The sequence below is a fragment of the Argopecten irradians genome, chromosome 6 (assembly GCF_041381155.1).
Source record: "Argopecten irradians isolate NY chromosome 6, Ai_NY, whole genome shotgun sequence".
NCBI lineage: Eukaryota > Metazoa > Mollusca > Bivalvia > Pectinida > Pectinidae > Argopecten > Argopecten irradians.
This window is the reverse complement of record NC_091139.1, coordinates 38,950,123-39,171,826: the sequence shown is the minus strand read 5'-3', so window position 1 is coordinate 39,171,826 and position 221,704 is coordinate 38,950,123. Positions and strand designations below refer to the sequence as shown.

The window sequence follows — 221,704 nt, the reverse complement described above, 5'->3', positions numbered from 1 at the left end:
ACGTTCAATAGCTGAAAATATGCAAGGACGATACCTTGCTTTGACGAAACACACATTGTTCATGATATAGACTAATAACAAAAGTTTGCTTCAGCTTCAGAATCAATAAAATGAAAGGGAAACAAAAATATATATAAAATTGCTGAGGGATAAGAGAACCGAGGTATTCGGAAGAATGAACTTTTTTAGGTCACCTGAGACGAAGTGACCTATTCTAATCGCCTTTTGTCCGTCGTCGTGCGTCGTCCGTCGTCCGTCGTGTGTTCGTAAACAATTTACATTTTCGACTTCTTCTCAAAAACCGCTGAAGCAATTTCAATGAAATTTTGCACAAACATTCTAAGGCATAAGGCCAATCAAAATTGTGAATTATATTACCCCCACCCCCTAGGGGGCTGTGGGAGGGGCCAAAGGGGGTAAAATTGACTAAAATTTCAAAAATCTTCTCCACTCACAGATGTGGTAGAATCAAATACTCTTCATAGATAGAAAGGTCTCAAGGCCCTCTACAAAAAATGTGAAATACATGACCCTGGGGTCTCAGGTTTCCCCCAGGGGAGGGGGTTAAGTTTACTATAGTTTATATAGTGAAAACACATTTTGGAGCATTACTTGGTCATTTATAATAGAAAACTAGTCAAATGTTGTCAGAATTATCCCTATAAAATGGCCATTGAATTATACATGTATTAACAAATTTTCCATGACTGACTCCCAGGGGCCTATATGAATATATGAATGTTTTTTGCTTATTTTTCATAGGAAATTAGTCAAACTGGGTTAGAATGTTTAGCCTGAGATAGCATTTTATCGTCATATCCATATTGGTCCTGGCTGACCTCCAGGGGCCTTAGGGACGGGGCCAAAAAAAGGTCAAATAGGCTAAAACTTCAAAAATCTTCTTCTTAATTCACAGATTTGATGGAACCTGATACTCTTCATAGATTGGAAGGTCTTAAGGCCCTTTACAAAAAATTGTGAATTTCATCCCCCTTGGATCTCAGATTTCCCCCTGGGTAGGGCATCAAATTTACTATAGTTTATATAGGAAAAACACATTTAGGAACATTATTTGCTTTGTTTTCATAGGAAATTAGTCAAACTGGGTTAGAATTATTAGCCTGAAATAGCATTTTAACATCATATCCATATTTGTCCTGGCCTGGCCGACCCCCAGGGGCCAGAGGGGCGGGGCCAAAAGGGGTCAAATAGGCTAAAACTTCAAAAATCTTATTCTGAATTCACAGATTTGATGGAACCAAATAATCTTCATAGATTAAAAAGTGAAATTTATGAAATCACTGACATTGACTGACTTCTTGTTTGGTTTTGTTGTTTAACATTGGCAAAGCAAATTGGAATTTTAAGCATAAGGTTTGGTAACATAATACACTATCAAAATGAAAAACAAAAAATAAAAATTCTAAAAGGTTCAACTTTAAAGTTTATTCTAATTCGTAAATACTTTTTACAGATTTGAACCAACTTTGCAATGCTTTTCTGTAGCAGCACACAGGTGACCGTCAAGGCCTCTTGGGCCTCTTGTTTCTGTTTAATCAGCGAATCATTGTATAAAATTTGAGCACACAAGTTAATGTTCTGCCAAGTAAAATATAGCATAAGCATATTACAAAGAACACCGTATAATACAGTGTATTTAGTTTTAAAATGTCAAAATATAGGTATAAAGACAGAACATAAAACTCTTGATTTTGGTTAAATCCAGATCAAAACCAATTTCAAAGTCCCGAACAGAACTTTACAAAATATGAAAACATTCCAGAAAATGGATTGTTAGCAGGTAATAGAAAATTTAGCTTAAAGATGCTCCACCGCTGACAAATGGTATTTTTTACTATCACAAACAGGAGCAGACGATTTAGTATTTTTCTTCAGTTACAAAAGTTACTTATTTTACACCATCACCACCATTGAAAAGTTTGAGCTTCTAATTTTTCTTCAAGTCAAAAATATGAAAAATAATTAATTGCATCCCGAAAAAATTCCGTGTCACTATATCCTATATGGAAGGAAGTACTGATTGCGCATGCACTAAAGGCGAAATAAATTATTTTATAATTATATATATATATATTAAAAGGCACAATTCACTGAAACTACCTGCACAAATAAGCCATAAATTACATTAAAGATCCTCCACCGCCGACAGAGCATAAATGATACTCATCATTTGAACAATAATTGGGGTTAAATCGTGTATATGTATGTCAAATTAACACAAAAATCATATAAAATAATTTGTTTTGATTTTGGTGCATGCGCAATCAGTACATCATTCCATATAGGATATAGTGTAAGTGAATTTTTTCGGGATGCAATTAATTATTTTTTATATTTTAAACTTTAAGTAAAATTAGAAGCTCAAACTTTTCAATGGTGGTGATGGTGTAAAGTAAGTAACTTTTGTAACTGAAGAAAAATACTAAATCGTCTGCTCCTGTTTGTGATAGTAAAAAATACCATTTGTCAGCGGTGGAGCATCTTTAATTAGAGTGGGAATATTGTCGTTCAACTCGGCCATGCAATGTCATCGCTCATCCCCGGTTCATGTATTATAAGGCGTTGATTTTCCGGTAAGTGCATGGTGAGGAGGAACTGACACCTCATTGAACCTTACATTTAAATATTTGTCTTAGTTTAACAGGAAAGAAAAAAAGATGATTATCTCATTTCCTGTATGGAACGTCAATACATCTGTCATTAGGAAGTGGAATATGTATGATCAAAATGTCTCTTGAAACAACATCGCTTAGAAGGGGAATGCATGTATATACTTCCAAACTTTCGCTGAAAAGGACATCGTTCAGCGATGGAATAGATGAAACCAAAATGTTGCATGAAAGGACATCGTTCAGAGATGGAAACGATATAAATAAAATCTGTCTGGAAACGACATCGTTCAGAATTGGCATAGAAATGACTTCTGGCAAGGTGAGTACCCTTATTTATCTTTAACTATAAGCATTGTTGATTGGATAGAATAGTGAATTTTTTTCATTAAATGATAGGCCTAAAGGATCTTACATGAGTGTTCATTTCATATGAGATTTTATGAAACGAGTCTTAGAAGTTTTTATTTTTGCGAGCCTTGGCGAGCAAAAATTAAAACTTCTAGACGATCACAAATTTAAGATACTTTTTATCACATATCTACAAATACCTACATAACAAAGATTTTCACGCCAAGCTGTATTCCGAAAATCCAGCAGAGACCGCCATTTTATCCCGCCGTCCTCGTAATCCTGACGTCACGTCATTTTTCCTGACGTCATTTTATTGTTTCTGTCCGACATCACAATGAATTTCCAGCCAATGAAAATCGCTCGAGGTCATATTATACTAGTGACATATGCAAAAATATTTCACGGGCGAAATCACTGGATATCAGGCGGATTGTGTGATAAAACTCTCTTTCATATGTGGATATGAAGGACCCGGTAGAGTATCCTTATCCTTCATATCCGAATATTAAAGTATTTTCTCTCGTACCTCGACTTTTTTTACAATTTTTAATTACGATAGATTCTAGTCCGCCATTTTTAAAAATGAAACCTCAAGTACAAAATAATAATCGATACCTGAAAAATACGTGATATTTTAACGCAAATCTCGTTGTTCGCATTCTTTATAGTAAAACCAGTCTAGTCTTCTGAAATAGAAAACCAATAACTTATAATACGGAAATATCAACAAATAGATATAGTAGAAAAGATATGATTTATTGAACAAATTGCATTGATAGTCACATTTCGTAACATGGTGCATGTTAACACAGCTCGAAAACAAAATATAGATTCCCTAATTATGCATTGATTGTGCTAATGTACAAATACTGTAAATTACTTTGATTTCGAGAGTATTTAACGTACATATATTTTACAATTACGATGGCATAATTTTGCGAACGTTAACGTATCTTAAATTCTAATAACGATGGTCACTACACTTCTGATACGTGTAAATAATTCCGCTTGAATCTCCTTGCTCTTTACTTTTAAATGTAACAACTCGTCAAACATGTTTAATTACAGAACAAAATAGTCTTTCTGCTAATGTGGTAACCATGACAACTGGAACTCTTATTGAGGTATATTGTAAAATAGAAGATTTATTATTCAATTAGATACGCCAGGTAAAGTTTTAGCAACATTTTTATTTTATAGTGCCATTATGTCAATACAGACAATATGAAAGAAAGAAAATCTCCCGTTTTACTAAAAATTCCGTTGATGTATTTTTCATGTGTTGCTTACTTCTGAGACAAATGTGCAATTTTCATTTTTATTGCAAGGTCGCATGATACCCAAGACATCTGGGACAAAATATTTTCGCGTGTTTACCTGGATTTCGCACTAGCATAGCTATTCAAGTGCATAATATATAGTGTGTCTAAGACCTTAATCGTGAACATAAACATTGGAAGTTATATAAACGAGGCGAGGCCATTTACTAGTCAAACAAGTAGGGTATAACATCAGGATAGAGCATGTAGCTATAGAATAGTCACAAGTAAAAAAAACTAATTTTCAGTTGTTAAAAAAGGGGGGAGGAAGAACTGACGATGGCAACAGCCTAAAACATTAATCGTTCACTGTTTTAGCATGTAATACAACGCGTATTCTTCTCCTTAATCAAAATGTGATTTTACAGATGTTTACTGTCCTGTTACATTTTTTTTCAAATCCTGAAATAAAATACATGTACACTTACCTCATTTAAGTTTCCGCTGAACTAATTCATTTCTAGAATTAATTGCTAGTACTACAATACTGAAATATACAACTGATCTGTTGTCTCGCTGTATAATTGTGCGCTGCATTTTGCTTTTTGTGTTACCAGATTATACCGTCGTTTTGTAGGCAAATCAAAGTCTTCGCAATTTTAACTATAACGAAAATTGGGGTCTTTTTCCGCCCATTTCTCGTTTTCCTCCAACGTTTCAAAGCAGTAACCCGTGAAGTCGCGAAAATATCATCCCCACGAAAATAGCCGCCTGAACAGTAATCGTGTTATATTACTACACAACAACTTATTTCATAGCGACTTTGTGTTTTCGTGTCAAATGACTTTTGCGCGGTAATTTTATTTAGTGATTTTGACTACTGTATCTGTTCCTTAAACAATTTTGCGGCGAAATATGCAAAATTTAATATCGCCCGAAATTATCTGGGCTCACAGTATAATTAAGCATTGAACGTCTTTCAGTTGGCATTCATAGCCCTATGAATACCAACTGGACAGAGGTAAATTCCATGAAGCGCGCTATATTTATATGATTCTGATTCGACAAATAATTATATGTATGACGACAACATCGCCCTAGTAAAAGTAAATTGCCCTATTGTTGATTTTAAATACTCAAGGAATGTTGTCATATAGTTCTAATGTCATACAATTATAAAATAAACATCTGACCTTTCAGTCTGTTAACAAATCATAAGGACAAACCGTCCGTAAACTAGTACATTCCAGGCACTTCTGTTTTATTGGGACAAGTAACAATTTAACTCTGTACAGTACCACATTCCGTAACTGTATAACAAACAATAGCATGGATTCAAATAGAAATACAAGGCTGTCATACATTCTCTATTACCACATATCCATACACTCTATCAAAGGTACGTGACGTGTCCACACATCAAAGGTAATGTCACTACATAACTATCTTCAATCACAAAAATATCACCTTCCATGTCAATCAAACCACGTGTCATTTAGATATTGATGTAAGAAACAAGTGTCTATGAGCAAACACACATCCACACATTCACACGGGAAGTCACTTCATACAATGGTCGCCGTACACAGCAGCCAACCCTAAGGACTATGCATGGTCATATAATTCTAATGCCGCTTCATACATACACGATCTCATCAGATTTATTGTGCATTCAGCTTCACAGTATACAAATAACACTCCATAAATATATTATCATTTACACGCATCCACATGCAGTTGCAATCATGTTGGGGACAAAAGCCACCTCTAAGTCATTGTTGTCGATGTACATGATGGATAATGAGCTGTAAGATATGGGGGCACAGCATGGTGTGAGCTGTCTCATCATGTTCCATTCCTCCTGGTTCCAGCGATGGTCCTGTACCATCTGGGTATGGTTATAGTGGGCCTTGTGCTGTCCTGTAATGGAGGAAGACAGAAAAGGTTAAATGATCATGTGAACAGAATATTCAAAATTATAAATTTTGACCGACAAAAATGGTTCTATGTACGTCACAGACGGGGTTCAATCTGTGTTTGATATGGTTGGAAGAATGAATATACAATTACTTTAATTATCTAATTTTGAAAGCCATCGAATTTCGTGAGTAAAAAGAATCTGCGAAAATAAACATCCGCGAAATGTATTTAGTTCTAGGTACATTTGTATTTGTTTTACATTGTATTGGATCGAAACGTAGAGCATCGAAGTGGAGCGAAATTACAAGTCTAATTTTAATTGGATTGTCTTAATTGGAAATGAAACTATCATCAACGAAAGTAAATCGTCTCTGATTATGATGAATTTAGCAAATACATTTTAAAAAATACATTCCTACTGTTTTTATTTTACCTTCGCACGAGCCGTAACAGTAGTTGGCTTCAAATGATGCCGGACTTATCATGCTGTCCCAGCCAATCTCGTGGAAGTTGATGGTGAGGGGCTTCAGACAGCATTCTGTTGAACTTTCCGTGCACTCGTGGGGTGTGCTTCTTCTTTGTCTAACATTGTGTCCTTTCTTAGTTGTTATCACTAAGAAGGGTCTCGTGTCATTTTTAAAACTAAATATTGTCCTTGGATTTTTTCGTATACAACTTCTACATAGGATAGAGATTCCATCATTCTGTCGTGGCTTCTGAAGCCAGCGTATGACCGACTTCTTCACATTTATCTTCAGCCAGCCGTACTTGATCGGTGTTTCCAGCCTGTTTACCATATTTTTAGGACGACGCCTGCCCTTTTGGTCCTGTTTCAGTTCTGACATAATAAATGTTTGAATGTGTGGGTCGTGATGATGGAATAGTTTGTAGATCCAGATCTCGGCCGAGTATATGTCCTTTGGGTTCACCTTGTCCTCCACGTCAAAGTGGTAACAGCCGGTGCCTTTCTTGTTGATACATTCGGCCGTCACTGAAACCAAGAGAACATTGCCGTAAAATCACAATTCCAGGAAATCAACAAACACGTTGGGCTATGCAATCATAATTAAAAGCAACTTAAACACATCATTCGAAAATCTTCAATTCAATATATATATTTGTACTGTAATAGGTCACGAACTTCATATCTTTTCATTATTACATAAAAAAATATTAGAATTTATTATTAGAAAATGAACATTAAGCGAAATTAATTGCGCCTTGTACTTTTTTCAACGTCAAGAGCCCAACGTTTCTGTTTTCAGCAAATATTCAAAGCATGGGAATATCAAGCACCTTCAAATATAATTAGCGTGCCAAATCCCCAAGCGTAGTTCTTTACACTGTATATATATTCCAATCAGTTATTTGGTTGATGGTTAGGCATAATAATCAATAAATGGATGAATGAATTGTTTATTGTTGATTATTTAGTCAATTCAATTTATTCCTCGAATAACTATAAAAAAAGATATGTTGATTGAAAATCTGTAAGGGATGTAGCAATTCAATTGTAATCAAATGTATTTTAACGTACACATTCTATCATATTAACATTGCCAATGCCCTCTAAGCTCGATGACCTTTCATAAATAATATACAATGTACGAGACATTCACGAGTACCTAGATAGGATTTTAATTTGAGCGCACAGCGTTTCTGATTACAATGAGGCAGACCAAGTTCGTTCTGAAGTGGTTCCAGCTGATCGGGGCATTAACAAACATGTTTTCAGTGACGACACAGCAACGTTTTTTACAGAAAGCATGTTCAAAATAAGGAACTTGTCATCATCATGTTTCTCATTTGGCCTTGAAAATGTTAGAAGACATGTACTGTCGTTATTGCACAGATGTTTAGCAATAAAACATGTGAACAAGACGGTAGTAATCACACCAATAAGCGGTGCGTGGTTTTTTTCCATATCGTGTTTCATAATGTACGCAGTGACATAGGAACTGTAGCAAGGGTACAAAGTCCTTTCTTGTTATGCTTAGTCATGGCCTATAGAAATATGGCTTTCTTCTATGGCCATGTCAATGGTGGAGATTTACCAAACGATGTCGAATTTTTTGCTGAACATAGCGTACCCTAAACCAGCATCCTTTCGCAATTTTCGCGATCAAGGTTAATTCGAGAAAAAATATATCATTGAATAATGAATAATTTTTCTGCAATAATTCAATTTTTGGTTTAAGTTGGTTTAAATTATATTTTGGTTTGATATATATCTTAACCGTGGCTAATATTGAAGTGTTCCAAATGCTCTAGATTGACATAATTTTTCATGTCAATTATGTTTATTAATGACAATTTCTATGTATTGCGTCCATTGTTATTGCTTGAATTTGAAAAAAGGAATTCATTGATATTTTTTTCTTCGATTGGTTAATGGGGATATCATATCCCTGAAGCTTTCAACCATACGTTCGGCTTTCTTAGATTAAATTGAACACTCTTGATGTTAATGTATTGTATTAATTCAAAGTAGGCCCAATTAATTGCTTTACGAACTAAATTGTATAAATAAAGTGTCGAATTCTATTTGATACTTTGACAAGTATTTAATATATCCGGTATAGAATTCAAAATCCACCAGCACATAAAAAGTTGACAAAATTCCATGGATGCTTATCACGTGTCAGTCGGTAAGAATCACGACAATATATCACGTGATTGCCAAGAACACCAAGACACAATATCACGTGCCTTCAGAAATCACCATGACAGTCACAATTTGTGCCATGCACACGAGTGCTTTGAATAGTATATGGAGACAACTGGTAACTTTCTTATGTAAATCTAAGAATTTAGCTTTCGTCACATTGCATGGTCGTAAGTAGTGACTGAATTTCGTATCTTACATTTGATCTCTTTTTTTCTTACTAAATACTCCAGACAATTCCGCGGATGACTCTTAGTAGAGCGTTCGTGCTTTGTTTTGTATTTTGTCTCAGACAAATACATACCAAGGATAAAGCATACTATGGCAGTTCCTGATCAGTTCACCACCGCCGACAGAGCATAAATGATATTCATCATTTAAATAATAATTGGTGTTTAATCTTGTATATATATGCCTAATTAACACAAAAAATAATATGAAAAATATGATTTCGCCTTTGATACATGCACAATCATTACTTCATTTCATATAGGATATAGTGCGACGGAATTTTTTCGGGATGCAATTAATTATTTTTCGTATTTTTAACTTGATGTAAAATTAGAAGCTCAAACTTTTCAATGGTGGTAATGGTGTAAGATAAGTTACTTTTGCAACTGAAGAAAAATACTACATCGTCTACTCCTGTTTTTGATAGTGAAAAATTACCATTTGTCAGCGGTGGAGCACCTTTGAGCGATTTTATGTTATTGTCTGTGACATCTGTTCGTTCAACGACTATAAGGCGTGTTCAAATGATAACCGTACTTTGTCTCCCGCATTACAAAAGAATTCACTATATGCAAAGAGCATGCTGTGTAATTATTAACTTTATCCATCGAAAGTCATGGAGTATAATCAAATAAAAGCACCAAAACATGATGCAACATTCCGGAAGTCAAAACTATCTGGACCGTTGATAAACCAAATGATTACGATTGGATTGTTGGTATGCAAAAAAGTGAAGATTGCTTGTCACGGGAATTTCAAAATAGTCTATGTTCTAGCCTTGTCGACGCCAATTCACATTTTATGAAAACATTTTACATTATTTGTTGTATGACAGTGGATGTGTCTGGCCGAAGCCAGTATACCCTTGACCCCTAACTGTCTGGTCAGAACCGGTATAACCTTGATCCCTTACTGCCACATGTGTCAAACCATTTACTTACAATGTACCATAAACAAATACGTTTTGGTAGTTCACGTTTTACTGCTACAAAACATGATAAATGTTATGCATTCATAATATAATTTCAACATTCAATTATGTATTGTGAGTACTGATAATGTCTTGTCCACTTAGGCCTATATCCTTACAACTATACCTTAGCATCGTAGAGTAAAAAGCCTTCTGCGAAATCGCATTTTATGAATAGTAAATGGCTACATGTTTATAGAAACTTTTTAACAGTAATAAGATGTGTTTTTCTGCGATGAAACATATTGAATACCGTATATCTATGAACCTATATGACGATATAAGTAGATTATTGAATTATATTGTGATTTCAGCAACTAACAGGTTGAATTATCAATGGAATCTTCCTGTTTTGCTTTTGAAATTTGCTTAACTTGTTTGAAACTCTTCGTAGAGTAGTTTATTTCCATTTTCTTGATATAATATTGTCGGTAATTTTCGTTTGTAACAAAAATTCGAGATTACGGCATAAAACAAGAAATGCAGATTTTAAAGAATCAAAATTTTGCGAAATGTGTTCCCTGGATGTCTGAATCTATCGCGAAAGTAACAACACCGCGAAAGTTGTTTTACACGCAAATCACGAAATTCAGCACTCGCGAAAATATTCTCGTTTACAGTAAACGTTCCATCACGTATTACTTCCCAGATAATTTTTTTTTGTTTTGCGATCATAACGACCCCCGGGAAGTTATTACCGGTATAGCAGTGTATTAAGTTTATACAATGTATATCATTAGTATCAACCTTTATTATTATAAGTGTTCATTATTCAATACACCAACCTACATGCAATGACTGTTTGGTCAGGAATGATTTTTGATTTCGTGTTTTATGTATCGAGGAGTTATTTTACGTTCGGACATGTTTCTGTAGCACGAGCACAAGTGCTTTTAAATTTGTGTGACATGTTATTAAAATCAGTGTGTTCGTTGGCCATGAACATCACATGCGTTCGGCACGAGGGCACACACATGATCAAGCTCCTAAACACGAGGTTCATGTCACTTGAATTCACAGCAGGTATTTAACACTGCTGACGGATGGAAGCTTTCACAGACCCTATAAATCTTCTAATAATTAACTCTTTAACATTAGTTACTATTTCTATCTTTGAGAATCGATGTGATCTTGTTTATGATTTATAATAAAACTTTAATTTCTTTAAAGTATTCTCACTTCAAACGAATCAAATATTTTATATTAACAAATGCATTGTTGTCTCTACGACTTTCATCATACAATGGCTTAAGGCAATACGTCTTATGGTCTAAAATCATAATTATTTCACTCACGACCAAACATTAAATTAATGTTGAGGACAAGTATATAAACCGGGACATACTTAAGCACTGATTATCGCTTTAGTTAGTTTAAACCTCAAATGAGCTTTACAGGTACAATTCAAAACCGCAAAAACACAAGGTCATGGTCATACATTGGATTAGTAAGTCCTTACCTATAGACATGTGATTTATTTAAAGTAAAATGTAACCTACTCTTCACCATGTGACTAATCAAAAGTTAAATATATCAAACAAAATATGAATTTAGCATTAATATACAGTCTGTCAATGACACCTAATTCCACCTACCGTCCGAGCCCATCACGACTACTTGTTTTTTCCTGGCGTAGAAGTTCGGATGTGTCCTGTGTCGCCTTCGCCTATCCATCCCATCACTCATGTACTGCTGCTGTAGGTATTTGAATGGTAACGCTGGACGTGGTCCGTTAAGTTTAGGCGGAGCGTCCAGTCGTAGTTTTTCCAGAACACGTCGTTTTATGTTTTCAACATGCTGCTGTTCTCTGAGTTTCATCATATCCACCTTATTCTGTGGACGTGTTTCAGTGGTCCCACTTAGTTGTTGTATTACACCGTCAGGTAAAACAGAATCTGTTGTGTTACTTAGTTGTTGTTTTACACCGTCAGGTAAAACAGAATCTGTTGTGTTTTCACTAATTCTTGTATCATCAACGTCCAATTCCGATTCACTCAAAAAGGATTTTGTGTCATTACTTAAGTCTAACGTTGCATTTTGTGGGTAGTCTTCTGATTCGCCTATATTTGTTCTTTTTGTTAAAACCTCACTATCATCCAAAGTTAAGGTTCCCTTTTCTTCTGAGTTCGACTTTGTAATACTGGTAATTTGTTTGACTCTCGCAATTTCCTGAGCGTCATTCCTGGAGTCTCGACGAAAGTAAGAACCAAAAAATCTTTTTCCAGTTTGCCTCTCTGATCTTCTTGGAGAAGACATCACAAAATCTGTTATGACTACAAGATATAAAATTGTAAATACAGCAGCATACCCCATGGTCACTACACACGCGAATTATCTGACCGACCAAAAGCTTACGGTTCCCCGACGAAGTATGGCTTAACATGTGTTGCCAGTTGAATTATACCAACGAATAGGGGTGTGTGATGTATTGTCCAATCGGAACAGTTAGCCTTAATCCGAAATCCCAGAGGACCATCGAAGGGTATCTACACACTACATAATGCATTTTCAGTCTGTTGAACATATTCTCTGTTGCGTTTTATATTTGAAGTAACATATGTGCTAATCATATTATGATGTATCACTGCAGGCTTATACGTTTGTCGTATTTCGCCGGCATAAGATAAAATCATGTAGATTTAGTGACAAATTTAGGATATCGTGTAGATCGAATTAATTAATTAGCTATACAAATATTCATGTATTGGACTTACTGTTTATATATTAGTTGTAGCTAAACTATTTCTTAACTACGGGACCTCCTTAATTTCATACTCTCTTCATAAAGCCCCGAAATAGTCGGTGAAGTGTAATTTCAATCCATATTTCCACTACTGTTGAATCGTCAATTGATTATTTATTCAGCTGAGATTTAAGCCTCTCAGCATATGTTTGACTATGAGAAACTCGGTCAATTAACTTAAAGTACGTTTATATTGAGTCAATCTCTACCAGGAACCGGCCTTACACAGGAAAAGTAAGGCGTAACCTTGAACGATTCAGAAATGAGTAGCGGCGCACTCTCAAGGATGAGGTATATTATAGATATAATCTCACACAGATGTGCTCCTCATTCACAGACGTCTGCGTTCACTCGTGTGGACTTTGTAACTCACCAGCTACTGTAAACCCAGTTGTTTTCGCCATGTTTTAATTTCGCGAACAATGTAGGCTTTCAGATACCATTATCATCGCGGTTTTGTCAAGAACACGTACAGCATGGGATCGCGAAATTATTTCGCTATGTAGTTGGTTTACTATGTATTCCCGGTATAAAAAAGCTCCATTTATTACTACAGTACTTTTCTATTAACAATACAAGATGAGGATAAAGATGTTAAAGATGCTCCACCGCTGACAGAGCATAAATGGCATTAATCATTAGAACAATAATTGGTGTTTAATCTTGTATATATATGTCTGATTAACACAAAAAAACAATATAAGATCATTTATTTTGCCTTTGGTGGATGTGCAATCAGTACTTCATTCCTTATAGGATATAGTGCCACAGATTTTTATGTCACCTGAGACGAAGTCTCAAGTGACCTATTCTAATCGCCTTTTGTCCGTCGTCGTGCGTCGTATGTCCGTAAACAATTTACATTTTCGACTTCTTCTCCAAAACTGCTGAAGCAATTTCAATGAAATTTTGCACAAACCTTCTAAGGCATAAGGTCAATAAAAATTGTGAATAATATGGTTCCTACCCCCCAGGGAGCTATGGGAGGGGCTAAAAGGGGTAAAATTGACTAAAATTTCAAAAATCTTCTTCTCCACTCACAGATGCGATGGAATTAAATACTTTTCATAGATAGAAAGGTCTCAAGGTCCTTTACAAAAATTGTGAATTATATGACCCTGGGGTCTCAGGTTTCCCCCTGGGGAGGGGGTTAAGTTTACTATAGTTCATATAGGGAAAACATATTTGAGTATTATTTGATCATTTGTAATAGGAAATGAGTCAAATATTGTCAGAATTATCAGTATGAGATGGCCATTGAATCCTATTAACCAATTGTCCATGACTGACCCCCAGGGGCCTTAGGGGCGGGGTCAAAAGGGGTCAAATAGGCCAAAACTTCAAAAATCTTCTTAAATACTGGAAATGGTAGAATCAAATACTCTTCATAGATGGACAGGTCTTAAGGTGTTTTATGAAAATTGTGAATTATATGACCCTTGGGTCTCAGGTTTCCCCCTGGGGAGTGGGTCAAGTTTACTATAGTTTATATAGGGAAAACACATTTTTGAGCATTCGTATTTAGTCATTATAATAGGAAATTAGTCAATTGTAGTCAGAATTATCCCTATGTGATGGCCATTGAATCTTATTAACAAATTTTCCATGACTGATCCCCAGGGGCCTTAGGGTTAGGGACAAAACGGGTCAAATAGGCTAACTAAAACTTCAAAAATCTTCTGAAATGCTGGAACTGGTAGAATCAAATACTCTGCATAGATGGAAAGGTCTTAAAGTCCTTTACAAAAATTGTGAATTATATGACCCTGGGGTCTCATGTTTTTCCCTTGGGAGGGGGTCAAGTTTATTTTAGTTTATATAGGAAAAACACATTTATGAACATTATTTGCCGATTTTTCATAGGAAATTAGTCAAACTGGGTTAGAATTTTTAGCCTGAAATAACATTTTAACATCATATCCATATTGGTCATAGCCGACCCACAGGGGCCAGAGGGGCGGAGCCAAAAGGGGTCAAAATAGTTGTTTCAATTTTTGAATTCACAGATTTGATGGAACCATTAATTATGGGTGGATATTAGATGGATTTATTATTTTTTGTCTTTTCAACTTGAAGTAAAATTAGAAGCTCAAACTTTTAAAGTGAGTAACTTTTGTAACTGAAGAAAAATACTAAATCGTCTGCTCCTGTTTTTGATAGTGAAAAATACCAATTGTCAGCGGTGGAGCATCTTTAAAAAACTTAAGATTACAAGTGATTTTTTTTTACTTTTCAATATTGGCTTATTGAACTCTGATAATCAGAAGATAGAGAACCTTACACCGTTCTACATTGATTTCGAAACGTCTCTAGTAAAAACTTGCAGACTTGATAATAACAGTGTCAGTTAAATTGTACAAAACAAACTTACTGTACTTACTGTAAACCAACTCATATTCGCAGGACTTCATCTCGCGTTTTCATGATCAACTACATTTATCTTTACGGGGACATTCGAGGAACTTCATCACGCGTTTTCATGATCAACGACATTTATCTTTACGGGACATTCGCGGAACTTCATCTCGCGTTCTCATGATCAACGACATTTATTTTTACGGGGACTTGATCTTACGATTTACATGTAAAATGTCTATTGTAGTAGGATCTTATCGCGGTGATTTATTTTCACGAACTCTGATCGCCCATGAACATTATTTACACAAGAAAATATTTGGTTTACAGTTCAATACAAGATGTATCGGTAAAAATGTGTAATAAAAACTCAAAAAGAGAATTGTTTCTTTCACAATCGCATTGCATTGTAATAAACGTTTATTAGCGGAAACTATAGAGTATCTACAAAATAATATTCTAGGATACAAAATAATGTCGAGATTTCACGTTTTTGACATGAAATATGAATGGAGCCATATTTATAAAGTTGCTAAATAATTTTACAATAGAGCTCAATTATTAAGAGTCTACGACCGAGATCGGCAAGAGGATTTTAAACGTGTTGTGTGTCACGCACGTAACGGACCGTAGCCGCGTGGGGAAGGGAAGGTCTTGCATCAGTCTACTGTGATTCTGTACAACAGAGAATTAGAGATTATATTTACTTACGGCTAATTAGCACAGAACAGCTGTAACATTCAGTGTAAAAACAAGCCAGTAATTGCGGGGTTTGTTGCTGTCGATCAGGATGTGATAAAATCTGTTGTCTTATTATTGTGCTTCTAACGCAAACTTAAGTCAATAGTCTTACATTTTTCCATGTTTTTCGTGATTTCGTCACCCTTCCAGTTTTGCATGGCGTCCTGTTTTTTGCGGATTGCATCATGATGATCGTATAAGGATCTAGTTTTACATATAACCTTGACAATAACACATGTATAGCTCTTTGTAGTGTCTGAACTTCTGTGCTTATTTGTACAATACTGCGAGAAAGTTTTACAGGTACATATCTTCCCGAAAGTGGAAACGGCTTTTGATTTTTAAAGATGCTCCACCGCCGACAGAGCAAAAATGGCATTCATCAATAGAACAATAACTGGTGTTTAATCTTGTATATATATGTCTAATTTACACAAAAAATAATATAAGATAATTTATTTTGCCTTTGGTGTATGAGCAATCAGTACTTCATTTCATATAGGAAATAGTGCCACAGATTTTTTTCGGGATGCAATTAATTATTTTTCATATTTTCAGCTTGAAGTAAAATTAGAATCTCCAACTTTTCAATGGTGGAATTGGTGTAAAGTAAGTAACTTTTGTAACTGAAGAAAAATACTAAATCGTCTGCTCCTGTTTCTGATAGTGAAAAAATACCATTTGTCAGCGATGGAGCATCTTTAAATGTTACCTTAAAACAAGTTTGATAATTGTGTAGAGCTCCAACTGTTATAAGTTTACCCTTAATACTACACTTATCGTAACTTCCATAGATGAATTAAATATTAATTTCTATAACGAAGGTTGTCTATGTTTCCCGCTATCATCCTTATTACCGCGCGGTAGTTGACTAACACTACACCACGCGACAAAACAGCGAAATGTTCTTTCATTGTTAACTTATGGATTTCAGGATCTGCTCTAGTGAAAAGTCAAAATTTTCTGATAACTAACTTTTCTTCTATTAAATATGATTTTTTGGAAATAGGAATTCATACGAAAGTTTAAAATGCAATAAAAATATATGGTGGTGTGCTTGATTTTGAGCTATTATGAATAAAAAAGATGACTATTTGACGTTAATTGTGATTTTACCGGAATTTCACTGTTTTGAGCATACACACGACAAACTAAAGCAATATTTTGCAAATTAGTTGTCTGATAAGTATGAATATTCGCAAAATTGACAAAACCAATATTTTCTTTAGGAAAATAATGATATAACATAGTCAACCCATTATTTTTGATCAACACAGCTGTATATGTTACTTCTACACCCTAAATTTTGAAAATGAAAATACCCCGGTTTTTTTTACAATTTTTGGCAGTTTCAACGCTTCTTTGGTCCGCAGTTTGGAGGACTTAGATTTCCTCAACATTATTATCAACCACAGGTAATGCATTACTTTTTTAAAGATTTTTATTGTTGAGATTTGTTTAACAAATGAATATTCTACTCACATAATGTTCACTAATCATTTTCGGTATTGCAATATTTCATATTTTTAATTGGTTCCTATAATGTGGATGTCTACAGTACAATGTACCTTTATGTGATCGGTTGCTCAAATTAAGCATTTAACGCTTTTACCCATTGCTTCATAATTATTTCTTTGTGAACACAATATGAAACTTATTTAGCGCTCTTCACAGGGACTTGACACGAATGTCGCGCCAAGCCCCTGTTGCGCTGTTTAAAAATGTCCAGTTGTCGACGTCCAGTACATATTGTAATATGACAAGGATTTTAAATACAGCGTGTGTCACGCACCTAACGGACCATAGACACGTGGAGAGAGAAGGGTGTTGCATCATTCTACTATTTAACACATGTGGTGCGATACAACATTTACTTCTTGCTGCGCACTAATATCAAAAAGATATAAGTAGTATAATGTACAAACGAGTGGAATTCCTATCCCAATTTGATTGTAATGAACGATCTCATATAAATGTGCCCCAAAGAGTGACATATAGGGATTGGATTTCGTTTTTATGTTAACCATGCTTGTATGGAGCAATTCCTCCAAGAATATATTCTATGGGGCGCGTTAGCGCCCCATATTGAATATATTCTTAGAGGAATTGCTCCATACAAGCATGGTTAACATAAAAACGAAATCCAATCCCTATATTTACACTCACACGACTTTTAATTTATATTTTATGCAATAAAATCGTCATTTGAAAGTGACGTAATTATTCAATAAAAGTCGGTCAAAAGTGGGAGGAGCTTACTCAATTGAACAGCGAATGATGACGCTTCACGTAAGGTAGAATTATTCATCCGCGACGACAAAAAAGTTCAATATTTTAGTGTAAAATAAACATGACAAACAAAGTAAATTTCAGAGATAATTTTTATTTAATCAGATCAGAACTTTAAATATATATTCAATTTTGCTAAAAGTTAATATATAGCGTAATAACATAAAGAATTTGTACACGGCCACATGTGTGAACTCGGTGACCGTTATTGTGCAGCGAGGCGAAGCTGACGCACGCTTACACACTTTAGTTTGCCGAAGTTGTGAAAACACCGATTTTCAAGTAGCTCAATGTGTTTGAGATGTCGTCTGACTTGACGATATTACATCCTTGCATTGGGAGCCATGTGATTATATAATCTACGCTTAGATCCATATCGCCATCGATAGATGAAACAAATTCACTTGTGTTCGATGGATACAATGTATTTGTGGTGACGCGGAACTGTCAACACGTGAATTATTAGCGGTGCATGTTTTATAATACACATGATTAAATAGGCCTACTCAAAGAACAAAGACAAGAGGACATGTTTATAACTGACCTCTATCAGAGGGTCTCATTCCCGTCCACCCCAAAGGCTCGATCGTAGGACTAACCACAGGGCCTCGTTACTATTGATGATATATATAAGATAGGTCACGTGTAATGTATGTAAATAGACGTGACCTATCTTATATATATCATCAATAGTAACGAGGCCCTGTGGACTAACATAGGCACAGAGGTAATGTTTACATTTGACACCCATCATTTTTAACAAAAATGAAAGCACTTCGCCCCGGTCGGGATATTTTTCCGTTTCTTTATACAATTGTTAATTTAAAAATTGTTTGAATCATATATAAATATAAAACATGTATATATTGTTTACATTTTTCCAAAATTCTATGAAAAACAACAATATACACGTAATGTTTCGTCAAAATGTAAACAAAGCCATGTGTTTCTTTTTAAAAAAGTAGTCCTTTTACGTTGCACAGAACATTTCCTTACGCAAGTTCAAAGTTCAATGTTACCATGCAGTTATGGTAAACAAAATCGGCTAGTATTAGCGTATAGTGACAAAGCCTAGCAAGTGTAAATATATGTCAATGGTCCAATGTCCATATTTTATCATTCGTACAGTTTTTATGCATTCTATGATAATAATAATATAATTCCATATAAGGCCTTTTTCAGAGTCAACCCGGAATGAATGTCTCTTTATCGCTAAGTGAAAACATTCTAAATTATGATACAACGTTAGGTGTGTGTTTGTAGGTCACTGTCTGTAATTATCTTAAGACGTTTTCACAATGAGATACTTACACATATTTATGTTCACTAACCGTTCTTCAGTGATGTTATTTGTATCAACTAGCCGTTGTTCTTGATGGATTTGTAGCCAATGTGCGCAGAATAAAACCAAAGCATAAGTTTAGATTAAGAAATTAAGAAGCATGCCATCTCATCGACAAAGCTATAAATCAATTCATTTTCACGACGACTCAATTATTCGTTCTCATGCCTTAATATATGTAGTAGTGTGGATCTGCTCAACCTGTGCTTGATACATTTTCCCGCCTCTTATGTACAACCTTGTAAATAGCTATTCCTTTAAGGTGTAACTTAGTAACTAAAAAGTGTTTATGCATCCGTCCTAACTTTAGATATAGATTGTTGGGTTGTGTGTAAATTGCCAAAGCATGCAAAACATTGTACATTTCAGTTCCTTACCTATTTTTTAGCTTTAGTTTATGCATATTTTGTCAAAATTTACAAACAACACAACAATCTACGAGTCAACAGTAATATCTAAGGTTAGGATAGATGAATAGACATTTATATCAACTAAGTTATGTTCAAATACACCAATATGTGACATATAGGCATACGAAAAATCACTAGTTTAAGCAGGGTCTTAAACCTTAAATCAGCATGTTTTGGGGACTCGTGAATATTGCAGGTGTCAAACGACGAAAGATGGGATTTTACATTATATAAAGTTGAATTAGTCTGATTTGGAGTAAAAGTGATATTAGGACTTAATCTATATCATTAAAGTGTTTTTGTATCAGCGTTTCACCACTACTATCAATGACGAAACACAGGTGTAGTGGCTATTTATTTCAAAGCATTTTCATGTCCTTTGCCTTTGCGTCAAGGTGTATGTTTTAACAAGTGGAACATTTCTTTTATTAATATATATCCTACTCACGTAATGTTCACTTATCAATTTCAGTATTGGAATATGTTTCTATTTGGTTCTTATAATACGGATCTCTTTTCCAGAGTAGCATGTACTTGTATTGGATCCGTTGAGCTCAAATCAAGCCTTTAAAGCTTTTACCCATTGAAGTACTTGAGAGCAGTACTTCATGCTAATTTCTTTGTGAACAATTTCAGACACAGGATTAAACTTCACAGGGACTTGGCACGAATGTCGCGCCAAGTCCCTAGTCCCTGTGGCGCTGTTTAAACAATGTCCAGTTGTCGTCGGCCAGTATCAATTGCTATTATATTATGACCAAGGTTTTAAATATAGTGCGTGTCACGCACCTATTGGAGACACGTGGAGAGAGAAGGGTGTTGCATCATTCTACTATGGCATGTACCACATGTACTGCTGCTCAATATTATCAAAAAGATAAAACATAAAAGTGGAATAAAGTACAAGTAGAATTCTTATCTCATTTAGATTGTGGTGAACATCTATAAATGTGCTTCGAAAGGTATTATATTTACATGGTAGTTATTTTATCATTCTTGCAGTTTCATGCATTTTTATAGTAGTAATATACATTATTTATCATATCAATCATTCAAACACTACTGCTGTCAGTTTCCAATGATGCTCTAATTTCAATGAGTGTAAACTTACTTCGAAACGCCCTATGTCGTTCTTGTTGGATTTGTAGCCATGTTTTACAAAATAAAACCTAAGCAGAAGTCTAAATTAAGAATTTGTTATGAAACATGCAATTTCATCGACAAAAAAACTGTAGTTTTTATAGAGAGGTTATTTCGTAACTTAGAGTAGTGTGGTTCTATTCAACCTTTGCTTAAAGGCCCACTACCTTTCCGAAACGGCTTTTCATTTTTAAAATGGGAATGTAAAACGAGATCGATAATTTTGTAGAGTCGCAAAAGTTATTGACTTACTGTTAATACTACATATATCATCACCTTCTGAACAGTTTAATCAAAATAAATAAAATGTTAATTTTCATAACGCGGGTCGTCTTATATTTCCCGCCGTCGTCCTAAATACGGCGCGGTAGTTGAATATCACTATGCCAGACGGTAAAACAGCGAAATGACTCTCCATTGTTTTCATATATTACGCGGTAAATCTTACATATGTTTGGTGTTGAAACCTCTTCTTAGGCCATCGGTATATATTCTCTGATGTAATTAATGTTTTTAAGAAATCTTTATATTTTGCTCCGGAAAGGTAGTGGGCCTTTAAAACGTTTTCCCTCCTCTTAATTTTCGCAATTTCGTCTGTCTCAAGCGCAAGCGAAATTAAGTGTGTAAACAGTTATATTGTGACGATACCCTAGAAATAATTGTATATATCATTGTGTTTTGAATCAGCATGTTTTGAATATTACTACATGTGTCAAACGTCGAAAGAAAAAGATTGAACATTATATAAAGTTGCACTAGTGTCATTTGGAATAAAGTTATTTTCGTCTCCAGATTCCGCGTCAGAAGCTTCGATTTATTAATTTTGTCTGAGAAAATAATAGGGATGTAATACACGGTGTACTAGGTCCGTTTCAGTATGTGCAAATTTACCCTTTAATTACATAACAAGTCATCAATAAACATTATAAAATTGACATGTTTTCTATTTCAAACAAGCAAATTCGAGGAATTTTGAAGGAAATCGGTTAATATATATTACAGTTATTGTACGGAAAAAGCAGAAAATGACTTTTTTTATTAAATCAAATGGCCATAACTCTGCTAATTAAGATCTGCCAAAAATGGCGATCGAACTTGGCTTACTCATTAAGGCATTTAACTTTGTTACCAAGTTTTAACAATATTAGTTTTAACATTTGTTAGGTATTACGCAGAAACTGCAGAAAAAATGACATTTGAAGTAAATTAAAGGGCCATAACTCTGATAGATAACATCCGCTGAAAGAGTTGATCGAACCTGGCCAGGCACAGATAAGGCATTCAAACTTGGTAAGTTTGAAGAAAATCGGTTAATATTTATTACAGTTATTGTACGGAAGTGGCAGAAACTGACATTTTTTATTTATGCAAAGGGCCATAACTCCGTTAAATAAGGTCCGTTGAAAGTCGCGATCGAACTTGGCCGAATCCTTAAGGCATTTAACTTTGTCACCAAGTGTGAAGAAAATCGGTTTATATTTGTTGCAGTTATTGCACGGAAACGAAGCGTATAACAGATTGTCATTTACCCTTTCACTGCCGAATTAAGATATACATTTCCAGCCAAAATATTTCAATACAATATCCTTCCTCTAGAATATATTAACACTACAGTGATTGAATCTCCCTACCTCCTCTCCCCTCCCCTCTCTAAACCTCTTTTGCTTTGTATCTCCATATACAGTATTCCATTTCTTTTTGTAAATTTTCTCTTGTTTCTCCGTGTGTATGCTCGTGTGTGACTGTTTGTTTGAATGAAAGTGAGGGTGTGTGTGTATGTGTTAGTGAAAGTGTGTTAAGGTGTGTATAAAGTGTGTATAACGGTGTATGTGTACGTTTATGAAAGGCAATAATGATGATGGTTGATGTTATGACGATGAGAATGACGATGATTTTGATGGTAATATTTCTGATTATCTCCGATGATGGAAATGATATTCATGAGAATAATGATAAGATGCTGATAATGATAATGATGATAATGATAAGATATTACTACTGATGATGATAATCATGATGATGAAGATAAGATGTTGATAATGATGATGATAATGATGATTTATGACGAATGATTGCTTTTTGGTTTATACTACATGTATACATAAATGCCTTGAAAAATAAACAGTTACAAAAAATGTATTTCTTTATCGTTTGAGATGTTTTTAACAAGTGAACTACTTGTTTTATCAACATAAATCCTATTCAAATAATATTGCATCATTCTACTAAGTACCATATGTTATGGTGCAATAACATTGTCTTACTGCTGAATATGTGATATTTTATGTCAAACAGATTGTGACAAAACTTCTTCTATAAATACGTCTCAAATGGTAACATATGTAATTGGTATAATGTCGTTATTTTATCATTCTTAAAGTGTTATGCATTTTATGATGATAATAATTTTTAATCATATCAAAACCTACTGATGTAATAATTAATGTAGACTTACCAAAATAAATATTTCGTAATATAATTTGCGCCTTTTGTACAACTGACCGAGAAAATTAAAGTTATTTAAAGTTTTCTATTTCAAGAAACAAAACAGGTGTGTTCTATGAAGTCATATTCACCTATTTAAAGTGAATAGTCGGGCAAAGGAAACCAGTCTAAATGCGTTCTTTGGCCTTCCAAAAGTCATTGTATACCATAATGATGGTCAAGTTCTGCTTACGGTGTCCAGTTTTGACCATTGAAATTTTGGGGAAGCCCCGTGTAAATTTAGCACAGTTCTAAATATAAATTCGCCAAACTCTTTGAAAACGAGGCTGCGTGAAATGTCAACATGGACATGTGTTTCTCAGTCGTGTCGGTTTCGTTTCGTGTGATAAACCACTAATGCGGTATGCAAATTGTTGTTTTGAGATGATACATTTGATGCAAATGAAGTATTCTTACATTAATGGCAATGCTTTGTAATCATTTTTCGATAAAAGCATCTTGTACATGGAAATCGACACAAATATTCGGCCGATGAAGAGATGGGGCCCCGGCAAGGGGCAATTATTGCAGCATCGCATTCGTCGTATTTTACATCAACCTAATCATGAAGGTTAAATACAAATAATCGTAACATAATTTCCCATTTAAAACCACACGAAAACGTTCCATAGAACGTCCATGCATGTAGCTGTCAAAGATGTGAAAATAAATTAGCTCATACATAGATATTTTACAAGTACAATATATGTGTTCAATTATTCGTGTAGTTTTTTGCAGAGATTTAATTAAATTATCTATGTCTCTGGTTTTTTTTTTTTTTTTGTAAACAATATTTGAGTTCTGGAGAGAGATGACATGAATGTCCAGCTGGAAGGAAAGAAACTTTTATGATGTATTATATGTATCGTACAATGTATATATGTAAACGTACATTCCATGTAGCTGCTATAGAATTACAACTAGGAAATTCTCTCAAACATTGATAATATTTAATTCTTTACATTCATGTAGGCCTATGCTGTGAGAATTAACACATCATATATATTTCCAGAATAATAGTCCAGTAATTAATAATTAAATTGAAAATTTCAAAATTAAGATGAAATTGTAAATTCCATTTTTGAATGAAGTGGTTCCCCTCCTTTGAGAGTACACAGTGTGTATACCCTTTTTGGTTTTTAGGAATAATACCTGAATAGGAACCTGAAATAACATGACAATCAATCAGGTATGTGTGTGTTGGGGGGTGGGGGGGGGGGGGGCTAAAAGACAGAAGAATCATGAGGTTGGGAAGTTGTAACTTGAGTGGGGGGTTGAAATATAGAATAGCTACAGATAACTGGAAGTGGAAGGGTGCTTTATCATTGATCTGGTCATTGCATATTTGGGGTTTACATGGCTTTTTTTTTGGTTATTTAGTCTCATTGATTTTGGAGCAACTTTGAATCCATATGGTACTGTATATCTTTCTTTTTTCCATGTGTAGCTATTTCTTCTGTATTTCACCCTTCGCCCAAGTCACAACTTCCCAATAGGTACCACTTTTTTGTTTAGAACTCAAATCAAAGACAGATGTACATAGTACTACATACTACATTTTAGTCTATGTGTTTGTAATCACTGTTACTACAGTATTAATACATAAATGGTCTATGTACAAGTTACACATAGACAATAAATGTGAAATTTGGTTCAGACAAAAAAGATTTTTAACATTTCAGATAACTTGCTAGTTTTATGGTTTTATTTATATGTTGAGTCTACTCTCTTGTAAAGTAGAATTTAGAAATCCTAAGACAATGGTATCTATATTGCTATATGTAAAAAAAATCCTTATATTTTAAAAGTAATTGAAAAGCTATCTCACAAGCCCTGACAAACAAATGGGCAGGCATATGGATGCAAGAATTATAATCACTGGATCTAGAGGACTAATATAAACAAATATTTCTACAAAGTTAAACAATGAAAAAGTATTGCATCATAATTTTATTTAATGATTACAGTTAAAAGGAACATTTAATAAATTAATACTGTTTAAATGTTCTGTTCATGATCTTCTAGGTCCATATTGGAAAAGTTTACTTTCAAGAGCACTCAAATCAACATTCTTCAGTCTTCATATGATGCTAATTGTATGTATATGTATACATACACTTGTATACAGGTCCAAGGGATGAACTTTCTGTATTCATGTCACTATGCATGCATGGTGCCTGAAAAAAAGAACCAACAATTTTTTTATATCTGTTGAATGTGACAAAAATTGAAATGATCAATTTCAAATATATATAAATGAATAAATGTAGGTTCATTCTACAGGGTTTTTTTTATTTTAGAGAAAACATTTTATAAGTTGTGAATGTGTCACTGATGCATTTGATAGAATCAAATATTGTTTCAAAAAAGATACAAAATTCATTATCTATAGTTCCAACAAAAATTCAGAATAATTATAAATGATACATGGCTGCAGTACATTTCAACTCTGTAAAGTTTGTCATATACACATGTACAAACACTATTTATTATTATGACCAGAAATAATACTGTATGTGTCCTCCAAATATATCTAAAGAACAAGCTAAAACCTACATGTACATATGTATATGTGTATATCAGAACATATACAATACAATTTTACCAATTAACCTACAATGTAAATCCTATATACAATGTATGTGTATAACACTACCAGAACATGTACAGAACAAAAATTTACAAATTAAAAATCTATAAAATATATACATCAGAACTGTATGAATTGACCGGTAGCATAATATTATAGATTAATTGAAACAAATCTTAGCTTGATAATGCACTAGCGGTTACATTCTAACTGTACATGCATTACAACGGTACATTTTATAAATATACAGGGCATTCATTACCCCTAAAGAGGCCCCACTAAAGAACCGCTATTTACCCCAGGGTTACGTTTTACGCAAGGACATATATCTCACTTATAAATCCTTGGTTTTACGCGATTGGGGAACAGGTATGAAACATGTGACCATATGTGACCACTCATTTATGAAAAAATACTGCTAGGGACTATTTACATAATGATCAAAATACGAAGACTCACTCACTATCAGCTGAGCAGGGAGTACCGGGTAGTAGGCCTAGGTACGTACAGTAGCGGTCCGGAGCCGCGTGCTCGTTTGAACTGTTCTCTTCACTATAACAAGTTGTATTAACACTGTCCATGCGTTGTAATGTTTACCGAGTCAGTTGTTGGGATTGCCGCTGCTCCATTGCCTTTCCTTTCGCATTTTAGGTGAGTCAGTTGGTTGTTTTGGCGGAAACATTTTGGTTCAAAACTACGGTAGCCATGTTTTGTTTACTACGGAGAGTGGTGGGTGTTGCGCATGCGTTAAGGTTGAACTGCACTCATAGCCGGTCGGGAGGACTTTTAGGATTCCCATAGATATTATTATTTTCTTCGCATGTACAGCGATTTTGACGAAAAGTTTTATTTTTCTAATTCATAAGAAATTATACCGGATATATTAATACCATTTTTACCGATTTTACAGTCACTTGCCCGACTATTCGCTTTAACTATTAAATAATAAAATAAGTAATAAGAATTAATTAATGTCTACATGCCATTGTCTGTAATTATTTTAAAAAAAGGCTTTGGGTTTTTTTTACAATGAGATACTTTACATATATTTATGCTCACTAACCATTCTTCAGTATTTTAATTTTTCAAATGATATTATGTAGTTCTTGACGGATTGCACAAAATTGAGCCAAATACCTAAGGCTAAATTTAAAAAAAAATTGAGGAAGCATCATTATTTTCACGCAACTCAATTTTGCACGGTCACACATGGATATTACGGAGATATAAAGTAACATTATTCTACTCAAAATGTCTAAAACATTTTGTCCGCCACTTGATTTTCAAAATATTACTTGCCCCGAAAGTCATTTGCATGCGAAACTAAGCTTGTAAACAATTATTCTATTCCATTACGATATGAGTTCAGATTTGTTGTTTCCGCTATATAAGCCTATGTCTTGTGTTCTTTTACTCCTGATCTCGATTGTAAGGTAAATAAATTTGAGTTATGTATTTTGTTGATAAAGTGGGCAATGCTTAATATTTTGAAACTTCATGTTAATTACCTTTTACAAATTATTATCAGACCATTGGAAGTTTTACCAGTATTTTCCCCAGTAAAAACAAAAGATGTGTCATAAATGGCGCATATTGGTCATATTATGACTGTTCCTTCTTCTGTTCGTATATGTGCATATGTGCCGTATAGTTGGATTTTTGAAATGTGACACTGAGGTGATATTGTCACGTTTTCGTGTGGCATTAATTTGGTCCTGAAAATTTAAAAAGTTAAAAAAATTGTTCTCATAAGCATTGAACGTCTTTAAGTTGGCATTCATAGTCAATATGAATGCCAACTGGACAAAGGCGAATTCCATGAAGCGCTTCATGTTGGATTTGCCTCTGTCCAGTTTGCATTTATTTTGGCTTTGAATGCCAACTGAAAGATGTTCAATGCTTACATTTATATTTGGGTCCAATTTTTTTTGTTGAAATACGAAGGGATTTTGTAACTATAATGACTTAAGCATTCGTTATCGTCAAGGATGGAGCAGCCATTTGAACAGCAGTTTGCCGTGATCGCTGACATGACAATTGTGACGTCACAATAATAATAACGTCATAATAAGCGATTAAAGTTCATAGTCATTATGACTGCCAACTGCGCTTGGTAAGGTTACTTAGTGGGACTGCAATGAAAATATGAATATTTTATATATCTCGCAGATTAGAAAATAACAGCAGTAACGAAACCACTAGGGATATCCAAATACGTCTAACCTATTTTTTTATAAACTAAGTATCAGTAACTTTTTTATGCAACTTGTGCTTACATCACCAACAAAGGTGGACAGTTTCCTCAGCACTTCAGCACGTTGCATCCAGACAGCTGGTACCTGACAAATTGTCCAACCTGTTCCATACCTGCACAATCATATTTGAAGTAGCTTGTAGGTTCCATCATGTGATAGTCTCTCTTACGATTTCCATATGAACATCAGGTCAAGATCAACGTTATTGTTTGAACAATATAACTTTGGTATATTTTGGCATATTCCTTCCATTGCTGTTGTTTGGTTTTTTCCACCAACATTCTAGATTTTCTAATGTCTGGCGACCATTTAATGTGATGACAGTTTCTTCGGAGACGGTAATGATACATGTCTTCGGTCCATACAGAGTAGTATAAGCTTCAAAGTAAAATCCTGATTTGATGTTAAGAGTAAGCAGTACCTTGTATTTTTTCAGCGGATGAAACGTTGTCGTTGCTTTTACATCAGCATCAGTTTTATCCTGATAGGCAACTAAGCTCTCAAGATTAGATTATCAAGCATAATTGGGGCATTGCTGACTGCCTTTATCGGAATTAACTTTCTTTTCCCCTATAAATGTCCGTTTGTCGGGCTTATCGTGCATCTGCTGCCATAGTTGAGTGTATGCTATCAGCGAGAAGAAAAAATCAATATCCTATAATTGATTCCACAATATCATCTGTCATTTCTCTTCTGTTTCTTCTACGTCTTCATCAGCTAGGGTTTGAGAGAAGAAAACAAATAAAAAACTATTTGGGTAAACTATTCATCGAGCACCAATTTGTAGGTCATCATTAGTTTCTCATGATGCTAATGATTTGTGTTATTCCATAGCACTCCATCAGAAGTGTCTGTCTGTCCAAGTTGTCAAAGGGACTTTGGGTCATTGGTGAAGTTGATATGCAGTGACGTATTCCAAACGGTTGCATTCCGGTTTGCACGGCATTTAGCTTTTCTTAATTTCTGGCTGTTAAATAAAAGGATTAAAGGATGAACTTACAGTTTATACTCCATCTTTTGCTTCAGGATTATATTATTTTTCCTGAGATTGACAATACGTGTCATGTGATCCGTCTGTAACTAGAACTTTGTCTAATGTCGCCATCATTTGAGAGTTTATACATGCAAGAACATCTTGTCGTCTTGCTCTGTCTCTCCACGTCATGATATTCCTAACAGGAGGGTATGGTCTCTCCATCCAGTACTGTTAATTTGTCAGTCTTGATATTACTAGTGTGGGGGTCAAAGAAGTAATATCAACAGGATTTTCCAGATGACACGGGATCCAATCAAACGTAAGTCTGTTGGAAACTAATTACTTCAGCTAGATCCGGCCTTCGGCTGCCACTTGCCGAAGGGTAAATTGCGCTCCATTGTGCTGTATAGTTAAATATTTGTCTACTTTGTTCCGCATTACTAATCGTATCTTATTATGTAATCGTGTTCGTTTTGTATGTCTTGATAAAGGGGCAGATCGCCTCGAAAATTTGACAAGTTTTTGTCCACACGGTTGGAATTACTTCCTTGTCCCATATTACTAGTATGAAGTACTTATGTTCTGTCAAGTCTCGTTGATGGACGGTGACTGCAATTCATTTTGATTTATTGCAGCTTGGTGGATGCCTAAATGTTTGTTTCGATAATGCGAATTGAACATTTCCTAGAATTGATCCATCTAGTGTGCCGATGTCCTCTCTGTTTCAGAGTAGCTTTCCTTCCATATCCTTAACTGGCGTTTGTGGTTTTCGCTATAATTATATTTTCTGTTGATAGTCACACAATTACCGATGTGCTGTTTTTTGCTTTTCTCGCTTGACAGTCTGTCTTCCATATTACCCTGGCAGTTATATTTGTCCCATAACACATCATCCATGCTTCTGGTTTCTCCGTTCATGCACGCCTGTTGCTTTCCTTGTTTCTACTATAGCAATAAGAGTTTTGGTAGATATCCTCTCTTAAAATAACTTTCGTCAAAACTTCTTATACAATTGTTACATTTGTTTCGTTTATTGGCTTTTACATCCAGTCAGGGTCAATTATTTCAAGAAAACCAATGCTACAAGAACTTGTCAAATATGATGTATTCAACAAAATTGTTAGTTGTACATGTGTAGTATCATATAGCAGATACTCATCAGAAACGCTGTCGTGATGCCAAAGAAAAGAAATGGTAATTTAATAGGACATCTGAACTGGAGTCAGATTTGATTGATCTGGATGACAAATGTTAGTTTTTAATCAACATTGACATGTCATTTTTTATATCTTTATGTCCAAAAAAAAAAGGTTTTATGCCTGTAGCAAGAAATCTGCTTGTTTCGTCCATTTCCTTAACCATAAAAATTTGTCAAGGCAACCAGTTACAAGAACAAAATTGTCCATTATATGAATCCCTTCATTTGAGAGAGATGCGCACATTGTGGCATAGGCGTTTCAAACAATGATTTCACATGAATTTTCAAACAACCAATGTTTAACTGTTCTGAAATATCTATAAACAAATACAAACACTATACATTATCTTAAACCACTTTATTATTCTCTTTTTATCCGACATATTCCCTGTAGTCCTCTTTATTACAGACTGGTATGCAAAGATAATGAAAGGGGTACATTATGCAGCAGATCTAATTACCCATGGAATGCAAAATGTATGGATGGGGGATCAACTCTTTACCGGACACAGACAAATATCGCAGTTCAGTCCTGGTTGGGTAATGTCAAATACTTTAATAACAACTATGTCATACATTCTGTTTTTCAAACATTCAAAACAAATGTAGATTTATCAAATAAAACATAACTAAAATTGATGAACAACGCTCATATCTTAAGTCACGGATTGGACCTCAAAATTCTAAACCTGAGTCGTTTGATTAGATCTGACAGGCAAGCATTTGTAGATCGACTTGCATTTATCAGTTTGAAATGATGTGTTTCAAGATGGAAAAGATAATGACAACTTTTCATTCTACGACAATCATGTTATGAAAACATTGTAATATTCTAGCACTCTTTAAATGACATTCAAAGTTGAGATATTTTATCTTAATCTTTGCATATTAACGTTCTTGCATTAATGAAAATTCTGACATTCATGTCACTTGGTGTATAGTTTGAAGTGTAATGAAATAGCACTATAATATGTAAATCTGAGAGAGTAAGTAAACTAAACACCTAATAAAAAATTCATAAATCTTATCAATTTTTAGATTCATTTTGATTGGTATTTTGAGCATCACTAATCTTCATGAAACCACTATACAACCTAAATGGTGATCCTACTTATTGATTCAATGTCAGCTGTAACAAAACCATAATTTAGTGTTTTTGACTGGCCACTTATCTCAAGTAGGTATAGAATTGGTCATTTTAATAAAATTGATTCTAAATTAATATTTAAGAAAAGGTAACAACACCTGTAGAATTGAGCATAGGATTGAATCTTAATTTCGAAATTACTAAGGGGAGGTAATTAAGTGATAGAGTTCAGTGGTGGAAATTCTGAACACAATAAGAGTCCAGTAGTTATTCTGATTTAAGCAGTGTGTTCATATAATTGAGCACACCCAGAGTATTATGCAGTTAAAGCTTATACTATAAAACCAAGTGTGGCTACAAACAATGCTGGTGGCCAATAGTCACAGTCAAACTGTTCCAACTATAAAACATGTTTATCAATATTTCCATGCACTTTATAAGTGTAAAAAGGTCAGCAGAAAATAATATACAGTAAATAGATATGATTTTAGCACTTATTTTTAACTAATTTTAATCAATTTTAAAATCTATTAACAGATAGAATTTTTCGCACTTTCATTGACAGTAATGGCTTAAGGTTAGTTACAAGAGTAGTGCCATAAATCTATATTTCCATTCTACTTTCAGTTTCCCGTTTAATCTATGTTAAACCAGATGGGCAATATCTGGCTATGAACTCCAATCTGGTCAAGCGTATGAATATTTGACGTTTCCGCCGCGTCACTGACAATGTATACACTGTACTTACGCCTATACATAACAGTCAGATATTTTTAAAAGTGGTTTTGAAGTTGTGCGGTCTATGCAATCTAATGGTATTATCGTGTTGACAAAATAGCATGTATTAAAAAATATTATCGCATAATTTTCATTTGTTCGCTTGTTTCAAACCGTTTTGTGTTGAACTATATTCAGAAGATGATGCTATGGCTGTTCCGTTTATTGAACTTGGTGACGTCAACACTAGCACAAGCGGGAAATTCAAAAGATATACATGTATAGTTTTGAATTTGAATGATCGGAATGGAAATATAAGTAATAAACTGTTACCAGATTGGACATACTGTTGATATGAAGCCCATCCGTCCGAAAGATAAATATTCATGGCGCCCTAACGGGCGCCATTCTATTTATCTTCCTTCCGGATGGGCTTCATATCAACTGTATGTCCAATCTGGTAACAGTTTATTGCTTAAATATATATATAAAAAAAAAAGAATTCACACAAAGTCGTGACAACATATGTTCAAGCACTTTCGATGTTCAGTACAATAAAATGAATGTCTAGACTAGAGCAGTGACTCAAAAAAAGCCATAATTACTACATATATTCTCCATAAATTATTCCTGTTTTCAGTGGAAAAGTTGGATGACTATAAATCTCCACACTGTTCGGGTCCCAATGGGTAAAGTAACACAAATAAAAGCTACTCCAAACAAGTAAACGTACATACAGTATCCTGAAGTCAGTGATAGATGGGAATGGTAACAATATCAAAATATTAGAACATAAACTACATAAACATGGAAAATTACGCTTGGGGGAACATTAAAGCTAATTACGCAAAGGTTGCTTTATCGTGAAAATTTTCACTTGCGTAATTTTTGTGTATGTTGGAAGTTTGTTATTTTAAGTTTAAAAGTGTAAGTATCACGAAAATTACAAAACCGCGAAAGTTTACGCAGGCAAATCGCTAAATTCCACACTCGCAAAAATATCCATGTTTAATGTATCTATTAACTACACATCTCTCCTCTTTCTATTTAAGCTTTCAAACAAGCACACTGTCAAGCATTTATATTACCAGTGCATGGCACTTACTTAAATATGTAAAAATTAAATGATAAATTTGTGCAATTTGTAGAATTTGTGGAAAATTACATAAACATCAAGGTCTGTATCACTATGTCTGCAAATGATTAAAATCTTTGCGGAATGAGGCAAAGATATTTTAAGTTGGAAAGTAAAATTCATACAAAGCTCTTTTTTCTACGCAATCCATTGATTCAGAAAAACTACATTGTGCATTATAGATATAGAATCAATATTGGTGACCAAGATTTGAAGTCTAAAATTTATTTATATCTTCGTGGACATGTGCTAATTTACCAGGTCATGTTTCCACCAAATTTTATCTTTACATAAAAGATATGTTTGCTTGATAAAATTGACATTAGAAAACTACCACTATTATAAAATTTTGTTTCTTCCCCTTGTTCACCAAGCATCAGATGGAATAGATGTAGAAAAGCTAGTGTAAAGTTTTGTGTAATTGTAACAAACATGTAATGATTAGAATTAAAATTGTGTTAAAGAAACAAGTTACTGTTACATGCATGGCTGTACAAAGTAAAGTATAAAATGTCACACACATCATCACCAACACCCAACAGAAAAATTACAGAATTCACAATTCCTGTATCATCAACTACAAACTCAACAATTATCTAACATACTACATGTATATGGCCAAGAGCCCAAGTTCAAATAATAACAAAGCCAGGTATCCATAACAATATAAAACGTCTAAACAAAGGGTCCCTATCAAATATAAAAATAGAAATTAAAGTCAAGCCAGAGCGTTTTTTTCATGTTTAAATATTGATGTATAATAACCAAATAAAAGTGGTTCAAATTTCAGTTTTTGTTAGTGCTGAAAGAGTTATGTTCCTTGGACATCTTTCTTTTGATGCAAATTCTCGATCCGAAGTTGATGTCAGTCCCTTAGAACCAATCTAGAAGTAATTATAAATATAATTAATTTTGATGGCAATATTTCTCATCTTCTCATAATTAACAGGATTTAGAGTCTAAATTTCACTTGATATGACTTAGTTTTAATTTGCCACCATGTTCATTATAATGTCAAACCTTTCTCACTAGCTACATAACTGTATCTGATCATGGAAGATATATGACCCGATAAAGATATAATGTGCTAGCACAAAAACAAATACTTGAAAATAGAGGTCAATCGAGATTCTTTTGATATATGCCATTTATTATATTTCTATGAAGAGAAATTACACTTGACATCAGGTTTAATGAGATTTCACAGGTTATTCCTTTTCATATAATTTCTAAATTGTAAGAGTCCATCAAATATTTATCAAAACATGGATATAATAAAAATACCACAAACAAGTTATATATAATTAAAAACTTGCATATAATATTTACATCTGTTTCCTTGTCAACAAAGACAAACATAAGGTATGGAGACTAGATGGATGAGGATGGAAATAAGATTTGTAAAAAAAGACATTACTATTTCTAAATAGAGACAGCAACATAAAAAGCAGGGTACAACAGTGGAATTAATAGAGAAATCTTCAGAGTTTCATTTTATTTTTGTTTCATGTCTTGTATGCCGAGGTCAATATATAAGTTATTTGCCATGTTGAAAGAAAGCTGGAGTGCCTTCAGAAAAACCATAGACCAGTGGTCATTACTTGGTAGCTGATCCAAATGGGTTTCTAACTCACAACCCAAAGGTTTATTGATTATTAAATACTACTAATTAGTATAACCTACAGTAAACCATCACAGATCTTAGGTCTAATATTTCATTTCAGCGAGAATCAATACAAAAAAAATAAAGAAAACCTTGAAAAAGGTGAGAATGTTATAAAACATATACAAATTAATCATTTGATAATGTTAACAAAGTCACACACTATAAACAACAAACAATTGTGTAGTTAACTTTTCCCCAAAACCATTTTGGTTTTAATTATAGTACATTTACTAAGATAAGCATTCAATGCATGTATCATGTAAGTGTAATAATGTCACAAAGTGTAACAATACAACAAAGTGTAATAATGTCACAAAGTGTAACAATACAACAAAGTGTAATAATGTCACAAAGTGTAATAATGTCACAAAGTGTAACAATGTCACAAAGTGTAACAATGTCACAAAGTGTAATAATGTCACAAAGTGTAACAATGCTACAAAGTGTAATAATGTCACAAAGTGTAACAATGCTACAACGTGTAACAATGTCACAAAGTGTAACAATGCTACAACGTGTAACAATGTCACAAAGTGTAACAATGTCACAAAGTGTAATAATGTCATAAAGTGAAACGATGTCACAAAGTGTAATAATGTCACAAAGTGTAAGATGCTACAAAATGTAATAATGTCACAAAGTGTAACACTGTCACAAAGTGTAATAATGTCACAAAGTGTAACACTGTCACAAAGTGTAATAATGTCACAAAGTGTAACAATGTCACAAAGTGTAGTAATGTCACAAAGTGTAATAATGTCACAAAGTGTAACAATGCTACAAAGTGTAATAACGTCACAAAGTGTAACAATGTCATAAAGTGTAACAATGTCACAAAGTGTAACAATGTCACAAAGTGTAACAATGTCACAAAGTGTAACAATGTCACAAAGTGTAACAATGCTACAAAGTGTAATAATGTCACAAAGTGTAACAATGTCACAAAGTGTAATAATGTCACAAAGTGTAACAATGTCACAAAGTGTAATAATGTCACAAAGTGTAACAATGTCACAAAGTGTAACAATGTCACAAAGTGTAACAATGTCACAAAGTGTAAAAATGTCACAAAGTGTAACAATGTCACAAAGTGTAACAATGTCACAACGGTAATAATGTCACAAAGTGTAACAATGTCACAAAGTACAAAGAGTAATAATGTCACAACGTGTAACAATACAACAAAGTGTAATAATGTCACAAAGTGTAACAATATCACAAAGTACAAAGTGTAATAATGTCACAAAGTGTAACAATGTCACGAAGTACAAAGTGTAATAATGTCACAAGTTGTAACAATACAACAAAGTGTAATAATGTCACAAAGTTTAACAATATCACAAAGTACAAAGTGTAATAATGTCACAAAGTGAACAATATCACAAAGTACAAAGTGTAATAATGTCAAAATGTACAAATTGTAGTTATGTCACAGACAAATAAGTGTACATGTACTAACAATGTCAATGCAATAACCTACTTTAGATGTCTTGTTATCAGCATTAACAGATTATCTCAACAATGCAATACAGTACACAATTAAGTTAATTAAACAAGAATTAGAAATCCTTTTTCAACTTTGTGACAAAACTGCTGTAAGATTACTTTGCTATCCATGGATAAATATATTAACATATTATTTTTGCACTAAAAATTGTTCAAACCAAAAACAATCAACCAAGATTCCACATTTTCAAAGTATAGATTATTTGGCTAGATACATGTACACTTACATGATTTTATTATATATATGGGTACTTTAGTTTTGCTTCAATATAGCATCATTATATTCTTAATACCAAGAATGAGTTCTCTACATATCAATAAAGATGCATTGAATTATTTAAACAGACAAACAGTTCTTCATTGTTATGACCTTTGGTACACAGATCGACTCTTTTCAAGGTAAATGTAGATATCCTAATGTTTGGTATATGTTACACAACAAAGTGCATCAAGAATATTTTAACCAACAGACTTATATACATTTCAATAGATGAAAAATTAAATTAATTTTGATACAGATATACATGTAAATGACATTATTAGTTTATCTTCTAGATCTCTATAACATTATAAAATATAGCCATTCTTAAAATTGCATGAATTTATTACTGCTTCAATCTAGCTTTTCACATTCATGTTGTGCTAAAATTTAATGACATCAAAATAAGTACATTTGTATATGTTAAAAGTAGCATTTAAATTATTTGGACAAAAGACAAAGTGAGATTGCCTGATTGTCCTAGCTGTCATTTTAGAAAACTACAATTAATTGGTATCCAGAAGATAATGATGTGATGCATTGTTTATAGTCATGAACACAATCTGGCTATTTGCCTTTCACCCAAATCAATTTTCATTATATTAATTAAAAGATATAATTTACTAGGAGTCAAACAATGGACTAATGGATTTAAATAACAAGACTTAAAGAAAAAATGAAACTACTATGAGGACTTAGTTCATTCTTACATGATGATAATTTTTTAAAACTAGCTATGTCACCAAATTACAAAAACTTGTTACAGAAAATTGAAAAATTAACTGAAAAAATGTTTTATCAAGAAAATAGCTTAACTTTGTATTTATACAACTTTTAAATCAATGAAAAGTCACATTATGCAATAAGTAAAATGTATTATTCATAAGCAGCCACATTTCGGGTACACTGTTAGAATAAATGTTTGGGTTTTTAATCTCATTTCCTTTTAACAAGATTCCACTTGTTAATGCAGTTACAAGTTTTAACAAGAAATTAAACAACGATACTGATTACCAATGCAATAAAATATGAAAATAAAACATTTTGCATCACAATCTATTCCGAGTAATATAACCCTGTAACAGTCAAACGATCTAGTATAATAATGCACAACAACTTAATGAATAAAACATGAAAACCTTGGGGCTTTACAGTCACCTGATCAATCCTATATGCCTTGTCACAGTTTTGTAAGGAAAAAATATACACCTTTCTGTGTATGGTTTTTATATTACAGTTACTATGAAATTTATTTCAATCAATATTAAATATAACCAAATGTGTTATTCTTATTTGATAACTTTGGTTAATTTCAATACTTCCCTTGGAAGATCAGACCATTGTAGGGGAGATTTATAACTAGTTATCCTACTTATTACAGTAGTTGGAACTACAAGTAGCAGACAAGATATTATACTAATTTTAAATGTCTGTAAAGTGCAACATGCTGACCAATACATGATAGACGACGGTAGAAATCAATCTCTGGAGATATTTGCACATGTGACCAGAATGTGACTATAAAACTCAGAAAAATAAACTATCACACCCATTCATATCTAAAGGCAGTTATCAAAAACAACATGATAATCAGCTCCATAAAATTTTGCCAGTCCAAATTATGATTAAGTCATGATCTTCAGGGACTTCTCCACTTGTGCATTCCAATCCTCATCTGGTCCTGATCATCATTAATAATGTTCAAGTGATTTAGTCATCTGTGGTTTCATGGTAAAGTAAAGCAATGTCACTAATACAAAATCTTCATGTTCTCATCAGGGCTGAGTCCACAAGCACAGTCACAACAAAACCAGATCAATCAAAACCTGACAAAACAAAATGCAGAAGGCTGTATTAAATTATAGAACTACACTAAATCTCTACATATAACAAACTAATATTGCACATGTACAGCACTAGTTCACAAAGAACAGCCCACAACGTTTATTAACAGAAACATAAATTATTATTGTTTAGCTGCACAATTGTTGACATTTTAATTTATCAAAACACTATGGCTAAATAATGTATAATTTATTCTAAATATGTGTATTATATATAAAAGCAAATGTCACATACATCTGCCAGATATTATCAGTTTATACATGTATTTATCCTGCCCCCCCTATCCTTTTAAAGCACAGAAAATAAAATAGGACACCACTTTTTTTTCTGAAAGCGTATACAAATTATACATCTGAGCATGACCCAATTTCATTGCAAATCTGGTTGTATATATATATATGTATATATCAATATGCTGTTCTTGTATTTACTTTTTTACTTAAACTATATACCGTACATGTATATATGTCTTCAATAGCTTTAATTTATTGTCATTCTATATACTGTCTCTCTCTCTCTCTCTCTCTCTCTCTATATATATATATATATGCATTGGTCTTTACTTGTAAATAATGCCATTGGTTAGTCCTTTTTTAGTTGAAGACAAATTAGTATGTATGAAATGTCTTCTGCAAATAAAATATGTCATGGAGATGTTCTGGATGACATTTATATCAGTGTATTCATGTGTTACACAAAACTGTACATGATCTTAAACAGTACATGTACTTAGCAGATCTAGAATTCGAACTAAAACAAGATTATAACACATTGTAAGGACTTATGAATTTATATCCCTCTTAATATGATCAAATGTAGACCATAGAATTAGAAGCTGCAGGCTTAAAATGTACACATCATATTAACATTATAATACACGCATACAAAGCCAAACAACACAGACTTTACGCTGTGTCTATAGCTATATATATGACCCAGAAAATAATATCATAACAGAACTGTTCTGAACAGGACTCAAACATTCACTTACAATGTATCAGTATGGAGACAAACCTTTACATAAATAATTATATATAAATTATATTTCTTTGGAGGCCATAGGGAAAAGATATCTAAAGTCTCAATGTCCTATTTTTCATTGAACTTTTTCTCTAGCTATTCCAAGTATATTTATCAGACTTATGAACATTCAAAATTTTACTAAAACGCAAACAAACATCTACAGGTATACAGGCAACATCATCATGAAGAGTACTGATTGCATTCCAGGACTCACCATGGCATGGCCATCTCCTAACAAAATGTGTTCCCATGCAGACACTGGAATAACAGGGCTTTTCCGATAATCCTGATTTTGGTTACAATCTATGTGTATGTAGAGATCTATAGCTATAAGTAGCAATTTAAAGAATTAACCTCTAGATCTATTTCCTCATATTGGATCCTACACCTCCTGCCCCAAGGGGGTCAGAGCCAAGATTTATACAAACTCCCTTATTATAAAAGGATGTTTCTGGCTAAATTTGGGTACAATCAATGCTGATCTCAATGACAAGTAACCTAATAGCAATTCAAAGGAATAATGTTGATGGACACAAGGACACCTAAATTATATGCCATTTATAAACTCAATCATCAGCCCTTTGAGCCAAAATTGGCCAAATGATCAGTATAACAAGAGGCCCAGAGGGCCTGTATCGCTCACCTGGTTTGTAATGCCAAGTAATGTTCTGAATACAGGTTCATTGTTTCTTTTCTGAAGGAATTTAAAAATAAACCTCTAAATCCCCTATTGGGCCCCACCCCTCCTGCGCCCAAGGGGTCAGAGCCAAAATTTATACAAGTTCTGTTTCCCTTCCCCCAAGGGTGTTTATGGCCAAATTTGGTCACAATCAATGCAGAACTCTAGGACAAGTACCGATTTATAGAATTTACCTATAATTCCCCTATTGGGCCCCCCCCTCCTGCCCCCAGGACTAGTGCCAAAATTTATACAAACTCACTTCTTATTCTCCCAAGGATATTTCTGGCCAAATTTGGTTACAATCCATGCAGAACTCCCCTATAAATCCCCTATTGGGCCCCACCCCTCCTGCGCCCAGGGGTCAGAGCCAAAATTTATACAAGTTCTGTTCCGCTTCCCCAAAGGATGTTTGTGGCTAATTTTGGTTACAATCCATGCAGAACTCTAGGACAAGTAGCGATTTAAAGAATTTACCTCTATTTCCCCTATTGGGCCCCGCGCCTCCTGCCCCCGGGGGGTCAAAGCCAAAATTTATACAAGTTCTGTTCCCCCTCCCCCAAGGATATTTGTTGCTAATTTTGGTTACAATCCATGCAGAACTCTAGGACAAGTAGCGATTTAAAGAATTTACCTCTATTTCCCCTATTGGGCCCCGCCCCTCCTGCCCCCGGGAGGTTAAATCCAAAATTTATACAAGTTCTGTTCCCCCTCCCCCAAGGATGTTTGTGGCCAAATTTGGTTACATTCCATGCAGAACTCTAGGACAAGTAGCGATTTAAAGGATTTACCTCTATTTCCCCTATTGGGCCACGCCCCTCCTGCCCCCGGGGGGTCAGAGCCAAATTTTATACAAGTTCTGTTCTCCCTCCCCCAAGGATGCTTGTGGCCAAATTTGGTTACAATCCATGCAGAACTCTATGACTAGTAGCGATTTAAAGGAAATGTTGACGGACGGACGACGGACGCCGCGCCATGACATAAGCTCACCGGCCCTTCGGGCCAGGTGAGCTAAAAATACCAGATTAATGCACATGCCTCATATTGAAGCCACTGACTGAAAGTGGTCCTCGCAGGCAAGTTCATGGGAATTTGAATAGTATCCCTTCGGGCCAGGTGAATTAAAATTGTTAATAATAACATGAAATTTGTGTTTATGTGTTCAAATTTGCTTCACTTTCTTTTCCCTTTACACTTACCTACCAGCAGCTTTGCACTAGTTCCAGGTGAGTCTCTGTTCGTTGGGTGCTGGAGAACACAGGTGACTTGTCCTGGCTCTGATGGTGTTATTGAGCATCTCTTCCTGCTGGTCAGGCAGCACCTTGTGGATGACCACCAAGTAGAGGTAATTACACAGGGTCCAGCCGAGACTCATCAGCGTGAACCGGCCGCTTTGTACAGGTTTTACATCAATGTCTTGTGCAAGGATTCCTACATATGCATCCTCATTAGGAATGGGTATTCTATATCTACTGACGTCTATAAGTCTCGACACAACATCTGAGGACAGCAGATAACCAGCCCCGCTGGCATATCTAGGATAAAAGTTTTCAGCATACAACTCCTCAGACACGTACCATACACTGTTGGGGTCTCGAAGTACCTCATGTTTTTTATTCGATACACTACCTATATACAAGTCCATAGCGTCCCTATGGTGAAGGATGAGTATATGTAACAGGTGAGTATTGACGAAACAATCATCATCTGTTTTCAATACAAACTCTGTAGGACACGACCTGCTTGCCCAATGAAGTCCATGAAGAACCTTGTAGGTCAGGTTCCGGTAAGAGTCTATATAGCTGCCTTTAAGTATATCATTGTAAGTTTTCATTTCCAGATCTATTCTCCGATCTACTATATCACTCTTGGCTTCCTTTTTTGAGCCAACTCCTACGAGGAACACACATCCCCACGCATCAGGAGGCAGGTTGTACCTCTGTGGCTGACACCACGAGTTTCTGATTGCAACTCGACGATCAAATTCTGTTCTTGTAGATACTATGATAACTAGAAACTGATATTTTTGTCTGCATAATATGGTATTTTCTAAATTATTCTTAAAATCATAATCTGATATATTCCATTTTGGAGTTCTATATTTTATTTCTGTAGTAACAAAATCACTTGGGTCTAGGTCCATGGGCCTTGGTATAAGTTTGGGTCGGTGGTGAGCATGGTACTGGTTGTGTATCCGCTCCCATTCCTCAGGCACATAAGGCACGGTGTTGGAGAAATACTTGAGAAGAATAGTGTACAATATGATGAAGCCGAGAGTCACCACTAAAACTGTTGTGATGCTAGCCTTAAGTAAAACTTGCGGAGATGTCCTGCGCTTTCGCATCACCGTAACAGACACCATAAATGATGCCAGACCCTTCCTACTATGGTCTGTGTTTTCTGTCAAAGTTTTGTGGTTAGCATTTGGATCAATATCATGTTGGCCTTTACAAAGTAGATCAGTTAACTTGGAAGAACTCATGATGGGTGATGAATGATGAGGAGCGGACAAGGGAGGTAACCCTGTCACATCTTATGAAGGACCTATGGATGATCTCAGCTGGCATAGGTCTAACTCGTTCAATCATAGTTCTTCACATCACTGCTGACAATCGTGTAGACAATCAAGGCAGACACGAACAGTTCATGAACGTGGAATGTACACGTTGTCATTTGGAATTTACTCCATCTCTTTCCTGCAGGAAGAAAAATGAAAATCGTTCATTATGAGTACATACATTTCAAGATTGTGTCTAAAATATAGTAGAATTTCTTAGTGCTAACATTATTACTTGTCTCTTACTAGTCAGCAAATTAAACAAATGTCCTTTCCATCAAGCCTTATCATCATTATATACATATACTTCATGTCTATCTTAGATGTTGAATGCATATGGTTAGTGCTTTATTTGTTCACTCTTTTTAAGGTATTTTTATATTCTATAAAAGATGAATATCAAAAATAAAACAGGCAAACTGCATAAACTGTTCATCATTAATACGGAAAACTCCCATTAGATACCTAGAGATCCCAGAGGGATCTTGGCCCCCACCAATGAATGATCTACATCTGACAATGGAAAGAGGGATCTTTTCTCTACTTTTCAATCTTTTACTACATATTACTACCTATGAAATTTGAGAAAGATCCTTTCAGTACTTTCTGAGATATATAACAAACTTTAATTATTAAAATCCAAGATGGCTATCTACCTATCAGCCATCTTGTTGATGGATCGGTCCAAAATGTGATATGCACAACTAAGGTCCCATTAGATACCTAGAGATCCCAGAGGGATCTTGGCCCCCACCAATGAATGATCTACATCTGACAATGGAAAGAGGGATCTTTTCTCTACTTTTCAATCTTTTACTACATATTACTACCTATGAAATTTGAGAAAGATCCTTTCAGTACTTTCTGAGATATATAACAAACTTTAATTATTAAAATCCAAGATGGCTATCTACCTATCAGCCATCTTGTTGATGGATCAGTCCAAAATGTGATATGCACAACTAAGGTCCCAGGGGAACCTACATATAAAATTTGAGACAGATAGTTTCAGTACTTACTTTCTGTGAAATAGCGGTAACAAACTTCAATTATCAAAATCGAAGATGGTGGCCTGTCTGCCATCTTGTTGACCGATCAGTCCCACAATGTAATATGTATAAGTAGGGACCTAAAGGAACCTGCACATGAATTTGAGAATGATCCCTTCAGTACTTTCTGAGAAATAACACAGTAACAAACTTCAATTGTCAAAATCCAATATGACTGCCTGGCGGCCATCTTGTTGACTGATCGGTCCCAAAATGCAATATGCACAACTAGTGCCCTAGGGGAACCTACATGTGAAATTTGAGAGAGATCCCTTCAGTACTTTATGAGAAATAGCAGTAACAAACTTTAACCACATAAATTATGCACAAAATACCATCAAAGCTACAGTATGTAGTAAATCAAGGTGCTGCATGTTTGATTGCTATATATAGTGCTTTTAATGTTATTAAAAGTGCTCCATTTAATAATACAGGATAGGACAACATACATGTGTGATATATCCAAAACAAGTTACAATACATACTTAAGTTTTTATTTTTAAAAACAAAAGCACTCAAGGAATTGATAGTTTGTTAAATGTTAAAGGCATCCTATCATTACAACAAGAGATCCCAGAGGGATCTTGGCGCCCACCAAAGAATGATTTATGTCTGACAATGGAAAGAGGATCTTTTCCCTGCTTTTCAAACTTTTTCAAACACACTACATATAAAATTTGAGACAGATCGCTATAGTACTTTCTAAGAAAAGTGGTAACAAACTTCAACAATGAAATCTAAGATGGCGGCCAGTTGGCCATCTTTTTTACCGATCAGTCCCAAAAAGCATTATGGAGCAGTCCTTAAATGCAATATGCACAACTAGGGTTCTAGGGGAACCTACATATGAAATTTGAGAAAGATCCCTTCAGTACTTTTTGAGAAATAGCGGTAACAAACTTAAACTATCAAAATCCAAGATGGCCGCCTGTCGGCCATTTTGTTCACCGATCGGTCCCAAAATGCAACATACACAACTAGGGCCCTAGGGAACCTATATATGAAATTTGAGAAAGATCTCTTCAGTACTTTTTGAGAAATAGCAGTAACAAACTTAAACTATCAAAATCCAAGATGGCCGCCTGTCGGCCATCTTGTTCACCGATCGGTCCCAAAATGCAATATGCACAACTAGAGTCCTAGGTGAACCTACATATGAAATTTGAGAAAGATCTCTTCAGTTCTTTTTGAGAAATAGCTGTAACAAACTTTAACTATCAAAATCCAAGATGGCCGCCTGTCGGCCATCTTGTTCACCGATCGGTCCCAAAATGCAATATGCACAACTAGAGTCCTAGGTGAACCTACATATGAAATTTGAGAAAGATCCCTTCAGTTCTTTTTGAGAAATAGCTGTAACAAACTTTTAACTATCAAAATCCAAGATGGCCGCCTGTCAGCCATCTTGTTGACTGATCGGTCCCAAAATGCAATATGCACAACTAGGGTCCTGGGGGAACCTGTATATGAAATTTGAGAAAGATCCCTTCAGCACTTTTTGAGAAATAGCGGTAACAACCTTTAACTAACAAAATCCAAGATGGCCGCCTGTCGGCCATCTTGTTGACCGATTGGTCCCGAAATGCAATATGCACAACTAGGGTCCTAGGTGAACCTACATATGAAATTTGAGAAAGATCCCTTCAGCACTTTTTGGAGAAATAGCGGTAACAACCTTTAACTAACAAAATCCAAGATGGCCGCCTGTCGGCCATCTTGTTGACCGATCGGTCGCAAAATGCAATATGCACAACTAGGGTCCTAGGGGAACCTACATATGAAATTTGATAAAGATCCCTTCAGTACTTTCTGAGAAATAGCGGTAACAAGAATTGTTAACGGACGGACGGACGGACGGACGGACGGACGGACGGACGGAAGGACGGACGGACGGACCACGGACCACGGACGAAAGGCGATTTGAATAGCCCACCATCTGATGATGGTGGGCTAAAAATATGTAAAAGCATGCAAAAAATATTTTGTCTATGGCAATCAAAGTCATGGTGCCAGTTGTTTCCTCAACTTCTCATAATTAAAGCATTTGATAAGGTCAGCCACTCTTTGCTGATACATAAGCTTTTTAAAATAATTCTGATTGATCACTTAGGTGTAGTATATAGTGTCAGAAGAAATGTCAACACCTGGATTTCCCTCCTTCCGGAACAACAGAACACAGTCTGTTGTCCAGGATTGGGGGATTAGATTATGTCAGTGTAGAATGGGGAGTCCTTCCGGGGTTGGTTGTTGGGCTGCCAAATCTATCTTTCTACTATATAAATGACATCCCTTAAGAACTCTCGACTTCTATACAATTGTTTGCAGATCTACATGATACCATGGTTGTCTAGCTGTGGGGTAGATGATGACATACTTCAGTCCGACCTCCATAAACTGAAAGCTAGACAAATGTTCTGTCCTCTCCATTAGCCCTAACAGAACCCCCTCCGCCAATACTAGCTGTGATTACACCCAGGTCCCTACATGCTCATGAACATAACAACATGTTAACATGGCACGTTGATAATGATAAGGCAAAATATCAATGAGTCACCATACAATAGGACATTATAAATTGGAATCCCTATTCCCATATTCTAAACAACGTCACAGAAAAACCCAATAATTTACAAGTATAAGACACTAGGCTCCTTAAAAAGAAATCTGAAAATTAACTCTAACACAAAAAAAATCAAAGAAAACCTGTACAAAACATGATTGTACATCCATCTCTTGAGTATTCATTTACTTCAGAGACCCCAATTTGAAATGTGATATTGATTGATAAAGTCAAAGGGCTGTAAGCATAGAGCTGCCTGATATGTCACCAACAAATATCACAACAGCTCTGTCGGTGACATGTTATCCAATCTGAAGTGGTTCAGTCTTCATTCTATAAGACTACACACCTTTTCAACAAAATTTCACAAAATGGAATCTATTACTGGTAGGTGCAGTACAAAACACAACACTCCAAAGACTTTAAGGCACACATCCTTCCCTGTATAAGTTCCAGTGAATAATATATGTGTTCATTTCAGGGGCATGTACCTTTTAATTTGGGAAAATGCTACAATTCCTTGAAATGCATATATAAAATATTTAGCAGAGGGTGCTCTTTATTTGAGAAAATATTTACATGAAGTTGAGAAAATACAGCTAAATTTCTGTAGGGGAATGGGCCGAATTCTGACCCCAAATGCACCCAAAAAAATCACTAATAAGCGTTGCACGCCACTGCATCAATATTGACAGCCTGGTCAAATAGGTATCAGGACATCTTGGCACTTGGAGACCTCAGCACTTGGGATTAGAGTCACTTCGGCACTTTTTCAGATATCTCGGCACTTGTGGGTACAATGATAATAATGATAACTGAGTTTGACATCTTGTCGATAATATAAATCATTAGTTTCACTTATAAGTCATTGATATAAAAAATACCCCTTATACATGTATCTATATATATTGATGCTTCTGTATATGTGTTGACAGAATCCGAATATAAATTGTAACAAGAGGCCCAGAGGGCCTGTATCGCTCACCTGGTTTTTAATGCCAAGTAATGTTCTGAATACAGGTTCATTGTTTCTTTTCTGAAGGAATTTTAATATTAACCTCTATTTCCCCTATTGGGCCCCGCCCCTCCTGCCCCTGGGGGACCAGAGCCAAAATTTATACAAGTTCTGTTCCCCTTCCACCAAGGATGTTTGTGGCTAAATTTGGTAACATTCCATTCAGAACTCTATGACTAGTAGCGATTTAAAGGATTTACCTCTATTTCCCCTATTGGGCCCCGCCCCTCCTGCCCCCGAGGGACAAGAGCCAAACTTTATACAAGTTCTGTTCCCCTTCCCCCAAGGATATTTGTGGCCAAATTTGGTTACAATCCATGCAGAACTCTATGACTAGTAGCGATTTAAAGGATTTACCTCTATTTCCCCTATTGGGCCCTGCACCTCCTGCCCCCGAGGGACCAGAGCCAAACTTTATACAAGTTCTGTTCCCCTTACCCCAAGGATGTTTCTGGCCAAATTTGGTTACAATCCATGTAGAACTCTATGACTAGTAGCGATTTAAAGGATTTACCTCTATTTCCCCTATTGGGCCCCGCCCCTCCTGCCCCCGACGGACCAGAACAAAAATTTTTACAAATTCTGTTCCCCTTCCCCCAAGGATGTTTGTGGCCAAATTTGGTTACATTCCATTCGGAACTCTATGACTAGTAGCGATTTAAAGGATTTACCTCTATATCCCCTATTGGGCCCCGCCCCTCCTGCCCCTGGGGGGTCAGAGCCAAAATTTATACAAGTTCTGTTCCCCCTCCCCCAAGGATGTTTCTGGCCAAATTTGGTTACAATCCATGCAGAACTCTATGACTAGTAGCGATTTAAAGGAAATGTTGACGGACAGACGGACGACGGACGCCGCGCCATGACATAAGCTCACCGGCCCTTCGGGCCAGGTGAGCTAAAAATTAAGGTTGAGAACAATTTTCGGCACTTGTTTATTTTGAGTTACACAAATATATGTAAATACATGTACAAGAATAGTCTATTGAATAATTCTTTTTTTAATTCTAAGCAACGATGTTTCATAAACACATACGTACCGTGGACTGGTACAATAATAATTTAGTTTTCTCTGTTCATAATTCACTGCGTTCAGAATGAACTTGTGTTTAGAAAACTCCCGAGTACGTCAATTTATGATATGTATATTAGGGCTGCCGCGGTTAACCGGTATATTGGGGTATTGCAATACACCACCAAAAAATAGTGTACTGCGATACAGTTTACCTGTACCGGTTTTTTACGATATATTTTCTTAGTATTATAATTTCATTAATTTGATATAATTAAAACGTCCTGTCATTAAAACAAAACCAGCAAGTTGTATTTGTTTTCCTTTCCGATAATGTGAAGTCATGTGGGTACCCCTTTTGTTTTCATTCGATTCAGATGTCGGTCAAATGTTTGTAACTAATGTGTATAATGTTCAAATGATTCAAACATTTGCATGACGTTGAAAATAAACAATATGACATTATGCTAGGTTCTGAAATATTATCAAGCTGATTCGCTCCATTAATAAAAAATACCGGAATATATAATTCTCTTAACACATTTAAGGCCTGGTGAATACATGGCTGCAGGGATTTTGCCAACTATTTCAGGCTTCATCGTCCGCCGCCATTTTCGAATTCCTACAAGTGTCAAAACAACACTGCAAGCCGATCAGCCCTTTGAAGTTTAATCACGATCGTAAGCTTATTTTGCTAGGACAATTGTACGTAAAATTTGTTCATTATTTAGGTTCAAAAGTGTTAATATTTGCAGACACTATCATGTTTTGTTATTGCATTATTAGGTTGCGATCGTCTGTAGCCTAGCTTTTTCACAAACAGACTAGTATTTTTTAAAACAAGAACCTCACATTTGAACATTTTTGTTACTCAACAACACGGTTGAAATCGATGTAAAACTACATAACATAGCACTGTATGTTTGTATATTGTAAAGGGTGTTTTTATTATGGAATATATACAAAATAGACATCACATATGTTAAGGTCAAAATATTGCAATACATATCACAATACAGCTGTTGTGTATCACAATATATCGTGGTACGCTTCTGCCGTATTGCGGCAGCCCTAATGTGTATATATATATATATATAATATTCATTTAGCAATCAAAATGCATGTTATCAATTCGCTTTCTCATATGATAATTATTTCATGTTTATATAAAGACTGTCAGTTGTCTCTCATATCATACAATAATTACGGCAAATTAAATCTTTTTAAACTAGCTGTCAGTGTTTAATGGTAAAAGATACATGGAGCGACAGGCTTTTGAAGCGTGTAGTGACTAAAAAATATTATCTAAATCCTGATCTCAAGTACTAGTTAATTAGTAAAAGAATACAAAATGCTTTTATTTCTTGATTTCAGCGCTTTTAAAATTATTTTAAATTTTGTAATAATTCAATGTATAATTTTCCACGGCCTATTTCAAGAGATATTTATGTTACATGTATTTTTATTGTCATCGGAACTTAATATTGATGTCAAAGTTTTATTACACTGTATTTTAATCGTCCATTCACATATGATAGGGCACTTACCACGGAATTTATGGAAAATTCGTTGAAAAACGAACCGTGAAATTCGATCGAAAAATAGTCAAAATGCATTAAATATTATGAATAAGTTAAATATCAATAATATATCAAAACGTTTAAATGCTAATAAATCAGAAATGTGTTTGTTCCAAATTTTTTTTATTGTATCATGACTGAAATATAACAACTTTTTAAAAACTTTCATCAGTCGTCACTGCTGTGCATCTTCACACAAACAACGAGTTATTCCCCTCATAAATTTGGAGAAAATTATAGGAATGAAAGTCAATAATTCTCGTACAGCGATAGACTTTATAATATTTCAAAACTAAGTGCCGAATTCTTTTAAAAAAGTGCCAAATGCCGAAAATAAAAATGCTGAGATTACCAAGTGCCGAATATCGAAGTGCAGAGGTGACCAAGTGCCGAGGTCTCCAAGTGCCAATAGGTCTATGATTCGTCAAATACACATCATATTTTATAAAAGTACAGTCTCGATCCAGCAAAATGGTCGCAAACACCAAAATGACAAACCAGGTCCTCTCTTGCCTAACACCGCATTCCAAATCTACATGTAAGCATCAATACTTTTTCCCAGAACCATCTGTGACATGAATAAATTGCCTCTGCGAGCACTGAATACAATAACTGTCACTCTATTCTTTCAAAACTACCCTCCTATCTCTGAATAACTCACATTCATATCATCCCATTTCCTTTTCATTTAATTTCATCGCAGATATCTGACATAATCTGCAACTAAAGGAAGTATGTCAATATTATGTGTGGAAGAAGTAGAAGCAAAATGCATGTATTGTAAGCTTAGTGATGTACATGGGGCCTTCTACAATATACAAGCAGGTGCCGACATGGCCGAGGTTGACAGATATGTCCGTTTATAAATTTGTTTTCAGAAAATATCTATATACTAATATAGTAAAACCCAAGCTGGAAACTATTAGATTATATAGCAAAATTCCTTCGAATACAGAGTTAAACATTTACGGTTTGCGTAATGCACAATATCGAGTTACAAATGAAAGATTGATGTCTTTGTATTGTCTGTGATGTGACGCGAACACCACATTTGTCCTGTGCGTTTAACGTCCGCTAAATGGCATAACACTTATCTAAATACATTCATATGATAGACATGAACAAAATATGCAGCACATTACAAGATACAGTCATGTATTTAGTGTAAACTCACCTTCTTTGGACACATTTACATCAAAGTTATGCCACAGCCACTTGTATCGTATGATTGCCCCTAGGTCAAGGTCGGCAAGGGCCATAACTCGAGACACACCTCCAAAAGTTGAACATTGAGGTCGCAATACATAATTTTCATCACTGATATACTAGAGACATGTGCCTAATTTTAAAACATTATACATTAAGTCTATATTAACAATAGCCCTCTATTTTAAGCAGAATTAAAGGTAGTATGCATGATGTACCATAACTACATCGTTTTTCATTTTAAAAATGTAAAATAATTTTGATATTTTGAAGAGCGGCAAAACTTTTGTATAATATCCCAGCTAGCAGAGTAACGTTGGTCCGACGTCATTTTCAGTCGTCTAGGTCGCAGTCGGATTTCTTACGTCTCGTCGACGTTGGACAAACGTCGACGTTTTTCTCTTGGAGATAAAGTAAATTCACGACGTTTAACCAACGTTGGTTCAACCACTTTAAATTGTTAACGTCAGTTTCAAATTATTAAACATTAGTAACGTTGCTGAAACGGTGGAGCGACGTTTGAAGTATAACCGTTAAAACACATTTTTTACGGGCTACGATATTAACTTTTATGAAAATCTCTAATGTTTTAGAGACCTTCTAAATCTGTAACTATCCTTAATATCTCCAACACATACATATATACTAGTATATACTTCACATTATCATATACCCAACATTCACAATACGACAACGTGCCGCTAAGCCTAACTCCCAAAGTGTTATCGGATCCTCATGAGAGGGGGTCAGTTTAGCGGCACAGTACACCAAGCGCGGTTATCCGTTATCAATTGTTTTATAGTGGGTGAGGCCACAGCAACATTTAAATTTCCTGCCGACACAACAAGACTGCAGGTGACACAGTACTCATCTGTGACGACCGTGAGTACTTTTCAATTTGCATGTTGATTTTAGCAGTTTTAATCACTATATCCTTATAATAATCACACGAAATTTTACAGATATGTTTTAGGAATGTAATATGATAAATGAATTTGGTGATGTTTATAGATAGATGTTTTATAACCACTTGCTTTACCTGAGTGAGTTCATCAACGTACAATGTTTAACAATGTCTATGTATTATACATACCGTAGTATACTCAGTTTAAAATAATGACTTTTTATACAGAATTCCAAAACGGAGATGTCATTTATATTTACATGTACGTACGTGTAATTAAGTGTTGCTATACATTCAGTGGCGTAGGAAGATGAAACGTAATGGGGGGGGGGGGGGGGGGGGGGGGGCAAAGGTCCCCAATATTTCGTAATACCCCCTCCCCCCTCGCGCGCCACAGGATATGCTTGATTTTTTCATATTTCATTACATATAATCCTTGTACACATCAGTTATATATAGAAAGTGACATCGTTAACAGGAAATTAATGAATACGCAAATTAGCATGGGATTTTGGGGGGTCCGCGGTATCCCCTGGAAAAATATTACGATTTAGAATTTTGATGCTTTTGCGAGTGCCGAAGGCGCGAGATTTTGGTGTTTGGGGGGGGGGGAGGGTGCGGGGGTCTACCCCCGGGAAAAAAATGTACGATTTTGAATGGGAGAGATGAGTTTTGCAATGCATTTTGTTGAATTTGCGAGCGCCGCAGCCACGTGATTTTGGTGTTTGGGGGGGTCCGGGGGTCTCCTCCGAAAAAAAATTACGATTTAGAATGGCTGAGATGAGTTTACGATGTATTTTGATGAATTTGCGAGCGCTTAAGGCGCAATTTTTTGTTGTATGGTGGTCCGTGGATCTCCCCCGAGAAAAATATTACGATTTTGAATGGCTGAGATTAGTTTTATAATGTATTTTGATGATTTTCAAGCGTTCTTAACACGGTAAAATTTCGATTTAAAGTTACCTGCCTTAAGAAATGATAATTGTGAGTGTTCTCATACCATTATGCAACTGAACATGCCGGATTCACACCATCCGCAAATTGTTGTGTAACTCAAAATAATAATGAATTGATTGTCTTGCTAAGACATAAAAACAAATTAATGTTTTAAGAAGCATTTTTTGAAATAGTATAATCCCTTGATGGATATTTTTAGTCTAGTTCGTGTGTATTGAATTTTCATTATCAAAGATTTGAATATTACGTGCTTGAACGTTTTAGGAAACGCGCCGTGCAGCGGAAAATTTTCTAAAATGAAGTACAAAAATGAACAGGAGGACCCTTTTTTCATTCAAATGTGCATTTGTAGAATATTTCATTGGGCGAAAATGGGGGTCAAAAAGACATGTTTGCCCCCCCCCCCCCCCCCCTAGGGAACGGGGGGCAATTGCTCCCCTGCCCCCCCCCCCCCCCCCCCCCCGCTTCCTACGCCCCTGACATTTATGTTTTCCAGTTATATATTTACCGTTATTTGGTTATGTGTCTACGATTTAATTATCATTTGGCTCTCGAAATGGCGGTTGCATACAACTCTTGTATACAGAAATGACACTTTCCTAAGTTCTAATTATTATTATTGTACTTTTAAATAATATTTTTTTTTTCATTTACAGTGGCAGAAGCGGATGACAGGAGCATTTCTGTGGGACGAGACAGTGACTCGGAGTACAGCAGTGAATGATCGTGGTCACGATATATTAAAAGCAGTGAAACTTATTTTGTTGTCTTTGTTATAATTTTCAATGGTAAATAAGGTCTATACATATCTAATTAACGTTGGAAAGCCGTCGAAAGAAGTTACAAAATGACGTTGGATCGATGTCTAGCAACATAATCAAAACGTTGGGATTTGACGTCTGGACAACGTAAATCAGCTGGACAAAAATACGTCGGTGCAATGTCATCATCTGACGTTGGGCCCACCTAGTGTCATGCATTGGACCAACGTCTGTCCGACGTGTTGCTGCTAGCTGGGATGCATGATAACGTTGCTTTTGAAATATCTGTATACTGTGAAAGCGGAACAAAAATCAGGATTAGTAAATATAACCGTTATAAATACATTTATAATAACTTCATGAACAATATAGAAATATATTCATTCCTATAACACAGGTCGTCTTATATAAGTTATATTAGTGTCCCGGCGGCTACATGCGACCGTGACAAAACAGCGAACCAGCATACAAATGTAGATTTACAAAAAGAATATTGTATGTGATAATTGTAACTTAATCGTAGGCCTTCGATAAAGATATTTAGATTTTAGATGCTATTGAATTTTTGAATATCTGTTTAAGAAACGTAGTAACCTTTAATAAATCAATAACTGAACTAAAAAGTGTTTTTTTTTCTTTTTTTTTTCTATTCTTTCCTTCTTTCGGCTCTACTCGCCCGATCTTTGCGATCTAGTAATGTAAATTCAATGCTCCACGGAACCTTGATACCAGGATAAAATTGTAATCATTTAATTAATTATAGAAGATATGATTGGTGTTATCAGAGATTCAGATGCTACAATCTAAATATCTTGCGTTATTTTTTTAAGTTTTTAGATGGTAATTAATCAATCAATTGTACCTTTTATTCGTCATTTGTTGATTTCATGTTAGATCTAAATTCACGGGGTATTATTTTGGTATATTTTGGGAAGATTTTTAGATAATGAATAATTTGGAGGCAAATTAAGGAAGTCTATACTGTGGAATGAGTCATCCAGTCCTATTAGATCAACTGATTAATTAAAAACCAATTATACGTTGCTTTTGTATAATATGCATGATAACATTGCTTTTGAAATATTTGTATACTGTGAAAGCGGAACAAAAATCAGGATGAAGATATCATCGCGACGTATGTGCACATATGCGTCATTTAAATTATCAGGGCTGTTAAAAATGCCGTTCATACACCGGCGAACAACAAACAATAACAATGCAACTGGAACCGTGAAGAAGATAAACGGTCTATAATCATTCCGTTATCAGGATGTTCAATGAATTCACCAACCATACCTAAACGCGTGTAAATATATATATAAATATAATTTAAATACGTCATTTGACTGGTCAACACTATCTACTATACACATGATATTACACGAGACTGCCTTCTATCAATCTTCCGTGTCATATTTTTATAGTGCTTCTGCTGATAATGGCATTCACGTATAGTTCAATGTAAGTAAAACCCAAATATGATATTACTAATAACTTGTGTATATTAGATAGTGTTGACGTCAAACGTCGCGATCATTTATCTATTCCACAGAACTTTCCAGTTTCAAGGTCAAACTGGTAACATTCTCAATTCAGTTGTATCACCTATGATCAAATCAATTTTTTTTCTCTTTGATTACTTATTATTTGTCGTCATAGAAATAGTCTCAATGAAGTTTTTGTCTTTTCTTTATTTTATTTTTTTCCTGATGATTTCGAAATGGGTTCGAGATACTTAGTCGACGAAATGAGGTGGGATTTGCCGTCGATATAGTCCCGCATTCCGTTGATTGTGACGTAACACAAATTGCGTCAAAATATGACGTCACAATCACCTGAATGTGGAATACTAATCGACGTCAAAATATGACGTCACAATCACTGACAAAAATCCATAATGTTCAACATATAGTAAAAGTTAATTTTTTAATTGTTTAATCATGTTTTTCCTGCATGACTCTTATCTTGCATCCGACGTATGCATTTATGGGAAATTTGAAAACTGGAAATTAATGTCGTGTACTCGCACTTGCGATACATTGTCGTTACTGATTACATTGATAAGACGTTGACTTTAACCCAAAAGTTGAAAAGGGAACTGCTTCTCTTTATAGTTAACTGATAATCCCGTTTAATACAGTTGTACGTAGTAGTGTAGTTATTCCCGCACAAAACACCAACATACTAAAGTCTCCCAAAACACGAACATACCACAGAGTCCCAAAACACGAACATACCACAGTCTCCCAAAACACGAACATACCACAGTCTCCCAAAACACGAACATACCACAGTCGACCAAAACACGAACATACTAAAGTCTCCCAAAAACACGAACATACTAAAGTCTCCCAAAACACTAACATACCACAGTCTCCCAAAACACGACCATACCACAGTCTCCCAAAACACTAACATACTAAAGTCTCACACAACACGACCATACCACAGTCTCCCAAAACACGAACATACAAAAGTTTCCCAAAACACTAACATACTAAAGTCTCACACAACACGACCATACCACAGTCTCCTAAAACACGAACATACTAAAGTTTCCCAAAACACTAACATACTAAAGTCTCACACAACACGACCATACCACAGTCTCCCAAAACATTAACATACTAAAGTCTCCCAAAACACGACCATACCACAGTCTCCCAAAACACGAACATACCACAGTCTCCCAAAACACGAACATACCACAGTCTCCCAAAACACGACCATACCACAGTCTCCCAAAACACGAACATACTAAAGTTTCCCAAAACACGAACATACCACAGTCTCCCAAAACACGAACATACCACAGTCGACCAAAACACGAACATACCACAGTCTCACAAAATACGAACATACTAAAGTCTGCCAAAACACGAACATACCACAGTCTCCAAAAACACTAACATACTAAAGTTTCACACAACACGACCATACCACAGTCTCCCAAAACACGAACATACAAAAGTTTCCCAAAACACGACCATACCACAGTTTCCCAAAACACGAACATACCACAGTCGACCAAATCACTAACATACTAAAGTCTCACACAACACGACCATACCACAGTCTCCAAAACACGAACATACCACAGTCGACCAAAACACGAACATACTAAAGTTTCCCAAAACACGAACATACTAAAGTTTCCCAAAACACGACCATACCGCAGTCTCCCAAAACACGAACATACCACAGTCGACCAAAACACGAACATACCACAGTCAACCAAAACACGAACATACCACAGTCGACCAAAACACGAACATACCACAGTCTCCCAAAACACGAACACACCACAGTCGACCAACACACGAACATACCACTGTCGACCAAAAGACACAACGGGGTGCAATTTCCCCGTTCCCCGGGACTAGGAATGCTTCTTAAAAGATTAATTTGTTTATATGTCTTAGCAAGACAATCAATTTATTATTATTTTGAGTTACACAACAGTGTGTCGATGGTGTGAATCCGGTTTGTTCAGATCGAGCTGGGTTGCATAATGGTATGACGACACTCACAGTTATCATTTTTCAATGCATGTACCTTTAAATCGAAAAAAATTATCGTGTTAAGAACGCTTTAAAATCATCAAAATGCATTGTAAAACTCATCTCAGCCATTCCAAATCGTTATATTTTTTCTCGGGGGAGACCCCCGGACCCCTCAAACAACAAAATCTCACGCCTTCGGTGCTCACAAATTCACCGAATACATCGTAAAACTCATTTCAGTACGGTGGCTGATTTATGCCATTTCGTCTTTTCGTCTTTTCGCCCCGAAAAGACGAAAATTAAATATCTTAATTCTCGTCTTTTCGTCTTTTCGCCCCGAAAAGACGAAAATTAACAAATTTAAATTTCGTCTTTTCGCGGCGAAAAGACGAAAAGACGAAAAGTCAAACACGAAAAGACGAAAGTGAAGCACGCTAATTAGCGCCTTTAATTTTCGTCTTTTCGCCTTCAAAAATCTCGTCTTTTCGTCTTTTCGTCTTTTCGTCTTTTCGCCCCGAAAAGACGAAAATTACAAACCTTAAATTTCGTCTTTTCGTCTTTTCGCCCCGAAAAGACGAAAATTAACAAACCTTAATTTTCGTCTTTTCGTCTTTTCGCCCCGAAAAGACGAAAATTAACAAACCTTAAATTTCGTCTTTTCGTCTTTTCGCCCCGAAAAGACGAAAATTAACAAACCTTAATTTTCGTCTTTTCGTCTTTTCGCCTTTTCGCCCCGAAAAAATACAAATTACAGATATACTTTGTCATCTATCATATACGACGGAGATTATAATGTAATTTCTAATGTATAATTATGATGAAGACCATGTCATGTATGCAGTCAAAATGTCTTTTCAAATAATACACAGTACATTGTACCTACTGATTGACTGTTATAATTAACTGTATTTGAGCAATTTCTTGGTACAAGTCCTTCCTTTAAACTCAAAGTCTTCACGAGTTGTCTTTCATAAATTATTTTGTTAACAAGTTTATCCGTGGTTCAAACGCTTTCAAATAATACCCGACAACTTTTTTTTTAAGTTGTGTAGGGGAGGCAACTCCTGTAAGTGCTATGTTTAGCATCTTAAGTTCATTATGGTCCTTACATATACACGGCAATGTTTTGATAAGCGTAATTGCTAAAGAGGGCGATTAGAACACAAAAAATAAGATATTACTGAATTTTTAAAAAATGTATCAATCACGCTAAAGGATTTGCGGAATGATGAATCTGTTAGTGGCACGTGGCATATGCCACGTGTGAGAAATCTACGTAACTGCTGTAAACAAACATGTTGACTTCTGTTTTAGAACTTCTAATCTTAGTTATTGATGAAGATACTTGTAATACTATCAATTTAATAAATCGATTGTTATCATAAACTACTTTGATGCTTCTATATTGAACAATTAAGTCAATATTAAGATAAAAAGATTTCAAAATGACTTCCACACCAGACCGGAAGGCGAAAAAGACGAAAAGACGAAAATTAAGGTTTGTTAATTTTCGTCTTTTCGGGGCGAAAAGACGAAAAGACGAAATTTAAGGTTTGTTAAATTTCGTCTTTTCGGGGCGAAAAGACGAAAAGACGAAAAGACGAAAATTAAGGTTTGTTAATTTTCGTCTTTTCGGGGCGAAAAGACGAAAAGACGAAAATTAAGGTTTGTTAAATTTCGTCTTTTCGGGGCGAAAAGACGAAAAGACGAAAAGACGAGAATTTTGAAGGCGAAAAGACGAGAATCAAAGTCGCTAATTAGCGTGTATCACTTTCGTCTTTTCGTGTTTGACTTTTCGTCTTTTCGTCTTTTCGCGGCGAAACTTTAAAAACACTAACTTTAAAAAGACGAAAATTAAGGTTTCTTAATTCTCGTCTTTTCGGGGCGAAAAGACGAAAAGACGAAATGGCACAAATCAGCCACCGTATTTCAGCCATTCTAAATCATAATTGTTTCCAGGGGAGAACCTTGGACCCTTCAAACGACAAAATCTCACGCCTTCGGTGCTCACAAATTCATCAAATACATTGTAAAACTCATCTCAGCCATTCTAAATAATAAGAAAAAAATCCCGGGGGAGACCCCCGAACCCCCCAAACACAAAAATCTCGCGCTTTCGGCGCTCGCAAATTCAGCAAAATGCATCGTAAAACTCATCTCTGCCACAGGGGGCCAACTCAATGAAAATGGATGTTGTCATACATTTTTTGTATTTGGTAGATGGACTGCTGAGTATATATGACAGTCATGTGATTTTTTTTCAGAAAATATGAGATTTGAAAAATTATTTAAAAATTATTTACGAAATATTGAGGATCTTTGCCCTCCCCATTACGTTTCATCTTCCTACGCCATTGCATAATTAGTGCGTTCACACGCATACTCCCAATATTATTGAGTTCACACATTATCATATATGTTGAAATAGTTAGATGAGAACAGAACGCGGGATCATAATTTGGTACATGTCTTGTACATATCGATCCCTTCTATAAGGAATTATACATATACATTGTAATAAAAAAAATCAAGGGACGCTTTATAAGACCAAATTTGGACTAACATTTCACTAAGTTATTGCACAGAGCAATTAATCAATCAAACAGAGATTTTTTTCATATAGTTTCATTTTGTAAATCGCGGTAAGTGAAATTGAATCCTTTAAACTTAGGAAAGATGTTTATAAGGATAGAGGTGCCTATTGGTCGAGTACACATATATATTAATGATATATCCATAAAAGTGTTTATCGCAGTATCATAGTTAGTGACCTCCTGCTTCCTACTTGTTATCTTGTCACGTGTCGAGACGTGATGCTTAATATTTACACATTATATATATATACATATATCCCAAAGTGTGCACTTATATAAGTATAATGACATCAGTGTACTACATGTGTGGTAGTATGGCTACCTTGGACAGTCTGACAATACCGCCATGGCCTCGACAATGAATGGCCTTGCAAGTACAAAGAGTCAAATACTTTGGTTCTCAAAACGGAAACCATTATATATAGTAACAATGATGGATCAAATACTGTGTGGACGGAATACTATCTTAGTGCGATGCTTTGTTTACTTGTGTAAATTTGGAAGTTATAGAGTGTTCGGTGAATTTCGATAAATCCAATTTGCGTCAGATATAGGCATCTTTTGACCACGTGCAGTTAAACATAGACTTGAGTATTTACCAACTTCGACTATGTTTTAATGGATTCGCTTGACTTTGTTAGTTGAATAGCACGTTTTCATTTGGGAAATATTTTTCAATTATTGTTACTTGACTAACTCTGTGAAAACTATAAATGGCGTCTCTTCACGACTCATCGTTTTACTGTATCACTGAACACGAACTTCCACCAGCGAAAAGACTCATCTACACTGTCATCAGTGTCGTCGCTGCATCCCTCGGGATCTTTGGTGCATCCTGGCAGATCATCACTTATTGCCCGGAAACGCAGGCTTTCCTGAAGCGGACAAATAGTACGGAAAAACCGCGTCAGCATTCCTTACAGCCAAACCCCGTGATAGTGCTGTTCTTAGCTCTCACTAACCTCACATCTTGTTTAGGTGGGTTTTTGTTTAATATCTCTGCGATATCGCCATCTAGTAAAACCTATACATGGTTTACTCACTCAAAGGATGAAATAGTTGTGCTTACAGCTTAATTAGCCTCGTTTATGAATATTCTTTTTCAGTTTAAAGTAATTTATTGCAATAAGCCAATGCATCTGACATCAGGCAAGGTCTATGAAATGCCATACAGGCTATCTTAAATGAATTTATGAGTATTAGCCTAACCATGTTAGCCTTAGCCACAGGGACATGTGACCTTACCTTATTCGCAAGTTTATGCCTAGTTTGTATTGTAGTCACAGGGACCTGGCACGAATTTCTAACCAACAATATTTATATATATATATGTTACTTGACCGCGTGCAGTTAACCGAACACACTATGATACATTATATATATACAATTGGTTGTAAATCCGTGCCAGGTCCCTGTGATTGTAGTTGTTTATTGTAAAATATTCCCCTTTATCTAACAAAATTTAAACCGTTAGTTGACATATACATGTAACCCGACACGTTGTAATTTATAAACAACCAATACTTCGCTAATTAGTTTAGTAATTGCTATCACCAACCCGATTATTTTTCTTCTATATTTAGCCTGTTAATTCGCATACTGATATGTATACATGAATTAAGCTGTTTGTTAATGATTCATTAACTGTTATTTGAACGTCCGTCGAATCATCTACACAGGTTCAGTGCTGAGGTCCGTGGCTACCTACATTGTTGCGACGCCACTTCAATCTAATGCCACAGTGGCATCACCCTCGACGTGTCCTAGTCTAAGTGATGCCACATTTATCCCTCAAGTCAACACAAATGTCAAAATTGCTGGTGGCATTTTGGAGGTATACGCATATTTAAAGTATTATAAATTTATAGTGGAAGATAAATCTGTAATGAATTATATTTAAAAACGTAGCAAATACCTAACTTTATAAAACACGCACTCGTACATGCTTTAAGCATTGTCCTACCAAAATCGTAGCATTTACCAAAATTAAAGATAAAGGCTTTGATATTATAGAAAGTGATTTAAAAACATTCACATATCACAATATCGTAAACTTCTTACTAGCACTGTCAGTCTGAAACCAATTACTGTTCTACCACAGGCGTTTGGTTCTATAGATGTTTTCTCTACATGTATCGTGGTGCAATGCAGTGTCCTTGACGCAGTATTACACACATACACACATAGAAAACTATCTATAGAGCCAAATGCCTGTGATACTACCACAGGTTTTCGTTTCTGATATAAGTATATGGTTGAAACGAAAACATGATACTATACCTATGTGCACAGAGATCAGAAACAATCGAATAGATCTACACAGATCTAGATATACATGTCAATTGTAAATCTGGATTTTGTTTTCTCCTTTAGGTTTTTACAGACTTCAGTTACGTGGCCTCCTCCTTATGGACCCTATCCTTCGCTATCAATATATACTCCCAGCTTGTTGGTAGGCACATGTAAGTACCTGGGATATATTTCTAATGGAATCATTATAAGATGTGGAATACGGGTAACATCATCCTCAATACAGTATAATATCTACCCCTGGAATATTCTATAACAAAGCTGAAGGTTCTGTCTGCGACAATTGGATGCACAATTAATTTGATCCTTTGATGTACATAAAAAGAATCGAATTACAACTACATTGTGTTTGGTTTTGTGGCTTTGAAGTTGGGCATCGCTCTGTACTATTCAAGGGAAGTTTCTGCTGGCCTGTCATTCGTCAGTTTTTCTCCTGAACTGCCCTCAGTCTTAGTCCAGGGGTGGATATAACGACAGTGAAAATAACCTCTAGAGTATCGAGGATGGGCTCAAACGGACAAAGCCTGTATGTTATTTTGTATAACGCTAGCCATTGTAAGCAAATATGAACTCCTGTTTCCAAGTTCAACATCAGCACTCTCAAAATAAAAACCAATCGAATATCGTATAGAATACAAAAGGATACAATTATGTATGCACTTAGCGTCGGAATATTATGTGGATTCTTGTAGCGAACGGATTGTGCTAAAATAAAATACTCGCTAAAATATGTACGTTCATGCTAAGATATATACGTTCATGCTAAGATATGTACGTTCATGCTAAAATATTTACGTTCGTGTTAAAATATGTACGTTCATGCTAAAATATGTATGTTCACGGATAACAACCGACTTATTAAATTATTATCGTATAGAAGGTAATAAGACTAAGATTAAGTAAGCCAATGGTATTTATACAGGTTTTAACAAGTGGAGAGCGTTAAAATTAACTACTCGCTAAAATATGTACGTTCAAAGTATCGCTCTATACACCTCACTAACGCACTCTATATAATTTAAGTGTCATCACAAAGGATTGGTAATGTAATACTAAATAAAGGTATCTAAAATTAGATATTGAATATGTTATCAAAATGTGTAATTCAATAATATTTTGAAAGATATGCTAGTCTCAACATTCACTGTTAACGTGCTTTGTTTACAGCCCTATGAAGGTGTTCCACCTATGGACGTGGTTGGGGACGAGTGTTAGTGTGATAGCCGGTCTGGTATCTATATATATGGGCACTGACTGGATGTCTAAGTAAGTTATATAAACTCTACATATAAAATAATTATTGAAATTAAATCAGATATCTTGAATATGTCGTCTGTATTTGGATTACTGCATGGATAAATGGCAATTTGCACGTCTTATCACAAGATTTTGATTGAAAACATGTTATGAATTACAATAAAATATATACATGTTTATATTTAAACCTGGCTTGTAACACCAGGGACCCGAGGACACGTTCCAGTTTAAGTGTATTAATACCAATCCTGTATAACACAGGGACATGAGAATATGTTACAGTTCATCATGTGTATAAAAACCAAGCTGGTTCATAACACAGGGGCATGGGTATAAGTTACAGTAGACCAATCCTGGTTCAGAACACAGGGGCATGGGTATAAATTACAGTAGACCAATCCTAGTTCAGAACACAGGGACATGAGAATAAGTTAAAATACCTATTTAATTACTTTAGAACCCTTTTCTAGTTGACCTGGGTATTTGATATCATTTTAGGTCTCTGTGGATTAAACAGCGAACGCTTCTATTTGTTGTTTGAATGATTTGCATAATTTATTTGTATTCCCAAGTTATTTTTAAAACGGTATCATAAGTTTCAGATAGAATATTCCTAGACACAAAACAAATAATTTGAGTAAGAACGACAATAACGTAATTTTACACGTATCCTCTTTTGATATTGTAGATGCCCCGGGTCAGGAGCGTATATTCTGGCGTTACATGTCCACTTATGTTCCAATGGCGTTTACATTAATTATGATCTGTGTCCTGTACTGGAAAGCCAGCATATCAGGTAAGCTATCAATGATCACAAACTTTATCCGATCTCTACTTTTTGTCAAAGCCTTGACAGAACAGTTACTAATAAGTGTTTGACTGATAAAATGTACAAGTATGTGGTGCTAAGTGTTTGGAGAACATGTACAAGAATGTGGTGCTAAGTGTTTGACAGAAAACATGTACTAGTATGTGGTGCTAAGTGTTTGACATAGAACATGTACTAGTGTGTGTGCTAAGTGTTTGACAGAAAACATGTACTAGTATGTGGTGCTAAGTGTTTGACAGATAACATGTGCTAGTATGTGGTGCTTAATGTTTGATAGACAACATGTACTAGTATGTGGTGCTAAGTGTTTAGCAGATAACATGTGCTAGTATGTGTTGCTAAGTGTTTGACAGATAACATGTACTTGTATGTGTTGCTAATTGTTTGACAGATAACATGTGCTTGTATGTGGTGCTAAGTGTTTGACAGAGAACATTTAGAGGTATGTGGTGCTAAGTGTTTGACAGAGAACATGTACTAGTATTTGGTGCTAAGTATTTGACAGAGAACATGTACTAGTATGTGGTGCTTAGTATTTGACAGATAACATGTACTTGTATGTGGTGCTAAGTGTTTGATAGATAACATGTACTTGTATGTGGTGCTAAGTGTTTTACATAGAACATGTACTAGTATGTGGTGCTAAGTATTTGACAGAGAACATGTACTAGTATGTGGTGCTTAGTGTGCGACAGATAACATGTACTTGTATGTGGTGCTAAGTGTTTGACAGAGAACATTTACAGGTATGTGGTGCTAAGTGTTTCACAGAGAACATGTACTAGTATGTGGTGCTAAGTGTTTGGAGAACATGTACTAGTATGTGGTGTTAAGTGTTTGACAGAAAACATGTACTTGTATGTGGTGCTAAGTGTTTGACAGATAACATTTACTAGTATGTGGTGCTAAGTGTTTGACATAGAACATGTACTAGTATGTGGTGCTAAGTGTTTTACATAGAACATGTACTAGTATGTGGTGCTAAGTGTTTGACAGAGAACATGTACAAGTATGTGGTGCTAACTGTTGGACAGAGAACATGTACTAGTATGTGGTGCTAAGTGTTTGACAGAGAACATGTACTAGTATGTGGTGCTAAGTGTTTGACAGATAACATGTACTAGTATGTGGTGCTAAGTGTTTGACAGATAACATGTACCAGTATGTGTTGCTAAGTGTTTGACAGATAACATATACTAGTATGTGGTGCTAAGTGTTTAGCAGATAACATGTGCTAGTATGTGTTGCTAAGTGTTTGACATAGAACATGTACTTGTAGGTGTTGCTAAGTGTTTGACAGATAACATGTACTAGTATGTGGTGCTAAGTGTTTGACAGAGAACATGTACTAGTATGTGGTGCTAAGTGTTTTACATAGAACATGTACTAGTATGTGGTGCTAAGTGTTTGACAGAGAACATGTACTAGTATGTGGTGCTAAGTGTTTGACAGATAACATGTGCTTGTATGTGGTGCTAAGTGTTTGACATAGAACATGTACTAGTATTTGGTGCTAAGTATTTGACAGAGAACATTTACAGTATGTGGTGCTAAGTGTTTGACAGATAACATGTACTTGTATGTGGTGCTAAGTGTTTGACAGAGAACATTTACAGGTATGTGGTGCTAAGTGTTTGACAGAGAACATTTACAGGTGTGTGTGCTGTTTGACAGAAACATGTACTAGTATGTGGTGCTAAGTGTTTGACAGATAACATGTACTAGTATGTGGTGCTAAGTGTTTGACAGATAACATGTACTAGTATGTGGTGCTAAGTGTTTGACAGATAACATGTCTAGTATGTGTTGCTAAGTGTTTGACAGATAACATGTACTTGTATGTGTTGCTAATGTTTGACAGATAACATGTATTGTATGTGGTGCTAAGTGTTTGACAGAGAACATTTACTAGGTATGTGGTGCTAAGTGTTTTACAGAGAACATGTACTAGTATGTGGTGCTAAGTGTTTGACAGAGAACATGTACTAGTATGTGGTGCTAAGTGTTTGACAGAGAACATGTACTAGTATGTGGTGCTAAGTGTTTGACAGAGAACATGTACTAGTATGTGGTGCTAAGTGTTTGACAGAGAACATGTACTAGTATGTGGTGCTAAGTGTTTGACAGAGAACATGTACTAGTATGTGGTGCTAAGTGTTTGACAGAGAACATGTACTAGTATGTGGTGCTAAGTGTTTGACATAGAACATGTACTAGTATGTGGTGCTAAGTGTTTGACATAGAACATGTACTAGTATGTGGTGCTAAGTGTTTGAGAACATGTACTAGTATGTGGTGCTAAGTGTTTGACAGAAACATGTACTAGTATGTGGTGCTAAGTGTTTGACAGAGAACATGTACTAGTATGTGGTGCTAAGTGTTTGACAGAGAACATGTACTAGTATGTGGTGCTAAGTGTTTACATAGAACATGTACTAGTATGTGGTGCTAAGTGTTTTACAGAGAACATGTACAAGTATGTGGTGCTAAGTGTTTGACAGAACATGTACAAGTATGTGGTGCTAAGTGTTTGACAGAGAACATGTACTAGTATGTGGTGCTAAGTGTTTGACAGAGAACATGTACTAGTATGTGGTGCTAAGTGTTTGACATAGAACATGTACTAGTATGTGGTGCTAAGTGTTTGACAGAACATGTACTGTATGTGTGCTAATGTTACATAACATGTATAGTATGTGGTGCTAAGTGTTTACAGAAACATGTGCTAGTATGTGTGCTAAGTGTTTGACAGATAACATGTACTAGTATGTGGTGCTAAGTGTTTGACAGATAACATGTACAGTATGTGTTGCTAAGTGTTTGACATAGAACATGTACTAGTATGTGGTGCTAAGTGTTTGACAGATAACATGTACTAGTATGTGGTGCTAAGTGTTTGACAGAGAACATGTACTAGTATGTGGTGCTAAGTGTTTGACAGAGAACATGTACTAGTATGTGGTGCTAAGTGTTTGACAGAGAACATGTACTAGTATGTGGTGCTAAGTGTTTTACATAGAACATGTACTAGTATGTGGTGCTAAGTGTTTGACAGAGAACATGTACTAAGTGTTTGACAGAGAACATGTACTAGTATGTGGTGCTAAGTGTTTGACAGAGAACATGTACTAGTATGTGGTGCTAAGTGTTTGACAGAGAACATGTACTAGTATGTGGTGCTAAGTGTTTGACAGAGAACATGTACTAGTATGTGGTGCTAAGTGTTTGACAGAGAACATGTACTAGTATGGTGTGGTAAGTGTTTTACAGAGAATATGTACTTGTATGTGGTGCTAAGTGTTTCACAGGTGCTAAGTGTTTGACAGAGAACATGTACAGGTATGTGGTGTGAAGTGTTTGATAGATAACATGTACAAGTATGTGGTGCTAAGTGTTTAGCAGTGGACATTTACATGTATGTGGTGCTAAGTGTTTAGCAGTGGACATGTACTAGTATGTGGTGCTAAGTGTTTGACAGAGAACATGTACTAGTATGTGGTGCTAAGTGTTTTACAGAGAACATGTACTTGTATGTGGTGCTAAGTGTTTTACAGATAGCATGTACTAGTATGTGGTGCCAAGTGTTTAGCAGCGGACATGTAGAGGTGCTAAGTGCTTGACAGAGAACATTTATATGTATCAGGTGCTAAAAGTTGCTTGACCAAACAGTGAAAATAAAAGATACCAAAAATGATCTATGTCTGACAATGGACAGAGGGGTCTTTTCCTGCTTTTCAAACTTTGACTACATCCTATATGTAAAATTTGAGACAGATCACTTCAGTACTCAGAAGAGAAATAGCGGTAACAAGCTTCAATTATCAAAATCCAAGGTGGCGGCCTGTCGGCCACATGTTCACCGATTGGTCCAAAAATGCAATATGCACAACTAGGGCCCTACATATAAATTTGAGACAGATCAGTTCAGCACTTTCCAAGAATATTATCGGTAACAAACTTAAACTATCAAAATCCAAGATGGCGGCCTGTCAGCCATCTTGTTCATTAAACCGTCCCAAAATACAATATACACAACTAGGGCTCAAGGGGAACCTACACATAAAATTTGAGACAGATATCTTTAGTACTTTCCAAGAAATTGCAATAACATACTTCAACTATCAAAATTCAAGATGGTGGCCAATCGGCCATCTTGGTCACTGATCACTCCCAAAATGCAATATGCACAACTAGGTTCCTAAAGGAAACCTGTACATGAAACTTGAGATAAATCCCTTCAGAACTTTTTGAGAAATAGTGGTAACAAACATCAACTGCCATAACCCAGCCATATCAATTTTCCGATCAGCCTCAAAATCAGCATGACACTCCTAGGGACTAAGGAAACCATGCATGTAAAATTTGAGAAATATCCGTGGAGTACTTCTTGAGAAATAGTGGTAACATGCATTTTTGACTTTTGATTTTTTTCATCAGATGGTGGGCTAAAAACCATGTAATGTATTAAAATACAGATTGTCATTATACACTTATTATTGAATGAAATATGAAATAATGAAGATATTTCTAGTGAAATGATGCACAGCTAGATTAAATTTCTAGATGTCTGACTTGAATATATATGTTACAGCTGGTAATGTTCTTTTATTTTATCTTGTTCTTTCAGTATCTTTATTATTTACAAAATTAACGGCGATGGTTGGCCATGAAGAGCAGGCTATCATTCAGCGTTTGAGGATGAGATTCTTCTGGATTGTGTTTTTCTTTGCATTATGGTAAGTTAACATATAGATAGTAATTGCTGTGCTGGGTCAAAAACCTTCTAATCCTTCTACATGTGTAGTACATATATAAAGTGAATCCAACCCCAATATTGCTCATAGAAAATGTATCTTCCAAACTATACATGTACAGTATTTATACAGCGCACTGCCTTTAAAATATATTGAAACACCCTCTCCTACCCTGAAAGGGTGCTCAGTCTGTAGAGCACTTGGCTAGTGTTCGGAGGGTCCCGGGTTCGAATCTAAATACGGTGTACTTATCAAAAAGTTGAAATCATAACATTTATAAATATCTTTTTTCAGCTGGTTCCCAAACTTTGTTGACTGCTTTTTCCATATTGACCTCCTGGCTGAGAAATGCATGTATAAGTTGGATGGGTTGTTGTTTCCTTTGTGGATAATAGAGGTATTTATTGTCACATTACTACATATATGATTAATGTCCTCTTATGTATATTTTGATTCAATTGTATCAAAGGGAAGTAAATAATAGCTATATGTTTCCTTTGTCTTCTGATATTTTCTATAGTTGATTCTACATCATGTGACTTAAAGATGCTCCACCTACATCATGTGACTTAAAGATGCTCCACCGCCGACAGAGCATAAATGATACCCATCATTTGAGCAATAATTGATGTTTAATCGTGTATATATATATATGTCTAATTAACACAAAAAGTAATTTAAAATAATTTATTTTGCTTTCGGTGCAAGCGCAATCAGTACGGCATTCAATATAGGACATAGTACCATGAAATATTTTCGGGATGCAATTAATTATTTTTAATATTTTTATCTTTAAGTAAAATTAGTAGCTCAAACTTTTCAATGGTGGTAATGGTGTAAAGTAAGTAATTTTTGGAGCTGAAGAAAAATACTAAATCGTCTTCTCCTGTTTTTTTATAGAGAAAAAATACCATTTGTCAGCGGTGGAGCACCTTTCATTACCTGCATTTGTTATGTGTGTGGATCTTAATAATGGGGTGAACCATCTTGGAAATTCCACAATATATACAGTTATAGGATTACTTATTTACCGGTACTATATATATATATTTGAAGTATCATATATATAGACATTTGTTTGTAAGGTGTTAGCCATACTCTTGATATTATTTCTTTGACATAATTCTACCTCTATGTTCTGCATGATTATTTATAAGAATCAATTTCCGCATTTAACAGCTGTAACATTTTAATTCCAGGCTCTAGTGAATCCTCTACAAGGACTTTTAAACTGTTTTCTGTATGGTCGGAAGTGTTCCTGTAAGCCGTTTGTGTTTAATGCTCGAACAAGGCGGCACTATACTCCTATCATGGACACGGATAGATCTTATACCGGACTTCTAAACAATTCAACAGACTCGCCCATCTCGTGACACGTAGCTTTGTTAGATCTTATACCAGACTTCTAAACCATTCAACAGACTCGTCCATCTTGTGACACGTAGCTTTGTGGGTCCATCTTTGTTGTTATTTGTATTGTGATGATAATATTGTCACATTTTTTAACTTCTTTGTCACAAAACGCAAATAATTTTCATCTGTGAAAGGCTTTACAAACGAAAATAACACGGAGGGAGGAAGCATGAAATGCTAGATAAACATCCAAAATGTGTAATAATATAATGAATCGGCTAACATATTCAGTGTTTTACAATCAATTATATAACATAATTTATTGGAACAAGACAATAAGACAGCTTTGAGGAGATATCACTAATGTTGATATCTAAATCTTCAAACTACTGATAAACCATTGACTATGTATTGATGATATTATATATTTACTTGCATGATCTCATATGAATGTTCAAATATTTATATTAAAGTAACTTTATGCCATTACTGAAAGTGGCTTTGTGTTCATTTTGTTTAAATAAACATAGACCAGTAAATGTTTTCCCCCAACTAATGAAAACATCTGATTTCATTTTTGCACTTCTTACAAATGTACGATTAAAAATGGAAATATTTTCTCCATTCTATTTGAAGTCAAAATTCTTTGCTGAAAGTGAGAAAAGATGTTGTTTTGTTCAGTAAGAGAGTAAAAGAAATTAAAACCTACCAACAAGGCAAAGCAATATTTATTCTTTTTGAATAATTTATTTTCCATCTCACAGCTTTCAAATTCTTTAAAAAGATATCTAGTTTGTTAAGTGGCGACGGCATCAATCGTTTCACTGTCTTTTGATTTGTCTATCCTTTATCTGGAACAAGTATGTTTTCTTCACTGTAAATTATAAAATGTCTAATTTTCTGCTGGCTTATTTTTCAAGCTTTCAGACAAGAATAACTTTCCTAAGCTTTGAGATGCAAAGTCCCCAACTTGTGCACAGTAGTTGTCTATCTGGCCAGCTAAAAGAAGGCTGTTTAGGCGCTCCATGGGCTGGAGGGGTTTGAACAGTTTGTTGATGTCCTCTTCGGGAAGTGGGGGCTCTCCATGTTGTGCTCGCTGGGTATTCTCCTGTGCCTGTATGAGTCAAACAGATATCATATGTTAACTGTACAGCAATCCAATTAAAATATCGGACTATAAGACTCTAAAATAAATCATTCTTATTAACTATTACTTTTATACGATTAGTGTAAATATATTCTATGGGTGATATCCATAAACATGAGTCCTAGTGCCTATGCAGCTTAAGTCAGTCTCCTGCTTCTTAAGTCTGATCTTTACGTATTAAGTTTGTTTCAAGAATATGGGTCCGGGAATGTTTTAGTGACTACCTTATAAGGACCACCTGATTATTAAGACGACTTTCTTAGTGTACCAAATGGTCATTTATAACACAATTTGACCTATGTATAAAGATCACTAGGCTATATTGATGATTATCCATAAGCTCTCATTCCTTGAGTGGTCTTTATAGACAGGTTTGATTGTGCCACTAAATAGTGCTTATGATTCCTTGGTGGAGTGGAGTGGGAGTTAAAGAGCAACCAAATAGTTAATCACTCTGAGTTTCAGAGATTTGTACTTGTAGAAAATGAATAGTAAACACCAGACAAGCTACTGTATCACTGACAAAGTGAAGTTATCACTAAAATATAGCTACAGGTAAAAGTACATACCCTTTTCTGAAGGTACTGTGACTTTTGTAGTTTCTGTTTTGCTGCCTGTCTCTGATAATTGAGGTAACGGTTAGCATCCATGGCTACGTCGTCCACACATTCCATCAACTGCCGGAGATTCTTCTCAAGCATAGAGCTGTAATACACAGAAGAGTATTAGCAAATTGTTAATTCTGGAATTTTTTCCACACATCATGCCACAAGTCGAATAAAAGTTTTTTTGCAATTAGTATTTTCTTTATACTTTATCAAGTTTATATAATCATGCTGACTCTGGTGGTTAATATTAAGTTCATACAGACAGAACTTCTTTGCAAACATGAAAGAGAAAATTACAGTATTTTTATACCAGTAATTGGTTTTGTTTGTAGTGTTAAAGAATGCCTTATGGTGCACTCCTACTTACCAATCATTGTCATTTAATTCTAAGGTTTGGTTCACTTCTATAAGGAGCCATGTTGTGGTGGTGAAGGAAGGTGAGGTACACTAGTAAATATTTTTCAGATTTATAATCTGTTCATGGAATTGTTCAATGAAAATGAAAAATAAACAACTGATATGATACATAAAAGTGAAGCATTTCACATTTACCTTGTTGCAAGATCCAGGAAGTTAAATTTCTGGCTGGAGTTGAGGCTCTGATCCACTTCACACAGAAGACTGTTACAGAGGTGGGAATTCCTAATGATGACAGGGATTTCTTCAAGCATGTTTTTGAAGCTGATGCCAGCTTCCTTCAGACTGTCAGGGGTAAAGTCACCCTCCCTGTAGAAGTCCATCATCTCTTTTGTTAGTCTGTAGGCTTTGAGTGACAAATATCCCTTTGTGGTTCTTAATGGATCTGAAATGCCAATAATATATCATGTTTTTTTCTATTTTTTTTTTTTTAATTTCAATTGAAAAAGATATTCTTAAAGTGAATAGTCGGGCAAAGAAATTCAGTTTTAATGCGTTCATTGGCCTTCCAAAAGTTCTCACAAATTAAAACGACGGTCAAGTTCTGCTTACGCTTCCCAGTTCTGACCATTGAAATAAAGAAAAGTTGAAAGCATTGAAAGCGAGGCTGCGTGGAAATGTAACCAGGGACATAGTCAGCCGGGAGGAAGTTTTAGGATTCATGTACTTTAAATTAATTTCTTCGTACGCAGACAGATTCTGACGAGATATTTTATTTTTCTATTTCATAAGAAATTCTACTGAATACACTCACATCATTTTTACCGACTTTAGCCATCCTTGCCCGACTGTTCACTTTAAAGCTAATTACAAGGTCTGTTGGAGTTAAATCTGAAAATCATCATGTGGACAATATTCCCTCTGTATACCCAAAACCCTGATTCTTATGTAAACATTCCAAAAGAAAATACAAATATGGTTTAGTTACCAGATATTTAAAGGTATTCTCGTACACAAAACATGTTAAATTCAAAGGCTACCACAGGTTTAACAGAGAAAGACACCTTTAATACATTCTGTGTGATCCTTTTACATTTCTCTTGCTGATCATCTTTTTTTTCCAAATTTTAGATCTTTACTAGGGGAACCTACGTATGAAATTTGAGAAAAATCTTCAGTACTTTCTGAAAATGGCGGAGCTACCATAGCAAGTGCCACAATCATCTACTATTATCATACAAGTTTTCATTTTGTGTGACCAACCCATACTAATTACTTACTACAGTTATACAGTTGAAGTATAATACCCAAATTGTAACCACATATTCTATTTTGTTATTTTACACAGGTCGAGCCATAAACTTTATAAATACCAAAATCTTTCTTTTCAAATGAACTTGACTTTAGTAAGGAAACTGCTTTAAGATATTGCCCTTTAATTTGAACATGGCAGAAAAGCAAAGTTTTGGATAATGAAACATTGGAGTATCCTATCATGGATTTTGAATTACTTCAATGTGACTTACCGTAGATAAGGACAACAGACTCCTCTATAGAATGTTGGTAGTTAAACTGTGAGTCAAGGAACAGTCTGTTAATAAAGGAACCGAAATATGTACTCTGATACCAGCCAACGTGGAGATGGTCAATATTAACGTGGCGAAGATTCCTCATCATCTCCATCTGATATTGAACTGTAAGAGAAAATATATAAATGTTTAAAATATTGATGCAGCAATCAGCAATTGATGTACCATTTTTAAGGTGCATATATCATGTATGTCCAGAACACCTAATTTTGAACACTCTGAAATTTGATTAGTCATTACAGTTAACATTTATGATAAATGACAAAGCTAGGTAAAAAATATTCTTAACAATCCATCAGAATTTCAAAGATTAATTTGGCATTGGATGAATACCCATGATTTCCAATGTAATTTAAGTAGGTCAGTGAAGACTAGTAAATTACACCACTGGTCATTCACTGTAAGGTCCTGTTTGCATAGTTTTATGGATGTTTTCAGCTTCTCTATCTGTCATTATTACTCACACAGACTCCAAATCTGAGATCTAGGAGAAAAACTACCTACACCTTGTGTATAGGTTACCTTAGTTATACAACATATCTGCTGCCTACAGGTTCTGAACAATATGATCCAGAGTTGGAGTCTAATAGAATCTTTCCCTACCTATGAGGGTGTGACAACGAAATCACAACCCAAGGGGAAATTCATGAACACAGGAATTTCCCAAGAATTGTGATTTTGTTGTCACACCCTCATAGGTACAGAATGATATTTTTTCTCTCATATCCTTTCGACGGCCGGCAGGATTCGTACTTGACTCAATTTGATAGTAGGTTATAACAAATGTCATCTATGAAAGCAGTTTGTACCTAGATTTCGGTTTGATGCCATTTTCACGATGATAACAAACAGTACACACTACAAACAAGCAAAAACAGCCACCAGAAGTCCCCTAAAGGTCACCACGCACGGGTCATGGGAGGCAAAAACCTGCGCGTAGGACTTGTTTTTTTGTTGTTTTTTTTTTAAATTGGTGCTATTTTTCCCTTCCCTTTCCCTTTCTCTCTATTTCCTCTTACTTTGATATCTCTTCTATTGTTTAAGACCATCTGCATGTCTGTATCTTGATAATTAAGCTCACAATGACAGGTTTCCCGTCACACTCTAAAATCTGGATTTCAGACCTCAATTTTTGACTTATTTGGGCATGTTCAAAAGTGATTTGTGACGTCACTAATGCAATGACCGAATCGACATTGACATGCTATATAGGGATGAACATCTCTTTTTCAAACAAGAGATCCCAGAGGGATCTTGGCGCCCACCAAAGAATAATCTGTCTGACAATGGAAAGAGGGATCTTTTGCCTGCTTTTCAACCTTTTCAAACACACTACATATAAAATTTGAGACAGATCACTATAGTACTTTCTAAGAAATAGTGGTAACAAACTTCAACAATGAAATCCAAGATGGCGGCCGTTCAGCCATCTTGTTGACCGATCAGTTACAAAATGCAATATGCACTAGGGCCCTAGGGAAGCCTACATATAAAATTTGAGAGAGATCCCTTCAGCACATTTTGAGAAATAGCAATAGCAAACTTTAATTATCAAAATCCAAGATGGCTGCCAGGCAGCCATTTTGTTGACCGATTGGTTCCAAGACACAATATGCACAACTAGGGCCCTAGAGTGACCTACATATGAAATTTGAGAAAGATCCCTTCAGTACTTTTCGAGAAATAGCGGTAACAAACTTTAACTGTCAAAATCTAAGATGGCCGTCTGTCGGCCATCTTGTTGACCGATTACTCCCAAAATGCAACATGCACAACTAGGGCCCTAGGGGAACCAACATATGAAATTTGAGAAAGATCCCTTCAGTACTTTCTGGGAAATAGCGGTAACAATCTTTAAATATCAAAATCCAAGATGGCTGCCTGTCGACCATCTTGTTGACTGATCGGTCCCAAAATGCAATTTGCACAACTAGGGACCTAGGGGAACTTACATATGAAATTTGAGAAAGATCCCTTCAGTACTTTCTGGGAAATAGCGGTAACAATCTTTAACTATCAAAATCCAAGACGGCTGCCTGTCGGCCATCTTGTTGACCGATCGGTCCCAAAATGCAATATGCACAACTAGGGTCCTAGGGGGAACCTACATATGAAATTTGAGAAAGATTCCTTTAGTACTTTCCGCGGGGAATAGCGGTAACAATCTCTAACTATCAAAATCCAAGATGGCAGCCATTCAGCCATCTTGTTGACCGATCAGTTACAAAATGCAATATGCACTAGGGCCCTAGGGAAGCCTACATATAAAATTTGAGAGAGATCCCTTCAGCACGTTTTGAGAAATAGCAATAGCAAACTTTAATTATCAAAATCAAAGATGGCTGCCAGGCGGCCATTTTGTTGACCGATTGGTCCCAAGACACAATATGCACAACTAGGGCCCTAGAGGGACCTACATATGAAATTTGAGAAAGATCCCCTAAGTACTTTTCGAGAAATAGCGGTAACAAACTTTAACTGTCAAAATCTAAGATGGCCGCCTGTCGGCCATCTTGTTGACCGATTACTCCCAAAATGCAACATGCACAACTAGGGCCCTAGGGGAACCAACATATGAAATTTGAGAAAGATCCCTTCAGTACTTTCTGGGAAATAGCGGTAACAATCTTTAAATATCAAAATCCAAGATGGCTGCCTGTCGACCATCTTGTTGACTGATCGGTCCCAAAATGCAATTTGCACAACTAGGGACCTAGGGGAACTTACATATGAAATTTGAGAAAGATCCCTTCAGTACTTTCTGGGAAATAGTGGTAACAATCTTTAACTATCAAAATCCAAGACGGCTGCCTGTCGGCCATCTTGTTGACCGATCGGTCCCAAAATGCAATATGCACAACTAGGGTCCTAGGGGGAACCTACATATGAAATTTGAGAAAGATTCCTTTAGTACTTTCCGCGGAATAGCGGTAACAATCTCTAACTATCAAAATCCAAGATGGCAGCCGTTCAGCCATCTTGTTGACCGATCAGTTACAAAATGCAATATGCACTAGGGCCCTAGGGAAGCCTACATATAAAATTTGAGAGATCCCTTCAGCACGTTTTGAGAAATAGCAATAGCAAACTTTAATTATCAAAATCCAAGATGGCTGCCAGGCAGCCATTTTGTTGACCGATTGGTTCCAAGACACAATATGCACAACTAGGGCCCTAGAGTGACCTACATATGAAATTTGAGAAAGATCCCTTCAGTACTTTTCGAGAGATAGCGGTAACAAACTTTAACTGTCAAAATCTAAGATGGCCGCCTGTCGGCCATCTTGTTGACCGATTACTCCCAAAATGCAACATGCACAACTAGGGCCCTAGGGGAACCAACATATGAAATTTGAGAAAGATCCCTTCAGTACTTTCTGGGAAATAGCGGTAACAATCTTTAAATATCAAAATCCAAGATGGCTGCCTGTCGACCATCTTGTTGACTGATCGGTCCCAAAATGCAATTTGCACAACTAGGGACCTAGGGGAACTTACATATGAAATTTGAGAAAGATCCCTTCAGTACTTTCTGGGAAATAGTGGTAACAATCTTTAACTATCAAAATCCAAGACGGCTGCCTGTCGGCCATCTTGTTGACCGATCGGTCCCAAAATGCAATATGCACAACTAGGGTCCTAGGGGGAACCTACATATGAAATTTGAGAAAGATTCCTTTAGTACTTTCCGCGGAATAGCGGTAACAATCTCTAACTATCAAAATCCAAGATGGCAGCCGTTCAGCCATCTTGTTGACCGATCAGTTACAAAATGCAATATGCACTAGGGCCCTAGGGAAGCCTACATATAAAATTTGAGAGAGATCCCTTCAGCACGTTTTGAGAAATAGCAATAGCAAACTTTAATTATCAAAATCAAAGATGGCTGCCAGGCAGCCATTTTGTTGACCGATTGGTTCCAAGACACAATATGCACAACTAGGGCCCTAGAGGGACCTACATATGAAATTTGAGAAAGATCCCTTCAGTACTTTCCGAGAAATAGCGGTAACAAACTTTAACTGTCAAAATCTAAGATGGCCGCCTGTCGGCCATCTTGTTGACCGATTACTCCCAAAACATGCACAACTAGGGCCCTAGGGGAACCAACATATGAAATTTGAGAAAGATCCCTTCAGTACTTTCTGGGAAATAGCGGTAACAATCTTTAAATATCAAAATCCAAGATGGCTGCCTGTCGACCATCTTGTTGACTGATCGGTCCCAAAATGCAATTTGCACAACTAGGGACCTAGGGGAACTTACATATGAAATTTGAGAAAGATCCCTTCAGTACTTTCTGGGAAATAGTGGTAACAATCTTTAACTATCAAAATCCAAGACGGCTGCCTGTCGGCCATCTTGTTGACCGATCGGTCCCAAAATGCAATATGCACAACTAGGGTCCTAGGGGGAACCTACATATGAAATTTGAGAAAGATTCCTTTAGTACTTTCCGCGGAATAGCGGTAACAATCTCTAACTATCAAAATCCAAGATGGCAGCCATTCAGCCATCTTGTTGACCGATCAGTTACAAAATGCAATATGCACTAGGGCCCTAGGGAAGCCTACATATAAAATTTGAGAGAGATCCCTTCAGCACGTTTTGAGTAGAATAGCAATAGCAAACTTTAATTATCAAAATCAAAGATGGCTGCCAGGCGGCCATTTTGTTGACCGATTGGTCCCAAGACACAATATGCACAACTAGGGCCCTAGAGGGACCTACATATGAAATTTGAGAAAGATCCCCTAAGTACTTTTCGAGAAATAGCGGTAACAAACTTTAACTGTCAAAATCTAAGATGGCCGCCTGTCGGCCATCTTGTTGACCGATTACTCCCAAAATGCAACATGCACAACTAGGGCCCTAGGGGAACCAACATATGAAATTTGAGAAAGATCCCTTCAGTACTTTCTGGGAAATAGCGGTAACAATCTTTAAATATCAAAATCCAAGATGGCTGCCTGTCGACCATCTTGTTGACTGATCGGTCCCAAAATGCAATATGCACAACTAGCGACCTAGGGGAACTTACATATGAAATTTGAGAAAGATCCCTTCAGTACTTTCTGGGAAATAGCGGTAACAATCTTTAACTATCAAAATCCAAGACAGCTGCCTGTCGGCCATCTTGTTGACCGATCGGTCCCAAAATGCAATATGCACAACTAGGGTCCTAGGGGGAACCTACATATGAAATTTGAGAAAGATTCCTTTAGTACTTTCCGCGGAATAGCGGTAACAATCTCTAACTATCAAAATCCAAGATGGCAGCCGTTCAGCCATCTTGTTGACCGATCAGTTACAAAATGCAATATGCACTAGGGCCCTAGGGAAGCCTACATATAAAATTTGAAAGAGATCCCTTCAGCACATTTTGAGAAATAGCATTAGCAAACTTTAATTATCAAAATCCAAGATGGCTGCCAGGCGGCCATTTTGTTGACCGATTAGTCCCAAGACACAATATGCACAACAAGGGCCCTAGAGGGACCTACATATGAAATTTGAGAAAGATCCCTTCAGTACTTTCCGAGAAATAGCGGTAACAAACTTTAACTGTCAAAATCTAAGATGGCCGCCTGTCGGCCATCTTGTTGACCGATTACTCCCAAAACATGCACAACTAGGGCCCAAGGGGAACCAACATATGAAATTTGAGAAAGATCCCTTCAGTACTTTCTGGGAAATAGCGGTTACAATCTTTAAATATCAAAATCCAAGATGGCTGCCTGTCGGCCATCTTGTTGACTGATCGGTCCCAAAATGCAATTTGCACAACTAGGGACCTAGGGGAACTTAGATATGAAATTTGAGAAAGATCCCTTCAGTACTTTCTGGGAAATAGCGGTAACAATCTTTAACTATCAAAATCCAAGATGGCCACCTGTCGGCCATCTTGTTGACCGATCGGTTTCAAAATGCAATATGCACAACTAGGGTCCTAGGGGGAACCTACATATGAAATCTGAGAAAGATTCCTTTAGTACTTTCCGTGGAATAGCGGTAACAATCTCTAACTATCAAAATTCAAGATGGTGATTTGAATAGCCCACCATCATCAGATGGTGGGCTAAAAACTAGTATTTAGTTTTCAAGGGTCTCAGTGGGGCTCCAGAAGGATGCATGAAATGGGGCAAATGAATAATTACGCATGAATATGTTACGGCCGTCCAAAGGATATACAAAAAATAGATACCGGATAATAGCCGAAAAAGAAGTATTTTCACCACAACATGAACATGGTTCCATTGACTGAACATCAATATTGATGACGTCACGACAATGCACGCCAAGGTTACATCGCATGACATCACGTAATTGTCTTCAGGTTCAAAAGGTTAGCATGTGCAATCTGTTATACCCTAGGTAACACCCGTGACAAATCAGTAAATGGTAGGAGAAAAGTGTGCCCATTACAGACACCTTAACTATGCACTCCATAAAAAAGAAAGAAGAAAAAAAATCATACAATTATTATCAGTTGATAAGACCAAGGTCATATAATTAAGCCCATCTTTTGTAACAAACCTTCATCAAAGTCCTCATCTTCATTATGTCTGGGGAACGGGAAGCAGTTTGTGATCTCCAGTCGGTTCTCCACTACCAATCCCAGGAGTACACCCTGTACCAAGTCAGTACCTCCTGCACCTTCTTCCTGGCAGTGTTTAATCACTTTCAGCACCACCTGTAATAAAACAAAGGTGCTCTTGGTTAACTGAAGATACAAACCATCAAAGGCTATCGGTTTCAGTAGCGGGCAGTACCCCATACTTTTTGCTGGTTATACCTGGTTGTGAAACCACCTGATTTGGGCTTGATTACATATAAATAGATAATGGTGTAGAAAAGTAACCCCCAGAAATTGCAAATATACCAGATCTCATGTACGCCATACAGTTCAGTTCTGATTCCACTATTATGTAACAGGAGAGGAGAAAATGTAGCGGCCACACTGAGATTCAAACCCAGGACTTCCGAACACTAGTTGAATGCTCTACCGCTGAGCTACCTGGTCACTGATGACTCGGCCCAATCCCGCTACACTCCTTAAAGCTTCCTCCTTTTTCAAAGTCTTCACCCTCGAAGACATACAAACCCTTATACCACCACCGTGGGTATCTTAGTTGGGCGCCAATTTTGTAACAGGAGAGGAGAAATGTAGCAGCCAGACCGGGATTCGAACCTGTGACCTTTGAACACTAGCCTAATGCTCTATAACCCTGAGCTACCTGGTGCCAATTTCTTGAAACAAAAATACAGACTGAAGTCAAAACTTAAGCTTTTCTCCTTCTTTAACTTACATGAAAAATTAAGACTTAAGTTTTTGACGTAAGTTTGTTTTGTGAAATCAGTACCTGGTCAATGATGATCGACCCAGTCCAATTTCGCTACACTCCTTCCTCCTTTTTCAAAAAGGGACACTAGACAGGAATAATATGTGTATTTTCCCTGTTCTTCTACATTGGCCTCCAACTAAAATAACCCATGGAAGGTGGTTAGAGAGTCCAGATTTGAGATTGAGGAAATCTCAAGGAAAACAGGGGGAGTATACATAGTGTAAAAGGAGTGGGTCGGTGTGGTTTGTACATAGTGAAAAATACGGCCTCTATCACTTATATAATTAGCTGACGAAGCATGCTTCTTTGGCTCAATCAGTCAATAGAACCGTAGTTTCCACACCACTGTCAGAGACTCATTCCTGGTTTGGGCTCTCAACATGATTAATATGCATATTTTCCCTGTTCTTCTACAATTACAGAATCAGGTCGATCTTCTCCTGGTCAACCTGTATAATACATAACATATATGCTGATTGGCAGCAACACTGATTTATTTTGACTCTTGAAAGCATTAATAATATTTTGACCTCAAGTTAGCGGTATGTGGGATCTAACTAATTTCATCTGCTTTGACCCCAGTACCAACCATCTGTCCAGAATATGATCCAGTGGTCGTGATCCAGTCATGGCTGAACTTTGGCTGAAAACTGCATCAAAAGGAAGCCTGTCTTGGCTTGTAAAGATGCCTCTTGAATGTCATGGCTCGTAGTAGATATGGTTGTCCCTTAGTGGATAACTTCTCTACTTATAGATACTTCTTCCGGTGTGACGTATATATACATTAGCATCCTAATTTGTTAACCTAATATTGATAGTTCTTCTCATATTTTTTTTTTTTTTTTTTTTTTTTTTTGATAAAATATATAGACACTATGCCTCACTTGTAGCTAAAATATATTGGTACCTTAGATGCACTTGATCGAACTTGTCCTTTCGTTACTTATATGAGAAAAAAGTAAACGAAAAAAAAAATATTTACATAATTTCGATAAGGGGATATTGAACCGTTAATTGTCTCTTGGTCAATATTTAGCACATATGATCCTGTACATAATGTAATGATGGTTAGAATTAATTGGGATGGTCCTTCCAATGATTTATTAGACAGATATTGAGTCTTTCCAATGATTGTTTAGGGGATATTGAACCGTTAAATGTCTCTTGGTCCATATTAACCACATTTTGATCCTGTACATATTAAAATGATGGTGTGAATTTATTGGGATGGTCTTTCCAATGATTGTTTAGGCGGCTTTTGAAACTATTGGTCGTTGGCGCCGATACAACTGATTCTGGTAGTGAGTTCCATTGTGTAATGACTCTGTTACTGAACACATTTTTGCTGGTATTAAGTCTAACTTGTCTCTTGTATAGTTTTTTTGAGTGTCCTCTGGTAGATCCATATCGTGCGAAGGAAAACATTCTTTGATGGTCTACAATATCTATATTGTTGATGATTTTGAACACCTCCACCATGTCTAATCTAATTCTCCTGTACTCTAGAGTTGGTAGGCCGAGACGTTTTAGTCGTTCACTATACGGCAAGTCTTGCAATGAGTTCACTCGTTTGGTTGCCCTTCTTTGGACGTTTTCTATGGCAACTTTGTCCTTTACAAACTGTGGTGACCAAACTGTAGAGGCGTACTCAAGATGAGGCCGGACTAACGTCTTGTAGAGGGTTAAGAACATTTGCGTGTCCATTAAATGTGAAAGTTCTGAAGATTATGCCAAGTACTTTGTTTCCTTTTGATACTACACTGCAGACATGGTAACTAAAGTTCAATTTCACATCAAAATGAACTCCTAAGTCTTTTTCTTGATCTACTTTTTCGATTTCTGACGTTGTTCCAGACTGTGTTAAACTGTAGGAGGAATGTCTTGTAGTACGTCCTATCTCCATATGTTTACATTTTGTATTGTTGAGCGTCATCAGCCACTGTTCAGTCCAAGCTGTGATTTTATTGATGCTGTTTTGGAGAGCTTGTTGCTCCTCAGGACTTGATATGGAAGAGTAAAGTTTTGTATCGTCAGCAAACAGTTTCACCACACAATCTACTACGTCTGGCATATCGTTCACAAAAATAAGGAAGAGAACTGGTCCTAGGACACTGCCCTGCGGGACTCCACTTGTTACGGGTAGTAGGTTTGATTCGCTTCCGTTGATGACTACACGTTGTGTCATGTTAGTGAGGAAGTTTTTAATCCATTTCAGAACTAGACCTCTAATGCCATAATGGTAAAGTTTATTTAGTAGAAGGCGGTGTGACACTTTATCGAAGGCCTTACAGAAGTCGAGATAAATAACATCAGTATTGCCTCCCTTGTCCATGATCTCCGTCCAGTCTTCTACAGCCTCCAGAAGTTGGGTCGTACACGAGTGACCGGATCTGAATCCGTGTTGGTGCTTCGAGAACAGTTGTTCGCGGTCCATGTGTTCAATGATACTGTTTCGAACAATACGTTGTAGGACTTTACAAGGGACTGATGTAAGGCTTATTGGCCTATAATTGCCTGGTGACTTTTTAGATCCCTTTTTAAAAATCGGACACACGTTTGCTGTTTTCCACGAGTCAGGTAATTTACTTTGTTGAATTGACTTGTTGAACACTATTGACAAGGGGTTTGCGATTGCATCAGCTGTTTCAAAAATAAGTTTCGGATGGATTCCATCAGGTCCTGGCGCTTTCATTGGGTCTAGTTTCTTTATTGCTTTGACTACCATTTCAGATGTGACAGAGATTGAATCAAGAACATATTGGAAATTTATTTCTTGGAGTTCAGGTAGTTCAGCATTGGCGTCTTCCACGAATACACTTGCAAAGTACTCATTGAAGGTGTCAGCAGTTTCCTGGTCAGTCTTGGTCAGTTCCCCATTAGATTTCTCCAGTGAATTTATAACAGTGGAAGTTTTTATTTTGGATCTTACGTACTTCCAGAAGAGTTTTGGGTTTGTTTTTATTCTACTGGCTAGGTCTTTCTCATAGTTGTATTTGGAGCGTCTTATAACTGATGTTGTCGTGTTTCTCGCTTCCTTGTATTTATTGAAGTTTGTTGCTGTTTTACAGTGTTGGTATTTTTTCCAAAGTCTACTTTTTTTGCGAATTGCATCACGAGAAGTCTTGTCGATGTAGTGCTTCCTGTAGGATTTTGCCCGGGATGCCCTGCTCACTGGTACATGTAATTTAATACTGTTATTAATAAGGACAGCAAGAGAATCCCAAGCCTCAACTACTCCTGGAATATTTTCGAGGTCGATTAGATTTACTTCAGTTAAGTGCGCTGTCATCATCAGATGGTGGGCTAAAAACTAGTATTTAGTTTTCAAGGGTCTCAGTGGGGCTCCAGAAGGATGCATGAAATGGGGCAAATGAATAATTACGCATGAATATGTTACGGCCGTCCAAAGGATATACAAAAAATAGATACCCGATAATAGCCGAAAAAGAAGTATTTTCACCACAACATGAACATGGTTCCATTGACTAAACATCAATATTGATGACGTCACGACAATGCACGCCAAGGTTACATCGCATGACATCACGGTTAATTGTCTTCAGGTTCAAAAGGTTAGCATGTGCAATCTGTTATACCCTAGGTAACACCCGTGACAAATCAGTAAATGGTAGGAGAAAAGTGTGCCCATTACAGACACCTTAACTATGCACTCCATAAAAAAGAAAGAAGAAAAAAAATCATACAATTATTATCAGTTGATAAGACCAAGGTCATATAATTAAGCCCATCTTTTGTAACAAACCTTCATCAAAGTCCTCATCTTCATTATGTCTGGGGAACGGGAAGCAGTTTGTGATCTCCAGTCGGTTCTCCACTACCAATCCCAGGAGTACACCCTGTACCAAGTCAGTACCTCCTGCACCTTCTTCCTGGCAGTGTTTAATCACTTTCAGCACCACCTATAATAAAACAAAGGTGCTCTTGGTTAACTGAAGATACAAACCATCAAAGGCTATCGGTTTCAGTAGCGGGCAGTACCCCATACTTTTTGCTGGTTATACCTGGTTGTGAAACCACCTGATTTGGGCTTGATTACATATAAATAGATAATGGTGTAGAAAAGTAACCCCCAGAAATTGCAAATATACCAGATCTCATGTACGCCATACAGTTCAGTTCTGATTCCACTATTATGTAACAGGAGAGGAGAAAATGTAGCGGCCACACTGAGATTCAAACCCAGGACTTCCGAACACTAGTTGAATGCTCTACCGCTGAGCTACCTGGTCACTGATGACTCGGCCCAATCCCGCTACACTCCTTAAAGCTTCCTCCTTTTTCAAAGTCTTCACCCTCGAAGACATACAAACCCTTATACCACCACCGTGGGTATCTTACTTGGGCGCCAATTTTGTAACAGGAGAGGAGAAATGTAGCAGCCAGACCGGGATTCGAACCTGTGACCTTTGAACACTAGCCTAATGCTCTATAACCCTGAGCTACCTGGTGCCAATTTCTTGAAACAAAAATACAGACTGAAGTCAAAACTTAAGCTTTTCTCCTTCTTTAACTTACATGAAAAATTAAGACTTAAGTTTTTGACGTAAGTTTGTTTTGTGAAATCAGTACCTGGTCAATGATGATCGACCCAGTCCAATTTCGCTACACTCCTTCCTCCTTTTTCAAAAAGGGACACTAGACAGGAATAATATGTGTATTTTCCCTGTTCTTCTACATTGGCCTCCAACTAAAATAACCCATGGAAGGTGGTTAGAGAGTCCAGATTTGAGATTGAGGAAATCTCAAGGAAAACAGGGGGAGTATACATAGTGTAAAAGGAGTGGGTCGGTGTGGTTTGTACATAGTGAAAAATACGGCCTCTATCACTTATATAATTAGCTGACGAAGCATGCTTCTTTGGCTCAATCAGTCAATAGAACCGTAGTTTCCACACCACTGTCAGAGACTCATTCTTGGTTTGGGCTCTCAACATGATTAATATGCATATTTTCCCTGTTCTTCTACAATTACAGAATCAGGTCGATCTTCTCCTGGTCAACCTGTATAATACATAACATATATGCTGATTGGCAGCAACACTGATTTATTTTGACTCTTGAAAGCATTAATAATATTTTGACCTCAAGTTAGCGGTATGTGGGATCTAACTAATTTCATCTGCTTTGACCCCAGTACCAACCATCTGTCCAGAATATGATCCAGTGGTCGTGATCCAGTCATGGCTGAACTTTGGCTGAAAACTGCATCAAAAGGAAGCCTGTCTTGGCTTGTAAAGATGCCTCTTGAATGTCATGGCTCGTAGTAGATATGGTTGTCCCTTAGTGGATAACTTCTCTACTTATAGATACTTCTTCCGGTGTGACGTATATATACATTAGCATCCTAATTTGTTAACCTAATATTGATAGTTCTTCTCATATTTTTTTTTTTTTTTTTTTTTTTGATAAAATATATAGACACTATGCCTCACTTGTAGCTAAAATATATTGGTACCTTAGATGCACTTGATCGAACTTGTCCTTTCGTTACTTATGAAGAAAAAAGTAAACGAAAAAAAAATATTTACATAATTTCGATAAGGGGATATTGAACCGTTAATTGTCTCTTGGTCAATATTTAGCACATATGATCCTGTACATAATGTAATGATGGTTAGAATTAATTGGGATGGTCCTTCCAATGATTTATTAGACAGATATTGAGTCTTTCCAATGATTGTTTAGGGGATATTGAACCGTTAAATGTCTCTTGGTCCATATTAACCACATTTTGATCCTGTACATATTAAAATGATGGTGTGAATTTATTGGGATGGTCTTTCCAATGATTGTTTAGGCGGCTTTTGAAACTATTGGTCGTTGGCGCCGATACAACTGATTCTGGTAGTGAGTTCCATTGTGTAATGACTCTGTTACTGAACACATTTTTGCTGGTATTAAGTCTAACTTGTCTCTTGTATAGTTTTTTTGAGTGTCCTCTGGTAGATCCATATCGTGCGAAGGAAAACATTCTTTGATGGTCTACAATATCTATATTGTTGATGATTTTGAACACCTCCACCATGTCTAATCTAATTCTCCTGTACTCTAGAGTTGGTAGGCCGAGACGTTTTAGTCGTTCACTATACGGCAAGTCTTGCAATGAGTTCACTCGTTTGGTTGCCCTTCTTTGGACGTTTTCTATGGCAACTTTGTCCTTTACAAACTGTGGTGACCAAACTGTAGAGGCATACTCAAGATGAGGCCGGACTAACGTCTTGTAAAGGGTTAAGAACATTTGCGTGTCCATAAATGTGAAAGTTCTGAAGATTATGCCAAGTACTTTGTTTCCTTTTGATACTACACTGCAGACATGGTAACTAAAGTTCAATTTCACATCAAAATGAACTCCTAAGTCTTTTTCTTGATCTACTTTTTCGATTTCTGACGTTGTTCCAGACTGTGTTAAACTGTAGGAGGAATGTCTTGTAGTACGTCCTATCTCCATATGTTTACATTTTGTATTGTTGAGCGTCATCAGCCACTGTTCAGTCCAAGCTGTGATTTTTATTGATGCTGTTTTGGAGAGCTTGTTGCTCCTCAGGACTTGATATGGAAGAGTAAAGTTTTGTATCGTCAGCAAACAGTTTCACCACACAATCTACTACGTCTGGCATATCGTTCACAAAAATAAGGAAGAGAACTGGTCCTAGGACACTGCCCTGCGGGACTCCACTTGTTACGGGTAGTAGGTTTGATTCGCTTCCGTTGATGACTACACGTTGTGTCATGTTAGTGAGGAAGTTTTTAATCCATTTCAGAACTAGACCTCTAATGCCATAATGGTAAAGTTTATTTAGTAGAAGGCGGTGTGACACTTTATCGAAGGCCTTACAGAAGTCGAGATAAATAACATCAGTATTGCCTCCCTTGTCCATGATCTCCGTCCAGTCTTCTACAGCCTCCAGAAGTTGGGTCGTACACGAGTGACCGGATCTGAATCCGTGTTGGTGCTTCGAGAACAGTTGTTCGCGGTCCATGTGTTTCAATGATACTGTTTCGAACAATACGTTGTAGGACTTTACAAGGGACTGATGTAAGGCTTATTGGCCTATAATTGCCTGGTGACTTTTTAGATCCCTTTTTAAAAATCGGACACACGTTTGCTGTTTTCCACGAGTCAGGTAATTTACTTTGTTGAATTGACTTGTTGAACACTATTGACAAGGGGTTTGCGATTGCATCAGCTGTTTCAAAAATAAGTTTCGGATGGATTCCATCAGGTCCTGGCGCTTTCATTGGGTCTAGTTTCTTTATTGCTTTGACTACCATTTCAGATGTGACAGAGATTGAATCAAGAACATATTGGAAATTTATTTCTTGGAGTTCAGGTAGTTCAGCATTGGCGTCTTCCACGAATACACTTGCAAAGTACTCATTGAAGGTGTCAGCAGTTTCCTGGTCAGTCTTGGTCAGTTCCCCATTAGATTTCTCCAGTGAATTTATAACAGTGGAAGTTTTTATTTTGGATCTTACGTACTTCCAGAAGAGTTTTGGGTTTGTTTTTATTCTACTGGCTAGGTCTTTCTCATAGTTGTATTTGGAGCGTCTTATAACTGATGTTGTCGTGTTTCTCGCTTCCTTGTATTTATTGAAGTTTGTTGCTGTTTTACAGTGTTGGTATTTTTTCCAAAGTCTACTTTTTTTGCGAATTGCATCACGAGAAGTCTTGTCGATGTAGTGCTTCCTGTAGGATTTTGCCCGGGATGCCCTGCTCACTGGTACATGTAATTTAATACTGTTATTAATAAGGACAGCAAGAGAATCCCAAGCCTCAACTACTCCTGGAATATTTTCGAGGTCGACTAGATTTACTTCAGTTAAGTGCGCTGAAATATCTTTATAATCACCTTTATGAAAATTGAGCTTGTTATCTGAGCGGTTGTTTGGTGTTTGTTGGCAATATACAATGGTCTTGAATGTTAACACTAGGTGGTCGCTTTTGCCTAGGCTTTGATTATAGGTCAAGTCTTCTATCATGTTTTCCTCATTGGAGAACACAAGGTCAAGTAGATTTGGAGTTTGACCCTCTCTGTACCTGGTCGGTTCCTTAACATGTTGATAAAAAAAACAGTCTCTTATCGTTTCGAGGAATTTAGATGATTGATGCTCAATGCTTGCTGAACACGACTGATTGATCCAGTCAATTTCCTTGTGATTAAAATCACCCACAATTACTTTGTGCGACGCTGGTGTGTTAAAAACTGCTTTGATGACGTTGTTAATTTTTGTGTTATCCTCATTCGCGCTGTTAGGGCTACGATACATACAGCAGATGATCAAGATGTCTCGGTCGCGTAGTTTGATAGAACATGTAACATAGTCACTGCAGTCGGTGTTTAGGCAGACTTTTCCAGAGTCAAATATGTTTTTAACATAGATCACTACTCCTCGTTTATTTTCATCACTGAAGAAGGCATGGTAGTTTACTAGTTCATATATCGAGTTGCTTAACGGGTAAACACTCATCTTGGGGAGAATTTCAGTCAGACAGATAAGGTCAGGTTGTTCTCTTTCAACATATTCCTCAAGTTCGAACTTTTTGGTTGGTGTAAGAGTATCGACATTGGAATAATAGACTTTCAGGTTGTTCGGATTTTGCAGGACTGGCTCTGGCGGTCACACTTAATGACCAAGGTGTCAGGATGAGGATCAGAGGAGACTTCGACAAACAAAGCTAGTTAGCTATCGATCGGTTTAAAAGATTGTAATAGTAGTTATTGTTATCTTGTTCATGAAATGAGGAAACGACTGTGTAAAATAGAAAATTTAGGGAAACCCGCTTCATCTATGTTGTTGATTAGTGGGACGAAATGTCTTATAAAATATGCCGGTCAAATGCTCGTCAATGAAGATATATTTTGATCAATTTTAATGGGCAATCATGTGTACAAACATTTATCATGTGTTGTGAATCAAAGAAATATCAATGATTTGTGTTATTATGGGACCTACCAGACCATCTATCTGGACATATTGTACCGCTGAACTCAACGTGGGTCTTGCCGTCGCCATTTTTCCAGATGAAAGGGATGAACATAGTCTTCAAAACGTTTTACCAATACGAAAAATACACTACACACTCAAGCGTCTTTCTAACACTGTTTGGACAGTTTGCGAAGAAAGTTTCTACACGTGACTGTGATGTTTCACTAAAGTCTTGTTTAGTTTTCTGGTAAGTGGTAGGCTAGGCTATACAAGTCACGTATATATGGGATAAAATCATAGGTTCTGAATGTATAATTGTACTGCATAACCTAAATGTTTCAAAATGTAAACAAAGAGTAAACTTAGATAATAGGGCACAGGATAAGATCATGTACCATGTAGGCCTAACAGGTTGGGCACATGTAAATTTATTGCTATTATAGCGATTTATAGCTATAATAGCTATTTATAGCTATAAAAAATGACATTTTTGAAGATGAAAATGCTTCTGCTCAAAAACGACTCCTGAAACTTGCAGTGGTTGTTAATGTTTAATATGAATTTAAGGCAAAGCCTCAGAAGAGCGCAGCTACATGTAAAAGATTAGAACATCATATCTTTATATTTTTCTACGAGATTAACAATAAAATATTTCACTGACATGCACATACTATCGATAGTTAGAAAGAATTCAAAATAATCCAAATGGAATAATTCAATATACTTCAATCTTGTTTTTAGCAGATGCTATCAAAAATACGCGCGAATCTGTGCCATCATCTTTGGCATCAGGTTTTGTGACGTCACTGCTGACAGTGCCGTGCGCTTGAGCCGTCCGCCGTGCGTAAACTTTTCATTCAAATGACTTCTTCTCAATAACCAAAAGGCCCAGGGTACTGATATTTGGCCTGTAGCATGCTGGGACAAAGGGCTACCAAGTTTGTTCAAATGAATGACCTTAACCTTTATTCAAGATCACAGGGGTCAAAAAGGCTAAAAATCCTTTAAACAACTTCTTGTGAATAACTAAGAGGCCTAGAGACCTGATATTGGGCCCCTAACATGCTTGGATGAAGGGCTATCAAGTTTGTTCAAATGAATGACCTTGATCTTCATTCACGGTCACAGGGGTCAAAAAGGCTAAAATCTTTAAACAACTTCTTCTCTAGAACCAGTAGGCCCAGGGTACTGATATTGGGCATGTGTTATGCTGGGTTAATGGTTAATGTGACAAACAGTTATACCAACTCACCAAATTTTTATGGTAATTATTTACATATCATTTGGTTCATCTTTTTCTTCAATTAAGGACAATTAAAAAGTGTAAATACATGCAGGTAACGGTCAAGGGATAATCAGTCTTTAAATTAAATCAGAAAAGTTTAAATTAAATTGTGATTAATGAAACTTGCCTTGATTTATACTGGGCCAATGCTTTGTAGCAGGCTTAAATTGTCAGAGTCACCTTCTAGCTTCGTGCTGGGGGGAATTTCACTTTAGCTCAGTAGGTAATGCGGTGGACCAGTTAGTCAGGGGTCGCGGGTTCGTGCCCGTCTGGCGGCACACTACTCTCGCCCTGTTACACTTTTTTGTGGAACTAAAGGCCAGGGAGGGGTAGACACCTAGGACAACATAAAAAAGAAGAGAAAAAAAAACCAAAAAAACAACCCAGACCTGCTGATAGATTCACACAAGTTCAGCCTCCACTTATCAATTTTTCTTCTTTGTCTTCTGTGTCAAATTTTAAATTGAGTGCATATAGTGTATATATATACCTTCATTTGAATATTAATTCCCTTGCAAGAAAGTAATTAAAGTGAATAGTCTGGCAAAGAAAACCAGTATAAATGCATTTCTGCCTTCCAAAAGTCATATCAAATGACAGTCCAGTTCTGCTTACGTAGTCCAGTTTTAACCATTGAAATTATGGAAAAATCCCGGGTAATTTATATATTTAACATATTTCTAAAAAATAACTCTTTGAAAGCGAGGCTGCATGGAAGTGTCAACACCAGACTTACCCAGCATGGAGGACATGATAGGACTCTTATAATATAAATTACCTTCTTCGCATGCAGACTGATTTTGACAGGAAATTTTATTTTTCTATTTCTAAGAAATTGTAATGATATTTTAACGCCATTTTTACTGACTTTAGCCTTCCTTTGCCTGAATATTCACTTGAATAAATGTACAGTAATATCAACCATAACTGTTGCATCTTCATTTACAGATTAATTGAACAGGGTCATAATGAGAAAGAGACAGAAGAGAGTAAGAAAACTTATCAGTTTCTACAAGAACAATTTTGGACTAAATGCTCCATACAATATCCTGGTTGATGGAACGTTTTGTAAATCAGCACTGACGTTCAAGGTCAACATCAGTGACCAGATGCCACGATACCTAGAGGGAGAGGTCAATGTATTGACAACAGAATGCATCAAAGCAGAATGTGCAGCATTTGGTAATTAAGATTTTAGTAATAGAAAAATAGTTTTTTTCTCTGCTGGCTGCTCTTCTAACCAGAATTGACATACCATATTCGACCCAATAAACGCCCCTCCCCCTTTTTGAGGCCTCAGTTTCAATTGCCCATGCATAAATAAGGACCAAAATTACATAAAACAGTATAGATTTGCAATAATTTCGAATTATTAGCACCTTTTCATTTTTATCAATTTTTTAAGCACCCTAGGCGCTTATTGGGTTGAATACGGTAATTTTAAACGGGTAAGGATAGGATGTTTCTATTCCTTTTTGCATATTTGCATCCCTTATCAATTTGCAGCTTAATGTACTACATTTACATTAGAGTTGATTGTGATGAAAGGTGTTAAAAACATGCACTTTCAGAGAAAACAACACAGTTTTCCTCTCAAATTATTGACATCAAAATAGATATGCGCAAGGGTAGATAATTCTGTATGCAATGATGGAAAACTTGAATGGAGGATTTCACCTGCTTACAATATTTATTAATCAGTTTTGGAGAGATCATGTGTAAAGTGTATTTCATTTCCTAACTGTTATACAGGTACCCTCCTGTATGGGCCATTGAAGATCCTTCAGCAGTTTAATGTACAACACTGTAAACACTCCAAACCAGTGAAGGCTGCCAGATGTATACAGTCCATTGTAAAGAAAGCTAAAGGGGGACAACTCATTGTTGCCACTCAGGTAAATAATGCTAATAAATGTTTTGAAAAAGAAAGGGATTCTGCTGCATTTCTAAAAAGACTTAACTTGAAATTCTGACTTAGATTTTGTCCAACAAGCATCTATATTCTGTTGGTGCTGGGAAGTTTTCAGTAACAACGCTTCAAATACCATAAACCAACTTATAATATCGCAGCAAATTTATTTCATGTCTTCATGCCTAAAACCTTTTTTGTGGTGACTTGATTTTATTTGATATTACTAGAGAAGTAATTTAATATTACTAGAGAAGTTATTTGATATTAGTATTCTAGTCAATCAGATTTTAAGAGTATTTAGAAATAAAACCCAGTTTGAGGAGCTTCACAAAGTTTAAAAGTTGTTTACATTCATCCCTAACATTTCATGATGGACTGGTCTGTAGCCTTTATTTAGAAGAGCCTAAATGTGTTGTCAGGGATAGATGAGTTAAATCTTGTGAAGATTAATGCCATCATTTATTTCGATAACTGGAAGTAATGTTTAATCTGTTAATTTGTTTCAGGATCACGAGTTAAGAGAACAGTTGAGAGAATCACACCCTGGGGTACCCCTGTTATTTATGGCTTATAATGCAATTAATATGGAATCTCCCACAGAGCTCTCAAAGGGCACAGCAGAGAAGGAACTGCAAGCACGAATAGCTCCTTCAGAGCATCAGATGGACGTGATAAAAAAACTCAAAGTTCAGACATTCGGTGAGGAGCCTGTAAAGAAAAAGTTCAAAAAGAAAGGACCAAAGGGCCCTAATCCTCTATCCTGCAAAAAGTCCAAAAAGGGGGAAAAGAATAAAGTAAAAAAGTCATTCTTAGAAAATGCAGTAAATAAGAGGAAAAGAAGAAAAAAGAATCGTGTGAAACAGTTGAATAATCCTGCTCTTGGTGAACATTTGAGTGCCACTGTGAACAGCTAGCTAACCTGGTATAATCTTTACATTGTTAATAAAAGTATGAAAATAAGTTAATGTACCTGTCATTATTAATTTGAATTGTTTAGTAGAAACAGTACAGTACATTGATGAGATAAATCTATGAAATCATGAAGTAAATGTAAGATGTTCCATTATTTTGCTTACCATACCATACCTCCTATATTTACTATTGATCTATGATTGCAGGCAGTACTTTTATGGGATTAATATTTTGGCTAATTCAGGACAAATCTTATTTTGAAAATCTTATCCACAAAATAATGAGGGATAAATGAGATATAATCTTACAACTCAATTACAAAATTTGCATTGGTCTTCATTTTTGTGTCGCCTACAACGCAAGGGCGACACTTAGCTATAGGTATCACTATGTCGGCGGCGTCCGGGCGATAAACTAAGTATTTATTGTTCAATTTCAACCAAATTTGGTATATTGCTTTATATTAATGTGATTTCGAAGAAAATCGATAATGGTGAAAATCCGTCAATATTTGCAAAAGTTACGGGATTTTAAAATCTTCAAAACAGATAAATCCATGGTTTCTGCTCAATAACTTGAAATATTTATTGTCCAATTTCAACCAAATTGTTTTATATTAATGAGATCTTGGATGAGTTCAATAATTGTCAAAATCCGTCAATACTTGCAAGAGTTACTGGACTTTAAAATCGTCAAAACATGGTTTTCGCTCGATAGCTTTAGTATTCATTGTCCGATTTCAACCAAATTTGGTGTATTGCTTTATATTAATGAAATCTTTAAAGATGCTCCACCGCTGACAAATGGTAAATTTTAACTATCAAAAACAGGAGCAGACCATTTAGTATTTTTCTTCAGTTACAAGAGTTACTTACTTTACACCATTACCACCATTGAACAGTTCGTGAGCTTCTAATTTACTTCAAGTTAAAAACATGAAATATAATTAATTGCATCCCGAAAAAAATCCGTGTTACTATATCCTATATGGAATGAAGTACTGATTGCGCATGCACCAAAGGCGAAATAAATTATTCTATATTATTGTTTGTGTTAATTAGACATATATATACACGATTAAACACCAATTGTTCAAACGATGAATATCATTTATGCTCTGTCGGCGGTGGAGCATCTTTAATGGGTTTGATACTGGTCAAAATCCATCAACATCTACAAGAGTAACGGGACTTGATAACTTCATCTAATTATTAACAAATGTTAAGAACTATTTTTTGTGATGCTGTGCAGGCGACACATCCACTTCCGTGAATTTCTTGTTAATGAAAGTTTTCAGTCCAATCATACATACAGCCAGTAAGCTTATCATCAACTAATAACATTTATTGCTGATTGGCTTAACCATCAACATTGATCACAGTAAAACCAAGAATTAAATAAATAGCATAATTCAAATATATAGGAAATCATATTTTATTCAAATTTAATGTAATTACATTATCACTTGCTCCAACGAAGAAAGGCACATTTGGACCTCTGAAAAATTATCACTGTGCAAGTGTTGATGCAAAATCATGCTGCTATAAGTTAAGAATTTTTTAACATGATAAAGCGAGGTCCGTTATTAGAAATTTAATTAAATATGTAATTATATTTCTAGTATATTTTATCTGAAAATGGAGAACTGAACATATACTGACACTCAAGGTTTTCTATATAAAACATTGTTATATGATTAACTGTGATAACATATGATTTTCATAGAGCCAAATTTGTTTTTCGATTCTAAGATATTTCATTATGCATCAGTTTTAAGCAAAATCATATAATATTTAAAAGTCATTCAAGTCTTATATAGTCTCTGTGGCCTTGATCAAAATCAGCATTAAAAATATCAAAATAAACCAAAATTAATATGATGGCTCTTTAAAAAGCAATATTAGTTTCTCCATGGATATTTCTATTGTTTATAACTGGTGAGTTTTGCATTCCAAAATTGTAAAATTGTTCACACACATTCTCCAACTGAAAACTTAACAGTTCAATGAATATGATCACTCAAACTTAACAATTGTCCTGAACACATGTTCGTAGTTTGTATGTTGAAGTAGAAACTATCAACAGAGGGGTTGTAAGATGTCACATGACCCTGTACCACAAGACACAAGCCTTCCCGCTACCAGCTGGGATGATGGGTTTCGCAGATTGTCCCTGTTGCCATGGATACTGGCCTTCATAAGGAAATTCATTGTAGTTTCAAAGGACATCTTCTGTAATGGTGAGCTGCTCGTCTCCATGGCCTTCCTGTTGAAAGGTTTATAAGATCCCTCGAAGGTCATGTAGTCTGCCAGAAGACACAGGTGCCGATAGTCAACCTGAATTCCATAGGCACCAAACACATTCTGAATTTCCTGTGGTAGAGAAATAGAAATGCATTGGAAACTTCATCATTTGTGGATATATACTGAGATTAAACAGACTAATTAGTTGATTAAGAATAATACATGTGGTCCCTAAGCCTAAATAGGTCAAGAATGGCACGATAGCTAGGCGCTGTAGTATGTACTGTATGTGTATTTAAATTGGTGTACTCTCAGGGGATATTGACTTATTATTGAACTTGAATTCCCTCAATTGTATTATATAATGAAATTCAGCAAATCAATCTGGCAATAATTGTTAAGTTGATAAGTTGGAAATGCTCTAAAATTGGACTATCACTGAAATAAATAAATAATAGTTTAGGTTAGAGAAGATTATCTCAATAGAATCCATCAAGATTTGTAGGAGGGCAAAGGCATATATAAAATATTGAACAAGACAGCTAAAACAATATTAGTTGACATTATCACCACCACTCTCAGGGACATTTGTTTTTAACATGACCTTAACCTGATAATGTATTGGATTTTACCGACCTTGACAATGACCCTGGAGGCAGCCTCAATTCCATATGTATTAGCCATGGCGTGAATGTCATTGGTGTAGAGTTGAGAGATATCAAGTATATCAGAATACTTGTAGATTTCCTGAAGAAAAAAAATTGGATTAATCTTAGAATTTCTCTCTCTCGTTATTTTGCAAATTAAACAACAACCTGTGTATTATAGTACATTTTGAATATTTAAAATGTACAAAGAACCAAATTCACACTTCACATTAGTACACAATGCAATGAAAAGAAAAAGAAAATGATGATTTTCAGTACGCATAGAGAAATGTATATTATTTTATTCGAATAACCAGAGGTCATGCAAAAAGTTGATGCAAATACACAGAGTTGAAAAACAAAGATAAAGAAAGAAACCAGAGATCCCAGAGGGATCATGGTGTCCACCAAAGAATGACCTAGGTTTAACAATGGAAAAAGGGATCTTTGAGACAGATCCCTTCAGTACTTTCTGAGAAATAGCTGTAACAAACTTCAATTATCAAAATCCAAGAGGGCGGCCTGGCAATCATCTTGTTGACTGATTGGTCCGCAAAATCCAAGATGGCGTCCTATCGATAGGTCCAAAAATGCAACATGCACAACTAGGGACCTAGGGGAACTGCATGTGAAATTTGTGACAGATCCCTTCAGTACTTTCCGAGATATAGTGGAAGGACGGACAGACGATGGACCATGGACGAAAGGCGATTTGAATAGCGAAAGGAGATCATCAGATGGTTGGCTAAAATATTCGGGACTGCAGAATTTTATACAAAAAAACGAAATATTTGAATAACCGTTATTTGATTAAGTGGAGTCCTCTGTATATAGAAACCTAAGCAAGAAATAAATAAATACCACTCTGCCATATGGACCACAACAGGACGTTACAGAAGAGAAAGGATATGACACATTTGCGCAACACTAAATGCCCCCTCCATTTTTGTGGTGGGGCATGAAAATACCTGTAATTATCTCAAATTTGAAATTATATACCGGGTAATGAGAAGTGTGCCAAAATTTTAGTTTTTATGGGCTATCTACATAGCAGTTGCTAACAGTTACAAAGTACTTATTTCCACAATGTACCCTACTCCATGCACTTCTGATAACTCTTAGCATTTTTAAAACAACATGATTTTCTTTCCGTTTTCTTTAGAGATACTACTGTATCAAAATTTAATGAGAATTTTTCACAATTTCCACACAAAAACGCAGAATTCTCCCCTGACAAGAATCGTAGCATGCTGTACCTGTATGTTGATGCCGTCTGTCTTTAGGTGGAGCTCTCGTCTTTCTTCCCCCATCTGCTCCGTTAAGAAACACTTGTTGATGCCCGGTATCTGGTGGACTATGGTAGTCTTGACGTCGGCCTCCAGAAGGGACGAAATATCTACTTTACTATTCTGTATTCCAAACTGCAAACAAATAAAATCAAATAAGAACTGTATTCAATAGTTCCATTCCATTTTTTTTTTAGTGAAATAGAGGTATCAATTGGGCAGCAAATTGGGTTTATTTGGATTGCAGCATCAACAAATTCATGATTCTTGATGTATCAAAATTTGAATGAAATTACTTGTAGACGATGTCCTGTAACCTTAGTGAATACTAAGAAAATAATTTGTACGGGACAAAGAAGTAATTCCAACCGTGTGGACAAAAAAAATTGCCAAATTTTCGAGGCGATTTGCCCCTTTTATCAAGACACACAAAACGAACACGATTACATAATATGATGCCAACTATATTAGGTAATATGATGCGAAATAATTTGTAGATTGATTTAAGAGTGTGTCTGATGGTATGACTTACCTGAAGCTTTACTTGACACCATTCTTGCCTTTTCTGATCAAATTTATATTCATCAACATTCTGAGCTTTTAAGACATTCTGCAGTAAAATTAGAAATTGTTATAAGACACTTACCTTGTATCTATTTCTAATTATCAAAGAGGAGGGCGTTTAATAGATCAAAAAATGCAATCAAATGTTGTTAGTTTATTTCTTAAACATTGTTAAACAAATCCAAAGTACATTCAATTGAACATTGTATATCATTTAGCTTAGCTCACTGGTAATATGTTGACATGTGTATAGGAAATGACATGTTGACTGTCAACTTCTGGCTAGACATTGTAATTAGCTCATGACTCTGTTCTCCCAGATCACTTCCAATTTGTCAGAAAATGTGAAATAAAATGAAGCATTAGTTATTTTGATTCATAACAGTCACATCACTATACCTTGCAATCAGCATGTGGCGGAAACCATGTGGGTAACAAAGCTGCTATAATGCGATTGTTTACATGTATAAATTTTCACAGATTGACTTTGATTTAAACAATGAAATTCTCCACATACGTTTATTCTCATGCTCGCGGAGGCCATGTCAGTAACAAAGTCGCCATAATGCGATTGTTTACATGTATAAATTTTCACAGATTGATGAAATTCTCCACATACGTTTATTCTCATGCTCGCTGTCATCTTGTTAGTCGTGTGTAAGACATTTCCACCCTCCCCTGTACCATCCTCCACAGAGAAGCTTGTGTCATCGTCATCATCATCACTCTCCTCGTCCATGGTAACTTAAAATTAAGATTTATTTTTAGGATACATAGGTCATATAATTGCTTTCATTATATACTATACACAATGTCATGTAGTTTACAATTAATATTTTCAACGGCCATTTTATTTATCGATAAAAAAAAATCTTTCTCAGACTGTAAATTCTAGTTCTCTATAAACTTTATAGATCTTTTATTGTGTTAATAGTGTTTATTAAGTTAGAATTATATTTTTAGCATGTTCAGTACAATATCACAAAACCAATCACTTTTAAACAGAATCAATCACAGGTATTGTAGTAAATAATTGACATATATCAGACTACATAATCAAGTATAAATTGAGAATTTACACTAAACTTCCAATACAATTCTGTAAGAATTTCTCAGACTTATTTTGTGATACAAACAGCAGACACTAAGTGTCCTATTACCAACGCTTGTCATGCTTTGCTCCAGTTTTTGTTTGATGTTTATTTAATACCTTGCTCATCCAATTCCTCAGGCTTTGCATCCTCTTCATTTTCATCATCATCATATTCTTTCTCTTCATCATGTCGTTTCTTTTCTTTGTCGGCTGCTGCGTTACTTTCCTGAGCCATATCCTCAATGTCCGAGTCTTCCTGATCACCGGCATCATCTTCCTTTGGTTTTTCCACACTTTCCTCCTCCGTCACAGGTTTCTTCAGCATCCTCCCCGATGTAATGACTCTTTAAATCAGAGTTGTAAAGTTAATTTCATTCCTTAACACTTCTCAATGTTTAGCTGATTTCGAGATTCATTTTTATCAGGAAACTCATCCAACAATATTCATTTATTTTCTTGGCAAAATCTATCAGAAAATAAATAAAATTTATGGCATAAAATAAAATCAAATGTACTTTTTATCGTTGTTGAATAAATATTTTTCATTATATCATTAATGGTTAATCTCTATCCTAAAGAAAGGTTTAGGCCAACAAACAATGTGAACTTGTTACAAAGCCTTGTGATGACCAGCCATGCAAAAGATTTCATTCCTAAAAGAGGATCGAGATATCCCTTTCTCTTACACCAGACTGGGATATCTGGAATTTTACTGGTGTGAAATTTTTGTATCTCGCCCTAGGGTGAAGACAAGCTACACAAGATCTGTACACGTGATCAAATAGGGTAAGAGAAATAGAATCATTCACCCTCTTTGGGGAAAGACAGATCTCAACCCTCAGGATAAGATTCTTAAGCTGTCAAACACTTAGCAAAGCATCTTAAATATCTTACCTCTCGGGTTGAGATTCTCCTGTCTCATCCCAAAGGGGGTAAAAGATTCTATTTATCTACTCGATAGCTTCAATAAGGTCAAATACGTCAGCCCTACCTGGTTTTTCTTCCATTTTCTGCCATTTTCTTTTTGATGAGAATAATGATCTTCCTGATATAGGTCTTCTCTATGAAGGCAAGTATAGAGGCTGGCGACACGCTCAGACGTTCTCGATACAACTTATAGGGTAGGAACTTGAAATGTATGTCAAAGACTCGCTTTCTCTGGCTGTAAATATTGAATAATCAAAATACATTATAAATGTAACATGTATGCTTAACACTTGTAACTTCAGAAAATATGTGAATGAAAAAGTGTGGGTTAAGATAATGAGAATACTATGTCTTTGATAAAGGTTCTTGTATTTGATGGAATTGATACAGATTTGTTAACAATTTATCAAATTTACCAGCTGGTAAGATAGATCAATATTTGTGAGAACAAATGAAATGAAATATCTGTCCTCTGTACAGATCAAGAAATACTTCAACATACTTTAAAAGATTATTTTTTTATTTGAACATCAGTAAAGAGTGAAATAGCTACAAGAAAGTAGATTATACTGAAAGAAGTAGGAATTGGATGTAGCATAAACAAATATATTTATGGATATTGTGGTCTGTAAAAAGATGAACTTCAGGTGAAACTTCTAAGTCATGAATTTAGAGGACGTACGTAATATGATTAATCTGCAATTTATTTTTAATTATGACATCCTTGAACCATATCTAATGAAAAAAGATGAACTTACGCCAGGGTTCTGCCTTTGATGAGTGTGTATTCTGTGATAGTGATGTCTTCAAGAACCTAGCAATAGAAAACAAAAAACATAAAATACACAGTAAAATCTTGTTATCAGGACGATGGATAAAGCAGAACAATACTGTTTGTCATCTCACTGCTATTTAAGTATCTAAAACAAAAATCATTTTTATTTTTACAATGTCAACTTTGGTTTGAAACCAACTTTAAAGATGTCATACCTCCCCGAGGGTGACCTTGTTGAAGAGTGTCTGAACACTCTTGGCTTTCTGCCGAGCATCAGGAGTAGGGTACACTGGGATGTCCATGGCGGGTGTCTTTATATTGGCACTGGCTACCATAAGGATCTCCCGCAGACGTGGAATTCCTAATGTGACGTTCATCTCTCCTCGCCCAGCAAAATGAAAAGTGTTCAATGTCATCTGGGTGGAGGGCTCACCAATAGACTGTGGGGTAGAAATTTCGGTATACATTGTATTATTATATTCATGTTTGGGTTGCAAACCATAAAATTGACATATTACATTAGGTAAGTTATACAACGCAATATCTGCAGAGAGAAAAGAAATGTTGTTTCAAGAGCTCTGTAGTCATTTTATGGATAAGGCCTTACAAAAAGTCTGCATTTTTGGTTTTCTTTTATTATTTATTGAGTGAGGATTCAATGTGAATTTTCTACAAACTTATCACTATGTATATTAATTTTGTGAACTAAACTCATGGGTGGCCATGGTAGCTATTCTGTGTGTTATAGTACAATTTATTTTACATATAATAAGTACTATCAATACGAAAGGGCTCCTACAGCTGTTACATATCCTGCTTACCTGAGCACAGAGGGCCCCTACAGCTGTTACATATCCTGCTTACCTGAGCACAGAGGGCCCCTACAGCTGTTACATATCCTGCTTACCTGAGCACAGAGGGCCATTACAGCTGTTACATATCCTGCTTACCTGAGCACAGAGGGCCCCTACAGCTGTTACATATCCTGCTTACCTGAGCACAGAGGGCCATTACAACTATTACATATCGTGCTTACCTGAACACAGTGGACCCCTACAGCTGTTACATATCCTGCTTACCTGTGCACAGAGGGCCCCTACAGCTGTTACATATCCTGCTTACCTGAGCACAGAGGGCCCCTACAGCTGTTACATATCCTGCTTACCTGAGCACAGAGGGCCCCTACAGCTGTTACATATCCTGCTTACCTGAGCACAGAGGGCCCCTACAGCTGTTACATATCCTGCTTACCTGAGCACAGAGGGCCCCTACAGCTGTTACATATCCTGCTTACCTGTGCACAGAGGGCCCCTACAGCTGTTACATATCCTGCTTACCTGAGCACAGAGGGCCCCTACAGCTGTTACATATCCTGCTTACCTGAGCACAGAGGGCCCCTACAGCTGTTACATATCCTGCTTACCTGAGCACAGAGGGCCCCTACAGCTGTTACATATCCTGCTTACCTGAGCACAGAGGGCCCCTACAGCTGTTACATATCCTGCTTACCTGAGCACAGAGGGCCCCTACAGCTGTTACATATCTGCTTACCTGCACAGAGGCCTACAGCTGTTACATATCCTGCTTACCTGGCACAGAGGGCTGTTACATATCCTGCTTACCTGGCACAGAGGGCCCCTACAGCTGTTACATATCCTGCTTACCTGAGCACAGAGGGCCCCTACAGCTGTTACATATCCTGCTTACCTGAGCACAGAGGGCCCCTACAGCTGTTACATATCCTGCTTACCTGAGCACAGAGGGCCCCTACAGCTGTTACATATCCTGCTTACCTGAGCACAGAGGGCCCCTACAGCTGTTACATATCCTGCTTACCTGAGCACAGAGGGCCCCTACAGCTGTTACATATCCTGCTTACCTGAGCACAGAGGGCCCCTACAGCTGTTACATATCCTGCTTACCTGAGCACAGAGGGCCCCTACAGCTGTTACATATCCTGCTTACCTGAGCACAGAGGGCCCCTACAGCTGTTACATATCCTGCTTACCTGAGCACAGAGGGCCCCTACAGCTGTTACATATCCTGCTTACCTGAGCACAGAGGGCCCCTACAGCTGTTACATATCCTGCTTACCTGAGCACAGAGGGCCCCTACAGCTGTTACATATCCTGCTTACCTGAGCACAGAGGGCCCCTACAGCTGTTACATATCCTGCTTACCTGAGCACAGAGGGCCCCTACAGCTGTTACATATCCTGCTTACCTGAGCACAGAGGGCCCCTACAGCTGTTACATATCCTGCTTACCTGAGCACAGAGGGCCCCTACAGCTGTTACATATCCTGCTTACCTGAGCACAGAGGGCCCCTACAGCTGTTACATATCCTGCTTACCTGAGCACAGAGGGCCCCTACAGCTGTTACATATCCTGCTTACCTGAGCACAGAGGGCCCCTACAGCTTTTACATATCCTGCTTACCTGAGCACAGAGGGCCCCTACAGCTGTTACATATCCTGCTTACCTGAGCACAGAGGGCCCCTACAGCTGTTACATATCCTGCTTACCTGAGCACAGAGGGCCCCTACAGCTGTTACATATCCTGCTTACCTGAGCACAGAGGGCCCCTACAGCTGTTACATATCCTGCTTACCTGAGCACAGAGGGCCCCTACAGCTGTTACATACATAATGCATCCTGCTTACCTGAGCACAGAGGGCCCCTACAGCTTCACCAGGTTCTGCTAAACACTTCATCATCTTCCTTTTCATCATAGTGTTAAACTCGTCCGGTCCCACAGACTCATCCTTAACAGCCTGTAAATACCATCCTTAAAATTAACTTACTTAAATGTCAAAATTAGACGTAATCCCATAAATGTGAAAGCCTACATGTCTAGGAGTCACTCCACTAGTACAGTTTATAGAAGTGGTGGATGTAACCAGCATTCTGAGTACTGCTGAAGTAATATATATCGCCTGCTGATCCCCGCAAGATATTATAGCAACCTTAACCTTTTAACACACAATATAATGAAACTTAAATTAGCTCCAGATATTTGGTAGCTATAAGCTGTGAGGTGAAGTAATGAAGAAAGAAAGCCACTTGAATCCAGACAATGTTTTTCTATAAATAGCAAAAGTGGCCTTGACTGTCTTAATAGATATTTTGATTCTTTAAAAGTATAAGCAATATGGTGGAAACCAATAAAGATGGTTTTTGAACTGTCATACAAAATATATAGATAGAGAATAATCTACCAGAAACTCAACTTAATTTTAAAAGCTTTGTCATTTAAAAAAAATAAGGCTTTTCCAAAATAGTTATATTACCTTTTTCAGTTCTTTTTTTGCATAGTTCTTCACTACAGCCTCAAACTTCTCAGAGAAGACACCGCCATGTTGGTAGGGGAAATAGAGAGCCATGGCCGGGTCAGGACATCGTTCACAGTACTTGGAATATCTGATGAATGATTTAAAACAATGACTCATGTCATAGTTGACATCACTTTATAATGTACCTCAATATCATGAAACCATCAAGACAATTTGATAACCTTTGACCTCCATGACCTTTTTGAGTAATTGAAGTTGGTACAAGAGTATTCCTTGTTTGTTTTGAACTTTTTATATAAAATCAAAGACCTGAACAAGACACGACCTTTGAACTTGAGCCAATGTCTGTCTCATAGAACTGTCAAGTTTTTTTCTTTTTTTAAATGATACATATTTACAAAAGTGATTTTCATCTATATCTTTATTTCGTATTTGTTATCATATAAAAAACTGAAACAATTGTAAATACTACTGCTACAGATAATCATTACAACAATTATTCACATTTTCCAGCAGGAAATGGTAATGTATCACTTTAGATTGACAGACAGAAGTATACATGAGCTGGATGTATTATGTAACAGTACAGTCAAACCTGCAATAGCGGACACCTCTATATAGCGGACATAGCATACTTTACTACTAACTTTTGTTTTGCCTTGTCATCAAGAGCTCGCCATTCATTACACATCAAACATGCTCCGATAGTGCGACCATTTTTGTCCAAAGTATTGTCGTGTGATGCAGGCAGTTGAGATTCGTTGCAGAAGTTGAGAAATCCAGATGTTCTCTCATTTATATAATTCTTCTTTTTGGCATTTTTCCTCCATTTCATAATCTGAATATCAATTGAACATAATGTAAAAAAATATTTCAAAATCATCATGCAGCATCAGATGTAATTAACATCTTTTATGATTTTTAGGATTGCACTAGTCAATTTCCTTTGAAATGGACATAACTTGGTATACTGTAAACAAACTGATTTTCAGGACGACTTCATTCCGGGTTTTCATTTTCGACTGCAATTTAATGACGATTTGATTTTGCAATTGACAGTTTTTAATTGACATGCAGTTGAACCATTATCACAGCGATTTATTTTTGCATATGTATGTACTAATTGTCTATGAAGTATAAATAAGTTGACCAGTTTATAGCATACAGATATAGTATAAATAATTTCTATGGTTAATAAGTCTGATATACCTCTGCATGAAAATTTACAAATATTATTAAGTACATATATTTAAGCTGAAATAAAAACTTTGGTATCTGAATTATCTCCCCTGAAAGGAACTGCCTATAATGTTTAATAGTTGTTTACTTTTTTGGTCCACTTGCGCACACTTTTGTCGTTAACATCCTTCTGGTCTGTGTTCTGTACTGTCAGTGCTGACCGGTTATCCAGGAGAAATGGGTACATCTTCGGGGTTATAAACCCGGTCTTTGATATGTCTAGTCCATCCTCACCATAGTAAAACTGACAACAAAACACTTCTTTATAAGCATGGGCAAAATAGGATTGTTAAGACAGGAGCCATAAGGCTTCCACCTCTATAAGGTACCGAGCAAACACATAATTAGACGCTTAGGACGGGGCAGGGGGATTTTTTATAATTATATATGTAGTTTTTTTTTTTCCTACAGCAATAATTACCTCTAAACATAATATTTTGTGTTTTAAAAATAAAGCTGTGTTGCAAAATGTAGGCATTTAATATTAAGGAAATAATACTAAATTAAACTCTTGCGAATATTTCTAAATTTACAATAATCAAACCACTAGCCCTCCACCTTTTGGCTGTAAGTTTGAGGTCTTACCTATTCCATCGTACATATTACAGAGTTATTTCCCTTGTGGGGTTGTATTCATTATTTTGTGTGCAGAATTCATGATGTTTTCACATAAAACTCTGACACTACCTACAAGGGCAGATAAATCTGTGAAATGCAAATACAGAATAGTGGATAAATGATCATAGCTGACAATATGGCCGTAAAACTTATCTGCCAATAGTTACCTGGACAATGCTGCCATCACTGTCCCTCACTGTCAGGTCGTAATTAACATACACTCCCTCTAGATGTTTGACGAGACATCGCTGTAGGTATCCACTACGACTGGTCTTCACAGCTGTATCGATGAGACCCTAAACACAGCGGATAATCACAAATATACATCAAAGGTATTCACTTCTGCATCATAACCTTTTCACCCTTTTAAAGTTTTATATTCTTTCAAGTGCTATTCTGTAGTTTTTAGGGGTTATATCAATTCCCAATTATCAAAAATATATTGTTGATTTCTAAGATTATTGACAAGGCAACAGGATAGAACTTCAGGTAGAAGATAAACCTATAATGAATAGGAAACAAAGACACAAACTCCCTCACAAACAGACTTATTGTAATGTCATCTTAGACAGCATCATATCTTTTTAAAGGATATGTTTGAATATATTATAAGTAGAGTACCCTGTGCATTTATTTGCTCTATTGAATATTTTTGGTGACATTGAATTTAAGCTATTGTCATGATATTAATGTTTCTATGATTCACCATGGATGAAACAAAATTGTGGCTGGTCAAAATAATTTTTTTGAGAGCATAAATAATAATTCTTTGTATGGTTATTCTATATTTATTCCTAAATGATTGCATTGACTTCAATGACATCATCACAGATGTTGTACGTATCACTAGATTTCTCTTTAGGAATAACTACCAGAAATTCAAATCTGTGTCTGATCATTAATACAGTTATAGGTGTATCACAGCAGGTACCTTCTATGACATCAGTAAAGACAAACCTCTCGTCCAGCCATACAATGGAAGAAGTACTCCTGAGGCCTGATACCAGTAAGGAATCGGCCAGACACAAACCCTCCAGCGCGAGGTGACGTATCGTAGGCCATAAAGGACGGTAATGTTTTCCCACTCAGCATAGGTCTGGGACGACGACCTTCCAACTCTATCTGGCCGAGCAGACAGGATATCTGCATGCAGTTCACCTGTCAGTGTACAATATGAAATGTAATATAGGAATAGAGACTTCTTTTTAAGTTTAAGTGACTATTGAGAAATACCCCGCCTGTTTTTTGGTTTTCTCATTAAGATAAGCAAAAATACATATGTCAGAATGTGATATAGAACACAAATACTTAAATATCCCATGTAAAGTATATTTTGAATATAAATCTTCATCTCTGCATACATTCAAAGAAATAATTTCCATATAACCATGGAAACCCAATTGACATCTAGATCATGGTAATAAATTTGCCAAATCAAGAGACATAAACAATGATTTCTAAGCCAATGTCATCAGTTTGAATATTACTTAATCTCAGCATGCAATTTGTATCTATGACCTTTAAACTGATTTTAACGACCAATCAGCTTAACTCTTTCTGTACCGTTATCGATTTTAGCGTCTGTCTCATTGTCGACTATAGTGGACACTTGATATTGAAGTTTTTTCTTCAAAGTAAATTTCCCATTATATTCAAATTTCTAATGCAGCGATATATGAAAAGTATTTTCAGTTCCAAATAAATGTTTGTGATGCTAAATAAATTTGATTTTGATCATGTTTTAACGCCAGAGGATTAAGATAAATCAAACAGAAGTTATCATCATCAACAAATGGCGGTTTATTGCACCTTCACTCCAGATTGCAATATCAAAATAAAATCTTAATGTGGGTTTTAAATAATTCATAAGATTATTTCCAAGTAAGTTTTAATAAATGATTGCACTAAATTAGCACAAAACATTTGGACGTTTTGTCCAGCTGTACATTTTCTTGGGGACAAGACTAATAATTACTTCCAATATGGAATCCAGAAAGAAAACAAAGTACGGAAAGAGTTCATAGTACTTACAGATGATCCCTTGGCTCCTGATTGGACCATTAGTTGTAGGTTATTCTTGGGAAATAGTTTTTCTAATCCTTTAGGCATACAGGCTCTGTAAAAGACATAAAGATTGTAATAATTGATACAACAAATATGATGTAGAGAACAAACTAAAACAGGAGCTCGGGGGGAGCCTCGCACCCTTCCATAGAATGATCTGATGTAGAGAACAAACTAAAACAGGAGCTCGGGGGGAGCCTCGCACCCTTCCATAGAATGATCTGATGTAGAGAACAAACTAAAACAGGAGCTCGGGGGGAGCCTCGCACCCTTCCATAGAATGATCTGATGTAGAGAACAAACTAAAACAGGAGCTCGGGGGGAGCCTCGCACCCTTCCACAGAATGATCTGATGTAGAGAACAAACTAAAACAGGAGCTCGGGGGAGCCTCGCACCCTTCCAAGAATGATCTGATGTAGAGAACAAACTAAAACAGGAGCTCGGGGGGAGCCTCGCACCCTTCCACAGAATGATCTGATGTAGAGAACAAACTAAAACAGGAGCTCGGGGGGAGCCTCGCACCCTTCCATAGAATGATCTGATGTAGAGAACAAACTAAAACAGGAGCTCGGGGGGAGCCTCGCACCCTTCCATAGAATGATCTGATGTAGAGAACAAACTAAAAACAGGAGCTCGGGGGGAGCCTCGCACCCTTCCATAGAATGATCTGATGTAGAGAACAAACTAAAACAGGAGCTCGGGGGGAGCCTCGCACCCTTCCATAGAATGATCTGATGTAGAGAACAAACTAAAACAGGAGCTCGGGGGGAGCCTCGCACCCTTCCATAGAATGATCTGATGTAGAGAACAAACTAAAACAGGAGCTCGGGGGGAGCCTCGCACCCTTCCACAGAATGATCTGATGTAGAGAACAAACTAAAACAGGAGCTCGGGGGGAGCCTCGCACCCTTCCATAGAATGATCTGATGTAGAGAACAAACTAAAACAGGAGCTCGGGGGGAGCCTCGCACCCTTCCATAGAATGATCTGATGTAGAGAACAAACTAAAACAGGAGCTCGGGGGAGCCTCGCACCCTTCCATAGAATGATCTGATGTAGAGAACAAACTAAAACAGGAGCTCGGGGGAGCCTCGCACCCTTCCAAGAATGATCTGATGTAGAGAACAAACTAAAACAGGAGCTCGGGGGAGCCTCGCACCCTTCCATAGAATGATCTGATGTAGAGAACAAACTAAAACAGGAGCTCGGGGGGAGCCTCGCACCCTTCCATAGAATGATCTGATGTAGAGAACAAACTAAAACAGGAGCTCGGGGGGAGCCTCGCACCCTTCCATAGAATGATCTGATGTAGAGAACAAACTAAAACAGGAGCTCGGGGGGAGCCTCGCACCCTTCCATAGAATGATCTGATGTAGAGAACAAACTAAAACAGGAGCTCGGGGGGAGCCTCGCACCCTTCCATAGAATGATCTGATGTAGAGAACAAACTAAAACAGGAGCTCGGGGGGAGCCTCGCACCCTTCCATAGAATGATCTGATGTAGAGAACAAACTAAAACAGGAGCTCGGGGGGAGCCTCGCACCCTTCCATAGAATGATCTGATGTAGAGAACAAACTAAAACAGGAGCTCGGGGGGAGCCTCGCACCCTTCCATAGAATGATCTGATGTAGAGAACAAACTAAAACAGGAGCTCGGGGGAGCCTCGCACCCTTCCATAGAATGATCTGATGTAGAGAACAAACTAAAACAGGAGCTCGGGGGAGCCTCGCACCCTTCCATAGAATGATCTGATGTAGAGAACAAACTAAAACAGGAGCTCGGGGGAGCCTCGCACCCTTCCACAGAATGATCTGATGTAGAGAACAAACTAAAACAGGAGCTCGGGGGGAGCCTCGCACCCTTCCATAGAATGATCTGATGAGAGAACAAACTAAAACGAGCTCGGGGGAGCCTCGCACCCTTCCATAGAATGATCTGATGTAGAGAACAAACTAAAACAGGAGCTCGGGGGGAGCCTCGCACCCTTCCATAGAATGATCTGATGTAGAGAACAAACTAAAACAGGAGCTCGGAGGGAGCCTCGCACCCTTCCATAGAATGATCTGATGTACAGAACAAACTAAAACAGGAGCTCGGGGGGAGCCTCGCACCCTTCCACAGAATGATCTGATGTAGAGAACAAACTAAAACAGGAGCTCGGAGGGAGCCTCGCACCCTTCCAAGAATGATCTGATGTAGAGAACAAACTAAAACAGGAGCTCGGGGGGAGCCTCGCACCCTTCCACAGAATGATCTGATGTAGAGAACAAACTAAAACAGGAGCTCGGGGGGAGCCTCGCACCCTTCCACAGAATGATCTGATGTAGAGAACAAACTAAAACAGGAGCTCGGGGGGAGCCTCGCACCCTTCCACAGAATGATCTATGTCAGTCAAATAAGATCTTTTCTCTCAAAGTGTTAGCAAACAAATTTTCTGGGTTGATCTCAATATGGAATTGGCACAATTAGGAATCAAAAACAAACCTAGTGTACATGTGAAATGTCAGAAAAAATAATTTGGTTCTATTTGAGATGAAACAATAATAATCTTCAAATTAAAAAACTAAAGAAATTATCAGTTAATGCTGACAATGCAAGTTTAAAAAGTATTCAATGAAGATTGGAATTGTTTATTACCTCGTATTTGACATATTTTGGGATCTAGCTGACAATATTACTTCAATGAAACCTTGTCAGGTGAGTCCAGTGTTTATTGTTAGTTTGACAATATTACCTGCTATTAGAATTTTAGAGCTTTACTTTATAATCAAAATGGATCTCGCCTGTGGAAAAAAGGTATGTATCCATTCATTACTTTTTACTGAACTCTATAGATATATCGTCCTTGGAAACTTTGTTTGAGAAAACCTTGAACGTATTAACCATTTTATTCTTATGGCACTACCTCTGGTTACACGTAAATACGTCTTGAGTATATTGTACATCTAAAGCCAGTCAGGTGTTAATTGTTACACCTTGAACAGCGAGGGTTTCGACTGATTGCTTGTGTGTGTGTTTCACACGCTTTATATATGGACGATAGGTGTGTAGGGGTAGTCTAAAAAATGACTTTTGAAGAAAAAAAACACTTCATTTTTTTTTATCTCAAATGCATACTTTTTAACTTGCATTGTCAGTTTTAAAAAGTCCATCATCTGATAACTGTGGGATAAAATAAATATAAATGCTGTTCACCATCTGATACTTACTTAACTATGGCATTCTGAACCTCATCAGTACGTGTTTTTGTACTGTGGTCCAACATCTGCAGCTCCACATCATCTGAACTGTAGTGAGCTTTCTTCATTGCCCTCAACAAAGTGGCTGAGTTGGCTTCTTTGTCCAGTGTCAGAGCTTCTTTAGCAGAGTCATCTCCACAAAGTGTAGATTCCTCAATAGCTTTTTTTCTCTTCTTATCTGCCTGAAATGTTATGAAAGAACTCATCAACACTGATTAAAACAAAACCCAGAAATAATCCTAAGCAGCTTGTGAATGAAAACTCTTTCAAAACTATGACCATTATCCTGAGGAACACTGCATGTATACCAATATCAATTAAAATTGGACAATTTCAAAATTTGGATCCTCTCAGAGATAATAACAATTTTCCTGTTCAGTGTATGAACCTTTCTGTTGGTTTATAATCTTAAATCTCGCCAGTCAACAAGTCAGTGTTCCTTGAGAAGTATATGGGTGATCATGAGGACACTCAGCAAGACTCCAAAAGGGTCATAGCCAGATGAAAACAGGCAAGCCAGAGTGAATTCAAAGAGATTAATTTTCCCCTAAAAGTTGATAAGCAGCGACTTACTGGTGCTGTTACCAGGATATCTTCTACTCCTAGTGTGAATCCTCGCATCATCTGCAGGAAGTTGGTGAACAGCCGTCCAAAATAGGTCAACAATTTACCTGCTATCCCACCCCCATACAGCTGTAACACATACAGAAGAGACGTCAGTCAGACAACATACAAAGATATGATATCAGGCCTCAGAATCATGAAACAATCTTAAGTCCAAAACTGTCTAAAGTTTAAATTTAGCCAATCACAGATGATGTTACATAAAATTACATCATATGTGATTGGCTAAGTCTAAACTTAAGTCTAAGATTGTTTCATGATCCTGGAGCCAGGTCAACAAATACAATTTTTAAACATACTTCGTAAATCTTACTAAATAACTATTGTAGATCTATATTGGTACAGTCAAATCTGTCTATAAAGACCACCCAACGAAAAACAATTGTCTCTAGCTAAGTGGTCTTTATACACAAGTCCAATTGTTTTAAAAGTGACCATGAGGAATCATGAGAAAGTGGTCTTATTAAGCAGGTGGTCTTTGTACAGAGGTGGTTGCTAAGATAGGTTTGACTGTAAGTATTAGAGAATGATTTTACCTCATAAGAGCAGTGTACCAGTCCGTATGGGGTTGGTCCGTAGTGTCCCTTATCTAGTACTCCACACAGGAGCTCCCCACCACGGATAACCACCCAGCTCTCTCCCATCTCCTCCGCTACCTCTTTGGGCAGGTCTACGTTGGGATCAGAAGTCAACCAACTCTGGTGTACAGAATAACATACAATTAATCGCGTCTGTCATTATAAAAGGTATAGCATCTATCATGCCCTCTGGCTCTGACAACGAACAATCACAAGGCATTAGTTTCAAGATATTTTTCAAATGAATTTGCTAGACATACATTGGATATAAAGAATGCCAATTTTTCTTAGTGTTTCCACTACAATAATGTACAACTTTGATGGACAGAAAACATTTAAATAAAATAAATGAGTCATGAGATTGTGCTCAACTGTTCATGCTATCTAATCCTTTGTCTGGATGTGTTTATGATCAAATAATTACAGACAAAAAAACCAAGGTATGTTTTTTCAATATTTGCCGAGCCTTGTTTGATGCTTCAACAAATTCCAATTTCCACTGACATTTGGTAGACATTTATAATCAAAGCTAAATTACAATCTTTAAAATGAAAGTAGATATGGAAATTCCTGTACCTTCTCTGCGATCTTGGATTTACCGATTAAATTCAGGGCTGCCTTACCAGGTGGTATGGTATTCAAAATAATTGTAGAAAGAACCTGAAATACAGAATGTCAAACTAAAGAAAGAGCAACAAAGGCAATGCCCCTCATAATGTGCTATAGTAATTTGGTATAAACTTGATTATGTTTCAACGGTAACCGGAAAATTAAAAAAAAAAAGAAAAAAGATTTATCTTTGCTCTGCTTTCTATGTTTTCCTGCTGCTATTGAAACATACACATAAGGAAATTACACTGGAAATCTTCAAAACCTCTGCAATTATGCTTTTTATTAATCCCAAAATTTGAATCTCCCTTTTAAACTGGTATCAATGGAGAGCTTACATGTAATATACGAGAGAACACAAAGAAACTTTAACTAAAATCGAAAGATGGTTGCCGGTCGGTCATCTTGTTTTTGGATTAGTACTTAAATCAAAGCTTGGGCTCAATGGATTCCTACATCTGCAAAATATTATGGAATGGCTGAATTACAATATAACTTAAAAAAAATTTAATTTCACGTTCTTTGTTCAAAACCATTTTGACTCGCGAAAATAACTAACTATACAGTATTGACTTTTAATGATAATTTTTATATGACCACATACCTGTTTGCCAGACCACAATTTACAGGGTTTGATGATCGAGGGGGGTAATGTCTTCACCAGGCCTTTTATGTCCACTAGTGCTGAGAATACCAGTTGACAGTACTCTTGTCTGTGAGCATATATACAAAGATTTGTTTTCAATGGTTGTGCTTTTATTTCTAATAATATTCAATTTTATTTATGATTTGAACTACAGTAAAACCCCTATAACTCGAACAGCAGGGGACAAGATCAATAATTCGAGGAATACAGGGTATTCGACTCATCCGAGGTTGGTCATGATCGATCGTTGACAGTCAAAATGTCCGGTTTCTCTACGACAAACAATGCATTGCAATGACATTTTAATTACCGTAATTTCAGCATTTTTGATTTTTTATGAAAGTGTTTTTTGATAGCAATATCAAGTTGAAAAAAATATGTATTACATAAAATGAGGGTTTGAAAATACTGACGGCAAAGTAAATCAAATGTAAACGATCGTCAAACGTGGTACAAAATACCATATTGGTTCAAACAGACAATGTGTACAATTTCGATGATTTAATTATCAAAAATCATTTAACACATTTACAAAATAAATACACACTATAAAGTTATTAACCAGCATAGTTACGAACAAACAACGATACCTATGTCTACCTTGTAAAAGCGTTAGGTTACACGTGTTCACGAGGAAAGTTACGAAAATACAATATGCGGGAAAAGATACGGAACACGCTGATAAAAACGAACATGGGTCAATGTGATTTGTACTTAGCACTATCAAATTTTGGTATCGTTTATATCTTTTGAAAAAAACCAACAACACTGAAATAAAAAAAAATTGAACTTATATAGGAAGTCGGACGTCAGCGATTTCTTCCGACTCTTTTGTCATTTCACAATGCGTACTTTCTATTAACACGAATCAACATCTTCCGTATTTTCGTATTTAAGCGAAAATTATTACGAGAGAGACATCGATTATTTAATGCCTTTTCTTAAATAAAGTTTGCATCAAACAACGACTGGCTATCGTGTATGTAGGTAATACTGACACCGTTAATCCCTTAATTACCGAAAGGCTTGATACGACACCTGTATAAACACAGGTCGTGAGCTATTATCCGTGACGGTCAGTGCAGCCAGGTGTGACACAGGTAAAAAAAATATCAAGGGCCGAACACCTGTTCGACGAATATATGGGTAGATACTATGTATTTGCTGAAACGGGGATATATTTCTGTTCGAGGAATAAAGGGGTATTCGAGGAATAGCTATTCAAGCTATCCGGGGTTTTGTTACATAGATTATATAGGGACACGGTCGGGACCGTACGACCAGTTTGACGAATAAGGGGTATTCGAGGAATCCTGGTTCGAGTTAGAGGGGTTTTACTGTATCTACATGTATAAAATATACATTCCAAGTGGGACATTCATAATAAAGATTAGAAATTTCTGTAAAACAATGAATCCATATCAAATTGGAGCAATTCAGAATGATAATCATATTGTACAGATGATTAGCAAACTTTAAAGAAAAAAAAACCAAAAAATTAAAAAAAATACAAATACCTGGTAAAGAAGCGGCCTCGGAGTGTGATGTTGACCCCCGACACCATATGGTCCTGTATCAGTCCAGCTAGAGGTGTTCCATCCTTAGGAACAAGATACTGGAAGTCTGTGCTGGCTAGATAATGAGAGATGGCAATGCATCAAAATCATTTCTTTCAGATACTAGCACAATCACTGAAATAGGACCATCTCAATATTGACTCTATGACATATTACATACCAAAAATACAATGACATACCTGTAGTTTCATTTTTGGAAGATTGTCAACGTAATAAAAGGCAGAAATACATGCATGATATACATGTATATCTACTTGTTCAGTTTTTTCAAAGTACATGAATATTTTAACAAGTTTAGCACTCATGATGAATTTGCATATTCATAAAATTCACAATAATCGCACAGTGCTGTATCAATACATAAAGAAAATACAAACTAATACCATAATGTTTTGATGTAAAATTTCTCAATATTTATATGAGCATTCTATTTACAGGATCATGGTCAATTTGAAATAAAAATGTATATGGATTGCAAAAGACATTTAACTTTATATCTTTGATGTGATAGAATGAAATCATCTTATCAAAGGAAATCAGACTAAATCAAACCTATTGTGTACGCTTCTGATCTGGCCAATTCATTCTGTGGAAAATGTGCATTCATTTCATCTCCGTCAAAGTCAGCGTTGTAGGCCTTGCAATTTGCGTAGTGGAGTCTCAACGTTTTTTCTCCCGGTAGCACTCTTACCTACATCAAATACACAAATGATGTTACAAACCTCCTACCAAAGTCACCTGCACTATACAACTTTAATTTGAGTGTTCAAGTTACATGTATTGGAATACGAATTAAAAAGTTTGGCTGTCAAATAATAATACCTTCCAGTGATTGTGACATCATATTTTGACATGATTTTTGTGACTTATACAATTTTTCCCTACCTAGAAGGTGTAACAAAGAAATCACAACACGTAGGGTAGTTCATTAAAGCCCAACTCAATGCTTGTAAAGGGTTGGGTATTCATGAATTCCAATAAAGGGTTGTAATTTCGTCGTTACACCCTCATAGTTATAGGGAATGAATCTATTTCTAACATATGCAAAAGAAAAAGATGAGATAATAGCCTTAAAAGAATCATTTTCACCACAACATGAACATAGTTTCATCGACTGCTCATCAATATTGATGACGTCATCAACAATACATGGTTACACCGTCTGGAGTCAATGATTATTTTTTAGGTTCAAGACCTTAGCACACACTATCTGTCATACCCTAAGAGTTGCTAAAGGGGTTGACACTGAAAGAAACCTCTCACAGCTAAAACAGGTGACAAATCAGTGAATACTGGGAGAAATTACTGGATGATGAATTTAATCAACAGTAAATCATATTTTACCCATGTTGCATATGTATCTCAAAATTCCCAGGGTGTGGGGGTTATAGAAGATCAAATTTGTTATGCTATTGGCTGAGACGTTAACCTTGTGTGCCTGGATACTGGGGCGATGGAGGGTCGGCTGGCGGTTCAGTAACATCACATCTCCGTTCTTTAAGTGGCGATAAACCTAAATATAATTACAAATGCAATGAATTAATTTACCTCAATACTTTATGAATGTGCTCTGTACAAGTGATATCTAACTGTGGCAATCAATAGTTAAAAGTTTTCTATTGAGACAAAAACTTAACAAATAATATGCAAAATCTTATGTCAAATGTTGGCTGTTGGCATATCTCTGTCTGACATCAAAATACGTATAAATTAATTATACATCTTTATAAATAAACTTAATAATTCATATGCAAAAAGTTTGAATAAAAAATTCAGTGATATTTTTACATACATTGGACACTGTACATTATACAACATACATTGGGTACCCTACATAATATCATTAAACATTGGGGGAGTACATCATCTATGCTCCAGGGATAACTCTCGTTATATCCACTCCTGGACTATATGCCATAGTAAATCTTTAGGTATTTTAGGAAATAAACAGACCAATAACAGGCCTATAGGCTTCCTTTGAAATTACAGAGCAACGCCAAACTTCAAAGCCATATTGAATAACATGCTGAAAAAGGACCACACTAAGTGCCTCATCTGTTGTCTCACAGAGATTAGTACAGAGGTGTATAGAGTGGTACAGTGATAGTAACCCCTGGAATACTGAGGATGGATGCAGTAGCACAGACTATATTATATATAAGTAGCCAATCTGGCCAATGTATGTTACAAACCTATTACAATACACGTAGAAAATGACACACAATCCTTCATTAACAACTGATATTACTTATACCATGACAGGATATTGCATCATCAGGATATCCAATAATGACCATTTGTATGTGTCTCACCTTTTTACACTCTCTATAAGCCAGATGGTTGGCTCCAGGAGTTAGAAGTTGCTTAGCAACAGCTTCTCTCTGTGTTCTATCTTTGGCATTCAGCATAGTTTTAAAGCCATCTTCATTCATAACAAAACAAGCCCTGGAAGGAAAATATACTATGAACGAAATACAATGTAGTATCAAAGCTATATATTTCTGTTTGGTATATTTTCTTGTATTCTGAGTGAAAACATTTGAGTAGCTGATGTACTCATAGACCTTACAATAACTATTGGTAAGTAGATTTTCACATTTATAGTACCACTTCTCAGCCAACAGATTTTCCGTGAATTAAACTACTTTACGATTGACCAGGCATCTGGTACGTAATTAAGAAGGAAGAAATGGATAGAGTCAACACTATAAGTATCCTAGGTTCTTCGTGGATTCTGCACTCCTCCACTGGATACCAGAGGGTATGCAGGGTGATTAGGAAATGGTGAAAATCAAAAGGTGATGACAACCACATCAGCTTCAGAGTGATGAGTTTTGTACTTTATTTTCCATTGACAGATTTCACACGTGTAAAGGACTTCTTCAGGACTCATCATTCTGAAGCTGTTGTGATTGTCATCACCTTTTGATACGTAATTATTTTCATCTTTATTATATTCTCAATACATAATATTTCTTTTAAAAACTTTTACCAAGATTAGGCTGATGTATAACTTTGATAAACCTGCGAACTTGTGAATCACGATGTAATAATGCAAAAACATTGTACTCTGTAATTAGTTTACTGAAAATGCATAATTATTGAGATATACTGCATAGCCAGTTATCTTGCGGGCAAAAGTTTTCGTAATTAGATGTAAAAACGAGAAAATCATATGTTAGTGATTGTAAATTTTCGCAATATGGATTTTAAAGGTAGATATCATTCAACCATTTTTCATTATTTCGCAGATCAAATTTTCGCTATCATAGCAATGTGCTCCAAAATTACGAAAATAACCGACTATACCACAGTATTCTGACATATAACTTATAATGCAGATCGTATTTACCCTGGATGGACGTCAGGCCCATTGATGACCATCTGACGCAGCTCCTGGATATTCCACGGTGTAACAGGCTGAGCGTAGGTCAACTTCTTGGCGAATACCTGAGGTACACCAATCTCGTTCGTGTTGATACATGGATCAGGGGAGATAACTGATCTGGCTGCATAATTCACTCGCTTCCCCATCATGTTCTTTCTGAAAAGTCCTTCCTTTTTCTCCAGCAACTGGAAATAACATTAACACAATAAAACTTTGTAATTCATGCATAGCAAAGGATATATTATTTTCAAATCATTCCCAATTTAAATTGTTTATGAAAAGAAATACTTAGCAAAGTTGGCAAATACTATCCGTATACTTACCAATTATGTGACAAGGTTTCATCAAGAAAGTTTTCCAAAACTTTTTTAGGAAGTTAAATATGAATTTACTGTAAACCAAATCTCTTTACTCAGAGATAAATTTTTAAGATTGAGGAACAACTTAAGTTTAGGAACAAAGCTCATTGACTAAGGGGACATTTTTATAGTTGTCATTACTGTGAACCACTAGTCTATAATCTGAGGTACCCTCATTGACTAAGGGGACTTTTTTATAGTTGTCCTTACTGTGAACCACTAGTCTATAATCTGAGGTATGCTCATTGACTAAGGGGACATTTTTATAGTTGTCCTTACTGTGAACCACTAGTCTATAATCTGAGGTATGCTCATTGACTAAGGGGACTTTTTTATAGTTGTCCTTACTGTGAACCACTAGTCTATAATCTGAGGTACCCTCATTGACTAAGGGGACATTTTTATAGTTGTCCTTACTGTGAACCACTAGTCTATAATCTGAGGTACCCTCATTGACTAAGGGGACTTTTTTATAGTTGTCCTTACTGTGAACCACTAGTCTATAATCTGAGGTACCTCATTGACTAAGGGACTTTTTATAGTTGTCCTTACTGTGAACCACTAGTCTATAATCTGAGGTAGCTCATTGACTAAGGGGACTTTTTTATAGTTGTCCTTACTGTGAACCACTAGTCTATAATCTGAGGTACGCTCATTGACTAAGGGGACTTTTTTATAGTTGTCCTTACTGTGAACCACTAGTCTATAATCTGAGGTACCCTCATTGACTAAGGGGACATTTTATAGTTGTCCTTACTGTGAACCACTAGTCTATAATCTGAGGTATGCTCATTGACTAAGGGGACTTTTTTATAGTTGTCCTTACTGTGAACCACTAGTCTATAATCTGAGGTACCTCATTGACTAAGGGGACTTTTTTATAGTTGTCCTTACTGTGAACCACTAGTCTATAATCTGAGGTATGCTCATTGACTAAGGGGACTATTTTTTATAGTTGTCCTTACTGTGAACCACTAGTCTATAATCTGAGGTACCTCATTGACTAAGGGGACTTTTTTTATAGTTGTCCTTACTGTGAACCACTAGTCTATAATCTGAGGTACCTCATTGACTAAGGGGACTTTTTTATAGTTGTCCTTACTGTGAACCACTAGTCTATAATCTGAGGTACTCATTGACTAAGGGGACTTTTTTTATAGTTGTCCTTACTGTGAACCACTAGTCTATAATCTGAGGTATGCTCATTGACTAAGGGGACTTTTTTTATAGTTGTCCTTACTGTGAACCACTAGTCTATAATCTGAGGTACCTCATTGACTAAGGGGACTTTTTTATAGTTGTCCTTACTGTGAACCACTAGTCTATAAATCTGAGGTACCTCATTGACTAAGGGGACATTTTTATAGTTGTCCTTACTGTGAACCACTAGTCTATAATCTGAGGTACCTCATTGACTAAGGGGACTTTTTTATAGTTGTCCTTACTGTGAACCACTAGTCTATAATCTGAGGTATGCTCATTGACTAAGGGGACTTTTTTTAGTTGTCCTTACTGTGAACCACTAGTCTATAATCTGAGGTACCCTCATTGACTAAGGGGACTTTTTTATAGTTGTCCTTACTGTGAACCACTAGTCTATAATCTGAGGTACCCTCATTGACTAAGGGGACTTTTTTATAGTTGTCCTTACTGTGAACCACTAGTCTATAATCTGAGGTACCCTCATTGACTAAGGGGACTTTTTTATAGTTGTCCTTACTGTGAACCACTAGTCTATAATCTGAGGTATGCTCATTGACTAAGGGGACATTTTTTATAGTTGTCCTTACTGTGAACCACTAGTCTATAATCTGAGGTATGCTCATTGACTAAGGGGACATTTTTATAGTTGTCCTTACTGTGAACCACTAGTCTATAATCTGAGGTATGCTCATTGACTAAGGGGACTTTTTTATAGTTGTCCTTACTGTGAACCACTAGTCTATAATCTGAGGTATGCTCATTGACTAAGGGGACTTTTTTATAGTTGTCCTTACTGTGAACCACTAGTCTATAATCTGAGGTACCCTCATTGACTAAGGGGACTTTTTTATAGTTGTCCTTACTGTGAACCACTAGTCTATAATCTGAGGTATGCTCATTGACTAAGGGGACTTTTTTATAGTTGTCCTTACTGTGAACCACTAGTCTATAATCTGAGGTATGCTCATTGACTAAGGGGACTTTTTTTATAGTTGTCCTTACTGTGAACCACTAGTCTATAATCTGAGGTATGCTCATTGACTAAGGGGACTTTTTTATAGTTGTCCTTACTGTGAACCACTAGTCTATAATCTGAGGTATGCTCATTGACTAAGGGGACTTTTTTATAGTTGTCCTTACTGTGAACCACTAGTCTATAATCTGAGGTACCCTCATTGACTAAGGGGACATTTTATAGTTGTCCTTACCAATTTTTGAGACTATAGTTGTCCTTACTGTGAACCACTAGTCTATAATCTGAGGTATGCTCATTGACTAAGGGGACTTTTTTATAGTTGTCCTTACTGTGAACCACTAGTCTATAATCTGAGGTATGCTCATTGACTAAGGGGACTTTTTTATAGTTGTCCTTACTGTGAACCACTAGTCTATAATCTGAGGTATGCTCATTGACTAAGGGGACATTTTTTATAGTTGTCCTTACTGTGAACCACTAGTCTATAATCTGAGGTACCCTCATTGACTAAGGGGACTTTTTTATAGTTGTCCTTACTGTGAACCACTAGTCTATAATCTGAGGTACCCTCCATTGACTAAGGGGACTTTTTTATAGTTGTCCTTACTGTGAACCACTAGTCTATAATCTGAGGTATGCTCATTGACTAAGGGGACTTTTTTATAGTTGTCCTTACTGTGAACCACTAGTCTATAATCTGAGGTATGCTCATTGACTAAGGGGACTTTTTTTATAGTTGTCCTTACTGTGAACCACTAGTCTATAATCTGAGGTATGCTCATTGACTAAGGGGACTTTTTTATAGTTGTCCTTACTGTGAACCACTAGTCTATAATCTGAGGTATGCTCATTGACTAAGGGGACATTTTTATAGTTGTCCTTACTGTGAACCACTAGTCTATAATCTGAGGTACCCTCATTGACTAAGGGGACTTTTTTATAGTTGTCCTTACTGTGAACCACTAGTCTATAATCTGAGGTACGCTCATTGACTAAGGGGACTTTTTTATAGTTGTCCTTACTGTGAACCACTAGTCTATAATCTGAGGTACACTCATTGACTAAGGGGACTTTTTTATAGTTGTCCTTACTGTGAACCACTAGTCTATAATCTGAGGTACCCTCATTGACTAAGGGGACTTTTTTATAGTTTTGTCCTTACTGTGAACCACTAGTCTATAATCTGAGGTACGCTCATTGACTAAGGGGACTTTTTTTATAGTTGTCCTTACTGTGAACCACTAGTCTATAATCTGAGGTATGCTCATTGACTAAGGGGACTTTTTTATAGTTGTCCTTACTGTGAACCACTAGTCTATAATCTGAGGTATGCTCATTGACTAAGGGGACTTTTTTATAGTTGTCCTTACTGTGAACCACTAGTCTATAATCTGAGGTACCCTCATTGACTAAGGGGACTTTTTTATAGTTGTCCTTACTGTGAACCACTAGTCTATAATCTGAGGTATGCTCATTGACTAAGGGGACTTTTTTATAGTTGTCCTTACTGTGAACCACTAGTCTATAATCTGAGGTACCCTCATTGACTAAGGGGACTTTTTTTATAGTTGTCCTTACTGTGAACCACTAGTCTATAATCTGAGGTACTCATTGACTAAGGGGACGTTTTTTTATAGTTGTCCTTACTGTGAACCACTAGTCTATAATCTGAGGTACCCTCATTGACTAAGGGGACTTTTTTTATAGTTGTCCTTACTGTGAACCACTAGTCTATAATCTGAGGTACCCTCATTGACTAAGGGGACATTTTTATAGTTGTCCTTACTGTGAACCACTAGTCTATAATCTGAGGTATGCTCATTGACTAAGGGGACTTTTTTTTATAGTTGTCCTTACTGTGAACCACTAGTCTATAATCTGAGGTACCCTCATTGACTAAGGGGACTTTTTTATAGTTGTCCTTACTGTGAACCACTAGTCTATAATCTGAGGTACCCTCATTGACTAAGGGGACTTTTTTATAGTTGTCCTTACTGTGAACCACTAGTCTATAATCTGAGGTACCCTCATTGACTAAGGGGACTTTTTTATAGTTGTCCTTACTGTGAACCACTAGTCTATAATCTGAGGTATGCTCATTGACTAAGGGGACTTTTTTATAGTTGTCCTTACTGTGAACCACTAGTCTATAATCTGAGGTATGCTCATTGACTAAGGGGACATTTTTATAGTTGTCCTTACTGTGAACCACTAGTCTATAATCTGAGGTATGCTCATTGACTAAGGGGACATTTTATAGTTGTCCATAATGTGAACCACTAGTCTATAATCTGAGGTACCCTCATTGACTAAGGGGACTTTTTTATAGTTGTCCTTACTGTGAACCACTAGTCTATAATCTGAGGTACCCTCATTGACTAAGGGGACTTTTTTTTATAGTTGTCCTTACTGTGAACCACTAGTCTATAATCTGAGGTACACTCATTGACTAAGGGGACTTTTTTATAGTTGTCCTTACTGTGAACCACTAGTCTATAATCTGAGGTACACTCATTGACTAAGGGGACTTTTTTTATAGTTGTCCTTACTGTGAACCACTAGTCTATAATCTGAGGTACCCTCATTGACTAAGGGGACTTTTTTATAGTTGTCCTTACTGTGAACCACTAGTCTATAATCTGAGGTATGCTCATTGACTAAGGGGACTTTTTTATAGTTGTCCTTACTGTGAACCACTAGTCTATAATCTGAGGTATGCTCATTGACTAAGGGGACTTTTTTTATAGTTGTCCTTACTGTGAACCACTAGTCTATAATCTGAGGTATGCTCATTGACTAAGGGGACTTTTTTTATAGTTGTCCTTACTGTGAACCACTAGTCTATAATCTGAGGTATGCTCATTGACTAAGGGGACTTTTTTATAGTTGTCCTTACTGTGAACCACTAGTCTATAATCTGAGGTATGCTCATTGACTAAGGGGACATTTTATAGTTGTCCTTACTGTGAACCACTAGTCTATAATCTGAGGTATGCTCATTGACTAAGGGGACTTTTTTATAGTTGTCCTTACTGTGAACCACTAGTCTATAATCTGAGGTATGCTCATTGACTAAGGGGACTTTTTTATAGTTGTCCTTACTGTGAACCACTAGTCTATAATCTGAGGTACCCTCATTGACTAAGGGGACTTTTTTATAGTTGTCCTTACTGTGAACCACTAGTCTATAATCTGAGGTACACTCATTGACTAAGGGGACTTTTTTATAGTTGTCCTTACTGTGAACCACTAGTCTATAATCTGAGGTACCTCATTGACTAAGGGGACTTTTTTATAGTTGTCCTTACTGTGAACCACTAGTCTATAATCTGAGGTACGCTCATTGACTAAGGGGACTTTTTTATAGTTGTCCTTACTGTGAACCACTAGTCTATAATCTGAGGTATGCTCATTGACTAAGGGGACTTTTTTATAGTTGTCCTTACTGTGAACCACTAGTCTATAATCTGAGGTATGCTCATTGACTAAGGGGACTTTTTTTTTATAGTTGTCCTTACTGTGAACCACTAGTCTATAATCTGAGGTACCCTCATTGACTAAGGGGACTTTTTTATAGTTGTCCTTACTGTGAACCACTAGTCTATAATCTGAGGTACCCTCATTGACTAAGGGGACTTTTTTATAGTTGTCCTTACTGTGAACCACTAGTCTATAATCTGAGGTACCCTCATTGACTAAGGGGACTTTTTTTATAGTTGTCCTTACTGTGAACCACTAGTCTATAATCTGAGGTACACTCATTGACTAAGGGGACTTTTTTTTATAGTTGTCCTTACTGTGAACCACTAGTCTATAATCTGAGGTACACTCATTGACTAAGGGGACTTTTTTTTATAGTTGTCCTTACTGTGAACCACTAGTCTATAATCTGAGGTACACTCATTGACTAAGGGGACTTTTTTATAGTTGTCCTTACTGTGAACCACTAGTCTATAATCTGAGGTACCTCATTGACTAAGGGGACTTTTTTATAGTTGTCCTTACTGTGAACCACTAGTCTATAATCTGAGGTACCTCATTGACTAAGGGGACTTTTTTATAGTTGTCCTTACTGTGAACCACTAGTCTATAATCTGAGGTACCTCATTGACTAAGGGGACTTTTTTATAGTTGTCCTTACTGTGAACCACTAGTCTATAATCTGAGGTACCCTCATTGACTAAGGGGACTTTTTTTATAGTTGTCCTTACTGTGAACCACTAGTCTATAATCTGAGGTACCCTCATTGACTAAGGGGACTTTTTTATAGTTGTCCTTACTGTGAACCACTAGTCTATAATCTGAGGTATGCTCATTGACTAAGGGGACTTTTTTATAGTTGTCCTTACTGTGAACCACTAGTCTATAATCTGAGGTACCCTCATTGACTAAGGGGACTTTTTTATAGTTGTCCTTACTGTGAACCACTAGTCTATAATCTGAGGTATGCTCATTGACTAAGGGGACTTTTTTATAGTTGTCCTTACTGTGAACCACTAGTCTATAATCTGAGGTATGCTCATTGACTAAGGGGACTTTTTTATAGTTGTCCTTACTGTGAACCACTAGTCTATAATCTGAGGTACCCTCATTGACTAAGGGGACTTTTTTATAGTTGTCCTTACTGTGAACCACTAGTCTATAATCTGAGGTATGCTCATTGACTAAGGGGACATTTTTATAGTTGTCCTTACTGTGAACCACTAGTCTATAATCTGAGGTACCCTCATTGACTAAGGGGACTTTTTTATAGTTGTCCTTACTGTGAACCACTAGTCTATAATCTGAGGTATGCTCATTGACTAAGGGGATTTTTTAGTTGTCCTTACTGTGAACCACTAGTCTATAATCTGAGGTACCTCATTGACTAAGGGGACTTTTTTATAGTTGTCCTTACTGTGAACCACTAGTCTATAATCTGAGGTACCTCATTGACTAAGGGGACTTTTTTTATAGTTGTCCTTACTGTGAACCACTAGTCTATAATCTGAGGTACCTCATTGACTAAGGGGACTTTTTTATAGTTGTCCTTACTGTGAACCACTAGTCTATAATCTGAGGTACCCTCATTGACTAAGGGGACTTTTTTATAGTTGTCCTTACTGTGAACCACTAGTCTATAATCTGAGGTATGCTCATTGACTAAGGGGACTTTTTTTATAGTTGTCCTTAATGTGAACCACTAGTCTATAATCTGAGGTACCCTCATTGACTAAGGGGACTTTTTTATAGTTGTCCTTACTGTGAACCACTAGTCTATAATCTGAGGTACCCTCATTGACTAAGGGGACTTTTTTTATAGTTGTCCTTACTGTGAACCACTAGTCTATAATCTGAGGTATGCTCATTGACTAAGGGGACTTTTTTATAGTTGTCCTTACTGTGAACCACTAGTCTATAATCTGAGGTATGCTCATTGACTAAGGGGACTTTTTTTATAGTTGTCCTTACTGTGAACCACTAGTCTATAATCTGAGGGTACCTCATTGACTAAGGGGACTTTTTTATAGTTGTCCTTACTGTGAACCACTAGTCTATAATCTGAGGTACCCTCATTGACTAAGGGGATGTTTTTTATAGTTGTCCTTAATGTGAACCACTAGTCTATAATCTGAGGTACGCTCATTGACTAAGGGGACTTTTTTATAGTTGTCCTTACTGTGAACCACTAGTCTATAATCTGAGGTACCTCATTGACTAAGGGGACTTTTTTATAGTTGTCCTTACTGTGAACCACTAGTCTATAATCTGAGGTATGCTCATTGACTAAGGGGACTTTTTTATAGTTGTCCTTACTGTGAACCACTAGTCTATAATCTGAGGTACACTCATTGACTAAGGGGACTTTTTTATAGTTGTCCTTACTGTGAACCACTAGTCTATAATCTGAGGTACCCTCATTGACTAAGGGGACTTTTTTATAGTTGTCCTTACTGTGAACCACTAGTCTATAATCTGAGGTATGCTCATTGACTAAGGGGACTTTTTTATAGTTGTCCTTACTGTGAACCACTAGTCTATAATCTGAGGTATGCTCATTGACTAAGGGGACTTTTTTATAGTTGTCCTTACTGTGAACCACTAGTCTATAATCTGAGGTATGCTCATTGACTAAGGGGACTTTTTTATAGTTGTCCTTACTGTGAACCACTAGTCTATAATCCGAGGTAGATGCCAGTCTTTGTTGATGAGATCTTACATTACTTCACCAGTTAAAGCTTTAAATGTTCATGGCTGTTAAAGGATGTAACCAAACAGTTCTACAATTTTCTCCAAGATTCAACCAACAGTTTATAATTACATGATGGCTGTTCACCGTTACTGTCCTACCTGTTTGACCCCTGGACACTTGTCCTTGGTCAGCTTGTCAAGGTCACAATCTAAGATGGAGTTGGTATGGTTCTGCATCTGTATCCAGCAGTTTTGTAGCTTCTCCATCAGAGAGCTACCACTAATCTGAGATAATACTCCCTGAAATCAAAATCAAAGACTAAATCCAAATGAAATAAAACAAATCAAAACATATCAATAATACCACAATAAAATATCATACATATTTTTTAATACATGTATGATGAAAATTAACACATACATTCTAGAATTTCCTTAAATTAATTTTCGCATTCATATACAGCATCGCTATAGTTACCAAAACTTGACAAAAACTTACTTTTGTTACTTCATCCTCCACAACTTCGTCCTCTTTTTTGCTCTTCCTATCAATCACCTCCAGTAACTGTCTCATATTTGAGGCGTCCTTCAGCAGACTACAAAGGTTGGCTGTCTGTGGATTCTCAAACTTTCTGCCATTCATCATGGAAACCTGTAAGCAATAGAATATCTAGGTTAATAGGTTACCAAGTTATGTTTTAGGGTGACCCTGGGTATATATGTTAGCCGGGTTCACTTGCAGCTATTATTAACTTTTTATTATCTAAAAACTAAGATCCCTCCAAATTCCGAATACCTGACCGATTTTGAGATCGGAATAGTCAAATGTAACTAAAATACACTTCTGAAAACCGGCCTTACCTGAGCGACACCGATAGATTGCATTGAGGTCTGATCAACCGACCGTGAAATACACACGTACCTGTACCATAGTTGTCGCATGCCATGTCCTGGGGCATGTATACAGATATGAAGGCTATAGGTACACAGTAATTATACCCGGAATGGTGGTGTAATTATTTAGTCATGTCTATTGTTTAGATATTTAACGAAGGTCTACCACGTGCACGCGGTTTGTTTAGCAGAGTAAGTAATAAAGAGAAAGTTTCGTATTCAAATCACACGTTTTTTTTTTATTTACATATGCAGTCGTCGGATAACGTAAATTATATGTATGAAGAAGCCGAAGCCATGTATTGTTTTAGAAAATGACTATGTCATATAATGACCGGCATAGGCTGATCATCGTGTATATTAGACCATATAATTTGATTCTTAACGTAACCGGAAGCGATCGTAGTGTAGGTTAGTGCAGACGAGAACATCCCCAAGAACATTCACGCAACTAACCAACTAAACTACGTTTATTTTAGCGATAACAAAGTCAAGGTTGTTGTAATCCATTCCTTTTAAACGTATGATGCTCTCTGTGATAACATTCACATTAAAAATCAATATCGGTCGGTTTCTAGTGTAAAAAACGACTTCCGATCGATTAAATCCGGATCATTATGATCAGTATTCGGTTCACTTCTCCAAACCGAACCCTCTGTAAACCGGCCGAAATTATATGCACCGACCATGATCGGTTTCAGGAGGTTCCACTGTACATGTGTATATGTGGTGAAGAAGCGATGGTAAATATTAAGGATTGAATATAAAAACGAAAACACACAGTAAAAACAAAACTAAAAAGGAGGAACCGAAAGCGCTACAACACCTACAAAAATATTTCAATTTAGAATGATCGATTTACTCCAGTATTTATTCCGAAGTTTGGAATCTAACACTATTGAGTTTAAGTTACTTATTATGTGGCTCGCTGTTTACCATTCTGTAAATTCTACAAACCGCTAACAATGGCGATGGCGAACATCAAAAACAACTAAAGTAACTTTGCCGTACAAATGATTTAATAACGTAGCTTGCAAAAACAAAGCACCAGGTATCGGCTTGATCAGTGATATCAATTATCTTGATGATATCAAGCAAGCAACACAAGCTGTCATATTCCCTCTTGTCCGGCGAAGGGCCGTCGCGAGACAGGTGTGACAGCATGCCGCGGGGCATCGGGGAACACCTGATCTTACAGGTAAATTTTTTATTCGAATCATCAAGTGTCAGTTACCTAAGATTCTATAACAAATGGCCCATGAAAAAAAAGTTTGATACATCGAGAACTTCGATTCATAAAACTTCGATTCATATATGGGTTTGTTAGTAATGTTATATAGTGAATAAATTCGGGACCAAGCAAAAAGTTTGATACAGCGAGAAATTTGATTCATCGGAATTTGAATCATCGAGGTTTGACTGTAAACCCATATCACTCAGCTCTCCTTTGTATCAAAGTACTGTTTGAGCGTACAGTGTAGCTGTGCTCTATTTATAGGCCGGCGGTGTCACCAAAGCCTCACAGGTAAATCGGTACCGATTCTTCTTTCGGCCCTCTTATTGGATTTTATTGGTCAATCATTACATATGACAATGGCTTACAGGCGAGTACTACTTGTATCAACGTTTCAGTATCTCAATTTAATTTATCTAGTCTTAAAAAGTCAAAAACATCAATGGCATGACACTAGTGTAATATAAGCTTGAGCAGGTTAAAATTTCATATAAAATGAACACTCATTTAAGATTTTATATATACTGACCGGTCTAAATCTTGACGGGGGTACAGGTATAACTTGTAAGAAGAAAATATCAGGCGAGTCATCTGCTGTCTTGGACAAAGAGTGGAAAAGGTACTTGAGGATGACTTTGTCTTGTTTCCATAAAAGTCTCAGATGATCCCGTGCCTGGCTTGGTGATATGTACGTCTGCTCTGAACTGTCAAACTTGACAGTTTCCTCCTCCACCTCCTCCAGCATGGTGGTACTTATGTCCATCTGACTATCATCATCATTGCTTTTACTCTTTGACTTGCCTTGTTTTTCATTTCCCTTCTTTACTGAGGTCCTAAAATTCAGGAAAAGTATTAGATTTTTTTTTTGTACAAAATAATTTTTTTTTTTTTTTATAAAGCTGTTCGAAACCGGCAAAATAGTCATATATGTCTTCCTCTGAATATATTCTGTCTTTGCTTATTTTAGAGTTATCTCCCTTATTAGTAGGTATCGATTGTAACGTCATGATATTTTGAGCACAAATTACGTTGTTTCCCCTCGAAAAATATAATGTTGCACCAATTAAAACATGACGTAACGACCTATAGTAACAGTATTAAAGGGTAGATAACTCTGTAATATGCAAATACAGAAAAGTGTTATTCCATCGAAAAATAATTTTGTGCATTAGAAACATATGGCATCTTTCTACTATATTTTTCATGTTTCCAAAATTTCTAATAACTTGTTTTAATTTGTTCCATTTATAATACAAATCAATGATCAAAAACAAAATTTGCGTTTATGTTTTTCAAAGAAATATATCAAGTGTCAGTATCATTACTGTACTATTCCTGTACATATCACTCTTAAACAAAAAAATATTAATTTGCTTATTAACTCTTAACAGTTCTTGAGCCATGTCTTACTTTTCCACGACTTTCCTTTTCCCAGATAGTAGAAATTTAACATTGTTTTCATGTTTTATAAGCCTTTTCTTGTTTTGACAATGAGGACAAGTTACTGAAGTCACCATCAGCTTGTAACGAATGAAATGACTGATTTCTGCATTTTTAAATGCTTCAACATTTTTCACTGTAGAAACTTCGTCAAGTTTTCCAGTGTCTGTAAACATAAAAAGAAAAAAATCTTTCAGTACTGTATATTATACGTTTCAATCATCAGCATTAACAAATCAATTATGAATTTGAATAAAAACAAGAGGCCCATGGGCCTTAACGGTCACCTGAGTTCAGATACAGAATGAAACAAAGACATGCATATAAACACTATATATTTGCCCATCAGGCCCTTGAAGTCAGTCAGTGATTTTATAAATTTGACTTTTTAATCTATGAAGATTATTTGGTTCCATCAAATCTGTGAATTCAGAAGAAAGATTTTTGAAATGATATCCATTTTGACCCCTTTTGGCCCCACCCCTCTGGCCCTTGGGGATCGGCCAGGACCAATAGGGATATGATGTTAAAATGCTATCTCAGGCTAATAATTCTAACCCAGATTGACTAATTTCCTTTGAAAACTAAGCAAATAATGTTCCTAAATGTGTTTTTCCTATATAAACTATAGTAAATTTGACCCCCTCCCCAGGGGAAAATCTAAGATCCCAGGGCCATGAAATTCACAAATTTTTGTAAAGGGCCTTAAGACCTTCCAATTTATCAAGAGTATCTGGTTCCATCAAATCTGTAAATTCGTCTCAGGTGACCTAATAAACCTGAAATTGAGAATTTGAATAAAAAATAAATCTTAAGAAATAGGAACCTCAGAAGCCTTAACTTTTTTCAAAGGAGTTTCTAAGGACTTTTCTTTAGCCATGCAACTTATTGAATTTTCAGGTGGTGTAGTGTCTAAGCTTTGCACTTGCATTTTACCTAGCTGGTTCGGGTTCTTTCCCCGCCATGAATGTCAAAAGGTCAGGGGTCACCCAACCCAATAATGTGCGATTTCTCCATGCACTATGGTTATCTCCCACTCTAAGACGTTCACAAACTTACATCCGGGCCATCAAAAGTGATAAGTTATATATATTGTTTCACAATCAATTAAAATAAATAAAGTTTATATCAATTTACACAAGTTTTCAATTAATTTGAAACTGTTAACTCTGTAGCTATTCTAAATGAAATTACTGTTTATTCCCAAAGGAAATGACTGACAGTTTCATCCAGTACAAAGTACTGAATGTCCAACCCCTGCTTTTGGTCTCTCGCTAAGGCTATATGGATATATCATTAAAGAGAAATGGTGATAATGGTAAATTCACAAATTATTATATATCTTAAGTAAATGGAATCACATAGAACAGTAAAGTCAACAGTTTGTCCTATTTGTTTCACTTTGTTTGGTTCAACCTATTTTCATGTGGTCCTGTATCTGAGGTAAATCTATACATAGGACCAAATATCCTGTGCTAGGCTAACATGATATTCGAGAAATGCGAGTTTGAGGGGTTATACTGTATTTCTATCCGGTCCTACATGAGGTTTAAACACATAGGATCTAATATCCTGTGTTAGGCTAAGATGGTATTCCTGTTGTAAGTTCACTTTACCTGACAGCCAGGCAGCCATCTTATCTTGTATATTTCGGTTAATGACTTCCTCTGCAGCAGCATTAGTTCCGAGCTCCTCGCTCTGGTTGGCTACAAACTCCTCCAGCTCTCCCGCAGCGGCCAACAACCCCTTGTTGATTAAGTCCATCTTCTTCACAAACAATATTGAGGGCAGAGAGGAGACAGCCATACGATGGCAGTTAAAGCAAGAACCACGGAGAATCTGAGATAGAGAACACATTTAATAATTAACGAACAGAGAGGAGACAGCCATACGATGGCAGTTAAAGCAAGAACCACGGAGAATCTGAGATAGAGAACACATTTAATAATTAACGAACAGAGAGGAGACAGCCATACGATGGCAGTTAAAGCATGAGCCACGGAGAATCTGAGATAGAGAACATATTTAATAATTAACGAACAGAGAGGAGACAGCCATACGATGGCAGTTAAAGCAAGAACCACGGAGAATCTGAGATAGAGAACACATTTAATAATTAACGAACAGAGAGGAGACAGTCATATGATGGCAGTTAAAGCAAGAACCACGGAGAATCTGAGATAGAGAAACACATTTAATAATTAACGAACAGAGAGGAGACAGCCATACGATGGCAGTTAAAGCATGAGCCACGGAGAATCTGAGATAGAGAACACATTTAATAATTAACGAACAGAGAGGAGACAGCCATACGATGGCAGTTAAAGCAAGAACCACGGAGAATCTGAGATAGAGAACACATTTAATAATTAACGAACAGAGAGGAGACAGCCATACGATGGCAGTTAAAGCACGAGCCACGGAGAATCTGAGATAGAGAACATATTTAATAATTAACAAGAATTCAAAGAGCTGTTATATGTTGTGACTAGAAAACAGGTCAGACCTTTGACCTGACCTGGAGCGGGCAAACTAGATAATCAGACATTTGATCTTTACTTGGCAGTGGTTTGAAGAGTAGATACACGGTAGGGAAACTATGTCACAGACATATTATGTAGTTGCAATTTAAATCGCCGAAAATAGGTATAGTTACATGAAAATGTCAGGGGAGCAATGTAATTGAGATTGCCATAATTGGCGACACAAGAGTGAAGCATACCATCTTCTAACTTCTAGAGAACTATTTTCTGCCATTTACATAGTAACTGCACCCATGTCTGTGATTTGGTTTCCCCACTGTTGATAAGGTGACCTTTGACTTTACCTGGCAGAGAGTTGAGAAGTAGACAGGGTTGTAGACAGGAAGAGGCAGAAGTATATGACCCATGTGACCTGGGCAATGGACAAAATTCTGTCCACACGTCCCACATAAATCATCTTTGTCTGTTGGTCCTGAAACAACAAACCATGATTGGAAATTATACCAGATCATGCAGTACTTGGTATCTTCAACATTTTCAAACACAATGTACATATTTGAAAATATTTATTTTTTCTTATATACAGCGCATACATTTACTTTATTAAAGCTTCTTAGAAATGGTTTCATATCAAGCCTGCTGTAAATACTGTACCTATAATGGCTCTTCAAAAGTGAGTTTTATCATATAAAGAATGTGCTAAAAAGATGTGGAGGTTTTTCTAACGACAATTACCTCATGTATTAGTATTTCAGATATTTATAGCTACTTTACAGACTGACAAATTAAGAGAGGAAAAGTACTAATAGACAGCTAATGTTGTCTTGTTATACAATGTATAGATAAATTATATGTGTCCTGTAACTTCAGAAGTATAATGTATAGGTGAGTATTTAAAACATAACATTCCTGTTACTTCAGAAGTATAATGAATAGGTGAGTATTTAAAACATAACATTCCTGTTACTTCAGTTTGGCAAGTGTACATGTGTAGGTGAGTATTTAAAACATAACATTCCTGTTACTTCAGTTTGGCAAGTATACATGTGTAGGTGAGTATTTAAAACATAACATTCCTGTTACTTCAGTTTGGCAAGTATACATGTGTAGGTGAGTATTTAAAACATAACATTCCTGTTACTTCAGTTTGGCAAGTATACATGTGTAGGTGAGTATTTAAAACATAACATTCCTGTTACTTCAGTTTGGCAAGTATACATGTGTAGGTGAGTATTTAAAACATAACATTCCTGTTACTTCAGAAGTGGCAAGTATACATGTAGAAGTATAAAACATAACAATGTGTTGCAAGTTACATGTGTAGGTGAGTATTTAAAACATAACATTCCTGTTACTTCAGTTTGGCAAGTATACATGTGTAGGTGAGTATTTAAAACATAACATTCCTGTTACTTCAGTAGGTGAGTATTTAAAACATAACATTCCTGTTACTTCAAGTAATGTGTGAGTATTAAACTAACATCTGTTACTTCAGTTTGGCAAGTACACATGTTACTGTAGGTGAGTATTTAAAACATAACATTCCTGTTACTTCAGAAGTATACTGAAGTATAGGTGAGTATTTAAAACATAACATTCCTGTTACTTCAGTTTGGCAGTATAAGTGTAGTGAGTATTTAAAATACATCCTGTACTTACAATTAAGTGTAGGTGAGTATTTAAAACATAACATTCCTGTTACTTCAGTTTGGCAATGTATATTAAAACAAACATTCCGTGTAGGTTGTGTAGGTGAGTATTTAAAACATAACATTCCTGTTACTTCAGTTTGGCAAGTATACATGTGTAGGTGAGTATTTAAAACATAACATTCCTGTTACTTCAGTTTGGCAAGTATACATGTGTAGGTGAGTATTTAAAACATAACATTCCTGTTACTTCAGTTTGGCAAGTATACATGTGTAGGTGAGTATTTAAAACATAACATTCCTGTTACTTCAGTTTGGCAAGTATATACCACTGAGTAGGTGAGTATTTAAAACATAACATCCTGTTACTTCAGTTTGGCAAGTATACATGTGTAGGTGAGTATTTAAAACATAACATTCCTGTTACTTCAGTTTGGCAAGTATACATGTGTAGGTGAGTATTTAAAACATGTTCCTGTACTTCAGTTTGGCAAGTATACATGTGTAGTGAGTATTTAAAACATAACATTCCTGTTACTTCAGTTTGGCAAGTGAGGTACATAACATTCCTGTTACTTCAGTTTGCAAGTATATGTGAGATATTTAAAACATAACATTCCCTGTTACTTCAGTTTGGCAAGTATACATGTGTAGGTGAGTATTTAAAACATAACATTCCTGTTACTTCAGTTTGGCAAGTGTACATGTGTAGGTGAGTATTTAAAACATAACATTCCTGTTACTTCAGTTTGGCAAGTATACATGTGTAGGTGAGTATTTAAAACATAACATTCCTGTTACTTCAGTTTGGCAAGTGTACACGTGTTGGTGAGTATTTAAAACATAACATTCCTGTTACTTCAGTTTGGCAAATATACATGTGTAGGTGAGTATTTAAAACATAACATTTCTGATGAGTGTAAAACCAACCAGGTATCAAACTGATGTGGTCCTCGTTGATATCTAGGACTCTACAGATTGTTCAAAAAAGAAGAATGCATATATATGCTCAGCTGAGTGAGAGGGAGTGCATTTAACACCATGTAAAACCCAAATCCATTCAAACAAGCTACGTTTACATGTAAAGGATAGTATTCTTAGTTTATTGTACATATTTGGTTTATTTTTCTTTAATATTCTATCATAATCCAGGACATATATGTACATATATATACAACTGACATAAGACCAATAAATAATTGTAACCTAATAATTGGTAAATACTTGATTTTGTGTACTTGTTGGAATTAGTAGCTGGTGATCAGACTGTCTGAACCACCTATTCTCTTTGTATGTTATTAATGTCATCATATTTCATGCTGTTGACTACAAGTTAAGGAGTTAGTACTAAATATCTTATATGTGTCATACCTGTATTGACACAAGAAGTGCATTCAGCTTATATAATTATGAGCTGGCAAGCTTAGTCAGCTCGTGTACCTACATGTAGGGTAACACATCAGCCAAAACAGATTGTTTTACTTTATTTTCATGTAGGAGAATATATCAATATTGAAATTGTACATGTCAATGCTAAATATAAGTACTAAATATACATAGTAACTGAAAGACTTTGATGTTGTATTGAAGGTTCAGGATGGTACATCACATGGGTGAAAGTTCGTTTTTGCCATTTGGGTGTGGGTCTTTGGAGAAGTTACTGACAGGTATTATTTAAATTTATAAAAGACAATCATAAACTTGGCATACCAAGAGCAGAATCGTACAGTCCACCAGAGCAGGGATGAGCAAGTGCATCAAATGTCTGAGTATTGGTAATTTCCTTCACACTAAGCTTCTGAATCTCTGACTCCAAGTAGAAGCGGAATTCCAGGCCCTCCAGCCTCTGAACAGCAATATCTGTGTCCATCTGTACATAGCAAATTAAAAGAAATATACGGTATAGCACAGAGAAAATACCACCAAGGCCAGTTTATTACCCTGCCTCTATCCTGCCATTGATGAGTATCTTTTTAGGGTTTTATAAGGTTAATGCCCTATTAACAGCCAGGGTCATGTAAGGATGTGCCAGGTATCTTGGTGGAGGAAAGCCAAATTAAAGTATCCAAAGAAAAAACACCTACCACCAGTCAGTACCTGGCAACTGCTCCACATTCAAACTCACGACCGAGAGGTGAAGGGTTTGTGGTAATATATGTTGAGACATCTTAACCACTCAGCCACCGCTGCCATTTATAACATGTTTAATGTGTTCAGTAATAGTTTATCATTCGGTGAAAACAGAATGTTGTTAATCTTTGCAATCTTGCTAATAGTTGTTCATATCCAGTGCTATTCAGTTGTGACGTATATAATCGACTAATATCAGATGTATGATATTGAGGGACTTCTGAGGGCAATGTTAGAAATGATGTAAAGATTCAAACAGTCAAAAGTGGGGTTTTTTCTCCACAAAAACAACATTTAATGCCCCAGAAACTTGTTATACGTCTGAATGAAGGGTACCAAGGTCTTGGGATAAGCCTTCAAAGATGTAAACAAATGTTCCGACACAGGGGTGTGGTGGGTAGGAGCTCTCACTCTCATTTACACATGACTCATTTCATTCATCCAATACTATAAACATTTACCACATAAAACATTGACATTCATTCACTTTTCATTCATAAAGACATACATATGCTACAGGACAGAGAATTATATGTTGACCCAATACAAAATGTATTCTATATGACTCTATATATATACAATTGAATAAATTATTATAAAAACAATACATTTTCAACAATACAATGAAGCCATACATTAACAAAAACTTCTTTGATGTTCAGAGGATGCTCAAGACAACATCAGCCCTTATTCAAGCTATCATGTGACTAGAGTTTTTGCCAGCCCTTTATAGGGTCTCACTTGTAAAAGGACCGATTCCTAATATTGTTTGTCACTTAAGTTGATAAAGGGTGCTTTACATTTAAAGTATTTTACTAGTTAAAAAGGGATCCATTTGGTTACCGACATCATTCAATGAGTATTTTTCGAAACGACCACATTTTTATCTAAATACATCCAATTTTCTACTGTGTTTTTTTTTATTGCAACTGATTTTTCAACTTTTACTGTTGTATCAATGTATGCCATTTTTTGTCGCATTGTGGGGCTAACCCCAACACTAGTAGGCTATCCCAACAATGTTAGAGGAGACACTATTAAAACATTACTTCGTGTCTAACAGTCAGCAAAATATATAACGTCCGATAAAAAACGACTGATTAGTCGACTCTTATGTTATGCCTTATGCAAGATAGTGGTTTTCCCCGACCTGTTATGAGAGTAACAAATATGTAAGAGGTATAGAACGACGAGACAAACAGTGTTTTTGATCATTACGTCATGTTATGTCGGTATTGCCCCATCAGAAGTTTCTCAATAACGACGTCTAATATTATTGGATTACCTCAACATCATTTAAACACATAAATGTTAGGCCTGTGTTTCATCTAGATCTCTAAATATTCGTGAGAATGCTAATAAATTAGTTCGCATATATGTCCATGAATACTTACAATCAGATATTATTTAACAAGCCATCCAGCTTTGATTATTTTTACAAAACATGAACACGTGGGTTAACAGATCTAGAAGTTCGACATCTTTCAGTTTTGTGGTCGTCCGCTTCAAGCGTTTTGTTGATCCCGACAGCTGTTCTAATAAGTATAAGATGGAGTAGGCCTAGTACCGGAGATATCTTATCCGGAAGGTGAACATTTTACACCAATTTTCAAACTCTGTAATATTAGGAAATTCGATACAAGAGAATTACGTATATTTTGATTTGTCTGTCTTTTTATATATGGTTGTTCATTAAACCTATAAAAAACGAATGTCGTTATTGCCCCCGACCTCAGAAGTTTCTCAATAAGGTATAGACCGACGTCAAATATTTTTGATTACCTCAACATCATTCTTAAACGACGTTAATATTATTGTTAGGCCTGTGTTTCATCTAGATCTCTAAATATTCGTGAGAATGCTAATAAATTAGTTCGCATATATGTCCATGAATACTTACAATCAGATATTATTTAACAAGCCATCCAGCTTTGATTATTTTTACAAAACATGAACACGTGGGTTAACAGATCTAGAAGTTCGACATCTTTCAGTTTTGTGGTCGTCCGCTTCAAGCGTTTTGTTGATCCCGACAGCTGTTCTAATAAGTATAAGATGGAGTAGGCCTAGTACCGGAGATATCTTATCCGGAAGGTGAACATTTTACACCAATTTTCAAACTCTGTAATATTAGGAAATTCGATACAAGAGAATTACGTATATTTTGATTTGTCTGTCTTTTTATATGGTTGTTCATGATTTTTTTAAACCTATAACAGATTTTCTAATAAATGCAATATAATAAATTCCAAAATATGTGCATCGGCTACAGTAACGTTAAATAAAGGCCTATTGCTTAAATCAATATTTACGGTTTGACTGGTTGGACCTAGTCGTTCGTTTATGAATTAAAGACGCACGTGGTGATTTCATATTGTTTTCAGACGAGCCTCGATAAAACCCTCACAACTCAAGCCAGAATCAAAATCTGCAGGTCCGTCAGGATTTATACTTGAAATAATAACTTAAAGATGCTCCACCGCTGACAAATGGTATTTTTTACTATCACAAACAGGAGCAGACGATTTAGTATTTTTCTTCAGTTACAAAAGTTACTTATTTTACACCATCACCACCATTGAAAAGTTTGAGCTTCTAATTTTTCTTCAAGTTAAAAATATGAAAAATAATTAATTGCATCCCGAAAAAATTCCGTGTCACTATATCCTATATGGAAGGAAGTACTGATTGCGCATGCACTAAAGGCGAAATAAATTATTTTATAATTATATATATATATATTAAAAGGCACAATTCACTGAAACTACCTGCACAAATAAGCCATAAATTACATTAAAGATCCTCCACCGCCGACAGAGCATAAATGATACTCATCATTTGAACAATAATTGGGGTTAAATCGTGTATATGTATGTCTAATTAACACAAAAAATCATATAAAATAATTTGTTTTGATTTTGGTGCATGCGCAATCAGTACATCATTCCATATAGGATATAGTGTAAGTGAATTTTTTCGGGATGCAATTAATTATTTTTTATATTTTAAACTTTAAGTAAAATTAGAAGCTCAAACTTTTCAATGGTGAAAATGGTGTAAAGTAAGTAATTTTTGTAACTGAAGAAAAATACCAAATCTTCTGCTTCTGTTTTTGATAGTGAAAAAATACCATTTGTCAGCGGTGGAGCATCTTTAATTAAAACGTATGTCATCCTTAATTTGTTAAATATTCTACATTTTATTCCTAAATCATGTATCTTAGCCATTTTAAGATTATTTTTAACGGAAAATTTTGTTTGGAATAATCATTTGAAAAAAAAAAAACACAAAAAAAACAAAAAACACACATTTGGGAGAAAACGAAACATTGCTCTTTGTCATCTCATTAAAACTTTAAAGAATGTGTCCACAATTTTACATGAAAAATACTCTCAGGACATCTTCTGTCTATGTGTAAATTAGTTTCAAAATCAAAATCCAGGAAAACAGGCTTGGGGTACACAATGGAGGCCTCTGATTACCTGAAATTTAGAAAATGTCAGGTTAAGTGAAAATTGATATACAATGTATAGGGGTCATGAGGTACATTTTGTATGCTGAATAACTTGGGGATATTACCAAAATGCTTGGTTTCAATACATGTAGAAACTGAATTGGCGTCTCTGATTGGTTGAAATTTTGATAATTTTTGATAGGCTTTAAGTGAAAATTGGTACAACATAGTAACAGTTTCGAAATACTTTTTAGCAATGGTAACGAAATCAAGACCCCTGATTGGTTAAAATTAAGATTGTAGCCTTTTATTTTGTAATGTTGTTATTTTTAGTTTAAACATATTTTATTTGAAAATCAAAATGCATTTCAGTTTCTCTTTTTTTTTAATCTTTTTTTTTAGTTCGATTTCAATTAGTTTTTATCTTCAAAATAGGGAAATATAATATGTTATTTTGTATCTTTCGAGTGTTTGTTTCTTATGAATTACATCTTCTATTCAACTATTATTTGATTTGTGATATCATAAAAGAAAATATTTTTTACTTCACCCGAAAGCATATCTAGAAGTTAAGTTTTTGAAGCGCTAGCGAAAACGCAAGAATGAAAATGCACTAATTACCCAATATTTTTGTGTGTGTTAATTAGACACATAAACACGATTAAACACCAAGTATTGTTCAACTGATGATTATCGTTTATGCTCTGTCGGCGGTAGAGCATCTTTAATTTTTATCCTGTCAAAATTTTGATATTTTTTCTTGAATAATCAATTGTTGTTAAAACCAATTATTAAATACTATTATAAGTGGGTTTGAAATAAAGAATGAAGCCTCTTCATTTGCCAAAATAATTGAAAAATCGAAAATTATAAATGTTCAAAAGTTGAACACAAGGGGTCCCCTTGACTCATACCTAAAGTATAGTGTGAAGTGTGACGAATAATGTTAGGTTTGCAAACTCGTCCCGCAGGTGACGAACGGAAGTACTTATTCTTTGTAATCCCGCCACTTTGCTTTACTACTCCGCGCGATACAGACGTGTACTCACTCTGACGGATTATATTAGTACCAAAATCCTTCGCTGAATGGCATATATTTTCAACCTCATATTTAACAATATAATATAATATAACACCTTGTAATATATTAGATTTCATATACAGTGTATATGCTCATCGAGTACCTCTTTGTTGCCAGCGGCAATACATTAATTGTGGTTTCAATTGGTTTGACAACTACTTCTTATATTGCCATACCGAATGTTATTTTGTTTGCTAGTTTAATCTATTATTTCTCCAAATAGCCATAAATGCCTCTGAAGCTACAATGAGGCAATTAATATGGTGTTGAAATGCATAGGGTAATCCCTTGAGCTTAATCCATCATTCAGAGAAGGGATGAATGCTGTCCAGTGGGTAAGCACTTTGTGACACGTTAATACACGAGGGACTTATCCTACGGACTGTTGGCAGCGTTCCCTCTGAATCTCCTGGGTTGGGTGGGTTTAATACCTCTTTCCCGAATGCAACGATATACATGTATAGGGATTGAGGGGCTAGCTAGATATAGGTCGTTCGCAACGCCAGCAAACTGACTAAAGCCTGTCTTTGAATCCTGCTTAGATATGGTACCCAGCAGCTATTTCTAAGCTTCGCAATTTCATCCATTAATTTTGTTTCATTATGTCGGCCCTGCAGGTAGGGCGTTCTAATTTTAACTGCTGCCCCTTTTGCACGATAGTAAAAGGCGATTAAATTTAGAACATTATCTTTCTTCATAGTTTACTTTCTTCTTCCTAAAGTCTCTCTTGACTCGCCTCACTTTTGGCCGTCTGTTTAGCGTTCGCCCTTGCGTTAGAATTGTACCTGCTGCCCCTATTGCATGATCGTAAAAGGCGACTAAATTTAGGATCTTATCTTTTCTCTTCTTCCTTTCTCACTTTATCTTTCCTAATGCCTCCCTTGGCACCGCCTCACTTTTGGCATTGAGTTAAGCGTTCGCCCCTGTGAGGAAGACTCTGGGTTCTGTCCCTTGGCCGAGACACACCAAAGTCTATAAAATATATTATATATTGTATTGTTTCTAATAATTCGTGCATTCTATTGTCCCTGATTCGAGTTGCTTGTAACAACAGCACGGGATGGTGGATGCGTCGACATACATTCGCTGGAATCGGTTTTTCTATATGGTTCACCATTGCTTTCAACTTGTAATTGTGGAAGCTGTGCGGCCCTGCAGGTAGGGCGTTAGAATTGTACCTGCTGCCCCTATTGTATGATCGTAAAAGGTGAGTAAATTAATTATCTTATCTTTTCTCTTCTCCCTAACTAACTTTATCTTTCCTAATGCCTCCCTTGGCACTGCCTCACTTTTGGCCCTGAGTTGAGCGTTCGCCCCTGTGAGGAAGGCTCTGGGTTCTGTCCCCTGGCCGAGACACACCGAAGTCTATAAAAGTGGTAGTTTCTGTTCCTGCTTGGCGCTGAGCATACAGGGAGTGGGACGACTGGTTTGCCCGTTGTCAGTATAATGTGACCGGGTGGGGTGTGTTGCTTGGTGTCTTCGTCGGCATGCTTCAGTGATATAACACTATAAAAAGGGCAACAGTTCCACTATACAAGAAGACACAACATGAATATACCACAGTCTCCCAAAACACGCACCTCGCACAACATGCACGCAACACACCCCATACATGGGAGACAGTCCTTACATGACCATAGCTGTTAATAGGACGTTAATCAATCAAACAAACAATCGCACTTCACACACGCTACACTGCATACATGGGAGGCCGTCCTTACATGACCATGGCTGTTAATAGGACGTTAAAATAATCAAACAAACGTGGTATTCTTACGTGTTTCTTTTCTTAGCATCCTTTGTAACAAGGGCCCTTGCAATCTCTACCAATTCGTCTTTGAGCTTAAAATACCTCTACCGCCTCCCGACTTTATGTCCAAACTCCGTTGTTATGCTGTGTTTCACTACAATTTCATTTTGGGTGGGTATGTCGACTTGTAGAAGACTACCATCGTTCGAATTTCTTAGATCCTTCGGAATGTCGACAATTCGTTCAATGTTATCCTCGGAGAAGCCAGTTTCCTCTACTGGTGAAGCAGAACCAAGGGAAGTTAAATCATCAGTCTGTGACTGTGGTGGTTGTAGCTTTTCGGGTTTCTTTCCTTTGTATATGAGAAGGAGTCGGATTGTCTGTAGTTCTTCGTCGTTATCTCTGTTCATTTCCTGGTTACTTCTTTTAAGTTGATGCCGATAATCTAGATGGCATTGCAGTGCAATCGTTTGCTTTGTAAAATGTGACCATTTCCTCTTGTAATCTGTACATAATCACCATGTATTGCTCCTGCAGTTTTCGCACTAATGTAATAGCAAAAAATAATAACTATATTGTTTCCCAAAACTTCAATTGCAACGCTCGGGGGGAAATATTTTGCCTTCTGTGACCTTCTCTAACTTCTTTCCATTGTATTCAAGAATAAATTCTGTTGCTTCAGATCCAGACATCTTCCTGATCGGTTCGCGTACAAGGTTACGTAATCGGCAAAGAATTTCTCCCAAAAACATCAAGAATGAGATACCTGGTATGCGTTTTACTGTTCTGTTGTTTTGTGTTCCGTTAGTCCAATCACCAAAGTTCTCGTTTTCTATAATTTACCCTTCTTTGTGAACTTCACGTTCGTAGTCATGTACTTTTAATTAAAATTAGTAAATGCACCTGGACGATTTCTCATTTTCAAACAGGCAAAGGCAGCTATGTATCTGTTAATGAATGCCGCATCGTCATCGTAAAGATATTTTTGTCCATTTTCTAAGACATGAAATTAAACAAATTTTCAATTTCTTGATACCAAAAATATACCACATAATTTAAATTCGAATTTCACTTTTGAACAAAGGACATAAGATATTTCACAAAATAAATAATTTCCCCCATATCGTTACACGATGTTATTTATATTTTGAATAGGATACTAGTTGTAAGACTTTCATTACCTTTATAACGTTTTCAAGTTTTTGCTTTCGAATAGTTGTCCGCTTATCATTTCCCTTTGAAAAAAGAGCCATTGTTAAAAGATAGGATCTAGTGTTCATTGTGCTTTCACGGATTGAAACTTCTCTAGCTGATGCTTGATGTATCTAATCCACTGTTTTAAGCTTTTAAGAAAGTTTGCCAAGGGTTTATGCTGTACCTGAAGTTAAAAATACTGAATTGAGATAATGTTTAGTAAATAGTAGAGTAAGGTTGAGTTTGTTAATAGTGGCATATTGAATAGGATCATCGCCCTTATTTGAATCAATTTTATTTATAAACCTTATACCTTTGGCAATACAAAGTTGAAAAACTCCTGTAGCCTTGTGATGGTCATCATTTCCAGCTTAAAACCGACATCCGTTTGTCCCATCTAGTAAAGAGATCTTGTAACGTTTCGGATATGTCGTGGGATCATTCTTTTGTCGTTCTTTTGTTGATGAAAATATCTTTCAAAACCAAGGAAGTCTTGTTTGCTTTATTCTTGTGGTACATCATTAAAATCAGATTTCCAATAATAAAGTCTTCTTTTTGTCCAAACAAAGTGTTGTTATTTTTCGGGTCGATCCGAAATCCAAGATGGCCGCCACAGCCGCCATCTTGAAACACATTTTGAACTTCTTCTCTAGTTCTACCGGTGCGATTTGGCTGAAACTTGCATGAAATGATCCTGACATGGTCCTGACAAAGTGTTGTTATGTTACGGGTCGATCCAAAATCCAAGATGGCCGCCACAGCCAACATCTTGAAAAAACATTTTGAACTTCTCAAGTTCTACTGGTGCCATTTGGCTGAAAGTTGCATGAAATGATCCTGACATGGTCCCGACAAAGTATTGTTACATCTCTGGGTTGATCCTAAATCGAAGATGGCTACCACGACACTATATCTAATTGATTTTCTATATGTTAAGGCCCTTGAGCCTCTTGTTTGAATTAAAATTTGTTGAAAGAAATTGAAAATGATCCTGACAAGGTCCTTACAAAGTGACACCATATATATATGTAATTAATTTTACTATTGTCAAGGTAGTCAGATGACCGTTAAGGCCCTTTGGGCCTCTTGTTAAAGCAAAAAGTGTGACAGACAGGATACCACCCTGAGGGACACCCATCTCCTGTTTTTGTGTTTCAGAATAAGTTAAACCCTTTCGAACTTTGAAATGCCTATCGGGTATAAACTTTGAAATAAACTTTGGCAAATTACCACGTATACCGATATTATGGAGATCGTTCTTGATTCCATATTGCCAAGTTGTGTCGTATGCCTTTTCAAGGTCAAAGAACACGGCCACAAGATGTTCTTTCTTGGCAAAAGCTTCTCGTATAAATGTTGCTAGTCTAACTAAGTGATCTACCGTTCTCCTGCGGTTTCTAAAGCCGCTTTGCAGAGGACTTAGAATATTGTTTGATTCCAGGAACCAAACTAATCTAGTATTTATCATACGTTCAAGCGTCTTACAAATGCAGCTCGTCCATGAAAGAGGACGATAGTTATTGGCATTCTTCCCGGGATTCGGAAGGGGTATAATAGTAGATTCCTTCCAAGACTCGAGAATTTCGCCAGAAGAATAAACTTGGTTAAATATTGTTGAAATACATTTTAGTGATGAGTCTGGTAATTGTTTTAAAAACACATACGGAATTTCCTCTGGTCCAGCTGCCGAGTCCCTTGAATTTGAGGGACTCCAGCAATTCTAGTATCTCGAAAGGCCTATTGTAACTTTCAGTATTGGAGGATTTAAAATTTAGACGTCTCTTTTTCTTTTCTTTTTTTAAATTTTTGGAATTTTTTGAATGATTTTTGACGAGGAATTTTAAGCAAAATTTTGGAAAAGGCGTCAGCTATTTCGAATTTTTAAGGAAATATTTTATTTTTGTCAATGAAGTGGGAGAATGGTTTTGTTTTTCTTTTCCCACTGATTTTACCAATCATTTCCCTAACTTTCTTCGAAGATGTATTGGAATTAATTTTTGAGACGTACTCTTTCCATGTACTTTTCTTGTCGAATTTGATAGACCTTCGAGCTTTTGCTCTCCAAATTTTAAAATTGTTATAGTTTGAGACGGTTGGCGAAGCCAAGTACCGCCTCAGAGCTGCATTTCTACAAGATCTATTGATAAATGAATCATTTGAGAGAAGGAACTTTCTAGGTTTTGGCACGGATTTTGGTATGGTTTTTGAAGCGATAGAAGTGAGCGCTTCCGTGAAAAATTTTATGGGTTATCAAGGTTCAATTTTTTTTTTTTTTTTTTTTTTTAATTTTTTATTTTCGAACATTTTACACAGTATATATAAATGGACACTAACACACAAACACTTGCATATGCACTCATTCACAATACTTAAAAACATCAAATTGTACGTTACGAGACATCCATAAAAAACATATATTTACCATTAATAGCAAACCATAACGCACATATATGCATGCTCTCACTCTCTCTCTCTCTCTCTCTCTCTCTCTCACACATACACACACACACACACACACACACTCACATACATACAGACAGACAGACAGACGGACACAGACATACTAAAGAAGAAAGATAAGAAGGAAGAAGAGGGAGGAGGTACCGTTACACATACACTATATTATAGTTTAAATATATTATATTAAATAAAAAAATAAATAAATTGTTCTGAAGAATCGTGCTGATCGGCTATATAAACCGGTTAACCCTAACCAAAGATAAAAAGAAAATTAAAGTAAGTTAGCAGTAGTAAAATACTAAGTGAAAGACTAGGGTAAAGGTATATACTTAAAGGTCCAATAAAGGTTTCCATTTCCTCCAGCCTATTTCAAATTGCCTTTTAATATGGTCACTTTGACTAAAAAAACATATATTTTTGAACTAAAAAATTATCCTTAATTACATTAATAAGAGCATTGATATTTAAAGAGTTGCTAAGACATCTGGTTTTATAAATGTAATGTTTCATAATTATCAAAATTTCATTGTCAACAGAGCTACAATTTTGTAAAACTATTCCAAAAAGAAATGAATCTTTATTATATGAAAATGGAATAAACAATAAATCTAATAAAGTTTCAAAATTTTGAAGCAGAGTTTGCACCTCTTTGCATTCCCATAGGCAATGTATAATTGTCTCCCTTTCTGTATTACATAAAGTACACATTGGACTAGGATTTATTCCTATCTTATGAAGGAAGGTATTAGTAACTAATATATGATGAATAATTCTGACTTGAAACCATATCAATTTGGAATTTTTTGTTACCTTAAATGGAAGAGTATATATTTTTAACCACATTTCTGTATCAAAGTTAAAGCTCAAATTCCATTTTCTAGTACAAGGTTCAAAAATTTATCCTCGATGAGTTCCTCTGCACACAAGATTTTTAATTGAACCCAGTCCGCCTTATGTAGATTCCAACGAGGAATAGGCTAAAGTTTTGGTGACCCTATGTTTATTAGTATAATTGGAAAGTGATCGCTCCCACAAACATCATCGTTGACCCTCCAATCGTAATCCAGAAGAATTGATGGATGGCACAACGATAGATCAATGTGGGTAAGCGAGCAAGAGAGGGTGTAAAATATGTTGGGGCAAGGATAGGGTCATCTGATCCCTTACCCCTTACTGGGTTTGTTGTTTAGTGCAGGGAGCGTCGCCAGCTGTACCTTGGTGGTTTTGGTCTGGCGTTGCTCCTGCGGTGGTGTATTTGCTGGTCGATTGGCTTTATCAGGAAGCTTTTTAACGTCAATAGACGGTTGAGATAAAGCACGTCTATGATGAGCGGCGGTAACTTTTTTCTTATGCTTGGTGTTGTTTGAAGTTTATGTTGTGTAAGTCCTGGAGACGCCGGTGGAATTGGCGTTTTAGCTCCAGGTTGCCTAGCAGGTGGTTTTGGAGACTGTGGACCCGACTTGAACCGTTTCGGGTCCCCCACAAATACTTTGTCAGTGCCTTGGGAGCCCTAGTGTCTATTTTGACCATTAAAGTCACCCATTATAATATATGGCACTGGTAGTTGCGATACGATGTTACTATGTTGATCACAACTAAATGGAGTATTAAGAGGTAAATATATAGAACAGACTGTTATTTTTCAGTGAAGGGTTTCACTTATGGCATCAGCTTGTAAGGTGGTACATGTACTTAGCTGGATGTGTCTGTGGGGGACGTTTTAATGTACCGCCACCGCCACGCCAGCTGATGCCCGACCGTCTGTTGGAGTGTTTGTGTATAATGTAAATTATCTGAGATTGATAGTGTCTTTCAACATTACTTCTTGAAGGCGGAATATAGATGGGTTCTTTGTTTGTATATCATGTTTAAGTTCTTCTATGTTCGCTTTAAATCCGCGTATGTTCTCTGATTGGTCCACTCGCTCATAGGAGTCAATCAGAGAGCTTGTATCAAATCGGAGACGACAGACAAAAATGGCCGAGATCGGTGATCATCTGTTCCACGGTGGGGAATCACGTGGTCTGTAGTTGGTGTGTTACACGAATCAAAATGGCGGCCGCCAGTAGTTTTGCCAGAAAAGGAGGTAAATAATTAAAATTACCCTTTATATGGACATTTTATAGTGACGAGCATAACGCTATACATAATTCTAGACAAACCGATACCTTAGTTGTGTTGCAACGCTCTGTACTTTTCTGTAACATTCTGACCAAAGTTTTGAATTGGAGCGATTTTGCTCGTTGTAGAATTGGTAGTATACACGAACATACACTTTTAGTACGTTTTCTGTGTTTAGACGGGACCATTTGCTGTAAATGTGATATTGTCTAAATGTTATTCTTTTTGAAGGGGACAATACATTTCTTAAAATTTCAATCGATTTCAGCTATTATGCGCTCACCACAATTTCTCAAAATCTTCGCCGGTTTGTTATATAAACTCACAAATTCGTGAGGATTCTGATTTTGGTAGATTCGCGAAACAGGTATGGCCCATATCGGCCCGTTTTAAATATCAAAATACATAATGTTTCTAAATACATATGCTTTACATGTAATATATAAATGATCTTATTCGCAAAAAAGGTAGTCTGTTAATTGCGGTATATAATAATATGGCCGCAAATTTGCATCATAGTGCGATTTACGATTTTTGGTAGGATGTTTTCAATAACTAAAATTCAATTTTTACGTAGGTGTGCATCAGAAGACCAACTTTGGGCTCGGTAAAATACAACTTTAATCTTATTCCTAAAAACGTTCCTCCGATACGCTCGTACCGAAGAATGAGAACATTTTTAAATCTAGTATCAGGTAGACTGCGTATAGATTATAAAGAAGAACAGCTGAAAGAATTAGTCCTGTATAGCCTATGTAGTTGAGCATCCACACTGTTATCCGAAAGTTCAGAGTTCAACTCGACTTTCATTTCTACTTTGACAAGTAATATAATTTCCGTATTGTGATATAAACAGATATCTTCAAACTGTGAATTACATATATTATCAGATGATTTAACCAAAATGATAAGAAAAAACAATCTTATCAGAAAAAAGGTGATTCTAGGAAATAAAACCTCGAGAATAAGGTCCACACAGTCCATCGGGAAATTTAACAAATGTATAGTATGCAATAAACACATTTTCTTTCATATCTATCGGTGCCTGAGGCTGTATTGCATGGCTTACCATGAAATAAAGCCTCATGATGTTACAGTGTCAACAAAATTACTATTTCTCTTTAAAATTCTAACCTTATTTTAGAAAGAAGACTAATTTTACCATAAAGGATGCAAACAAAGGGATTTGCATTAAAATACCACGTAGTTTTGCAATAATGGATAATTGACTTGCAGTTGCGGTTTTCTTCAAACTTATTTCAAAATAATTAATTAGGGATTTCCATTAAGGATGGAAATCCCTATTGTTATTGTTCTGTTTTTTCTTATTATTATTATTATTATTATTATTATTATTATTCTTATTATTTCCACGAAACCATCTTAACACTTTTTCTCACGAACGGAACAAGGTACGACGCTCAAATTTGGACACGTTATGTATGTACATGAGAGCTTGAAACGTAAGTTCGATTTTGTACGATAAGGTTCAAGGTCAAGGTTACAGACGTAAAAAAACAAATTTTTCGGAACGAAGTTTTAAACGCTCATTACTTCATTACCGTACGCTGTACATTGTTCACGTTTAGTTATTCAGACAGATCTTGACATTTCGTGTGCTTTTTCCCATGCCATGTTATCAGAGATTATGTCAAGGTCAAGAGTTCGCTACGGGGTCAAACAAAGGTCAAAAACGAAATTTGTCACAGAAAAGTTTTGAATAGCGCATATGACAGATCATGCTCTCAGGAACATAAAATGACCAATTTCAAGGTCATATGATCAAAAATGGCGGAGATATAGGACATCAAAAATCGAATTTTTAGTTTATATTTGTCTTTGCCCGAGACGTTTTAGCGCCTTTAAACCTGTATGTACAGTGTTGATTTTTCATACCTATGTTGTATGAACTTTTGTCTTCAAAAGTTATTTATTTTAAAGAAGTTATATAGAAAAATGGCGAAAATATAGGTCTCCAAATATGGCAATTTGTTTCATTTTCTTATTTTTGTCCGTTGTTTGTGAGCTCGTAGGGCCTTTATCCTCTCATGTAGGGTGTTGATTTTTTGTAAATGTTAGCTTTAGCCTATTGTCTGTACAGGTGTTTAATTTCAAAGACATGAATTTGAAAATGGCGGAAATATAGACCTCCGAATATGGCGTTTCGTTCATTTTTTAACGTAAATTTTAGCGTAATTCATGAAAATTCAAAGGTGAAATGTTTTGAATTAGATGTGAAAGATCATGCTTTCAGACACATAAAATGACCAAGTTCAAGGTCATAAGATTCAAAATGGCGGAGATATAGGACATCGAAAATCGAATATTTAGTTTATATTTGTCCTTGCCCGAGACGTTTCAGCGCCTTTAAACCTGTATGTACAGTGTTGATTTTTCATACCTATGTTGTATTAACTTTTGTCTTCACAAGTTCTTTATTTTAAAGGGGTTATATAGAAAAAATGGCGGAAATATAGCTCTCCAAATATGGCAATTTGTTTCTTTTTCTTATTTTTGTCCGTTATTTGTGAGCTCGTAGGGCCTTTATCATCTCATGTAGAGTGTTGAATTTTTGTAAATGTAAGCTTTAGCCTATTGTCTGTACAGGTTTTTAATTTCAAAGACATGAATTTGAAAATGGCGGAATTATAGCCCTCCGAATATGGCGTTTCGTTCATTTTTTAACGTAAATTTTAGCGTAATTCATGAAAATTCAAAGATGAAATGTTTTGAATTGGATGTAAAAGATCATGCTTTCAGACACAATAAAATGACCAAGTTCAAGGTCATAAGATTCAAAATGGCGGAGATATCGGACATTTCGAAAATCGAATTTTTAGTTTATATTTGTCCTTGCCCGAGACGTTTTTTAGCGCCTATAAACCTGTATGTACAGTGTTGATTTTTCATACCTATGTTGTATGAACTTTTGTCTTCAAAAGTTATTTATTTTAAAGAAGTTATATAGAAAAAATGGCGAAAATATAGGTCTCCAAATATGGCAATTTGTTTCATTTTCTTTATTTTTTGTCCGTTGTTTGTGAGCTCGTAGGGCCTTTATATCGTCTCATGTAGGGTGTTGATTTTTTGTAAATGTTAGCTTTAGCCTATTGTCTGTACAGGTTTTTAATTTCAAAGACATGAATTTGAAAATGGCGGAAAATATAGACCTCCGAATAAATGGCGGTGAAAATACATGCTTAGAAGTTTTACTAATACCTTAGAAATTACGGTAGATTGCTATATAGATATGCCACGATTCCGTAATTACAGTATTAGACTGGAATAATGTTTAAAGTTTAATCTTTAGTTGAAATAGTTCTTAAGAACCATTTTTGTTTCTGAATAAGTCAACTTCCATTATTGTTTTACCTGTGTACGACATATATATATCCTAGGTATGATCAGGGATATTTTATTTCCATTTGCTTTTACATCTTCATTTTAAAAATGGAGGTGACAATAAAAAACTTAGAGCATAGATGTACGGGGTTTCCATAATTCAAATCACAATCCAATTAACAGATGTCCTAACCTGATTGACAGTAAGACAATAGCAAATACCCGATATAGTCCACCGAATAGCAAATTGCCCGCGGCCAGGTAATTACAGGTGAGTTCGATGAATGGCGTTGTGTACAGGTAAACAACATCCTGGTCCAGGTATTACATAACCATCAAACTAAAGGCATGGCTAATTATATATCTATATCGGTGTATCTACTCGTATATCGATTAAAAATTGAAAGGGACCGCACGGTCTGAAAAAATAGTTTGTTTTGTTTAATATCTCAATATTTAGATCTTTTCTAAATCAAAAATAATTTTTTTCTACCATATGTTGAAACGTTTTACGGTATTGTAATAAATGTTTCTCAATTTCTTCGGTTAACAACACACAACTCAATATTTGTAATGATCAATCATCGGTGTGTACGTACGTCAATACTTTAATCAAGGATTTCTTAAATTGCTACATGTACGTGAAATTTCATTTTACAGTCACAAACTTTGTAATTCACAATGTATCAAAGATACAGACTATAGGAAAATATTATCTAATTAAAGCTTATTCGTTGCTGAACTCCTCGACAAAAAATCCGAAACTTTTATTTCTGTGTGGATTTTCTTTCATAATTACATGAAGATACCTGCTATTAGAGCATAAATTAGAGTATTTGAAACATCGAATTTCACTCTTTTAGTTATTTACATTCGAGCCAAAGTTATTATACGATTAACTTCACTCAAAAGTAATCATAAAAAATCGTTGATCGGCTTTTCCTGTGACCGTCGATGTAAGTGATAGCACACCAGTTATAGTACAGCTATAAACCACGGACTATTGTGACGTCACACGGTTTAGAGCTAGAAAATATGCATAATCGGGCGGCCAGAATTTTGGACCTCGATATCGACTTCTTTCGGGTTATTCCGGTCGCGCGCGGCACGGAGAGGTTTCTACACGTGCTAATAAAGCCATTTCCAGCATAAACTGAAATTATCATTTTTGACTGCACAAATCCTTTAACAGTATTATATACTCCAGTAAACTTTAAGGATACAAAAAAGTCTGATTTACAGGAACATTTATTCTTATTACAGGTTTTGGGTAATTCTCAGAAGGAGTATGAAAAGGCCGTTGGTCAGTTTAGTGTAAAGAATCAACTACGATATAAAGGGAATTTAGGTAAGTGCAATTTATGTAAACCTATTCTGTATATATAATCATGAATAATATTAACCATTTTATGCCACTGTACAACTTAAACTTTAATTTGAATAGTTTCACTTTGGTTCAATCAAGGGCTGCGACGATACAGCTGAAGCGTACCATGATATATTGTGATACACAACAGGTGTATTGTGATATATATTGCAAAATTTTGATCTTAACATATATGGATTTTATTTTGTATATATTCCATAATAAAAGCACCCTTTCCATTATACAAATGTACGATGCTATGTTATGTATAGTTTTACATTATGTTCAATGGTGTTTTTAAGTAACAAAAATGCTCCAATGTGAGGTTCTTGTTTACGAATCTGTTTGAGAAAAAGCTAGGCTACCAAAGATCGCAAATCTAATGCAATAACTAAACATGAACAATCAAATTTAGGTACATTTGTCCTGGCAAAATAAACTTACGATCGTGATTAAATTTTAAAGGGCTGATCGACTTGCAGTGTTGTTTTGAGACCTGTAGTAATTCAAAAATGGCGCCGGGTGATGAAACCTGAAATGGCTGGCAAAAACCCTGCAGCCATGTGTTCATCAGGCCTTAATTGTGTTATTAGTTAAAGAATTCTTCCAGTATTGTTGATTGATGCAGCGAATCAGCTTGATAATATTTCAGAAACTATCCTAATACCATATGGTTTATATTCAACGTTGTGCAAATGTCATTTGAACATTATACACGTTAGTTACAAACATTTGACCGACATCGGAATGGAATGCATATGATAAAGAAAGGAATACATGGCTTCATATTATCTGAATGGAAAACAAATACAACTTGCTGGTTTGTTATTTTAATGACAGGACATTTTAATTATATCAAATAAATGAAATTATGATATTAAGAAAAACTATCGTAAAAAACTGGTACAGGTGGACTATCTGTATCACGCGTACGGTACAATATTTTTTGGTGGTGCATTGCAATACACCAATATACCAGTTAACCGCAGCAGCCCTAGTTCAATCCACCCTACTTCTGCCTATACAGTTAAACCTGCTCTAACGACCACCTGTCTATAATGATCTGATTTTTAAACTCTCAGTGTATAATGAGATTGTGCATAACAATCACCTGTCTAATAGGCAACAATCAGTCTTTGCGGACATGTCAAAGTTGTATAAATACTAGTTGCAGAGATCAAATTGGATCAAGTTTGGTGTTGCAATTCAGATATCATTTCATTTATTTACTTGTGGTCTCCCATCTGTTAATTAGTGTGATTTTGGAGTTGAGATTTATTAATAAAATATGATTTTGGAGTTTGGACTTTCGATTTTGTAAACTTATTTTTATTTCACAGTGAAGACAGTACGTAAGGATGAGAAACGTTACTATGAGGAGATGATGCGTTACAGTCAGGAGCACTTGATGCTCTATCCTTACCACCTGTCTGATGTGGTGGTCAAGGGGTTAAGGGTCACGCCGTTTACCTACTACGTCAATATGATGTCCACCATCATGTCACAGGAGAAGAGTTACGACTCACTACCCAATTTTACTGCGGCTGATTGTAAGTGTATCTCAAATACAAATTACATCTTCATGATAAAAATACAATGCCTGTTCTAAACAGTATATTTAAAGCAGAACATCTGATAAAGCATCAAATTGGTTTGATTATAAACCATTTCTGCTTATCATTGTAGATCTATTGAATCCTTCTGATCTTCTTATTTCAGCAAGTATGTTGTCATATTAAACTTAAAAAAAAAAGAAATCAATAATTTTTCAGGCCCATGCATATATATATCGTATTCATCCCAATAAGCGCCCAGCGCGCTTAAAAATTTGATAAAAGTGAAAAGGTGCTAATAAGTCGAAATTATTGCAAATCTATACCGTTTTATGTAATTTTGGTCCTTATTTATGCATGAGCAATTGAAATTGAGGCCTCAAAAAGGGGAAGGGGGGCTTATAGGGACATGGGCCCTTATTGGGTTGAATACGGTATATGGTATCTGTTACATTGTGTATGGTGCAATATGTCAAGAGTGTATTACTAATACGGAAGTTTTCAGATCCCAAAACGATGTGGGTGCAGTATGATTTACCGTTGATAAATCCCATCGTCCTGTCATTGTGATGTTATATTTTGATGTAATCTTTATGACGTCATTATTGGCAGATGGGACTAATCGAAGGTAATTTGTACTTTACTCACATTGTTTTTTTTATCGTAAAACTCCTGTATTGTTGTACACTGATATTGATAAAACCAAAGTGATTGGTTTTTAATTCAATGAAACTGAATAATTCAGGTCTTCGTCTGCTGGGAATTGGCCGTAATCAGTACATTGACTTGATGAACCAATGTAGATCTTCTAAGGTGAGTTCTCTAATTCATGTTTGTCTTTTTCATTCACAAGTATACTGTAATGTTGCTTAAGAACTATCGAATGTGTTTTTTCCTTTATCAGTGGTATAAAATCACATCATTTTGTGATTGGAAAAACATTAAAGCTTCGTTGATATAAACCACAGTCTGTAACTTTCAAATTATGGTTCAATGTTTTGATATTTATAGAAATTTTTCCGAAGAAAAAATCCCAAAGAACTATTGCCAGCACAGCCAGTGGATACAGCTCTGATGGAACATTGGTGGCGAGTCAGTGTAGGCTATGTCACAGAGGATGATGTCAGGGTAGGTCTGTTGGGAGGGTTAGGGGGACAACGCATAGAAGGATGAGGTGTATATAAGATGGGGCATTGGATGTAAGAGATGTTCTTGGTCGGTGAGGGATGTATATAGGGAGGAGGAGGGAGTGCAGGGTGTATATAAGACAGGGCATTGGATGTAAGAGATCTTCTTGGTCGGTGAGAGATGTATATAGGGAGGAGGAGAGTGCAGGGTGTATATAAGACAGGGCATTGGATGTAAGAGATCTTCTTGGTCGGTGAGAGATGTATATAGGGAGGAGGAGAGTGCAGGGTGTATATAAGACAGGGCATTGGATGTAAGAGATCTTCTTGGTCGGTGAGAGATGTATATAGGGAGGGGGGGAGTGCAGGGTGTATATAAGACAGGGCATTGGATGTAAGAGATCTTCTTGGTCGGTGAGAGATGTATATAGGGAGGAGGAGGGAGTGCAGGGTGTATATAAGACAGGGCATTGGATGTAAGAGATCTTCTTGGTCGGTGAGAGATGTATATAGGGAGGAGGGAGTGCAGGGTGTATGTAAGACAGGGCATTGGATGTAAGAGATCTTCTTGGTCGGTGAGAGATGTATATAGGGAGGAGGAGGGAGTGCAGGGTGTATATAAGACAGGGCATTGGATGTAAGAGATCTTCTTGGTCGGTGAGAGATGTATATAGGGAGGAGGAGATGTGCAGGGTGTATATAAGACAGGGCATTGGATGTAAGAGATCTTCTTGGTCGGTGAGAGATGTATATAGGGAGGAGGAGGGAGTGCAGGGTGTATATAAGACAGGGCATTGGATGTAAGAGATCTTCTTGGTCGGTGAGAGATGTATATAGGGAGGAGGAGGGAGTGCAGGGTGTATATAAGACAGGGCATTGGATGTAAGAGATCTTCTTGGTCGGTGAGAGATGTATATAGGGAGGAGGAGGGAGTGCAGGGTGTATATAAGACAGGGCATTGGATGTAAGAGATCTTCTTGGTCGGTGAGAGATGTATATAGGGAGGAGGAGGGAGTGCAGGGTGTATATAAGACAGGGCATTGGATGTAAGAGATCTTCTTGGTCGGTGAGAGATGTATATAGGGAGGAGGAGGGAGTGCAGGGTGTATATAAGACAGGGCATTGGATGTAAGAGATTCTTCTTGGTCGGTGAGAGATGTATATAGGGAGGAGGGAGTGCAGGGTGTATATAAGACAGGGCATTGGATGTAAGAGATCTTCTTGGTCGGTGAGGATGTATATAGGGAGGAGGGAGTGCAGGGTGTATATAAGACAGGGCATTGGATGTAAGAGATCTTCTTGGTCGGTGAGAGATGTATATATAGGGAGGAGGAGGGAGTGCAGGGTGTATATAAGACAGGGCATTGGATGTAAGAGATCTTCTTGGTCGGTGAGAGATGTATATAGGGAGGAGGAGGGAGTGCAGGGTGTATATAAGACAGGGCATTGGATGTAAGAGATCTTCTTGGTCGGTGAGAGATGTATATAGGGAGGAGGAGGGAGTGCAGGGTGTATATAAGACAGGGCATTGGATGTAAGAGATCTTCTTGGTCGGTGAGAGATGTATATAGGGAGGAGGAGGGAGTGCAGGGTGTATATAAGACAGGGCATTGGATGTAAGAGATCTTCTTGGTCGGTGAGAGATGTATATAGGGAGGAGGAGGGAGTGCAGGGTGTATATAAGACAGGGCATTGGATGTAAGAGATCTTCTTGGTCGGTGAGAGATGTATATAGGGAGGAGGAGGGAGTGCAGGGTGTATATAAGACAGGGCATTGGATGTAAGAGATCTTCTTGGTCGGTGAGAGATGTATATAGGGAGGAGGAGGGAGTGCAGGGTGTATATAAGACAGGGCATTGGATGTAAGAGATCTTCTTGGTCGGTGAGAGATGTATATAGGGAGGAGGAGGGAGTGCAGGGTGTATATAAGACAGGGCATTGGATGTAAGAGATCTTCTTGGTCGGTGAGAGATGTATATAGGGAGGAGGAGGGAGTGCAGGGTGTATATAAGACAGGGCATTGGATGTAAGAGATCTTCTTGGTCGGTGAGAGATGTATATAGGGAGGAGGAGGGAGTGCAGGGTGTATATAAGACAGGGCATTGGATGTAAGAGATCTTCTTGGTCGGTGAGAGAGATGTATATAGGGAGGAGGAGGGAGTGCAGGGTGTATATAAGACAGGGCATTGGATGTAAGAGATCTTCTTGGTCGGTGAGAGATGTATATAGGGAGGAGGAGGGAGTGCAGGGTGTATATAAGACAGGGCATTGGATGTAAGAGATCTTCTTGGTCGGTGAGAGATGTATATAGGGAGGAGGAGATGTGCAGGGTGTATGTAAGACAGGGCATTGGATGTAAGAGATCTTCTTGGTCGGTGAGAGATGTATATAGGGAGGGAGGAGGGAGTGCAGGGTGTATATAAGACAGGGCATTGGATGTAAGAGATCTTCTTGGTCGGTGAGGGATGTATATAGGGAGGAGGGAGGTGGAGTGCAGGGATTTCTTGTGTATATAAGACAGGCATTGGATGTAAGAGATCTTCTTGGTCGGTGAGAGATGTATATAGGGAGGAGGAGGGAGTGCAGGGTGTATGTAAGACAGGGCATTGGATGTAAGAGATCTTCTTGGTCGGTGAGAGATGTATATAGGGAGGAGGAGGGAGTGCAGGGTGTATGTAAGACAGGGCATTGGATGTAAGAGATCTTCTTGGTCGGTGAGAGATGTATATAGGGAGGAGGAGGGGAGTGCAGGGTGTATATAATATACAGACAGGGCATTGGATGTAAGAGATCTTCTTGGTCGGTGAGAGATGTATATAGGGAGGAGGAGGGAGTGCAGGGTGTATGTAAGACAGGGCATTGGATGTAAGAGATCTTCTTGGTCGGTGAGGGATGTATATAGGGAGGAGGGAGTGCAGGGTGTATGTAAGACAGGGCATTGGATGTAAGAGATCTTTCTTGGTCGGTGAGAGTGATGTATATAGGAGGAGGAGAGTGCAGGGTGTATATAAGACAGGGCATTGGATGTAAGAGGATGTTCTTGGTCGGTGAGAGGATGTATATAGGGGAGGTAGGGAGTGCAGGGTGTATGTAAGACAGGGCATTGGGATGTAAGAGAGATCTTCTTGGTCGGTGAGGGATGTATAAAGGGAGGAGGAGGGAGTGCAGGGTGTATATAAGACAGGGCATTGGATGTAAGAGATCTTCTTGGTCGGTGAGGAGATGTGTATGTATAGGGAGGAGGAGGGAGTGCAGGGTGTATATAAGACAGGGTGCATTGGATGTAAGAGATCTTCTTGGTCGGTGAGAGATGTATATAGGGGAGGAGGAGGTGAGTGCAGGGTGTATATAAGACAGGGCATTGGATGTAAGAGATCTTCTTGGTCGGTGAGAGATCTTTGTATATAGGGAGGAGGAGGGAGTGCAGGGTGTATATAAGACAGGCATTGGATGTAAGAGATCTTCTTGGTCGGTCGGTGAGGCGATTTATATCAGAGAATAGTGCAGAGGTGTATATAAGACAGGGCATTGGATGGAGGGAGATGTTCTTATCGTTGAGATGTACAGGGAGGAGGAGGGAGTGGCAGGGTTGTATATTATAGAACAGGGCATTGGATGTTGGATGTAAGAGATCTTTCTTGGTCGGTGGAGGGATGTATATAGGATGGAGGGAGGTATATAGAGTGCAGGGTGTATATAAGACAGGGCATTGGATTTAAGAGATCTTCTTGGTCCGGATGAGTGAGAGATGTATATAGGCCGGAGGGGCATTGGATGTTAAGAGATCTCTTGGTGCAGGGTATCCTGTAGGGTGTATAAGACAGGGCATTTGGATGTAAGAGATCTTCCTTGGTCGGTGAGAGATGTATATAGGGAGGAGGAGGGAGTGCAGGGTGTATATAATGACAGGGGCATTGCAGATGGTAAGGATCTTCTTGGTCGGTGAGGGAGATGTATATAAGGGGCAGGAGGAGGGAAGTGCATAGGTGTATGTAAGAAGACAAGGGCATTGGATGTAAGAGATCTTTTTGATCTTCTTGGTCGGTGAGAAGATGTATATAGGGAGGAGGAGATGTGCAGGGTGTTATGTAAGACAGGGCATTGGATGTAAGAGATCTTCTTGGTCGGTGAGAGATGTATATAGGGAGGAGGATGGAGTGCAGGGTGTATATAAGACAGGGCAATTGGATGTAAGAGATTCTTCTTGGTCGGGAGTGAGACGGATGTATATAGGGAGGAGGGGGAGTGCAGGGTGTATATAAGACAGGGACATTGGATGTAAGAGATCTTCTTTGTCTGGAAGAGATGTATGTCGGTGAGGATGTAGGGAGGAGAGAGAGTGCAGGGGTCTATAAAGACAGGGCATTGGATGTAAGAGATCTTCTTGGTCGGTGAGGGATGTATACTAGGGAGAGGAGTGTGCATTGTATATAAAGACAGGGCATTGGATGTAAGAGATCTTCTTGGTCGGTGAGAGATGTATATAGGGAGGAGGGAGTGCAGGGTGTATGTAAGACAGGGCATTGGATGTAAGAGATCTTCTTGGTCGGTGAGAGATGTATATAGGGAGGAGGAGGGAGTGCAGGGTGTATATAAGACAGGGCATTGGATGTAAGAGATCTTCTTGGTCGGTGAGAGATGTATATAGGGAGGAGGGAGTGCAGGGTGTATGTAAGACAGGGCATTGGATGTAAGAGATCTTCTTGGTCGGTGAGAGATGTATTATAGGGGGGGGTCGGGTGAGGAGGAGGAGGGAGTGCAGGGTGTATGTAAGACAGGGCATTGGATGTAAGAGATCTTCTTGGTCGGTGAGAGATGTATATAGGGAGGAGGAGGGAGTGCAGGGTGTATATAAGACAGGGCATTGGATGTAAGAGATCTTCTTGGTCTTGGTCGGAGAGAGTGCAGGGTGTATATAAGGGGCACTTGGATGAGAGATCTTCTTGGTCAGTGCAGGGTGTATATATAGGAGGAGACAGGGCATTGGATGTAAGAGATCTTCTTGGTCGGTGAGAGATGTATATAGGGAGGAGGAGGGAGTGCAGGGTGTATAGTAAGACAGGGCATTGGATGTAAGAGATCTTCTTGGTCGGTGAGAGATGTATATAGGGAGGAGGAGGGAGTGCAGGGTGTATATATAAGACAGGGCATTGGATGTAAGAGATCTTCTTGGTCGGGGAGTGAGAGATGTATATAGGGAGGAGGAGGGAGTGCAGGGGTGTATATAAGACAGGGCATTGGATGTAAGAGATCTTCTTGGTCGGTGAGAGATGTATATAGGGAGGAGGAGGGAGTGCAGGGTGTATATAAGACAGGGCATTGGATGTAAGAGATCTTTCTTGGTCGGTGAGAGATGTATATAGGGAGGAGGAGGAGGAGGGAGTGCAGGGTGTATATAAGACAGGGGCATGGATGTAAGAGATCTTCTTGGTCGGTGAGAGATGTATATAGGGAGGAGGAGGGAGTGGGTGCAGGGTGTATATAAGACAGGGCATTGGATGTAAGAGATCTTCTTGGTCGGTGAGAGATGTATATAGGGAGGAGGGGGAGTGGGGTGTATATGTAAGACAGGGCCATTGGATGTAAGAGATCTTCTTGGTCGGTGAGAGATGTATATAGGGAGGAGGATGGGATGTGCAGGGTGTATATAAGACAGGGCATTGGATGTAAGAGATCTTCTTGGTCGGTGAGAGATGTATATAGGGAGGAGGAGGGAGTGCAGGGTGTATATAAGACAGGGCATTGGATGTAAGAGATCTTCTTGGTCGGTGAGAGATGTATATAGGGAGGAGGAGGGAGTGCAGGGTGTATATAAGACAGGGCATTGGATGTAAGAGATCTTCTTGGTCGGTGAGAGATGTATATAGGGAGGAGGAGGGAGTGCAGGGTGTATATAAGACAGGGCATTGGATGTAAGAGATCTTCTTGGTCGGTGAGAGATGTATATAGGGAGGAGGAGGGATGTGCAGGGTGTATATAAGACAGGGCATTGGATGTAAGAGATCTTCTTGGTCGGTGAGGGATGTATATAGGGAGGAGGAGGGAGTGCAGGGTGTATATAAGACAGGGCATTGGATGTAAGAGATCTTCTTGGTCGGTGAGAGATGTATATAGGGAGGAGGGAGTGTGCAGGGTGTATATAAGACAGGGCATTGGATGTAAGAGATGTTCTTGGTCAGTGAGGGATGTATATAGGGAGGAGGAGGGATGTGCAGGGTGTATATAAGACAGGGCATTGGATGTAAGAGATCTTCTTGGTCGGTGAGAGATGTATATAGGGAGGAGGAGAGTGCAGGGTGTATATAAGACAGGGCATTGGATGTAAGAGATCTTCTTGGTCGGTGAGAGATGTATATAGGGAGGAGGAGGGAGTGCAGGGTGTATATAAGACAGGGCATTGGATGTAAGAGATCTTCTTGGTCGGTGAGAGATGTATATAGGGAGGAGGAGGGAGTGCAGGGTGTATATAAGACAGGGCATTGGATGTAAGAGATCTTCTTGGTCGGTGAGAGATGTATATAGGGAGGAGGAGGGAGTGCAGGGTGTATATAAGACAGGGCATTGGATGTAAGAGATCTTCTTGGTCGGTGAGAGATGTATATAGGGAGGAGGAGAGTGCAGGGTGTATATAAGACAGGGCATTGGATGTAAGAGATCTTCTTGGTCGGTGAGAGATGTATATAGGGAGGAGGAGAGTGCAGGGTGTATATAAGACAGGGCATTGGATGTAAGAGATCTTCTTGGTCGGTGAGAGATGTATATAGGGAGGAGGGAGTGCAGGGTGTATATAAGACAGGGCATTGGATGTAAGAGATCTTCTTGGTCGGTGAGGGATGTATATAGGGAGGAGGGAGTGCAGGGTGTATGTAAGACAGGGCATTGGATGTAAGAGATCTTCTTGGTCGGTGAGAGATGTATATAGGGAGGAGGAGGGAGTGCAGGGTGTATATAAGACAGGGCATTGGATGTAAGAGATCTTCTTGGTCGGTGAGAGATGTATATAGGGAGGAGGGAGTGCAGGGTGTATGTAAGACAGGGCATTGGATGTAAGAGATCTTCTTGGTCGGTGAGAGATGTATATAGGGAGGAGGAGGGAGTGCAGGGTGTATATAAGACAGGGCATTGGATGTAAGAGATCTTCTTGGTCTGTGAGAGATGTATATAGGGAGGAGGAGGGAGTGCAGGGTGTATATAAGACAGGGCATTGGATGTAAGAGATCTTCTTGGTCGGTGAGGATGTATATAGGGAGGAGGAGGGAGTACAGGATGTATATAAGACAGGGCATTGGATGTAAGAGATCTTCTTGGTCGGTGAGAGATGTATATAGGGAGGAGGAGGGAGTGCAGGGAGATTCTTAAATTAGATGAATGAGGGATGAGAGAATGGGATAAAAGATGAGAGCTGAAAGGAAGGATACATCTAGGGTGAGGGGTTGATAGAGGGAAAGGGTTGTGTATATGGATGTGGGGGTGGGGGCAGAAAAAGGGTCGTTTGTGTATCAAAGTTTTAAGTAGGATATAAACTTCAGCTTTACAAAACTTTAATGGTAGCCAAAATATTTACTTTTATGACTTTAGCTTCACCCAACTACAACAATGACTTACAAATGTTTCAGCAAACTGTATTTGAATGAATCAGTAGATAGTATCGAGGTAAAAAGAGGGATGTGAAGTGGAGCACAGGGCAAGCATGAAATATGATAAACTTTAACAAAAAAATTAACAATAACCGGAAATATAATGATGAAACATTCATATGTTTCATTGATTGACTGAGTCATATCTAAAGACAACACGCATGCCCAATTTTAATTGATCATATGGAATCCTATGTCTTTTGTATTACCTTGATATAAACATGTACCAGTATATCTCATTATCATGTTCATTTCAGATGTGTACAACCATAGAGAAGCAGTTAATAGACAGTATTATAGATTTGGGTATTGTTATGGCTGGAGACAATGACTACAAACTAGTACATGGTGAGAATGCTTACTGATAACAAATACAGGGTTGTTTGATAGTATTTATATACCCCACAGTGAATAATGTTACCCATGTCCATTTTATCAAGTTCTCTTAAACTACATTCTTTCCCATCCATATTTCGTGAAGAGTTTCTAATTTCAAAGATACAAATTTCATGGCATCATTGATCAACATTCATAATATTATGTTCATCTCGGATGCAACAACAATTGAACATAATGAAAATGAGACCATAAAGATAATCTGTATGAAAACATTGCCTATATTATAATTGAAATGTACACCTTGTATGCTAATGCTGTTCAGAAATTCTTTTTTTTTCAGGGTTATACAAAAAAGGACTCATCTACCTGGATGTTCCCATAGCAGACGCAGACTGCATTATTGGTAAGATACATCATTCAGTCTGCAATCTATGCATTCTACGAATGTTTCATATCTATTTCTGAGACATAGTTATGTTTACGTAAAAAATGAGAAAATATCAGTTTAAATATAAGTAGAATTTCTTTAAAGCCATCTTTTCTAACCTTTAAACCAAAAAGTGTAAAGCTGATGAAAAATTATGTTATTGTGCGTTTATTTTTCAGTGCCTCCACTCGAAGGCTTTGTGATGAACAGGGTATTGGGGGATTACTTTGAAACTTTACTGTATAAAATATTTGTGTCGATTGATGAGCACACAACTGTAGCAGAAGTAAGTAGTGTAAAGAATACTGGCATATATATCTAAAGCTGTCACAACAGTAAGAATATTTGGAAGTTTTTCCAGCCGTCTATTTCTTTATCAGATTTATATAAACTTGTATCGAATTATAAGACTTGTAATCATCAAATATATTCTTGAGTTTATTTCATTGCACATTAGTGCTTTATTGCTATTAGTATTACAAACACGAATTGTTGTACATGTATGCATTGGTAATTTCCGTTCATGTAAATTTCATGTGAAAATCATGAGAAGCAATATTGACATGTCACATTTGCAATCCTACAATATCAGTAATATGATTCAGAAAGGAGTTTTGATGTTGTTGTGTTTTCAGCTAGCCAATGTCCTTCAAATAGATCTACAGCTAGTCAAGGTAAGGTGTAATACTGTTATTGACCATCTAGATGAAGATTATTACACTTAAAGTTGTCTCATTGTATAATAATTCCTTGAAATTAAATTTGTTGTAAAACTATATAAGGTAGCTAGTGATGGGTCAAATATGTATGGGAACAAAAAATAAATCCCACATGGTTGGTCAAGTTTTCATATTTTAACAGCTGTCAGGAAGAAAAGCCAGACTGTGTGTATTACTTCTGTGATACCCAACCATGTAATCAATTTAATTAAATTGTTTAGAAAAAAACTGTTGTTAAAGTTTGGCCCAGATCAGTATTTTAACAAATTTTGGAGGAATTTCCATTCTACAAGATTTAAAATTTGGTTCTTCGAACTGTCCCACAAGAAAAGCATGAATTTTGGACATGTATATGTATTGTTAAATCTGAATAAATGAAGATGTTTTACTAAATCTGAATAATTGTAGATGTATCGCCGCTAAATCTGAATAATTTGTATATTGCTAAATCTGAATAAATTGTAAGACGTTTGTTTTACATTTATTGTTATGATAGTTTCCATGTATTAGCACTTGTATTGTTATAGAAAGGGATGTTTCATTTTACAGAATGCTGTCTCCATGTATTGTCGCCTTGGTTTTGCCAAGAAAAAGGGTGCTGAGTTTTTTGACTGTGAAAACCTCCATCCATCTTGGAGAGAAATTCAACCTGTAAACAAAAAGTGGGTGTTGAATTCTGTATTGTAACTTCAATCAAAACATTTTCATGGTTTTTACTTCTGTTTGTAAGAAAACTAGAAACTGTAAAATATTGTTATATATACACTTGGAAACAGTGAAGATATTTTAGAATGAACTTGCCTACCTTTTACCTTTAATAAGTATTTGTTTTATAACGTTATGCTAATGTTTTTTAATCTTAATAGTTCAGCTCTAAATAGCGGTGGTTGTCGATGGGCCATTTATCTTAAACAACCAACCACATATTGTTACATGTACATAATAAATACTATGAATCAACGTTTTTGCATTTTATACTTAATTTCATGTTTTTATACCTCTTTTTCACAACAATTTAATGTTGTCAGATATCAATTGTGCAGTTGATTAATGTGTTTTTACAATACGAGAAATTAAGTTACGTGAAAAGATAGGTAGTTTTAAAGTACTGGTAGGATAATAATTATTTTTGAAATGCCTAACTTACGGTGTGTTAGTTTCCTATTTAAATGACTCTGTGTTACAGGTTGACGCCAGACCAGACTATCCTAGACTGGGACAATGCCCTGGCCGAGGCTAACAAAGAGCCGTCCCCACAAGAGGAAGAGGAGACCAAACCTAACTCCAATGTCAACGCCCTGAAGGATGTCATGGGTAAGATATCTTAAGTATCATAATCCTAGGTATGTGTTATAGATAATGTCAGAGTTACTTCCCTTCCTGTTGCATATACCTTCGGATATAGATTAATAACTGATAGTGTTGTTGGATGGGATGGAGAATGCTAAGTTAGGATATCTGTTATTTTTACTATTACATACTTTTGAAACTGTTCAAATTCGAAGTTTTGAACTGTTTTATCAGATTTCCTCTTTTTATAACAAGGACATACATTTTGTGGCTCCTAAAATTTTAGAAATGTTCTTATAGACATGCTGTATGTGTTTTGTAGAGAGTGAGAGTCCAACTGTTGGGAGCTGTAAGAGGATCGCCTTTCTCTTTGACTCCACATTGACAGCCTTTCTTATGATGGGAAACCTTTCACCAGTAAGTTTACGTAATTTGTTGTCATTGTGAAGAATTGTCTCTAATGTAATATTAATATTTCCAAAACATTCAGCTATGTCTAGCACCGATTGTTCAGTAAGTGATAATGTTTAATGTATTATGAAACCAGTGATAAATCAACCTTAGAATAGGCCAATAAGAAGAACTCGAGTAATATTATCTTATTGCAGATTATTTATCAGGCTTTGAAAATTTGTTGGTAAATGCTCTTTTGCCTAATCATTCTTTGAATAATTTGATCATCATAATCATTTTTTGAAATGATAAAACCATTCATGATTTGCTTATCATTTCTATGTCCAAGGGAGGATTGTTTTTGTCATGTGATTTTCAATAAGGCTATGGTATAATGTGAAGTATGTGACATGATTCCTGATTTCAGGGTCTGAAAAGCCACGCAGTGACAATGTTTGAGGTGGGGAAGCTCAGTGACGAGTCTTTGGATAGTTTCCTCACAGAGCTAGAGAAGGTATGTCTACTAGCTTTGACCTTATGTTATAAGTTTGGCTGAGCCAAGGAAAAAAACGTCTACTAGCTTTGACCTTATGTTATAAGTTTGTCTGAGCCAAGGAAATAAACGTCTACTAGCTTTGACCTTATGTTATATAAGTTTGTCTGAGCCAAGGAAATAAACGTCTACTAGCTTTGACCTTATGTTATAAGTTTGTCTGAGCCAAGGAAATAAAATGTCTACTAGCTTTGACCTTATGTTATAAGTTTGTCTGAGCCAAGGAAATAAAATGTCTACTAGCTTTGTATGTTATAAGTTTGTCTGAGCCAAGGAAATAAAGGTCTGCTAGCTTTGTATTTTAAAAATTTGTCTGAGCCAAGGAAATAAAATGTCTACTAGCTTTGACCTTATGTTATAAGTTTGTCTGAGCCAAGGAAATAAAATGTTTACTAGCTTTGACCTTATGTGTATGTTAAAAATTTGTCTGAGCCAAGGAAATAAAGTGTCTGCTAGCTTTGTATGTTATAAGTTTGTCTGAGCCAAGGAAATAAACATTTACTAGCTTTGACCTTATGTTATAAGTTTGTCTGAGCCAAGGAAATAAAATGTCTACTAGCTTTGACCTTATGTTATAAGTTTGTCTGAGCCAAGGAAATAAAAATGTCTACTAGCTTTATATGTTATAAGTTTGTCTGAGCCAAGGAAATAAAATGTCTACTAGCTTTGTATGTTATAAGTTTGTCTGAGCCAAGGAAATAAAATGTCTACTAGCATTGTATGTTATAAGTTTGTCTGAGCCAAGGAAATAAAATGTCTACTAGCTTTGACCTTATGTTATAAGTTTGTCTGAGCCAAGGAAATAAAATGTCTACTAGCTTTGTATGTTATAAGTTTATCTGAGCCAAGGAAATAAAACGTCTACTAGCTTTGTATAAGTTTGTCTGAGCCAAGGAAATAAAAATGTCTACTAGCTTTGACCTTATGTTATAAGTTTGTCTGAGCCAAGGAAATAAAATGTCTACTAGCTTTGTATGTTAAAAGTTTGTCTGAGCCAAGGAAATAAAGGTCTGCTAGCTTTGACCTTATGTTATAATTTGTCTGAGCCAAGGAAATAAAATGTCTACTAGCTTTGTATGTTATAAGTTTATCTGAGCCAAGGAAATAAAAACGTCTACTAGCTTTGTATAAGTTTGTCTGAGCCAAGGAAATAAAAATGTCTACTAGCTTTGACCTTATGTTATAAGTTTGTCTGAGCCAAAGAAATAAAATGTCTACTAGCTTTGACCTTATGTTATAAGTTTGTCTGAGCCAAGGAAATAAAGGTCTGCTAGCTTTGACCTTATGTTATAAGTTTGTCTGAGCCAAAGAAATAAAATGTCTACTAGCTTTGACCTTATGTTATAAGTTTGTCTGAGCCAAGGAAATAAAATGTCTACTAGCTTTGTATGTTATAAGTTTATCTGAGCCAAGGAATTATAAAACGTCTACTAGCTTTGTATAAGTTTGTCTGAGCCAAGGAAATAAAATGTCTACTAGCTTTGACCTTATGTTATAAGTTTGTCTGAGCCAAGGAAATAAAATGTCTACTAGCTTTGTATGTTAAAAGTTTGTCTGAGCCAAGGAAATAAAGGTCTGCTAGCTTTGACCTTATGTTATAAGTTTGTCTGAGCCAAGGAAATTAAAATGTCTACTAGCTTTGACCTTATGTTAAAAGTTTGTCTGAGCCAAGGAAATAAAGGTCTGCTAGCTTTGTATGTTATAAGTTTGTCTGAGCCAAGGAAATAAATGTCTACTAGCTTTGTATGTTATAAGTTTGTCTGAGCCAAGGAAATAAACGTCTACTAGCTTTGACCTTATGTTATAAGTTTGTCTGAGCCAAGGAAATAAAATGTCTACTAGCTTTGACCTTATGTTATAAGTTTGTCTGAGCCAAGGAAATAAACGTTTACTAGCTTTGACCTTATGTTATAAGTTTGTCTGAGCCAAGGAAATAAAATGTCTACTAGCATTGACCTTATGTTATAAGTTTGTCTGAGCAAAGGAAATAAACGTTTACTAGCTTTGACCTTATGTTATAAGTTTGTCTGAGCCAAGGAAATAAAATGTCTACTAGCTTTGACCTTATGTTATAAGTTTGTCTGAGCCAAGGAATAAAATGTCTACTAGCTTTGACCTTATGTTATAAGTTTGTCTGAGCCAAAGAAATAAAATGTCTACTAGCATTGTATGTTATAAGTTTGTCTGAGCCAAGGAGCCAAGGAAATAAAATGTCTACTAGCATTGTATGTTATAAGTTGTCTGAGCCAAGGAAATAAAATGTCTACTAGCTTTGAGAACTTATGTTATAAGTTTGTCTGAGCCAAGGAAATAAAACGTCTACTAGCTTTGACCTTATGTTATAAGTTTGTTTGAGCCAAGGAAATAAAATGTTTTACTAGCTTTGACCTTATGTTATAAGTTTGTCTGAGCCAAGGAAATAAAATGTTTTACTAGCTTTGACCTTATGTTATAAGTTTGTCTGAGCCAAGGAAATAAAATGTTTACTAGCTTTGACCTTATGTGTATGTTAAAAGTTTGTCTGAGCCAAGGAAATAAAGGTCTGCTAGCTTTGTATGTTAAAAGTTTGTCTGAGCCAAGGAAATAAAGGTCTGCTAGCTTTGACCTTATGTTATAAGTTTGTCTGAGCCAAGGAAATAAAATGTCTACTAGCTTTGACCTTATGTTATAAGTTTGTCTGAGCCAAGGAAATAAAATGTTTACTAGCTTTGACCTTATGTGTATGTTAAAAGTTTGTCTGAGCCAAGGAAATAAAGGTCTGCTAGCTTTGTATGTTAAAAGTTTGTCTGAGCCAAGGAAATAAAGGTCTGCTAGCTTTGTATGTTAAAAAGTTTGTCTGAGCCAAGGAAATAAAGGTCTGCTAGCTTTGACCTTATGTTATAAGTTTGTCTGAGCCAAGGAAATAAAATGTTTACTAGCTTTGACCTTATGTGTATGTTAAAAGTTTGTCTGAGCCAAGGAAATAAACATTTACTAGCTTTGTATGTTAAAAGTTTGTCTGAGCCAAGGAAATAAAATGTCTACTAGCTTTGACCTTATGTGTATGTTAAAAGTTTGTCTGAGCCAAGGAAAATAAAGGTCTGCTAGCTTTGTAATGTTATAAGTTTGTCTGAGCCAAGGAAATAAACATTTACTAGCTTTGTATGTTAAAAGTTTGTCTGGGCCAATAGTCCAGGTGCCAAATGGTGATTTTCCACCCAACCTAAAAAAATAGTTCGCATAAAATGTTTTTGCACAGAAATGTTCTTTAACATGTCCTCCATCAGAAACTGGATGATGCCACCGTGGCATCATTGGGAAATTTGAAATATTCAAGATGGCGGACAAGATGGTTGACAAACTGCAACATTGATTTATTTTCATCTGACTGAATTGATATTCATGCTATTAAAATCCCTCAATTCTTTATGAACTTCGAAAAAATTTGGTGTACATGATTTGTCATAACGTACATTGAACAGAATTCTATTATATATTAAGTTACCTCTTGTAGTTATTTGTTATAATTAATAAGTTAATTAACATAATTTTGCATACACAGGTTTATTGTATGATAATATTGGCTTTGTTTTTATTAGTATTTATATGTAGGATTGGTATTTTGTGTGGTTTTCATTTAAGACAAATATTTTACATTCGATGTTTGCGGGGGGTTGTTGTTTGCGTTTTAATTTCTACCTTTGTGCCCATTGCTTGATCATAAAAGGCGACCTTTTTAGGCTTTAACGTCTTTCTTTTTTTTGACGTCACCTCCCTTTGGGCCGCCTCTGAGTTGAACGTTTAGAAATGGCTCTGGAAACTGTTACTTACGAGAGACACGACTTTTTTAGTCTTTACTGTAAACGTAATTATTGTAGCGGTATTGAACCATTGAACTGCGCTATTTTATATCCACGCCGATAAATAATAATTTACAGATATTTCGCCTTGCGCTACAATAAGTATTGTTTACAGAATATACATGTACATTGTTTCTGCTCTTGCATTCAACAGAAAGAGAGTGAGACGACTACTATACATGTAGCCGATGTCAGTATATATGACCGACTGGGATGTTCTCCCAGTGTATTAGGCAACAATGTTTTAGTGAGAATGCATTAAAATGTTTCCACCATTGAAAAAGACACTCTTGATCATATCACAGCCACCAAAGAAGGCATCCCATAAAGCAGCACATGTAGGGTAGACCATTCTTAAAATGACATTTTCTGTAAAATGGGCATGATACGTAACCAACCAACACTTTAAATATTTACAGATTTTCTTCTACCCAAAATGGAATTACCCATTCAGCAGTCATTTTGAAAGATATACATTGTAGTAATAATCTTCATGTGATTTTATTTACATAGCAATATAACTAATCTTATTATAATTATTGGTAAGATGACATGTTCAGTTGTACCTTGGTTAATTTTTACTGCAGGTAGGGTGTTAGTATTGTACCTGCTGCACCTATTTCATGATCGTAATAGGGCGACTAAATGTATGATCGTACATGTATCTTTATCTGCTTCTTAACTGACGTCTGACTCCTAACGACTCCCTTGACAACGCCTCACTTTGGGCTTTCGGTTGAGCATTCGTCCCTATGAAAAAGGTTCTGGGTTTGGTCCCTTGGTTGAGACGCACCAAAGTCTATAAAAGTGGTAGTTTCCGCTCCTGCTTAGTGTTCAGCATACCGGGAGTGGACGACTGGTTCGTCCGTTGTCTGTATGATTTGACTGGGAGGGTTGTATTGCATGTCTTGGTGGCATGCTTCAGTGACACATAACTAAGGGCAAGAGTTCCAAAAGTTCCACTATACAAGAAGACACAAAATAAATATACCAGTCTCGCAAAACACACACCGCCCTTCATAACGCAACACAGCGCATACATGAGAGGCCGTCTCAACATTACCCTGCCTGTTAACAGGACGTTAGTTTAATAATAATAAAAAAACACGACAAACAAACTAGTTTATTATGCAATACATCCTTATCATAAAATGAAAATACACACTTCTTGAAATTGAATTTATTTATAAAAAACAAGAATAACTTTTTATTTAAATATAAACATAGTGTATTGCCTAAATATTTGAAGGTAAAACATGTAAATAACGATGTTTTGTATGATTCAATATGTAAGAAACAGATCAGAATCAAGCAAAAAGTCTACCAAGATATACCATATTGATAGAGAAATTAAGCTGAATCGATCGTTTACTGGACAAACTTGATTAGAAAATTGAAAACTTCCTATTAACAGCTAAAGTCATTTGAGGACGGCTTCTACTATACGATGTGTTGTTTGTGCTCCGAATGCCTTGGGAGGCTGCGGTATATAATTGGTGTTGTGTCTCCTTATATATGTATTAGTGAGGCAAGCCTCGGGTTAGACGTTCATGAATTACCCTTCGTGTTGTGATTTCGTTGTCACACCCCTCTAGGTAGAGAAAGATTATATTAATCACAACCCACCCGGTCACATTAAAATGACAACGGGCAAACAGTCGTCCCCATTCCCTTTGTGCTGACCAGAGACTGCGACATTTTAGAGTAATGTGAGGCTCGGCCAGGGGATGTATTCCCCAAAATGGGCGAGAGTTCAACTCTAACAAAAGTAAGGCAGCGATGTTGGGAAGAAAAAGAAAAGATACCAAAATTTAGTCGCCTTTTACAATAATGAAGAGACAGCAGGTACAATTATTATGCCCTACACATAGAGCAACTGGGCAAACTTTCAAGACAGATATTCAATAATTATTTAATATATAGAATGGATACCTTTGTTGCGAAACCAGTTTGAATATAATTGAGCTGTGCACAAATATGTTATGGGACGATAAAACATTGAAGCATCAAAATGTCACTAAAGCATATGATTCAGTACTTCGACGAAACCGTTTCTTTACCCATTTTAATGTTATTATAATTGTACCGTCTGCTTCTATTGCATATCTTAAAATGCCACAAAATTTAGGATATTTTCTTTCACATCTTCCTAACTGCTTTTCTTCTTCTTTACGTCTCTCTTGACATCACCTCACTTTGCGCAGTTGAGCGCTCGCCCTTGTGGGGAAGCTCTGGCTACTATTCCTTAACCCAGGATAAAAAGAAAAGATATCCTAAATTTAGTCGCTTTTTACGATCATGCACAGGTACACTTCTGATGTTCTACCTGCAGGACATTCGTAAACAGTTTTGTGTGATGTAGTAAATATTGTTCCCGGAATGATCGCCCTTAAATATGATATTCCGTTTAACGTTACGCAATACAAGTAATATTGTTCATTTTTCGACAAAATTAATGACGTAAAATAACTGATTCCGAAAATTAGTTTTTATCGGATTTTATTTTTAGGTCATCTGACCAAAGGTCAGGATGACCTATTGTCATCGTGTTTCGTCCGTCGTCGTGCGCCGTCCGCCGTGCGCCGTGCGCCGTGCGCCGTCCGCCGTCCGCCGTCCGCCGTGCGTCGTGCGTAAGACTATTTATACAAAAGCCTACTCCTCCTTAACTCTTGGGCGGATTACATCCATATTTGGTGTGAAACATCATTGGGGAAGGACAATCATATTTTATATAAATGAACTTGGTCCGACCTCTAGGGGCTGAGGGGTGGGGCCCCAAAAGGGCAAATTTTCTTATTTTAAGCTTTAAAATCCTACTCCTCCTTCATCCTTGGGTTGATTTCATCCATATTTGGTGTGAAACATCATTAGGGAAGGACAGTCATATTTTATATAAATGAGTCTGGTCCGACCCCTAGGGGCTGAGGGGTGGGGCCCCAAAAGGGCAAATTGTCTTAATTTTAGCTTTAAAATCCTACTCCTCCTTCATCCTTGGGTTGATTTCATCCATATTTGGTGTGAAACATCATTAGGGAAGGTCAGTCATATTTTATATAAATGAGTTTGGTCCGACCCCTAGGGGCTGAGGGGTGGGGCCCCAAAAGGGCAAATTTTCTTAATTTTAGCTTTAAAATCCTACTCCTCCTTTATCCTTGGATGAATTTCATCCATATTTGGTGTGAAATATCATTGGGGAAGGACAATCATATTTTATATAAATGAGCTTGGTCCGACCCCTAGGGGCTGAGGGGCGGGGCCCCAAAAGGGCAAATTTTCTTATTTTAAGCTTTAAAATCCTACTCCTCCTTCATCCTTGGGTTGATTTCATTCATATTTGGTGTGAAACATCATTGGGGAGGACAATCATATTTTATATAAATGAGCCTGGTCCGTCCCCTAGGGGCTGAGGGGTGGGGCCCCAAAAAGGTTATTTTTAGCTTTAAAATACTACTCCTTATCCTTGGATGGATTTCATCTATATTTGCTATAAAAACATCATTGGGGAAGGACAATCATATTTTTTATAAATGAGCCTGGTCCGACCTCTAGGGGCTGAGGGGTGGGGCCCCAAAAGGGCAAATTTTCTTATTTTAAGCTTTAAAATCCTACTCCTCCTTCATCCTTGGGTTGATTTCATCCATATTTGGTGTGAAACATCATTAGGGAAGGACAGTCATATTTTATATAAATGAGTCTGGTCCGACCCCTAGGGGCTGAGGGGTGGGGCCCCAAAAGGGCAAATTGTCTTAATTTTAGCTTTAAAATCCTACTCCTCCTTCATCCTTGGGTTGATTTCATCCATATTTGGTGTGAAACATCATTAGGGAAGGACAGTCATATTTTATATAAATGAGCTTGGTCCGACCCCTAGGGGCTGAGGGGTGGGGCCCCAAAAGGGCAAATTTTCTTAATTTTAGCTTTAAAATCCTACTCCTCCTTTATCCTTGGATGAATTTCATCCATATTTGGTGTGAAATATCATTGGGGAAGGACAATCATATTTTATATAAATGAGCTTGGTCCGACCCCTAGGGGCTGAGGGGCGGGGCCCCAAAAGGGCAAATTTTCTTAATTTTAGCTTTAAAATCCTACTTCTCCTTCATCCTTGGGTGAATTTCATCCATATTTAATGTGAAACATCATTGGGGATGGACAATCATATTTTAAATAAATGAGTCTGGTCCGATCCCTAGGGGCTGAGGGGTGAAACCCCAAAAGGGCAAATTTTCTTAATTTTAGCTGGCCCACTTCCTGTTTTAGGTTTCGGTCTCCGATCTCAATGAAAATTGGTCTATAGGGGTTTTAATTGATGCCGAACAATATGTAAACATTTTCGTAAAGATTTTGGTATTCCAAGATGGCCGCTGGCCCACTTCCTTTTTTCAGGTTTCAGTCTCCGATCTCAATGAAAATGGTCTATAGGGGTTTTAATTGATACCGAACAACATGCAAACATTTTCGTAAAGATTTTGGTATTCCAAGATGGCCCCTGGCCCACTTCCTGTTTTAATGTTTCAGTCTCCAATCTCAATGAAAATTGGTCTATAGGGGTTTTATTTGATTCGGAAGGAAGAACTTTAGGTAAGGACAATCATATTTTAGAAAGGACCGCGGAGCTAAGACCCATGGGGATAGTACGGCGGAGGTCCAAAATGGGAGCTTTGTTGATATTTGGCTTTAAAATCTGACTCCTCCATATATTAATCCTTGAATGTGTTACAACCATATATGGATGAAGAGCTAAGTTTGTTCAACAATTGACAATTACCTATTTCAGAAACTTACATATTCAACTAAGGAGTTCCTTGTATTGTTTATATTAATCGTTAACCAATACTTTATACTGTGACTTTGTTGTTTTGTGCCATGAGTCAGATGACCGTTAAGGCCCATGGGCCTCTTGTCTATCAAAGAACATGTATCTGTCTTGCAAAATTAAGAAAGAAAACTTATCTTTTGCAATTACGTTACAGTTAAACTCTAATTTATTTTATCAATACCGTTTTTGAGAGCGTTCATGGCGGCCATCTTGAATATTTTCAATTCCCCAAAGATGCCGAGGTGGCATCATTCCGATTGTGATTAAGCACATCCTACTGCAACATAATCAGCAAAAACATTTTATGCGAACTATATTTTTGGGTTTTCTGGTTGGCACCTGGACTACAAGGAAATAAAGGTCTGCTAGCTTTGTTATGTTATAAGTTTGTCTGAGCCAAGGAAATAAAGGTCTGCTAGCTTTGTATGTTATAAGTTTGTCTGAGCCAAGGAAATAAAATGTCTACTAGCTTTGACCTTATGTTATAAGTTTGTCTGAGCCAAGGAAATAAAATGTCTACTAGCTTTGTATGTTATAAGTTTGTCTGAGCCAAGGAAATAAAATGTCTACTAGCTTTGTATGTTATAAGTTTGTCTGAGCCAAGGAAATAAACGTCTACTAGCTTTGAACATATGTTAAAAGTTTGTCTGAGCCAAAGAAATAAACGTCTACTAGCTTTGTATGTTATAAGTTTGTCTGAGCCAAGGAAATAAAATGTCTACTAGCTTTGACCTTATGTTATAAGTTTGTCTGAGCCAAGGAAATAAAATGTCTACTAGCTTTGTATGTTATAAGTTTGTCTGAGCCAAGGAAATAAAATGTCTACTAGCTTTGTATGTTATAAGTTTGTCTGAATAAGTTTTTTGTCTGAGCCAAGGAAATAAAATGTCTACTAGCTTTGACCTTATGTTATAAGTTTGTCTGAGCCAAGGAAATAAACGTCTACTAGCTTTGACCTTATGTTATAAGTTTGTCTGAGCCAAGGAAATAAATGTCTACTAGCTTTGACCTTATGTTATAAGTTTGTCTGAGCCAAGGAAATAAAATGTCTACTAGCTTTGACCTTATGTTATAAGTTTGTCTGAGCCAAGGAAATAAAATGTCTACTAGCTTTGACCTTATGTTATAAGTTTGTCTGAGCCAAGGAAATAAAATGTCTACTAGCTTTGTATGTTATAAGTTTGTCTGAGCCAAGGAAATAAAATGTCTACTAGCTTTGTATGTTATAAGTTTGTCTGAGCCAAGGAAATAAAATGTCTACTAGCTTTGTATGTTATAAGTTTGTCTGAGCCAAGGAAATAAAATGTCTACTAGCTTTGACTTTCTGTTTTAGGTTGGTTCTGAGGCTGAGGGGGAGGCTAGGAGGTACTTTGTACATGCCTTGACTTTGAGGGACACACTGAAGTTTCTGAGGTACAACAAAGATTTAACATTTGAGAATGACACCAAAAATGGGTTAGCTGTTGATCTGATCCGTTGTGAAAGCCTGCTGGGTCTTGACGCTGCCACTAGAGCTAGAGTTCTCAACAGAAACTATGAGTAAGTTTATAACATCACAACATTTTCACAGATTATTTTTGTTTTAATTCCAAATTTGGTGGAGTATTTTTATCAAGTTATGAATTATTACTGTATAACTTGTTTAGAGATTTGATTTCTGTGGCAAACATAGTCATTATTGTAACGTGCTGAGGGCGGGCCCGTACAAATGGAACGATTACCCATCCAAGAATGGGCGTGCATGCTCATTATTGCTTAACTGATACTCAATCTCACAGCCATAAAAGTTAGCTGATGGACTATATATGCAGCTGAAATGCCCATATTTATGTATCCTCACATTATTTCTAAAATGAAATCATGAAAATATCCCAGAGAAAAACACTGACAATATGGTATTTCACAAATATAACCATGTATTCAATACAGTCGATATATATGTGTAATATATGACTCTAGTTGATATAAAACAAATTCTTTTTACAGATTGTTGAACAAATTGTTTTTACAGATTGTTGGTTTCTATGGCACCCTTGAGTTATGAAATCAAGCCAGTGAGTAGTTGTACACCACAACATATAGGACCAGCAGTCCCAGAGGTAAGTGGTATCGATAAGAACTGCTGATAGATACACTGTTTATTAAGTTTACTGATATATGAAGGAAAGAATAAAAATTTCAGAGCCCCGAGTTGCATTTGTTTAGCTTGTTTGTGTTTAAAGAAGCTAATCAAAAATGAAACAATAGTTTAACTTCATTAATTTTATCTATCATACAAATGTATCGAAAACATAGAAATTTGCACCTGCCTTTTTGTCAATGAAAGTGGTTGCATTTTTTGTTTATATAAAAAAGAACAGCCTCACTCATTAGATCTGGATTATTTTTTCACTGTATATGTTGTTTATCATATTATTATTATAGTTATGTGCTATTTCTACAGGTAAATTCTGTATGGTTCAAGTTGTTCCTGTATAGTTTAACAAAGTGTGGACCTCCGTCATTACTTCTAGTCAAAGGAACAAAACTCCGTAAACTACCTTCAATATTCCATGTAAGTTTATTTAACTTATTGATTCTCATTTTTGGTTAGGGATGTTCCAGCAAAACATATATGGCACTCAGGAAAGGTACTTAAAAAAATAGTATGTGTCATGGTGGGTTCAAAATAAAATCACTTTTGTGCCAGGGTGGCGTTTCAATAAAATCGCTTATGTAGGTGTGTCTATCTGAAGCATTTGTAACTTTTTGAAACAAAATGCAAAATTTGTGTTTTATAATGCTGTCAGTCATCCTGACTGCAAAATAACTGTTGAAAACATGTGAATTTCTGACAATATTAATGCATTGTTCATCTTCAACAAATAAAAACCAAAACAATTATTTTATTTTCTGAGTGTTTTGATATAATAATGACAAAATATTCATCTAAAACATATTATATTCAATCAAACTTGACAATGGTACAGAGAAACAATGGATTAGTTTTGGCAAAATACTGTTGTCATCATGATCAACAGATCTTTATCTAAATTCACTGATATTAAGTCGAGGAAAGAATGGCAGTTCACAAGCTTAAGTGTGTATGTTCAGATGTCTACGTTTGTATTACGCTTGTGTAACACTTCAGCATCTTTAGTAGATTTTCCACTGGTTCTAGGAAGATTGTACCTTTGTACAAATTTAGTGATGGATGCAGCACATCAAACAATAGTTCACTGCACCATATACAATACTTTTTTTTCTAGGACTCTTCAGTGATGCTAGAAATCATAATATGTAAACCAAAAAAGATGGGCTTCTATGCCATGGTGTCGTTCACAAAAAATAGGTATGGGGGGCGGGGGGTTCAACAAAATTGAAAATCGCTTCTATAGGTGGGTCTCATTTCAAAGTGCCTTCCTCCCCCCTACCTTAAATGTTTTGCTGGAACAGCCCTTATTCTATTTATATCATAGGGAAAGTTATATAAAGACCCAGTTGATTACTTCAAAGATCTGGACACTTCTGTTATAAATAAGTTTTCTTAACGTTTGGAGTTGAGCATTTAAGTTTTGTTATTTTCTTGACATCTTTTTTGGATTCTCCACTTAATCTATCATGCCCTGGACTTGAGGTTTTGTTTTTGGAAAGTTACTCAATGAATTACATAGATATACCATAAACATATATATTTTAGCTGTAATAATATTCAATGGCAGCCCTCATCAAAGTTTTCAGTTTGTATTATGAAAGAACTACAAAAAAACATAATTTGTAACCACAGAAAAAATATGATTTTGTGTTTTAACGATGTTTTGTATATTTGTAGGAGTATGATAGGTTGTTAGTTACAACCTGGGGACACGACCCTGCTGTGATAGCCACATCCAACATTTTATTGACACTCAACGATGCTCTAAGTCACTCCGCTGTTTTTGTTCAGGTAAGCCTTGAACCATTACTATCAATTTAGTTTTGTTTCTGTGAAATCGATTTTGAAATTATTTCATGAAGATATTAAAGATGTAGCACTTACCAAAGATTTTGTTTGATAAAATACTGGGAATATTTATATATATATTTGAAATTATTAAAATACTTGTAGATTTTGTAGTTTTGTGTTGTCAATTTATATTTCTTGTTGTAAATTTTGTATTCATTCATTCATTCATTCATTCATTCATTCATTCATTCATTGTTGTAGGCCCATGGTTGGCAGTCAGAGGGAAAAACAGTCAACATATCTTTTCCAATTGACAAGACTAAGCTTGGTACAGTATAAATATTTAATTTTAGCAATTTGGAAAAAATATATCACTTACGGTAATATAAATGTCTTTGACCATCTTATATTAACCAACGCAAATATTGAAATGTATGAAGAAAATTGCTTGGACAGTGAGAAAATGTTTGAAAGATGATTAATTAATCATGATTTTGCCTGTGTAATCACATCTGTAGAAATAAAGATGGATGTTTGGTTTTTACTGATTTATATTTTCAATTACAGAACAATCATTCTCCAAGCAGAATTACGAAAGTCATTCGAGCATTAAAAGTTTATGTGAACATTTGGACCTAGTGCACACATGTGGCTATATCACACTCCTCAACACGGGATTGTTATCACGGACAGTGTTCCAGGAGGATCCCGATGAGGAAGATTATTTTGAGGAGGCGAGCGATGGCATTATCTTCAACACTCATCAGTCAGACACCGAGTCTGACCAGCCATTGAACGGCGTGACAAATAAAACCTCGGCCGACATGCTGGCCTCCGAGATTGATATGTTAGACTCTGAAATGTTTGGTGCTACTGGGACGGAAGACAATAATACTGTCAAAAAACTGAAAGAAAACATGACCTTAGACCTTGAACTTGACCGTGAGCGTGATGGCTGTAGGTCAAAGTCATTAGAGGACACAAAGGAAGAACATTGGGTTATACTGGAATGTTATTTTGGTATTCCATTGTTCAGTTCCAGTCTCAATAAGGATGTGTGTTCAAAAGTCATTTCTGAAGGACTCTTTTCCAAGAAAAGGTAAATACAACTACTTTTCAACTGAGGGCTTATATATGAACAAATTAATACATGCCATGTTTGTAAGGAAACAAAAAAAAAGATTTGCCATTTAATTTTCCAGTTTGGTCAATGTTAATATGTTAAATGAAACAGGTACAATATATAAGGGCTGATGATCAATGAACCACTTGTTTGGAGATGAATGTTTGTTATTGCAGTTTATTGCAAATATTGTGTGTTGAATTGCAGTGTATTATTTTCATGCAGTCCAATTTTGATCCAATATTGATTTTTCAGCCTCCAGGAACTGCTACATTCCAGTAGGAAAGTGTCTCTTAGGCTATTAAACTTTGTTTCCCAGTACCAAGTAAGTCACTTTAATATAATTTTATGTATTTTGATAAGTTGAAAGATGTACTTATTCTAGATCAGAACAAATTTTTCAGCAGATTTTTCATGTTTTTGGTATGCAGTGTTATCTGCATTGTTGATGAAGATGTTTGTTTTTGGGAAAACATTGTGTCTGCTCTCAAGCCTGTTTTACATTCAATTAGCAAGAGTAGATTACTCTGTAGTACAGAATGAGATATCCAAATGTTGTGAGTGAAAGGAGTTAGGTCCCTTGATAATTAACTCGACAATAACTTGATGTGGGGTAGGATAATTTTTGGCAAAAATTGACCTAATTGAAAGTTTACAATATTTATAGTAATGTATTAAATGTTCAGAATATTTTGTAATCTGACTTATCCTCGCAAACTACAGGATATAAATCACAGTTCAGAGATTTATATTGATGTTTGCTTTTATTTACAAGGACAATTCACGTATAGGTGACACAAGCCAGGACCCTACTACAGAAAAAGAAGAAACAACACCTCTACCAACTGTTAATCTCCTGTTCCACAACAAAACACTTGAACCATGGATAGGCTGACCCCTTATAGAGTAATATCAGAGGCTGCTTTTAGAATGTTTGAATGCAATGAATTTGTCTGTAGTCCAGTAATATGTTCTGTTGTCATTGGTCACCTCACTGTATTCATAGAGTCAGCTCCTTGTGTGCTACGCAGATAATTCTACAAAAATATCAAAACCACGAGGGAGTCAAGGACATTTGCTTCTAGTTGATTTGTTCTTGATTTGTATTCAGTATATATGTGATAGTGTTTGTATTATGGTTTTATTGACAAACAATTATTGTGTTAAATTGTTTGTTATTTGATCTGTTTCCATTACCATAGCTTTAGGCTGTCCTAGCTTTAGACTGTCCAGCTTTAAGATGTCAGCTATTTAAAACTGAAAGGCAGAGTATTGAAGGAATAAACATTTTTTCTTCCCTTTTATGCATCAGTATTTTTGAAGTTGTGATAATTAATCTACAATTTAACAATCATACTTGCACAAAACAATGATATCTTTGTACTTAGGCAAAATATCTTCAGGTCAATTGAGGTCATTTTCAGAAGTCATGTAAATATTTTTAGCTCAGATTTACTTAAAAAGAGTTCTTTTTGACTTGGAATTGACTTTGATTTGAAGTTATTTTCTGGTGAATTTTCAGATCAAAGGTCAAATTGACCAGAAGATATTTTGTCTGTGTATAGTTTTTCATATGCTGTGTCGAAATTTGTCATTCTCATGTATATGGCATTACATTTAGAATGAAAAATAATTATTTTGTAGGCTTTCAAATTTGTCTAGTTATACATCGTATTACATCGTATAACAAGTGGATAAAAGCCCTGGTTTCACATTTCTAATCTATTTCCATCAAATCTAGATTTGATCTATTTAAACTAAATTAACTAAAAATAGGGCATTCACATAAACTTAATACATTAAACAAATAGGGCATTCACAGTAATCCTGTGTATTTGACAGCTGTATGCCTTTTGTGTAATGGTACATATGTGTGACTGAGAACTGCTTTACTTGCACTTACTATGTCAGACGTCAGTTAACATTCTTGTTATCAGCTAGATAAGGTAGGCCCTGGGATTACTTAATCATTAGAAGGTGCAATATAATAAAGATGTCAGTATATCAATGTGCTGCCACATTGTCTATCTATGGGGGACCCATCCCTGATCTATGGTGCAGAGGTGTCACATGTTGTATTGTTTGTCAATGTGCTATACATGTTTCACATTTTATGATTTGTCATCATTTGTATTTCCTGAACTGTGATACTCATTCCTGTTAATGTTTAGTGCTTCTGAAGTTAAATATAAACTGTTATGTGCTTTACTTATTTATATATGTTTTACAGTTTGTATATGATTATTATGTATATAGGTTTTAACTGTTTCATGAACTGTAAACTATCTCTTGTTGCAATTTTCCTTAGGTGTAAATGAAATCAATATTCTTATTATAAACTTAAGGTCGATGTACCTATTTTATCAGTATGCACCAACATAATTATGAGTCCTTCAAAACGTACACATTGACAATTCATTGTGAGTGTTTTATAATCAATTTCAATAGAGATAGTGCACAGTGGAAAGTAAACATACCTAACAGAAAAACTCACTCTAGATAAATAATGTAGCTTAATCAAGGTGTAGATTAGAATGAATTGAATGCAAGTTTATACAAAGTTTTAAATTATTTTGCCAAAAATGTTTACATAATATCAACATTTCTATACGGATGAAAAGCAAATTGCATTTATTAATTAACTGTTAAACTGTTAACTTAAATGTCAAGTATGATGGATACCAGAACTGAGAATGAAATCAAAAGACTGGACCATATTGAATAGTTACGGAGTATGTGAAGTGCCTACTGTGTACAAGGTGTGTACTACTAAAAACCAGATCAGGTTGTGTTAGCCGATAGAGAATTGCTCTTTATAATCAGTCTTAACTATAGGTTGTTTGTAGGGATACCTGACTACCATAAAAATTTGTGTAATACACACTGTATACACAACAGTATAATTGTTACAGGATGAAAATGCATGAAAAAGTATTGTGTTGGAATCAAAACATTGAAGAATATGTACAAGTTTTTAACATTTTCAGTCTTTAAAAGTAGAAGTGTCTCAGTAAATAATGCTGATCCAAGATAAAAAAACACAAACAAAAAGTCACAAGAAAGAAGAGTGTATCAATATTTAGTTATAGAAGATGAACTTAAGGGGCTTGTATTATACTATCAATGATAGATTTTACAAACACAACTTTATCAGAACTTTGGTTCACTGATTGAACCTTATAAAAGTTGGAAGTATGTACATGTAATGTCCTTTATTGAGCTTGATTAATTATCATTTTCTGGCATATGTTTGAAGCATGTACTTTAAATTTACATTTAAAATCTAAAGTAAACAGCTTTTCAGATATTTGTAGATATCATGTTATTGAATCATATATTTGTACCAGTATAGAGCTATGCCTACAGGACCACTGTCACACAAACCTATGTGATCTTTTTGTATAGTGGATACCTTCTGCATGTGTTATTATAGTGGGTAATCGACGTGTATACATGCTGTATATGAAAACATTACCATTAAAGTGCGAGGCTGGGATTTTTTTTTTTTCATAAATCTTTGTATAACTTCTACAAAATTATGTTCTTTGTTTTAACTTCTACAAAATTATGTTATTTAGTAAAAACAATGTTTATTACCCTCTTGCTATCATTCCCTTCCACAGAATATTATCCTCTTATTTCATATTACAATATTTTATTTAAACAAAATAAGATATTTTTTCTGTTTTCTCTGAAATCAAATTTACGGTCAAGTTATTGGGTGGCTGATATTTTATAATTCACAAAACCTTCTCATGCTTTTCACGTAGCTCTTTGAAAAAACAATTTTAAAACAGGCTTCATATATTTAGATCTAATAGACAAGACGTGATAATAGCCATTTTGTGTAAAATTGTACTCTCCATGTCAGGTGCTTTAGTTAGCTATAGACTTTTGCCATGTTAAAACGAAATGCAATATATTCTCTAAATTAATTGTCAGTATAAGGCTTTTCTTATTTAATGTTAAAGATATTCATATTCTGAAGCTTCTATGTAATTGATGGTGTAAATTCTATCCATGGTAACTGCCTGCTTGAGATTATAATATTGTGCCCGTTGCTATTCATGATGTTACCAATGTGATGTCAACATATAGGGCTATAGGATTGAGGCTACTACTTCTTTCTTTCAGATCTTGCATGCCATAAAAATGGCAATGCAAAACAAAATCAAACCAAATAAAACAAATTGTACAGGGACAATATACAGCATGTATTCTTTATCTTAGATTACTGTAATGAATTAAGATATAATTTACATTATTGGTTCATAAAATTTTGTTTTAGAATAATGAATTAAGATATTATTTACAGAGTATATTCTCAGAATGTTATCTTAGACTAATGAATAAAGATATGATACACAGTATATATTCTCTAATTTTATCTTAGACTAATGAATTAAGATATTGCTTTACAGATTAATCTGTAAACTTTGGATAATGACTTGTTGTAATGCTATATTTAATAAGAAGAGTGTCAGACTGTCCATTTGCTATAACATTAAATCTGTAGAATTAACTGAATTATTAATTCTGATATTTATTGTTCTATAGTGGGACTGTTACTGTCACAAACAGCATGTCATTATGCTGAATCAAGTCCCAGCTTTTACTGTACACACACTGTTACTGAACTACATGTTATTTATACTTGTGTAGATATAATAAGTTTGTATATAATGTATCCACATTTGAAATATTTCTCTGTACACATGAAATGGGTTAAAGTTAAAAACTTGTTGGTTTTGTTACAGGCAAAATTATCTGGTACCCAAATTTTTGCTGACCTGCTATTTATGTGTGTAGTTTTTGTTACAGGCAAAATTGTCTGGTAACTAAATTTTAGTTGACCAGCTATTTATGTTTACATTGATAAAAATGTTGTTAAAGTTCTGTAGTACAGGCATCTTAAGTATGACTGCACTGGTCCTTGAACTCTTTTACGTTAATCCTTCAAAAGTTTCCAGGATTCCATAACAGCTAGGGACCAAGAATAGCAAAGTTGTTAAGCTGTTTGACATTTCTTATACACTTCCTCATCTGGGGTATTGGGGAAATGACCCTATATAGGGGATCTTTTCTTTCTCTTCCAGGAAAACAAGTGTGTTCCTAATAAAAAATCCTGATAAATGGTCGTAGCTCTCAGCTAATTATAGGTAATAAAAGAATTAAACCAAACAACATTTCATAATTGCTTTCCTTCAAAACAGATTCTATCGCATGTTTACATACATTTCTAATAGAACTTTTGATACATGTGTTTGTATAAATGCAGGTTAAGGAGAAAAGGAAAGGGGGCCAACTCTGATTTCCATTAGGTTTTTTCATTCAAAGTGAAACAAGACTTATAAAAGTTATATATATATTTGTCATGCTAATGTGGATCAACTATTTAATTAATTTAAAATAAAATGGGTAAAAGGTAGGAGGAAATGTACTTATACAAATAAAATAATTCTAGTTTTTATCACAATTCTTAACCTATTGTACATAGATACAAATGTAACGAGAGTTGTTCAAAACTGAAAATAAAAAATACAGAAACGGATATGAAATGGGTTTTCTTTTCTCTGTTTGAAATCTCATTGTATCAACAACAGATTAAATGTGTGGCCCGTGTAGATCAAAGAAGGGGCCGTGGTGATTAGTTGTTAAAGTGCTGTAAGATATTTTTGGAAACTGCAGCTGTTAAAGGACATGTATCCACGGAATTTCATGTGAAAAATCCATCAAATTTGTGGGTTTTTTCCAGAAAAACGAAAAAAAATAATATGAAATTGAAATTGTTGAAATTAAAAAAATTTCACTTGTCTTTTTAAATAAATGTCATAATAGTTTTCTTATCTCATTAGGAATACTTGTGATTGTAGTTGATTGTTTTTCAGTTTAGACTAGGAGTGGTGTACAGCTTCTAAAATCTGCACGCGTTTAATATAGTCATAAAATATCTTTAAATATGCTCCGGTATTAAAAGTAAAAACTTTCCTAACCCTGATTTACATATTTTACTATATCTCACTTCATACGGCCGATTGATATACAAAGAGGAATCGGTCGGTCGTTTTCCTCCTATCATGACCTAGGCTGAGCACAGCTCTTGTCTTAGATAAAAATGATAAAGACATCGTATTCATACACACTTCACAGCCAATTTTAGCTCGCCTATTCAAAGAATAGGGGGAGCTAATGTTGTCACCCCGGCGTCGGCGTCGGCGTCAGCGTTGGCGTCCCATTTCACTTTAAAGTTTTTGAGCAAGTTTCTGTTTCGTCAATCAATTTGTTTAAGCTTAAGTCATCATAAATGTTTATGATTTTATTTTCCTAATGTGTATGGATACTGAACGTGATAATATACAACCAATTTGGGGCCCTTTAGGTTTTTTTAGTCTGTTAATTTGTCTTATTTCGATGTTTAAAAATAGTAAATACTTGAACATCAACTTCTTCCGAATAGGCGAGCTTTGCTGTTCTCCAACAGCTCTTGTTGATATTCAATAATGACGCACGATGCCTCTTTGTGACCACTTGATTATCTTCTGCAGTTAACAAACTACTTTTCGCCAGTATGATATCTATTCAGAACCTTATAATTCTACTTAATTTGGTTTTCATTTCTAAAATGGTGGTCTATTGGTCAAATCAACCTGGTACTTGTTGGTAGCGGCAACGATGTAATCTTATGACGACTTTTGGACTGATATGTGCCATACTGTACTTCATTTTCTCTCATACCTACATATAGATGTAATAATACTGCTTCACCCATGCAATTCACTCCTGTTGTGTGAGGCTGTATTATCAAATACTATTTTCTCGATAACATTTACGTTGTTTTCAAATATTATGGCTACATGGAATTACTGATACTTAAAAAAAATAAAATTATTTTATATCAACAACAAAAATACGGGACTTGTGTTGAGTACATGGTTTTACTTAAAAAAACAACAACAAAAAACGGGACTTGTGTTGAAAATATCACGCAATTTTCATTATGGAGAATTAACTTGCAGTCGCAATTTTCTTTTGACTGTGATTTTTTTAATGACGGAATATCATAATTGCGATAAAAACATCGAGGTATGGGAGAAAAGTACTCTTTCACGTGTGGAAAACCTCGGGTTTACAACATTTTGTGACCCTCATGTAGTCCTTCATATCCTCTACACATGATTGGTTTGATTAGTTTAACGTCCTATTAACAGCCAGGGTCATTTAAGGACGTGCCAGGTTTGTTGGTGGAGGAAAGTCGGAGTACCCGGAGAAAAACCACCGACCAGCGGTCAGTACCTGGCAACTGCCCCACATGGGATTCGAACTCGCGACCCAGAGGTGGAGGGCATGTGGTAATATGTCGGTACATCTTAACCACTTGGCCACCGCGGCCCCTCTACACATGAAGATAAGGAGTCTTTAAGTTATAAGATTAACCACCGCATGCTGATTTTTCATATTTAACAGTTTAAACGTAAAAATGGTAAAAATCATACTTAACGTTGGTTTTTACTGTGCTTTTGCGTGTATCTAGATCTCTAAAATGTCTAAGCATGGCCAATGGACACTTTATTTACACATATGTAAGTTTCATATCCATGTGGCCCATACGTATCATCTCCTTTATAAAAGAAACGGGTACCACGAGAGCCCAGATAGTAAATTATTTACAGGACATCCTGTTTAACAGTGACGAAGCATATTGATGTGTCTAAACTTGGAAACAAAAGAAACATATGTGTAGGTTCTTAATGGTAATTATTTCTTCCAATTACAGGATGCAGAATGTACTTCGTCACGGAGTTTTATTTCGCCTTTTATTTTCTGTTTTTTTTTTTTTTGCTGTGAATTTAAAAGCGGAAGATTTTCCCGTATAATTTTTGTAACGTTTCAATATTCAGCCGAAAATAATAAATTAATCATCAGTTGTATTTTGAATACCATTCAGAAATAAGAATGGCAAATTTTACGAGTTTTATATGAATATATTTACATACCTTTAACAGATGATCACATTTTTATATCGTTTTAAAGGCATCATATGAGTGTTACCTCGTAGATATAATTTAGTTTGTATAAATGTGAAATGTTCTCTTTAAAAATCTTTTTGGCGATATATCAAGTTAATGTCATCATGCGCTTACAATGTTTAATCTAGTTTACTTTTAACGCATTTTACTGACCAGACCATTAGATGTTACACAATCTCTCATGATTTTGAATAGGCGACTTTATCCCTGTTTTGTGTTCTTATTGTTTTATTTGGGATTTTATATATTTAAGATGCTCTAGTCGCCGACAGAACATAAACGACACCCATCATTTGAACAATATCTGATGTTTAATCGTGTATACAGTGTATATGTTAACACAAAATACATATAAAATAACTTATTTTACTTTAGTTGTATGTGCATTCAGTATTTCATTCCATATAGGGCATAGTGCCATGGAATTTTTCCTGGACGCTATTAATTTTTTCAATAGTTTTATTTTAAAGTAAAATAAAAAAAATCAAACTTTACAATGGTGGTAACGGTGTAGCATGGTATTTTGAATCATGGTATATTGACCCCGGGGTCAATATACCATTATGTGGAAGGCATTTTTTTCTTTTTTCTTTTCTGTTTTTTTTTTTTATATAAAAATCAGATATACTATGATTTCAGTGAATATTAAATGCTATTTGCAAAAAAAAACTATGACTATTAGAACTTAAACTTAGAAGGAGAAGGTGGGGTGAAAATACCATGGCCATGGTAAAATGACCCCCCCCCCTCCACACACCAATTAAAACTTTTTAATTAACATTTAACTGCCTTAAGATAAACTAAAATCATATATAAAATGATCTCAGTGAATATTAAATGTTATTTGCAAGAAACTATGACTATGAGAACGGGGAGGGGGAGGGAGGTCATTATACCATGGCTTAGGTTGACCCCCTCCATCCCCACGCCAATAATGTCTTTTTTATATCAGATAATATTTAAATCATTCATAACAATGAGGTCTTCAGTTTAGAAGAAGGGGGGAGGGTGAAGGTCAAAATAACATAGTTATGACCCATTACCATTTTTTCATATCATTTAACAGTCTAAATTACATGTGTTTGTTTAAGGTTTATTTTACCATGGCTGTGGTATTTTCACACACACACACACACACACACACACCCACACACACACCCACCCACACACACACACACACACACACACACACACACACACACACACACACACACACACACACACACACACACACACACACACACACACACACACACACACACACACACACACACACACACACACACACACACACACACACTACCTCTTCCCCTTCTAAGCTTAAGTTCTCATAGTCATTAGTATTTTGACCCCCTCCCTCTTCCCCTTCTAAGCTTACGTTCTCATAGTCATTAGTATTTGACCCCCTACCTCTTCCCCTTCTTAGCTTAAGTTCTCATAGTCATTAGTATTTTGACCCCTCCCTCTTCCCCTTCTAAGTTTAAGTTCTCATAGTCATTAGTATTTTGACCCCCTCCCTTCTTCCCCTTCTAAGCTTAAGTTCTCATAGTCATTAGTATTTTGACCCCCCCTCTTCCCCTTCTAAGCTTACGTTCTCATAGTCATTAGTATTTTGACCCCCTCCCTCTCCCCCTTCTAAGCTTAAGTTCTCATAGTCATTAGTATTTTGACCCCCTACCTCTTCCCCTTCTAAGCTTAAGTTCTCATAGTCATTAGTATTTTGACCCCCCTCTTCCCCTTCTAAGCTTAAGTTCTCATAGTCATTAGTATTTTGACCCCCCTCTTCCCCTTCTAAGCTTAAGTTCTCATAGTCATTAGTATTTTGACCCCCTCCCTCTCCCCCTTCTAAGCTTAAGTTCTCATAGTCATTAGTATTTTGACCCCCCTCTTCCCCTTCTAAGCTTAAGTTCTCATAGTCATTAGTATTTTGACCCCCCCTCTTCCCCTTCTAAGCTTAAGTTCTCATAGTCATTAGTATTTTGACCCCCTCCCTCTCCCCCTTCTAAGCTTAAGTTCTCATAGTCATTAGTATTTTGACCCCCTACCTCTTCCCCTTCTAAGCTTAAGTTCTCATAGTCATTAGTATTTTGACCCCCCTCTTCCCCTTCTAAGCTTAAGTTCTCATAGTCATTAGTATTTTGACCCCCCTCTCTTCCCCTCTAAGCTTAAGTTCTCATAGTCATTAGTATTTTGACCCCCTCCCTCTCCCCCTTCTAAGCTTAAGTTCTCATAGTCATTAGTATTTTGACCCCCCTCTTCCCCTTCTAAGCTTAAGTTCTCATAGTCATTAGTATTTTGACCCCCCCTCTTCCCCTTCTAAGCTTAAGTTCTCATAGTCATTAGTATTTTGACCCCCTCCCTCTCCCCCTTCTAAGCTTAAGTTCTCATAGTCATTAGTATTTTGACCCCCCCCTCTTCCCCTTCTAAGCTTAAGTTCTCATAGTCATTAGTATTTTGACCCCCCCTCTTCCCCTTCTAAGCTTAAGTTCTCATAGTCATTAGTATTTTGACCCCCTCCCTCTCCCCCTTCTAAGCTTAAGTTCTCATAGTCATTAGTATTTTGACCCCCCCTCTTCCCCTTCTAAGCTTAAGTTCTCATAGTCATTAGTATTTTGACCCCCCCTCTTCCCCTTCTAAGTTTAAGTTCTCATAGTCATTAGTATTTTGACCCCTCCCTCTTCCCCTTCTAAGCTTAAGTTCTCATAGTCATTAGTATTTTGACCCCCTCCCTCTTCCCCTTCTAAGCTTAAGTTCTCATAGTCATTAGTATTTTGACCCCCTCCCTCTTCCCCTTCTAAGCTTAAGTTCTCATAGTCATTAGTATTTTGACCCCCTCCCTCTTCCCCTTCTAAGCTTAAGTTCTCATAGTCATTAGTATTTTGACCCCCTCCCTCTTCCCCTTCTAAGCTTAAGTTCTCATAGTCATTAGTATTTTGACCCCCTCCCTCTTCCCCTTCTAAGCTTACGTTCTCATAGTCATTAGTAGTTTTGAGCCCCCCCCTCTTCCCCTTCTAAGCTTACGTTCTCATAGTCATTAGTATTTTGACCCCCTCCCTCTTCCCCTTCTAAGCTTACGTTCTCATAGTCATTAGTATTTTGACCCCCTCCCTCTTCCCCTTCTAAGCTTACGTTCTCATAGTCATTAGTATTTTGACCCCCTCCCTCTTCCCCTTCTAAGCTTACGTTCTCATAGTCATTAGTATTTTGACCCCCTCCCTCTTCCCCTTCTAAGCTTAAGTTCTCATAGTCATTAGTATTTTGTAACTTAATATCAACTGAAATCTTAATATATATATGATTTTATTGTATCTTCAGGCAGTTAAATGTCAGTTGAAAAGTAAAAACTGGAGTAGGAATGGGGGAGGGGGTTCATTTCACCATGGCCATGGTATTTTGACCCCTCCCCTCCCCTTTTAAAGTCTAAGTTTAAGTTCTCATAGTCATGAGGTTTTGTAAATAATACTAATATCAACTGAAATCATAATATATATGATTTTTAGCTCACCTGGCCCGAAGGGCCGGTGAGCTTATGTCATGGCGCGGCGTCCGTCGTCCGTCGTCCGTCGTCCGTCCGTCCGTCCGTCCGTCCGTCCGTCCGTCGTCCGTCTGTCCGTCAACATTTCCTTTAAATCGCTACTAGTCATAGAGTTCTGCATGGATTGTAACTAAATTTGGCCACAAACATCCTTGGGGGAAGGGGAACAGAGCTTGTATAAATTTTGGCTCTGACCCCCCGGGGGCAGGAGGGGCGGGGCCCAATAGGGGAAATAGAGGTAAATCCTATAAATCGCTACTTGTCCTAGAGTTCTGCATGGATTGTAACCAAATTTGGCCACAAAGATCCTTGGGGGAGGGGGAACAGAACTTGTATAAATTTTGGCTCTGATCCCCCGGGGGCAGGAGGGGCGGGGCCCAATAGGGGAAATAGAGGTAAATCCTATAAATCGCTACTTGTCCTAAAGTTCTGCATGGATTGTAACCAAATTTGGCCACAAACATCCTTGAGGGAAGGGGAACAGAACTTGTATAAATTTTGGCTCTGACCCCCCGGGGGCAGGAGGGGCGGGGCGGGGCCCAATAGGGGAAATAGAGGTAAATTCTTTAAATCGCTACTAGTCATAGAGTTTTGAATGGAATGTAACCAAATTTGGCTACAAACATCCTTTGGGGAAGGGAAACAGAACTTCTATAAATTTTGGCTCTGGTCCCCGGGGGGCAGGAGGGGCGGGGCCCAATAGGGGAAATAGAGGTAAATCCTTTAAATCGCTACTTGTCATAGAGTTTTACACGAATTGTAACCAAATTTGGCCACAAACATCCTTGGGGGAGGGGAAACAGAACTTGTATAAATTTTGGCTCTGACCCCCGGGGCTGGAGGGGCGGGGCCCAATAGGGATAATAGAGGTAAATTCTTTAAATCGCTACTAGTCATAGAGTTCTGAATGGAATGTAACCAAATTTGGCCACAAACATCCTTTGGGGAAGGGAAACAGAACTGTATAAATTTTGGCTCTGGCCCCCCGGGGGCTGGAGGGGCGGGGCCCAATAGGGGAAATAGAGGTAAATTCTTTAAATCGCTACTAGTCATAGAGTTTTGAATGGAATGTAACCAAATTTGGCCACAGTCATCCTTGGGGGAAGGGAAACAGAAATTGTATAAATTTTGACTCTGGTCCCCCGGGGGCAGGAGGGGCGGGGCCCAATAGGGGAAATAGAGGTTAATCCTTTAAATCGCTACTAGTCATAGAGTTCTACATGAATTGTAACCAAATTTGGCCACAAACATCCTTGGGGGAAGGGAAACAAAACTTGTATAAATTTTGGCTCTGAACCCCCGGGGCAGGAGAGGCTTGGCCCAATAGGGAATTTAGAGGTAAATCCTTTAAATCGCTACTTGTCATAGAGTTCTTCATGGATTGTAACCAAAATTAGCCACAAACATCCTTGGGGGAATGGGAACAGAACTTGTATAAATTTTGGCTCTTGCCCCCCGGGGGCTGGAGGGGCAGGGCCAAATAGGGATAATAGAGGTAAATTCTTTAAATCGCTACTAGTCATAGAGTTCTGAATGGAATGTAACCAAATTTAGCCACAAACATCCTATGGGGAAGGGGAACAGAACTTGTATAAATTTTGGCTCTGGCCCCACGGGGGCTGGAGGGGCGGGGCCAAATAGGGATAATAGAGCTAAATCCTTTAAATCGCTATTTGTCCTAGAGTTCTGCATGGATTGTAACCAAAATTAGCCACAGACATCCTTGGGGGAAGGGGAACAGAACTTGTATAAATTTTGGTTCTGGTCCCCCGGGGGCAGGAGGGGCGGGGCCCAATAAGGGAAATAGAGGTAAATCCTTTAAATTGCTACTAGTCATAGAGTTCTGAATGGAATGTAACCAAAATGTAAACCACAAACATCCTTGGGGGAAGGGGAACAGAACTTGTATAAATTTTGGCTCTGGTCCCCCAGGGGCAGGAAGGGCGGGGCCTAATAGTAAAAATAGAGGTAATTCCTTTGAATCGCTACTAGTCATAGAGTTCTACATGAATTGTAACCAAATTTGGCCACAAACATCCTTTGGGGAAGGGAAACAGAACTTGTATAAATTTTGGCTCTGACCACCCGGGGGCAGGAGGGGCGGGGCCCAATAGGGGAAATCCTTTAAATCGCTACTTGTCATAGAGTTCTACATGGATTGTAACCAAATTTGGCCACAAACATCCTTGGGAGAAGGGGAACAGAACTTTATAAATTTTTTGCTCTGACACCCGGGGGGCAGGACGGGTGGGGCCCAATACGGGAAATAGAGGTAAATCTTATAAATAGGGCCCAATAGGGGATTTAGAGGTTAATATTAAAATTCCTTCAGAAAAGAAACAATGAACCTGTATTCAGATCATTACTTGGCATAACAAACCAGGTGAGCGATACAGGCCCTCTGGGCCTCTTGTATTGTAGCTTAAGGCAGTTATATGTCAGTTGAAAAGAATTAATTGGAATGGGGAAAGGGGAAAAAAAAAAAAAAAACAAACAAACAAGCTACTGCTAGCCATAGGTCTAACTTAATCCCAATTTGGAGTTCATCATAAATGAGAAGAAAAAAAATATGTCTTCAAGTGTTATAGTAACATTTAGAAGGGGGGTCATTTTACCATGGGGGGAGTCATTTCACCATAATGGTATTTTGACCCCGGGGTCATTCTACCATGGGGGTCAAAATACCATACTACAACGGTATTAAGTAGGTAACTTTTGTAACTGAAAAAAATACTAAATTGTCTGCTCCTGTTGATACTGACTGTAGGACGATGGTCTTTCTCTTTGCGCTACAGGTTTTCTCCATCCCCTAACCATGGCAATTTCTTACATTCCAATGTGTAATGATAGGATGTAACAAAATAAACCCCTACTACAAATCATCAACCATCTCAATTATGCAAATAGACCCAGTACTATAACAATGCATTTTAAGTCTGTGATTACTTAGATGATGGAAACTAAATCGACGTTTGTTTTAGTAACACTGATTTCTTCTGCAGTATCTGATGGTATGATATACTACCCAGAAGTTAATTAACTGATGGATATATCCTAATTCACATTTGATAGGGTATACCGGGTACGTGTTTCCTTGTAAACAGTTTTATCTAACAACAAGGTCAATCCAGGTGTACTCACATTAGGTTTCACAAAGTTTAATTATCATTTCTCAAATGACAAACACTACACGTCTTCTGGTATTTTATTTCCATTGAATAATCTGGAGTAAGTAAATAATGAATATATTTTTAAGTAATTGTGTAGAGTTTGTGCTCTTTTGTTACCTTAAGCAAGGTTTTCCATTGATCGACAACTTTGTGTTACAGCATCTAAAAACTACCAAGGCATGTTGGCTTTGGTATGGAAGCTTGTAAGGGAGAAAACAGGATTATTTGGGAAACCTTTAGCGTGGTCATATTTTAACGAGTGACGAAGAATAAGTACCTTTATCGCAGGGAATCAAAATCTGGCCACATTCGCGAAAAGAAAAAAAATATGGTCAATTCCAGTTTAGGTCACCATATATAATGCCTGTTGTTTTCGCAATTTATCGTACGACATATTAAAATGATAAAATAATGACAGGACCTTATGGCAAGCAACATTCGAGTAGCACACAATTCAAATTCTGAATTTTGAAAGCAAAATATCGAGCTCCACAACATTCCAATCTTGAATGTCGTACAACATTCAAAAAGTCTAATCGTTAACTAGTTCACACAAATTGGTATTTTTGGATGTTGAATGTTGTATGTATGGAGACTAAAAATTCCCGCCGTCACTTAATTGTGACTTTGTGGTCTAGACCGACAACCTATGTATGTAACAACGAAACTAACACAACAGGATGTTTTTGGGTGAATCGTTAAAGTAAACATAGACAATCGTACCACAATTTGAGAATTAAATCTCAACAAGGCAACACCAGTTGTTCATCAGAAGGAAGTTATACAAGCGGATGTACAGTATAAATAGAGTTAACTGACGCCTATAGAGTTATTCATGGGGAAAACTCGGCCGTCACAGGATAAACGTGACAGGAATGTTTAAGTCGGCCACATCAGTGTCAACCCGCTGTTATATGTATTATTAAGATGTAAAGACATGATATTCACCGATTTGTGATGAAAATTTAACGCATGTGTGTGAGATGATTATTTGGTATACATCGTTAATACGAGAATATTAAAAAATCCCGTACGAACAGTATGACAGTTTTGTGTGTGACGAAACACTATATCGTACCCATACTTTCCACGCCTATATGGTCCGTGTATTTCTGACACTATAAGGCCGAGGGTTTTTATAACCATTGTGTTCTGTCATTAACCATGAGGGAGTTGTTGGTCGAGTGTAAATATTTTCATTGTCCAGTGCAATAAAAAAAGATCCAATAGTATTGTAGGTCACCTGATACGAAGTCTCAAGTGACCAATTCTAATAACCTTTTGTCCGTCGTCGTCCGTTGCGCGTCGTGCGTCGTCCGTCCTATGGCGATAAACAATTTACTTTTTTGACTTCTTCTCAAAAACCACAGAACCAAATTTGTTCAAAATTTTGCAGGAACCTTAAATAGCCAAAGGTCAACCAAAATTGTGAATTATATGGTCCCAGCCCCTAGGGGCCTGAGGGGTGGGGCCAACATCAAAAATCTTCTCCTGAAATTCCAGAAATGGTAGTATCAAATACTCTTCATAGATGGAAAGGTCTTAAGGTCCTTTACAAAAATTGTGAATTATATGACCTTGGAGTCTCACGTTTTCCCTTGGGGAGGGGGTCATATTTATTATATTAATATAGAAAAAGCACATTTATGAGCATTATTTGCTCAATTTTCACTGGAAATGAGTCGAACTTTGTTAGAATTATTAGCCTGAGATTGTATTTTATCCATATTGGTCCTGGTCAACCCCTAAGGGCCAGAGGGCGGGGCTAAAATTGGTCAAAATGGCTAAAATGGTATCTCGGATTTTCCCGTGAGTAGGGAGCCAAATCTATCATAGTTTATATTGGAAAAACACATTCATGAGCATAGTTTGCTTAGGAAATAAATCAAACTTGGTTAGAATTATTACCCTGCGATAGCATTTTAGCATCATATCCATATTGGTCCTGGCCGAACCCCATGGGCAGATGGGTGGGCCAAAAGGGATCAAAATGACTAAAATTAAAAAAAAAAAAAAAAAAAAAACTCTTCTTCATTCACAGATTTAGTGGAAGCAGATATTCTTATAGATTGAAAAGTCAACTTTATGAAATCACTGAAATCAAGGGCCTGATGGGTCAATATATATAGTGTTTATATGTCTTTGTTTCATTCTGTATCCGAACTCAGGTGACTGCTAAGGCCCATGTGCCTATTGCTTTCTTAAGGAATCTCGAGTTTCTGTTCATATTGTGTACGAGTTATCTTTTTTTTTTGTCTCGGACAGTGATTATTTTACAAAACCGTCAAACTTCTGATATTTTACCAGTAATATTGTCTTAGCTGGTCATGAGTGTCCTGACCAAGTGACAGATATCATTGTAAATACAAACGCCTATCCTCGATACTCCAGGGCTTACTGTTATTGTCGTTATATATTTAGACAGTGAAAGTAACCCCTGGAGTATCGAGGATAATTTGAAATGATCAAAAACCGAAAAATAATTATGAAAATACCCCACATAGTGGATGGAAATGTAAAACAGGTCGACAATTGTCTCCCTTGAGAATAATTTCTATCAATCAAAATCAATTATCAGAACCATTGACTATTTTACGACTCGGTTATCCAAAAATCTTTTTATAGCCATGTATGTTGTACCATTAAAATTCATTTTATTAGTAAGATAATCAAAGCATAGTGACAAGATGAGATTCGTGGGGTATTTCGTGTGAACATGTGAAGCATATATAATAAATATAATACACTATACTGTAGGTATAATGATAAGACTGTCATTGTGTAAAGCGCATATGGAAGTCAGTTTCATACTAAAGGGGTAAGTAATGTGAATGGCATTTTCTTCAGTTGGTAAGAGTTAAGTATGATTGTACTTTTTTATATGTGGTACATTACCATAACACGTTCACTCAAAGCAAAACGAATCCACCGTCCCACTGTCAGTTATATAAAATACACTTGTGATTACCGACATGATATCAATGTCTATGGCTGTATTTAATGACCATTATGAAACATGTCTCTATTTGTTACCCAGTATAAATATTGGCTTTTGGCTGCTTTCAAAAGAACATTTCGGGAATTACGTAATTCGTTTGATCACAGATTTTTATTTGATAAAAATATTTGAAATATTGATCATACGACGCTATACCCGTAAATGGCTCGTCTTATTCAACATCAGGAAGTAGACCCGACAGTACCCATTACTCATACCAGGTATTGAATGTGGTATTTATTCTGTTAACTTTGTTTTGTACATAGGAAAGAATACTTTTGACGTCTTTCAATTGGCATTCATAGCCAATATGCGTGCCAACTGAACAGAGGCAAATTACACGAAGCGCGATAGCGCTTCAATGCTTATATTTACATTTGGTTACAATTTTTATGTTGAAATATGAAAGGATTTTGCATCTATAATGAATTAATCATTTGTTATTGTCATGGATCCGGATGGAACAGCCATTTGAACAGCAGTGAAAATGTAAATATACAGCTTTAACCATTACGTATTGTTTGAATCTGTTCAGAGCCCTGTTGTTCACAAGGTGATAAGCGTAAAGATGGGTTCACGGGTATATAAATGGGTTTTTTCAACCATGAAACTGGAAAATTTATTACCATGTGATTTTCTAGTGGGCATATTAAAAAGAAATCAAGAAAATGGTAACAAATACTGCAGAATTACTCGATCCACAGTCATTAATATTCTCACGCGCATTTCGAAGCCAATAAACTGGACAGATATACGATATCTTTTGAAACTATTAAACTCATGCTATAATATATAAAGGGAGACATTGTGCATAACATCAGAAAAAAGTGTCATTTAAGAAACCATGGATATATTGCGAAAAACATAAAACTAAAAGCACAGCAACACAGCTTATCTCACGGAATCACCGTCCAAAGGAAAGTTTGGATTATTATACAAGATAAGATCTATAGTAAATGAAAGACATTGCAGAAACCGAAATAATTTTCACGCTATTTCGCATCGTTTTTCCGAAATAATGACAGGGTGTACATCTAGAGAAAATGAATATCCACGACAGCGACCTTAGCATCCCACACTAAAATTCATTTGTTTAAACTATATAATGTTTATTATATACTTAACACGACATTAAGACAATCGTCGAAGTAAAGGAATAACGTATCCGGGTGAATATGACGAATGACCGTACCAGTTAAAACTATAACTTGGCTTACAAAACTGTTTAACCGTCTTTTGTATTTATATTTATACCAGGAAACATACCCGGGAATTACACCCTTTTGTGTGGGTACTATAAAGAGGATAGAGAAGACCGCCGATCTTCACACACCTGGACGATTTCGGCAGTGAGGTAGGTGTGAATGTGTTGTGATGATGTTTATAATGTTAGATATTCAAAGGTTGTATGGTTATATGATATCTTATAGGAATAACGTTGCTTAATAGTTCATTAAATTTTGCCATAGAGTTGTAACTGGTATATCTTTGGGACGGACACAAATGCAAAGGGACACAATCAATCTTCATTGACATAATTTTATACCTAAATATTATTATAAATATTCATATATGTGAAAGATATTTACATTAAGATATATCTATATCAATACTTTTAATGGGAAATGTCCTCTTGAAGCTTATCAACAAAATTGATACTAATGTGAGGTAGTAAGTGTACTAGAAAATATTTTAGATATGTTTGAAAACCTTCTTGCATCACTGCGACCTTTAAATGTTATTGATTGGTTTAGATTCTCTGTTGAATACGCTATTATCATGCCAAATGAAAAAATAAAAGCGTTCTGCACCACGATATGCAATTTTATTCAATATGTTGTTACATAAATGTCTGCACACGGACAGATAAGTTTGACACACTATGTTTTCTATTTCCACCCGGTCTACAAACCATATATAGTTTTATATTTCTCGTACCCCGGAGATAGACCAAATCTTAAACAGTAACATTTCATCTTTTTCAAAGTAATATTCTGCTGCCAAGTCAGTTTTGACATTAAATGACGTCTTCACTTTTGTATTTGATATCTGAATTTGTATTTCATATCTGACGCTGATTTTTGTGTTCTCAACCTCATTTTTCGTTGACGTTAACTAAATACAATTTAACCTATATGTGACCTATAAGTCCTATTTACTGCCGGTGTGTAGTTGTTTGCATGATACACTGAAAGTTATCAACTTAGGATTAGTCTCAGAATAACTGAAGGATAGTAAAATATACCAGCTTGAAGATTCAAAAGGCACTTATTTTAGATGTAGGCATCTACCATAACAAACAATTCTTGATGTTATATTGTCTATCTGTGTGTACTGGTGGCTGAGTGAAGTGGGTGAGATAGACCATCATTTGTAACCGTATACCCTGGAATGTGGTGAAGTGGGCACGTTCTAGAGTCTAGCTGTCTACCCGGATCATGACAGCAGTAGAGCAATACTTGATAACGTAACAATGGCTAACCACATTACAAACGTATCGGTAGCTCGCTTATCAGTATTAATTATCTAACGAGGAACTATCCGGGAGCATGGAGCGGTAATATGAGAACATCGATATGCTCCTAATGTAAACATTCTCCAGTTTCTCAGAGTAAAACTGTCAACACCGTCAAATAGGCGGAGTAGACTGTTCCTAAGTTGCGGGAGCTTAAAATGTCGAGTTTTAAAAATAAGATTTTTAAAAAAGTAAGAAAAAATGGTATTGGTTTCAAACAATGTCTGACCCTTTAGTTCCTTTATGTTTGATATTTATAAGGATTTCGTGCATGCATTGAACTTAGATGAATTATTTCATTTTTATTGTCTCTTTACCTATTTCTGGATAGCAACATCCTGCATCCCCAAGTTCCTAACACACGGTAGTACATGGCCCGCTTTATTCGACGTTTTAAGGCGTGGTGTATATAACGTTGACAAATTAACTACTATGAGAAAGTTAAACGATCAACATCTTCATTTTATTTCAAAAGGTAATTTGTCTTGGTCCAGAAAAAAAGTATGCCAAAAAATTTCATACAAGTTTGTAACTTGACCCAGATTTGACCTAAATCTTCATGACTATATTTGTCGTCCATGAAACAGAGAACGTTTACGCTCATAACATACATAATACATGAATGAGGTCATCCTTAAACGACCCAAGATGTTCATAGCGGTTAAACCCAACCAACCAACCAAATTATACATATCGCAGAGAAATACGACATCGACAGTTGGCTGCTTCTACGTTATAGAAGTATCTTTATGATTAAATTGAATTTGCCATTTGTCTGAAGATCCTTAGATCAGTAAGTAATTGTATCTATATTATTTTGATCATTTTACGATGGTGCGTATGCAGACGCTTGACTCATATGGAATGCCTCAAAATCTGCAAGAATTCAAATGACATTGATTAGAGTTAATAAAAAGTAATTTTAAATTGATTCATTTACGTTAAACATAATTACCCCGTAAACGTAATGATATGTTTTCCATAGCCATTGACAATCAAATGGTATGATAAAAAAAAAAAATAAAAAAAAATATATATAAAAAAAGAACCCGATAAAGGGATATATTGATATATTATGGTTTTGTAATGATTTTAAAGCTATTCTTTTCACCAAACATTATCCAACAAAATATTATGAATTAAGAGTACAATTTTCTCGAAAAAGAACAGATACATATAGAATTTAACCCATTTGTGAATTAAACAATAAACAAGACTGTATGAACTATTTACTATAATAATGGGCGCTGGTGATGTATTTGTGTACTCAATATAATATTTATCTATTTATATAAAAAATATGGGGTTGATTTAAATTAGGCGATTTGTTTGATATAGTACTTACGATGTATTTAATTTACTTTTACAATTGATAGGATTGAGCGGGTGCGCTGTTAGTTGTCTTGGGATGTAAGCTTCACTCAGGTAGCAATTACAGTAATGTTGGCTACAGTTTCCGTTATCGCAATATGACAAGATAAATACACTAGTTTTGCTTACACCTCAAAAGGAGACTTTCCTTAAATGAGTATAAATGTAATTGTTGATATGACAGGAAGTCAAATAAATCCATATCAATCCAAACAATCTTTAGTTCATTGTAATGTGAACTACACATACTTACATAACAACACAACATATACTAGAAAAATTGCCAATATAAATCACTGACACAGTGACCCGCTTTTATCGTATACTAAAGCCGATTGATGGTAAAGTGTATGATGAGGCTTATACCAAGGCCGAGATGAGCTATTTCACTTATTAGATATTTTAATGATGTGTGCCGTGTAATACAAACCAGGAAGATCAGCATCTATATCACTGATTGATAATTTGATTTGGCAGGGGATGATTAAATTTGCTTGGATGTGTGGTAAGCCGAGATTGACTTTTGGAATAGGAAGTGCAATAGTGTTAAAAGGAAGGGAGTTTTAGAAGTAACACATGCAGATGAGTTTAAAAACTTGATTGAATAATCATTTTATTGATCCGTGTTTTTTTTAAGAAAACAGTTTTATAGTCTGTATGCAGTCTAAAGGAGTTGGTCGTTGTTTGGTTAACTTAAGGCTAAAACGTTTTGCGATGGAAGAGCAAACTTCGACCTAGATTAGTTTCGCGAGTGCAATTTGTGAAGCAAAAAACTATTACTCGAATATGCGGGTGGAATCATCGTGTCCGTCTTCAGTTAGTTTCCAGAAATTTCCTTGAAATACTGACAGTATGTTGATGTACAGCTGGGGTTTGAAGTTTTCCTGGAATAATTCAAGTTGACAGCCGTGGTTCCCTTATTTGTGCATGCCGTTCCCTTTTTTATTGAAATATATGGCCGTGATTTCAGATTGTGCAAATATTCATTACATATGCTGCCTAAAATAATTCGTAACTCGTACTTCAACATTTTTTTAGAATCCGTCTTTTGTTGTTGAGACCATCATGGGTAACAAAAGCAGCTCGCCGAGTCCGAAGACAATGAAGGAACTTAAACAAGTCTTATCAGAAGAATACAATAACGAGGAGATACAGACATGGTATGACGAATTCAAAGCTTCTCTGCCGAGAGGCCAATCAAGTTTGCCTATGGAAGCTTTCATCAAAGTGTACAATAGGTGGTTTGAAGGAGATTCTGCCAATTTCGCTGAGCGGGTCTTTCGTGTGTTTGACACTGATGGTAATGGCCAAGTTGATTTCAAAGAGTTTATGATGGGGATCTACGTGTCTGGGTCCCCTATGGACGAGGAAAGGAAGTTGGACTGGGCCTTTAGGATGTATGACATGAATGGAGATGGCTATATATCGAGAGAAGAAATGCAATACATGTTCAAGGTAATTTATATGATAACAAGTTACACATGAAATTTTGTGGGTGACAAATTCGCGATTTACTGTTTGGGAGTTATTTGCGATGGTTATTTTTTGCGGATTGTCTTTGTATCCTTTGAAACCGTCAGTTATACGACAGGCTGTGATATGTTCAACCGTGATTTTGATAAATTTAGCGAATTTGAATAAAATCCGCGAATTTAGGGAACCTAAAAACTCCGCAAATATGAAAATTATATAACACATTTGAAAACATGTTAGCTAGTTCATTCTATATATCAGAAGGCTTCAATCAATTTCTCTACATAAAATGTATTTTAACGATATATTTGCATATATTTATGACGTCGTAAGGAAATATTTAATTATATTGTTACACCTATGTCATACATGCACAGTTGAGTGTAAGCTAACATTTCACCATAGTGCACAAGGAGTGTTGGAACATCAAAAGCATATATTGGCTATTTGACTGTGTATATTTGTTAATAACAAACGCAACACAAAATTGCAAAGATGATATTGTTCAATTGGCGAATTGAGATCACTCTCATTCACAATACCATGTACCAACTAATATCATATCATATTGTAGAGACCTAAATGTGTCAGAAATGTCTGCAGTACAATCTCTCCTCTGTATTGAAAACATTACACTGTGGAAATATTGAATATGTTATCTATGCTATATGATTTGTTTTTGTGATATACATTTTAAAAGTAAATCCTTGTTAACTTTCAGGCAATTTGTCGAATGACATTAGCACAGCTTCCGGAGACTCACTCAACACCGGAAAGTCTTACAGACTACTTCTTTGAACATTTTGACGAGAACAAAGACGACAAAATTAGCATCGAAGAGTTCATTTCTAAGGCAAAGACATACCAAGAAATAATACATATGTTGGAAGTTGACCCATTCCTTGAAGACTAATAGTTATTTTTCCAAAACGTCGTGTCTTGACAATGATTTGAAGGGCGTAACTTCTAACGACATACGTATAGTTATTTTATTTGGTTGTCAATTCTCTCTACATTAATAATGTTCATGTTGTTAAATAAAATTTGATATTATTGACTTTGTGACGCAAGTACAGTACATGACATCAATGATCTGAAATAGTCATTTCACCAGTGTTTTACACATCAACGTTATTCATTTACAGGATTAAGATGTATCCACATGGCCCATATATAATTACAGTAAAACCCCTATAACTCGAACAGCAGCATAAACTATGCAATGGTTTCTGCAAAGGTAAATTAAAAAAACAAAACTTTTTTCTGCCTTCGGATTCCGCCTGAAGACGCCTGTCAGTTTTTGTTATTTCCATTATATTATATAAACAAATGACCATGAAGATAGATATAGGACGGCTTTCGATATTTAGCGAGTTAAAATGTAGGTCGTAAATGAGTTAGATGCCTTTCATATGATAGTTTGATATGCTCCTTTATTCATTCTTGTTTTTGTATCAATATCGGTATGATAATGCCTGCTTGTCATTGAAATGATGTGATACTCCGAACTTGATATTTGACACAGAAAAGTGCATAAAATGAAATTAAATATGTAGGTGTCAGCATAATGAAGACGAGAGAAGTGGTGCTAGTATGTCTAGTAATGCGACTCATTGCAAACTGACACCTTGGACGTTCCTATCCCATTTCTACATTTATCCCGTGGGCTTATTGACATTTCTACAGTTACCCTATGGGCTTATTTACATTTCTACAGTTACCCTATGGGCTTATTTACATTCCTACAGTTATCCATTGGCTTATTAACAAATGTAAAAATATTAGAAAAAAAACAAAAAGTGAACTCATTTAAAGTAAATTTCAACGTCATTTTAATAACACATTTTCCATACTAAATTACAAAAAAAAAAAAAAAAAAAAATCACTCTTACATATTAAAAATAGCACGATGATGTGAAACACACAAGAGATATGAGAAACTTAAGTTAAAATATCACAACAGATTAGAAATGAGGGTTAATAATAAGGATCTTATAAGCACTGTTAGAAAACAAACAATTTAAACCATTATCACACGGAATACATAAACAAATCTAACTCTCCCCGTCACAAAGATGTTTGTAGATTGTCCTATGCAGTACTCTACGGTATGACGATTGAGCTGAAACTGTAGAGGTTATCTCCTGATGAGCAAGCATTGGCTTCCACGTGTTATTATGAGAGTGGAGACAAAATCATGTCAGAACTAAAATTTATCCTGTGAACTTATAACATTGAATAATATCTAACCAAAGACTTCCCTGTAATGGTGCAATGAATACAATGCACTGTTTCATACATTTTATCGTCATCGACTTTAATGCGGTTGATTTTTGTACTTGCATTGCAATAAACTTTTTTACTCCAGTGTATAATAACGTAAATGAGCAGAATGTAAATACATTTGCATTTGGTTTGCTTTCTCTGTAGACATTTTGTAGATATAGACTTTGTTGTGGAGATGAATAGCTTTTATCAGCATTAAATCTTGAGGTTAACACTAAACTCACTTAAATAAATATCTTTCAACATGAAACAGAAATGCTGACGTGAACACACAATAAAAATCAATATTTAAGTGGAGAATAAAAGAAGAAAAGTCACATAAAGAATAAACAACACAAATTTGAGGTCATACAAAGAATAAACAACACACATTTGAGGTCACACAAAGAATAAACAACACACATTTGAGGTCACACAAAGAATAAACAACACACATTTGAGGTCACACAAAGAATAAACAACACACATTTGAGGTCACACAAAGAATAAACAACATACAGTTAAGGTCACACAAAGAATAAACAACACACATTTGCGGTCACACAAAGAATAAACAACACACATTTGAGGTCACACAAAGAATAAACAACATACAGTTGAGGTCACACAAAGAATAAACAACATACATTTGCGGTCACTCAAAGAATAAACAACATACATTTGAGGTCACCCAAAGAATAAACAATATATTTGAAGTCGCATATCTCAGGCAAAATGAGGCAACATAAAATACACCGAATTAAAACCTGACGTTAACAAGAGGTGTACAAAGGAAGTCACATAGAAGACAAACGATAAATAATTGAGGTTACATAAACATGAAAAACACAATGATTTCAATCAAAAGGATAGACAACGTATATTTGAGGTAACTAAATAAAGGAGATCAGTTGTTGGATCTAACAGAATACAAAGTGATATCGTCAGTTGTACGCTGTACGAATATAACACGAGTATAAATACTACGACATTGCCAAAATGATAATCCTTGTCAAATATTCAAAATTCTAGCAGATTTCTAACCGCTATGGAAGTGCTCATACAAAAATATTCAGAATATTTAAATACGTTTTGCTTTAAAACTTTTTTATGAAAAACGTTTGTCTGATAGAAAGCTTTGCAACACCAGTTATATTATGTTTTGTTCTCTATGTTCCCCCGTAGTAAACGTACACATCATAGTTCTAAATAGATATATATTTCTTAGATAAAGCATATAAACTTGGAACTTATCAACTGAACATAGACATCAAACCATCTGCTATATAATTAGTCTAAACACATTCTTTCTGCAATTTTCCACGTCATTAAAACACTCTATCACTACAGTACATACCACTCCAAATATTTGTGTCTACTCCGAAACTTAAATATAACAAAAGTTAAACAGTACATTGTAACAAACATTTCATAAATAAAGTAAACTAAAGATGGTTAATACAACATATGTCATGATGCCAATATTTGCTAATCGTTAACGTTTCATAAATCATTGGACGAAAGATGATATATTAATATACATTTCAAAATGCAAACCTTAGTAGCTAATTCATAAATCAGCCGATGATCACAAATAATTTATTGGTGAAATATGTTTCATTCATAAAAAATGTTAAATTTATCTAAAATAAACAACATAATTTATATAAATATAGAGTAAAGTAATTAATGTACCGTATGAACAAAAGCCACACGGCTTGATAAAGCACCTCCATCGAAATTTACGACCATCACGAATTATACTTTCAAAACTTCTCTCTTATTGAATTATATATAATTAATTAAGTTGTACTTAATTATTAAAATGCATTTACGTAGTTTCTGACGTCATACTTAAATATTGAAAAAAAAACCTACATTATTTTTCTGACCTTTATATAAAGTTCATTTTAATCAAAATGAGATTCCTGACTTATGGCTAAGAAAATGTTCAATTTACACAATTAATAGTTTGTTGACATATACACACTAGTGTAATGTGATGTTGATGAGAAGATAAATTATATATATTGCAATATTGTTTTCAGCTCCATTTCTGACTAGAATAGATATTTATTTCAGACATTTTGTTTATTGTAGTTTCCAAATGTTTTTAATGTGGATTTCCCCTATAATTTACTCTTTAGGCACAAAACATTCACTCATAAGGTACAAAACATTCATTGTTACAGGTATTGTACTATAGTAGTCAGTACCGTCTCTTAAACAGGGCCACGAACCATTCTGATTCTGTAAATTGAGGGTATTACTAAGTCGTTTTAAGTAATCAAGACGTTATCAATGGAATTAGAATGTAAAAATCAAGGATTTCATATATCAAAAATCATTTTAGGAGTGCAAATGATTTAAGAAATGAAATGATGTATACATTAATGACAAGAAAAAAAACCCACAATCAACATACAAACAATGCATACTTTAATTTTCATTTGCATAACAGATACATGAATCATGATGATATAAAAAAATAAACAACCTTGCTCTAGTGAACAGATCACAGCAATAACGTTTGTCTAATCACAACATGGAAAGTTTCCCCGACGAAAATGCTGTTTAACATCAATTATTCTCACATACGTCTCTTCTTGATTTGAAGTAAAATTGGCGAGTAAAATATTTTGTGTTAATTTTATTGAAAAATAACAAAGTTAAGCTATAAAATGTTTCGCTCGTGTATATTTTGGTTAATTGTGATTCTATTTCAACCACGAAATCAAAGAAATTTAAACACCACAACCGTTTCATGTTTTACAATATTACGTGTTAAATCAAGATGTAGTTTGGCGCTAATCTTAAACTAAGTATTACAATATTTTACATGTAATATACCGTATATAAAATCATACAAAAATATATTTTCACATTACGTGGTGCAAATGACGAATAGTGGGGTGTCACTATACAAATCTAACACAGATTACGTGCTTAACTGATATTCAGTTTGGAACGTTTATTTCGGAAAACAGATATGTACAATGTACTAGCATAGTCTATATGGCTTGCTTTATTAAAAGAAAGATATTGACCTTACAATTACGGAAAATAGTCATCTTTATTGTGGCTGAATGTTCACAGATGTCCTCATAAATAGATAATTAGATATCTACTACGTTACTTTGGTTACATCTCCTGTAAAGAAAACAAGAGTTCACTTCACCTAAATATTTCCGATATATAGTTACAATTAATAATCTTTCTCTCTCTCTCACGCAATATTTATTTCGCCAGAATGAATATCTCGCACACACAACCATCTATATTGTACATTGCGATAGTCTTATGCAGGCAATCATCTCTGATCTGGTCATTTCAGAACAAAATTTATTTCCTAGTTAATCGCTGTCCTTATGACTGTAGCATGCTAAGTAATTACATACGATATGTGCATTGGTACCGTGGTCTAAATGTCGACAGTTCTTACGGAAAATAGTTTTAATGAATACACAAGCCATATTACAAAATAATAGATATCCTATGGTTTATTTAGGCATTGAAGTCACTATTTTTTAATTTCATCGGGGTATGAAAGAAATTTTTTTTGCAAACTGTGTGAATGTAGCGGATTCTCACAAAAGTTTGCAAACAAAATTTCTTTCATACCCCGATGAAATTGAAAAATAGTGATCTCAATGCTTATAATTAATTTTCCAGGCTACTTTATGAAATGAAATACGTTTACACGTACGATTCCATTAATTTTTTCCAAGGAATTATTTTTTCCAAATCAATACGCAACGTCAATGTTTCTATTGTGACGTCACAATAACGTCGGGATTTCCGCGCCATTCATGGATTTTATTTTCATCGTAGAATGAAAAAAATGAATAGGCCAATCAGAAAGCCGGTAACAAAGAGAAAATTAATTATACCGGAGTGATATGGAATGTTAACGAATGTACCCACAATGCTTTGTCCCATCAGCTGATTGCATGGTGGTCGTAGGTGATGAGTCCGAGCGGCATCACCTGTCTCACATCAAACACCACATACTCCTCAGTCATTGTCCTCTCAACCTCTCCACAGTTCCGGGCCGGCTTCAGGCGACCAGGAGTCTGACAAGTTTTCAAAGTAAGTAGATTGATATTAAATGGCTACATATGTCCTTTCAAATAATATTGATATAACATCTCTGTTAAGTCTTCTTTGTCGATGGGTTTACATTCAATCCGTATCAATATACCTTAGCAAAAACAAATGCGTCGGCCAAGGTTTATATAGTGTAATTTTTCCCTGCACTACATGAACTTACGCAGCAGGTTTTACCAAAAACTTACATTTCCTTTCTTCAATAAGCCGATAAAATCAATATTACATCATACTCCGTTTTGTGTGAAAAATAAGCAACTTTTGATTTTAACAAACCATTTCAATGATCTAATAAGGGATAGTGCCAAACAACTCCAAAGAAACGTTAATGTATATACTTGTGACGTCACATACTAGTACATATGTATGTTATTTTTAGCGATTACGTTCTCCTTTCTATGCAACACTGAAGAAAATAGACGCATTTGACTGTAAGTTATGATTGTTTTTTTTAATCATATAATTATAATGTGGACGTAGACAAAAAATAAACAAATCTCATCCAACCCGAAAACTATTCTTGATACAAACGATCCACTACCTACATTATAAAAGCTCTGTCCATTTTACAGTGCAGTCGAAGCTGGTTAATTTTGAGCGAGCATGATAGTAGCTTGTGCCAGACACAAAAAAAAACTTTTCCTTTGTCACTTTCATGACCTTCGAATATTGTGATATAAAAATACTGTTTAATTTATAGTTTTAAGTTTTTTCACAAAATTACATGGTTTTTTTCCCGAAACAAAGGTGTTCATGTTCGGTGTTCATGAAAGTATATAATAGGGACATTTTTGATGAATATTAGATTATTTATCGTGTCTAAGTTAGTCTATAACTATATGGAAATCTGGAGTCACTTACGATAATGGAATCGTGACCAATACTGGGTGACTTTCTCGTTCTGTCCTGTTTGGTGATAGTCTCGATTCTTCCCAGTCCAACCTCCACCAGTAAGATCTTTCTCACCTGAAGCAGACAACAACATCGTATCAAAGAAGAGGTCTCATTGAACAATGTGTCTTTCTAAATATACATAGTGTGTAGTTCTTTTACTGTCAAGTACATCATATCATTAAAATAACTTAGTTTTCTTTTGCGTGTACTCACCCCGGAGAAATGAGCTGCCTTTGACGGGTATTTTGAAAAATAAAGACCTCTTCCAAACTCTCCATGCTGAAAGTCTGAAATTTAAAATAATTGTAAAAATCAATTACAGATACAGCCAGCAGATCGATCCATTTTACTACTAGCGTCCATTCCAAGTTGAAGAGGTCGGTTACCTTTTAATTACAATGGGTAAACCACTTGTCTCAATCCTATTCATGACATTTCTCCCTAACTTTTGAAGAAAAGTATATTTTGTGCATAGAGTTAATTCTAGGCCTCAAATTTTCCATAAAATGAACAGACAAGTGTTTTTGAATGAACTTCCTCCAAAGCGATACATGATTTCCAAACACATTTCCTTACAGAACAACCAGAATGTTAAAACCACTGATTTTTTTTTGCATTGTATTCAAGATTTCGTCCCCACAAAGGTTTGATCGTATAAGAACTCCAAGACAAGCCTACCTGATTCTGTGAAGCCACGTGTTAGGATGTCTGGTATCCTCTCTGGATGTTCCAACGTACCACAGTAGTACAGGTCTACCACTATGGAGGGATCAGACAAGGTACTCAGCTTGTTCTTGTAGTCCTCCATGTATTGTTCTGTCAAGGTGGCCTGTGACAGAGACCATGTGATTATCAACTTAGATTTACACTGGTTACTTTTTCGTCTTTAAACATTACAGAGTTATCGCCCTTGTGGGTAAGTATCCATTGTGACGTCATTATTCACTCACATTTGTTTCTTTAGCAAACAATCACAAACAATACCTACCCGCAAGGGCAGATGATGACTCTAATATCTAAACACGGAATAACAGTTCGCTGGTCGAAGAAATAGAGGGAGAACATGGGTAATGTATGCAAGAAAAATGAGGTATAGCCTGACTACTTTTAGGTGTCAGAATGTAAAATTGTTTATATTTGAATTGTTCCATCTTCATGTTCTTTCAGGCTGGTCTGACCGGTAAAGAGTAGAAAATTGTCAAAGATATATCAGTGTATAACTGAATGTACAGAAGTTGTACATAACAACATTGGTCTTTGAAAAGCACACTGACTGCATTCAGTTTGTAATTTTATAAAATCAAATTAAACTGACCTTTGAGATTGTCGTAACCTCATAATTACTCTTTACATCTGGATCGAGCTTCATTGCCTTTTTGAACTGTTCTGTGACATCATAAAAGAATGCTGCGTCTTTCATATGGTCATATGGCTCAGTTGGAGCATTGCGGACATTCGAAGGAGGAAATGCCACATATTTGCTGTCGTCTGAAAAAATGTTCAAAATATTTTGTACTACAACCACTTAGTTTTTTTTAATTCATCAACGCCATAAAATGAGCCCTATGTGTTTTTGATTAGCTGAAATAACAGGGAAATGAACATACTTCACTTGGATAAATGTAACTTCTCCCCTTGGTGTTGATAACTAACCCATAGTGTTGACACAGAAATATATCTTTAATCCAGTTGTACGCAAATGATTTATAAACAAAACTCTAATTCAATTAGTTGAATCTGAAAAAAAGTCTGTAGCAAAACATTCTTTTGGAAACATTCGAAACGTATACAGTCAAACCTCGATGTATCGAAGTTCAAGGGACCGCCAGTAAAACTTCGAAACATAGAGACTTCGAATTATTCATGGTTGACATTAGACCGATGTTTTTTTTTACCATGACCAACTGTGGTAGTTATGTACATGTCGTCTCATGAACATGACCTTTCTTTCTTTCTTTCTTTCTTTCTTTCTTTCATAACTCTTTAGTAATGCGATCAAAAAATCAACAATACAGAAAATTAACACAAATCTCTCCTCAAAGCACATTTATTGTTCTCCACTGGAAACGCTGTGACAAATATATGAACTAGAGGATACTTGACATGCGATAAATTGAATGGTCAGCGCCATACATTGGAGAGTCCTAATTTAAGACTGTCTTAATCTGGTCTTTACTACCTAAACTGAAATCAACACCTTAAATGTATAAAAAATTGAACGATTCGATAAGTATATGTCTGTTTATCATTGCATTCTTTGCAAATACTTATATACCCCAAATTAACTTAAGTTAACTAACATTATTATTTTCATCCATTTTTTGTGAATAAGAATTAACATAGATAGTATTAACTGATTTTTCTTACTAATCCAATCAATAGTTCACCATCTCAAAACCTCAGTTTTCTTGGAATAACAGTATTCTTCTACCACTAAAATCTGACATATCCTTAAATCACCCTCGCTTCGGAAAGAAAACAATACATACAAATGTCTTAAAACCACTACATGTACTTACCAAACGTCATGAGTTTGCTGTTCTTCTCTGGGTTGGTCTCCTGGAGGGACTGAAGTCGCTTCTTCTTAATGGTGAGATCCATGGAGTCCACTTCCTGTTGTAGTTCATTAATTAGATCATCTGTGTTGATTTCAGAGCCATCATCTGAATAAGTAAATGTGACTTTTATAATATGATATAAGACAGCATTACAGCAATTTAGCAAACATGTTGATACTGAGCATGTTAGAATTAATAATAAATACATTTCATATCTATACTGATAAATCATACCCCCGGGGATCAGTGCCCATAATCAGGAGTCCATCCCCTGTATGTGACACTCTTTATTTCTGTACTTGTGTCCTTTTGGAGAAATTACTATCTAGTAATCCTTCCTTAATTAAAGTTACACAAAATTACAAAGAAATGTATTGTTATAACATAACTACATGAAGCAAAAACCATTGACATTATAAAATAAAATAAAGGCAACATAAAAAAATTATTTTAAATTCATCATTTTTGTATCCAGGTAGTCATATCAACAAGATCATTAAAATACAACGTGATCTTCATTCAAGTTCTAAATTTCGAAAAAAAACCTTCTTCAGTGACAATCAAAACGCTGGTGGGAAATGATTGTGACCGGGGACAAACTCGTATTGAGTTACAATTCTAAACAATTTATATATATATATATATTATATCAAGGGCTCTTCAAACATTCAAGTTTATGTATGTTTGCACACCTTTTATAAAGGAAATCAGAGGGTAAAATACAAATAAACCACGAAAAACCATCATAAAAATAAGCTTAAGAAATTGTAAGAGATACTTACAGCAGGAAACCTTAAAGACACTAAGGCATGGTTTCAATGTGTACTGTAATCCTATATCAGACCAAGTGTTTACATCAAAAACAATCTGATCATCTCTAGACAATATGTGGCAGCAACACCCATATACAAAAGTGAGAGATTCAGTGTCAGTACTTCTTAACTCTCCCACTGTTCACCATGCTCATTAGCAGCATATATATATACAGCCATTACATACCTGGTATTGATTTGAATGGTCTTTATATAGATACATATACAGGTAACATAAGGTGTTTTGGAAGGATGGCATTACCTAGATATTTATGTATTAAATGAAGCTGTGTTCAGGTTACCTGGGTTTTACCAACACCTGACACCTGACCACGGCTATGACCACGAGCACTGACCACGATCATCTGAGTAAACACTAATAGAGATATTGTACACCAACTGTGAAGTGTAATTTTAGATATAATAGATAGCAGATACATTATCTACTAAGAGTTCACCTTCAGCTATATCTCTGTTATATGAAAGTGTAATTCTATATATGGCTACAGTAAACACCGTTTGTATTACACCATAGTAAATCAGTGTTTTTTTCACTCACTATTTTCAACAGCCCATGCCTTTTCAATTGGGAAAATAACTCGGAATTTGGAAGAAATTGGGAAAAATTTCAGGGGTGTAAAAAATTTTCAAAACTACTGGCCCTGGGCAAGTAGAGCCCAATTGTTACCTTGCAATTGCCCAAAATTAAATTCCATTGCCCCCAAAATATACCATATTTTTATCGCAGTACTGTACTTACTAGAAAATTGAAAATCAAAAACTTTAGAATTATCTAATAAATATTTCTGATGCTATTTCACAAGATATTTTCCTTCTATAATTAGAAAAAAAAATAAAACAATTAATTTTCAGCACTATTTGCATTTTTAAAACTTTTTTTTTTTCGTTTCACTTTTACATTTTTTCTAAATTCCTGAATTCCGGAAACCGGATTCCGGCTCCATTATTAGATCCCAAGTGCTACTTCCTACCTTGAACAGAGATTGTTTTACACAGAAAAACTCCCTGATTATGTCGAAAAAAATAATAATTAGACGACTAAAAATGTAAGTTAACTCTGGAAACATTGTTGTATAACTTAAAAGCAGTTAACTATTGTTTTTATCAGCTTGAATGTCTGTAAAACGTCTCTGAACTGAAGGTGCACCTTGCGACCTAGTTTATGCTCATTTCGATTTTGTTTTCATTTTGTGAAATAAAAATTGTTTCCAATCCCAAATTATTTGTTTAAGTAATGAAGACTATATTTCCACATTTTAGGAATGAAAATCTGTTACAAATTATCAACACAAAAGTCACTGAATTTGATCAGTTTTTATTGGGAAATTTGATTTCAAAATTGGGAAAATAAGGCATTTTTTGGCTAGGGGAAACAGCCGAAGTTCGGCTGTAGATTCGACCAAAAAAAAACACTGTAAATCTATATAATACACACGATATTGTGAAAAACTGTATTACACTATAGTAAACCTATATAATACACACAATATTGTGACAAATTTATGTGTGTATTACACTATAGTAAACCTATATTATACACATGATATTGTGACAAACTTTGTGTGTATTACACTATATCATAGTAAACCTATATAATACACACGATATTGTGACAAACTGTATTACACTATAGTAAACCTATATAATACACAGGATATTGTGACAAACTGTATTACACTATAGTAAACCTATATAATACACATAATATTGTGACAAACTATGTGTGTATTACACTATAGTAAACCTATATAATACACACGATATTGTGACAAACTGTATTACACTATAGTAAACCTATATAATACACATAATATTGTGACAAATTTATGTGTGTATTACACTATAGTAAACCTATATAATACACACGATATTGTAACAAACTATGTGTGTATTTCACTATAGTAAACCTATATAATACACACGATATTGTGACAAACTATGTGTGTATTTCACTATAGTAAACCTATATAATACACACGATATTGTGACAAACTGTATTACACTATAGTAAACCTATATAATACACATAATATTGTGACAAACTATGTGTGTATTACACTATAGTAAACCTATATAATACACACGATATTGTGACAAACTTTGTGTGTATTACACTATAGTAAACCTATATAATACACACGATATTGTGACAAACTTTGTGTGTATTACACTATAGTAAACCTATATAATACACACGATATTGTGACAAACTGTATTACACTATAGTAAACCTATATAATACACACGATATTGTGACAAACTGTATTACACTATAGTAAACCTATATAATACACATAATATTGTGACAAACTATGTGTGTATTACACTATAGTAAACCTATATAATACACACGATATTGTGACAAACTATGTGTGTATTACACTATAGTAAACCTATATAATACACACGATATTGTGACAAACTGTATTACACTATAGTAAACCTATATAATACACACGTTATTGTGACAAACTGTATTACACTATAGTAAACCTATATAATACACAGGATATTGTGACAAACTGTATTACACTATAGTAAACCTATATAATACACACGATATTGTGACAAACTATGTGTGTATTACACTATAGTAAACCTATATAATACACACGATATTGTGACAAACTGTATTACACTATAGTAAACCTATATAATACACACGATATTGTGACAAACTGTATTACACTATAGTAAACCTATATAATACACATAATATTGTGACAAACTGTATTACACTATAGTAAACCTATATAATACACACGATAATGTGACAAACTGTATTTCACTATAGTAAACCTATATAATACACATAATATTGTGACTAACTATGTGTGTATTACACTATAGTAAACCTATATAATACACACGATATTGTGACAAACTGTATTAAACTATAGTAAACCTATATAATACACACGATATTGTGACAAACTATGTCTGTAAATAAGGATAAACAGTATTTCTCTATACTGAGATTGAAGTTTTTTCCCCAAATGCTGTTTTTTTCCTCTTTGAAATCTTTCTATAGAGTCGTTTAAGAATATCAAACATTTTCGTGTATTATATAACCTGACACATTTAGTGTAGCATTATGGAGTCACAATAAACAGGTCATCAGATGTCAATCAAACTGTGGTAGCACTGCATTGCATTTAGCACTGTGTATGCTCCTACATTGAAAGCATAAAAATGTGAATGCATGATGTGTAGCTACATATGGAGATTGGAGATTGCCAAAGACCGATATAAAGACTGGTGAGAATTATATAGGTATACATACACCACAGGTACATGGAGGTCTATCATTTCATGCAGAAGCAAACCTATCTCGAGAGTTTGAAAAAATTCACAGAAACGGAAATAAACTGAATATGTTTTACCTGAAATGGTTCTCTCATGTAAGATTGAAGATACTTTGGCTGTTGAAAACTTGTATCCAAGATATTCTTTCTCTGAAAAAAAAAATAAAATAAAAGTGCTTAACCCTTTTTTCTGTAAGTGTAAGTAGTTTAACGTACTTTAGCCGACAAACAACGTTTCTGGGTATGAGAAACAAGAGATCCCAGAGGGATCTTGGCGCCCATCAAAGAATGATCTATATCTGACAAAGGAAAGATGGATCTTTTCTCTACTTTTTAAACTTTTTCAAACGTACTACATATAAAATTTGAGACAGATCGCTTCAGTACCTTTTGAGAAATAGCGGTAACAAACTTCAACTATCAAAATCCAAGATGACTCCTTGGCGGCCATCTTGTTGATCAATCGGTCCCAAATCACAATATGCACAACTAGGGTCCTAGGGGAACCTACTTGTGAAATTTGAGAAAGATCCATTCAATACTTTCTGAGAAATAGCGATAACAAACTTTGAATATAAAAATCCAAGATGGCTGCCTGGCAGCAATTTTGTTGACCGAACGGTCCCAAATCACAATATGCACAACTAGGGCCATAGGGGAACCTTCATATGAATTTTGAGACAGATCCCTTCAGTACTTTCTGAAAAATAGCGATAACAAACTTTGAATAACAAAATCCAAGATGGCTGCCTGGCGGCCATCTTGTTAACCGATCGGTCCCAAAATGCAATATGCACAACTAGGTCCCTAGGGGAACCTACATATGAAATTTGAGACATATCCCTTCAGTACTATCTGAGAAATAGCCATAACAAACTTTAATTATCGAAATCCAAGATGGCGGCCTGCCATCTTGGTCCAAAAATGCAATATGCACAACAAGGCCCCTAGGGGAACCTACATATTAAATTTAAGAAAGATCCCTTCAGCACTTTTTGAGAAATGGGGATATCAAACCTTAACTATCAAAATCCAAGATGGCGGCCATCTTGTTTTTTCTATCAGACTCAAAATTTGTATGGCACAAATAGGGACCAAGGGTAACCTCCATGTGAAGTTTGAACAAAATTCCTTCAGTAGTTCTCAAGAAATATCGATAACAAACTTCAACTGCCAAAACCAAAGATGGCTGCCTGGCGGCCATCTTGTTTTTCCGATCAGCCTCAAAATCTGTATGGCACAAATATGGACCAAGGGGACCTTCCATGTGAAGTTTGAACAAAATCCCTGCAGCAGTTTTTAAGAAACAGTGATAACAAGCATTGTTTACGGACGGACGACGGACGACGGACCACGGACGCAGGGCGATTTGAATAGCCCACCATCTGATGATGGTGGGCTAAAAATAGGAAATGGAATA

At 36.2% G+C, this 221,704-nt stretch overlaps 9 protein-coding genes and 1 long non-coding RNA gene across 13 annotated transcripts in view; 4 read left to right on the top strand and 6 right to left on the bottom strand.

Annotated features, from left to right (window-relative positions):
- Positions 1-3,723: 3,723 nt before the first annotated feature.
- Positions 3,724-12,412, bottom strand: LOC138325837 (growth/differentiation factor 8-like). Its single transcript, XM_069271775.1, is given in 5 exon segments — positions 3,724-6,163; positions 6,597-7,154; positions 11,625-12,350; positions 12,353-12,380; positions 12,383-12,412. Coding segments are annotated over 5 exon segments (1,545 nt in total). The 3' UTR covers positions 3,724-5,960.
- A 13,053-nt stretch (positions 12,413-25,465) lies between these two features.
- On the bottom strand, positions 25,466-27,052 carry LOC138325836 (uncharacterized). Its single transcript, XR_011208829.1, has 2 exons — positions 26,583-27,052; positions 25,466-25,710 (listed from the first exon to the last, which is right to left on the bottom strand). It is a non-coding gene; the product is annotated as an uncharacterized lncRNA (long non-coding RNA).
- Positions 27,053-30,895: 3,843 nt separating this feature from the next.
- Positions 30,896-51,486, bottom strand: LOC138325838 (beta-1,3-galactosyltransferase 1-like). Of its 2 annotated transcripts, none has more exons than XM_069271776.1 (3): positions 51,414-51,486; positions 41,669-43,165; positions 30,896-38,748 (listed from the first exon to the last, which is right to left on the bottom strand). In XM_069271776.1, exon 2 carries the CDS (start codon positions 42,949-42,951, stop codon positions 41,686-41,688), a length of 1,266 nt encoding a protein of 421 aa, XP_069127877.1. In that variant the 5' UTR covers positions 42,952-43,165; positions 51,414-51,486; the 3' UTR covers positions 30,896-38,748; positions 41,669-41,685. The 2 variants fall into 2 exon arrangements, with proteins under 2 accessions (XP_069127877.1, XP_069127878.1); XM_069271777.1 differs by having other exon boundaries at positions 41,673-43,165.
- Positions 51,487-60,438: 8,952 nt separating this feature from the next.
- Positions 60,439-71,162, top strand: LOC138326510 (uncharacterized). The gene is made up of 9 exons (XM_069272609.1): positions 60,439-61,142; positions 61,844-61,998; positions 62,538-62,626; positions 63,642-63,740; positions 64,054-64,108; positions 64,338-64,527; positions 69,188-69,296; positions 69,609-69,711; positions 70,514-71,162. The coding sequence occupies exons 1-9, from the start codon at positions 60,878-60,880 to the stop codon at positions 70,685-70,687; spliced, it is 1,239 nt and encodes a 412-aa protein (XP_069128710.1). The 5' UTR covers positions 60,439-60,877; the 3' UTR covers positions 70,688-71,162.
- Positions 71,163-71,377: 215 nt separating this feature from the next.
- LOC138325834 (eukaryotic translation initiation factor 3 subunit H-like) lies at positions 71,378-90,767 on the bottom strand. Of its 2 annotated transcripts, XM_069271772.1 has the most exons (6): positions 90,690-90,767; positions 85,478-85,634; positions 74,306-74,473; positions 72,975-73,224; positions 72,384-72,519; positions 71,378-71,781 (listed from the first exon to the last, which is right to left on the bottom strand). In XM_069271772.1, exons 1-6 carry the CDS (start codon positions 90,747-90,749, stop codon positions 71,560-71,562), a joined length of 993 nt encoding a protein of 330 aa, XP_069127873.1. In that variant the 5' UTR covers positions 90,750-90,767; the 3' UTR covers positions 71,378-71,559. The 2 variants fall into 2 exon arrangements, with proteins under 2 accessions (XP_069127873.1, XP_069127872.1); XM_069271771.1 differs by lacking the exons at positions 85,478-85,634; positions 90,690-90,767 and adding an exon at positions 80,906-81,161.
- Positions 90,768-90,803: 36 nt separating this feature from the next.
- On the top strand, positions 90,804-94,819 carry LOC138325835 (rRNA-processing protein UTP23 homolog). Its single transcript, XM_069271774.1, has 4 exons — positions 90,804-90,909; positions 92,896-93,129; positions 93,700-93,842; positions 94,366-94,819. Exons 2-4 carry the CDS (start codon positions 92,916-92,918, stop codon positions 94,771-94,773), a joined length of 765 nt encoding a protein of 254 aa, XP_069127875.1. The 5' UTR covers positions 90,804-90,909; positions 92,896-92,915; the 3' UTR covers positions 94,774-94,819.
- A 1,370-nt stretch (positions 94,820-96,189) lies between these two features.
- Positions 96,190-140,252, bottom strand: LOC138325833 (DNA-directed RNA polymerase I subunit RPA1-like). Its single transcript, XM_069271770.1, has 34 exons — positions 140,116-140,252; positions 138,302-138,461; positions 135,287-135,414; positions 134,076-134,298; positions 132,430-132,625; positions 131,549-131,852; positions 129,391-129,543; positions 129,051-129,191; positions 120,147-120,367; positions 119,107-119,239; positions 118,224-118,307; positions 117,347-117,485; positions 116,735-116,849; positions 115,176-115,284; positions 114,539-114,622; positions 113,921-114,082; positions 113,334-113,453; positions 112,731-112,942; positions 109,487-109,571; positions 108,413-108,613; positions 107,623-107,751; positions 106,926-107,081; positions 106,246-106,436; positions 105,596-105,725; positions 104,969-105,079; positions 102,522-102,746; positions 102,290-102,345; positions 101,596-101,766; positions 100,722-100,948; positions 100,131-100,255; positions 99,480-99,557; positions 98,918-99,082; positions 97,651-97,761; positions 96,190-97,143 (listed from the first exon to the last, which is right to left on the bottom strand). Exons 2-34 carry the CDS (start codon positions 138,459-138,461, stop codon positions 96,850-96,852), a joined length of 5,139 nt encoding a protein of 1,712 aa, XP_069127871.1. The 5' UTR covers positions 140,116-140,252; the 3' UTR covers positions 96,190-96,849.
- Positions 140,253-155,315: 15,063 nt separating this feature from the next.
- LOC138325831 (protein FAM91A1-like) lies at positions 155,316-186,739 on the top strand. Its single transcript, XM_069271769.1, has 20 exons — positions 155,316-155,471; positions 156,830-157,039; positions 157,788-157,855; positions 158,054-158,170; positions 166,064-166,154; positions 166,486-166,548; positions 166,752-166,858; positions 167,208-167,246; positions 167,841-167,953; positions 168,478-168,605; positions 168,904-168,998; positions 169,402-169,488; positions 179,519-179,724; positions 180,197-180,284; positions 180,629-180,739; positions 181,997-182,110; positions 182,372-182,438; positions 182,678-183,209; positions 183,489-183,558; positions 184,009-186,739. Exons 2-20 carry the CDS (start codon positions 156,871-156,873, stop codon positions 184,126-184,128), a joined length of 2,385 nt encoding a protein of 794 aa, XP_069127870.1. The 5' UTR covers positions 155,316-155,471; positions 156,830-156,870; the 3' UTR covers positions 184,129-186,739.
- A 13,982-nt stretch (positions 186,740-200,721) lies between these two features.
- On the top strand, positions 200,722-207,380 carry LOC138325829 (neurocalcin homolog). Of its 2 annotated transcripts, none has more exons than XM_069271766.1 (4): positions 200,722-200,783; positions 202,221-202,317; positions 205,888-206,304; positions 207,044-207,380. In XM_069271766.1, the coding sequence occupies exons 3-4, from the start codon at positions 205,915-205,917 to the stop codon at positions 207,233-207,235; spliced, it is 582 nt and encodes a 193-aa protein (XP_069127867.1). In that variant the 5' UTR covers positions 200,722-200,783; positions 202,221-202,317; positions 205,888-205,914; the 3' UTR covers positions 207,236-207,380. The 2 variants fall into 2 exon arrangements, with proteins under 2 accessions (XP_069127867.1, XP_069127868.1); XM_069271767.1 differs by lacking the exon at positions 200,722-200,783 and adding an exon at positions 201,305-201,452.
- A 3,629-nt stretch (positions 207,381-211,009) lies between these two features.
- LOC138325830 (uncharacterized) overlaps positions 211,010-221,704 on the bottom strand; it is a 34,148-nt gene continuing 23,453 nt past the window's right edge. The window contains exons 12-18 of the mRNA XM_069271768.1: positions 220,363-220,434; positions 216,108-216,251; positions 214,904-215,076; positions 214,267-214,417; positions 213,802-213,875; positions 213,556-213,660; positions 211,010-212,660 (exon numbers count right to left, since the gene is read on the bottom strand). Of these exons, the coding sequence (XP_069127869.1) occupies positions 212,526-212,660; positions 213,556-213,660; positions 213,802-213,875; positions 214,267-214,417; positions 214,904-215,076; positions 216,108-216,251; positions 220,363-220,434 (854 nt within the window). The 3' untranslated portion in view covers positions 211,010-212,525. The remainder of the gene's footprint in view (positions 212,661-213,555; positions 213,661-213,801; positions 213,876-214,266; positions 214,418-214,903; positions 215,077-216,107; positions 216,252-220,362; positions 220,435-221,704) is intronic.

Coding starts and splice junctions, on each gene's coding strand:
- LOC138325831 (XM_069271769.1), top strand. CDS start 156,871: ATGATGCGTTACAGTCAGGAGCACTTGATGCTCTATCCTTACCACCTG. Junction 158,171..166,063: donor TCACAGAGGATGATGTCAGG/GTAGGTCTGTTG, acceptor TGTTCATTTCAG/ATGTGTACAACCATAGAGAA. Junction 167,954..168,477: donor ATTCAACCTGTAAACAAAAA/GTGGGTGTTGAA, acceptor TCTGTGTTACAG/GTTGACGCCAGACCAGACTA.
- LOC138325829 (XM_069271766.1), top strand. CDS start 205,915: ATGGGTAACAAAAGCAGCTCGCCGAGTCCGAAGACAATGAAGGAACTT. Junction 206,305..207,043: donor AAATGCAATACATGTTCAAG/GTAATTTATATG, acceptor GTTAACTTTCAG/GCAATTTGTCGAATGACATT.
- LOC138325834 (XM_069271771.1), bottom strand. CDS start 81,146: ATGGGGTACTGCCCGCTACTGAAACCGATAGCCTTTGATGGTTTGTAT. Junction 73,225..74,305: donor GTCTGTTGTCCTTATCTACG/GTAAGTCACATT, acceptor TTGGCATTTCAG/ATCCATTAAGAACCACAAAG. Junction 71,782..72,383: donor CACAGTACCTTCAGAAAAGG/GTATGTACTTTT, acceptor TGACTCATACAG/GCACAGGAGAATACCCAGCG.
- LOC138325833 (XM_069271770.1), bottom strand. CDS start 138,461: ATGGACACAGATATTGCTGTTCAGAGGCTGGAGGGCCTGGAATTCCGC. Junction 114,083..114,538: donor AATCCAAGATCGCAGAGAAG/GTACAGGAATTT, acceptor TCTGTACACCAG/AGTTGGTTGACTTCTGATCC. Junction 102,346..102,521: donor ACAAGGTCACCCTCGGGGAG/GTATGACATCTT, acceptor TTCTATTGCTAG/GTTCTTGAAGACATCACTAT.
- LOC138325838 (XM_069271776.1), bottom strand. CDS start 42,951: ATGAGTTCTTCCAAGTTAACTGATCTACTTTGTAAAGGCCAACATGAT.
- LOC138325835 (XM_069271774.1), top strand. CDS start 92,916: ATGAGAAAGAGACAGAAGAGAGTAAGAAAACTTATCAGTTTCTACAAG. Junction 93,130..93,699: donor AGCAGAATGTGCAGCATTTG/GTAATTAAGATT, acceptor ACTGTTATACAG/GTACCCTCCTGTATGGGCCA. Junction 93,843..94,365: donor AACTCATTGTTGCCACTCAG/GTAAATAATGCT, acceptor AATTTGTTTCAG/GATCACGAGTTAAGAGAACA.
- LOC138326510 (XM_069272609.1), top strand. CDS start 60,878: ATGGCGTCTCTTCACGACTCATCGTTTTACTGTATCACTGAACACGAA. Junction 61,143..61,843: donor TAACCTCACATCTTGTTTAG/GTGGGTTTTTGT, acceptor TCATCTACACAG/GTTCAGTGCTGAGGTCCGTG. Junction 62,627..63,641: donor CAGCTTGTTGGTAGGCACAT/GTAAGTACCTGG, acceptor CTTTGTTTACAG/CCCTATGAAGGTGTTCCACC.